Source organism: Papio anubis, chromosome 5 (assembly GCF_008728515.1).
Source record: "Papio anubis isolate 15944 chromosome 5, Panubis1.0, whole genome shotgun sequence".
NCBI lineage: Eukaryota > Metazoa > Chordata > Mammalia > Primates > Cercopithecidae > Papio > Papio anubis.
Window position 1 is genome coordinate 33,529,013 of NC_044980.1, and position 288,358 is coordinate 33,817,370.

At 41.6% G+C, this 288,358-nt stretch overlaps 3 protein-coding genes and 1 long non-coding RNA gene across 19 annotated transcripts in view; 3 read left to right on the top strand and 1 right to left on the bottom strand.

Moving 5' to 3' along the window:
- The first annotated feature begins 1,493 nt into the window (after positions 1-1,493).
- LOC116274879 lies at positions 1,494-5,758 on the top strand. The gene is made up of 2 exons (XR_004183686.1): positions 1,494-3,240; positions 5,213-5,758. It is a non-coding gene; the product is annotated as an uncharacterized LOC116274879 (long non-coding RNA).
- Positions 5,759-35,173: 29,415 nt separating this feature from the next.
- On the top strand, positions 35,174-210,680 carry RAI14 (retinoic acid induced 14). Of its 7 annotated transcripts, XM_017959470.3 has the most exons (19): positions 64,891-65,065; positions 65,423-65,515; positions 66,574-66,654; positions 135,528-135,658; positions 171,482-171,570; positions 181,620-181,684; positions 185,715-185,772; positions 186,490-186,560; positions 189,255-189,361; positions 190,008-190,186; positions 190,421-190,449; positions 191,822-191,908; positions 192,825-192,911; positions 197,001-197,055; positions 199,906-200,024; positions 200,846-202,381; positions 204,210-204,359; positions 207,439-207,504; positions 208,399-210,680. In XM_017959470.3, exons 3-19 carry the CDS (start codon positions 66,619-66,621, stop codon positions 208,474-208,476), a joined length of 2,943 nt encoding a protein of 980 aa, XP_017814959.2. In that variant the 5' UTR covers positions 64,891-65,065; positions 65,423-65,515; positions 66,574-66,618; the 3' UTR covers positions 208,477-210,680. The 7 variants fall into 7 exon arrangements, with proteins under 7 accessions (XP_017814960.2, XP_021794969.2, XP_017814959.2 ...); XM_017959471.3 differs by lacking the exons at positions 64,891-65,065; positions 65,423-65,515 and adding an exon at positions 35,174-35,412; XM_021939276.2 differs by having other exon boundaries at positions 64,891-65,515.
- A 6,164-nt stretch (positions 210,681-216,844) lies between these two features.
- Positions 216,845-275,902, top strand: TTC23L (tetratricopeptide repeat domain 23 like). 8 transcript variants are annotated; one of them, XR_647898.4, is made up of 11 exons: positions 216,906-217,038; positions 218,419-218,493; positions 223,188-223,374; positions 227,917-228,040; positions 240,631-240,787; positions 242,153-242,278; positions 244,605-244,782; positions 246,719-246,827; positions 258,568-258,695; positions 273,217-273,322; positions 275,779-275,902. XR_647898.4 is itself a non-coding variant. In XM_017959473.3 (10 exons), exons 2-10 carry the CDS (start codon positions 218,426-218,428, stop codon positions 268,434-268,436), a joined length of 1,233 nt encoding a protein of 410 aa, XP_017814962.1. In that variant the 5' UTR covers positions 216,845-216,935; positions 218,419-218,425; the 3' UTR covers positions 268,437-268,690. The 8 variants fall into 8 exon arrangements, 7 of the variants coding, with proteins under 7 accessions (XP_017814962.1, XP_017814965.3, XP_009206512.4 ...); XM_017959473.3 differs by lacking the exons at positions 273,217-273,322; positions 275,779-275,902 and adding an exon at positions 268,281-268,690 and having other exon boundaries at positions 216,845-216,935; XM_017959476.3 differs by lacking the exon at positions 275,779-275,902 and having other exon boundaries at positions 273,217-273,446.
- Positions 275,903-280,967: 5,065 nt separating this feature from the next.
- RAD1 (RAD1 checkpoint DNA exonuclease) overlaps positions 280,968-288,358 on the bottom strand; it is a 24,752-nt gene continuing 17,361 nt past the window's right edge. For all 3 annotated transcript variants that reach the window (XM_009208251.4, XM_021939279.2, XM_003899565.5), the window contains exons 4-6: positions 286,821-287,079; positions 284,437-284,535; positions 280,968-284,125 (exon numbers count right to left, since the gene is read on the bottom strand). In XM_009208251.4, coding sequence (XP_009206515.1) covers positions 283,948-284,125; positions 284,437-284,535; positions 286,821-287,079 — 536 coding nt within the window. In that variant the 3' untranslated portion in view covers positions 280,968-283,947. The remainder of the gene's footprint in view (positions 284,126-284,436; positions 284,536-286,820; positions 287,080-288,358) is intronic.

Consider the following 288,358-nt stretch of genomic DNA (forward strand, 5'->3'; position numbering starts at 1 on the left):
GGAGGGTGATGGGAGAGGAATTTGCCACACTGGATGAGAAGGATTTTCAGAAGAGGTAACACAGGAGCTGGAACCTGAGGGTGAAAATGGTGAAAATCCAGGGAATTCTATTGGGCAGAGGGAACAGCCAGTGGCAAGTTTCTAAGGAGGGAAGGAGAGAAGGTGTGTTCCGGGAAGAGAGAGGAGAGAACTCTGTCTGGAGCCCAGAGGCAGGGAGGAGGCTGCTGGGAGATGAGATTGGAGGGACAGTCACATCCAGCACTCACAGGGCCTTGAAGGCTGAGATGAAGAGTTTGGGTTTGATTTCCGAGCATGATTGCCAGCCACTGAAGAGCCTAAGACAGGACATTGATTTCTGGTGTTCAAAGATGACTTTGGCTTTGGGTGGTTGGGCAGGGAAGGTGAGCCAGAGAAGAGGGGAAGGAAAGAGTCAGGTTGAGGGTTACAGCAGTAGCCCAAGTGAAAATGGAAATGAACAGCAGAGGCCATTTAGGTGTCAGCCATATGGTCACCGGAAATCTGCTCTGTGCTGAAGCCATTAGCCTATTTGAATCTCTCGTGCTCTGTACTGGCCGCCCAGCCTGTGACTCAAAGACTCCACTGCAGGAATACCCAACCTTTTCCTGACAATTTCCCAGAAACTGTGTCATGTTGGGAGTGTGTATCGAGAAGAGGCTGGCCAGTGATTGCTAAGAAAAGCCATGAATGGGGATAATGGATAAAATGTGGCTACAGTTTCAGCATTTTTCCAGGGTAAAAAAATCTAGAAACCCAGGGGTCAGGGAGTGGAGCATGGTGGAAACTCCAGGCTGGAGATCCTCAGTGTCAGGTTCTGAGGTCAGTGTGTAGATTGGCACCAACGTGAGGGGCCTCTGCACAGTGTCATGGGGTGGAGGGCGTGAGTGGGGGTGAACAATGGCAGGTTCTAGAAATGCAGATTATTTGAATCCACCCAGAAGTGATTGCACCTCTAATATTACCTCCATTTTTCCTTTGTAATTAACTTGAATTTATTTTTACTGGTTTGTAGACTCCCCAGAGACACTGTGGGAAGATTTGTCAGGTAGAATTCTAAACTTCTCATTCATTTCTTTTTACTTTTTATTTTGTAGAGACAAGGTGTCGCTTTGTTGCCCAGAGAGGTCTTGAACTCCTGGCCTCAAGTGATCTTCCCATCTTTGCCTCTTAAAGTACTGGGATTACAGGCATAAGCCAGTGCACCTGGCCTCATTTCTGGTTTTTTTGTGTTGTTTTGTTTTGGTTTTCTGAGGCGGAGTCTCACTCTGTCACTCAGGCTGGAGTGCAGTGGCGCCATCTCAGTACGCTGCAACCTCTGCCTCCTAGGTTCAAGTGATTCTCCTGCTTCAGCCTCCAGAGTAGCTGAAATTACAGGCACCTGCCATCATGTCCAGCTAATTTTTGTAATTTTAGTAGAGACAAGGTTTCACCATGTTAGCCAGGCTGGTCTCAAACTTCTGACTTCAAGTGATCTGCCCACCTCGGCCTTCCAAAGTGCTGAGATTACACGCATAAGCCACTGCACCTAGCCTCATTTCTGTGTTTTAAATATACTTTACCTAAAGCTTATTTCACTATAGGCTGGCAAGTTTCCTGGACAACATAGCATGATAAAAGAATGTAAGTGTTGGAGTCAGAGAGGAATTTGCCCAAAGTCTGGCTCAGCCGTATTCTAGATCTATTGTTTTTGGTCAAGTCATTTGAATTCTTTCAGCCTCAGTTTCCACATCTGTGTAATGGGAGTCATACGGATTATAAATAATAGTTGTAAAGTGCCTGGCTCCTACTAGACACCTGATACACATCAGAATTATAATTATAGTGCCAAGGAAACATTACTTTCTTATATGAACTAGGTGACTTATACAAAATAAAAAAATACCCTTTTCCACATCTGCAGGTTGTATCAAGTCCTGACATACACAAGTGGTCACACAAAGGAGTTCAAGGTTAAAGAGTGAGGAGACTGAGCACCAACCCTTCCCTGGGTCCCTGCCGTTGGCACAACTCACAGCACTGCTAACAAAGGCTCAGGAACAATGTCCTCATCACACCGATTCATCATTTTTTACCTTCCCTTTTGAGGTTAGGGATGGAAACTATTAGAGTTAGGAAAATGACTGTAATATTTTTTCCCCAGTCACGAAATACTATCAATATGAAAACTCCCAGAACATTCAACAGCCTCAAAGCTCACCAGGGTGGTAAGCCTAAACTTATTTGCTTTTAAAACATAAATGAAGTTGGTTCTGTAAATGTAACTTCTCACTGAGCCCAGAAATGAAAAATTCCAGCTTGTCACTGATCTCTTACAAAACTTGGAAGAAGCTATCTCCTTTCGTAGGCAGGATTCATATAAAACAGCCCAACTCAGTTCTTGTTTCTTTGTTTGCTCCATGTTTGGTTATAATTAAGTGTTTCATTCTTGAGGTTTCTTATCCACAGAGCCTCCCTGTAGAAGAGTTACCAGAGAATTATTTCTGCTTTGCAAAGCAGGGAAGAGGTCCCCCCACCCACCTCTGTCTGAGCATTAAATCCCAGACATCAGCAGTTGGACTGAACCCCACTTTCCAATCCTTTGATATGCCTTCCAATATTTTAGGGTGCAAGTTACCAAAACCAGAAAATCTTTATTGTAATTTTTTAAATTGCTGTTTGTTTAATTGATACCGAAAACTGTTATTTCCTTCTTCAACTTTTCTATGTTAGGTTAGACCATGGAAGTTAAAGCAATGTGTGGAGGAAGAATGTTGTGAGAAAAGAGAATATTAGAAGTAACTTTTATTTTTGGAGATTTTGAAAATAAATAGAGGGAAATGAGATACCCTCATGAAGGAAAGTAAGACTTAAGATCCAGAAGAGATTGAGTAGTTTCCTCAGGTAAGGAAAACATAAACACGAAAGGTATCAGGTGACTTGAGTTGCGTTTTGAGAATGAGAAACTTGCTTTCCTCTCGGGCCTCCCTCACAGGTTGGGGAAGACCCACCTTCATTTTCAGAATGCTGGTCCCTTGCCCAACCCAAACATGTAAAATGGAACAAATGAGCCCAACGGAGAAGATTGGAAGCCCCAAGACAATCCAGGCTTTTCTCACAACTTGACTTGGTACATCGTGGCCCCAAATGAGAGCATAAAGGGAACCCAGGCAACCATTTATGAAAGAGCATACTGGCTCTAGAATTTCTCTCGGCAGCCTGCAATTCTTCCCAAGGCTCTTTTCTGTGAGTTCGCTCATTCGAACTTCCTCCTAAAATGTCATGAGCTATCTGGGAGGAGTACATCTCAATGCTATTATTACCCATTATAATTTTAATTTGACTTGGTTTCTCACATCATGGGTGCTGTGGACTGAATGTTTGTGTCTCCACGAAGTCGATAAATTGAAAGCTTTAATTCCCAATGTGATACTATTAGGAGGTGGGGCCTTTGGGAGGTAATTAGGTTGTGAAGGATAAGCCCTCATGATGGGATTAGTTCCCTTATAAGAAGAGACATGAGGCCGGGTGCAGTGACTCATACCTGGAATCCCAGCACTTCAGGAGGCTGAGGTGGGAGGATCACTTAAGCCCAAGATTTGAAGACCAGCCTGAGCAAACATTGTGAGACCCTCCTCTCTATAAAGAAATTTTTTTGGCCGGGTGTGGTAGTTCATACCTGTAATCCCAGCACTTTGGGAGGCTAAGGCTGGCAGATCACGATATCAGGAGATCGAGACCATCCTGGCCAACGTGGTGAAACCCCATCTCTACTAAAAATACAAAAATTAGCTGGGTGTGGTGGCACATGCCTGTAATCCCAGCTACTCAGGAGCCTGAGGCAGGAGAATCGCTTGAACCAGGGAGTCAGAGGTTGCAGTGAGCCAAGATAGCGCCACTGCACTCCAGCCTGGCAACAGAGTCAGACTCCGTTTCAAAAAAAAAAAAAAAAGAGTTAGCTGAGTGTGGTGGCATGTGCCTGTGGTCCTAGCTACTTGGGAAACTAAGGTGGGAGGATCACTTGAATCTGGGAAGTTGAGACTGCAGTGAGCCCTGATCACACCACTGCACTCTAGCCTGGGTGACAGAGTGAGACCCTGTCTTAAAAAGAGGACATATGAATATGTACAACTAATATATAATCAATCGTTTATTTTTTTATTTTTATTTTATTTATTTATTTATTTATTTATTTATTTATTTATTTATTTTGAGACAGAGTCTTACTCTATCACCAGGCTGGAGTACAATGGTGTGATCTCGGCTCACTGCAACCTCCGCCTCCCGGGTTCAAGCGATTCTCCCAACTCAGCCTCCCAAGTAGCTGGGATTACAGGAGCCTGACACCACACCCAGCTAATTTTTGTATTTTTAGTAGAGACGGGGTTTCACCATGTCGGCCAGGATGGTCTCGATCTCTTGACCTTGTGATCCGCTCGCCTCAGCCTCCCAAAGTGCTGGGATTACAAACGTGAGCCACTGTGCCTGGCCAATTTTTTTTTTTTTTAAATAAGAGATATGAGAGGGCCGGGCGCGGTGGCTCAAGCCTGTAATCCCAGCACTTTGGGAGGCCGAGACGGGCGGATCACGAGGTCAGGAGATCGAGACCATTCTGGCTAACAAGGTGAAACCCCGTCTCTACTAAAAAATACAAAAAACTAGCCGGGCGAAGTGGCGGGCGCCTGTGGTCCCAGCTACTCGGGAGGCTGAGGCAGGAGAATGGCGTGAACCCGGGAGGCGGAGCTTGCAGTGAGCTGAGATCCGGCCACCGCACTCCAGCCTGGGCGACAGAGCCAGACTCAGTCTCAAAAAAAAAAAAAAAAAAAAAGAGATATGAGAGAAATAATCTGTTTCTCTGTCACATGAGGAAACAGCAAGAAGGCGGCCCTCTGCAAACGAGGAAGAGAGCCCTCACCAGGAACCAAATTGGCCAGCACCTTGATGTTGGACTTTCTAGCCTCAAAAACTGTGAAAAATATATTTTTGTTGTTAAGCCACTGGTTCTATGGAATTTTTGTTATAGCAGCCTGAACTACGGTGAAGGTTATAGGGGAGAGTATAAATAAGAGGAACAGCGGACTCCAGTGTTTTAATTTTATTGGTAGGCATGGTCTAAGAGTGACTGGCTGCAGAAGAGGCCCTGGACAGACAGGGTTTGTCTTACTCAGAAGTGTACACACTGCTGGTCTGAAAGTGAAAGATCATTCATCTCTCGTAGGATTCACAAGTCAATCATTAAGCAAGCATTTACTGAGGACCGATGTGATGTGCCAGGCACAGCTCCAGACACTGTGGACCCAAAGAGTTCTCCAAGATACATTCCTCAGGTAAACAGGTAATTAGGACACCACATGGTAAGTGGGAAGATACAGATATGCACAGGAAGCTACAGGAACACAAGGTGGGGAACTGAGCCCAACTCAGAGGAAGTGCTAGAAGATTGTTAGGAAAGGGTCCCTGGAGGAGGTGATAGCTGAGTCAAGGTATTTTCCGTAACAGAGATTACCATATTTCACCGATTATGAGATGCACTTTCTTTTCCACATTGTAACATCTCTAAAACTAGGATTCATCCCATAATCAATAGAGACTTGTTACAGCTCTGATTCTCATTACCTGCACACAGGTAAATTTCGTCATTTTGTCATCAATTCACTTGAGTTATTTGCAACACTAGTACTACACAAGTGGAGTTTAATTGCCATTTAAAATGTCTTCAAAGATGTTACATATAGTTTGGTGTTACAGCAAAAAAAAAAAAAAAGTATACACAGAAAAGCGTAGGAATAAAGGAACTTGCACTGGATATTAAGAAAGCAGGTATTTATGGAGGAATGACCAGAGTTGTGTATTTGTCACAAGTATTTTAATAGAATCAAGAAGAGAAGATACCCATAAGTATGTGAAGCTGTGTTATATTTTGTTCCTAAGATACCAAAAAAAAGAATTGTCTATTACACACTAAGCAACACAGCTAAAGGCAGGAAAGTTGCCAAACCCAAAGGAACATACACGGGAAATTATCAAATGAGCAAAGGCTGGTGGCACTAATTTCATGCACGACACAGAACTGTTCTTAAAGCATTATATCACAGTTTAATGGGCAGAGTGGTGCTTTTCTTTTCTGGTGATAAAACAGTCAATCAATGGTGTCTTAATTTGACATACTGCAACATTTGGGTCAAGGGACAGAAACCCACCCACTTTAGCTTAAACCGAAGGCAGTGGTGTGCTAGAGTCAGCTCATGCAAGCTCACAAAAGATGAGTATATGTACACAAATCTACATGTGGTGATGTTACAATAGTGTAAAACAGGTCATGGGGGGAGCATTTACATCTTGGAAACTGGCAAGTGCTACAAATCAAGGCTTTGTTGTTTGTTTGCTTTTTAAGAGCTGTTTTACCAGCACGCCACTGCCAGAGGGGCAATTTGTGGATTATACAGGCATAGCTCATGGAAGCTTTACTAGAGTTTGGAACCAGGTAATGTAAAGTTATCAAGAACAATGGCAACTCTTTTCTATGTTTATTTCCCTCTTGGTGTCTCTGGAGCCACATGGCCTCTCTTGTCTTCTTAGATCTACACATCTCTTTGGTATTCTGTCTTGGGAGAAAATGGTCACCTCTGGAACAATCAGGTTTGTGTAAAATCATACAGTCAGGCATCACGTAATAACATTACAGTCAATGATGGACCACATATATGACAGTGCTCCCGAAAGATATAATGGAGCTGGGAAATTCCTGTCAACTGATGATGTCATAGCTGCCGTAACATCTAGCACAACACATTACTCATGGGTTTGTGGTGATGCTGGTATAAACAAACCTACTTTGCTGCCAGTCATACAAAAGTAGAGCACACACATTTCTATACAGTGCACAATACCATAATATTTGACAATATAATAAACAACTATGTTACTGGTTTATGTATTCACTATACTACACTTTTTATTGTTATTTTAGAGTGTACTCGTCCTATTTATTTAAAAAAAAAATAAGTTAACTGCAAAACAGCCTTAGGCAGTTCCTTCAGGAGGGATTCCAGAAGAAGGCATTGTTATCATAGGAGATGATAGCTCCATGCCTGTTATTGTCCCAGAAGACCTTCCAGTCAGGCAAGATGTGGAGATGGAAGACAGTGATATTGATGATCCTGACCCTGTGTAGGCCTAGATTAATGTGTGTGTTTGTGTCTTTGTTTTTAACAAACAAAAAAAAAAGCTTTAAAAGTTTTAAAAAATTGTTCTTAATAGAAAAAAAGTTTATAGAATAAGGATATAAAGAAAGAAGACACCTGTACCTCTGTACAATGGGTTTGTATTTTTCTTGTTTTGTTTTTACAGTCCTGCCCCTCCCCCAGGTTCTGTGTTGGTGTTTTTAAGCTAAGCGTTATTACAAAAGAGGAAAAAAAAAAAAAAAAAGATGATTATCTCAAGTTCATTCTTTTTTTTTTTTTTTTTTTTTTGAGATAGAGTCTCCCTCTTTATGCCAGGCTGGAGTGAAGTGGCGTGATCTCAGCATGATTTCAGCTCACTACGACCTCTGCCCCCATGTTCAAGCAATTCTCCTGCTCAGCCTCCCGAGTAGTTGGGATTACATGTGCCCACCACCACACCTGGCTAAATTTTGTATTTTTAGTAGAGACAGGGTTTTGTTATGTTGGCCAGGCTGGTCTCAAACTCCTGACCTCAGGTGATCTACCCACATCGGTCTCCCAAACTGCTAGGATTATAGGCATGAGCCACCATGCCTGGCCAAGTTCATTCTTAAAGGAAATTGGTTGGGGTGAAAAAGTAGCTAGAAGGGTGTTTCAAGAAAATACCAAGGCACTTAGAGTCCCTAAAGCAAAAAGTGGAAACTAGGCGTGGTAGATGATGAGACTGAAGAGAGGGGCAAAGGCCAAGCATAAGGGCCTCATGTCCCATGTTGAGGAGTTTGGATCTTATTCTGCACATGACAGAGTTTCAAAGACCAAAGGTATCAAGCCTGGGAGACCTGAGGTCTAGATCTATGTTCCCAGTAGGCACACAAAGTCCTGCAATGTAGCAAGCTGCAATGAAGAGAACTGTCAAGGCAATTGGAAGCTTGAAACTGATTCCTTCCATAATATGAACAGGTCATTTACTCTCCCAAAGCCTCAGTTTTTTCATCTACAAAATAGAGGTGGCTAATACCTACCCTCTCACAACCTCAAAAGGGTTGCTGGCAAGGGAAATTGTATAATTTGTGTAAAAACCCTTTTAGGACAGTAAAACATGGTTCAAGGATAAGGTACCTACTCATCTGTAAAATGAGGGGGTTGGCCTTGATGGAATCTAATGTTCTTCAACTTCTGAAGTTTTACAACTCTGTTATTATCCTTATTATCTGATGATCATGATAAAATTATGGGGTTTATGGACCTGAAACACCCTCCTCTCATCTTGCCAAGAAAACTGAATGTGAAGCTCTTAGGCTGGGAAATACCACTTCCTACGTGGTTGTTTCCACAGAGAAACCAGTAACCATAAAGTTATGCAGGAATGTGAACTGTTTGGGTTTGAATAGGAAAAGGAAATTGATTTATAAACCAGGAAGATAACCAAACCTCTAAAAAGGAACAAAGGTTTTCTCTCTGTACATTACATGTAAATATGTAACAGAATCCATTTGGTAACCTCTCTGCTTTTTAAAATATTGCATATCTGCTACAACTGAAATGCCAAGTGATTTAACAGTAGTTTTAGAAAAGTGCGGATAAAATTTAGAGGTTTAGAATGATGAGATCCAGAGATTTTTTTCCTTTCCTAAATTGCCCTTCAGCCACAGCGTTTCACGTTCATTAACTCTTGTGTTTTAGAAAGGAAAAAAGGAAACATAATCTCCTTCCTAAAGATATTTCATCCAGTGTGGTACAGTTGATGATCAGTAATAGATTGGAACTATTGCAACATGCCCAGAAGGCTTTCTATGTGTTGGGCACTGGGCTGACTGCTTTATTTGCATTCCCTCACGTAGTCCTTACAAACCTCTAATGAACCATGTGCTCTTATTGGCCCCATTATACAGATGAGAAACTGAGGCTCAGATAGGCTAATTGGCTTGCTCAGGGTCCCATAACCAGCAAGTGGTGCCACTGGGTTTGAAAGTCACAGAGCCAGAATTTGTCATCCTTGCTATCACCTTGTGATAGCTTGTCTCTGAACTGTTTAAATGTGATTTCCTAAAAATAATTTTTATAGAGCAAAGGTTAACTTCCTGACCCATATGGAGGGTGGGGAGAGTGACTGGAAAAGGATCACAATAGAAATAGAGGCTCTGTGACAATTAATTTGTAACAGTTACGAAAGAATGAGCAGCATGTTCAATGTTCTCAGTAGATACAAACAATCCATGTTTTCCAGAACAAGCCAGCCTGTAACATTAGAGGCATCAAGTCTCAGGAAAGGCTCAGACTCTCAAAAAGCCCTTTGCTCCATAAGTAAATGGCAGGCCTCCTCATCCCAGCTAGCAAGGATTTGAGAGAAGACAGGAATTCTTTATCCAAAATCTGGTCCCTCCCTTAGCGGTTGACCAAAATATCAATTGCAGCTGTTTCTTCCTATAGTTCAGAGTGATAACATTTGTGGAAAGTGAATGAGACCCTATGAAAAAAATTTTCTCCTTATTTTTCCAAGCAAAACCCTTTAATCAAATATCTTTCTTTCACAGGCATTTACACAGACTTTTAAAATACACTCAGAGAAAACCAAAAAACTCACATTAGATTCTCCTTTTCTTTGGTTAACCATAAATATTTGTGAGGCATAAAAGCCCATAGTGGAGAGGAAAGTAATAATGCAACTCAATAATTTCCTGCTATTTCTAGAGCATAATTACCAAGTAGAGAGATTAAGTGGCATGCATTTATTGAGCATTTACTAAGTACCTAGCTGCATAGGATTAAAAATAAGAGCAGTAAGATCTTAATTAGCTGATGTCTGGGAACTGAATTTTGTAAAAACAGACAACCAAACAAGATTTTGATATAAACTCTGCAAGCAAAACAGCCTAAGGGTAGGAAAGAACATTTTATTTTTAATTTAATTTAATTTACTTTTTTTTTTAAGACACAGGGTCTTGCTCTGTCATGGAGCTAGAGTGCAGTGGCATAATCATAGTTCACTGCAGCCTTGAACTCAAGCGATCCTTGCACCTCAGCTTCCCAGGTAGCAGGGACTATGGGTGTACACCATTATGCCCAGTTAATTTTAAATTTTTTTATAGATATGGGTTCTTGCCATGTTGCCCAGGCTGGTCTCAAGTTACTGGCCTTAAGCAATCCTCTCACTTCCATGTCCCAAAGCACTGGGATTACAGGCATGAGCCACCACACAGAACCAGAAAGAACATTTTAAAGGGATGCATATTTGCAAAGCGTCCCTCTCTTACCAAGCTCCTCTTTGGGAGTTCTTCCTCCCTCAGCAGAGAAATATCTGTATCCTTTCTCAAATTCTCTTTGCTGCTCTTTCACTCATCAGATACTGTGGTAGGCTCCCTGAAACTCTGGCTAGGAGCAGAGAATGCAAAGAGGCAATGGAGGCCACTGATGAGCTATGCTTGTAACCAGTATTAACATAAGCTCTATCACTGCCCTCCTCTCCCCACCTCCCCAGTCAAAGCAGAGTATGATAACCCGTCATTCACACTGATGAATGGATTGGCCAATTACAGATCAGACAAAGTTCATTCACACTAAAATGTGACCTCCACCATGTTTTGCATTTTAAGTCTGTTTCTTCCAATTTTGGGAAAGGAATTTCAGACACCACAAAGCAGGCTTTAGGATAAAGGAAAAGAGCCTAGAATCCCCCCGTCCTGCTTATCTAGCTGGCCCTGAAAGTCTCAGCTCAAGTGTCACCTCTTCAAAAAACCCTTTCACGACACTCTTTCTAATGTTCTTCCATTACATTAAACTGTTTTATTTTATTCACAGCACTTATCATTATTAAAAATTATCTTGTCTATTTCTTTATTGTATCTCTCTGTACTTTTCTCTAAATCACATGAGAGCATTGACCTTGTGCTATGATTTGAATGTTTGTGTCCCTCCAAAATTTATGTTGAAGCTTTGATGTGGTTTGGCTGCATCCCCACCCAAATCTCACCTTGAATTGTAATAATCCCCATGTGTCAAGGGCAGGGCCAGGTGGAGATAATTGAATCATGGAGTTGGTTCTCCCATACAGTTCTTGTGGTAGTTAATAAGTCTCATGAGATCTGATGGTTTTATAAACGGGAGTTCCCTGCCCAAGTTCTATTGCCTGCCACCATGTAAGACGTGACTTTGCTCCTCATTTGCCTTCCACAGTGATTGTGAGGCCTCCTCAGCCATGTGGAACTGTGAGTCAGTTAAACCTCTTTCCTTTGTAAATTACCCAGTCTCAGGTATGTCTTTTTAGCAGCATGAGAACAGACGAATACAAGCTTAATCCCCTGTGCAACAGTATTAGGGGGTGAAGCTATGAGACAGAGATCAGGTTGTAAGGGCTCTTCCCTCGTGCATGAGATTAGTGCCCTTATAAAAGGGCTTGAGGGAACTAGTTAGTCCCTTTTGCACTTCCATTTCTTCTGTCAAGCGAAGACACAGCAAGGTGCCCTTTTGCAAGCAGAGAGCAGCCCTGGCACCAGACACTAAATCTGCTGGCACCTTGATCTTAGACTTTCCATCCTCCAGAATCATGAGAAATAAACTTCTGCTGTTTATCAATTACATATCCAAGGTATTTTGTTATTGCAGCAGGAGCAGACTGAGACACCTTGTCAGTTTTGTTTCCCACTCTGTCCCCATGGCATATCACACTGGCTAGAACATAGAATGCTATCAGTATCATTGTTGAAGGAAAGAATAGATGAATGAATGAACATGTGAATAACATTAGACAACCTGACTCAGTTCCTCCAGTATGGTTGGCAGGGGTTTGGAGATCTGAGAGGTCAGATTTGGGTCTTCATGCCCCAGATCCAGAGCATAGATAAATTTTGATAAATAAAGTTTTATTGGAACACTGCCACATCCATTAGTTTACTCATTATCTATGGCCACTTTGAGATCCAGTGACAGAATTCAGTGTTGCATCAGAGCCACATGATCTGCAATTTGAAAATGTTTAATATCTGGCCCTTTTAGAAAAAAATTTGCTAACCCTCACCCAGTCTCACCCCAGGAGAGCTGAACTGAAACTGTGAGAACCCCAGTTGGTGAGCTGTTGGAAATAAAGGGTCTAGTGCCTCTTCCTCATTCAAACCTGTTTAGTACCCTACATTAATATGCACTATCTCTCAGAAAACAATGGTTTTTGTTTTTTGGGTTTTTTTTTTTTTTTTTTTTTTTTTTTTTTTTTGAGACAGAGTCTTACTCTGTCGGCCAGGCTGGAGTGCAATAGTGCAATCTCGACTCACTGCAACCTCTGCCTCCCAGGCTCAAGCGATTCTCCTACCTCAGCCTCCCAAGTAGCTGGGATTACAGGCACCTGCCACCACGTCCAGATAATTTTTGTCTTTTTAGTAGAGACGGGGCTTCAGTGTATTGGTCAGGCTGGTCTCGAACTCCTGACCTCAGGTAATCAATCCACCTCAGCCTCCCAAACTGCTGGGATTACAGGCATGAGCCACTGTGCCTGGCAGAAAACAATTTTAAATAAAAAATCTTTTTATTTAAATTGTTTAAAAGTTTAATGAGTGTATTTAAATTGTTTAAAAGTCTATTTATTGTATTACTAGTCAAGATAGGCTAGGTTGTGCTCCAGTAACAAACCACTTGAAAATCTCAACAGCTTAAAAGGTCAAGTTCATCTCCTGCTCACATTACATTTTCCATGTGGATTGGCAATGACTCTTCACATTGTAGTCACTGAGGAACCCAAGACTGATGGAAGCCCATCTCTGCTCTACTTCTATGATTTCCAAAAATGAGGTTGGGAATGGAGACCACCGTGAATCGTACACAGAACTTTTAAAGCTTTTACCTGGAAGAGACACACATCACTTCTGTTCACATTTTCTTGCCCAAAGGAAGACTATGGCTACATTTCAACTCAACAGAGTGACTGTATAATCCTCTACAGGGGTAGGCACTGAATATTTGTGCGAACTTTGTATTTATTTACAGTTAATAATAAAGGTATTAACTTTAAGTACTTCAGTTAGGAGGAGAAGTACTAGTTTAGGAATCAGGACCATAGTTCGAATCCCGAGTAGTACTGGATCTATGGAAATTAAACAAGAATGAGGGGCCCCTTTCCTGAATCTCACCGCCTGGGGTACCTCGAGAAACCACAGGTTCCAAGTACTATTGTCAAAAAAGAGACCACTAGAATTTGAGATAGGCTATAGTATTCTATTAAGCATGTCACTAACTTCAACATTTAAAACTCTATTGAGACCAAAATCATCTAGCAAAAACATTAAAACAATACTCAGTCATTTCGAAATTTTTGCATCGCTTTACATTTTTCTACAGCTCTCAAGGCTACCAAAGCTCTTCCTTTGTCTCTATGCAGTAGGAATCCTCTGCATTCCTTCACATCGCTGCAGCATAAGAAATGTTTGTCTCCCAGAGTTTCCATATCTGGGGTAGGGAACTGTCTGGCCTAGGCTTTCAACGTCTTTTTCATCTCACTCTTAGGAATCAATGCAGGCCCTGGAGCCACAAAAGTAAACATCTGGGGCATGGATAGTTCAAGGAGCAGAGGTCACTGCACAGCTGGAAAAATTCATCTTCTGCTCTTAGGGAGTCTGGGTGAGAAGAGGACAGGAGTGATTCTTTGAAAAGAAAGGGAGATCTTACTCAATGATCTGGCTCAGCCCCAGGGTGGCCTTGGCGATGGCCAGGCAGCCAATATAATTGATGATTTGCTGGTGCAAAGTAGCTTTCGGGCCTCCTAGAGGAGTCCAGAGGGAGTACCTCAGTCTGTCGGGACCACTTTATGCCAGTTATTCAGAAAATGAATTTTCACCTGGAAAAGTGAAAACTTTATATCCAGTGACAAAAAGCAGAACTTTTAGATGAGTATTGGAGGGGGAGGTACGTCCTGAAAAGAGAAAAGTGAAGTGTCTTAGTTTGCTACGGCTGTTATGACAAACATACCATGAACTGGGTGTCTTAAACAACAGAAACGGATTTTGTCACAGTTCTGGAGGCTGCAGGTCCAAGATCAAGAAGCCAGCAGGGTTGGTGTCCTCTGTGGCATCCCTCCTTGGTTTGCAGAAGGCCACCGTCTTGCTGCCTCTTTATATGAATATTCCTCCATGCACATGTACCCTGGTGTCTCTCTGGGTTTCCTCATCTCCTCTTCTTATGAAAATGCTAGTTGCATTCGGGTCCACCATAATGGCCTCATTTTACCTTAATTACCTCTTTAAAGGCCCTATATCTAAATACAGTTGCATTTTGAAGTATCGGAGTTTAAGGCTTCCACATATACATTTGGGAAAAGGACACAATTCACCCATAACATGGACTTCTTGGCACATATTAAAAATAAATGAGGCTGGGCATGGCGGCTCACGCCTGTAATCCCAGCACTTTGGGAGGCCGAGGCCGGCAGATCTCTTGAGCCCAGGAGTTCAAGACCAGCCTGGGCAACATGACAAAACCCCATCTCTACAAAAAAGGGGGAAAATAGCCACGCCTGATGGTGCACGCCTGTAGTCCCAACTACTAGGAAAGCTGAGGTAGGGGGACTGCTTAAGCCCAGGAGGTTGAGGCTGCAGTGAGCCGAGATCATGCCATTGCACTCCCACCTGGGTGACAGAGTGAGACCCTGTCTCTAAATAAATAAATAAATAAATAAATAGATTCTCTTCACCCTGCCCACAAATTAACAAAAGATATTGAGTATGATTGCCCTAAATTTCCTACCCTTCACAAAAATCTCCACCAGCAGATCCTTCCCAACACTGTGTGTGTGTGTGTGTGTGTGTGTGTGTCTGTGTGTGTGTGTGTGTGTGTGGTGTTAATGTATCATCAAAAAAAACCAAACTCTAGGCCAGGTGCTGTGGTTCATGCCTGTAATCCCAGCACTTTGTGAGGCTGAGGTGGGTGGATCACCTGAGGTCGGGAGTTCGAGACCAGCCTGACCAACACGGAGAAACCCCGTCTCTACTAAAAATACAAAATTAGCCGGGCATGGTGGCACATGCCTGTAGTCCCAGCTACTCGGGAAGGTGAGGTAGGAGAATTGCTTGAACCTGAAATGTGGAGGTTGTGGTGAGCTGAGATCATGCCATTGCACTCCAGCCTGGGCAACAAGAGCAAAATTCCATCTCAAAAAAATAAAAAATATTAATAATAATGAAAACAAACTCTAAAAAGGGGAGACAGAGCAAAATGAATAGCTAGAATTTAGAGATAAGCACCCAGAATCATCTAACCGAGCTATTTCTTTCCAGAGACCCATCGGCCTAAATAATTTTAAAGATGCTGCCAGTGGCATCAAATGTCAGCACAGCACTGTCTATAATTTTTATAACCATAGAGATTTGTGTGATAGAAACAAGTATAAAGGATCCTCTGAAGAAGCTAAGGAGTTCCCAGAGTATAAGGATATCTTCCTATATTCTTCTGAAAATGTCTTTGTTTTGCTGCTAGTCCTGGATGACAGTTTAGCAGGGTATACAATTCCAGAGTGACTTATTTTTTCAGCACTTTGAATTGTTTCCTTGGATTCTGGATTTTCTTGCTCCTGTTGAAAGGATTGGTGTGTAAATTGTTGTTCTTTATTAGGAAATATCATCATTTTTCTCTCCTTCTTTTCATGATCACCGTGTCTTTAGTTTTCTGAAGTTTCCTTATAGTGTTTGTAGTAACGCATTTGTTTTTATTTGTCTTGCCTATGACTTGGTGTACTTCTCCAATCTGAGAAATCACATCTCGCCCCAATTCTGAGGATTCATGTTTTAAAAAATTATTATTATACTTTAAGTTCTGGGATACATGAATAGAACATGCAGGTTTTTTACATAGGTATACACGTGCCATGGTGGTTTGCTGCATCCATCAACCCATCATCTACATTAGGTATTTCTCCTAATGCTATCCCTCCCCTAGCCCCCCAACCCCCAACAGGCCCCAGTGTGTGATGTTCCCCTCCCTGTGTCCATGTGTTCTCACTGTTCAACTCCCACTAATGAGTGAGAACATGTGGTGTTTGGTTTTCTGTTCCTGTGTTAGTTTGCTGAGAATGATGGTTTCCAGCTTCAACCATGTCGCTGCAAAGGACATGAACTCATCCTTATGGCTTCATAGTATTCCATTCATATTTTTCAATAATGACTTGAGTGTTGCCTGTACTTCCTTCTGCCTATTCTCTCCTTCTGGAATTTCAGTTAGATGCATTTTGAACATCTAGTTTTTCCCCTTTGTCTGTTAGCCTCAGTTTCATAGTTTCCATATCTTTGCCTCACTGTACAGCATTACAAAGTTGATTATTCAGCCCTTTCTTCCAATTTACTAATTATTTTAGTCCATTTGGGCTGCTATTACAGAATACTTGAGGCTGAGTAAAGAAATAATTTATTTCTCCAGTTCTGTAGGCTGGGAAGTTCCAGGATCAAGGCCCTGGCGTCTGATGAAGGTCTTCTTGCTGCATCATCACATGCTGAAAGTTGGAAGACCCAAAAAGGAGTGAACTCTGTGTCCTTACATGGCGGAAGAGCAGAAGAGAGAAAACCCACTCCTGTAAGCTTTTTTTACAGTGGCATTAATCCATTCATGAGGGCAGATAAGCACACATGACCTAAACACCTTCTTCTAAGCCCTACCTCCTAACACTGTTGCACTCAGGGTTGAGGTTGTTGTTGTTGTTGTTGTTGTTGTTGTTGTTGTTGTTGTTTTGAGTCTCACTGTGTCGCCAGGCTGGAGTGCAGTGGCGCGATCTCAGCTCACTGTAATCTCTGCCTCTCGGGTTTGAGCAATTCCCCTTTCTCAGCCTCCCGAGTAGGGGCTGAGTTTTTAACACATGAATTTGAGGTGATACATTCAAACCAAAGCACTAATTCTCTCTTCAGTTGCAGTTTATCTGCCATTTAATCCATCTAGTACATTTTATATTTTAACTGTTATATTTTACATTTCTAGAAACTCTATCTGGTTCTTTTCAAAACTGCAGTTATTCCTGATGGTCTTTTGTTCATTCCTTAGAGCCATCATTCCCTCTGTTACTTCATAAACAGTTAAAGCATACTTATTTTACATTCTTTATTAGATAATACTATGCCCAAAAAATTCTTGGGGTCTAATTTTGCCCATAAATTGTGCTGAGTGGTGCTTTATTTTATGGGAGCTTATTTTCTCCTGTGTTTGTAATTTTCTGTTCTTTGTTCAAGTAAGGTTCCTCTTAAATGTAGGAATCTTGAAGAGTCTGAGTTGAAGGTGCTTCCCGCCAAACGGCAGGTATTGGAGTGTTATGAACTAGAAATACTTTTTAAATAATTTTTTTTGAGAGAGAGTCTTGCTCTGTCACCCAGGCTGGAATACAGTGGCACAACCTCTGCCCATTGTAGCTTCAACTTCCCAGGGCTCAAGCTATCCTCCCACCTCAACCTCCTGAATAGCTGGGACTACAGACATATGCCACCGTGCATGACTAATTTTTTTTAAAAATTTTTTTATTTTTTGTGGAGATGGGGTTTTGCCATATAGTCCAGGCTAGTCTCAAACTCCTGGGCTCAAGGGATTCTCCCACCTTGCCCTCCCAAAGTGCTGGGATTACAGGCATGGCCTACTATTAAAAATAATTTTTCTACTTGGTGTTTCCTGGACCATGTAAGTAGTGTAGGCACTAAATATCCATGGGGATAGGCTTGGGATTATTAATTCTCAGGCAAGTCTCATTTTTGTTTTTGTTTTTCATTCCTTTGACCAATGCCTGAGACAAACACATTTCCTTTTTTACTTCCTTTTGCCAGAAGATGGATTTTATTTTCCTAACCCAACTTTTCGCTTGAGGGAGTTGGTATTTGGGACCCCTAGCTTCTTCCTTTACCCTAGTTCTTCCACAGAGAACCAGGTTCAGCAGATGCCCTGTGCTTCTGAGTTTTCACACCACCCGAGTTGCAACATTTTATTTCCTGTGAATCTCACTTACTTCTTAGAAGTGTAGCTGTGCCTTTGCCCAAATGTTTGGTGTGTCTTGTTCAGTAATTTTTTGTGTTTGTGGAGGGGAATTTTTTTCAGAATTTCACCAGCTCTGTTGCCAGAGGCAGAAGGCTTTCTCAGGCTCTGGAGGCTGGAGTTTCTGCAACCACTTAGACCTTCATCAGTCATGTATGAAGCAACTGTGTTCTTGCTTCAGTTCAGGAGTACACAGTGCCTCCTTTCTGCTGTGCTTCTGTGAATGAGGTTCCAATAACCCAGGGACATAGTCTGTTGTAGTGTATTAGTCCATTCTCACATTGTTATAAAAAAATAAAGAAACTGGGTAATTTATAAAGAAAAGAGGTTTCATTGGCTCACAGTTCCACATGGCTGGGGAGGCCTCAGGAAACTTAGAATCTTGGCGGAAGGGGAAGCAGGCATGTCTTACATGGAGGCAGTAGAGAGAGAGAGAGAGAGAGAGAGAGAGAGAGATGTGAGAGCAAGTAGGGAAAATTCACTGATAAAACCATCAGATTTTGTGAGAATTCACTCACTATCATGAAAACAGCATGGGGGAAACTGTCCGCATGATCTAATCACCACCCACCAAGTCCATCCCTTGATAACTGGGGATTACAATTTGAGATGAGATTTGGGTGGGAACACAGAGCCAACCCATATCATGTAGCAAATAGATCCTGAAGATAGGACTCAAAAAAACCAGAGTTCTGCCAGGCGCAGTGGATCGTGCCTGTAATCCCAGCACTTTGGGAGGCCAAGATGGGTGGATCATCTAAGGTCAGGAGTTCAAGACCTGTCTGGCTAACATGGTGAAACCCCTTCTTTACTAAAAATACCAAAAATTAGCCAAGCATGGTGGTGGGTGCCTGTAACCCCAGCTACTCAGGAGACTGAGACAGGAGAACTGCTTGAACCTGGGAGGCAGAGGTTGCAGTGAGCTGAGATCGCATCATTGCACTCCAGCCTAGGCAACAAGAGCGAAACTCCCTCTCAAAAAAAAAAAAAAAAAAAAAAAAATTAAAAAAAAAAAAAAAAAAAAAAAATTAAAAAAAAAAAAAACACCAGAGTTCTAGTTTTGACTCTTGCCTGCAGACAAAAACCTAACACTCCCTGCAACTGCTTTTCAAATCTGCAAAACAAGGTAGTAATTATTGCCTTAGGTTTTTTTTTTATAATTATGAGGGTAAAAATATAAAAGGATGTGAAAATACTTTGTTAACTCTAAAGAAGGCTAGTATAAATGCAAGCTACTCTGTACTGAACCAAGAAAAAGTACCAAGCATTCTCTCTGGAGAAGAATGTACTATGCTCAGATATGCCTGCTCCTGGGGTAGTACCTACATGTTCAGGGCCTTCAAAATCATTTGCCAGGACTAAAAATATATCCTATTTTAGTAAACGTACATATTGTATAATATCAATATCTTCCTTTTATTTATAAGCGACACAAGGCTGCAGTAGTAAAAAGGAGGGGTTGAAAGAAAACAAACTCTTAAATATTATACAAATTGTATACTCTTGCACCTCAGGAGTTCAGCCTATCCAAATATTTGTGCTCATTTGGTTTCATTTGTTTTGTTTTCATTCGTTGAATTTCTTCCAGATCTTTTCACATCATTTGAGCACCTTAGGCCAGATTCATTAGAAAAACATCTGCCCATTTGTCTCACCTGTACCAAAGGAGCCCACTCTGAACATCTCTAAGCTTTCCCATTTGCCTCTAGACTGTGTCTTTTTCAATGACCTAACCCTTTGGAAAGGGCGAAGTGTAGATGTGCAGTGGACCTCTCCACCCTCATCCCATCACTGTTTATGTTTGCCTCTGCATTTTTCAACCCAAAAGCGTTTATTTTTTTCTCCAATGTCTTAAAGATTTACTACTCACAGTAGTTCCTTAGATGAGCAGCTTCACTGGGAACAGAAAAGGTACAGTGTTTTCACTGTGTCCAATATAAATTGAAGGTGTTTTTAGCACGTTAGGGGCACTCACCTCTGACACACTTTGTCCAGCTGTAAGTTCAGTAAATTTCATTTTTTTCTCTTTCATGAATTCCCTCGGAGGATTCCTTAAACAAGGCTCTAGATGTCAAACTTCTTCCTTAGGTTTTCCCAAGGGCAAATATATTCATTCCACATTTCCTACCTAATGTGTGCCTTAACCTCTGCCTTCCAGCTGTGTATACTTCATGAAGACAGTCCCAACATTCACTGGATCACCTGACAAGGCAAGCAAGTGAGCACTCACTTTCTACATATGGCTAGCCAGTTTTCCCAGCACCATTTATTAAATAGGGAATCCTTTCCCCATTTCTTGTTTTTGTCAGGTTTGTCAAAGATCAGATGGTTGTAGATGTGTGGTGTTATTTCTGAGGGCTCTGTTCTGTTCCATTGGTCTATATATCTGTTCTGGTACAAGTATCATGCTGTTTTGATTACTGTAGACTTGTGGTATAGTTTGAAGTCAGGTAGCGTGATGCCTCCAGCTTTGTTCTTTTGGCTTAGGATTGTCTTAGCAATGTGGGCTCTTTTATGGTTCTATATGAACTTTAAAGTATTTTTTCCCAATTCTGTGAAGAAAGTCATTGGTAGTTTGATGGGGATGGCACTGAATCTATAAATTACCTTGGGCAGTATGGCCGTATTCACGATACTGATTCTTCCTATCCATGAGCATGGAATGTTCTTCCGTTTGTTTGTGTCCTCTTTTATTTCATTGAGCAGTGGTTTGTAGTTCTCCTTAAAGAGGTCTTTTACACCCCTTGTAATTTGGATTCCTAGGTATTTTCTCTTTGTAGCAATTGTGAATGGGAGTTTACCCATGATTTGGCTCTCTGTTTGTCTGTTATTGGTGTATAGGAATGCTTGTGATTTTTGCGCATTGATTTTGTATTCTGAGACTTTGCTGAAGTTGCTTATCAGCTTAAGGAGATTTAGGGCTGAGACAATGGGGTTTTCTAATATGCAATCATGTCATCTGCAAAGAGAGACAATTTGACTTCCTCACTTCCTATTTGAATACCCTTTATTTCTTTCTCTTGACTGATTGCCCTAGCCAGAACTTCCAACATTATGTTGAATAGTAGTGGTGCGAGAGGGCATCCCTGTCTTCTGCCAGTTTTCAAAGGGAATGCTTCCGGTTTTTGCCCATTCAGTATGATATAGGCTGTGGGTTTGTCATAAATAGCTCTTATTATTTTGAGATACATTCCATCAACACCTAGTTTATTGAAAGTTGTTAGTATGAAGGGCTGTTGAATTTTGTCAAAAGCCTTTTCTGCATCTATTGAGATAATCATGTGGTTTTTGTCATTGGTTCTGTTTATATGATGGATTACATTTATTGATTTGCATATGTTGAACCAGCCTTGCATCCCAGGGATTAAGCCGACTTGATCATGGTGGATAACCTTTTTGATGTGCTGCTGAATTAGGTTTGCCAGTATTTTACTGAGGATTTTCACATCAATGTTCATCAGGGATATTGGTCTAAAATTCTCTTTTTTCGTTGTGTCTCTGTCAGGCTTTGGTATCAGGATGATGCTGGCCTCCTAAAATGAGTTAGGGAGGATTCCCTCTTTTTCTGTTGATTGGAATAGTTTCAGAAGGAATGGTATCAGCTCCTCTTTGTACCTCTGGTAGAATTCGGCTGTGAATCCATCTGGTCCTGGACTTTTTTTGGTTGGTAGGCTATTAATTACTGCCTCAATTTCAGAACTTGTTATTGGTTTATCCAGGGATTCAACTTCTTCCTGATTTAGACTTGGGAGGGTGTATGTGTCCAGGAATGTATCCATTTCTTCTAGATTTTCTAGTTTATTTGCATAGAGGTGTTTATAGTATTCTCTGATGGTAGTGTGCATTTTTGTGGGATCAGTGGTGATATCCACTTTATCATTTTTTATTGCATCTATTTGATTCTTCTCTCTTTTCTTTTTTATTAGTCTTGCTAGCAGTCTATCAGTTTTGTTGATCTTTAAAAAAAAAACAAAAACCGGCTCCTGGATCCATTGGTTTTTTTAAAAGTGTGTTCGTGTCTCTATCTCCTTCAGTTTTGCTCTGATACTAGTTATTTCTTGCTTTCTGCTAGTTTTTGAATGTGTTTGCTCTTGCTTCTCTAGTTCTTTTAATTGTGATGTTAGGATGTTCATTTTAGATCTTTCCTGCTTTCTCTTGTGAGCATTTAGTGCTGTAAATTTCCCTCTACATACTGCTTTAAATGTGTCCCAGAGATTCTGGTATGTTGTGTCTTTGTTCTCATTGGTTTCAAAGAACATCTTTATTTCTGACTTCATTTTGTTATGTACCCAGTAGTCATTCAGAAGCAGGTTGTTCCGCTTCCATGTAGTTGTGCGGTTTTGAGTGAGTTTCTTAATCCTGAGTTCTAGTTTGATTGCACTGTGGTCTGAGAGACAGTTTGCTGTGATTTCTGTTCTTTGACATTTGCTGAGGAGGGCTTTACTTCCAACTATGTGGTCAATTGTGGAATAAGTGTGATGTGGCACTGAGAAGAATGTATATTCCGTTGATTTGGGGTGGAGAGTTCTGTAGATGTCTATTAGTTCTGCTTGTTGCAGAGCTGAGTTCCAGTCCTGGATATCCTTGTTAACCTTCTGTTTTGTTGATCTAATATTGACAGTGTGATGTTAAAGTCTCCCATTATTATTGTGTGGGAGTCTAAGTCTCTTTGTAGGTCTCCAAGTACCTGCTTTATGAATCTGGGTGCTCCTGTATTGGGTGCATATATATTTAGGATAGTTAGCTCTTCTTGTTTAATTGATCCCTTTACCATTATGTAATGGCCTTCTTTGTCTCTTTTGATCTTTGTTGGTTTAAAATCGGTTTTATCAGAGAGTAGGATTGCAATTCCTGCTTTTTTTTACTTTCCATTTGCTTGGTAGATCTTCCTCCATCCCTTTATTTTGAGCCTATGTGTGTCTCTGCACGTGAGATGGGTCTCCTGAATACAGCACACTGACAGGTCTTGACTCTTTATCCAATTTGCCAGTCTGTGTCTTTTAATTAGGGCATTCAGGCCATTGACATTTAAGGTTAATATTGTTATGTGTGAATTTGATCCTGTCTTTATGATGTTAGCTGGTTATTTTGCCCATTAGTTGATGCAGTTTCTTCCTAGCATCAATGGTCTTTACAATTTGGCATGTTTTTGCAGTGGTTGGTACCGGTTGTTCCTTTCCATGTTTAGTGCTTCCTTTAGGAGCTCTTCTAAGGCAAGCCTGGTGGTGACAAAATCTCTCAGAATTTGCTTGTCTGTAAAGGATTTTATTTCTCCTTCACTTATGAAACTTAGTTTGGCTGGATATGAAATTCTGGGTTGAAAATTCTTTTCTTTAAGAATGTTGAATATTGGCCCCCACTCTCTTCTGGCTTGTAGAGTTTCTGCCGAGAGTTCTGCTGTTAGTCTGATGGGCTTCCCTTTGTGGGTAACCCGACCTTTCTCTCTGTCTGCCCTTAATGTTTTTTCCTTCATTTCAGCCTTGGTGAATCTGACAATTATGTGTCTTGGGGTTGCTCTTCTCGAGGAGTATCTTTGTGGTGTTCTCTGTATTTCCTGAATTTGAATGTTGGACTGTCTTGCTAGGTTGGGGAAGTTCTCCTGGATGATACCCTAAAGAGTGTCTTCCAACTTGGTTCCATTCTCCCCATCACTTTCAGGTACACAAATTAAATGTAGATTTGGTCTTTTCACATATTCCCATATTTCTTGGAGGCTTTGTTTATTTCTTTTTACTCTTTTTTCTCTAAACTTCTCTTCTTGCTTTATTTCATTCATTTGATCTTCAATCACTGATACCCTTTCTTCCACTTGATTGAATTGGCTACTGAAGCTTGTGCATGCATCACATAGTTCTCATGCCATGGTTTTCAGCTCCATCAGGTCATTTAAGGTCTTCTCTACACTCTTTATTCTAGTTAGCCATTCATCTAATCTTTTTTTCAAGGTTTTTAGCTTCCTTGTAATGGATTTGAACATCCTTCTTTAGCTTGGAGAAGTTTGTTATTATCAAACTTCTGAAGCCTACTTCTGTCAGCAAGTCAAAGTTGTTCTCCATCCAGCTTTGTTCCTTTGCTGGTGAGGCGCTGCAATCCTTTGGAGGAGAAGACGTGCTCTGGTTTTTAGAATCTTCACCTTTTCTGCTCTGGTTTCTTCCCATCTTTGTAGTTTTATCTACCTTTGGTGTTTGATGATGGTGACCTACAAATGGGGTTTTGGTGTGGATGTCCTTTTTGTTGATGCTGATGCCATTCCTTTCTGTTTGTAGTTTTCCTTCTAACAGTCAGGTCCCTCAGCTGCAGGTCTGTTGGAGTTTGCTGGAGGTCCACTCCAGACCCTGTTTGCCTGGGTATCACCAGCAGAGGCTGCAGAACAGCAAATATTGCAGAACAGCAGCTATTGCTGCCTGATCCTTCCCCTGGAAGCTTCATCCCAGAGGGGAACCCACCTGTATGAGGCATCACTCAGCCCCTACTGGGAGGTGTCTCCCAGTTAGGCTACACTCGGTTCAGAGACCCATTTGTGGAGGCAGTCTGTCTGTTCTCCAAGCTCAAACACCCTGGTGGGAGAATCACTGCTCTCTTTAGAGCTGTCAGACAGGGACGTTTAATTCTGCAGAAGTTTCTGCTGCTTTTTGTTCAGCTATGGCCTGCCCCCAGAGGTGGAGTCTACAGAGGCAGCAGGCCTTGCTGAGCTGTGGTGGTCTCTGCCCACTTCAAGCCTCCCTGGCTGCTTTGTTTACCTACTCAAGCCTCAGCAATGGCAGACGCCTTTCCCCCTGCTGGGCTGCTGCCTCGCAGGCCAATCTCAGACTGCTATGCTAGCAGTGAACAAGGCTCCATGGGCGTGAAACCTGCTGAGCTAGGTGTGGGATATAATCTCCTGGTGTTCCATTTGCTAAGACTCTTGGAAAAGCGCAGTATTTGGGAGGGAGTGTCCCATTTTTCCAAGTATAGTCTGTCATGGCTTCCCTTGGCTAGGAAAGGGAAATCCCCTGACCCCTTGTGCTTCCCAGGTGAGGAAATGCCCCGCCCTGCTTTGGCTTGCCCTCCATGGGCTGCACCCACTGTCCAACCCGTCCCAATGAGATGAACCAGGTACCTCAGTTGGAAATGCAGAAATCACCTGTCTTCTGCATCGATCACACTGGGAGCTGCAGACCAGAGCTGTTCTTATTTGGCCATCTTGGAACAGACTCTCCTATGCCTCACATTTTCAAGTGTATAGCTTGCTGGGCAACAAACCTTGGCAAAACTGCAGAATAGCACCAAAGGACTAGATAGCTGGCTTGGCATGGTGGCTCACACCTGTAATCCCAACACTTTGGGAAGCCAAGGCTGATGGATCACCTGAGGTCAGGAGTTCGAGACCAGCCTGGCCAACATGGCAAAAACCTACCTCTACTTAAAATACAAAAACTAGCCGGGCGTGGTGGTGGGTGCTTGTAATCCCAGCTACTGGGGAGGTGGAGTCATGAGAATCACTTGAACCTTGGAGTTAGAGGTTGCAGTGAGCCAAGATTATGCCACTGCACTCCAGCCTAGGCAACAGAGCAAGACTCCATCTCAAAAAAAAAAAAAAAAAAAAAAAAAAAAGAGAGATCTAGATAACAACATGAAGTCAGTTGCTGACTTCTTTTGCTGACCATCTGTCCATGAATATTTATATGCCATCTCTCCAATCTCTCCAGACAAGACGGAAGCTCCTCGAGGGTCAAGAACATCTCACATTTCTTTGTGTGTGTGTGTGCAATGCTGTATCTTACATGCCAGTCAATAAATAAAGTTTCCATTTAAGACTTAGCAAATGGCATCCTAGAAATGTTAATCTATAATCTATGACCTTTTTAATGACAGTTGAATTAATTTCCATAGATACCACTCTCTTATTTCCTCTCAGACTTTGCAACTGTCTTATGCTTCTCAATGTTAGTAATATTTACTGATATTATTTATTTAGTTCTTACTCTGTGCCAGACACTACTGTACAGGCTTCGTATATGTTAATTATTTAATCTCCAAAATAACCCAAGAGGCCGGTACTAATGTTACCCCCATTTGGCTCATAAGGAAAATGAAGCCAAGGGAGATGAAGTAATCTGCCCCCAAAAGCACAGCTACTAAATAGAGAAACCAGGGTTTAAGTTTACTACGTGATAGAGGACTTCTCGTTTCCCTTCTTAAAATAAATTCTTTCATTTTTTATCTTTAGTCCATATTTAAAAACAAAGAGAAGAGCCAGGCACAGTGGTGCATGTGTGTTGTCGCAGCTACTTGGGATGCTGAAGTGGGAAGATCAATTGAGCACAGGAGTACAAGACCAGCCTGGGTGACATAGCAAGACCCTGTCTCAAAACATAGTTAATAAAAAATACATTTTAGGCCAGACACAGGTGCTCGTGTCTGTAATCCCAAGACTTTGGGAGGCCAAGGTGGGAGGATCACTTGCACTCAGGAGTTCAAGATAAGCCTGGGCAGCAAAGTGAGACCCCCGTCTCTATAGAAACAAACAAACAAAGTCTCACAAAGTAAATAATAACAATACTAATAAATAAGTACAATATTTTTTAAAAGAGAAGATAAAAACGATATTCACCATGAATGCTGCCCAGTAGCTGACAACTGCTTGGGGCTGTAGAAGCCCACTCTCCAGGCCGTGCTAGGAGAACTCCTGCCTGGGTGTTCCTTCTTTCTTCTCACTGACCTTCTGCAGAACTGGTTTCACTCACACCATTTAAAAATTTCTCCAAAATGCCACTGTAAACTCTAATGATTTTACATCCCTCTCAAACAAACATGAAATCAGCATGCCCAGACTTGAAGCAGAAGGCAGTGTGGTCAGGAAGGGAGAATCCAGATGAGAAGGAGCACACAGGATGTTCTCATAATTTACATTTGTTCCTATGAGCATGTTATGTTGGATGTAAATGGAGAGTGTCCTCTTAAGACACACAGTTTAAGTAATAATATTTCAAAATACTTCCCAGAAGCCCACAAAGCAAACACAAGACCCACTCAGACCTCTACCACCCTCTCTTTGACCTTGATCCCAGGGTCTTTTGGTGGCAAGTTTCCTAGACTCACTTGGTGCCACCTTACTTTGTTTTCTGGTCTTCTCCAAGGGCCTCCAGAATTCCCTTCCCTGTTACATAATCTGAAAGGACAAACCTCCCTCTGGTTGGCCAACAGGGACCTGTATATCCTTAACACCAGAATCTTCCCTCCCCACTTTTGTGGTCTATTATCCTGAAGTCAATGTGTCTTCTTGGCTTTTTTGTTCTCAGCCTTCCAGGAATCCACAAGTGGAAGTCGCGTGGCCTCTCTTCCTGCTTCTGGTGGCTTCTGGGGACCTTCCACTCTAAACTCTAATCATTTAGAAGGAATGCTATTCATGTGGAAGGAATATTTTCACAGCGGTCTCCCTGACTCCCACAGTTCCATCCCTCTCCTCTTTTCTGGTTCCATGTTCTGGCATGTCACAGTACAGTCAAGCACATTTTCACAGCCTTCATCTTTTTATTCTGAAACTCAAACCAGAAGTCTAAAACAAGAAACTACAGGGCTCTTTTTGAAAGAGAAGGCAAAAAAAGAATAATAATTTAGATAGAAGAATTCTCATCCTGAATATGAGAAACCTGCTTAAAGTCCATAGCTGGATAGTTACAAAAGTTTGTATTAAAGCAAAACAAAGAACTTGTGGAATGTTGTTCAATACCTTCACAGTAGGCTGGGCACAGTGGCTCACCCCTGTAATCCCAGCACTTTGGGAGGCTGAGGTGGGCAGATCACTTGAGGTCAGGAGTTTGAGACCAGCCTGGCCAGTGTGGTGAAACGCTGTCTCTACTAAAATACAAAAATTAGCTGGGCATTGTGGTGTGCACTTGTAATCCCAGCTACTCGGGAGGATGAGGCAGGAGAATCGCTTGAACCCAGGAGGCAGAGGTTGCAGTGAGCTGAGATTGCCCCACTGCACTCCAGCCTCAGCGACAGAGTGAGACTCTGTCTCAAAAAACAAAACAAAACAAAACAAAACTAAAAAACCCCAAAGAAACTATACATATAGATACATGTCTTCACAGTAGTACAACCATATGTCTTAAGCATGACCAATCTGCTGTGAAAAATGTCTCTTAAAAATGTGTTCACGGCTGAGTGTGGTGGCTCATACCTATAATCCTAGTACTTGGGGAGGCCAAGGCAGGAGAGTCACTTGAGCCCAGGAGTTTGAGACTAGCCTAGGCAACATGGTGAGACCCTGTCACTAACAAAAGATAGCTAATTTAACTGAACAAGGTGGCGCACACTTGTGGTCCCAGCTACTTGGGAGGCTGAGGCAAGAGGATCAGTTGAGCCCAGGAGGTCGAGGCTGCAGTGAGTTGTGTGCCACTGGGCTCCAGCTTGGGTGACAGAGTGAGACCATCTCAAAAAAAAAAGAAAAAGAAAAAAAGAAAAAAGTGTTAACTCATACAGTACAAAGATAGATTTTGAAAACAACAAGCAATCTATGTAGTCTACTAAGGATTTTAAAGAAAGCAAACAAAAAATGGAAGAATGAAAATGAAAAACAGAAACCAAATGGATACAGAGCCTTTGAAAAACATGAACGAAGCCGGGTGTGGTGGTGTGTACCTGTAGTCCCAGCTACTGGGAAGGCTGAAGTGAAAGGATCACTTGAGCCTGGGGTTGCAGTAAGCCAAGGTCGCACCACTGCACTCCAGCCTGGGCGACAGAACAAGACCTTATCCAAAGGCCGGGCGAGGGAGTTCATGTCTGTAACCCTAGCGCTTTGGGAGGCCAAGGCAGGTGAATCACAAGGTCAGGAGTTCGAGTCCAGCCTGGCCAATATGGTGAAACCCCTGTCTCTACTAAAAAAAATACAAAAATTCACCGGGCATGGTGGTGGATGCCTGTGCAGCCCTAGCTACTCGGGAGGCTGAGGTGAGAGAGTAGCTTGAACCTGGGAGTCGGAAGTTGCAGTGAGCCGAGATCGTGCCATCGCACTCCAGCCTGGGTGACAGAGTGAGACTCCATCTCAAAAAAAAAAAAAAAAAAGAAAAAAAAAAAAGGGAAAAGAAAAACATAGACAAGAAATCATTAATAGATTTGAAATAACTCATCAGCAACAGTAGTACACAGATTTACTATGGGTGCACTATTTGGATAAGAAAGAACACAAAGTATCTCATAAGCAGAAATTGACCTCAATGAAGAAAACAGGAATCTCGGAAGGGCAGGTTTAACTCCATAATAGAAAACAAATGTACCAGAGATACCAACAAAAATAGCAACTCAGTTTAGAATCACTCTGTCAAGAAATCTTTCTGGAGCATCACCTTTTGCAAGGTCCATGGCAAGAACCACGCCACCCTTGTTACCTAATCTCCCTTTGCTTGCAATGCTAAAGTCAAGAGCCAGATTCTCTGACATGGCTGGGACAACCAATAAAACAGTGGCCCCATTTTATGATAATCTAGGGAGAGAGTATAAAATACCAATGCCTGGGCCCCACACCAGACCACTCTAGTAAGTATCCTAGGGTAGGGGGCCAAGGCAGTTGGTGATTTTTAAAAGCAGGCAATTCTAAATGGGCTGCCAAGACTGTGATACACTGTAGAGGAAGCAAGAAAAGCTGCACATGGTGTACTTGTGGCTCCAAAAGCCACATTATTGATCCTGACTCTGTTATGTGGAAGCCACTTCTCTTAGTCTTCTGATAACCAATTAACTGCCTTCTTGATATTCATGATTTCCTCATAATGTCCTCCTCCAGCACCGTAATTGGAGAATATATTATGGAATTTCTGATATGCACAGCCGAACAACCAACTTGGCCACACTGATGGCTGTTTGGATCTTAAAATGTTCCTTTTGAAGAAGAGACGGCCACCAAGATTAGCTTTCCATTTTTGTTTGCCTGTTCCAAGGCTGCTGTCACCTGGGTCCTAAGTGCTCTCATAGCAGTCTTCTGCCTGCGGAACTGGGAGAAGTAATGAGGTCAATATCAGAGTTTGTAAATAGAGGCAGCCTGAAGACAATATACTGAGGAGTGTTTCAAAGGACCACTGTGGTCAGACATCCACGCTTTAGATTCTTGGCTCCACTCGTTCTGGTTTTATGACTCAGGCAAGTTGCTGGATCTACTTGAAACTCAGTTTCTGCACCTGTGAAAACAGGGTAATACTACATCCAAGTTGCTGTGAGGATTAAGAAAAATCTTGCACCTACTAAAATTTCAATCCTGTGTCAGCTCTTAAGCAGACAGTGTTGCACAGCAGTTAAGAATGATGCCTCTGGAGCCAGATTACCCTAGTTTAAATCCCAACATTGCTACTCACTAGCTGTGTGGCTTTGGGCAAGTTACTTAATCTCTCTGTGCTCCAGTTTCCTCTTGTGCCCCAAGGGGATAATTACACCTACAGGGCTGATGTATGGATTAAATAACCTAACATTAGGGTGACCTGGCATCCCAGTTTGCTTAGGACAGTTCCAGTTTATGCCTTTAGTCCTAGTGTTCTGGCTGGCTTAGAAGTTACCCATTCTCTTTCATTCTCAAAATTGTCCCAGATTAGACATTTAACTATACAGTCATCATAGTTAATATATACATGGCTTAGAAAAGTACTTAGTATAGAATAGATGCTAAATATATGTTAGCTGCTAATATTAGCTCCTATAGCAGTAGTAACCAATAGAAATATGTAAACCATGTACACTTTTAAATTTTCTAGTAACTACATTTCTAAAAGTAAAAAAGAAATAGGTGAAATTAGTGTTGAGAATATATTTAATCCAATACATCCCAAAATTATTTCAATGACTGATATAAAAAGTATTAGTAAGGCATTTTTTCATTTTGTAAAATACTAAGCCTTTGAAATCTGGTGTGAATTGCATTTACAGCATATCACAATTCAGACTAGCAACATTTCAAGTGTCCAGTAACCATGTGTGGCTAGCAGCTAACATGCTGCCCAGCACAGTTCTAAGGATTTATATTCCTCCTGTGTGATAATGGACCAGACAGTCTTACAGCCTTCTCAGGTTTATAATGCTGCGTTTGAGATGCTTAGCTTCTCTGCCACAGTCTGCAAGCAGGGCACTGATGTAGGTCTTTGGAATGTATTTATTGCCAAAGATCTTAGCCTCGTTTCCTCGACAGATGCCCAGCCTCACTGAGAAGAATATTGTAGTAGCCTCTCACCCTCGGAGAAATCTCTGCTGACTCCCTGGCAAGTGGAAAAACCATGAGCCAATTAGTGTTTGCGGGTTACTTCATTACTATGGTCTTACTAATTATGAAAAGGAATGTCAAGGTTATTTGATTAATTTTCCTATGTTAAAGTGTTCTTCTGTTTGGAAACATCCCCAGGAAAATACAAAAAGTGTTTTTTCTATGAATGGTTGAACTTTTTTTGGTAGATTGTCTCCCTCCAACTTTCTGATTGTGTTATTGCGTTTTTATTCTATTATCTGGACTGGGTCCAATATCTCCACATTCCTCTAAATCATGCTGCCTCTAACTAGACCCAGAAGTACAGTCAGCTCCTGACCAAACACCAAATAAAGTGGAGAATGACATTCTGGCTCTGGTGTGATATCTCTCTACTTCTTCCTGCAGGGACAGTTTTTTGTTATCCCAACAAGCCTTAGCTTTGGTTCCTCAGACTTGGGCAATCAAGATACTCATAATCTAAAAAGAACCGGTATTGATGAAGGATGAGCAAGGAAAAAGGGATGATATCATTTAATCTCAAGAATAAAAATTGAGCCCACTCAATCAATGAATTTCACTTGTGAAGTCCTGCATGGCAAGCCTCTTTGGAGTTTACAGTTGTGTTGGTTTGACAAGTCTGACCTGCTAGCGTGATCAGAGAACAATGTTTCGTCATGAAATGACGGGGCAGTTTTGCTTGTGAAGGGCCTACAAACTAAGAGACTAGGTTTAGGATGTTAGAATGGAAAAGGTCAGGTATGGTGGCACAAGCCTGTAATCTCAGCACTTTGGGAGGTCGAGGCAGGCAGATTGCTTGAGCCCAGGAGTTCGAGACCAGTCTGGGCAACATGGCATAACCCTGTCTCTACCAAAAGTACAAAAAAAAAAAAAAAAATTAGCCAGGCATGGTGGTGCATACCTGTAGTCCTAGCTAGTGGGGTGGGAGCTGGGGGCTGAGGTGGGAGGAACGCTTCAGCTCGGAGTTTGAGGCTGCAGTGAGCCATGATTTTGCCATTGCACTCCAGCCTGGGCACCAAAATGAGACATAGAAAGAGAGAAAGGAGAGAGAGAAAGAGAGAGAGAGGAAGGAAGGAAGGAAGGAAGGAAGGAAGGAAGGAAGGAAGGAAGGGAGGGAGGGAGGGAGGGAGGGATGGAGGGAGGGAGGGAGGGAAGGAAAGAGAGAAAAAAGAAAACGAAAGAAACGAAAAGAAAGATCTTGGAGGCCATGTAGTTTGATGTTCCCTTTTACCAATGAGGAAAGGGGGAACAGGGGAGGTTAAAACCCTTGGTGAAGGTCAAATGGCAAGTAAGTAAAAGAAATGGGTCAGGAAACCTAGTCTCCTTGCTCTTGGATCTCATGGCACTACACATTATACCACTGTTATCTTGCTATTTGGATAAAGAAATACAACATACTGCTCCTCCCAAAAGGTTTTACTACTTCACACAGGTTAGATGGTCATTTTATTTTTGCTTCTTTAACTCAAACCCTTTCACTCGGTCCTGGCTGTCATCAAAGGGCAGTATTCAATGTATCCAATGAACCCAATTAGCATTTCTAAAAGGCCTGGGCAACACAACCAATAAGAAGATGCTATTAAACCTCCTACTTCCCCACTAATCCCCCTGCAGGTGGCAGAACTTCAGCTGCCATGCTCAGTCTACAGACTACAAAGTTGCTTTGAATTTCAAAAGTGGGGATCTGGAAAAGGATCTTGGTACCGCTGGAAAAAAAATAAGAATCCTTTCACAACGATCCCTCATCCAGAGTTAGATTTGCTGACACTAGAAGGTGGGAGTATAAACTAAGGAGAATCAGGCTGGGCGCGGTGGCTCACACCTGTAATCCTAGCACTTTGGGAGGCTGAGGCGGGTGGATCACGAGGCCAGGAGATCCAGACCATCCGGGCTAACACGGTGAAACTCCGTCTCTACTAAAAAAAATACAAACAAATTAGCCGGGCGTGGTGGTGGGCACCTGTGGTCCCAGCTACTTGGGAGGCTGAGGCAGGAGAATAGCGTGAACGTGGGAGGTGGAGCTTGCAGTGAACCAAGATAGCGCCACTGCACTCCAGCCTGGGCAACAGAGCCAGACTCCCCCTCAAAAAAAAACAAAAAAAACAAAAAAAACAAAAAACTACAGAGAATCATACACAAGCCACCAATGGGAATCTAAGAGTTGATAGGCTGGTAGACTCTTTAGAGGTGGCTGGCACGGAGAAAAAAGAGGAACAGGACCTCTATGAATCAAAGGCAGATGTGCCAGGTTAGACAATCATTGTTTAATGTTGTCTAATATTTTAACTCCTTCAAAATGTCAACTGTTCCTACAGAATACACACATGTCGAATTTCCAAGACAGCATTGTCTACCTGTAACTCATCAAATCCCATCCTCCCAGCTGCCCCTACTTGAACGAGACTGACCTGCAAAAATAGAGGAGAAAGCTCACAGGCAGTAATGTTCCCCTTAAATACCGTATAATATGTCATTAACAAGAATCACAATGAAACACTATTGTAGAAAATGCCAGCATTAAACCAAAAGAATGTTGGCCAGTTCACATTTCTTTTACAGTGTGACTTTGTTTGAGAGAGGGATAAAGGACAGGAAGGGGAGTGTACACTTGGCTAAGGAACCTTTGCTGCATGATGGTAGGAAGTGAAGACCCTGCAGCTGGTTACAAGGCTTTTGATTTTTGATCCTTGTTTGTCAAGTTCAACTGTCAAAGGGGAGATAAGTTGTTACCTAGTAGGGAGACGGAGGAAGGAGAAGGGGATGCAGTAGGGGGAGGGAACAGGTAAAATCTGCCATATAAATGTTAATATGCTGCTGAAATTTAGGATGAATTTCAATTTTGTTGGAATCGGCCTTTTTACCCTCTTAAGTTCAAATGACTTACAGCAGATCCCAGAAAGAAGTCAATACCAGTTATTTATTCTAGAAAGCTTTCTTCCCTGAGCAAAGGAGGCAGAGCTAACGAGGAGAAGGGAGGAGCTTTGGTGAATAGAACTGAAGTCACAGCTGGTTAGCATGACTAGAATGCGTGGAAAAGCCGGCCCAAATTAGATGAGTGGGTAGATAGAGAGCTTTGAAATCCTTGGAATTAATGGAGGAGTCCATCGTAATTCAAAGGTCGGGCCTTAGTGGGCTGGGATAGGGAGAGAAGCTGTCGGGAACCTGGGGCAGTGAGCCTGTACCCCGTGGCTTCCCACACACTATTTTGAAGGCGTTCCCATGCGCAATCTCGCCTGTTAGTTCAGTCTGTAGGTTTCTCCTTTCTAACTCCTGAGCAGAACAGCACTGAACGGTGGTAGTCTTGCCTTGCCACCCAAACAGTGCTAGGAAACAGTCACTCCAACCAATTGGTTCAGTCCGGAGAACGTGAGCGCATTCTACTTTACTTTCTGTTCAATGATTTTGGAAAACAACCTTTTAGATTCTGGTTAGAAGGGGCTTGGATCCGTGACTTTGAAACACTCGCCACTACCACAAACGACTTTGGAAGTTAATCAGAAATAAACAGTATCTGGGATCTCATCCGTCCTAAACCCAGGGGTCAGAGCACGGGGGGCTTCCACTAACTTCAGGTTAAGAGGATGAAACAGATCCGCGGAGAAGGGTCCCACGATCCCTGGAGACTAAAAGCAAGCCACGAACAGCCGGGACGCGCGGACCCGGGGGATGCGCCGGGGGCTGGAGGGCGGGGAGCACCACCCCCAGGTCCGGGTCGGAGCCCGGGGCCAGGTCACCTGACTCGCGGAATTTGGGGCCGCGCGGGGTGGAATGGGAGGGGAATGGTTAGCGCCTCCCTTCCCGCTCCCGCTGGATCCAGGTCGGCGGGGGCCGGCGCCCGGCGGCCACGTGGTGGTGCTGCCGCTGCCCCCGCCCCGCCCGCCCAGCCCTGGAGCTCGGCGCCCACTGACCCCCGCAGCGGGGGAGGAGGAGGGACAGCGGCACAGGAAGCCGAGCAGGAAGCGAGCCCGGCGGCCGCGTTTTCCTGTGGAAGCGGCGGGCGTGGTGGAGCAGCCAGCAGGGTCCGGGGAGCGCCGCCGCCGCCTTGATGGGGTGAGTGCGCGGCACGGAGTTGGGAGGCTCCCGGCGCGGGGTCCCGGGCTCGTGTCCCCGCCTTTGTGTCTGGAGCTTGGGCGCGGGAGGCGCTGGGGACTGCACCCAGGCGGAGCGACTGAGCAGGCTGCAGCCAGGATCCCGCCACCTCTCCCTGGTCCACCGCCGGCCGCCAACTGTCTGCGGAGAGCAGATGTGGGGACAAGAGGAAGGGGAGGAAGGTGGAGATCAGGGTAGAGCGGGAGGACCCGGCCAAGTTAGGAGAAGGGTTCTTCCCCGGTCCTCTGCGACTCGCAGGCCGGCTGGGGCGGGGCGCGGGGCAGGGGCTGCGGCGGAGAGAGCGCGGGTGGGAATGAATGAGCAGACCCGGAGGTGCACCCTGGAGTCTGCGCCCGGTCCCACCTGCTTCACCCCGCGCGGAGCCTCGCTCCCCCTGCGTCGGTGCTGCTGAGCCCAATCCGCCTCCAGGCTGAACTTGGAGGAGGTGGGGAGAGAGGTGCGAGCGGGAGACTCCGGGTGGCTTCTGGGACTAGGGGTCCGCTATTGTTCCTCCTCTGACTCCAGGGAGCCCCTCGGCCGGCCCAAAGGCGGGGGCGAGACCCCTCTGGGCCTGCCCCTGCCCCCTGCCCCCTGCCCCCTGCCTTGTTTTCCCCGCCACAGCTCAGGGAGGACGGATGCTGGAGTTAGGGCAGACTCGGGGCCTGCGGGACTTCGGGAGGAAGGAGGACGTGGAGCCACCAGAAAGGCGCCCGCCATGTCCCGCGACCCCTGCCTGGGGCGGGGGGAGGGGGTGTCGTCCTCAACCACCTTCGCTGCTTTCTTGGGCTGGTTGGTGTCCTCGGTTTAGCTCCTGCTGTTTGCAGGGTTCACCTGCTAACTCCTTTGAGTTTCGCATCCCCCCTTTTGTGGAGGGGGCTCAGAGCCTGGAGAAGCAACAGACGGGAAATTAAGGCAGAGGCAGCCCAGCACAGCGTGGAGGGGTCCGAAGTGGCCTCACGGGGGCCTGAGCATGGCTGCCTTTCCAGGCTCCCTTTTATTTGCCAGGAGCCCAGCTAAGTCCAACTTTACTCCCAGAGATGTTGAGGGGAATCTGCGGACTCGAGGTCCCTCGCCTCGGGACCAGCGGCTTCTCTTCGCCGCAGCTCACGGGTGACCTGGGTGGGATTCCGTCTTCCTTCTGGGAGAGGAGAATGCCCAGCTGCCTGGGATGGGGAAACGTTGCGGGATCTCTGGGGAATGTGGTCTTAAGGCTGCAGGGGCCTGGCAGAGAGGAACTGTCCATCACTAGGACATAGCCGAAGCTCGTCTTAGCGAAGAAAGTCTCACCTCCGCGGGCTTTGCACAGAGTTGGAGAAGAGGTCAGGAATCACAGGGAGGCTGGATTTTGGCTGCTCTGTCCCCAGCCTGCAGGTCGTGTTCGGTCTGTGGCTCGGAATTTTATTACCGATGGATATAATCTGATAATCTTTTCTTAATGATGCCTAACAAGTGTGATTTTTTTTCCCCTTGGGTTTTTAAGACAGTCGATTTTATGCGAGGAAATTGATCCAGTTCTTATCTTTTAGTCAGTGCTTACCTAACAGAGATTGGGAGAGCTATCCCATGCTGGGCTGTTGCACAGTTTTCATCTCCATTCACTGAGATGCTTCAGTAATGAATTTATTGTTTTATGGCTTTTTGGAGGTGGTGGTGGTGGTGCTGGTGGTGTGATTATAACCGTGCTGGAAAATCTCATTACTGTTATCTGAATTGAAAAGAAAGAAAGCATGCTGAGCCCCCTAGGGATTCTGTGGGGGAATGATGTAGGGTCCCGCCCACCAGTAGTGAACCTGACAGTGAAATTCTCTCTCCAGTTTGCTAGTTCTCAAAGCATGTTCTAAGCAGGTACACGTACTATCACCTAGGCTTTAAAGGTGAAGAAGAAGCAGGTTTGGAGGTTAAGAACAACTAGGCCTTGGAATTAATAGAATGCGGTAGACAACTTTTGCCTCACTTTGCTCCACCCCTCCCTCCCTTCCTTCGTTTTTTTTTTCATCCTTTAAAGATAAAAATAAGGGCCGGGCACGGTGGCTCATGCCTGTAATCCCAGCACTTTGGGAGGCCAAGGCAGGCGGATCACGAGGTCAGGAGATCGAGACCATCCTGGCCAACACAGTGAAACCCTGTCTGTACTAAAAATACAAAAAAATTAGCCGGGCGTGGTGGCGGGCGCCTGTAATCCCAGCTACTCGGGAGGCTGAGGCAGGAGAATCGCTTGAATCCGGGAGGCGGAGGTTTCAGTGAGCCGGGATTCGGCTACTGCACTCCAGCCTGGCAACAGAGCAGACTCCTTCTCTAAATAAATAAATAAATAAATAAATAAAATGAAATATTTCTAACATACATAAAAACAGTATAGTAAGCCATTTTGTCTTCTACTTCCTAGGTTTAAGAGTTGCTAATATTTTTCATATGTGCCCCATGCTCACCGCCCCCCCCCCACGGAAAAATAAACTATAACTTAAATATTTGATCTATTCCTACTCCTTTGTCTCCATCCTCAGGTAACCTCTAATGTGAAGTTAGCGCACATAGTTCCCAAGCATGTTTGGAACTACTGTGTATCCACAAAAAAATACCTGTGGGTTTGTATTTAACATTTTACATAAATGGTATAATTCTACCTATGTATAGCTTGCATTTTTAACTTACCTTGTTTTCGAGATACATGTGTTAATAGATATTTATTCACTTTAACTGTTACAGAGAATCCGAGTGTATGAAAAAAGTATAGTATATTTATTCCCTTGCCAAGGGTAAATTAGGGTTTCTGGTTTTTCACTGTTTTTTGTTTGAGTTGGGGTCTCGCTCTGTCACCCAGGCTGGAGTGCAGTGTCGTGATCACCGCTCACTGCAGCCTCAACCTCCTGGGCTCAAGCAGTCCTCCTGCCTCAACCTCCAAAGTGGCTGGGACAACAGGCACATGCCACCATGCCTGGCTAATTTTTTTCATTTTTATAGAGACAGGGTCTTGCTATGTTGTCCAGGCTGGCCTCAAACTCTCAGCCTCAAGTGAGCCTCCCACCTGAGCTTTCCACAGTGTATGAGGCACTGTGCCTGGCCTAGTTTTTTACTGTTACACTTTTTCTGTTGAGTGACACTCTATTTCCGTTTTCATTTTTATTTCTTTTTACTGTAACAGTTTGTACAAGAAACATCCTGATATGTTTTCTTGTGCAGAAATTTTTCTGTTTCACACTTTTGCAATTAGTTGCTGGGGGTAATGAAGTTTAGGTAATATTGCATTTATTATTCATTCTTCAACAAATATTTAGGGTGCTTATATGGTCTTGGTTATCTGTTAATTAAAAAAGTAAAATTGATCAATTTTAAATTCTAAGAAGTTTACATTAGTTGGCTGGATTTTTTTTCTTTTTTCTTTCTTTCTTTCTTTTTTTTTTTTTTTTTTGAGGCGGAGTCTCGCTCTGTCGCCCAGGCTGGAGTGCAGTGGCGCGATCTCGGCTCACGGCAAGCTCCGCCTCCCGGGTTTACGCCATTCTCCTGCCTCAGCCTCCCGAGTAGCTGGGACTACAGGCGCCGCCACCACGCCCGGCTAATTTTTTGTATTTTTAGTAGAGACGGGGTTTCACCGTGTTAGCCAGGATGGTCTCGATCTCCTGACCTCGTGATCCGCCCGTCTCGGCCTCCCAAAGTGCTGGGATTACAGGCTTGAGCCACCGCGCCCGGCCTCTTTTTTTTTTTTTTAAAAATAAGAAAAGTGGGCCTAGTATAGTGTTGCACGCCTGTAATCCCAGCACTTTGGGAGGCCAAGGCAGGAGGATTGTTTGAGCTCAGGAGTTCAAAACTAGCCTGGGAAACATGGTAAAACCTCACCTCTACAAAAAATATAAAAAGTAGTTGGATGTGGTGGTGTGCCTGTGGTCCTAGCTACTCAGGAGGCTGAGGTGGAAGGATTGTTTGAGCCCCCGATGTCGAGACTGCAGTGAACCTAGATTACACCACTGCATCGAAGCCTGGGTGACAGAGTGAGACCAGTCTCAGCTCCCAGCACTTTGGGAGGCTGAGGCGGGTGAATCACCTGAGGTCAGGAGTTCGAGACTAGCCTGACCAATGTGGACAAACCCCGTCTCTACTAAAAGTACAAAATTAGCCGGGTGTGGTGGCGCATGCCTGTGAGCCCAGCTACTTGGAAGGCTGAGGCAGATGAATGGCTTGAACCCGGGAGGTGGAGATTGCAGTAAGCCAAGATCCCGCCTGCCATTGCACTCCAGCCTGGGCAACAAGAGTGAAAACTCTGACTTTAAAAAAAAAAAGAGAAAGAAAAAGAAAAAGTGCCTCTTCATTGTAAAATTGAAGCAAGAGACAAATCCGTGGTGTTGTTTGGGATTCTTGTGCGGAAACATTTTCTCAGCTAGTCACTGGCCGTGTGACCTTGGATTACTCACCCAACCTCCTCTTCCTCATTTCTTTGGTAAGATTAAGGGGTAGGAGTAAGCATTTACAAAGGCACATTCCTGTTCTAAGAGTCTGAAAATGTTGCTGCGTTAGTGACGCATTTTTCCCCTGATGGTAACCCCTCAGGCTGAAAGGAGTTTAAGGCATTTAAACACGTTGGCGTCCTCATTCCTTCAAACTGCCAGGCACATTCTTTTTTTTTTTTCCCCCTAAGTTCATGTCAGACACATGTTACACATGCCATCATCACGCTTGTGAATTCTACAAAAGGATCTCCAGGCGTCTTGCCTCAGAGCCTTTGCATGTGCTCTTCCCACTGCCTGGAAAGCACTTCCCTTAGACGTCTGTGTGGCTGTGTCAACCCTTGAGGTGTTATACTCAGACACCTCCTTCCAGTCCAGCCTGCAACCTCGTCTCTGCTTTATTTACCTCCAAGGCACTTACCACCTTCTAGCTTCCCATGTACAGGTTGAGTATTCTTTATTCCAAAATGCTTGGGACCAGAAGTGTTTCAGATGTTGGATATTTTTGAAATCTTTGGAGTATTTGTATTACATGGTTGAACATTCCTGATTCAAAAATTTGAAGTGCTCCAATGGGTCTTTCCTTTGGTGTCATGTAGGTGCTCCAAGAGTTTCGGACTTTAAAGCATTTCAGATTCAGATTCCTGGATTAGGGATACTCAACCTGTAATTTATATTAGTATTCTATACTAGATTATGAGCTCCACAAAGGCACGGGGTTTGCCACTCTTGTTCACTATTGTATTCATGGTGTCTAGAACAATGTTGACCCCTAGTAGGTAAACAGATGTTTGATGAACAAATGGACATACTTTTTGTTGTGATTTTCTCTGTGGAATTTCCCCTTTAACACTTATTGGATATCCTGACTTGTGCTGGTAGGTGCACCATGTCTCATATTCACAGGTTCCTCCAGGGTAAGAAAACATATGTCTCCTGGGGAAACCACTCCTTTTAAATCTATGTGATTTATCCCACAAGCCACTTATGTCTTCAGATTTCTTTTCTCCCAATATTTTCCTAATCCTGAATTTAGAGGAAAACATAAGTAACACGGTGCTTGGAAACACACGCACCTTTCCTTTTGTGATAACCTCGTGTTCCAATGTGACGAATGTGGAAGATGCATAACAAATAGATGCTGACGATATTCCATACGACATCTGCACAAACAGGCCAGCAGCCATCCCAAGCAACACCAAGCACACCGCATTCCTTTTTTTTTTCTTGAGATGGGGTGTTGCTCTGTTCTGGAACTCCTGGGTTCAACCAGTCCTCCCACCTCAGCTTCCCCAATAGTTGGAACTACAGGCGTGTGCCAACACACCTGCCTAATTTTTCTTTTACTTTTTATAGAGACAAGGTCTCCTTACGTTGCCCAGGCTGGTCTTAAACTCCTGGGCTCAGATGGTCCTCCCGCCTCAGCCTGTCGAAGTGCTGGGATTACAGGCATGAGCCACTGCCCCTGGTCCACACTGCATTTCTAAAAACAAAAAAAGTGTATTTTGTTGGATTGTTGCAGAGTGTACATCATCATTGCCCTGACTTTGTGTCTTCATGAGGATTTTTTTGGAGGGGGAGGAGGGCTATATTTTTCATGATGGAAGGAAAATGAGGACCTTAATCTGAAGATCTTGGTGCAACTAATATGTAGAAGGTACTTAAATATACTCTAAGAATTGCCACATCATGCAGTCCTTAATTCATGGCACAAAAAACATTCACTGTTATAGCACAAGTGCATTGTTTCGCCAGAAGCCAACTGATTTTTCTCTACCTTGCATGATGGGTATAGGAACTGACAAAACAAAGCTAAATATATCAGAGGCCTCTTGGGTGTATTTTATATGGTGATAGGGAAAAGGAGTCTAGATTTTTTTTTTCCCAGTAAACTATATTAGGTATACGATACTGATGATATCCTTTAAAACATTGCTAGAATATTGAATTATGCCATTTACAATTTTTATTACATCCTCTGTAATAAAATGATATTGAAAGAAATTGGTATATTATCAATCTGGATAGGCTTAGTTAACCTTTAAGCTGAAAACCATAAGCATAGAATTATATGATTATTATTAAAATGTTGCACAATTTAAACAGATTCCTTTTGTTTTTCTTTGACACGAGTCTCACTGTGTTGCCCAGGCAGGAGTGCAGTGGGGTGATCTTGGCTCACTGCAACCTCCGCCTATCTGGTTCAATCAATTCTCCTGCCACAGCCTCCTGAGTAGCTGGGACTACAGGTGCATGCCACCATGCCTGGCTAATTTTTGTATTTTTAGTAGAGATGGGGTTTCACCATGTTGGCTGATCTCGAACTCCTGACCTCAAGTGATCCATCTACCTTGGCCTCCGAAAGTGCTGGGATTACAGGCATGAGCCACCACGCCCAGTCTAAAGAGACTTCTTCTCTTTGATTTGTAGTTAGTCATGAGCTGAAAAGTACAGGTGGTTCAACAAAAGATAAAGATTGTTCATCAAATGTCAATTTTCTAGCTCCAGCCATCTACAATGTTCAGCTACAATGAACAAAGAAATTAGCCTCGTCTTTGATATCAGACCTACTGAGAGATATCAGCAAATCTCATCAGTATTTTAAAAAGTAACTTTTGGCCAGGCATGGTGGCTCACACCTGTAATCCTAGCACTTTGAGAAGCTGAGGCAGGAAGATCGCTTAAGCCCAGGAGTTCAAGACCAGCCTGGGCAACATGGCGAAACCTCGTCTCTACAAAAAATACAAAACTTAGTTGGGCATGGTGGTGCATTCCTGCAGTCCCAGCTACCCAGGAGGCTGAGGTGGGAGGATCACCTGAACCCACGAGATCGAGGGTTGCAGTGAGCTGAAATCTCACCCCTACACTCCAGCATGGGCAACAAAGACCCTATCATAAAAAATAAAAAAACACAAATAAAAAGTAACTTTACTGACTTAACCATGTGTTTTAAAACAAAACAGAACATTCTTCTATTCGATTGAAGGAAGCATGCCTTGTTCTTCAATTTTATATTCTATGTGCCCAGTAGAGTATCTGCCACACAATAGGAGATTAACATCTCTGAACTACTCCTGCCTCAGAGGTCGTTAAACCCCTCATGGCGGTCATCAGATATAGAGCTCTCCTAGTCTAGAGGAGAATTAAACAATAATCAAAAGGCAGAAATCAGCAGGGAAGTACCAAGTCGAAGTTCAGAAGATGTGAAAGAAACACTTTTCCTCCTTATCTACTTTTTGGGGAAGTTTGTGCATCGTGTCTTGATTGATTCACCCGCTGAGTTTTTGTGATCAGTGTCACCTCATCTAACCGTACTTGTGATCTAGGCCAGTCCCTTCTGTAGCGAATGTCGTTCACGGGAAATTACAGTCTGGCTGTCGAATTCCATGACCATATGTCACACCTGGGCAAGGGGACACCTTTGGGAAGTTCTTCATGATTTGCTAATCCCTGCTTCTAAATAAACAGAACCTAGTTGTGAGAAAAGGTGATTATAGTCCAAGAAGCTTATTGTACAGTGGAAGGAAATACATGGGTTCTTTTTTTTATTTCCTTCTTTATTTATTTATTTATTTTTCTTTTTTTTTTTTTTTTTTTTTTTTTTTTTTTGTGAGACGGAGTCTCGCTCTGCCGCCCAGGCTGGAGTGCAGTGGCCGGATCTCAGCTCACTACAAGCTCCGCCTCCCGGGTTCACGCCATTCTCCTGCCTCAGCCTCCCGAGTAGTTGGGACTACAGGCGCCCGCCACCGCGCCCGGCTATTTTTTTGTATTTTTTAGTAGAGACGGGGTTTCACCGTGTTAGCCAGGATGGTCTCGATCTCCTGACCTCGTGATCCGCCCGTCTCGGCCTCCCAAAGTGCTGGGATTACAGGCTTGAGCCACCGCGCCCGGCCCCTTATTTTTCTTAAATTGACATTTAGGCCAGACACAGTGGCTCAGGCCTATAATCCAAGCCCTTTGGGAGGCCGAGGAGGGCAGGCCACTTGAGCTTAGGAGTTGGAGGTCAGTCTGGGCAACATGGCAAAACCCCGTATCTACTTAAAAAAAAAAGTGTATATATATTGCAGTGAGCCAAGATCACACCACTGCACTCCAGCCTGGGTGACAGCAAGACACTGTCTCAAAAAAAAGAAAAAAAAACCATGACATTTAGTGAACACCAAAGCTTATTATCAAGGAACCAGTTTCCCTTACACTTATTTATTATATTACCTTTTAAAGCTCCACTTAATTTTACATATCCATTTTAGGTATTGCTATCGATAAGATATTCTTATCCATAGGTTATTGGGGAACTGGTGGTGGTTGGTTACATGAGTAAGTTTTTTAGTGGTGATTTGTGAGATTTTGGTGCACCCATCACCCGAGCAGTATTCACTGCATCCTATTTGTAGTCTTTTATCCCTCACTCCCTTCCCACCCTTTCTTCCTGAGTCCCCAAAGCCCATTGTGTCATTCTTATACTTTTGCATCCTCATAGCTTAGCTCCTACTTATGAGTGAGAACATACGATGTTTGGCTTTCCATTCCTGAGTTACTTCACTTAGAATAATAGTCTCTAATCTCATCCAGGTCACTGTGAATGCTATTAATTTGCTCCTTTTTATGGCTGAGTAGTATTCCATCATACATATATACCACAGTTTCTTTATCCACTCATTGATTGATGGGCATTTGGGTTGGTTCCACGTTTATGCAATCAGTTTACTTAATTTAGCTGTTCTTATCAAAGAGGTAATAACTCTAAAACTAACAAGTAGCCTCTTTTCACTTTCACTAAGTCTGTCTAGTTCCTTTTGCTGGCTGAAGTGACAGACACTCAGAAAACTGGCAGTGTTAACTGGTGGGGAATAAAAGGTGGGAGAAGCTTCCTTTTGCACTAGGGCATCACAGAGTAAAGTGTTTTTCTTTTTTTTCCTTTTCTTTTTCCCCTCTAAGGGGAATCCATTTGCAAACCAGAGAAGAAGACCATCTAGCAGTGATTCTTAAATATTCGTGAGGCATAGCTGGGCACTTGCAAATCTGATGGGGGTTTTGGACCATTCTTCCTTGGAGAATCTGATGTATGTACAATGATGCTATAAATGCATAATTTTTATCAGTCTCATGAGTTTCATGGAACTTCTTGCCCTAAGGCCATTTATAAACCTCTTTGGAATACCCAGGTTAAGAACCCATACTGACCAAAGTTTGTGAATACAATTCTCAAGGTTTGAGAATACAATTCTCAAAGTTTGAGAATACAATTACAAGGGCTCTATTTTTCTATTTTTCTATCATGTGCCGCTATCCCCCAGGACAGTTTGATAACCTATCATACATGAGTGAAAAGTAATAATTGTGGGTTTTGTACTCTAAATTTGAAAACTAGTCATCGGTTGCTATGTCAACCAATCTACATACTATTGACCATTTTTAGGATCTATTTCTATTGGATGTAATAAAATGCAATTTAGATGCAATGAAAAGGTGGTTTTGTAGTATGACTATTTCACAGAGATCTGATGAATTCTAAGGATATGTCTTAAGTTTCTCACCCCAAGGAGTTGGGTCTGCTCTGTCTCCGGCTTTTGCTGGCAACAGTTTCCCAGTTTTGCTGTTAACAGGAGAGAACGGAGATGTCCCAGGCCCCACCTGACAATACTCATAGGTTCACAGGAGATGTCCCGCACCTCACTTGACAATACTCCTAGGCTCACAGTAGGTGTCCCAGGCACCCCCTGACAGTACTCCTAGGCTCACAGATGTCCCAGCCTCCGGACAGCACTCCTAGGCTCACAGATGTCCCAGCCTCCCGACAGCACTCCTAGGCTCACAGCAGGTGTCCCGGGCACCCCCTGGCAGTACTCCTAGGCTCACAGGTAGGCCTTTGGCTGCTCAGCCCAGTGGGGGAAGTATCCCCAACTGGCTCTTCGCTTTACCCTTTTCTTCTTGGCCCCCCAGCCTGATGGGGCTGTCTTGATGGGGACCTGAAGAAGACAGGGCCACACTTCTAGTTGGGGAACTGACCCTCAGCTGGAAGCCTGCTCTTCTGGAGGAAAACATGCTTCTGTGGGAAGTATTGTGCACGGGGGAAGGGACCGCCATGTCAGCTGTACTTAGAGCTGCTTCTATCAGCGTTCACCTTGGGTGACATCCTCAAGCCATTTCAGTCAAAAACCGGCAAAAAGGGCTGCAAAAAAGGGCTGCGGATCTGCCTGTAACAGAGGCTGCCTGCCTGACCTGACAAAAGCTCTTTGGATGGGTCATTGTAATTGACTTGAACACCTTCTCTGCCATAGGCACCTTGCTGCTGGCCTGTCCCTGAGCAAGATCAGGGCTGGTGTAGTCATTGTTAGGTTTAGTCATTGTTAGGTTTCCCGGTATGTGCTGATGGGATAATTGGGTATTAGAAGATCTCTGGATGAATGACAAGCCCTGCCCTCGAGGACTTAAGAGTTTTAGCCAGGTTAGATATGGTCGCAATCTGCCACAGTACAAGGTGACTGTTAGTGGTGGGAATGGGGTGGTGGTGGTGGGAGGGAATTCTTTTCACAGATAAGGCTGAGGCCTAGAGAAATGGCCCCTTGGAAAGGGACAGTTAATGAGAGGCAGAGATGGATGAGACCTTAGTACTGGCTGCTTAGTGCTGCGCTTCTACACGTTGTAATTTTCTGTCTCTCTCACAGGTCAACAGTGACCTTGAGAGTCCTGTATGTAGCTAATTATAATTGTTATTTGAAATTGATATCATTTTTCTATTTTGAGAAAATGTCCACATTTCTTTTTTTTTTCTGAGACAGGATCTCGCTCTGTCCCTTAGGCTGGAGTGCAATGGTACAATCTTAGCTCACCGCAGCCTTGACCTCCTGGGCTCAAGCAGTCCTCCCACCTTAGCCTCCCTAGTCACTGGCACTACAGGTGTGTACCACCACTCCTGGTGAATTTTGTATTTTTGTAGAGACGGGGTTTCATCATGTTACCCGGGCTGGTCTCAAACTCCTAAGCTCAAGCAATTCGCCTGCTGTAGCCTCCCAAAAGTGCTGGGATTACAAGCATGAGCCACCACGCCCTGCCTGAGCCTTTTTTTTTTTTTTTTTTTGCACTGGAAAAGAACTATTGAAAACGTAGGTATAGAAATTATAGCCAATGGGAGGCCGAGACGGGCGGATCACGAGGTCAGGAGATCGAGACCATCCTGGCTACCACGGTGAAACCCCGTCTCTACTAAAAAATACAAAAAACTAGCCGGGCGAGGTGGCGGGCGCCTGTAGTCCCAGCTACTCGGGAGGCTGAGGCAGGAGAATGGCGTGAACCCGGGAGGCGGAGCTTGCAGTGAGCTGAGATCCGGCCACTGCACTCCAGCCTCGGCGACAGAGCGAGACTCCGTCTCAAAAAAAAAAAAAAAAAAAAAAAAAAGAAATTATAGCCAATAACGATATATTTACCATCCAGAATTTCCTTGGGCTACTTTTGATTTTTGAGGAAAGACTCCTAAGTCTTAAGTGCAGAAGACTTGTAGAGACTTGGACAATTCACCTCAAAGAAGAGGGTGAATATTGGGAGCTCCGGGGGAGGCCAATGGCATTGAGCGGCAGCATGGAGGTCAGAAGAGGTGCAGGACCCAGGCCCTTGGCTGTAAGAACCACGTAACAAATGTTTGTAGGACTTTGTTGGTGAGTTGACAGATTCCATGCTGAGCCTCTTAATTTGACAAGAATGCTCAAGTAATTTGAACATCTCTCCCACGAAAGCTGACATATTGGTGATTGATCCTTTTTCAAACATGAGAGGAATTACTTCTGTTGCTGAGAGAGGACAGCCATACACAGTGGCCTCTTCTCAGCCACCCAGAGGATGTGGGAACTTGTGAGCCAGGAGGCTCATGGACAACTGGCTGCATTTTCTTTCTTCTCTAAGAAAGGCAGCCAAGACAGGGGTGGGCTCACGCCTGTAATCCCAGCACTTTGGGAGGCTGAGGCGGGTGGATCGCTTGAGGTCAGGAGTTCGAGATGAACCTGGCCAACATGGTGAAACCCCGTCGCCACTAAAAATACAAAAATTAGCTGGGCATGGTGGCACGCGCCTGTGATCCCAGATACTTGGGAGGAGGCTGAGGCATGAGAATCACTTGAACCGGGAGGCGGAGGTTGCAGTGAGCCAAGACTGCGCCATTGCACTCCAGCCTGGGCAAGAGAGCGAGAATGTTTCAAAAAAAAAAAAAGTGGGCCCCAGGAAGGGTTCAGCATCCTTTATTTAACTTGTTAGGAGGCCGTAGCACCAGGCAGGGTGCTGAGTATTCCATCTTTCTGTCTCCAAGCACAGCCCCACTTCAGGCCCGGTTTCTATTTATCATGGGTACAAGTTAATTCAAATGCTCTCACAACCTTCTTGGGTCTTTGTTTAAAGAAATAAAAAAATTTCTTAGATTTTCTTTGGAGTTGATATCATTTTTCTCTTTTGAGAAAAACATTTCACATTTCTTATGAGCTTTTTTAAATTGGGAAAAAAAACTATTTAAAATGTAGGCATGGAAACTGTCGTCAATATCCATATACTTACCATCCAAGATTTTCTTGGAGTGTTTTTGTTTTTTGAGGAAAAACTCATGTCTGCCACTAACTTCATGATGCATACAGCCTCTCAGCAATCTTGATAAATTCCTAGGTAATTAGGTTCTTTTCTTTTTTTGAGACAGAGTCTTGCTCTGTCCCCAGGCCAGAGTGCAATGGCACCATCTTGACTCACTGCAGCCTCTGCCTCTCAGGTTCAAGCGATTCTCCTGCTTCAGCCTCCTGAGTAGCCGGGACTACAGGCATGCGCCACCACGCCCAGCTAATTTTTGTATTTTCAGTAGAGACGGGGTTTCACTATCTTGGCCAGGATGGTCTCGATCTCTTGACCTCGTAATCCCCCTGCCTTGGCCTCCCAACGTGTTGGGATTACAGGCGTGAGCCACCACACCCAGCCAGTAATTAGGTTCTTTCTGTGGTATACAACTTTACACAGTGTTGGGTGTGCTATTGGTTTCCTTTTGCAATTGCTCTTCTTCTACAGTCTCTAAAAGCCTAATGAGACAGGCACACGATGCACCGATTTCCTCCAAGTGATACCTATCTGTCTCCCAGCCAATCTGTTGATGGCTTTGTTAGTGTTTGTGCCTTGTTTGGCAGCAGGCTTGCTTTCTGTCTCTTCTTTAAAACAACCCCTGATTATTTTAAGTGCATAGCCCCTACAACAAAGGGTATTTGATTCGATGCCTCTTTGATCAAATAAATTGAAAGTAGGTGTTTATATCCACTGTGGCAAAAGAAACAGGGAGCGACTCACGCTGTCCTGGTGATAAGTGCTACAGGCTCAGGTGGCAGGCTGCGGGCTGCGGACGCTTTTGTGTGTGGCTTCCTGAACAATAGCACCTCTGCCCCATTCTTGTCTCACTGGGTGATGTTTTTCAGGGTTCCACTTGTGTAGCATCAGTGCTTAGATTGTCCTGAAAAATTGCAGTATTTTCTTCTTTATAGGCTAGAGAGAGTTGTGCAGGATGGAATAATTTCTTAAGGAACAGAAATGTCCTAATGTTACAGAAGTACATAAGTATCTAAACGTTCTGCTTTTCCAAATTGTTGCCAAGACATGGAAACCTCCATCCCAGTCTGCTGTCAGCCCAGGCTAATGTAAAAATAGCCATTTCACTTGTCTATAATTATCTTTATATTTTCTCTGTTATTGACTTTGTGTAAAATTATTCCTTAAGCGTATGCTCTCCATGTGAGAACAAAGAAATAAAGGTGCTACCTCCATTCCAGTGAGGCAGGGGTGTGTGAGTGAGGACCAACAGCCAGAAGGAATGCCTTTTGCAAACTGGTCCATTCACATTTCCTAGAGGGACCTCTGTGTGCCAGCAGCAATTCTGAGGACTCGTTCCATCTTTGAAGGCAACTGATTTTTTTCTTTTAAGTACTAAAAAGGTTGGTCTGTTGGCCAGACTTTTAAAAATTACTAGTGTTGTCTCACGTGCAGCCCAGTGTCACGTATTGGGCTTGGAAGTTGAACCTTAGTTTAATCTAGCCTCCTCTATTTATACGCTATGCCCCTTTGGCTAAATAGACTTTCTGTGCTGCAATTTCCTAGTCTGGAAGCTGAAAATAATAACAATAGCATCTAATTCTGAAGTGCTTGTGGGCATTAAATGAGATGATATTCATTTATAATAAAATAATTTTAAAAATAAAATTTTGCAAAGTAATCTTTAAAGGATCGCTATTGTGGCTGTTATTATCATTGCTAATGTCATCATGTTCTTTATCACCCTACGTTTAAAGAACTGCTGATATATTGGCCAACATGATTATTTCTGCCATTATAATCTATAGCAATAAAGAGAGGTTGCCCCACATGTTATTGTAATACATCTGCCTTGTGTCTTCTGTTCAGTTTGCAACTGTTTCTCTGTATTAGCATTCTCCCTATTTACCCTTCTATTATTATGTCATTGTGTAATGTGGACAATCTAAAGATGTAGTTCTTTTATTAGTCCCCAGTCTTATCTTATTCCAGATTGTATTAACAAGGTCCTCAGTCTCACCAGAGAACTTTTGTTGCTACCACCATAATGTAGACACAGAGTAGTAACATCTTGGTTAAACCAAAAGTGGTAGCTCTTAGCATGAAGCAATGGTATATTTAATTTCCTATTGATTTTTTGGCAAAATTTTCCAAATGTTGATAGAGAAAAACATAGACATGTTTTCTGAATAGTATATAACAGGGTAATAGTTTTTTGTTTTTTGTTTTTGTGTTTTTGGAGTTTTCAGCCTCCACTACAGAAAACTTGGGAATGGGATAAGCTAACACAGTCTTACTTTGTTAGATGCTGTACAGTAAGTCAAAGCTATAGCTTCTTAACAGTAAAGAGGATAAATGTAGCCCCGTGGGTGCCCCTTTGTCAGCCCTAATTGAGGATGGTCTTTTGGCACCACGTAAGGGGGAAGAGAATACAGGAGATTCCCAGAGTGGTAAACTAGCCCTTTCATAGACAGACATGGTCTTCTCAGCAACAGGGTAATAGTTGAGTTTGCATACACTAGGAGTCCATCAGCCTTTAAGTGAAATAAAATTGTGGGCTAATTATCCTTTCTATGTGTGGCAGAGTGCATCTCTTAAATTACAACTATCAATCATTGTTTAATTATTAACCTCCATTATTTGCTAGATTTGTTTTGTGATCTTATGATAGTAAGTGAATGTTAAAGCTGGGAGCATATACATTTTCTGCTTAATTTTACATCTGCTTTGTTAGTATTAATAATAAGATGCTATGTGCTTGAGGGAAAAATCTAAATCATTACTGTCTAATAAAAATGCAAGCAAACCACTAATGCAGGCCACATAAATCATAGTAAATTGTCTAGTGGTCACAATAAAAAGTTTTTAAAAAATGAAATTAATTTTAATAATTTTAGCTAGTGTATCCAAAATATTATTTCCAATATGTAATCCATATAAAACTTCCTAATAATGGAGTTGACATTCTTTTTTACTAGTCTTTGAAATCCATTGTATAAATCCCATTTACAGTGCATCTCAATTTGCACTAGTCACATTTCAAATGCACAGAGGCCACATGTGGCTATAGTACTGGACAGTACTGGTCTAAATAATATGTCTTCTTATAGGTCCTGTAACCCCACTCCACCTGACATCTAGAATGTTCTCAATAAATGCATATTTGATTAAGCTCCCTCTTACCCAGTTAACTGGGATTTTGCCCTTAGCTTTAAGCATTTCTGTAGAGAATTACAATAGCTTTATCACAAACTAATTATACATGGTATAATAGACATTTGAGTGTTAGGTTTACAAAACTTTTGTGCAAGTGCATTAACCCATGTGGACTTTTTATTTAAAAAAAAACACACACAATGATTTTGTAGGCTGGGGTCCTATGGTCCATATTTCTGTATCATTTGTGTACTTGGCTTCTAGTTGGGATTCAGTGCATATGACATGAGTAAGAAATTAGAGGCTTCTTATCTTTTCTCATAAACTGTAAGTTCTTGAGTAGCCTTAATGCTATCACCGTGTAAAACCCTTGCATTAGATGCAAGGTATGTAGGTTTGTGGATATGTGTGGGGCGCGGGGGGAGCATATTCAGTCTTTACTGGTTCGTGGAAGCATTCCCCGTCCTTCATGTTAGTGCTGTTTGCTTTTTATGCCTGCACACAGAAAGTGGTTGAAAATGGAAAGAAAGTCTAGGGTTTCAAATTTAGTTTACAGGAGTTTGTCTTTATCAGGCAGGTGGATCTAGCTGCCCCCATGGCCTAGAACAGCCTGCAGCTTGTGATGGAAAAATATCTGAAAGGCTTTTCTATTTGTAGTGTGGCAAATCCAGGCTGGCATGGCCCCTGGGGGTTGATGCTTTGGTTAGGTGGTGTCTCTTCCAGGTGTCTTGTTTAGAATAAATTAGGGTGACAGTGTGTTTTCATACCATACCTTCACCACTATTCAAGGATTAACTGCTATTTATCATTAGGCATTGAGGTCTCCTGGTCCAGCTGAGCCCCAGCACCCCTTCTCACCCCATACCAAAGGCAGCTTCTCTACCATCTGTCCTTCTTACATTGTTTCTGCCTATCCTGAGGGTTTTGTTTTTCCTATTTCTCCTTAGTATGTACTCAAGGGAAACAAGCTTCCTTGTTTCCTTCCTTTGTACTCCCTCAGTTCTGCGGAGTCAAGTCCCAGGAGAGCAGAGAAGATAGGGTCCACTCCTATCTCCAGACCCCAAGCACCATTACCTCTTAAACCCAGCTGTTACAGTGGCTTTTTTATTTCTTGAGGGTTTAAAAATCATTTAATGTGGCCGGGCGTGGTGGCTCACGCCTGTAATCCCAGCACTTTGGGAGGCCGAGACGGGCGGATCACGAGGTCAGGAGATCGAGACCATCCTGGCTAACACGGTGAAACCCCGTCTCTACTAAAAATACAAAAAATTAGCCGGGCATGGTGACGGGCGCCTGTAGTCCCAGCTACTCGGGAGGCTGAGGCAGGAGAATGGCGTGAACCCGGGAGGCGGAGCTTGTAGTGAGCCGAGATCGCCCCACTGCACTCCAGCCTGGGCGACAGAGCGAAGACTCCGTCTCAAAAAAAAAAAAAAAAAAAATCATTTAATGCTATTCACTTCCAGTTAATTGTGATTGTTTCCATTGTTGGCCTGATTTCTATAGGAGAGCCAAAGAGCAGTACTTACTTTCAGAATGGAATTAGCCCAGAAGACTCACACTTGGATTGCCAGCAAGGTCTCCTTCAGTGACTACACTGATGTTAGAGGAGGGTCATGAATGGAGGACTTAGGAGGTGAGGCTGTGTGAGGGCAGTGGGGCAGGACAGATCCACAAGCAGCGAATAGCCAAACAAGTGAATGATAAACATGCCCTCCTTAACCTGCAGATTCAAAGGGGACACTGTAGGTCATCCTATTATATATTTCACTTCTGTAGCTTCATGAAGTAGATTTAGCTGTTGACTTCAGGAATGGGCTGAACAGACTGAAATGCAACCTGCAATTGTGCTGTTGAAGATCAAGGCACCTCTTTTACTGTGGCATCTGAGTTGAGTCTCTGTCACTTGCAGCCTAAGAGTACTGACAAATACTTTGGTGCCTGAGGGCAAGTGTCAGAGACCCAACTTGGAATAGCTTAGGCTAGAAGGGGCGTACCTTGCCTTATGTGACCCCACATCCTGTGCTAAAAGGGTTTGGCTATAGCAGGGCCTCAGGGATCCCTGGAATCAGCGCACCAACCCTGTTCCCACCACCGCCCCTGGTTCCCTCTCTCAAACCAGCTAGGACTGGGTCTTGGGCAGCTACCAGGCTCCTGGTTTCCCAGTTCTTACCCAGAGAGGAAGGTCTACCTCCCCTCCCCCAAATCTAAAAATCCTAGAGTCTCTGAATAGCCCTGATGAGGATACATTTCCATCTCTAGGGGAGCAGCTATTGCCAAAATGACCTGGTTGGAGTGGGTGGGGAGGGTAGGAGGGCAGGCTGGGCCCTGTTGATCTGACCCCTCATGGATCCACTACTGGAGTACCAGGCCACAGTGTTCTGCTCAAGGAAATGGGAGGCCTGCCTTCACATGAGCCACCACCCCCGCTCTGTTGGACTGCAGACAAAAAAAAAAATCCTTTTATTGAATACACAGTGTTTGAATAATGTCCAAATATGATAGTTGGGGCAGCAGAAATAATTTCCGGACTTTCCATCCACTCCCTTACTCCTAGGGCATCAGAATTCACAGAATCTATGTCATTAACATATTTATATATTCCTTATTCTGAAAAGTATTAAGACACTGGATGCCTGGGTAAGGAAAGAGATTCACAAGCCAAATAGCACCACTGCGATCATTGTAAATGACGTCTCCAACATTCCAGAATGTGAGAGTCCGAGTTTCCCTATTTCAAAACTGAGTCAAAGAACCAATGAATATGTAGTAAGCCAACTTTTGGCAATTCATTCTTTCTAGGTTAACAACAGGGATTAAATATAACCCTGAATAGAACCTGTTCTCTTACTCACTCTAAAGATATTTTTCATTACCAATTTCTTTGTATATGGGCCTCCCTTTTGCTCTTTGCATCGGATCTTTTTTTTTTTTTTTTGAGGCAGAGTCTCATTCTGTTGCCCAGGCTGGAGTGCAGTGGCGTGATCTCAGCTCACTGCAACCTCCGCCTCCCAGATTCAAGTGATTCTCCTGCTTCAGCCTCCCATGTAGTAGCTGGGATTACAGGCATCCGCTACCATGCCTGGCTGATTTTTGTATTTTTTAGTAGAGATGGGGTTTCGCCATGTTGACCAGGCTGGTCTTGAACTCCTGACTTCAGGTGATCTGCCTGCCTCGGGCTTCCAAAGTGCTGGGATTACAAGCGTGAGCCACCATGCTCAGCCTTCATTGGGTCTTTTTTTTTTTTTTTTTTTGAGACTGAGTCTCGCTCTGTCACCAGGCCTGAGTCCAGTGGCATGATCTCAGCTCACTGCAACCTCCACCTCCCGGGTTCAAGTGATTCTCCTGCCTCAGCTTCCCAAGTAGCTGGGACTACAGGCCTGCACCACCACACTCAGCTAAGTTTTGTATTTTTAGCAGAGATGGGATTTCACCATATTGGCCATGATGGTCTTGATCTCTTGACCTCGTGATCCACCTGCTCCTGCCTCCCAAAGTGCTGGGATTACAGGCGTGAGCCACCCGTGCCCGGGCCATTGCATCTTTTTGAGAACAACTTCACTGAGATAGAACTTACTTTCTGTAAAATTCACTAATTTTAGTATACAGTTCAACGACTTTTAGTAAATTAACAGAATTTTGCAGTCATCACCACCATCTAGTTTTAGAACATTTCCCTTACCCCAGAAAGATCCTTTATGGCATTTGCAATTACTTCCTATTAGTGTTCCCAGCCCTGGACAACCACCAATCAACTTTTTGTCTCTATAAATTTACCTTTTCTAGACATGTCTTAGAAATAGAATCCTGAGGCGTGGTGACTCATGCCTCTAATCCCAGCACTTTGGGAGGCACAGGCTGGAGGAACATTTGAGGCCAGCAGTTCAAGACCAGCCTGGGCAAGACAGCAAGACTCTATTTCTACAAGGAATACAAAAATTAGCTGGGTGTGGTGATGCACACCGGAAGTCCTAGCTACTCAAGAGGCTGAGGTGGGAGGATCACTTGAGCCCAGGAGTTTGAGGCTGCAGAGGGCTATGATGGTGCCACTGCACTCCAGCCTGGGCAACAGAGCAAGACTCTGTCTCTTAAAAAAAAAAAAAAAGAGAAGAAAAGAAAAGGAAAAAAAAGGAATGGAATTATATAATGTGTGGTCTTTTCTGTCTGACTTTCACTTAGCAAAATGTTTTCGAGCTTCATCCATGCTTTACCATGGATCAGCGTTCTATTCCTTTTTATTGCTGGGTAATATTCCATTATATGGAATTGCTACAGATTATTTACCGAGTTGACAGACATTTCTGTTGTTTTACTTTTTCCACAATTACGAATGCTACTTCTATAAATATTCAGTCTTTGTGTGGACATATGTTTTCATTTCTCTCATAGGTGGGAATAGCATTGCTGAGTCATATGGTAAATGTATATTTAACTTTGTAAGACATTGTCACACTGCATTTCACAATGGCTGTACCATTTTACATTTTCACCACTAATGTTTGAGGATTGGATCTCTGTGTTTAAACTTGTTGGGCTCTTTTGGGTTTCAAGATAGGTGAAAATTAAGGAATGGACTTTGGAGGAAGACAGGAAGGGGCTTACCCATGCATAGTGACTTGGGGTGACTTGGGGTGACCCTTGGGGGTCAGTTGCACAGCACATGTGAGGTGGTTTTTCTCTTCAGAGGCGAACACGGTGGTGTGTTCAGAAGGTGGTATTGTAATGAACATCAAAAGAACACAGAACAGGATGAGCATTTTAGGGATCATCTTAAAAATAACCTCGATTTAAGGGATAGTTGCATGGAGTTTCTTAGTCCTAGAGTGATTGTAATATTCCAGAGGTAGCTTGTTTTGATTAAGCCATGCTTTTTAAATTGGATGGATTTAGGGCAGGAGGTAACCTTGGGACTTTTCTTTGGTAGGCTTATTGGAGCGTGTGAGTCGTGGATTTGACAGACCAGAAAGTAGTGCTGCCAGAACCACAGCCAATTTTGTGTCAGTCGGGGCCGCTGGCTCTGGCTGATTCATAGACTAAGATCAATCCTGGTTGATGGCAGGTTTTATTCTCAAAGAAGAATGATATATTTGGTTTCCAGGAGAAATGTCATCCCCTGGATAAAGGCAAGTTGTGAATATAGGAGATGAATAGTCTCAAAAGAGTTTGACTACATGATCATTATGATACAGTATCTAAATGACATTTGTGGTTTAAAAAGAATGTGCTCATTTATTTTCTTGGAAAAAAATCTGAGATATTAAAGTATTTTGGAAAGGATTCACTGCCAAGATGACATTATTGTTGTGTCTTCCCCCCCCCCCCCCCAACTTTATCTGGGCAGTCTTTTAACAAACCTGTAGTTTTGTTAATTCATAAAAGAAAGTTTGCTTGTTTATTCATTTATAACGTATCTGGTTTGCTGAATAAATAAGATTTATGAGATAGTAATCATAAAGCAGCCTTGTTTTGTATCCCCCTGTCTGAAAGTTATTTTGTGAGGTGAGTATATTCCTTGTCTCTGGATGAAATCTATGATTTTTTTTTTTTTTTGAGGCACAGTGTCACTCTGTTGCCCAGGATGGAGTGCAGTGGCACGATCTCAGCTCACTGCAACCTTTGTCTCCTGGGTTCAAGTGATTCTTTGCCTCAGCCTCCCCAGTAGCTGGGATTATGGGCACGCACCACCACGCCTGGCTCATTTTTGTATTTTTAGTAGAGACGAGGTTTTGCCATTTTGGCAGGCTGGTCTCGAACTTCTGACCTTAAGTGATCCACCCGCCTTGCCCTTCCAAAGTGCTGGGATTACAGGCATGAGCCACCACACCTGGCCATTTCTTTTTTTAAAAATGGGGTCTCGCGCTGTCTCCCAGGCTGGAGTGTAGTGACAATCATAGCTCCCTGTAGCCTCACACTCCTGGGCTCAAGCGATCCTCTTGCCTCAGCCTCCCAAGTACCTAGGCCTACAGGTGCTCCCCACCATACCCAGCTAATTTACTTTTATTTTTGTAGAGATGGAGATCTCACTATGTTGCCCAGGCTGGTCTCCGGCTCAAGTGATCTTCCCACCTTGGCCTCCCAAAGTGCTGGGATTATAGGCATGAGTGACTGCACCCAGCCTCTGACTTATTCTTAGATTTTAAAAAAAGTTCTGCAGTCGGTTTCAACTGCTAAATACTCTTAATTCAGAATTTAGAGTCCTCAATGTCAAATATTAGGTTGGTGCAAAAGTAATAGTGGTTTTGTTATTTTAATGGCAAAAACCGTGATTACTTTTGCACCAATCTAATAACAATAAAACGTTGAAATTTGATTTAAAGTTAAATAGCTCTCCCTTTTCTCTTTGTCCCTGCTTCACCCTGCTACCCTGCCTCCGGCATCTTCCTATCACAGTTTGGGATCCCTCTAGGGATCTCTCTATGGTAAAACTAGGGGTAGGGCAGGGGAAGATAAGAAGTTAGAGGGATAAATAAGTTCTTTTTTTTTTTTTCTTTTTGAGACAGTGTCTTACTCTGTCACCCTGCCTGGAGTGCAGTGGCACGATCTCAGCTCACTGCAACCTCCACCTCCCAGGTTTAAGCAATCCTCATGCCTCAGCCTCCCGAGTAGCTGGGATTACAGGCACCCGCCACCACTTCTGGCTGAAAATTCTTATTTGACTGGTACTATAGCACGATAGTGCCATGTTCTGAATTTGACAGATGTTTGTTTTACTCTTAATTCTGGGCTATTTCTGGGAATGTTATGGACTGAATTGTGCCCCTCTATCCCATTTCTGTGTTGAAGTCCTAACCTCCAGTTTCTTAGAATGTACCTGTATTTGGAGATAGGACCTTTGTAGGGGTCATTAAGGTAAAATAAGGTATATGGGTGGACTCTAATCCAATATGACTGGTGTCCTCATAAGATGAAGTGATTAGGATGCAGACACACCCAGAAGACCATGTGAAAACACAGGGCAAAGACATCCATCTATAGGCCATGAAGAAGTGCCTCAAAAGGAAACTAACCCTGTTGACACCTTGACCTTGGGCTTTATTTTGTGTTGTTTAAACTACCAAGTCTGTGGTACTTTGCTGTGGCAGCCCTGGCATGCCAGCAGAGGGGCCCCTTGGGGATCTCCCTCTTCTCACTCCCTTCTTGGACCATCACTGCAGACCCTTCTTCTGCAATTCCCTTGATGAATGTCATGTGATTGCCTCCAGTGTGTTGCTTCTCCATCAGGGAATCCACTTCCCTCTGCCTTCTGTGTCCTTCCAATCTACCCTATTACACAGAATCTAGCACCACTTATTTCCCTCTATTGTGAGTTGTCTACACATGCTCCATAGGAAACACATATTTATGCACAAATAAACTCCAGCATTCAGGCTGATTACAACACAACAGCAACCTCTCCTTCATTTCCGTCCTTGAAGCATAGGCCAGTTTCTCTCCGTTTTAGATTTTTCAGGTGTGGATCAGACACCGTCCAATCTCTTCAGTCCTGTAAGCCTCTCATGAGGTTGAGTAGGTGTAGTAGGAATCATTGCATAGCTCTGTCTAAAGGAAGACCCTCCCACAGTCCACACACACCCTGACCCTTTTAGACCTGGACGTGAGTAAGAGCCCTGTTAACCAGTTTTCAGTCGAATCCTTTGAAACTTTGCACCTCAGGCTAAAATGACTGTGGCGTGTCTGTGTTTTCAACCTAACCGTAGTGCTCATTCATTCATTCATCGTTGATTCATTCAGGCAGTGCAAAGTTTCACTAAGTTTTGACTATGAAGAGAGCCTTGCTGAGGCCAGAGGTGAAACCCTGGCCCTGTCTAGGATGGACGCTTTCCTTCTTGAGGAGCTCCCTGACTAGAAGGGGAGGAAGGCCTCACATGAAATAACACAGCAGGCATGTTGATTTGTGGGGGGAATTCCTGGCTTGCCCCATAGTTCTAGAATCAGGCTGAGAAAATCTCTGTCCTAAGAATTTGCCTCCAAGGTACTAGCTGATGATCCTTGCTCTCCTCTGACCCTAATGTTGCATTATTGAAAATGGTCAGCTCCTTCAGGTAGGCTTAGCACATGACTGGGGGGATGCGGCATGAGGACAGCAGTAATGAGAGGGAAGGGGCAGGTGGGAAGGAAAAAGGAGGGGCATCCTGGTAAGATTTCAGAGGCCAAATGAGCTGGGTTTTTTACAACCTTAGTGCTTTTCTCTTGTACGTAGTAAAACCCAATCACCGTGTTGCGTTTGTACAAATATCCCAATGACGCTAACCCGTGTCAGAGAACTCACCCTCCTCAGTGCACTTGGGATCCATGAGAGCCTTGCTAAGGTCAGAGGTGAGGTCTAAAGTCTATCCAAGCACTTTATCCTATATCTTTGTTCTAAATGTTCAACTGTAAAACATTTATTGATTATATGCCAATGGTCAGGACTCAAGTACAGGCAAAATGAAAATACTCTATTCCAAAGTAAGTAAGTAGTCTGAGATGTAAATTTTCAAATCAGCTGAAAACTGGTAACGGGATTCTTGAATCCCTCATTCACATCCAGGGTCTAAAGGAGTCAGACTGGGGGAGGATCTTTCTTTGCAGAGAACTATGCAGTGATTCCTACCACCCCTACTGTCTTAGTCTATTTTCTGTTGCTATAACAGAATACCACAGACTGGGTAATTTACAGAGAAAATAAGCATATTGGGTTCATAGTTCTGGACTTTGGGAAGTCCAAGGACATGGTCCTGGTCCTCAGCAAGGGACATCTGGTGGCAGAAGGTGGATGTGAAAGAGACCACAAAGCAAGCCTAGCTCACTTTTATAATAACGGGCTCTGGCAAGTACTAACTCACTCCCGTGATAAAGCATGAATCCATTCAGGAGGGTAGAACCCTCATGACCCAATCACTCTTGAAGTCCTCATTCCTTAATACTGTTACATTGGCAATTAATTTCCAGCACATGAACTTCTGGAGGACACGTTCACACCATAGCTTATGGGACCACTTGGGGAGACTGAACAGGTGTCAGACCCTTACCTGGAAAGTCTAAGAAAGGAGTCCCCCATCTTGTGAGAGAGATGGACAAAATGCCCTTTCCTCCTTCACCTGTCCAAATCCTGTGTTTCCTTTAAGTTCAGTTAGAGCCCTGCTCCCATTTAGGAAGACTTCTCTGATTTTTTTCTAGCCCTTCAAAATTCTCACTCTTTGAATTTCTACAGTATTTAACACCTACTTATAAGATGATTTTTAAATTATTCTTTATTCACATCCTCAGTCAGTTTGGAGTCCTGGGCCTGCTTGTAGTTCCTATGCTGAGTGTTTGTATGTATTTAAAATTCTGTCTTTCTAGAACAGTACAAATCTGCTGTAAGGTAAATTGGGCAAGAAGGAACAGTACCCGTTGGGCCCTGCTTCCCATTTTCATGTTCTTCCAGAAGCAGCAACGTAACTTACAGCACAGCCCTGTCTGAGAGGCAGAGGTTGAAGCAGCTTCCGCCCACTGGGAGGGGTTCGGATGGCATGAGGTGCTGTGTTGTTAAGGATACCTTCACTGGGAGGTTGGTCTGGAGAGACCTTTGACAGAATGTATTTGTTTTGCTGGATTGAGAAAATTGAATGTTTATACAGCTTTGGTTAAAATTGCATTTTTGTTGCAGAGAGATTATTGTCTAAAGAAATACTCAGGCACTTGAGTGAGAAGAGGTAGATGCCGACAAGGAGAGAAGGAGTGTGTTGAGGCTTGTTCAGCACTTGGTCTGTGGTGTGGATTTTAAGTCTGATGTCCTTTTTAACTTGGAAGAAAAAGTCCTGAAGCCTATTTAGGGGCACATGTTAGTGTTCTGGTTTGGCTGAGAATTCTATAGATGTATTCCCATATTTTGTGATGGAATATTATTTTTTTTTTTTCGAGACAGGGTCTCACTCTTTCATCCAGGCTGAAGAGCAGTGGCATGATCATGGCTTACTGTAGCCTTGAACTCCCAGGCTCCAGTGACCCTTCCACCTCATCCTCCTGAGTGGCTAGGACTACGCGCCATGTGCCACCATCACCAGCTAATTAATTTTTTTTTTTTTTTTTTTTTTGTAGAGACAGGGTCTTGCCATGTTGCCCAGGCTGGTCTTGAATGCTTGGTTTCAAGCAGTCTTTCCACCTCAGCCTCCCAAAATGTTGGGATTAGAGACGTGAGCTGCTGCGCCTGCCTGGCTGCATTTCTTTTTTCATCAGTCTAGAGGTTTCTCACCTGGAATTTTCTTTCTTTATTTTTTTTTTTGAGATGGAGTTTACTCTTGTTGCCCAGGCTGGAGTGCAATGGTGCGATCTCGGCTCACCGCAACCTCTGCCTCCTGGGCCCAAGCGATTCTCCTGCCTCAGCCTCCGCAGTAGCTGGGATTACACGCATGCGCCACCACGCCCGGCTAATTTTGTATTTTCAGTAGAGACAGGGTTTCACCATGTTGGTCAGCTGGTCTCGAACTTGCAACCTCAAATGATCCGCCCGCCTCGGCCTCCCAAAGCACTGGGATTACAGGCGTGAGCCACCATATCTGAATAACCTGGAATTTTCTTAATCCTAAGGACTGGCGAATGTAATAGAGATTATTAAGCTTTTTAAAAAAATAACAGCTTTGTTGAGATATCATTCATATACCATTCACTTCACCTCCTGAAAGTGTATGAATGAATGGTTTTTAGTGTGTTCACAGGTTGTGCAACTATTACAGCAATAAATCTTAGAACATTTTCATTACACCCAAAAGAAAACCCCATATCCATTGTAAAGGTTTTTTTTTTTTTTTTTAAATACTCAAAGAAGTTTAACTTTTTTGTTAATGATAAAGCTGTATAGGCTAATATCAAGGTTTTAAAATGCAGGCTAGGATTGGGAGTTAAATTATTTTTTTCAAGGGAAAATGAATTAATAAATAAACAGCGTTGCATCCAGTCTTTCAAATGAGATGGAAACAAGCATGTACATCTCTGCCTTGCTCCATCCTCATCTATCAATGTGACGTCCATTCTGTGATGATTGGTGGCCAATGATGATTGGTGGCCAGTGATTGACGATTGGTGGCCAGTGATGGATGCCATATTGCAGGGACTTATTTTGAATTAAATGGGTAACAAACTGACTAATATTTCTGCTCAGTGGGTAGGTATGCTTTGTCCTGCTCGAAATGGGAGAACTTAGTTCAGAGAGCTTTTTCCATAGATGCATGATCCTGTCTGGTATATACTCCAGTTAGCCTGCTGTGCAGCTAATTCAGCTTTGCTGCATTTCTTTTGAAGTAAGCATCCTGATTTAATGACTTTTCCAAGGACTGCCTTTAATGTGGCCTTGCCAAACTGATAGATGTCACTTTACTCAACATAGGCTGTAGCCCAGCCCGGGCTTTGGATTGAAAATGGGACTGTAAGATCCCAGTTGGCCCAAGGAAGGCGAGTCCATTTACTCATGATTCATCTTGAGGAAGAGGAGATGCTGAGAGAGCTGGCACCTGGCGTTATTCCAGGGGCCACATTACTTCCCGCCAGCCGTGGCTTCCAGGTGTTAGATCCTTTCATGAATACCAGGAAAGCAGTGATCTATTAATAACTTTACCCCAGCTACAGTTCATGCCTCTAGAGTTACCATTGTGTGGATTTCCAGAACTTCTTTTCCTTTGACACTTATCTCTATCACTGTGGAGTTAGGCCTGTGGGCCACCGAGCTCTCACACACCCAAAGCCAGGGACTCCAGGAAGACACTCAATTTGGCAGTTAATACCTTCCCTTGGGAACTTTTGGAATTATTGCTTTATTTATTTAATCCTCTTCAAATAAGAGTTTGTATACTTTTCACTGCATGCTTAAAAAAAAAAAAAGAAAAGCCAAAGACAAATACACAGAAAAGCGAACACAACACCCATGAAACCCCCATGACCTCAAACAAAAATCTTCCCCGCTGTTGCCTAAGACTTTGTGCTCTCTGAATATGTGAATGAAGGAATGCTTTGAGTGGCTCTGCTGTGGGGAACTGCACGATTTTGGGTTATCCAATACTTGGCCTCTCTTTTCTCCCTTTTCTGCTGGACAGATTTATCCTGTTTCCTTGGTTATTAGTACTTCCACAAGAAGGGAGAAGGAATTAAATTCGAAGGATGATTTCCACTTTCTAGCAACAGTTGGTGTAGAAACCCTGGGCTAGCCAGCGACAGTTTGGGAATATCTGATTATCATTATTTCTACTTTGATTCATCAAAAGGTGATTCTGTTTTGACTTGAAAAAAAAACAACCCAACTTTGGTTTATGAACCAGCCCAATTCTGACAAGTGTGTTCCTGTTCCACCTACATCAGTTCTAGTTTCTCTAACTTCAGTGTGCAAAAGATTCAACCAAGGAAGTTTCAGGGCTCTACCCCTTGAGATTCAGTTTTCACAGGACAGGGGCTGAAAGGTTACATTTAGTCCCCAGGTCCTTCTGATATGGATTAACTAGGGGCTGACTTTGAGAAACGCTGCCCTGGAATTTGCACTTGCTATTCAGGTACTAGCCCAGCCTTCTCTGTGATTAAATGCTTGGCAGTTAACAATGTATAATTATGGTGTGTGTCGTTTCCAAGGCAACATGCATCTGTCACTCCTGCTGAGGCTGGGAAGATTGAAAGGGGCCATGGAGAGGCTGCAGTCACAGTGAGGCCTCCAGATTCATGCCATCAAAGTGCTTCATGATGACTGGGTTTTCACACCATTTATCCAAGGGGCCTCATCAATGACAGCAGCAAGAATGAAAGTAGACACATTGGAAGCCAGAGAGTCACTGGGTGACTTCTAGAGGTAGCAACAAGCTCATGAAGAAGGATGAGTACGGCATTCAGTGGCTTGCACTCCCCAACCATCCTCTCATGTCAGTTTTTTTCAGAATAATAAGGATGTGGGGGAATGTGAGATGACCTGGCAAGGCTTCTGAAAACAGTAGTTAACTGTGGTAAACGTGTGCCTGCTATTCCTCAGTTCTCCTCTGGGATGGTGCTGTTAAAGGTCACCTGTTCTCACTTGCAGTGGGCTTGATGTGACATTTATTGAGCATTTACTATGTGATGGAAACTTTCATATAGATTATCTTGCCTTTTTTGACCTAAGTGTATTTTCATTTTTTTATCTACATGCAAAGATTACACATTTTGCACATTTCCAAATGTAATGAAAAAGGTAGAGTCTGTACATGTTTGCCGGGCACAGTGGCTCGTGACTGTAATCCCAGCTCTCAGGGATGGAGAGGCTGGAGAATAGCTTGAGCCCAGGAGTTCGTGACCTGCCTGGGCAATATAGCGAGACTCCATTCTCCACAAAAAAGGAAAAAAAAAAAAAAAAAAAGATAAGGTCTATACATGTTTTAACACAGGATTTGGCTTTTTGGTTTTAGTTGTAAAACTGTATAGGGCAGTGCTGGATGGAACTGGAGGCCGTTATTCCAAGTGAAGGAACTATGGAATGGAAACCCAAATACCGTATGTTCTCACTTGTAAGTGGGAGCTAAGCTATAAGGATGCAAAAACATACAGAGTGATATAATGGACAGTCAGGACTAGGGGTAGGGGAGGTTGGGAGAGAGGTGAGGGATAAAAGACAACATATTGGTTGCATTAAAATCTCAGAATTCATTGCTAAGGAATTTGTGTATCAAAAAACTACCTATATCCCCAAACTATTGAAATTAAAAAAAAAAAAAAAAAAACACCAAAACCATATACGGCAGTGAAAACATTCAGCCACTAGTCAGGCCTTAGGGTCTGGTTCTGAATCTTATCATGAATAGGCTTTGTGACTCAGGCAAGTTTCAAAACTTGTCTGAGGCTCTGTTTCTACTTCTGCGAATGAGGCACTTAGACTAGACAAGCAATCTTGACTTTTGAAGGGTGGCAACTACCTCGTAGAATCCAGTGAAAACTCGGAGCATTCTTCCCTGAAAAAGGTAAATGTATGCTTGCTAAAAGATAATTACATTCAATTTCCAGGGGACCACAGACCCATGTTAAATGAAGTGATTGCTTAAGATTCAGCTGCAACTCAGAATTGCTGAGTCCCACAGGACCCTGAGAGTCTTGCATTGTTTAGAGAGGCCCCCTGAGGAATGAGCTATTTGATGAGGGAGGTTTTGTTGTTCCTGGCATTTTTCACTAACTGCCCTGTGCATTCTGGGGAGGGGAGACAGGAACAAACACTGAGAAAAATAAATAGGGAATGAGTGGCATCTGGAATATGAACTGTTTTCCTCATCACTTTCACAAGGAGGTGGATGGCATGATTGCAGCACAGAAGATATGTCGAGGAATTACTTGAACATAGAGATACAGCATTTTGTATAGTGACAGTTAAGCAGTAACTTAGACTTGCTCTACTTTTAATGTTTTAGAACTCACTGATACAGAAATCTAAGAAGGTCCAGTTCATAGAAGCAGAGAATAGAATAGTAGTTACCAGGAGCAGGGGTGGGGGTGTGAGAGTGGGGCGGTAGTTGGGGTGGATGGGGAGATGTTGGTCAAAGGATGCAGCGTTTCGGTTAGGAGGAATAGATGAAGAGATCTATTGTGCAACATGGTAACTATAGTTAGTGTATTGTATACTTGAAAAATTCCTGACAGTAGATTTGGAGTGTTCTCATCACAGTGAAATAATAAGTATGTGAGGCAATGCATATGTTAATTAGCTCAACTTAGCCATTCTACAATATATGCATATTTCAAAAGTCATGTTGTACACCGTAAAAGTATATACAATTTTTATTTGTCAGTTAAAACAAATGTTAGTAAGTAGGAAAAAATGGAAGTTTTGGTTAATTTGAAAATGTTAGAAGCTTCTAGGGAGTATATTATAAATGGAAATATGTTATTTACCACTTCTCAGCTGTTAACTGACCACCTTCCCAACCCAGCCCTGCTCTGTCTCCTTCCCATGACCCAAAGTTGTAATCCAATCAAGACAGAATACCTTATTTGGAAACCTACATATGTCCTTTTTTTCTCTGCTTAGGTGTTGAAAAATCTCTAGAGCTTTGGAAGGCTGAATGGACTAAACATGAAGAGCTTGAAAGCGAAGTTCAGGAAGAGTGACGTGAGTATGCGGTGACTCAGAGTCTGGCTGTTCCTTCTCCACGGAGCTGCAGAAACGCTCCTCCCACCTTGATAAGGCACTGCTGAGTTAATAAACTACAGACGCTCAAGTGCTCTTGGCCCCAGCTCAGGGTAGCTTCTGTAGATGGCATGCTCTAGGTTCCTTGCTGTTTGTGTGCGTAGCTTTCAAAATGCTTTTTTTCTTTAATTCTGGGGATCTGTGCCTTGTAGAGAAAGGAACCGTCACGTTAAACATCTTCAAAGGAAGAATCAGGAAAAATCTCAACATTTCTAAGGTTGCCAGAAATCCTGATTCAGAATGTTGTTTTTAGAAGAAGCTAGTCTCTCATGAGGGTGGTTCAGGAATGACATATTAGCATGGTTCATCTTTGGCTTTAGGAAACCTGTTCAACTCTGTTAAGGCTTTTGTGGTAAAATGGATCTATTGCTGCCCGTACCTTTCCTCCCCCTGAATTCCAGGGGCTCTTCCTCATTTGTTGTCTATCATAAAAGACTCTGGATTGGAGGAACCAGTTATGATGTCAGAGTTCTGAAACAAAGTCTCCCTCAGGAGAAAAGGGAGAAAAACGTAGCAGAGGGGTTGTACATGGTAATATTTTTTTAAAAGGTCGCCCCATAAACCCTTCTATGATCCCAGTCTTGTACTAGCTGCATTCCAGAAACTGAGCAGAGTTGTGGAATGGGAGAAATTAATGGAAGGGAATTAGATGGAAGCCAAGGTTTGTCACTCTCAAAATGGGCTTGTTCAGCTATCCTTTCAGACGAGGTAATTAAAGATGAACCTGGATTTTATTGCTTTGCCATGAATTATATTTTGACAGCTTGGCACAGCTGCATTTTTGCAATACATGGAGACTGTGTCTTTTATGGCTAATATGTAACTTGCATACCTACTTCTGGCTGAAGCTTGTCTCCTGAGGCTGCATCATGACATGTAACTTACTGCCCTGATAAAACCCAGGCTAGATGAGATGCTTATGGGATGATGGTAAAATACCGACCCACTTGAAGAAAGAACCGGGAAGCATTATGAAAAAAGTTGGTCTCACCTTCTTATCCTTTAGGTAAATTAAATAAAACTCACAGAGTGCAAAGAGACTTTGACAAAGACATGAAACTAGCTGTTGGCCAGAGTGAAAGTCCTGGTCATCCGACTTCTAAGAAACCTCCTTCAACCTCATCATCTGCTGGCTGTATGTTATGCAGCCTACATATCTCCCATGGCTTTCAGCTAAGGAGAAAAAGGCAATTAAATGGAAAATGTTGTGCAATTCAGCAGATAGGGGTTTCTAAATTATGTGACCAGGTTAACAAATGCCTTTTTCTATTCCAAGGGAATCTAGGTAGCTTTCATTTACATAAGTTAAGATTATTTTTAGCAAAATTTCATCAGTCTAGACTTCCATGTATATGAACAGGGACCCAGAGGAATGATAGGCACATAAACTTTTGGTTTAAAAATCAAAAACTGGTGGCAGTAGGGAGGGTGTTGCCGGAATCCAGTTAGAAAAACTGAAATATTTCCATGATTTAAAAAAATCCACTGTAATAACACTAGTAAAAGCTTCTGGGATTTGGCAGCAGAAAAGGCTATGATTTTGGCAGTTAGTGCTAAGAGAAGAAATGTTGAGAAGCAGACCTTGGGGAGGAGAGCCTGGGGAGGAGGAAATTGGTATAATGGAGTCCAACAATTTCAAATGGCTCTCCACATCCAGATTGTTTCCCCAAGCCACAGAACTGTACAGCTAAATCGAGGGAATAAAAAAAGACAACAACAAAAACATTTCAAAGCCCTGTTTGTTAATCAACCGTATGATAATAATGCTAATAATAACCATTAGGAAGTATTAACCAAATGTCGGGAGCTATACTAAGCTTTTCACGTGAAATTCATTTACTCTTGCCACAAATCTTACGTGGTGGGTATAACTATTAAGCTCATTTTACAGATGAAGAAACTGAGGCCTTAGGGACATGCAGTCATTTGTCTGGGTTCTTAGAACTTGAAGTTCTAGAACCAGTTTTTCACTAAGGCAGCCTGATTCAAGAGCCCATGTTTCCTGAAAGAGGAATTTTGGGTGGAAAGTGTATTTTAAGAAACTAGGTAATCTGCTGGCACGGTGGCTCACTCCTATAATCCCAGCACTTTGGGAGGCTGAGGCAGGAGGATCTTGAGTCCAGGAGTTCAAGAGGAGCCTGGGCAAACATGGTAAAACCCCATCTCCACAAAACGATTAAAAAATTAGCCACCTATGGTGGGCCACACCTATGGTTCCAGCTACTCAGGAGGCTGAGGTGGGAGGATGGCTTGAGCCCAGGAGGTCAAGGCTACAGTGAATTGTGTTCACGCCACTGCACTCCAGTCTGGGTAACAGAGCAAGGCCCTGTCTCTAAAAACAAAAAACAGAGCAATCTAGGCAGTAGCTTTAAAAGTGACTTTAGACTTGGACCTAGGTTTGTGGCCCTGGACAAGTCTCTTACTCTTCTGAAGCGCAGATTCCTCACTGGAAAAGTGGAGGAAATAATATTAGCCCCGTAAGGTTGGGGTGACAGTTAAATGCATTAAATGAATGTTGGCCGGGTGCAGTGATTCACACCTGTGATCTCAGCACTTTGGGAGACCGGGACGGGAGGATCATCTGAGGCTGGGAGTTTGAGACCATCCTGACCAACATGGAGAAACCCGTCTCTGCTAAAAATACACAATTAGCCGGGCGTGGTGGCGCATGCCTGTAATCCCAGCTACTCGGGAGGCTGAGACAGGAGAATCACTTGAACCCGGAAGGCAGAGGTTGCGGTGAGCCAGAGATCATGCCATTGCACTCTAGCCTGGGCAACAAGAGTGAAACTACGTCTCAAAAAAAAAAAAAAAAATGTCAAAAATCTTAGGGCCTGGTGCTCAGGAGATGCTTAGTAAATATTTGCTTCTTCCTCCTAATTAGCAACTGGCAATAAAAAGTAGGATTCAAAAAGTTTACATGGTCTGGAGGGTAGAATAATCTGGTAACAGTTGCTGCTGCCAAACAGGGAAACTGAGAGCTGGGAGGGAGTGGAGAAGGGAGGCTTGTTTTCCAATGTATGCCTTTGATTTAGAAGTTCTTGATATATGTACATGTATATCATGCATATATATGTATTGTTAAGGAAAAACACGTTTACAAACATTTACATTCAGTTGAATGAACCAAATTATAATTTTTTTTTAACCTGAAACAAGTGGTCTGTCTCAAAATATTTTAAACCATTGGGCATCACATTTTCCTGCTTGTCTGTGTGAGGGAAAAGGAGGAAGAAAGGATTCTTTGTATTTCTGGGGGGTAGGAAGAGGAGAATAGCAGATCAGGTTCTTGCGCTTGCATAAAGAAGACAGGTGACCCACTGGTGTGATCGCATTTCAGCGAGCCTGTTTCTGGGAGGTCTGTGGCCAGATTGGTTTGTGGCCATTGCGAGCAAAATCCAGGAGTAAACATAGGATGAAAGTGGCCCAAGGGGGCCTCCTATGGATGGCCTTCAGGTCACTCTGTGACCCCAGGGCCATCACGTGGGTAAAGATTGAATGGGAGTGTCCTTTCCGGAAGACTTGACAACTGGCACTGTGTCAAAGACAGATGTGAGTTTGGTAGGGAATGAGCCTGACTCTGAGGGCTGTGGTTAGACAGTGTCATTGTCCAGTGGTTTTGATTCTTAAGCCTCTTTGGGACCCTGCAGATAACCCACAGAGGCTAAACAGCATTATGAAATTTCTATGATGGATAACCTTTTTTACTTCACATTTATAACTTTATTTTGGGAGTTCTTAAACTTGAGTTGTTAGATAGTAGACAGGATACAAGAGAAATGCAAATATGGTTGTTGTCTTTAAAAAGCTGATAAACCTCGGTGGGAAGAGAAAAAAAAAACATGTAGGAAACAATTAGAGCAAAATACAAGCAGTATAGACTATAGATACTCAAGGTACCTTTAAGATGATATAACTAACTAGTTATTAAGTTGTAGGGCCTGGTGATAAATGCTATAAATTTTCAGAGGGCTGAATCATTGAGAATGGGAGAATTTGGGGAGCTTTATGGAGGTGGAGCTTCATGCAGGCCTTGCTGGTAGGAGTCAGATCCAAATTCATTCATTCTTGCATCTCATTGGTTAAATTTATCCAGTTGTCTCACCACCATTTGTTGAGGAGACTATTCTTTCCCTCATTGAATGATCTGGTCACTCTTGTCAAAGACCAATTGCCTGTAGATATGTAGGCTTACTTCTGGACTCCCATTGGAAGCGTGGTTGGGAAGAGGGGGAAAGGTCAGAAGGTCAATCAAGGGAGGCAGCTTGCAGCACAGTGGGTTAACTCAGTCTCAAAAATGGCCCTTGACATACAAAATAGTAATATTAATAGTTCAGGAGCCCAGAAGAGTGCCCATGGCATGTCCCTGAGTATTTAAAGAAGAATACTATAAAGTTTTCATCCTAGTTTTAAAAATGGATAGACTGATTTTTATGCTTATTAAGCAAGCACAGAGTTCTCAATGATCATTATTTGTATCTTTTATGACCGTAGCTTGAAAAAATAGCTTCTTTACCTCTTTAAATATTTGCAGCAGCTAGTATGTGGTTCCACAGGGGAAAATGAGCTGTCATCATGAAAAATGAGGCCAAAAAGGTTGGGATTTCCCTTTGCTAATAAAATGCTCAGGCTTCTGGAATTTCTTTGTAGATGCCAATTTTTAGTGACTTGAGTGAAATGGGTGGAGGTTGAGGGATGGGAAATGGGGTTGAAAGATCTTTGTAACAAATCTTGAGAAATGTCACTCAAACGTGATCGAGGCCTTCACCGTTTACTTTGAGGGTGTGTGCTTAATTTGATGAAAGATTTATTCCCAATTATATATTTCATTGTAATAGGGAAGCAGCGGACATTCCATTAAAAAAATCAAAACAGCCAGTTTAAAGTGACAGGCTCTAAGAGAGATTAAATTGATGGTATACCTTTACATAGCAGCTACTAACTATTGTAGCTTTCAGCCAAGGAAATGCATACACCCCATGAATCTTGAAGAACCAGGCATATCCTGCTCAGACAGAGGTTTGAGTTTGTTGCCTATTAAGATAACAGTTCACGGCAGGGCATGGTGGCTCACACCTGTACTCCTAGCACTTTGGGAGGCCAAGGCGGGTGGATCACCTGAGATCAGGAGTTCGAGACCAGCCTGGCCAACATGGCGAAACCCCGTCTCTACTAAAAATACAAAAATTAGCTAGGCATGGTGGTGCATGCTTGTAATCCTACTCGGGAGGCTGAGGCAGGAGAATCGCTTGGACCTGGGGGGCAGAGGTTGCAGTGAGCTGAGATCACGCCACTTCACTTCAGCCTAGGTGACAGAGTGAAACTCCATCTGTAAAAAAAAAAAAAAAGATAACAGCTCTCATGAGGGTCGACAACCAACATCTCTGCCAAGGTATTTTTTTCAAGGAGTTTTTAGTCATTTATAATAAGTTTTTACAAATGCTGGAGCCTCCTTCCCTCACCACACACACATGCACATACACACAATGGGAGTATTTAAAATCCAAGTCTCTCTGTAGACATAGGAACCTTGGCCAAATCTATTTCAAGCTAAGCCTTTTTTTTTTTTTTTTTTTTTTTGTTTTTTTAAATAGACATAATTTTTAAAAAATCAGTGATGACCCCACTGGGTGGAGGTAGGAGACTTTACTAAAGTTCTAGAGAGAAATTTGGTCAAATTTGTGCCATGCTACATATTTTCTAGGTCTTTTCAGCCTGTTCTAAATGGAGAACCTGCTCACTGCCTGATTTTGCCTGGTATTAGTTTGCTAGGACTGCCGTAACAAAGGGTACCACAAACCAGGTGGCTGAAACTAAAGAAATGTATTGTCTCAGAGTTCGGGAGGCTAGAAGCCCAAGATCCAGGTACTGGCAGAGTTGGTTCCTTGTGAGGGCTGCGAGGGCAAATCTGTTCCATGCTCTGACCTAGATTCTGGCGGTTGGCTGGCAGTTTTTGGCTCGCAGAAGCCTTGCCCCATCTCTGCTTTCATCTTTATGTGGCATTCTCCCTCTGTGCATGTGTCTGTGCCCAGATTCCTCCTTTTCATAAAGGTGCCACTCATACTGGATTAGGGCTCACTATAATGACCTCATTTTAGCTTGATTACCTCTGTGAAAACCCTATCTCCAAATAAGGTTACCTTCTGAGGTTATGGGGAGCTTTAGGACTCCAACATATGAATTTTTGGGAGGACACAAGTCAACCCATAACATAACTCCATACCCTTCCATCCTAGAACAGTTACTCCCAAGCCCTGGCATTCCCCCACTGAGCTGGCACTGTCAGACCTTAGCTCCACTGTTCATCCTTGGGACTATTTTCAGCATCTAAGAGAGTGAGGCTGGAGCATCACAGTTTTTCAGTGGTTGCCATTGCATAATATTAACAGCAAGAGTGAACACGTATGGATGGCCGACCTCCTATTACAGAAATAAGGAGCTCTCATGGATTGAATGCTCACCAGGTGCCAGGCACGGTCCCAAGCCCCTTTGCATGCTCTTCGTCATTTAATGCTTACAAAACCCTATCCAGTAAAGACCATTGCTACAATGCAGTTGATAGAGGAAGAAATGAATGTTGAGGGCGGGTAAGTAACTTGGCCAAAGTCAAACATTTGGTAAATAACAGAAAGATGGTAACTCTCCTGGTTTTTCTTGATGGGAGAGCGTTGTGTGCTGTCAACCATGGCACATGCTTGCTAACAGGTTCCTGGTTCCTAAATTGTGAAGCTTCAAACTGCATAAAATAGATGTTACCCTGTTGCTCTAAGCTTAAATAAGACCTCTACAGTGATTTTCCGTCACCACAAGTTCATCCACAGTGGCAAAGCTCACCAACGTCAGCATTATTCCTCCTGTGACAGGGAAAGATTCTTTGTTTCCTGAGAGCCAAATGCATTTCAGTTCTGAAGGGAGGAAGAGCAGATGCTGCTTCTGCTCTTCCAGTGGTGCCAATAAAACATCTCTCTACATGGAGCTCCATTGTGGGCTAAATGGGTCATAGCTTTATTCTATTTACCCCAGACCGTCATTCTCAGTTAAACATAATACCTTTCCAACTGGAAACCAATATGAAACCCAGGGCTTGACCCCTAAACTTGGGGAAATATCCTAGTCTACACAAGTAATGAGTCATTTAGACCATTATCTCTTATGTCTTTATTCTGCATTAATTACCTGATCATTTTGAATGAAGGCTGTTGTTGACCTACATGTTTTTTGTTTGACAAATTCTTTTATGAACTTCTCCTTGGGAGTGAAACAGAAATTGCTTCTGAATCATCCTGTGGATATTTTCAGTTGAGTTTCTACCTAAAGATCTTTGCTGTGTGGATGTAGTTATTTTCAACTATATGGCAATACAGGGGCCAGCGTCGGCCAAATGTTCAGTATGTCTATAAAGATGACGTTAGTGACTAGAATTGGCTTTCCTTTTGCTTGAGTCCCTCCCTTTTTGCTTGAGTCTTCCCTTTTAAAACAGGAAAGTCAGTGTGTTCTGGTCAACTTGATTATTCAACGATTAGAGTAGTTTTTATTGTATTCATGAAAATGCTTTCACTTTTTGGGAAGCACTGCCTGAAAGGATTTCATTTTTATTTGCTTGGGAGGCCGAATGATCTGATGGTCTCTAGCTGGTTCCTGCCTCCTGGGCTGCCCAGTGGGCTGGTCAGCTGGAAAGTGTAGAGGTTTATAATGTAAGAATAGAACAAGGAAAAGTTTAAGGAACCGCATATTCTCCTTGGATATGTTTGTTCTAAGATGTATTTCCCAATGCTGAGAATGTTTCTGTAGCAACTTTTCAGATTTAGGCTACGATTTTGGAAGAGTTTTTGATGAGATTCAATGTGAACCCATGAGTCTTTTCATTTTGTGTCTGTGTGTGTGTCAGAGTCTTGCTCTGTCACCCAGGCTGGAGTGTGGTGGTGCGATCTTAGCTCACTACAGCCTCTGCCTCCCGGGTTCAGGTGATTCTCCTGCCTCAGCCTCCTGAGTAGCTGCGATCACAGGCGTGTGCCACCATACCCGGCTGATTTTTTTGTATTTTTAGTAGAGATGGGTTTTCGCCGTGCTGCCCAGGCCGGTCTCGAACTCCTGACCTCAGGTGATTCGCCTGCCTTGGCCTCCCGTATTGCTGGAATTACAGGTGTGAGCCACCATGCCTGGCCTGTTCATTCTTTGAAGGGTTGCTTCATAACTGAGAAGGTGCAGGGTCTTTCTGTGAGGTCCCAATGGGTATACTGATTAGGTACATGATAAGCTGCAATAACAAAATACCCTATACAGTAGCTCTAACAAGGTAGAATTTGTTTTCTTCTGAAGTAAATGTTTAAAAATAGTCTAAGAGCCAGCGGGGCAGCTCTGCTCCATAGATTAACCCAGGAACCCAAGCCCTTCTCCCATGTCCTCTGTTATCCTCTAGAGCTGCTCTGTGCAGTGTGCTAGCCACTGGCCACATGTGGCTCTTGAGCATTTGAAATGTGCTAGTCCAAACTGAGATGTATACTGTAGGTGTAAAATACACGCTAAATTTCAAAGACATTGTACCAAAGAAAGAATGTAAAATATCTTAATTTTTTATAATTACACACTGACGTGCTACTATTTAGGACATAATTGGATTAAATAGAGTAAAATTTATTTCACCTGTTTCTATTTACTTTTTTAATGTGGCTACTAGAAACATTAAAATGACATAAGTCTTTGGACAGTGCTCCCCAGAGAACTAGAAAGAAGGAAAGTAAAGCAGAAGCACTTTCCTTCTTTTTTTTTTCTGTGACTGTGTCTTTCTTAGTGTCTTCCTTTGCGGTGCAGTCTGGAGTACAGTGGTGTCATTATAGCTCACTACAGCCTCAAACTCCTAGGCTCAAGAAATCTTCTTGCCCTGGCCTCCCAAATAGGACTACAGGCACATAATGCCATGCCTGGTTAATTTTCTTATTTTTTTGTATACAGACAGTGTGTCACTATGTTTCCCAGGCTGTTTTTGAACTCCTGACCTCAAGCAATACTCTTGCCTTGGCATCCCAAAGTCCTAGGATTATGAGAGTGAGCCACCACACCCATCTAGCATTTTACTTTCTAAAGGATGTGAAACTGAAGGTACACAAATCATTGCCCTCACAGGGAACTGGTTAGAGCTTGCCCCAACCTAGCTGCAAGGGAGGCAGAAAAACATATTCTCTTGCTGGCAGCCTTGAAACCAGTTAAGTCTCCAGGGAAAGGGGAGAATGGATACCAGGGATAATTAATTCAGCCATAGGCAGTTTCCACAGAGGGTCTTGTTTGAGACTTGGATGATAAAGGTGTGCCAAAGTGTTCTTAAACCTTAGTGACTTTTATGGTTTGTCTCCTTTTATGCCAGAAGTAACTATTGATGAGTGCTTGCCCAGGACCCATTGTCCTATTGGTAGAAGTCTATTGCAGCATGCTGCTGTAGGTGAAGTTAAACGCTTTTCCATGTTAGAAATGGAAACTGCTGGCTGGGTGTGGTGGCTCACGCCCACAATCCCAGCACTTTGGGAGGCCGAGGTAGGTGGATCACCTGAGGTCAGGAGTTACAGACCAGCTTGGCCAACATGGTGAAACCCCATCTCTACTAAAAATACAAAAATTAGCCAGGCATGGTGGGATGCACCTGTAGTCCTAGCTACTCAGGAAGCTGAGGCAGGAGAATCATTTGAACCTGTGAGGCAGAGGTTGCAGTGAGCTGAGATTGTGCCACTGCATTCCAGCCTGGCCGACAGAGTAAGGCTCCATCTCAAAAAAAATAAATATATAAAAATAAAAGAAATGGAAACTGCTCTTGAGTGTTACCAGCTGGTGACATTAGGTAACTAGTTAGGCTTTTCCTTTTATGTCCTGTTGGTGACCTGATCTGATAAGGTGTGGGATGAACAAGGGTTTGTTTTTAAGTACACCATTTTACCATCATAATCTTGAGGTTCCTTTCCCAGATAGGAACTATCATGACCTGATCTCATACCTTCATTGAAAACTTTGGGAATGGTATAAGCCTGTAAGTTTATGTTGTAAGCTTAGCTTTAAGTTGCTCTTTAAGTCAGTGTATTCAGTCAATATGTAACTTATAAAATTGTGAAATTTGAGGATTCTTAATTATATTGATTAGTTTAATCTGAACCTACATGACATCTGACTCTCAAATTTTAGGCCTAGAATTCTGAGCAAAACTTTAGAACAAATGTAAAAGAATATTAAAAATGGTAGAATATCCACTTCTACTTCCTAGATATGTAACTTTATTAATATAACCTGTGATCTTATTCACATTTTGGTTGCCATGTTGCCATTTTGGTTAATATTGGGTTTATTGCTGATTCTTTTCTCCCATTGTTGCTTGTAAAGTCTCCCCTCCCCTCCCCTCTCCCCCCCCTCTCCCCTCCCCTCTCCCCTTCCCCTCCCCCTCCCCTCCCCTCTCCCCTTCCCCCCCTCCCCTCCCCCCCTCCCCTCTCCCCCTCCCCTCTCTCCCTCCCTTCTCCCCCTCCCCTGTTCCCCTCCCCCTCCCTTCCCTTTAGTTTTCTCACCTGTAAACGGAGGCTGAGGCCAGCACTTCCCTTAAAGCATCATCATGAGGATTAGGATAAAATCTGACACAAAGAAACTTCTCAATAAATGGCAGCTGCTGATGCTGGTCACCCCAGTGCCTAGCATAGTGCCTGCATTTGTAGTTCCTATAAGTGTGTGTGTGATGAATGAATGGTCTCAAAACGTCCCATCTAGTTAAGGTCTTATGACTGACACACATGAAACAATTAGGGCAGTGCCAGGTTTGTGCCATTCACCGTGAACTCTGGTGTGTGGCTATTCACCATCACAGGAGTTTAGAGAAGGCTTCGTAGAAGGGGTGAGTTAGGGGCTGAGCTATCGTGATTGGGTAGGTTGGAATTGACCAGTACTAATGAGTAGAGGTGGGGTGAAGAGACTCTAGTGGAGAAGGATATATACATGGACAAGTAACAGAAAATCAAGTTTGATGGGAGATATGGGCCTCTCTATACCTCACTGAAAGCCTGGAACGGGTGGGGTGGGTGAAATAGAAGAATGAGGTTTCAAGTTGATTACATTTTCACTATAGGAGGATTTGGGGTTTTGAGAGACTGTAACTAGAAAAGGGGGCCAGGACTAGGGCCAGGGCGAGGGTGGTGGCTGCTTGGGGCAAGAAGGATGGGATTTGAGTGGGTGTGGGGATGAAGAGCAAGCAGGGAGGGAGCCTAGATTCCCTGCTGATACACAAAGGAAAGTCTCTCTCTTGCCGCCACACCCTGTTCTGGCCGCGCCAGCCAAGTGTGAGTGCCCCTCATCTCCTGAGAAATCTGGTGTAGGCTTATTTTTGCACTTGCATTTCATTAGGCAACGTGGTGGGAAGACACACTAGAAAACATAAAAGGTGAGAGCTCTTTGATTAAACAAGAATGTTTGGGGACAACTATTTGCCACTAAAATACACTTAGCTGCTAGGCATCATTCTAAGCAACTTAAACTGTGATTTATTTATGCCTCTCATTAGAGAAGTGCTGTATGTATTCCCAGTTTACAGATGAGAAAACTGCAACATGGTATCTTGCTACATTGGTTTCCAAAAGTGGCTGTAACAAAGTACCCTAAAGGGAGTGGCTTAAACCGGAGGAGCAACCTCAGCTCCTTCTGGGGCTGTGAGAAAGAATCAGCTGTGCCTCTCCCCAGCTTCTGGTGGTTTGCTGGCAGTCTTTGGTGTTCCTTGGCTTATAGGAGCATCATCCTGATCTCTGCCTCATCTTCGTATAGCGTTTTCTCTGTGTGCATGTTTGTTTCCAAATTTCCCCTTTAATAAGGACCTCGGTTGTATGGGAGTAGGGGCCCACCTTATTCTTAACTAATTGCAGCTGCAGTCCCCCTATTTCTAAACAAGGTTACATGCTGAGACACTGGGGGTTAGGACTTCAACATATGGATTTTGGGGTAAACACAATTCAGCCATAATTCTTGTCCAAATCACAAAGGTAAAGTAGTGTGCAGAACTTGCACCTGGGAACTCCGGGTGCAGAGCTAGTGTCCTGCCACTGCCGGTGCACATGGGTGTTTGCTGTCAGGAGAACAAAATATGATGATTCCAGCTGACCAAGTAAAGGCCTGGACTTGAATTTCAAATTCCTCATTCCAATTTCCACTGGCAGCTGACAGATAGTAATCATGGGTAAACTTTGACCAAAACATGCTTCAGTGACAGGGACGCCTAGGAGCCAGGTACAGGATTAGCTTTCAGAAGGCTTCTGGGGCTAGAGATAAGGGGGGTGGGGAGAAGGGTGGAGAATATGGAAATCAAAGCGGTCAGACTAGTTTTGAGCAGGGGTGGGGCCTGGAGAAGAGGCCCGAAACGCAAATTGGGACCTGAGACTTAAGATAGGTATGTTTTAAAATAACAAGTATGTTTTTTGTTTTAAAATAACAAAGGGTATGATTTAGCCTAGGTTGACTGTGCTTGTGAAGGTTTGCTGCACAGTTTTCCCCTGGGTGGTGGTTTCTGGTGCTGGGTTCACGTCTTTGGGAGTTGTAGGTGCCTGGTGAATAGCTGGAAGGTGGACTGTTTTGTAAGCTGTGGTCAGTGTTCAGTGAGTTAAGTCCAACAGTCATCGGAGTCTGTTGCTGTAGACTTTTTAGATGCATTTGGAAAAGCCATCTAAGCCCTTTCCCCGTGGTGAACAAGTGGCTTTAGGTGGCAAGTGGCAGTCTTGGGCACAGTAGGACGCGTGGGATAATTGTCCTTGCTCTCCCTGCAGTTCCAGCCCAGTTCCTACACTAGTCATTGTGTTGAATGAATGAGTGACTAAATGTAAAATGGAAATACTGACAGTTTATCGTCACCACCCTGTGGTCCCTCTCTGTTTAGTATTTACCACTTCATCCATATCATGGACAGAAACAAAAGGTCAGTAGAGTTTTCGGGATGTGTTTCCGTTAGGATGCTCTGCATGTCCTCTTGGCCATGTCTGTGCTGTGTGAAATTAACAAGCATCATTGGAGACCTTGGCTTGTTACCTACAATCTACCTGTGTGCTTATTTTGTACCAGACTGTGAAATTATTTTGTATCTATAGCTCATTAGCTCAAGTGGTTGAAGAACCACACTGAGGAACCACAGTTATGAATTTAGACCTTATGTAGGCTAATTAACTAGCCTGTGTTCCCTGGGCAGAAAATTAGCTAAATTGAGACCCAGTTTAACTGACTGACATCTGTGTCTGTGGTCAAAAGAGAGCCTGACTCATTAAGAACACTACCATTCCTTACCAGAAATGGTAAGACAGTCCTGGTTTTGATGGGGCAGCTCTGTCAACCTCATGTAAAAGATACTATTGAGGACTAAACTCCGATTTTTTGATCTTGCCCAAATTTCTATCTAAGGGATCTTGGGAGTCATGCCCTACAAGCCACAAATTCCCATCAGATGGGTTTTATTTGACCCTATATATCATGACTTATTTTCCAACCTGACTCTGGCATAACATTATGAGACAAGGAAGAAAATTAAAATATTTTACCCGAAAATATGTTTATTTGTCATATTTTGAAATGGCCCTGCAAAGCTCCTTCTTTGTAGGGGGGAAATTTGCATCTGTAAAGAATCTCTATTAACGTAGCTAGATCTTTTTCTTGAGACCCTCCCAAATTCTAAAGAGATTAAGATCTGAATAGGAAACATTTATCATCTATTGCCTCTAAGGACAGCCACTGTAAGACTCCACAAGAACTTTGGTCTCCATAATCTTTATCTTAACCTGAATATTCCCTTTCTACCTATCCCAAGTCTTTAGATAAACTCAACCAACTGTCAACCAGAAAATGTTTAAATTCACCTGTAGCCTGGAAGGCTGTCCCCCCCAACCCCCTCTTACAGTTGTTAAACCGATGTATTTCTTAAATGTACTGATTGATGTCTCATGACTCTCTAAAATGTATAAAACCAAGCTGTGCCCCGACCACCTTGGGCACATGTTCTCATGACTTCCTGAGGGCTGTGCACGGGCCATGGCTACGCATATTTGGCTCAGAATAAATCTCTTCAAATATTTTACAGAATTCGACTCTCTTTTTTTTTTTTTTTGAGATGGAGTTTTTTTGCTCTTGTTGCCCAGGCTGGAGTGCAATGGCGTGATCTCAGATCACTGCAATCTCTGCCTCCTGGGTTCAACTGATTCTCCTGCCTCAGCCTCATGAGTAGCTGGGATTACAGGTGCCCACCATGACACCCGGCTAATTTTTTGTATTTTTAGTAGAGACAGGGTTTCACCATGTTGCCCAGGCTAGTCTCAAACTCCTGGCCTCAAGTGATTCACCTGCCTTGGCCTCCCAAACTGCTGGGATTGCAGCCTGAGCCACCGCACCCGGCCAAGAGTTCAACTCTTTTCATCAACACTATGATATCATTATTCCGTTCTTACACATTTGTGAGTCATTTAGCCATAGTTTGTCAGAAAGATTCTGGACAACTTCCTCCTAGCTAGGGAAGAAATTCTCCAGAATGGTCGACCAACTCTCAAGACAGAAACAAGTCTCAATTCCAACTTGGTCAACACAGTGAAACCCCGTCTCTATTAAAAATATGAAAAATTAGGTTGGTGTGGTATGCACTTGTATTCCCATCTATTCAGGAGGTTGAAGCAAGAGAATCGGTTGAACCTGGGAGGCGGAGGTTGCAGTGAGCTGAGATCACACCCTTCACTCCAGCCTGGGTGATCAAGCAAGACCCTGTCTTGGGTGGGGGGGACAAGTAAGCAGGGGAAGAAACAGGTCTCATTTAATCAGGTTAAAAGCAGTGAATGTTCAGTATCCCAGGCTCTGTTACCTCAATCAAGCCCGTTATGGGCCCCGTTCACATTAACATCTCACTTTACTACTACAAACCCGTGCTTTATAAACAATACTCGGGTTGGCCACTGTTATAATTTTGGACCCACTTAAGGAACGCTATGGCAAGTAAATAGTCTTTTTTTTTTTTTTTTTTTTTTAAGACAGAGCTTTGCTTTTGTTGCCAGGCTGGAGTACAATAGCGTGATCTTGGCTCACCACAACCTCTGCCTCCCAGGTTCAAGCGATTCTCCTGCCTTAGCCTCCCAAATAGCTGGGATTACAGGCATGTGCCACCATGCCTGGCTAATTTTGTATTTTTAGTAGAAACAGAGTTTCTCCGTGTTGGTCAGGCTGGCCTCGAACTCCTGACCTCAGATGATCCTCCTGTCTCGGCCTCCCAAAGTGCTAGGATTACAGGCGTGAGCCACCATGCCCGGCCATAAATAATCTTTAAAAAGGAATTTATTGTAGTATTATTTATATTAATGAAAAACGAAGAATAACCCAGATGTTGGGAGTAGACAAATTGTTATATCCACAGAGAGGAAAGTTTTAGAGTCATTAAAAATGTTAAGCTTAAAACTATGCAGCAACTGGGAAAATGCATATGATAAAATAAGTGGAGAGAAATTCAAGTTACAAAATTGTACATTACATTATAATTACAACACATAAAAAAAGCATATGGTATACATCAACACCTCTTCTTAGAAATACTAGGGAAACAAGGATGGGCATAAATATTTAGCTTTAAGGATATTCAGCATGGTGATAAAGACATAAAAATTAGAAACCACTTAAGTAAAAAATTTGTTCAGTATATTTTGGGCATATATTCCACAACCATTTAAAATGTTGCAGAAATTCACTAAAGAAAGCTATTTTATGTATTATTACTAAGAGACAAAAGCAAGTTCTAAACATGCTTGTGATGCTTAAAATGCTTTAAATGTGTTTCTATTTCTTAAAAAACATCATGGAAGATATCAACAAGGGTGAGAAGTCTCCAAAGACAGATCCAAGTTTTGTGGAGCTTGAGGTTTATATAAAAATCTATGGGAGTCATTCTTTAAAAACATCTTACTTTTGCAAATTTTCCAACAACAGAAAGTATATACTATGTGAGCATATTGGTAGACCTTGCAAGGGGCCCTGAGGTTTAAGCTTTAGTTGCTTTATGGGAAATTTTCTCCTGGGGCTTAGGTCTGCATTTTGGGGGTACCCAGCACACTGCTTCAGATTCTAGCAGTTACCTTCTAGGCACTCAGCGATAAAGATACAAGCCTCGTAAACAAGCTCCTTTAATGGAGTTGTTCTTTTATTTACCTCAATTGAGTACATCCATCTTTGTTGTAGTTCAGTCTTCTCAAGTGTGATGCCTGGACCATCAGTATCAGCATACGTGAGGAATTGTTAGAAATGAACATTTTGGGGCTCCACCCCAGAGCTACCTAATTGGAAATTCTGGAAGTGGGGCCCAGTGATCTGTGTTTCAAAAGCACCTTCCCACCTTAGGTGATTCTGATGCAAATTGAAGTTTGAGGTCTAATCCGGCTCAGTCGTTGCCAACCCCCATCACGACACCAGGAAAGCTTCTTAAACTACTGGTTACTAGCTTCTGCATCCAGAGGCTCTGTGTCCAGTGAGAGGGAATGTTAACTCACCATGGCAAGCAAATAATTTACAGATTATGGCACTTTGAATAGAAAGAGGTTTAAATGGGTGACTGTAGAGATGAACACTTACTTCCATGCCAGTACTTTGTCCTATTTGTCTTTACTAAACTCCTCCAGATAGTGAGTATCCATAATTACTTGACTGAATCACTGGACAATGTTGTCTGCACAGGTCCACAACTACTATCACTAAGAGTTAGTTTGGTTGATTAGTTAACCTCAAATTCTGTATACCCCACTTGACCGTCTCTAAACCCGCTGACGTTCTGTTTCCTTATCAGCAAAATAGAAATTTTAGAAGAGTACATCCCTCTTAGGGATATTCTGAGGATTAAATAAGATAGAAATGCAAAAGATATTATTCACTTCCCCTTTTCCAGATACTCTCTAATTCTATTCCCAGTTATATACTCCTATCTATCAAATCTTTTTTTTTTTTTTTTTTTTTGAGATGGAGTCTCACTTTGTCACCCAGGCTGGAGTGCAGTGGCGCGATCTCGGCTCACTGCAAGCTCCGCCTCCTGGGTTCACGCCTTTCTCCCGCCTCAGCCGCAGAGTAGCTGGGACTACAGGCGCCCGCCACCGCGCCCGGCTAGTTTTTTTTTTTTTGTATTTTTAGTAGAGACAGGGTTTCACCATGTTAGCCAGGATGGTCTCGATCTCCTGACCTCGTGATCCACCTGCCTCGGCCTCCCAAAGTGCTGGGATTACAGGCTTGAGCCACCGCGCCCGGCCTTATCAAATCTTTTTTAAAAAATCATTATTTCTTCCATTTCTGCATTCGATAAGCAGAATCTCATGAAAGTTTGGGTGATGAAGAAATTGTTATCTTTATCTCCTTATAGGATGACTTCAGTTTTCTTGCCACACTTACATTCCATGGGAAGTTGGAAAAGGAAATAGTCTTCCTGTGAGGATGGGACAAAGGTGTTAGCTTTGTGCTATTTACTCTTGTAGTCACTAGCTACATATCTGTCTAGCATGTGAAACGTGGGCAGAGCTGGTAAGGAACTGAATTTTTACTTATTTCTTTCTTTTAGAAACAGGGTCTCCCTATATTGTCCAGGCTGGCTGGACTCGACCTCCTGGGCCCAAGCAGTGCTCCCACCTCACCTCCTGAGTAGCTTTGGACTATAGACACATGCCACCATGCCTGGCTAATTTTATTTATTTTCATAAATTTAAATTTAAAAACAGATACTCAATGCAAATATTGGAAAATGCTTAAGTTTGGAACAACTTGGGTATGTGAATGTGTTTTTTCACCTCTAAGTCTCCTGAAATCTAAATAGATGTCAAGTATTTCCAATAAAAATGTAACATATGAATTGAGATGTACAGTAAGTTTACAGAATTTTTAAAACCTAGTATGAAAAAAAGGAAAATATCCCACTAACAGTTTTCATGTTGATCTCATGCTGAAATGATCATATTTTGCCTATCTTGTTATTTAAAAAATATGTTATTAAAATTAACTTCACCAGTTTATTTGTACTTTATAAAATGAGGCTATCAGGAAATATAACATGTGGCATTATATTATATATCTCTTGGCTAGCACTATGTTAGATCCTAAAAGAAAACTGAAGTGGAATGATACTGGTCACATACTGCTCGCTTAATGAACACAAACAGGTGTGAGCCCTTATACCTGGGAGCCACCAGCCCGCCTGCATTTACCTTTGTGGACAGATGTGTAACTACTTGCCTTTTTTCTTTTTCGTTTTTTGAGACAGAGTTTTGCTCTTGTTGCCCAGGCTAGAATGCAATGGTGCAATCTCAGCTCACTGCAACCTCCGCCTCCTGGGTTCAAATGATTCTCCTGCCTCAGCCTCCTGAGTAGCTGGGATTATAGGCATGCACCACCGCTTCCGGCTAATTTTGTATTTTTAGTAGAGACGGGATTTCTCCATGTTGGTCAGGCTGGTCTCAAACTCCTGACCTCAGGTGATCTGCTCACCTTGGCCTCCCAAAGTGCTGGGATTACAGGCATGAGCCATCACACCCAGCCCACTTTCCGTTTTTCTTTAGATTTATGCAAACATCCCCTGTATGTGCTTTCTGTCCTCTGAAGCTGCTGATTTAACGTCACTAATTTTCTATATGTAGCATGTAGCATCTCAATGAAATGCGTTTTTAAATGCTGTGATTTTGGCCTTTCTGTGTTTTTTTTCTGTGAAGGTTTTCCTGGCATAGGAATGTAATTGTTCTGCCCTAGTGTTTTTCTCTGTCCATAGAAGGGAGTTACCATTCTTGGAACTCAGATTTATAACCACTTCCTTATTTTTGTAATGCTTCCTAATATACTTTTTAAAAGGGACTTAACCTTCATATAATTCAGTTTTCCTTAAAATGTTTAATCACCCACTTTAGCAGCCTTGGCTTTGTATGACTCATGGAATATGTGTATCATTTTATTTTTTAAAGTTAGTCATTAAACTGAGCACCATGAAGATTTCTGAAAAGGTAAATATAAATAGAATGTCACTTAAGGATTATTTTCTGCTTTTGTATGGTTTTTCCCATATGTTGAGGGTTCTTGCTCAAAATATCTCAGACTGACTAATGGATTTTAGGCTGCTGTTTATGACACTCATGTTGACATTTGAAAATGATACTCGAACCCTGGAGTTCTGGACTTGATGGAAGAAATGTTTTATTTCGGAACTTTATTATACTGATGTTGGGCCTATTGTGTGATTATACTATATCACAGGAGACTGCAGGCTTTTTATTCCTGATCTGTATAGTTTATTTTTTGTTGCTGCCTCTTATTATTGCAGGAGGGGTTTTCTCTGCTTGAAACACCAAGTTATCTGGGCCATCTTAAGGGCAGAGAAATAATACTTGTGCCCTTTTTGTATGTGCCTCATGGGATTCCTTGACCTTGAGCTTTGTCTGATGGATGACATTTAATGAAAAATAGCCCTTTTCTACTCCAGAAAAGTTTTTCATCTTCCTTAGCAAGAGGAGTAACTGAGTCAGGACCATCAAAACTTGCAGCTCTTGCTCTACCCCGCATCAACTGTAGCATATTGAGAGATGATAAATATGTAAAACGTGAAGCCAGAGAGGCAAAGAGGTCAGCCCAACATTTTACTGTTACTTTCAGATAGCATCAAAACTTGGCACATGATGTTGTGGACAGAACCACAGGCTATATTTACTCATCTTGATTCTGCCAATGACTTGTGTGTGACTCCTGCAAGTCAGTTGGCCTCCCTGGGTTTCCACATGGGTAAAATAAGATGCTCACGGCCAGACACGGTGGCTCACGCCTGTCATCCCAGCACTTTGGGAGGCCAAGGCAGGTGGACCACCTGAGGTCAGGAGTTCGAGACCAACTTGGCCAACATGGTAAAACTCTGTCACTACTAAAAATACAAAAATTAGCCCAACACAGTGGCAGGTGCCTGTAGTCCCAGCTATTCAGGAGGCAGAGGCAGGAGAATCGCTTGAACCCGGGAGGTGCGAGGTTGCAGTGAGCCGAGATCACGCCATTGTACTCCAGCCTGGCAACAGAGCGAGACTCTGTCTCAAAAAAAAAAAAAAAAAAAGCTCTCAAAAGTCTCATTAAGCTTTAAAATTCTGTATTTCCTGTTCAGGTCTCTTTCCAACTCCCTCTGCTTCTCATCTGTCTTTGTGTCCACTGATAATTGCTTCTGTAAGAGAGTACAAAAGCGATTCATTTATTTTTACTGGAGTTGTGCAAATCCCACAGGCATCTAGGGGAAAAAAACTACACATCTTAATTGAAGTGTGTTCCAGTCTCCCCCAGTACCTCGTCAAAATTTATCATCTTCTACTTGTCTATGACATTTCTTGTAATCTCTACTAATTGAGAACAAACAAGGGGGAAAGAATCTGGTCCTACTGTAAGTTATGATTGTAATAACCTTCCCTTGAAATAGGCAGTTATTTTTTCACATTTCCTTAAGCACATGGCAGAGCTGTAGACAGGAAATCCTCAAGCCTCTGACCGTCTCTCCAAGGGGAAAATCAAAGCTTTGCAAAAATGGCAGAAGAAGAAAGAGAGGGACATTGATACAGGGGTGGGAAAAGAGAAAGAAAGGAAGGAAGTGAAAGACTATGTCTTTATATGTCTATTGTATTTATGAGTTTGCTTTGTTTCTAAAGTGGAGTCAGGAAAGGTTATTATGTCAAGAAACTAGATAGTATAAAAGCTAAGCTACTCCTGAGTGTTATCTAAATATAAAGATATAATTTAATATACTCTTTAGAACCACATTTGAAATAATAAAACCGAAGTATAAGGGAACTTTGTGTTGTTTCTGAGACCGAGTTTCGCTCTTGTCACCCAGGCTGGAGTGCAATGGTGCGATCTCGGCTCACTGCAACCTCTGCCTCCTGGGTTCAAGCGATTCTTCTGCCTCAGCCTCCCAAGTAGCTGGAACTACAGGCATGCGCCACCACGCCTGGCTAATTTTGTATTTTTAGTAGAGTTGGGGCTTCTCCACATTGGTCAGACTGGTCTCAAACTCCCGACCTCAGGTGATCCGCCCGCCCTGGCCTCTGAAAGTGCTGGGATTACAGGCGAGAGCCACCGCGCCTGGCCAAAGGAACATATTTTTAAGAAGTCTGCAGAGTTCTGACAGTATAATCATGTCAACAATTAAGTAATTGTCGACTAATTAGCCTGCATCTTTCGTGAAAACAACAAAAAAACTTTTTTAGCTTAAATGTATTTAAAACATATTCCGTAGGTTGTGGGTATCTTTGCATTTATATATTTGGATATTTTGCCAAGTTACAACAGTGAAAATAAAATGTCAGTAGTTAAAAAACCATGACAAAATTTAAAACCATTGGGGTAATTGATTATAAAAGATCATTATGCCACAGATAAAATAAGTTGCCTGAGAACCTGCCTGGAGCCATTAGTTAAAACATTGCCAATCTAATAATTACAGAACTGGTCAGGCATGGTGGCTGATGCCTGTAATCCCATATCTTTGGGAGGCTAAAGTGGGAGGATTGCTTGAGGCCAGGAGTTTGAAACCAGTCTGGGCAACATAGCAAGACCCTATCTCTATAAAAACTTTAGAAGATAACTGGGCGTGGTGGTACATGCCTATAGTGCTAGTTAGGTGGGAGGAATGCTTGAGCCCAGGAATTTGAGGTTACAGTAAGCTATGATCATGCTTCTGCTCTCCAGCCTGGTCAATAAAGTGAGACCCTATCTCAAAAAAAAAAAAAAAAAATTCATTCAGGAATTCAGTTTCTAATGCCAGGCTTATTATGCCTGTAATCCCAGCACTTTGGGAGGTCGAGGTGGGCAGATCACCTGAGGTCAGGAGTTTGAGAACAGCCTGGCCAACATGGCGAAACCCCATCTCTACTAAAAATATAAAAATTAGCCAGGCTTGGTGGCATGTGCCTGTAGTCCCAGCTACTTGGGAGGCAGAGGCAGGAGAATTGCTTGAACCTGCGTGATGGAGGTTGCACTGAGCTGAGATCATGCCACTGTACTCCAGCCTGGGCCACAGAGCAAGACTCTTGCCTCCAATTAAAAAAAAAAAAAATCAGTTTCTAAAGTAAACTTTCAAAAGTCTATAGCTACTTTGTGTCAATTCTGCACAAGATGGTTTTCCTAGTATTGGAATTTTGGAGGATTTCCCCCTCTCTATTGACATTTGGACAAAAACAAATCTTCATTCATATAATCTCAGACAGTTCTTATCCCCACTGCACATTAACATTACCTGGGGAGTTTACAAACAAAAGTTATTCCTGTTCTTTACCCGACTCCCATGCAACTGAATACGATTTTCTGGAGAGGAGCTGGGTTGGGTATTACTTAGGCTCCTTGGGAGATTTTCCTGAGCAGAAAATGTTTAGAAGCACTGCTCTAGGATAATAAGCAATCATTTAGGAGGGAAGCTGTGTAGGTATTTTGTTTTGATCTCAGAGGCATAAGAATGAATTAACCACTCCTCATTCCCCCAGAGATAATGTGTGGAAAAACCTTGTTTTCAAACCATCCCGAAGAAAAGCAAATGTGATTTAAGGCCTAATTGTTTCCAAGTGGCCTTTTGCAGTTCCTTTGTTCTGCATTCAGACTGAGTTGTGCATGGAAATAGCTTTGGTCTTAGTCCATGAACACGGAATTTGACCTTGGTAAGGAGATACATCCTCCGCTTTCCTCACTAACAATTGTATTCATTTGTTAGGGCTGCTGTAATAAAGTGCCACAGATGGTGGCTTAGAACAACTGAAGTACACCTTCTTGGGTCTGGAGGTGAGAAGTCTGTGTAGCAGACTGAAGCCTCTGTAAGGAAGAGTCCTCCCTTGCTTATTCCTAGCTTCTGGTTTTGCAGCAGTTGTTGGAATTCCTTGGCTTGTAGGTGCATTATTCTAGCCCTCTGTCTTCATACGGTCATCTTCTCCCTCTATATGTATCTGTCTTGGTGTCTAAATGTTCCCCTTTATAAGGACAGTAATTTCTTGTAGCGAGACTGGCTTGTTCCCTTCCCATGGCATAGGCTCTGTCAGATATTACCTCAGTATGTGAAAGAACTTGCATGCCTCTTACTTCTTAAGGATGGATTGGACTGACTCCAGGGCCCTTAGCCTCAGGCATTTACTGAGGGGCCACTAAGTGGGTGGAAGATTAGATTTTAGTGTTTCCAAACTTTATTGATGATGAGAATCACATAAAGTGCTTGTTAAGAACAGGGATTCCCAGGTCCTCTCCCTGAAGATTCTGCTTCAGTAGGTCTGGGTGGAACCTAGGGAGCTGCATTTCAGTGAGGGTCTCCCCGCACCATCCCTCCACCACCCAACTCATGCAAGTGATTCTTATCAATGAGCGAGCTTCAGAAACATTGGACTAAATGACTTCTGCTCAGCATGCCAAGATTGTGAAATTCTGACATGTGTTCTTCCAGCAGAAGAGATTTCTAGTAGACTATTTAATATCTCTCCTATCCTTTCTTAGTAAAAGAACCTTATCTTTTATTTGGGATGCAGTGAACTCTGTTAAAGGAGTTTCCTAGCCTTCTTTGAACTACTTTTTACTGATCAGCTTTGAACTGGTCAAAGAGAAGTGATGGGGGTTGCTATGGACTGAATATTTGTGTCCTCCCAAAATTACTCTATTGAACTCCTAACGCCCCAGGTGATTGGTATTTAGAGATGAGGCCTTTGGGAAGTGATTAGGTCATAGGGATGGAACCCTCATGAATGAGATTATTGCCCTTATTAAAAAAGGCCCCAGAGAGCTACTTCATCCCTTCTGCCATGTGAGGACACAGCAAGAAGACAGCTGTCTATGAACCAGGAATCAGACTGTTACCAGACAGCAACTCTGATGTGATCTTGGACTTCCCAGCCTCCAGAAGTGTGAGAAATAAATGTCTGTTGTTTAAGCCACCCAGTCTGCAGTATTCTGTTACAGCAGCCTGAACTGAGGTAAAACAGGCAGAATGCCTTGTCAAAGGATCCTCTTATGCTGCTGAAAGGTATACTGCCTTTTTCCCTTATTCTGTTTTCTTTCCTTTTATTCTGTCTGAGATGAGGAACTATGGTTAGCATACTTGCTGCCATCTTGAACCTTGGGGTGATCTTGTTAAGTCAATGGGACCTAAAGATTGAGGGAGCCCAAATTTCAGATTTCCTTAGGGCTATCATGCCAGCTCTGGGCTGACTCCTCTAAGCCTCTCTTTATATGTATAGGCTTCTCTCTAGTTAAAACCACTTTATTTGGGGTTTCCTTTTATATACAGTAGAACTCAATCTTTATTGCTATATCCCCAAATTTGGAACTTCATGAGTTTCCTTTAAGCTGTAAACATAACTAATCAAATCACCTAAATTCTGTCTTCAAGGTACATTTCCTGAGCCTAAAACTTACCTTTCTTTCCTTAAGAGGAAAAGGAACAATTTGGAGTTTATATTTAAGAACTCTCTGAGTTCCAAGATGATTGGAACAAGTCTCAATGGGAGGAACAGATCAAGTCACATTGTACCCTTAGTGTCTCACGGTGACAATGAAAGGGAGCTTTCAGTTGATACGTGCGTGAAGGAAGGAAGGAGTGCTGGGTGAGAAGTAGCATAGGACTAGAGGAAAGCAAGAGAGTGCTTGCTTTTCGTTATACTTTCCTACTTTTCAAGTCTGTTTATTGAGGGAGTCCAGTTGTAATGATGTGTTGAAAGTGCTTCCTAAATGATAAAATGCCTTATGTATGTTATTTACTGAGCACTGAGTTATATATAGGATGTTGTTTCAGATATATTATGACAGTTTTTCCAAGTGACAACTGCTAGATATTAACAGGTGTCATAAGCAAGAAAAGTTTGTGACAAACGAGTTTGGGAAATGTCATGTTCAGCAAAATAAACTGGTCTGTTTATTACAGGACTTCTCAGTGCCTTTAACGTATTAATGTACATTGTGAGTATCAAAGAAAAAGGAAGGTTGTTGGGGGAGGGGATATGCCATGTGGTAATATTTTTTAATATAAAAAAAAATGTGTGTCTTGAAGAATAGAGCAACCTTGGAGAAAGGCAGCGTTAGGAAAAATTATGTAAAGATGTAAGAATACATATTTAGTACCTACTAGATGCAGGGTTCCAGAGCATACATAAAATGAGAGACAGTGTCCTTGCCTTCTGAAAACAAACAGTTTTTATGGCAGGGGTGGGGCGCAAAACATTTACTTGTGGAAGATAATATTTAGGATAGAATCTAAGTGCCACTGGTACCCAACATTGTACCCAATAGGTAACTTTTCAACCCTCATTCAGTCCCTGTCTTCTGAGAACTTATGATGTAGGGCTGGTGAGGATGGTGGGTAAGGATGAGGCCAAGGATTACATGGAGTGGAATTGGAGAACAGACAGTGGTGGAGAGGTTCAAAGAAGACAGTTGTCGCATCCAAGAGAGGGATTATGGAGGGGAAGGAGAGACTCACTAAAGGGAGGATCTCACAAGATAGGCAGAATTTCAAGAGAGATGAGATTGAGGTCATTTTGTGGGCTGAAGCGATCCTCCTACTTCAGCCTCCTGAGTAGCTGGTCTTGAACTTCTGGACTCAACAGTACTTTCTAATACTGGAGTTATTACAAAAAAACCAAAAAAACAAACCCAACACTTAAAAAGGAAGACCCTTATCCCTCACTGAGGATCTGTTTCTTTTTTAAAAAAAATTTTAAACATTGTTTTATAAAGATAGTGTCTCACTGTGTTACTCAGGCTGGTCTTGAACTCTTGGTCTCAATCGACCTTCCTTCCTTTGACTCCCAAAGTATTGGGATTACAGGCATGAGCCACCATACTCGGCTGAGGAGCTCTTTAATGGGAAATTCTTAGATGGCTTCATCTTCTATGGGTGTAATTTCCTGAGACAGTCCTACTATCCTGGTCTTTATTGCTGTATTTGAATTTCTTTTTCTTTTTTTTTTTTTGAGACAGAGTCTCACTCTGTCACCCAGGCTGGAGTGCAGTGGTACAATCTTGGCTCATCGCAACCTCCACCTCCCGGTTTCAAGCAATTCTCCTGCCTCAGCCTCTGAGTAGCTGGGATTACAGGCATGTGTCACCACACCCGGCTCATTTTGTATTTTTAGTAGAGACAGGGTTTCACCATATTGGCCAGGCTGGTCTCAAACTCCTGACCTCATGATCCACCCACCTCGGCCTCCCAAAGTGCTGGGATTTCAGGTGTGAGCCACCTCTCCTGGCCTTTGAATTTATTTTCTTTTGAGTAATAGGTATAGTTCTACTGTTCTACATGAAGAATGAGTTTACGTTCTTCACATACCTTTCTAAGTGTCCACTTATAAAAGCTCTATTATCGTATTTCTAATTTTTTTCTGTTCATTAATGTCATTTTAGACTTCTGTTTGCTGGTTTCTGTTCCTCAACTCATTGTTCTCAGAATAGCCTTTGAAAGGCAAATTAAACACAGATGCGAGTGCAAAATAACTTCAAATTTTTAGAGAAGAAACCACATGAAGGTGGCATTGGGTTATCTGGGACGGGGACACGGAGGGAAGCAAAACTAAGTATATGTGCCCTTCTAGTGAGCATTCCAGCAGAGAAGCCAGATTGATTTTCTATTTGATTTCTGCTGAGTCGTTTCACTCCTTGCTGGAGTCAGTGTCATATGATCGTGATCATTTGTCAACATAAATAAGAAACCTAAGTGCAGTTATTGGACAGGAAAGGAAGCAAGAACTCTTCAGCGTTAAAATCCAATGGCATGTAATAACAACTAACCCCGTTCTATGGAATAAAATATCAGCAGGAATGTTTAACATGAAACATACTGTTTCCCAATACCCTCGTTGCATTGTCAAAAAGTTTTAGCCCCAGGATTCTGTTTTTTATTTACTGTTTCTGTCCGCCTCTCTGATCAGGAACTTGTTGGTTTGCTGATTCTATGAAGATTAGAATTGCAGTAGCCCAAACTTGAAAACAGCTGTGCTGGAAGGATCAATGACTCTAGCCATCAAAGAAAGGGTGGACAGGGGAAGGGAACCTCACTTGCAGTTCCTCTGTCTACCTGCCCACCTCAGCTTCAGGGCCTTTCGATACTGGTGGGCTACAGGAGGTCCAAATGCTGGTGGGATCTCAACCTCACCTGGTGTCCAGGTGCTTGACACCATCCCAAGAAGGGATTCATGAGTCAGAAACTGGTAGAAGTACGGAGATTTATTGCAAAGGGAAAAGTACACCCTCAAGGGGCAAGGGGAGTGCGGGCATTACTCAAGAGAGTCACGCGTGTGAGGGGGTTTGGGGCTGCTACCTTTGTGGGCTTCATTCACCAAGGTGGGGAATATTCATGAAAATTCCTGGAAGGTGGTGGAGATTTCTTGGAACTGTAGTGTCACCGCTTTTATACCAAATATGGGTGTTCCTGAAACTCTCATGGCACTGGTGGGGGTTGATTGAGTACGCGAATGAGTGCATAATGAGGTTCTAAGAGGAACCTAGGTCAGATCCAGTGTCATTTTGGGTCCAGTTGGTCTCAGCCAGCAGGGTCCATGACCCGATATTTCAGGGTCTTATCAGTCCTTAGCTTCTGCAGGTAATTTCAACCGCTTGTTTTGCTAGTCATGTGAAACTGCTGCCTGGAAAACTGCTGGAATTTTCTATTCTCCTGAATCACCTGTATTATTCCTGTCTCGCTTTGACTTGGCGTTCCCTGCCCCAAAAGGCTCTTTGCCTGGTCTCTGCACAGTTGCCACTAAAAAGTCTTTCCCTGACGCCTCCCACCCCTGGAGTAAAATCACACATTCTTCTCGCTTCCTGTTCTTTCATTCTAACTTTTTAAATACTTCTCACCCTTCACATGTTACCTGTTTGTTCATGATGTGTTTGTTCATGTTGTGTTTGTTTGTGAACTGTCTTCTCTCTAAAGCAGTATCCTACGAGGACTTAGGCTCTGGGGGTTTCACTGCTCAATCTCCAGCCTGGCACATAAGAGGTGGTCAGTAAATCTGTTGAATGAATGAATGAATCACAGTTACCTCAGTTATAAAGATGTAATCATCAATCTTCCCAAAATTCTTACAATACTGGACACTGTAAAGGAAATGAGGCTTTTTTTAAAAAAGAAAAAGCATTTCCTGGCAGGAATTTATGTATTCATTTGCAATATGGGGGTAGTTATAGTACAATGCAAGAAAAACAACCATATTTCCTGTCCTCTAGGAATTTGAAATCTGTAAAGAACTCTAACCTTGGAAATGCCTGATAACATACATCTAGAATTATCTGTGGCAAAAGACAAGGCAAATAGGCAAATATTCTGTATTATAAAAAATGTACAGTTTCAAAGGACAAGTATAGGTGGATTTACATGCCCACATCTTTTGAAGTGAGTGGAAATTTGTACATGATAATCTAGGTGAGGCTGAGGCTCCCTGGCTGTGACAGTTCCCTTGGGGCTATTCCCCTGTACCTCCTGGGTCAGCTGATCTGCCTCCATCCAGAAAAGACACTGGGGAAAGTCAAGAGTGGTCAGTAGCTTCTGTCATGTTGGGTAGCTAATTACAAGTTTTGGGTTAATTTTAAAATTTTTTTATTTTTATTTTTTGAGACAGAGTCTCACTTTTGTTGCCCAGGCTGGAGTGCAGCGGTGCGATCTCGGCTCACTGCAACATCCACCTCCTGGGTTCAAGTGATTCTCCTGCCATGGCCTCCCAAGTGCCTGAGACTACAGGTGTGTGCCACCATGCCTGGCTAATTTTTGTATTTTTAGTAGAGACAGGGTTTCGCCATGTTGGTCAGGTTGGTCTTGAACTCGTGACCTCAAGTGATTCACCCATCTCGGCCTCCCAAAGTATTGGGATGACAGATGTGAGCCACTGCGCCTGGCCAAGTTTTGGGTTAATTTCTTAAAGTATCTTCTCTTGCACCCTTCTTACCTTTTCACTCCTTTCTCCTGCTTTCTAGGTCTTTCTTCTCTGAGAGGAAAGGGAGAGACCCTGGTTAGGCCAGAAATCCATGGAGAGGAGATTTCTTCCTCTCCCTCCTTCCACGGTGGTTGGTAGGTTTTCGAGGTTCTAGTGGAGACTGATGGAGGATCCTGCAGGCTGCAGCCTCATCCCCCTCACAATGTATTTTTTGTAATAGGTGAAATGCTTCTTCTTTATGGTCAGGAGAAATGTTCTCTCACTCCTAGTGGCCAGTATAGAAATCTTAACTTGTATATTTATATATTCAGCATTATGTATGTGTATGTGTGCATGCGTGTGTGTGTGTGTGTAATGGATTTTAGTTGTGCATTTAGTAAAACACATGCATTTCTTTCATTTATGACTTTTGCAGTGACTAATTGTGGTTCATTTTCAGACAATTTTAAAGAGTTACCACAAAAAAGTATTTGAATTGTTGGCAAGCTAAAGTTAGTCATAATAAGAATGAAGATTTTGAAAAGCACACTTAACTTCTTTCCTCATTTAACCAGAGCTGAACAGCTTACAAGTAGAAATCATGGGTTTTGGTATATAGAAACATAAGCTTAGAAACTATGGATATAATTTTAATACAATGCAGTTTTATGAGGTGGAATGTCTTAGTTGTTTGACCCTAACCGACTTCATTAACTTGCCCATTTTTGGGGAAAGAAAATCCTTGTGTCATGCAGTGATTCAAGAGCTTAAGGACAGCAAGAAAGCAGGGGTAGGGATGGTTTCAAGGTACGATGTGTAGTCCCTAAGCAAGGTCTCCTTAAGGACGTGAATTCTGACTACTGCAGCTAAAGAAGACAGCTGTGGGAAGAGAGTGCAAAGCCCAGTCACCCCACCCGTGCCCGTCTGTTGCTGGCTGAGGCTTGGCTCTGTGTCTTTTGCTCCACATCCCCTGTGAATGTGAGGGCAAAGAACTCTGCTGAAGTTGTCGGTCTTTTGTCAGAAGAAGGCTTTAAGTACCGGCATTCTTTCCTCATAAGCACAGATCCGGCTCCTGTTTCTCAGGGAGGGCAGTGAACTTGCTCTACATTCCTGATGGGTAATGAAGTTGTTCCCAAGCCTGTCACCACCACATCCTTCCAACCCTGCCCTTAAGCTGCTTTTTCAGAGGGAAGCAGAATGTTAACTCAGTAGGACATCCTAAAGGACAGAAGCAAGGCAAGGAGAGGATGGAGAGAAGCTCATTCTACTCTGACCACGATCACTGTCACTGGCTGCAGGGTGTGGAAAATGGAAAGGCACAGTATATCACCATTTCCTCAGGACGGAATGCTGGCCAGTGCCCAGTGGGAACTACAGCTAGCAAATTAGTGAATTGTGGCTGCCCATTATTTAAGAGAGAACACGTGGTAACCACCTTCAGTAAATAAATGCAGATGAATTTGGTCATTTACAACTCTTGTGTTTTCTTGTGGTAACACGGTTGTCCAACTGACCAGGCATGAATGTTAATTACACACCATAAGGTATGTGGTTCGTGGTTCTCGACGTTTTTAAACATGAGAAACCTGTTCTAACATACACAGAGTTCACAGATCTTTAACTTTTAGCTGTTCTGTTATCTATTGGTTGAGAAGACACATAATGATGGGATCAAAATGTATTAAGTGGATTTGAATTACGATTATCACGGAACTTACTATATTTGAAAGCTGTGTGTATGGAACATATAACACACAATGGTGCTCAGGGATTCAGGGTCTTTTCTCATCCCCACCAACCTGAGGACCCTCCTCTGCCCTCCCCCGTTCTCAGTTCAGGGCCAAAGCCCCCACGTTGGGATCTAGGGGAAGAATCAAAAGATTGTAAATTTTAGGTCAGGCAGAGAGGGGATCAGATTTCAACTCTACCACATCCTGTATGATCTTGGGTAAGTTACTAAACCTTGCTGTGCCCCAGCTTCCTCATCTTTGAAATGGAGATTAGTCCCTATGAGGACTTAACCTCATAGGGGTTTTGGAGGAATTGAAGTTTTATTGTACCATGAATAGTGCCTGCGCAGGAAAGGTGGCACTTAATTTTTTTTCCCCACTTCTTGCCTACTCTCCCCACCTCCAGGACAGATTCAAGACCAGTAATGCACAAAATGAAAATTAGTAAGTTAATTTTTTCTGCCTCTGAGCATTCATTTAGCCGGTACTGTATGTTCTAGTTAGTAGGGCTGTTTGACAAATGACTACTACCTTTAGTGGCATAAAACAAACCTTTATTATACTCACCAATTCTCTGGACAGGGTACAACAGGGACAGTTCGTCTCTGATCCGTGATGTGGAACTTTAGCTGGGGAGACTGAAAGGCTTGGGGCTGAAATTACCTGGTGGCTCATTCCCTCAGCATCTGACGGTTAACGCTGGCTGTCACCTTAGACCTTAACTGAGGCTTTTGGCCAGAACGCTGGTGCCCCGTTGGCCCTGGCTTTCTCACAGCATGGTAGCTAGGTTCCAAAAGCAAGCATCCTGAGAGAGCTAGACGGAAACCTCATCCATTCCCTGTCATGGCCTAGCCTTGGAAATCATACAGCATCGCTTCTGCCATCCATTGAGATTGTCACAACATCCCGCTCATATTCAAAGGAGGAGAAGTAGATTATGCCCCTTGATGCAAGGTGGTTCTGGAAGAGTATATGGGAATAGAAATCTTACCGCACCCTTTGTGGAAAATCTCTGCCACAGTATGGGAGCGGTTCGTAAATTTATAGAAAGGGACTCCTAGAATGTCCTTGCACTGTTCTTTCCTGAATTACCGTGGTTGCACGCTGGACCAAAAGCTAAGACCTTAACACAAAGACCTGAAATATAGTGTCTGAACTCTGTCCCAGGGCAGGTATCACCTTCTAGCTTTGAACTGGAGCCTGGGTTTTCATCTAATAGCCAGGCTGAAATGTCTGGTCAATGGCATGTCAGTAACTGAACTCTGAGCTATATGCTAGGTGGTAATATCAAGGTGTAAGACATACCAGCGAAGCCAGGGACTGACTGACTTTCCAATTCAAAGATTTTTTTTGTGGTAACTGTTTAAAATAAAGTCTTAAGATCGTTGTAACCTGATTTTATTTCTGGACAAGAGCCATATTACCTTGTACCCTACTTTGTCTCCATTACTAAAAGTTCACCAATTACATTGTCTTCCTAAGATTAAAAAAAAAAATTTTTTAATAATTATAGAAAAAGTTGTAGTGTTTGGAAATCTACCTTAGAAGGAGAAGAATTGGCTTCTAGTTAGGAAGAAGAGTTCTTCCTTATAATATTATGACAGTTATTTTCCCCAGTAAATATTTGTTTCTTCTCAGAACTTATTTGCCAGTGGGATATACTTAAAACTAAACAAACAATTAGCTCACAAAGTGTTAAACCAAAAAGAAGTTTTGCAGAAAAAGAATGGACACATCATTTTAAAAATGTATATATATCATATAGTTTGATTATGTGTAAATCAGAAATTTAAGGGAGGATGATGTGTTATTTACCATTTATATGGAGTCAGGTTAGTCTATAAAATGTTCAATTGCTTCCAGGCTCTGAAAGTCATTCTAATGACCCTGTCTCAGATTTTTATTTTTTTTTACTTGTCTAATAAAAGTAACAGTGCTTTCATGAGGTCTTACTGGGCTGTTTAGGGTATGTGAGGGATAACAGAGGTGAAAAGTTTTTGGAAATCTACATGTGCTATTCACATGTAAAATTCTGGCTTTTATTTTTTATTTTTTTTTTACTTATTAGAGATAGTTCTCGCTATGTTGCCCAGGCTGGCCACAAACTCCTGGGCTCACGTGATCCTCTATGCTCAGCCTCCCGAGTAGCTGAGATTACAGGAGTGCACTGTAATTTTTGTTGTTGTTGCTGTTATTAGTCAGAGGTGGGACTCCATGACAGCCCATGGAGAGGGGAGGAACAAAGACCTGCCTTCCCACGTGGCTTCCCTTCCCCTATTTCTTACATTTCCCCCTTTCTTCCTTCTCCTCTCTTAACTCTTTTCTGTTTTCTTGTCTTCCCATTGCCTTTTTTCCCTTCTGTCTTCTGTAAGGTCTTTGGCCTCCCATTGTTGCCCATAGATATTGCCTCTTGTATCTGGACTCTGAATGGCTTGTGATCAAAACTATGTTGTTCATATATATATGTGTGTGTGTGTATATGTAGACGTATATATGTATAGATAGATGTATATGTATGTATATTCTATACATACATATAAATTATGTACATTTATATTTATGTACATAAATATGTAGATATGTAAAATATGTAAATATGTTAAAAATAATACAAGGATCTCACATCATGCCTAGTCCAGGGCTCAAGAGGGATTTAGCAGCTAAATGTATTATGACCATCTAGCTTGCAGGGAGAATCATTAGCCAGGCTCAAAAAAGTAAATCCCTGCTGCTTTCTAGATTGAGCAATACGCAAGATATTGTTCATGGGGTAAATCAATGCCGGAAATTCCCTGTCTGCCATTATGGCTTGGACTTAGGGCTTTTATTTTAAATGATTTCTTACTTTCTCTGCCAACTGGTCTCTAAATACAAGTTCATGTTCTTCTTGACTGGACATTTTTTTTTTTTTTTTAAGATGGAGCCTTGCCCTGTCACCCAGGATGGAATGCATTGATACAATCTCTGCTCACTGCAGCCTCTGCTTCCCGGGTTCAGGCAATTCTCCTGACTCAGCCTACCGAGTAGCTGGCTTACAGGTGCGTGTCACCATGCCCAGCTGTTTTGTAGTTTTAGCAGAGCTGGGGTTTCACTGTGTTGGCCAGGCTGGTCTTGAACTCCTGACCTCAGATAATCCACCCACCTTGGCCTCCCAGAGCACTGGGATTACAGGCATGAGTCACCGTGCCTGGCCTTGGCTGGGCACTTTTAACTGCTCTAGAGGAGAGCTGTTCTTTAGGTGCCTCCCCTTGAAAGTGAGTTTTGTGTATGCCATGTAGTCTATATGTAGATCTTTTCAGATAGACCCCCTGTTATGAGCTGAGTTGTGGCCCCACCCCACCCGCAAAGTGACACGTTGAAGTCCAAACCCCCCAGTTCTTCAAACTGTCACTGTATTTGAACATAAAGTTAACATGAGGCCTTTGGGGTGGGCCCTAATCTAGTATGACTAGTGTCCTTATACAAGGAGAAAATTTGGACTCATGAAGAGACACACACAAGGGATGTCCATGCACGGAAAAAAGTCCATGTGGTGACACAGTGAGCAGCTGTCTGCAAGCCAAGGAGAGAAGTCCCAGGAGACATCAGCCTGCAGGGTGACACCTTGATCTTGGATTTCCAGCCTCCAGCCTGTGGGATTTTGTAATGGCAGCTCTAGACAATTAACATCCCCTCCAGTTTTAGTGAAAATTTGTAAAGCCTTGTTGTGTGATGCGGTGACAAGCAGAGAAATACAAACTTAACCTCTGCCAGGCGCGATGGCTCATGCCTGTAATCCCAGCACTTTGGGAGGCTGAGGCGGGCAGATCACTGGAGGTCAGGAGTTTGGTACCAGCCTGGCCAGCATGGTGAAACCCCGTCTCTACTAAAAATACAAAAATTAGCTGGGTGTAGTGGTGTGCTCTTGTAATTCCAGCTACTCGGGAGGCTGAGGCAGGAGAATCGCTTGAACCAGGGAGGTGGAGGTTGCAGTGAGCCAAGATTGCCCCACTTTGGGAATCCCAGCACTTTGGGAGGCTGAGGCTGGCAGATCACTGGAGGTCAGGAGTTTGAGATAAACCTGACCAACATGGTGAAATCCTGTTTCTACTAAAAATACGAAAATTTATAAATAAATAAAAATACAAAAATTAGCAGGGTGTGGTGGTGTGCACTTGTAATTCCAGCTACTCAGGAGGCTAAGGCAGGATAATCACTTGAACCTGCGAGGCGGAGGTTGCAGTGAGCCAAGACTGCGCCACTGCACTCCAGCCTGGGCAACAGAGTGAGACCCTGTATAAAAAAAGAAAGAAAAGACAAAAAAACCCCACTTCATCTTATTTTATGGATCCACAGTGGAGTAATGGTGAGGGTATATGTTAGAGTTCTCCAGAGAAACACAACCAATAGGATATTTTTCTATATATTTATATATAGATGTTTATATAGGATGTATATCGGATGTTTATATATCTATAGAGAGAAAAAAGAGGAGAGAGATTGATTCTAAGGAACTGGCTCATGTGATTGTGGGCTGACTGAACTGGAATCTGTAGGGCAGCCTAACAGGCTGGAGACTCAAAGAAGAGTTGGTATTTCAAGTCAAAATGCAGTTTGGAGGCAGAATACCTTTTTTGTGTGAAATCTCAGTTTTTTGGTCTTCAACTATTTGGATGAAGCCCATGTACATTATGGAACGTTCTCCTCTTTACTCAAAGTCTACTGATTTAAGTGTTAATCATATCTAAAAAGTACATTCACAGCAATATCTAGACTGGTGTTTGACCAAATAATGGCACTGTTGCTTAGCTACCTTGACACATAACATTAACCATCGCATAGTGGAGATGAGGAAGTACTAGTCTGGGCCTAGTTTATATAAGAAAAGTGAAACTTCACCTGATTTAATAAAAGCTAAATATTAAATGTTAACAATGTATTTTTACATGTATAACATAACTTAATTGTTTGCATCAACCTTTTGTTTTAATACATGAGTGAGTTGGCCACATATTTAGTTTTAATACACTCATCACCCCTAAATTTCTGTTGATGATGTAAGCATTAAGTATGATATGGGCTGTGGACTGGTATTACATATGCTTCAAAATTTCAATACTCATGCTGGTAAATTGCCTGGTCTATGCTTTTTTGTCTTGGTGCGACTTTTTGCCTTAAGTATTATTATTATCTTTATCATTGCATAAAGCAGTATTTTATACACTAACTCCTTTTATTTATTTATTTTTGAGATGGAGTTTCAGTCTGTTGCCCAGGCTGGAGTGCAGTGGCGCAATCTTGGCTCACTGCAACCTCTGCCTCCTGGATTCAAGCGATTCTCCTGCCTCAGCCTCTTGAGTAGCTGGGATTATAGGCATGCACTACCACACCCAGCTAATTTTTGTATTTTAGTAGAGACAGGGTTTCACCATGTTGGCCAGGCTGGTCTTGAACTCCTGACCTCAAGTGATCCACCTGCCTCAGCCTCCCAAAGTGCTGGGATTACAGGTGTGAGCCACCACACCCAGCCTAGTTGTTCCTTTCTAAAGGACAGATACCTTATCCTTTAAATCTGCTTGATAAGATACCCATTCCTATCCAAATAATGAAATGTTTTGGTTATTATTGAAGTATGCCCAGTATTTGGGCAAAACTAGAATCTAATAAATTGTAACCCACAAGTCATATATGGGCTATCAGTGAACATTTTCCCCTAACTCCCCATGGCGTGATAGGAAGCCATGAAGAACAAGCGTAAAGTGATAAAACTGGCAAGTGGACCGAGAAATCCAAGCCAAGAGAATTCTGAGAACAGAGAGCAGGAAACGGCTCTCTGTCAGGATTCAAGGACAGAACTGAAGTTCAAATAGAAAAAAGGATGCTGCTTCAAGGATCAGGAGTTGGTTCTCAGAGCCTCTGATGCATTGCCTTGGTGTCTTAACCTGTAACTTAGTTTTCCTTGGGACTTTGCACCACAGTCCTACTCTGCTACCGTGGGAATTCTTGCTTGAAAGTAAATCTAGGACTATAGTTGTGGTAATGTTTGAGCTTTACTTTTCTTCTGTTACTCCTACTGTCCATTTGATTGAGGCTGAGAAAACTGGCCATCTGTTAAATTGAAGTTGCTTTTCTAAGGCAATAGGCTCTGGGAGAATGGAGAGGTGGGGTCTCCTAGGTTACCAAGCTTGTGCTTCGTAAATGTGCTCCCTTGAAAAAGCCTGGGTCTCTATAAAATATGTTGGTAACAGTTAAAGAAAAAGCCATTAGAAGAGAGGGAGAGAGAGAGAAAACACCAACTTCATTATGATTTAAATTAATTTCTACTTTTTATTCTTAGATAGAACTAATTAAAGTTCTAATTATTTTGAGTACTTTAAAACTAGGTGACAGGGTTTCCCTTTCTCTAAAAGGGATTGGAATTTTTCTTTAGGAGCAAAATTGATGGGTAGTCTGCAAAAGGATTCAAATTGTTTAGAAATATATGACCATTATGAAGCATTATTTTCTGTCAGTGTCTATGATTTAGGAGTCGTGGAAGACCTGAATGTAATTAGCGATGTGGTGACTTAGTGAAGCTAGAAAAAAAATGAATTGAATTTTCATTCTAACTTTGAAGGAAGAAAGACATTGTGAGCTTAGAAGCAATAGAAGAAGTCACAAAGTACAGTTAAATTAGAAAGCTTAAGTTTATTGGGTAGTGGATAGTCAAGAGGGAAGACTTTCCCACTCCATTCGCTCTTGGTAGGCAAATACCAGACAGAAAATATTTGTAGCCAGAATGGCTACCAGTCTTTATTGTAAGCGTATCAACTCAAAAATAAGACAAGCAGAGGACATCAGAAGACAAGTCACAGCTACTAACTGAACATGAAGAATACTGTCACCAGTAACCAAGTGCTGCAATTAAAATAAGATGCCGGCCAGGCGTGGTGGCTCATGCCTGTAATCCCAGCACTTTGGGAGGCTGAGGTGGGTGGATCACCTGAAGTCAGGAGTTCGAGACCAGCCTGACCAACATGGTGAAACCCTGTCTCTACTAAATACAAAATTTAGCCAGCAGTGGTGGCACATGCATGTAATCAGCTACTTGGGAGGCTGAGGCAGGAGAATCGCTCGAACCTGGAAGGCAGAGGCTGCCAAGATTGTGCCATTGCACTCTAGCATGGGCAACAAGAGCGAAACTGCATCTCAAAAAAAAAAAAAAGCCACAAATACCTTACAATACAATTTTAAAATGTGAATACTTTCATTATTTGATGATATTAAGGAATTATTCTTAAAATATTTAGATGTTATAATGGTATTTTTTAAAAGATTTCAGAGAGGCCAGGCATGGTGGCTCATGCCTATAAATCCCACTGCTTTGGGAGGTTGAGGTGGGAGGATTGCTTGAGGCCAGCCAGGAGTTCAAGACCAGCCCAGGCAACATAGCAAGACCCCTATGTATTAGCTTCTTCTCACACTGCTATAAAGAACTATCGGAACTCGGTAATTTGTAAACAAAAGAGGTTTAATTGACTCATAGTTCCACAAACTGTACAGGAGGCATGGCTGGGGAGGCCTCATGGAACTTATAATCATGGTGGAAGGGTGAAGGGGAAGCAAGCATGTCTTCACATGGTGCGGGAGAAAGAGTGAGTGAAGGGGGAGGTGCTACACACTTTCAAATAACCAGACCTCATGAGAACTCACTCACTATCGCAAGAACAGCAAGGGGGAAATCTGCCCCCATGATCCGATGACCTCCCACCAGGTCCCTCCCCTAACACTGGAAATTACAATCCAAGGTGAGATTTGGTTGGGGACACAGAGCCAAACCATATCACCCTGTGATAATTGGGTGAATTGTAATAATCCCCATGTGCTGTGGAAGGGACCTGGTGGGAGGTAATTGAAACATGAGGGCAGATTTTTCCTGTGCTGTTCTCGGGATAATGAGTCTCATGAGATCTGATGGTTTTATAAAGGGAAGTTCTTCTGCACATGCTCTCTCTTTGCCTGCCACCATGTAAGATGTTTGCTCTTTTTTGTGTTCTGCCGTGATTGTGAGGTCTCCCCAGCCATGCGTAACTGTGAATTCATTTATACCCCTTTCCTTTATAAATTACTTAATCTCAGGTATGTCTTTATTAGCAGCATAAGAACAGACTAATACAGTAAATTGGTACTGCAGAGAACAAGGTACTGCTGTAAAGATACCCAAAAATGTGGAAGTGACTTGGGAACTGGGTAACAGGAAGAGGCTGAAACAGTTTAGAGGACTCAGAAGAAGACAGGAAGATATGGAAAGTTTGGAACTTCCTAGAGAAACCTTGTTGAATGACTTTGACCAAAATGTTGATAGTGATATGGATAATGAAGTCCAGGCTGAGGGGGTCTCAGATGGAGATGAGGAGCTTGTTGGGAATTGAAGTAAAAGTCACTCTTGTTATGTTTTAGCAAAGAGACTGGCAGGATTTTGGCCCTGCCCTAGAGATCTGTGGAACTTTGAAGTTGAGAGAGATGATTTAGGGTATCTAGTGGAAGAAATTTCTAAGTGGCAAAGCATTCAAGAGAAAGCAGAGCAAAAAAGTTTGGAATATTTGCAGCTTGATGATGCAATAGAAAAGAAAAACCCATTTTCTGGGAAGAAATTCAAGTCTGTTGTAGAAATTTGCATAAGTACCAAGAAGCCAAATGTTAATCACCAAGACAATGGGGAGGATGTCTCTAGAATGTGTCAGAGACCTTTGTGGCATCCCCTCCCATCACAGGTCCAAAGGCCTAGGAGAACAAAATGGTTTCCTGGGCCAGGCCCAGGGCTCCCTTGCTGTGTGCAGCCTAGGGTGCCCTGCATACCACCTGCTCCAGCTGTGGCTCAAAGGGGCCAAGGTACAGCTTGGGCTGTGGCTTCAGAGGGTGCAAGCCTCGAGCCTTGGCAGCTTCCACATGGTGTTGAGCCTACAGGTGCACAGAAACCAAGAACTGAGGTTTGGGAACCTCCGCCTAGATATCAGAGGATGCATGGAAATGCCTGGATTATCCAGGCAGAAGTTTGCATGGAGGTGGGGCCCTCATGGAGAACCTCTGCTAGGGCAGTGTGGAAGATAAATGTAGAGTGCGAACCCCCACACAGAGTCCCCACTGGGGCACTGCCTAGCGGAGCTATGAGAAGAAGGCCACCATCCTACAGAGCCCAGAATTGTGGACCCACTGACAGCTTGCACCATGCATCAGGAAAAGCCACAGACACTCAATGCCAGCCTGTGAAAGCATCCAGGAGGGGAGCTGTACCCTGCAAAGCCACAGGGGCAGAGATAGTAAAGACCATGGGAGCCCACCTCTCGCACCCAGTGTGACCTGGGTGTGACACTTGTAGTCATAGAGGATCATTTTAAAGATTTGGCTCCCCCTCTGGATTTTGGACTTGCATGGGGCCTGTAGCCCCTTTGTTTTGACCAATTTCTCCCATTTGGAAGGGCTATATTTACTCAATGTCTGTACCCTCACTGTATCTAGGAAGTAACTAACTTGCTTTTAATTTTACTGGCTCATGGATGGAAGGGACTTGTCTTAGATGAGACTTTGAACTGTGGACTTTTGAGTTAATACTAAAATGAGTTAAGACTTTAGGGGGCCGTTGGGAAGGCATGATTGGTTTTGAAATGTGAGAACATGAGATTTGGGAGGGGCCAGGGGCAGAATGCTGCTATGGTTTGGCTTTGTGCCCTAACCAAATCTCACCTTGAATTGTAATAATCCTCACTCCGTGGGAGGGACTCAGTGAGAGGTAATTGAATCATGGGGCGGTTTTTCCTGTGCTATTCTCGTGATAGTGAATAAGTCTCACAAGATCTGATGGTTTTATAAAGGAGAGCTCCCCTGCACACGCTCTGTCTTTGCCTGCCACCATGTGAGACGTGCCTTTGCTCTTCCTTCGTCTTCTGCCATGATTGTGAGGTCTCTCCAGCCATCTGGAACTGTGAGTCCATTAAACTTCTTTCCTTTATAAATTACCCAGTCTCAGGTATATCTTCATTAGCAGCATGAGAACAGACTAGTATACCCTGTTTCTACAAAAAGAAAATGTTTAAAAATTAGCCAGGTGTGATGGCGCCTGTACTCCCAGCTACGAGGCTGAGGCTGGGGAGGAAGTCTTGAGTTCAGGAGTTCAAGGCTGCAGTGAGCCGTGATGGTGTCACTGCACTCCATCCTGGGCAACAGACCCTGTTTCTAAACAGACAGACAAAAGATTTCAGAGATACACACTGAAATATTGAGAGTTGAAATTATAAGATGTCTGGATTTTGCTTACATAATCTAGGTTCTGCAGGGAATGAGTGAGGGCATTGATAAAATAAAGGTGAGGCAGATAAGTGAGTTATTTGATAAAGCTAGTAATGCCAGGTGTGGTGGCTCATGCCTAGCACTTTGGTAGGTATATGTGGGTAGATCCTTTGAGCCCAGGAGTTCAAAACCAGCCTGGACAACACAATCAGACCAAGTCTCTACAAAAAGTACAAAAATTAGCCAGGTGTAGTGACACACACCAGTAGTCCCAGCTACTTGGGAGGCTGGGGTAGGAGGATTGCTTGAGCCCAGGAAGTTGAGGCTTCAGTGAGCTATGATCACACCACTGCCCTCCAGCCTGAGTGACAGAGCAAGTGCCTGTCTACACACAAAAAGAAAGACAAAAAGAAAAAGAAAAAAAAACCTGAAGTATGAATACATAGGACTTCATTATATTCTTTCCTTTCGTTTGAACTTTTAATTTTTGTAATTTTTATAATAAAACACTAAAAGTGTTAAAAATCCTTGAAAGACCCCAATGACTTCAAGAAAAGAGAGAGGCTGCCAGACATTTTGTGCTTCCAGATAGAAGTACACAGTACCTTCTATGAAGTATTTATTGTTGCCAAAATATTGAACTTGAATCTGATCAGCCTCTAAATCCTATTGCCAATTAATGTGAAATACTGAAGACAGGAAAACATGTTAAATGCCATGATGAGATAGGATCAGTCAGAATCAAGAGCATGAGCCACTCTAGAATCCACCTGGCTTCTTCAAGTAGATTAAAAGAAAAGGGTCAGGCAGGAAGAAGAAACTCATAAATTAAGAGACTCGTGAGACAGAGCCACCGTTTGCAATGTATGGACCTCATTTGTAACCTGATTCCATCAAATCAAGAAAAATTCATGAGGCAGTTGCGAAAATTTGGATACCAGCGAAATATTTGATGTATTAAGGCACTTGCATAATTTTTTCTAAAGATGTGTTATGTGTTCATTTTTTTTTTAATGTTCTCATTGTTTAGAGACACATACTGAAATATTTATTTGATGCTGTGCTATGTGGTCTGGGATTAATTCAGATGATCTGGCAGGCAAGGGTCTAAAATGGGGTTACAGCTGAAAGGCACGAGACTGACATGAGTTGATAGTCACTGAAGCCGGATGATGAATTATCCACACTACTTTTGGATATGTTTAAGTATTTCCATAATAAAAATACCAGTTTTCACCTATTGTTATCATGGTAAGCATTTTCTAAAGTGATTGATATCCAGTGCTCTCATATTTTGCTGGTGTCCTTTATATGCACAAATGTAGTACCAGCCATGTCCTGTGTATCGCTTTCCTAAAAATAACCACATGTTAACAAAGGAATGTTGAGTTAAATAAGTATAAAACTTTATGGAATTTTATGTATCTTATAAAATAACAATTTATTGGCCAGGCATGGATGGTGGCTCACGCGTGTAATCCCAGTACTCTGGGAGGCTGAAGCAGGCAGGTCTCTTGAAGCAGGAGTTCAAGACTAGACTGGTTAACATGGCGAAACCCTGTCTCTACTAAAAATACAAAAATTAGCCGGGCTTAGTGGCATGCACCCGTAGTCTCTGCTACTTGGGAGGCTGAGGCACAAGAATCACTTGAATCTGGGAGGCAGAGGTTGCAACGAGCCACGATCCTGCCACTGCACTCCAACCTGGGAGACACACCAAGACCCTGTCTCAAAAAAAAGTAAATAAATAAAAAATAAAAACAGGGCCAGGCATGGTGGCCCATGCCTGTAATCCTAGCACTTTGGGAGGCTGAGGCAGGAGGATCACCTGAGGTCAGGAGTTTGAGACCAGCCTGGCCAACATGGTGAAACTCCATCTCTATTAAAAATACAAAAATTAGCCAGGCGTGGTGGTGGGCACCTGTAATCCCAGCTACTCGGGAGGCTGGGGTAGAAGAATTGCTTGAACCTGGGAGGTGGAGGTTGCAGTGAGCCAAGGCCGTGCCATTGCACTCCAGCCTGGGCAACAAGAGTGAAACTCCATCTCAAAAGAAAGGAAGAAAAAACAAAAGCAAAAACAGAACAATTTATTGCCCCATAAGGCTACCTTTGATATATCAGAGTAAAAGAAAGCAGGACAAAAATCAGTTCTGCTAGAAAAGAGATAACTTTGGAAAGTTCATTTAAGGGAAATACAACAAAATGCTCTTTGTTTTTAGTAGAATATTAAAGTATGGGTGTGGATTTTTATCCCCCTTCTTACAATGTTTGATTATGTGGTTATGTTTTGTTTCTAAGGCCTTAAAATAAATAGAGAAAAATGTATACTATAGTAAATTGAGAAAATCTACTCACATACATATATTTAAATTACATACTTATCTTCACCTAAAATAAAGATACTTTATCTAACAAAGTAATATTAGGGATTTATTTTATTTATTTTATTTATTTTATTTATTTTAAGTGAATGATAAATTATCTTGCAATTATATACCTTAGATGAACTCTTCTATTAAACATTTGTTTATTTGTGTATTTGTGCATCTACTTAGTTACTTTAGAACGGGCAAGAGAAAATGGCCTTGGGACTTTTGACCTGTGGAAGTTTCGCATTTTCCAGCCTGGGTTTGTGGAGGCTGTGGGCAAAGCCATCTTCCTGCCACATTGTTTTTCTCTTTCCCAGTTTCTGGGCACTTAGCTGCCTACGTGCTTCTCTTTTGCAGGAACAAAAAGAGAAAAAAGGTAATAAGCATCTCAGAACTCACTGGGGGAAAAAATAAAGAAATGAATAGTTAATTTGCTGCTACTGTGATAAACTTTCTTTGTAAACATTGTCATCTCGACTTCTGTTTTAATAGAGGAGAGTTGAAAACACTGTGCTTGCACTGGCTGGCTGAAGTTTACACTTATTCAAAGCAAGGCAGTTGAGGATTAACCCAAAAACGAATGGCCTGACCTTCCAGGAATCCTGATGCGGCCAGGGGGCCATGTGCTCCGGGAGGCTTTGCAGGGCAGTCATCCCAGGAGCCCGGTGGAGTGGAGGGAGAGGTCAGGAAAGGGAATGCCTCAGCCTCCCGCTGTGTGTTTTCAGTCTCCTAGACTCCTCGGAGATTATTACAGGCCCTGGAAATGAGAGTGGCCCCTGGAGATGGGGTAGTCAGAAAAAGCAGAAGTGCAAGTCCAACATGGGATCGGCCAGCACTGGGCATGCCTAGGGACAACCAGTTGTCTAGGGACTGCCCAAGAGGCCTTGGGCTGCCCTTGCCCAGGAGGGGTTTTAATCACTACAAAGAGCCAGACAAATGTGGCCCATGGACTCGACAGTACATATAGAAAGAGCAATGGCAATGGGTATGCAGAGTCACTGTCACTAATTTTACCAAGACAGTTCTGATCTTGACTTACACAGGTACTAGCTCTTACCAATAATTTTGCAAAATATTTACCCTGCTTAATTTTTTTTTTTTTTTTGACAGAGTCTTGCTCTGTCACTCAGGCTAGAGTGCAGTGGTGAGATCTCGGCTCACTGCACCCTCTGCCTCCTGGGCTCAAGCAATCCTCCTGCCTCAGCCTCCTGAGTAGCTGAGACTACAGATGCATGCCACCATGCCTGGCTAATTTTTGTATTTTTAGTAGAGATGGGGTTTCGCCATGTTGGCCAGGCTGGTCTTGAACTCCTAACCTCAGGTGATCCACCTGCCTGGCCTCCCAAAGTTCTGGGATTACAGGTGTCAGGTACCTACTTGATATTTTAAAGTCATATAAATATATATATATATATATTTATGATATATATATTTTAAAGTCATTTTTATATATATAAATATGTATATATATAAAAATATGTATATATATGTATTTTTCTCTAATGGGATTACTTAAAGGATTTTTCCCCAGTACACCTAGAAACAATGGTAATAAGGCTATAATTAACACAAGGCAAGCTATCCTAACTTCCTCAGAGCCACTATCCTTGCTGTATCCTGAGAGCCTGGAGAGTAACTTCTCTGTGTTGAGAAGCCTCAGTGTGACTTGTACTTTGGTTTCTGAAACACAAACTGATCTACTCAGTTTATTTGTTTGAAGTGTATGTTGCTTTGAGAAAAAAAATTGTTTTATTATATTCTGTTTCCATAATTTTTAGGAATGGATCAGAGGAGGAATATCAGCAAGATTTGATGAGAAATCTGAGGCACAAGGTTAAGGAAATTCTACAGAATTATACATACACCTGGAATTTAACTTCCCAGAGCACAGGGCTTTGTAGTTCTTATTCACAGGTCTGTCCAGTACATAGAAGGTGCTCATTAAATATTGCTAAATAAGTGAATCAATGAACAAACTAGGATCTGAGCCCAGGTCTGTGTTAGTACTCGAATGCTCCTATTGAACTTGTGCATTTAACCATATTTGAGATATAATTGATTTATTGAACTGCTCAAGTTCATGAGGTGTGCATTTGAAAGGGTCTTTATTTCTCTCTAGTTGTTGATTTCAACCATGCCAGGTAGAATCTCCTTTTCCCTGTCCCATCACAATGTTCAACCTCCATAAGCTTTCAGAGACTAATCCAGTTAAAAACTGAATCTCAAACTTGATTTAAATCTCTCTTTCACCTAGTGCATCTGGACCCTTCTCTAAAGCACCTGAAGGGAGAGAAGAGTTAGAGGGCATTCTGTCCTTTTGCTCCTTCTGCCCCTTCCTCATTTGGGATCAACCTGTCTCCCCCAAAGGTTGGGGACAGAGAGGAAGCACTGGGGTCACAGGGAAGGTGAACAAACACTTCTCTGCTCAGCTTGATACAGATGCTGTACTCTTATTGCTGCTCAGTGTCCCACATCTCAGCTCCCTGACTCAGGGGTTCTGCCTTCAGCTGGATCTTTTCCAACCCTTCCTGCTGCCCTCCTACTGCAGGGGTACTCTCCCCCAAGGGCAGCCATCTTGGTTGGGGCACAGGCAAGACAGAGCAAGTCAGGCTTCATAAAGTAGTGTCCCAGGAAACTCACCAATCCCTGCTGCTCCCAGCTGGGGGTATATAGGCTGTTTCTCTGGAGCCACCACTCCGCCATACATTTCTGTCCAGTTCTTTTCTTCTCTGTGGCTCAGAGGAACACAGAGAAATCAGCCAACCTACTGCCTTAGCAGATGAGTTGCCAATGAAAGAGATGTTGGTCTTCCCCTCTTTAGGCCCCCCTGGTCTCTATGTGATTCTGTTAATGACCCCACCAGTTGGTGGGGAAGGGGTGGGGGCAGTGAACTGGGGGGCTGGGGTGCCTGAAGGAATGAGCACTGCTGTTCCCTTGAGGGATTCTGATTGCCTGCTCCCCAGAGTTCTGATATAGCCTAGGAAGCTGGTATTAGCAGGGCTAGCTCTGTTCTCTTTTAGCAACTTCTGAAAGATGTATATGACCCCCCTTTTTCTGAAAGTGTGTAACTTTGTGGTTCTCTGTCCTCAGCAGTAGACATTTGTCTCTAATGCTGGTGCAACACAAGACATACCAAGGTTTTTATCTCAGCCCCTAAGGGCTTTTTAGTAGAAGGAAAAGGATTTCTATTGAGTGATGTCATTAGTGATCTGAAAGATTAAAAAAATTGTAAATGTATGAATTGGGGCATTAACTGGCAGGCTGGGAAGATTCCAGCAGTATTTGTGCATATCTCATTTATTCTTTTTTTTTTTTTTTTTTTTTTTAAAGACAGAGTCTTGCTCTGTTGTGCAGGCTGGAGTGCAGTGGCGCAATCTCGGCTCACTGCAACCTCTGCCTCCCAGATTCAAGCAATTCTCCTGCCTAAGCTCCTGAGTAGCTGGGATTACAGGCATGTACCACCACGCCCAGCTAATTTTTGTACTTTTAGAAGAGACAGGGATTCACCATGTTGACCAGGCTGGTCTCGAACTCCTGACCTTATGATTCGCCTGCCTCAGCCTTCCAAAGTGCTGGGATTACAGGTGTGAGCCACCGCGCCTGACCATCTCATATTCTTGAAGTCACACTATACTACACAGACATGAAGGTTGAAAGATGCTAGAGGTGGAGCTGTTTATAATGAAAACCTGGTGGCAACCTAGATGTTTATTATCATTTAGCTTTAAAAAATGTTGACGTAGCTCTTTATTGTTAGGAAAAACGTTCAGCATATGTTACTTGGTGAGAAAAGCAGGCTATTGAGCAAAATATTTGCTGTTTGCGAAAAAAAATATGGACTGATACAAAAAATGGGCAGGGTAATTCTTCAGTGATAGGACTGATAGTGGTTTCATTTTTATTTTTAAATTTTCTTTGAAACTTGTCTATGGTGAATCTTGTTTATATATGCAAAAGATTTTTAAAGAAATTATACTATCAAACTTAATGAAAAGCTAGAATATATACTTACACCAGCTCTTTAGCATTTTAGGTGTCCTATGTCCTTATTTACTGAAGAGTTTTTTACATTTTGGTAATCTCTGAGTGAGTCTCTGTACATAAAAGTTTTTAGTAAGTTTCACAATCTGGCTTATATTTCAACAACTGAGTGTACTAAATATTACTTGGCATTTACAAATGCATGTGGTAATTTGGAAAAGTGCCTTTCTTACAACATAAATCTTCCAAGTAACTTTGATAGTTGTTGTAGTCATCATCTCAAAAACTAGAAAATGTGAACACTCTCACTTGCATAAAGAACTACCAAATGTTATTCATCTTATGGTCTATTTTGTAATTTGTTGGAATCATTGAAGTGTTTCAGGGAAATTAATTCTGCAGGGTTTATTTAAGTGCCTACAGCTTGATAAATTAGAGTGGAGTTTTAGCATGCAGAGAAATGGTGGCGTCATAGGACTGCATCGTTTTGTCTGTACAATTCCAGTATCAGCCTATAAGCTCTGTGAGTTAGGAAACTTGGTTGTGGTTTTCCTGTGGTACTCATAGGACCTCACAGAGTGCAGAGTACGTGATACAAGTGATCATGACAAAATAGTGAACTTTTACTCAGCAGTTTATGTGTGCAAGGCACATATGGTTTTTGTGCATTATCTCATTTAATCTTCACAGCAGGTCTCGATAGGTGGTTTTCAACCTTTTGGTAGGGGGCAGAGCTAGACTGTGCTTTGCAATGTATAAGAAAAATGTGGCTGGGTGCGGTGGCTCACGCCTGTAATCCCAGCACTTTGGGAGGCCAAGGCGGGCAGATCACCTGAGGTCAGGAATTCGACAGACCAGCCTGGCCAACATGGTGAAACCCCGTCTCTACTAAAAGTACAAAAATTAGCTGGGCATGGTGGCATGCTCCCGTAATCCCAGCTACTTAGGAGCTGAGGCACAATAGCTTTGAATCCAGGAGGCGGAGGTCGCAGTGAGCCGAGATTGCACCACCACACACTCCAGCCTGGGTGACAAGAGTGAGACTTCATCTCAAAACAAAAAATAAAAACGCAAGTTTGCTGTTTTTGTTTTTTTGTTTTTTTAATCCCGAACTGGCCTAAATTTCCATAGTTATGAACATGCTTTGTAAAGCTGTTTATTAAGTAGACTGATATTCAGGTTAAATTAGAGCATTTTCTTAAAAGTCTGTGTCAATTGTGGGTTAGTTTTTGTTTGTCTGTTTTTATAGTGATGAGGTCTTACTACGTTTCCCAGGCTGGTCTCAAATTCCTGAGCTCAAGCGATCCTCCTGCCTCAGCCTCCCAAAGTGCTAGGATTACAGGCATGAGCCACCATGCCCAGCCAGAATGCGGGTTTGAACAAATTGATATAACAGTGAGAAGTACCAGAGTTCTTTAGGGTTATATGGACAACTTTCTCTGTAAGAATGATCTTTTCAATGTTTGCCATGTTTTACTTTGCTGTCTATAATGTGCAGAATTCCTGCTAGTGATTGAGTAATTCAGGGATCCCCAGTCCCTGGGCCACAGACTGGTATTGGTCTGTGGCCTGTTAGGAGCCAGGCTGCACAGCAGGACGTGAGAGGTAGGCAAGCAAGCATTAGCACCTGAGCTCTGCCTCTTGTGGGATCAGTGGCAACATTAAATTATCATAGAAGAGCAAATCCTACTGTGAACTGATGATAAGAGGGATCTAGGTTGAGTACTCCTTATCAGAATCTAATGGCTGATGATCGGAGGTAAAACAGTTTTATCCCAAAACCATCTCCCCCGGTCCCTGGTCTATGGAAAAATTGTCTTCCATGAAACTGGTCTCTGGTACCAAAATGGTTGGTGCAGCCAGGATTCTAAATAGAACAATTCAGAGGTCAGGTAAGCACACAGATACTTCTAATGTAGTGCAAGATATGCTGAGGCTGAAGGTGCTGGCATTTATGATGGGCTTGAAGGATTTTTGACAAGTTAAGGAAAGTAGTATTAGCATAAAATTTTGAAGGAAGGTCTTGAGAACAGATTGATTTTTAAAAACATTATGGGTAATTATGGAGTTACTGGAATTACTATCTGCTACTCATTCCAAATAGATCACCATCTTTAGGAGAAAGTTCTTTAGGTGTCTCAGCACGGTGGCTGACACCTGGAATCGCAGCACTTTGGGAGGCCAAGGTGAGGATCTCTTGAGCTCAGGAGTTTGAGACCAGCCTGGGCAACATAGACCTTGTCTCTATTAAAAAAAAAATAAAAATAAAAATAAAAAATTAGCTGGGCATGCGTGGCGTGCGCCTATAGTCTCAACTACTCAGGAAGCTGAGGTGGGAAGACAGCTTGAGCCTAGGAAGTTGAAGCTGCAGTAAGCTATGAGCCCACCACTGCACTCCAGCCTGGGCAACAGAGTGAGACCCTTTCTCAAAAACAAAAAACGAAACCAAAAAAAGCTTCAAAATTATCTGGATTCCTCAATCTGCTCTTCGCTGCTTCCAACACATTTTAAATTTGGCAGATCTCTGACTTCAGATTGTTTTCTAGAGCAGTGTCATAGACATATTTTTTCCTGAATCTAGTTGAAAGCACACATTAGAAAACCTGTCTGGTTTCTTAGAGTCATTCTGTTTTGCAGGAACAAATGTTCTCTGATTCCTCAAAGAACTTCTCTTCTTTTGGACTGCTGTAGCTTTTCTTAGGAACTGTGCCATTTCTGTCTGCTCATATTTATGGAGGGATGGCTATGGGATTGAGGAACAAGATGAGGTCTATTAGATGTTATAAGATTCGTATTCAAATATTTTAGTCCAGGCCAACCACGGTGACTAACGTCTGTAATCCCAGCACTTGGGGAGGCTGAGTCAGGTGGATTGCTTGAGCTCAGGAGTTTCAGACCAGCCCGGGCAACACGGTGAGATCCCATCTCTAAAATTTAAAAAAACAAAAACAAAACCCCAAGCATTTCAGTCCAAAATAAAAAAGCAGAAGGAAAAGCTATAGTCATCATTCTACACTTTGCTATTTCTACACTTTGCTAACTCAGAATTCTGCCACCCAAGGAATATGTGCATTGGAGGTGACTGCCAGATGCTCTTGTCCTTGCCAGCAGCAGTGTGGAGTTCATGGGACCAGCGCCCCTTTCTTGCTGGGCACCTTGGCACTGGCTGCACACACCTGTACTCTTGGCCTCCCTTGTTTGCTTGGTGTGCTGTTTGCGTGGTGCCTTTTGTGGTGACACCGAGTGGGAATCAGGTAGACTTGACATACCCTCACCATCACCCTTTATTCCTCTGAATTAGGCACTGTGAATGGGATTTTGTTGGTATCTCTTCCAGACATTTTCCTGGCAGACAAGAAGGCAGCTTGTTGACATCACTGGTCCAATTGGCCTTCCTTAAATTTGTCCCTGCTGACTTAAAACTCTAAGAGATATCCTGAAATTTCCAGTTTGAGGATACCATCTTACCATAGTTTCCTATACAGATACAAGTTTTCCCTTAATTGTATATTCTGCAGTTTATTTTGATGGGACATTGATACATTACTCAAGATATGGATGAATTTTCCCCCAAGTTCAAACCTCTTTAGTAGCTTAAAAATCAGTTATTCTCTGGATAAGCATGCTTGCAGCTGAAGCTTCTGGGCTTGCATACAGCCTGCGGTATATCTCATCTGTGATATAGACAGTCTGTAAATCTGGGTTTGGCCATGAAAGTATATTGTGAATAGGAACATCAGCTAATCCTAGAGAAAAAAAAAAAACGTTATTCAAAATAACAGAGCGGAATTTCCCATGGGTCTTTGAATAATAACCATACAAGCTAACACTTACTGAATGCTTACCCTGTGCCAGACATGGTTTTCAATGTTTTATAAATATTTGATTCATTTAATTCTTACAACAACCCTCTGATAGAGGCTACTCTTACTATCTCGTGTCTTGCAGTTGAGGTACACAGAGGTTAACTAACTTGCCAGAGATGATAAGTGGTAGAGCGAGGCTGTGCACCCAAGTGGTCTGGCTTCTGGGTTCATGCTTTTAAGCACTATATTATATTGCATTTCAAAAGGTGGGTCTGAGATTAGAGATCTGTGGTCTTCTAGTGCTAGTGTAAAGAGTTTGGATTTGCTGGAATAGACAGAAAGGAGCCAGCTTATTCTCAGTAGTAGAGAGGTGTCAGGATGAGACTGTCAAGATAGTAACATTCAAACAGTTGCAACGGAGACTTAAAAAGGATATCTTGGGGACAGTTGGGGCAAAAGGAAAAGTTGTGAAGGCTGGCTACTTTCTCAGTGTTTTAGCAGCAACATTATCTGTAAAGCCCAGTGTTCCGCTTGAGTCTTTTCCTCAGGGAAGCATTCATTCACTCAGTAAACATTTATTCATCACCGGCCTTGTGTCAGCCCTTGTGCCAGATGCCTGGGATACAGACGTAAAAGCCATGGTCCCTGACCAGGCCTGGTGGCTCATGCCTATAATCCCAGCACTTTGGGAAGCCGAGGTGGGTGGATCACCTGAGGTCAGGAGTTCAAGACCAGCCTGATCAACATGGTGAAAGCCCATCTCTACTAAAAATACAAAATTAGTCAGGCATGGTGGCGCACACCTGTAATCCCAGCTACTTGGGAGGCTGAGGCAGAAGAATCTCTTGAACCCGGGATACAGAGGTTGCAGTGAGCCGAGGTCACACCACTGCACTCCAGCCTGGGTGACAGAGCAAGACTCCGTCTTAAAAAATTAAAATAAAAGCCACGGTCCCTGTTCTTGAGCTCTCAATTTATGTGACACTACTAGGTATACACCAAGTGACTTTCAGTAGAAAGTGTCTGTTTAAGTGATAAGAAGTTGTGTATAGGATGCCATGGAAATAGAGTTTCAGAATTTCAAAAGCATTCATATTATTATTTCATTGTTTTAACAATAAATAGACTCATTCCTTTTCGGTGTGTGGGGTCAAACTGCAGATTCCTGATATATATCTTAGATTAAGGCCTGAATCCATAGCCCAACACCACACGCTAGAGTTCCAGTATTACTTGACTCAAATTTTCCTGCTTTTGGTGATTTGTGTGTGTGTTCACTGGCTACTTGGCATCTAGTTAAATTACAAAACTCTAAGCCAAGACAGTTTTGGAGAATCCCTTGTGATCTTTAAAAGGGTTATGAATGAGGCTTCCCATATGGGAACCTTGATGAGTTTTCCAAAATTCTCCATATCGGCCAGCATCCTTGGTTTTGGCTCCTCTGTTGCCGTTGTTAAGAAATGGTCAGTTGCAGAGTTCAGACTTCATGGGCTTGCCTTAGAGGCCTGTGTCTTCTGGGGGCTGGGGAGACCGTGATGAAGAAGGCCATCTGTGCACATGCTCGTCCAAAGCGCAGACCAGACTGATACTGAACATCATGGCTCCTTGTCTCATGCTCTTAAAAAATGCTGACCTCTGCCTTTAGACATCAGGCAGAAGTGATTTCTTGGAACTAGATTTTTCCCCCGTGGGTGGATATTGGCGTTTATTTTGGGCTTGCTATTATTGGAGTGTAGGAAGGCTATAACAAATATGCCCTTTCTTGAGAACTATAAGAGTTCTGTTTTAAATAAATCAGTGGTGTCTCTTGCCTGAAATATACTAAACTATCCAGACTACTTAAAATTAACCTCTGATAACATTAAACATCGTGCTCACATGTGTGTAGTATTTTGATTATTTAAGTCACTCTGTTTACTGAGGCTTCCAAACCCACTTACATCGCTTATAGAAACTTGGAATGACAATAATGAGTTTGGAGCATTGTGGAACATCCCCTCCAAGCCAGACCAAATTATATTTTAATGGAACAATTCATTCAAAAATATCTGGATAGATCTACCAGGAAGGGCATGGTGAAAGAATGTGAAAGTTTTTGCCATTAAGTACGATCTCTTTGGGAATTCAAATATGTTAAAATGTGCTGGCATCCCCTATTTTACAATGGAGAAAATGGAGGCATGCCAGGTTAAGTAACTTCTCCAAGGTCACACACACGGTAGAGCCAGGATTCGAACTCAAGAACCCAGAATCCAGACTCTTAGCCCTACACTGTTTCCCTTTCTGTAAGCAGACATGAAGTGGGAGCACCATATACTTGGAATACTAGTGTAAACCTTTGTTGAAATAGATGACAGGGAGCAACTTTATGCCTAGTTGGCAGAGAGATGGCCAGATAAAAATGGGAGGAAAAAGTACTTGTAGTTACAATATAGAAGAGGACAGAATAACTTGGATTCTGGAACCAACAGCTTGGCTGAGGCAGAGCATTTGTGTGGCTTATGTGGCATGGCCCAGAGGGAGAGCTGGGCATAGAGGGATTTAAGGTTTGAAACTGGATTAAGAAAAGCCGTGAATAGGGGTACGGAAAAGTGTGGGATCTCTTGTTGACCATGGACAGCCATGGATGGTTTTGTATGAGGAAGTGAGCCAGAGCAGTGGACAAGAGTACATCACTATGAGGGAAGTGGGCATGGGAAGAGGGAAGAGGGGAAGTGGAGCTGGGAAGACCAGTTAAAAGACAATTGAAATGTCCTAAACAATGATCAGTGTCAGAACCTCTTCCATGGTTTTATGAAGAATCCACACGTGTCATTGTGCCACAGGAGCTTGGCAAAGAGGAGGTGTCTAGCATGATGCCTGGCAAAAATAGGAACCAAAAAGGTGTTTGTTGAACCAAATAGGATTGAATAAGAGGATTGGCCATAGCAATGGAAAAGAGGTCAATGCCAGGGAAACGAGAGACGTGGTGCTGACAGTCTTTGATGAGTAATTGGCTGGGGAGGTGGAGGGAGAGAAGATGAAGCTCCTCCAGCTTGGGTGGCCTTGTCGCTAACCAAGGCAAGGGACTTATGACTTGGGGCTCAGCAAGCCTGGTTCAGGCCCTTTTTTCTCTATGGGGCATCTTGATTGCCACTGGCATATATTAAGTCTATAGTGGTGTGAGTGCTGAGATTTAACCTTGCGTCTTGTTCAACATTTTAACAAATACAGACGTAGTTAATATCAAGCCAGCGTGTCATCTTCATTGTTGTCAAGCGAAGAGTAATTTTGGCCGACAGTAGGATCGTAGGGAATATCTAAAAGCATTCATACTTTTTTCAGACACCTAGGTGATTCTAATATGCAGCCTTGAGTCATACTCTTTGAGAAACACGGGTAAACAGTCGCTTTTTTTTTTAATCATAAAAAATTTGTTTTCTTTAAGAAATGTGAAAAACCTAGAGAAGTAGGTTTAGAAACATTTGACGTTCATAGCAGCCTTGAGCTAAATGCCATACACTACTAGAGTTTGCTGGGGTTTTTTTTTTTTTTTTTCGTTTTTTTGTTTTTAAGATGGAGTCTTACTCTGTCCCCTAGGCTGGAGTGCAGTGGTGCAATCTCGGCTCACTGCAACCTTCACCCTCTGAGTTCAAGTGATTCTCCTGCCTCAGCCTCCCCAGTAGCTGGGATTACAGGCGGCTACCACCATGCCTGGCTAATTTTTTTTTGTATTTTTAGTAGACACGGGGTTTCACCATCTTGGCCAGGCTAGTCTTGAACTCCTGACCTTATGATCCATCCGCCTCGGCCTCCCAAAGTGCCCGGATTACAGGCATGAGCCACCACGCCTAGCCTGCTGTTTTTAGTGTCTATACCCAACACACCGCCCGGTGATTGTGAACAAACAGGAAACAAATCAACGTAGAGTGTGGTTCCTGCAGAAGGCTGCTGTCAAACTGCAATCAGTAGGGATGGAGTCCTCTGGGGCTGTTTGTGCTGGTTGAGCAAGCCCCTTCCATGTGTCACCGCATCAGTTTCTTAGGGCTGCCATAGCAGATTACCACCAGCTGTGGCTTAAACAACAGATTCCTCTCGCAGTTCAAGAGGCCAGAAGTCCAAAATTAAGACATCAGCAAGGTTGGTTCATTTTGGACATTCTGAAGGGAAAAACTGTTCCATGCCTGTCTCCTGGTTCTGGTGGTTGCCAGCAATCCTTGGTTCCTTGTAGGCACACCATTCTAACCTCTGCCTCCATCTTTACATCGCCTTCTTCCTCATGTCTCTGCCTCCTCTGTTCCAGTTGTCAGATTTAGGGTTTATCCCGAGTCTAGAATAATTTAATCCCTAGATCCTTAACCAGTTACATCTGTAAAGACCCTATTTCCAATTAAGATTGCATTCTGAGGCTCCAGGTCGACATGAATGTTTGGAGGACACTATTAAACCCCCACAGTCACTTAGGACTTACATGTGCGTAGAGTTAGCCGACACCAAGTATGGGAAGCTGCCCTGGACTCCTAATCTTGGGGTCCCCAATTTTTTTCTTAGTACTCAAACAAGAAAACTAGTCATAGGCAATTGAGATACCCTGGACCTGGGGTGGAGCCCAGCTCCATAGATGATCCCTTCTTTCACATGTTGAACTAACTAGTTCCAAAAGGGTGTGTGTGTGTGTGTTTGTGTGTGTGTGGAGGGGGAGGGGTGTGCAGAAAATACAGATTAATCAGCACTCACACAGAATTTATAACTTGAAGGATTGTTTCCATGGCATGTGAATTTCTTTAGCTATCTCTTTGCCCTTTGTTAATTTTTTAACATCTGTAAAGGGCATGATCAGGACAGGAGATTGCTTTGGTCCTCGACTCTGACTATTTAGACACTTAAAGTGCACTTAAGCAGACTTTGTGGATGAAATCATTTTGTCTGGATACTTCATGTGAAACGTGTAATGTATCACTTGGGTGAAGGGCAAAGCTGAGGAGTTGTGGCTGCTTATGATGCTCAGACACATGCCAGGAATACTTTTGGAGTGTCCTTGGATTATAGCCAGACCTGTCTCCAAGTGTCCTGTCTGTGGGCAAGGAAGCCTTGCTCAGACCATAAGATATTCATTGTTACACGCCCTTTAAGCAATGAATGAATGTTTGAGTAAGTCAAATCCTATATATATATTTTTTTTCACAAAAGCTTGCTATTCACAGAAGCCTTATGAACATGTTTATAAAGCAGATAATCTTGTTTTAAATGCTTTTGCGTAACTGCAAATTTTATATTTAATACTGAGTTTTCTTTAGGTGTGGTTCCTGTGGTTAAAAGGCACTTATTCAGACCTCAGAGTTCCCCATCTTGATACCAGCAGACTGAGGTCTCTCCCTCGGCCCCAGTGACCACTTTGCTGTGATCTGCTGTTCTCTTCCAGCTGGCTTGGTTTTTTGGAAGTCTTTCTCCATGTGATGGGCATATGCGGGAGGCAGGAAAGGGCAGTGATGAGAGCATTGGAGTGAGGGTTTGAATTCCAGGTCTTCCACTCTCTGACTTTAACTTTAGGCAAGATGCTTATGTATCTGTGTCTCCGTTTTCTCATCAGTAACATGAAGATAACAATATCTGCTTCAGGATGGTCTATCAGTTTCCTGTGACCGCTGTAACAAATGACCACAAACTGGGTGGCTTGAAACAACAGAAATGTATTCTCTCAACAGAAATGATTCTCGAAAATCAAGGCGTTGGCAAGGCCATCCTCCCTCCCAAAGTTCTAGGGAAGAATCCTTCCTTGCTGCTTCTAGCTCCTGGTGGTTGCTGGCAATCTTTGATGTTCCTTGGTTAATGGCAGCATAACTCCAGTCTCTGCCTCCATTATCACATAATGTCATAAGACTTGACTCATTTGCTGTACAATCTCATTACTCCTTTTTCATTTGACATTTGCTGCTCTTGGTTATGCTGGGCCACCCTCATCTCATGTTTTTCACCGTATTTTAGGGACATCTAAGTGGTTCCCTAATATTTCACCAGGGTCTTTCCTTTCTGCCATCATTCTGAGAACTCTAACATTCACATCAATGACCCGTCCAACACCCTGCCTCTGATCTATAGGATCAGTCCCTGGATCTTATCCTTACCTGTCCCCAGTCCCATAGTCATTGCAGGTACTCTCTGACTGCCCCTTCTCACCCTTTCACCCTGGAATCTCTGCTTTACTCCCTGTCTTTTCAGTCTCCCATGATGGATCAAGCCAACTGCCCCTTTCCCCCATCCTACCGGATGCCCCCGGTAAGGTCACAGTGAAAAATCATGTGACCTTACCAAATGATTTCTCTATGGAGTTACAATTGCTGCTCCCAACTGGACCTTTGGAGCTGTTCAAAAACCCTTTTATTTGTTTTAGGCAGGTTTCCTTACTCACTTCCCCCTGGGAGCTATTGAAGCATTACCACGTGTGGGGCTTCTTTGCCCACCACTGACCCTGCTTACTCTGTCTCCCATTTCCCCAAGAAAGGGTAAAAGCCATAAAACACAAACAGTGACTTCTTCCCTGCCACTGCATCTCTGCTCATCCTCCTCTTCCTCTTTACTGTTTCAGAGGCAGAGTACGACCCCAATTCACAAAGATCAGCCTTCTGCCTGGGTTGAATCCTCAATTCTGCCACCTCCCAGCCCCTTTCATCACACCTCCCCCACTTATACTACCCCCCCTTTTTTTTTCTTTTTACGGAGACAGAGTCTCGCTCTGTAGCCTAGGCTGGAGTGCAGTGGTGTGATCTCGGCTCACTGCAACCTCCGCCTCCTGGGTTCAAGCGATTCTCCTGCCTCAGCCTCCCGAGTAGCTGGGATTACACGTGCATACCACCACACCCAGCTAATTTTTGTATTTTTAGTAGAGATGGAGTTTCACCATGTTGGCCAGGCTGGTCTTGAACTCCTGACCTCAAGTGATCTGCCTGCCTCAGCCTCCCATTCCTTATACCTTTCATGCTGTCTCTGTCTCCACTGACTCCTTTGCTTGCCCCAGTCTATAAACACATTTAAACCCTCCTAAAAAGTTTAAACACCCTAAAAATTTCCTGATATGGTTTGGCTGTGTCCCCACCTAAATCTCAACTTGAATTGTAAATCCTAGAATTCTCACGTGTTGTTGGAGGGACCCAGGGAGAGGGAACTGAATCATGTGCAGTCTTTCCTGTGCTATTCTCATGATAGTGAGTAAGTCTCACGAGATCTAATGGGTTTCTCAGGGGTTTCTGCTTTTGCTTCTTCCTCATTTTTCTCTTCCCACCGCCATGTAAGAAGTGCCTTTTGCCTCCTCCCATGATTCTGAGGCCTCCCCAGCCGTGTGGAACTGTAAATCCAATTACTTTTTCTTCCCAGTCTCAGGTATGTCTTTATCAGCAGCGTGAAAACCAGCTAATACAGTTCCCTCCTTTATCTTCCATTGAATTGCTTTGGCTTCTCCTCTGGAGAGAACCAACTGTGTTGTAAATGGAGTGACTGCATATGTTTTTTAACTTCTTTGTGCCTTATTTTCCTTATCTGTAAAGGGCTAATAATAGTACCTACCTCATAGGGTTATTGTAAAGGTTAAATTGTAATATAGTACAGCTCCTCGCACTGTACATTTTAATTTTAGTAGTAATGGTATCCTCTTTGGGCATTCATAGGAATGAGTCCACAGCATTACTCTAGCACTGATAAACAATGACATAAGTAGCTATGGGGTATGTTTCTGTTCTCAGAAGTCTGAAGGCTCCTTGAGGAACAATATTCCTATCAATCTTTTTATGCCAAGCACTTCACATAGTACATAAGAAGTACATAGTACACATACTCTCTCACTCTCTAAATAATGAATATAAGCAAATGAGTAGTTGAAACCAATAGAATTGGATGGAATAATTTTTCTCCATGAAGGAAAAAATTGGCTTCACCTATTTTAAACCTGTCTCTGCCCCCATGAGACTGTGCTTTGGCTTCTTGTGACATGGTGGGTCTTTAAAATTATTTAATAATTTAAAATTCTTAACGAGGTTAATTAATAGTAGCTCCCAAGGTAGAAATAAGAAAAACAAAGCCTTTCCATGCACAGCTCTGAACTGAGCCCCTACCATCCAGTGGGCAGTGGGCAGGGGGCTTGGGGCTGAGGGGTGAACAAGACAGATGCTGCCCATTGCCCATGCCCTGGAAGTCTAGTCCAGTGGATGGTCAACAGACCTTTACAGATACTTTAGAAATACTATTTAATTATAACCATGCCAAGGCCTATGGAAGAGAGCATGGGGGACCCCAGCAAGGAGAACTAACCTGGTCCTGGTGGCCACGAAGGGCTGGGGAAAAGGAAAGCAATGAGGAGGAGGAGCTTGCTAAGGTGGGTAGGGCAGAGGGACCAGCCTGTTTCTGGATGGAGGTGTTTATGTATTATGTCCATGCCACAGCACTCAGCATTTATGTGGAAAAGACCTCAGGAAGCGCTGACACACTTCATTTAGGGAGGGTGATGGATTTCAGGGTGAACAGCAGGGACAGTGTAACCTGCATTTGTGAATAATCTTAAGCAAAAATGTAAGGAAAGGGAAAAGACATTTTAGATAAACTTATCAGGTATTGGTCTGAAGTAACGAACATTATCTGGAACGCTCTTTTATGAAACTGCTGACTAGGTGTTTGCCATGTTGTATTGGTAATTTTTTGGTTGTAAGGTTTTGCTTGTATCAACTTGTTATTTACGCTCTCTACTAAATACATCTTGTATGTTTTGATCCTTGTGTCTTTTCTTCTCTCCTTTAATTTAAATATTACTCCTTGCAAGGACTGGTTCACAATCCAGTCAGGAAACCCCCTGCTTGCCCAGCTGTAAGTTGTCTTTCCCTTCTAGTGTGTCAATTCACCATTTTGCTCACGTTGCCACTTCTAATATCCTATTTTGCATTGTTGGCATATTTCTGGTATTACTGTATTTTATCTCCACAACTATATAGAAAATTTGGGAGCCTCATGCCTATAATCCAGCACTTTAGAAGGCTGAGGTGGGAGGATCCCTTGAGCTCAGGAGTTCAAGACCAGCCTGGGCAACCTAGGCAGACTCCGTCTCTACAAATAAAAAAAAAAAAAATTAAAAAAAAAAAAGAAAATTTGGGAAAGGCTATACTGCATGTAAAACACACTTATTTGTTGAATAAATGAATGAATGATAGGCATTAGATCTCACTTATCTGTGTAACAGCTATAGAATCTTCTCTATTATCCTGCACCTAGTAGATACATACCTATAAGTACTGGTGGATATAGTCAACCGGGGAAAATATTATTTGAGACTGAAGCTTGCCTGTTTCTTGTACTCTTTCTTAAAACGATGAGGTGTGTGCAATTTTTTTTTCCTGGACAATATGAATCTGAAACCTTCCCAGTGAAAACAGTTTACTTTGTCTTTCGTCTTAGCCTTGCTGATTATATTGGCAAAACAGTCTGCTTACCGAAAACTGGAGCAAGAAGTGCAGCTTTTCTCAAGATAATCTCAAATAGATTCCTCCAGATGGCTGCCCAAGCAGAGCCACAGAACAAGAGCGTTCTAATTGGTGATGGTTAGGGTTTTTGTATCTTTTCTCAAGAAAGTCAAGGAAACTCTCTTCCTGGCTTCTTCCGTGCCACTGGATTATTTTGATTGAGTTGATATATTTGAAAACTCAAAATCTCTTGACTAGCCAAATGTCTGTGACCACTGAGTTCCACTGGTTTTTCAGGTCCCAATGATTAAACCAAAATAAAAGAAGGTGATGCCATGTCTGGCCAAGGGCAGACACTGCTGGTTGCCAAATCCCCAGCGTTCATCACCCGGTTGACATGATGTTTGCTATTCTAGATGGAGGCAGGCAAGGCTTCAAAAAGGCCAAGCTTCAAGAGAAAACCTTTAAGCGAGTCAGTGTCATTTGGAAATGATTTGATGAATAGGACACTTACCGGCCAGCCAATATCATTTGTGATATATTAGCAGGAATGTTTGGAGCCCACATTGAGGGTAAGGGCTCTTTCCCACATGCCGCCCCTCATAGCTGACACATTACACATGTCTCTGGAGCATAACATATGGCTTCCTGAACTTGCAAATATGGCCTAATGTGCTCTGTTGAAATCGTGTCTGTTTAAACAGTCTCTTGGAAAAGTGAGCCATATTCAATAAAATCATTAATTTCATGTCCGTGAATGTTTCTCTAGAGCCCTTTAAAACATAATTTTGAAGGAGCCTAGTAGAAAATTTGCATTAAGGTGTTATCAGCCTCTAAAAGGGTATTGGACTATCGGTCCTGAATTGTAAATATTAAAATATTCATAGAGCATTAGTCAAGAAGGAACAGTGCAGCTCATCAAATTCCAGAAGAATCACCATTTTAGGTACCTACTATGTGCCAGGCTGTTTATGTATGTTGCGTCTAATTCTCAGGATAATTTATAAGTAGGTAGGATTTCCTGCCATTTATAGATAAGGACAGGGAGGCCCAGGGACACTGATGACCACCTAGAAGTGATGGAACTGGAATTTCAACTCAATAGCACCGAACTCTGAAATCTGTCTCTTCTTTTCTACACCAGGAATTTTAAACTTGGGATTAGGGGTGGACTGGGTGGGGGTAGATATTTAAGCCAGAAATCATATGCAAGTGTTTGTGTGGATGTGCATTATTCTGAGGAAAGTCTGCAACTTTACCAGATTCTCCAGGTGGTCCATGGGCCTCCAAAAGATTAAGAACCAGATTTTGGCACCACTCTGCCTTTTTTTTTAAAAGAGATGAGGAAACAGCAAATGAGACTGAACTGTTCGAAGGCGTTTGACCTGGTGTTGACTTGACCAAAAACTGAGCCACAGGACTTCTTTCTAAATTCTGTGTGTATGTGTTTTGTATGCCTGAAGGGGGATGGTGAGGGAAGGAGAAGGAAATAAAAGATATAAATTACATTTGGAGGAAAGTACACAAAATGATGTACAGTCTAACAAGTAGTTTTAACGTGAGCCTCTGAGGAGCTGCTAATCAGACCCTAAAACAGAGCAAGTCCCAGAATGGTCCCAGGTGTCCCTTCCTGATAGGATGCCACACCTTCAGCCCTCATCATGACCCTTACTTTTATAGTGACCTTATCCTGACTTTGCTTTATAATTTTTTTTTTTTTTTTTTGAGATGGAGTTTTGCTCTTGTTGCCTAGGTTGGAGTGCAATGGCATGATCTCAGCTCACCACAACCTTCGCCTCCCAGGTTCAAGTGATTCTCCTGCCTCAGCATCCCCAGTAGCTGGGATTACAGGCATACGCCACCAGGCCCGGCTAATTTTGTATTTGTAGTAGAGACAGGGTTTCTCTATGTTAGGCTGGTCTCGAACTCCCGACCTCAGGTGATCTGCCTGCGTCAGCCTCCCAAAGTGCTGGGATTAACAAGTGTGAGCCACTGCGCCTGGCCATAATTTTTTTTTTTTTTTTTTAAATTTGAAATGGAGTCTTGCTCTTGTTGCCCAGGCTGCAGTGCTTACTACAACCTCTGCCTCCTGGGTTCAAGCGATTCTCCTGCCTCAGCCTCCCGAGAAGCTGGGATTATAGGTGACTGCCACCATGCCTGGCAAATTTTTTTGTATTTTTAGTAGAGACGGGGTTTCACCATGTTGGCCAGGCTGGTCTCGAACTCCTGACCTCAAGTGATCGGCTCACCTCGGCCTCCCAAACTGTTGGGATTACAGGCGTCAGCCACCTCACCCAGCCTATAATTTTATCATCAGTGTATACATCCCTAAACGCTACGGTTCCATGTTTCCTGTTTCCATCTTCATGTGCATGCAGTCATACTATTGTGGGTTTTCTTGTCTGTGTCTTGCTTCTTTCACCAATACTGCTTTTAATACCCATCTGTGTTGTTGTATGTAGTTGTAGTTTGTTCATTTTCATTGCTGTGTAGTATTCTGTAGCTTGATTATGTGATAATTTATTTATCCATCATCTGTTATTGGAAATTTGGGTTACTTGTAATTCTTGCCTGTTATGAGCAATGCTTTCATTGACATTCGAATACATGTCCTATACGCAGGTTGGGGAAAGATCAATATTTACTCAGCTTTTGTGGGCAACAAAATACCTAGTTCTACAAGAAAATAGCGAAGAGTTCTTCTCTTCCCAAGCTGCTTCCTTAATGCCTTGTGGAAGAAGAAAATTCTTTCAAGTAAATTCTCTTGTTAGCCTCAGCATAGGTTCCAGTTGTCCTCAAGCTAGATAAAAATCAAAGGATGCACTCATTGAACCTAAGTGATTCCAGAGCTCCACCCCAGACTCCTGGGGTCAGAATCTGCCAGATGGGGCCTGAGAGTCTGCAGATTTAATAAGCACCCAGTTGATTCTTGTGACTGGGGGACACCGCCTTCACCCCAATTGAATTTATAAGGCTGGGCTCCTTAGTTGGGAAGAGATTTCAAGAAAGCGTTCACATGATTAAAATCTCGGAAAATTGGCCTTTTGTTAAAAAAGTTAAGGGAGTTGGATTTATTTAGCCTATAAAAAAATCTGAAATACGATTTAATAGTTGTTTGCAAAAGAATGAAACTTTTGTAAATGAAAAAACAAATATTTGCTGAGTCAAGAGAGATTTAGGTCAATCAACCTCCTGCTAAAATCAGCAGCAAATACTGACCATTTACCAGCCACCATGGGGGTAAGAAATGAAGCCTGTTCTCAGGGCCTTCAGGGAGCAAAAGACAGGAGACAAACTGTAAGCTCTCAAACAAAAACCAGGATGCGATATTTCATCAAGTCTAGACTGTGGGCTTCGGTTGAGATGAGCCAGTGGGTGGCCCCCAGGGACGCAATGGAGTAGAGAAACAGAGAGAGGTCACCAGCAAAGGGTGGAGAGAGCCTGCAGGGCTTGAGCTAGGCTTTAGAAATACGCCTTTGCGTAGGCGGATGGGATAACAGAGCATTCTGAAGCAGTGGCTGCCAGTGTTTTCTCTCGTGATCCTCCAGTAAGAAATATGCATATTTCTTACATATATATATATATATATATATCTTTTCTTTTCTTTCTTTTTTTTTTTTTTTTTGAGACAAGGTCTCGCTTTGTCACCCAGGCTGGAGTGCAGTGGCGCAATCTTGGTTCACTGCAACCTCCACCTCCCGGGTTCAAGCAGTTATCCTGCCTCAGACTCCCAAGCAGCTGGGATGGCAGGCATGAGCCACTGTGCCCCTCCAAAAAATGTATTTTACATCATCAGTCAGCATACACATACATGCAACAAATAAAAGTTTCATAAGACATTTAACTTTATTAAAGATGGTGCATCTGATGTTTTCTATGTTTTGATTTTATTTTTTTAACATGTTAGATTAACCAATAAACTATATAGGTTTCATAGAGTTGAAAACTATAAGAGGACCAGAAGCCCAGTGTGGAGGCGGAGTCAGTCCTGTCGTATGGAGGGCATGCTAGTTAGAGGAGAGGATTTTCATTGAAAGTGGTGAGAGGTAATACTGTTAGTTTGATGGTGGTCTCCAAAAGCCTTCCTTGATTCTAGAGCATGAATGAATTACTTTGGGATGTTATGATAACATTTCAAACTTCACCTATTTATTTGACCAGCTCTACTTTGGACAGTAGATTGACCAAAGTGACTTTTTGAGATTTCTTTTGATGCTTGGAGGTGGGGGTAGGGGAGAGGATTTGCTTCTGGATTCCAAAGAATGACTCAAAGTGCTTATTGAACATCTATTTTGTCTCATGTTGTGATTGGCTATGGGAATTTTAGTATAGAAAATGGGACTGGAGCCGGGCATGGTGGCTCACATGCCTGTAATCCCAGCACTTTGGGAGGCCAAGGCAGGAGGATCACTTGAGGTCAGGAGTTCCAGACCAGCCTGGCCAACATGGTGAAACCCCGTCCCTACTAAAAATACAACAATTGGGCCAGGTGTTGTGGCTCACGCCTGTAATCCCAGCACTTTGGGAGGCCAAGGTGGGCAGATGATGAGGTCAAGAGATTGAGACCATCCTGGCCAACATGATAAAACCCCATCTCTACTAAAAATACAAAAATTAGCAGGGCGTGGTGGTAGGCGCTTGTAGTCCCAGCTATTCGGGAGGCTGAGGCAGGAGAATCACTCGAATCCAGGAAGCGGAGGTTGCAGTGAGCTGAGATTGCGCCACTGCACTCCAGCCTGGTGACAGAGCGAGAGACTCCATCTCAAAAAAAAAAAAAAAAATTAACCAGGCATGGTGGCAGATACCTGTAATCCCAGCTACCCAGGAGAGATAGGAGAGTCGCTTGAACTGGGGAAGTGGAGGTTGCAGTGAGTCGAGATCATACCACTGCACTCCAGCCTGGGCAACAAAGTGAGACTCCGTCTCAAAAGAAAAAAAAAAAAAAAAAAAGAGTATGGCACTGGATAGAATAGTTTTATAGGAGAGGATGAGAGGATGTAGGAAATCTCTCCATGGGCAAGTTTAGGAAGGAAAAGTGAGGACATCTTGAGCACTGTGCTTCTGGAAGGAGCATGGTATGGCCAGTTGTGCACATCAGAGCTAATTGCAAGTATGATGAGTGGCCTGGCCCAGGACTAGACAACTCTGCTACTGATCAGAATCCAGATTCCTGGATCAGAGGTCTAATTGGGACCCTACTTGGCCTCTATTTTTAGCATGCTTGTAAGAATTTTAAGAGCAAAACTCTTTTTAAAATTTTTCATTTTTAGAGATGGCATTTCACTGTGTTGCCCAGAGTGGTCTCGAACTCCTCAAGCAATCCTTCTGCTTTGGCCTCCCCAGTAGCTGGGATTACAGTTATGAGCTACCACGCCCAGCAAGAGTAAAACTCTTACCTTCTCTCCTCTTTTCCCACCCTAGCTCTGCTTACTGTGAACCCCATCTGCAGCACTTCTTGAATGATGTTGTGGATTATTTATTGAAGATTTGCTTGTGTAACCGTGTTCTCTTCATCTGCTCCAAGAGGAAAGTAAATTCTGGCTTGCACTAAGGAGAAGTTCTAAATAGAAGAGAGGCATTTCAGACCTCTAGGAATGTGGCATTGACCTTGTCTTCCAAAGAGCGGGATAGGGGGATCTCTCCTGCCATGTCGTATAGAAATTGAACTCCCTAAAGATCCACGTGGAACTAATTTTAGGGAACCCCTGCAATCGGATTTTTCTCTACTTAAGAGTAGAGTGCTTTCGCAATGTTGGAAAGGAAAATCCTTTCATGTAGCAGTTCCTTTGCTTGAGTACTTTCAGTCCTGTCCTCTGAGATTTCATATCCTTTTGATCTTCCCAGTCCAGTTTTAATTTGTTCAGTTCAAGTTAGAAAAGGATTTTGAAAAACAATACTTTTCTCTTTTGGGATTCTCTAGGTAGGGATCATTGGTCCTAAATGTTCTTCAGTAAACTTTCCCTCCCTTTTTTCTTTGCTTATAAAATGCCCTCTGGGGGAAGTAAGCTGCACTGTGTTTCTTGGGGCTTAATCATTTGCTGCAGTTGTTTGTACAGTTGTTAAGTTACGCTTTCTATTCCACTAACAAATGATGCTGTGAGGATTGCCATATTTCTTGTGTTTCCCTTCAATAGGAAGCTTGATTGGTAACTAAAGACAACATCTCATGTCTTCTTTGTGAGTAAATTGCTGTAGTAGGAGCGTGGCTGATGTTGGTCCAGACGCATTCTTACTTTGTTAAACATATGAAGAGAGTCATCATCGTCAAGGAGAGCTACACTGGTCTACATGGTAGCCCCTGGCTAACGGCATGTGAAGTCTCCAAGTTAAAAGTTCACTTCTTCAGTAGCACTAACCACATTTCCAGTGCTCAGTAGCCACAAGTGGCTCATGCAGTATTGACATTTTGGGCCAGATTATTCTTGGTGGGAGTAGGAGGACTGTCTTGTGCATTTGTGCATTGTAGGATGTTCAGCAGCATACCTGGTCTCCACCTACCCAATGCCAGTAGCACTCTATAGACATAACAACCAAAATGTTTCCAGAGATTGCCAAATGACCCCACAGGGGCAAAACAAATCCTGGCTAAGAATCACTGGCTTTGTGGCTATAGTATTTGAAAGCTCAGATACAGAACATTTCCATGATGGTAGACAGTACTGTTCTAGAATCATCCCTAGCAGAATTTGGGGAATTTTATGTAATAAGAATTTTGAGCTTTGGCGGAATCACAGTGGACGTACAGTCCAAAGCCTGGGGAAACTGAGGCACAGAACAATTTATGGGTGACATCAGATCACACAACATGTGTCAATCTGGACTTCTGGACTTCAAGTTCACGCAGCCCAGAGAACAAGCTGCTGATTTTTGTTCAAACCTGCTTCGTTCTTACTGTGCATTTGCACTCAGTGTTGGCTGTGGGGGAGGACGGAGTCCTAAAAACTGGGAATGGTTCAGTCCTGAGATGTTCAGAGATGCAAATTCTGGACACATCTCTTTTATGCCTCCCTGGCTTGTGGCTTTGTTTAAGGCTGTACATATGGGCTAGGGTTGGGAGGGTGACTGAGACATTTGATGGACAAAGACCTGTTGAGTTTCCTCATTTCCATCAGTACAGAGATTGGGAACATACTCCTGGGGCCATGGAAGACTGTCATCCTATAAAATTTCTTCTTTTTTGCTTTTAAATCTTCATCATCTCCTCTGTCTGCTTCCTTGTAGGGGTCCATCGTAAAGCCATTAATATGAAATACCTGGAGGTTCATTTCTTCAGAGGCCACAAGGAAGCAGAGTCTATAGAAAGCTTTGGGAAGGGAAAAGGAGTCTCTCTCAGGATGTGGTGTCCACAGCTGAAGGGGTCAGAAAGTGGGCTTAGCTCAGGGGCCTGGTGCAGGAGATGACTGGAAATCAGCCCGGGCTCGCAAAGTGCCCAGGGGCTTTGATGTGCCCAGCATCTTTCCTTCCTCCCCCTCTCTCCCTCATTAATCCCATGTGCTTCGACACCTCCCAATGACTCCTCAGTCACTGGTTCTATAATTCTCTCCCTCCTCTGCTCCCAAACCTCCAATGGCTCACTGCTGCCTTTTATTAAAGTCTTTCTTAGTCTTATATTGAGGGCCCATTTGCTCTTGTAGAGAAATCATCTCTTTCCCTCCTAAGTGTAGAAACCAGTTTTGCACATATGAGTGCCTTACTGTTACTGTGGTTTGGAGAATTATTCAGTTGGGGTTTGGCGTTGACAGTGATTGAGGCTTTGCTCAAAGCTCTTTAATGTTTAATAGCTTGCTCAGGAAGAAGTTTTGTTTCTGGTGAGACTTTGTTGAGTCGGTAGCCTGGACAACTACTTAAAATCAGTATCCAGCTGAAAATTCAGGGCCTAGTAAACAGACCAGAAAGAAGGCAATAAAAGCTGATGAAAAATCGTGTGTCTGTAAACCTCGGGTAACCTTGAGCTGCTGGTTTGGTTCTGTAACATGGTGAACAGAGTGAGCTGTGGATGAGGTCAAAGGCCAATGTGCTGAGGAACAGCTGTCTAGTTCAGCTAGAAATTAGCTAATGTGTAAACCGGCCTTGAGGTCTTTTTAAGTTGCTTCATATTCCTAGTGTTAGTTAAAAGAAGTAACTTTTATCTCAGACTTTGGTGACTAGCCGTGATTTCATTGCACTATTTATGTTTTCTTTTGGGAAAGCGGCCTTCTTGGGTGTCTCCATGGTGAAGGGGAAGGTATTTTAAAACATGCTCCTTTGGGAGCAGGTTTTGATTTGAGTGATGGGAGGGTGGGGGCTGCGAGGACCGCAGCCCTGCTGGTCAGTGCAGCTGTGGTCAGTGTTGTTCACAACCTCTGTTTCTTCTCTTTCTCTATAGACCAATGAGTGGAACAAGAATGATGACAGGCTGCTGCAGGCCGTGGAGAATGGAGATGCGGAGAAGGTGGCCTCATTGCTCGGCAAGAAGGGGGCCAGTGCCACCAAACACGACAGCGAGGGCAAGACCGCGTAAGCTGAAACACTGGTTTGCAGATATGCCGGTTATGGATTTTCGGGGATGTTCTCTGGAATCCTTAGTATCCGCAGGGGAATTTCACATGTGCTCCCGCTCCACTCCCATGTTGAAATATGTGAGAAGATATTTTAATCTAATTCCCTTCTCTCCAAATTCCAAGTCACACATGGAGCTTTACCTCGAATGGGTATACATGTTCCCAGGTATCAGCAAAGGTTTTACCTCCCAAGATTGCAACCAATTGTAGGTGAGACATGAATTCTGTCTTCGATAAGAAATAGCATAAAAGAGAAAAAAGTATTTTCCTATAACCCTCAAACCTTACTGTTTATTTATCTTAAACTACTTGTTTATTTATTTGATCTTCCTTAGCATAGATCAGTAAGTACGTGAGTAGTATGATTTTGCTTTGTGGTTTGCTGTGTGTAGTACTCTTGCTTGCCGTAATTAAAGCTACACACTTGATTAAGTATTTGTGTGTGTTTGTGCATGTGCATGTATTTGTTTATATCCACTCTGACGTTGGCAGTGTTGTGGAGAGAGCACTGACTTTGGAGCCAGATAGACGTCTCACAAGAACTCTATCACTTATGACTTGTGTAATCCTTGAACCTCAGTTTCCTTACTCTAAAATGGAGACGGTATTAGTTAACTGTTAGAGTAGTTATGAGTATAAAATGAAATAATAATGTAGGTTGGATGCCCTCAGAAGCAGGCTCTGAGACAAGGATTTAAGTGCAAGTAGTTTTATATCTTTTTTTTAACATGTCAAATGACGGTTATTGTGTAATTACTGTGAAACACACAAAGCAGTAGTATATATTATTTAGGGATGTATACATACATACAATGCAAGTAATTTCTGTAGCCATTGATCCCAGGAAGCATGAGAAAGGAAGAAACCTGTATTTTTAAGGTGTGTTATTGACAGGTTCCAACTTTGTCACTCTTTCTTGAAGAGGATTCTGGGAATCTGTTTAGACCTAGAGCAGGCTTTGGCTATGTTGCCCAAGCTAGACTTGAACTCCTGGGCCCAAGCAATCCTCCTGTCGCAGTCTCCCAAGTAACTGGGACTACAGGCATGTGCCACCATGCCTGGCTACTGTCTGATTTTATAAATAAAGTTTTACTGGAACACAGCCACACCCATTCATTTAGGCATTGTCCATGACTACTCCCACACTACAAAGGCAGAGTTGAGTAGTTATAGCAGAGACTACATGGCTCACAAAGCCCAGAGTATTTATCTAGCCTTTTACAAAAAGGGTTTCCTTATCCCAGGTTTATAGTATGCCTCAGAGTTTTTCCACCCAAGGTGTGAGGAACCTAGGGTACCTATCCCTTATCTCCTCTCCCTCAAAGGTTGAGTGCTGACCGGGTACAGTGGCTCCCGCCTGTAATCCCAGCACTTTGGGAGGCTGAGGCGGGTGGAATCACTTGAGGTCAGGAGTTTGAGACCAGCCTAGCCAAAATAGTGAAGCCCTGTCTCTACTAAAAATAGAAAAATTAGCCAGGTGTGGTGCAGGCATCTATAATCCCAGCTACTTGGGAGGCTGAGGCAGGATAATCACTTGAACCTAGGAGGCGTAGGTTGCAGTGAGCTGAGATTGCACTACTGCACTCCAGCCTGGGCAACAGAGCAAGATTCTGTATCAAAAGGAAAAAAAAAAAAAAGAAAAAATTGAGTGCTACTCTAAGGGACACCATGGTCATGGCCAGAAAAAGTCTAAGGGGTCCCCAACCCCCAGGCCACAGACGGGACCAGTACTGCTCACAGCGGGAGATGAGCAGTGGTTGTGCAAGCATAACCTTCCTCTGTGTTTACAGCCACTCCCCACTGCTCGCATCACTATCTGAGCTCCGCCTTCTGTCAGATCAGCGGCAGCATTAGATTCTCACAGGAGCACAAACCCTGTTGTGAACTGCGCATGCCAGGGATCTAGGTTGCGAGCTCCTTATGAGAATCTAATGTTTGATGATCTGTCAGTGTCTCCTATTACCTCCAGATGGAACCGTCTAGTTCCAGAAAAAAAAGCTCAGGGCTCCCACAGATTCTACATTACAGCAAGTTGTATAATTATTTCATTATGTATTACAATGTAATAATAATAGAAATAAAATACACAATAAATGTAATGCACTTGAATCATCCCAAAACCATGCCCCGTACTTGGTCTGTGGAAAAACTGTCTTTCACAAAACTGGTCCCTGGTGCCGAAAAGGTTGGGGACCGGTGGTCTAAGGGGATTTGGGAAGGGCACCTTCAGCTGTAGGTACTCTATATAAAGAGTGGCACAGCACCCAGCCCACAGTGGGCCCTTGATAAAGCCAGTCACCTACCCTGCTCATCCTAGATTAGTGGTTCACAATCTTGGCCGCTTCTGCATTTCTGCATTTGAATCACCTGGAGTGCTTTTTTTTTTTTTGAGAGGGAGTCTGTCGCCAGGCTGGAGTGCAGTGGCGTGATCTCGGCTCACTACAACCTCTGCCAGGCTAGAGTACAGTGGTGCGATCTTGGCACACTGCAACCTCCGCCTCCTGGGTTCAGGCGATTCTCATGCCTCTGCCTCCTGAGTAGCTGGGACTACAGGCACGTACCACCACACCAGGCTAATTTTTGTATTTTTAGTACAGACGGCATTTCACCATGTTGGCCAGGATGGTCTCAATCTCCTAACCTCGTGATCTGCCTGCCTAGGCCTCCCAAAGTGCTGGGATTATATACAGGCATGGAGTGCTTTTTAAAAATATTGATGACATATTGATCAGAATCACCACAGATGCTCTGAATCACTTGGTCTGGGGAGAGGCCCAGGAATCTTTATTTTTTGTTCTGAGGTGTTTGGTGGTAAATGTTGGGGCTTTTGGTCTCCATTTTGAATCACTACTTACCCTTCTTTGTCCCTGCTCTCCCTAGTCCAGGTTTGCACATGTTTGTGCAAGACAACCTCTTCAAGTCATCCCAGAGAAAGGGGAGAGAAATGTTCATGATAATTTTGTCCAAGATAGTACTTACTAAAGAGAAGACAGAAAATTTAGATGAGCAGCTTAGCTACAATTGTGATAACCTTAACAAATTTGAAGCTTTTGATCATAAGATATTTATTACATGTAGAATAGATGGTCAGGCTTATTTTATGTTCTGTCTCTCTTTTTATTGTGGTAAAATGCATATAACGTAAAATTTACCATTTTAACCATTTTAAAGCATACAATGTAGTGGCATTAAGTATATTCACAATGTTGCACAACCATTGTCATTTTCTAAGTTCTAGAACTTTCTAATCAACCCAAAGAAAACCCCATACCCATTAAGAAGGAACTCCGCAACCTCCCCTCCCCTTCTTCTGGCAACCACAAATCTGGATTCTGTCTCTGGATTTGCCCGCTCTGGATATTTTTTATAAATGTAATCATATAATATGTGGCCTCTTGTCTCAGTTCCTTTCATTTAGCATAATGTTTTCAAGGCTCACTCGAGTTGTAGCTTCTGTCAGTACTTCATTCTATTCTCTCTTCATGGTAGACATATACATAGCAGTTAGATAAGAGTCACCACCTCCATTTTGCAGATAATAAAACTAAGGCCCACATAACACAGCTCTTCCTGAATTTACCTTTTTGTATGCATGTGTGTGAGGCAGAGTCTCACTCTGTCACCCAGGCTGGAGTGCAGTGGTGCAGTCACAGCTCACTGCAGCCTCAACCTCACAGGGTCAAGCGATCCTCCTGCCTCAGCCTCTCAATTAGCTAAGACTACATGCATGCACCACTGCACCCAGCTAATTTTGGTTTGGTTTTGTTTTGTTTTTGTAATGATGGGATCTTGCTGTCTTGTCCTAGTGATCCTCCCATGTCAGCTTCCCAAAGTGTTGGGATTACAGGCATGAGCCACTATTCCTAGCCTTCTATTTTCTAGAGGGCTTTTGTGGTAATTTTGCCCTGGAATCTACAGTTGCCTGTCTGTCTAGAGGCTTGATTTTGGCCCTCAAGGGCTTTCCTCTGGCTCTGCCCCACTTACCTACATCCTCTCTCCCTGCTGTTTCTTCTGGAGGTGGAGCTGTCTGCTCCCACCCTCCCCATAGGTCAGAACGTCCACCTGTGCACCCAGGTTCGATATCCAGTTCAAAATGCCATTCTCCCTGGTTCTCTTCATTCTTTTTGACTTTTCTTCTCTTTGAAATACTAGAAATCTTGATTTAGAAACTGGTATATTCGATTATTTTATTCCATTTATTTACAGATGGGGTCTTGCCATATTGCCCAGGCTTGATTTGAATGCTTGGCCTCAAGTGATCCTCCTGCCCCAGCCTCCTGAGTAGCTGGGACTATAAGGCATGCACTACCACACCTGCCTTTATTCTATTATATCGATGAACAGGAACAACAACAGAAATGTCTCCATTCTAAGAAAACCTTTGTTTTCTGAAAGACTTGATTCCCCTACAGTACAGTAAAGCTCCCTAAGGACAGGGATGGTATAATCTTGTTGTATTGGTCTTTCCCATTGTTCTAGGCCCAAAGGAGGCCTTCAGTTGGGATTTGTGTAAGTAACGTTTCAGTGTGATTCTTGTGGAGAAAACATTCTTTTTTTGCTGATAATATGGGTAAATTGCTTAGGGGTGAATTAACTTGGATTCAGAGGGGAAAGAATTCTTCTGGTGAACATCACAACCTGACTTGGCTCTTCAGCTTCCATGGCAATTTAAATAGAGAAGTACTCAACCTTTACCACCTAGAGAGCCAGGCAGTCTAGAAAGTCCCAATAATGTGGCAACAAAGGCAGCCATCTCCACAGACGTTCTCCAGAAGCCTCCATAACCCAAGGTCAATAACCAGATGGGTGGTTGGGTAATGCCTTAGACTTTTGAGTTTCTTTCTGGAGTATTTCCTTTCAGGGAAAGATGAGAATGCATGCCAGGAAATTTTCTTCCTCTAAGACTGATCAAAGAGGGGTTAAAAAAAAAAAAGTAAAAGCAATTGAATGACTGGAATTCATTTAGGGAAAGAATAAAGGAAGGGTGGTGTCTTGGGTAGGAAACGAACAAAATAGAGCAGAGCCAAGAGTTATAGCTGCAGGCTGTGTTTATGGAGTCAGGCCTGGCGTGCCTCTGCCCAGCTGTTCTCTTTCCATGGTGGATGTGAGGAAGTGGGAGGAGGTCAATGTCCTCAAACCTCTTACCGTAGAAGAGTCTAATTGTTTCAAGATGGGTTCCCCTACATTTAGATGTGCATTTAATTAAGGTTATGTGTGTTTGTCTTAGGAACAACCAGACTAAATAAAATCACGCCGACACTGTAGTATTTGAACAAATACCACCTGGGCATGTGTGTGTAGATATAAGGAGTGTGTGCATGTGTGTGTGTATGTGTCTGTAGCATTTTATGTAGCCTACTTTTCAGAAACCTGATCTTTTTGGCTATGAAAGCAAGAATTTGGGAGAGTATTTTTAGATGACTCCGTGGAGCTTGACTATAAAGTGGGGGAGGCAGGCCTTGAACTTTAGAAATCACTATAATAAGGGCTTCTCTGGCCGGTGGTTTGTTGCACGTTCTCCCTTCCTGTTTTCTCAGAATAGGGATGTATTAGATATTTTACACCAGCAGTTCAATCTTGGAAATCAAGTTATACCACCTGATAAACTTTTTCCAGTTCTTCTCACATACAGCTTCCAAATTAGTTCACCTAAAACCACTACATATTTGTGCAATTGCCGCCTCCTACCTTCCCTGTGAAATCACCCTATGTCTTTTATGAGACCTGTTGATATTTGTCACAGTGATAAACTGAAGAATGTAATTGCTATATCCACTCTGCTTTGAGTCATATAGATTTTTGAAGTTGAGATAACCTCTTTTTATACTTGGCAAATATGCTTAAATGTTTGGTTTCATTAATCTAGTTGGGAGGTACTCCCTGGGTCCAAAATGTTCTAGACTTTATCTTAAGTAAATACAAAAGGAGAAAATATGCTCCTGGCCTCAAGATGCATAACACCTAGTCAGAAAGACAGGGCCAATGAAAATACTGGAGAATAATCAGATGCTAACCTGTAAAATACTGCATGTAAGGGGTTCAGGACAGAAGAGCTCATGAGACTCTAGAGATGCTAAGAAATGCTTCCTGCCTGAAGTGTGATATGAGGTCGGTCTTGTAGAATGGAACCAATAGGATATGGGTGGGTACAGGCAAATAGGGTTCAGGTAACAACATGAACAGAGGCCACCCTAAATAGATTGTTTTGGGTTGGTTTTTTGAGATGGAGTCTTGCTCAGGCTAGAGTGCAGTGGAGTGGCCTTGGCTCACTGCAACTTCCTGCTTCCTAGGTTCAAACCGTTCTCCTGCCTCAGCCTCCCACATAGCTGTGACTACAGGCGCCCACCACCATGCCTAATTTTTGTATTTTTAGTAGCGATCCCCATCTCTACTGGGGCTGGTCTCAAACTCCTGACCTCAAGTGATCTGCCCACCTTGGCCTCCCAAAGTGCTGGGATTACAGGCGTGAGCCACCGCGCCTGGCAACCACCCTAAATTGAAACGGGAACAATGACACCATGGCCATGCTTTCTTTCCCTTCTTTCAGAGCTCATCAGAGCAACGTGAGTTTGGGGTCCCACTCACTAGATCGTTGGTTCTCAACTCGGCTCCCATTAGAATCACCTGGGCAGCTTTGACAAATGCTGAGTTCCACCTGCAGAGATTCTGGTTTCACTGGTATGGCAGTACTCTTGGGGATGGGGTTTCAGAAAGCACTTTAGGTGATTTGAATGGTTTGTCCAAATAGAACCACTGAGCAGGACACTCTCCAGTGAGACCCTGCATTACCTAGCCCAGAGCTTTCCAACAGGTGCTACAAAGTGATACACTATAGGTAGGCTGAGGAAGTCCCAGGAGGCACAGGTGAATTTTTTTTCTCTCTCTTTCTGTCTCTCTCACTATGTCTCTCTCTCACACATACAAACATATCCCTGTATATATGCAATGTATGTATGTAAGACTTGTGCACAAAATAGAATTGCAATGAAAGGTAAACTTTGGCTTAAAGTAAATTATATTAAAGTAACAATTCTTGAATTTTTTCGTTTTTTTTTTAAAGGAAGCAGTGTTGTATGTTAAAGCTGAACATAATTTCTTGCAAAATTGCACTTTAGAAAGAAGACTTACAACCAAGATTGTGGTGCAAAATTGATGAGAAATTGGAAATTAGGAACTACATTGATTAAAATATTGGTGATATGCCGCATGTTCTCACTCATAGGTGGGAATTGAACAATGAGAACACTTGGACACAGGATGGGGAACATCACACACCGGGGCCTGTCTTGGGGTGGGGGGAGCGGGGAGGGATAGCATTAGGAGATATACCTAATGTAAATGATGAGTTAACGGGTGCAGCACACCAACATGGCACATGTATACATATGTAACAAACCTGTACATTGTGCACATGTACCCTAGAACTTAAAGTATAATTTAAAAAAAAATTTTACATACAGTTTAAAAAATATATATTGGTGATATGGTTTGGCTTTGTGTCCCCACCCAAATCTCATCTTGAATTGTACTCCCATAATTCCAATGTGTTGTGGGAGGGACCTGGTGGGGAGATAAGTAGAATCATGGGGGTGGTTTCCCCCATACTGTTCTTGAGGTAGTGAATAAGTCTCATGAGATCTGATGATTTTAGTAGGAGTTTCTGCTTTTGCTTCTTCCTCATTTTTCTCTTGCCGTCGCTATGTAAGAAGTGCCTTTCACCTCCTGCCGTGATTCTGAGGCCTTCCCAACCATGTGGAATTGTAAGTCCAATTAAACTTCTTTTTCTTCCCAGTCTCGGGTATGTCTTTATCAGCAGCGTGAAAATGGACTAATGTAGTAAATTGGTACCAGTAGAGTGGGGCATTGCTGAAAAGATACCTGAAAATGTGGAAGCAACTTTGGAACTGGGTAACAGGCAGAGGTTGGAACAGTTTGGAGGGCTCAGAAGAAGACAGGAAAATGTGGGAAGGTTTGGAACTTCCTAGAGACTTGGAGGGCTCAGAAGATAGGAAGATGTGGGAGAGTTTGGAACTTCCTGGAGACTTGTTGAATGGCTTTGCCCAGAATGCTGATAGCGATATGGACAATAGGGTCCACGCTGAGGTGCTCTCAGATGGAGATGAGAAACTTGTTGGGAACTGGAGTAAAGGTGACTCTTGTTATGTTTTAGCAAAGAGACTGGTGGCATTTTGCCCCGCCCTAGTGATTTGTGGAAATTTGAACTTGAGAAAGATGATTTAGGGTATTTGGCAAAATAAATTTCTAAGGAGCAAAGCATTCAAGAGGTAACTTGGGTACTGTTAAAGGCATTCAGTTTTATAAGGGAAGCAAAGCATAAAGGTGTGGAAAATTTGCAGCCTGACTATGAGATAGAAAAGAAAAATTCATTTTCTGTGGAGAAACTCAAGCCAGCTGCAGAAATTTGCATAAGTAGCAAGGCCTAATGTTAATCCCCAAGACCATGGGGAAAATGTCTCCAGGCCATGCCAGAGACCTTCATGGCAGCCTCTCCTACCACAGGCCAGGAGGCCCAGGAGGAAGAAGTGGTTTCATGGGCCAGACCCAGGGTCCCTGTGCTGTGTGCACCCTAAGGACTTGGTGTCCTGTGTCCTAGCCGCTCCAGCTGTGGCTGAAAGGGGCCAACATAGAACTTGGGGCTCTGGCTTCAGAGGGTGCTCCAAGCCTTGACAGCTTCCACATGATGTTGAGCTTACAAGTACAAAGAAGTCAAGAATTGGGTTTGGGAAACTACACCTGGATTTCAGAAGATGTATGGAAACACCTGGATGCCCAGGCAAAAGTTTGCTGCAGGGTTGGGGCCCTCATGGAGAACCTCTGCTAGGGTAGTCCAGAAGGGAAATGTAGGGGTGGGATCCCCTCACAGAGTCCTTACTGAGTTACCAGCTAGTGGAGCGTGAGAAGAGGGCCACCATCCTCCAGACCCCAGAATGGTAGATTCACTGACAGCTTGCCCCATTCACCTGAAAAAACTGCAGACACTCAACACCAGCCCATGAGAGCAGCTGGGAGGGAGGCTGTACACTGCAAAACCACAGGGGTGGAGCTGCCCAAGACCATGGGAGCCCACGTCTTGCATCAGTGTGACCTGGATGTGAGACCTAGAGTCAAAGGAGATCATTTTGAAGCTTTAAAATTTGATTGCCCTGCTGGATTTCAGACTTGCATGGGCCCTGTAACCACTTTGTTTTGGCCAATTTCTCCATTTGGAATGGGTGTATTTGCCCAATACCTGCACCCCCATTGTATCTAGGAAGTAATGAGCTTGCTTTTGATTTTACAGACTCATAGGTGGAAGGCACTTGCCTTGTCTCAGATGAGGCTTTGGACTAGACTTTTGGGTTAATGCTGAAATGAGTTAAGACTTTGGGGGAACTGTTGGGAAGGTATGATTTGTTTTGAAATGTGAGGATTGAAATCTCCCCACATGAGATTTGGAGGGACCAGGGGCAGAATGATATGGTTTGGCTCTGTGTCCTTACCCAAATCTCATCTAAAATTGTACTCCCATAATTCCTACATGTTGTAGGAGTACCTGGTGGGAGATAATTTGAATCATGGCTGCGGCTTCCCCCATACTGTTCTTGCAGTAGTGAATAAGTCTCATGAGATCTGATGGGTTTAGTAGGGGTTTCTGCTTTTGCATCTTCCTCATTTTTCTCTTCCCACCACCATGTAAGAAATGCCTTTCACCTTCTGCCATGATTCTGAGGCCTCCCCAGCCACGTGGAATTCTAAGTTCAATTAAACCTCTTTTTCTTCCCAGTCTTGGGTATGTCTATCAGCAGCGTAAAAACAGACTAATACAATTGGTAAGATCACAGTATTTTTCATTTAAGAGCTATTTTCAAAGTTGGATTAAGTATATTGAGAATGAAGGATTTTAGACGCTTAAATGGGTAATTGTTGCCCAGGGTCAAAGCTTTTTGGCTTTGCTTTTCCTCTCTCTGTTCCCTCCACTGGCTGGACCTGCCCCAAATGCAGAGGTCAGGAGAGCCTGGGAAATGTAGTTGGCTGTGATAGAGAACAGAGCAAGGGAGGGTGGGGATGGATCTCAGAACTCACAGCAGCGAGGGACCTGCACTCAGCCACTATCACTCTGGGGCCACTGGAGCGGGAGATTCTCATGCTGAGCAGCAACCAGCCTGCTCAGAGGCTGAGGCACGTAAGATCATTAGCGTGTGCCAGTTCTTTAGAAACACTTCTGCTTTCCCTGCTCAGTTCCTGCCTTCGAAGATGCCGTTGCCGCCACCGCCACCAGCACCACCCCCACCACCACCATCCCCCGCCCCATTCCACTGAATCTGGCGTATCATTCAAGGCCCAATTTGCCATCTCTTTCCTGAAACCATTTCTAAAATTTCCTGAGTGAGCGCTCTCTTGCCACTGCCTCTCTGAAATCACCTAGGATTTAATGAGTTTTGGTTTCTAGGTACTTATCTGATTTCTGTTATCAAATTATCAGGGCGAGAGCCCAATCTTTCCTAATAGGAAAGGAATTGTTTCTTATTAATTATGTTAATACTGAATGTCCCAACACCTGGCTAGGTTCTCATGGAGAACCTCTGCTAGGGCAGTGCAGAAGGGAAATGTAGGGCTGGGACCCCCTCACAGAGTCCCTACTGGGGCACCACCTAGTGGAGCTGTGAGAAGAGGGCCACCATCCTCCAGATCCCAGAATGGTAGATTCACCGACAGTTTGCACCATTCACCTGGAAAAGCTACAGACACTCAACACCAACCCGTGAGAGCAACTGGAAGGGAGGCTGTACCCTGCAAAGCCACAGGGGCGGAGTTGCCCAAGACCATGGGAGCCCACCTCTTACATCAGTGTGACCTGGATGTGAGGGACTCTGTGAGGGGGTCCCAACCCTACATTTCCCTTCTGCACTGCCCTAGCAGAGGTTCTCCATGAGCACCTAGCCCAGTGTTGGGGCATTCAGTAATAACATAATTAATAAGAAACAATTCCTTTCTTATTAGGAAAGATTGGGCCCTCGCCCTGATAATTTGATAACAGAAATCAGATAAGTACCTAGGTAAAAAAAAAAACCCTATGTCATTCAGCCAGCAGTTTATTCATTCACCTTAGAGAGCGCATCAGTTTCCATCAGGTGTTTCCCATCTGATGCTCTCAATCACCCGGAAGTAAATTTATGAAGAGGGAAGTGGGGATCAGAAAAGTTCTGGAATTAGTACAGATCTCCTGTTTTACATACTGGAGTCTGGGGGTGTGTCGGTGAATACATAGAAATCATTTGCCCTAATGGAGATTTCATAATGCCCAAGTATCATTTCCAGACCATCCTTATGAAGCCAAACAATCCTGAAGAAAAAGAGCAAATGCGCTGGTGAAATGGCATGGGCCCCGGGCGCGGTGATTCACGCCTGTAATCCCAGCACTTTGGGAGACCGAGATGGGCAGATCGCTTGAGGTCAGACGTTCAAGACCAGCCTGGCCAACATGGCGAAATCCCGTCTGTACTAAAAATACAAAAATTAGATGGGTGTGTAGATGCACGCTTGTAATTCCAGCTACTCGAGAGGCTGCGGCACACGAATCGCTTGAACCTGGGAGGTGGAGGTTGCAGTGAGCCGAGATGCTGCCACTGCACTCCAGCCTGGATGACAGAGCAAGACCCAGTCTAAAAAAAAAAGAAAAAAAAGGGTGAGGGGTGGTTCTCAGCTCTTGGATATGTGATCTTTCATCTCAGCCTCTTCTCCCTCCTGTCCTCAGAAGTAGTACTGCTGATTCTATTAATTATCACATCATGGGCACTTAAAGGACAGTAATCCTGTTTTGTTTTGTTTTGTTTTTATAGAGCATTCATTTTTTACATGCCAGTCATTTATTATACCTTCTGAGCAGGGAAAGGCAACAAATGTTTCCATCTCAAACTTTCTGCAACATCAGTTCCTAATAGAAGCAGTGATCAGCTATTGCAGCTGCTTTTAAAATCACTGAAAGCCAGGCAGCCCATCACTTCTCTGCTGAAAAGATTTGTCTCTGGGCCAATAGGGTTAATTCTCACTGGCAGAGTAGAATTTAGTTTTTCAAGGCTTTTATAACTAAAGTTATGAGATAGTGCTGCCTTTCTTACCCTCAGATTATAATCTGAAACGGAAATCAGACCTTTTAATCCTATTGTTAGGATTGCCCTGCTGAAATATTCTGTGTGCGCTAAGCCTCATTTGAACTCAGTGACCTAGAATTTAGATATTGCAGCAAATTAGTGCCATAGAATACTTGGTAGGCTGGGATGGAATCCTAGACTTTTAGAGGAGAAAAGTCTTAGTAATTCGGTAGATCACTGAAGCCAGTGAATTTGAGTTACTTTAAATTGTCCCATAGCTTGGGGATGGCAGGGTTGAGACCAAAATCAAGGACTAATGACTTTTAGTTTATATATATTTTTTAAGATAAACTTACTCTGTAACACGGGCTGGAGTGCAGTGGTGCGATCTGAGCCTCACGGTAACCTCCGACTCCTGGGTTCAAGCAATTCTCATGTCTCAGCCTCATGAGTAGCTGGGATTTCAGGCGTGTGCCACCATACCTAGCTAATTTTTGTATTTTTTAGTAGAGATGTGGCTTTCAACATGTTGGCCAGGCTGGTCTTGAACTCCTCACCTCAAGTGATCCACCTGCCTTGGCCTCCCCAAGTGCTGGGATTACAGGCATGAACCACCACGCTCAGCTGCAGTTTCTACTGTGCCAGTGGTCCTAAAAATTGAATGTGTATAAGAGTCACCTTCAGAGTAGGGGAGCTTGCAGGGCTCCTCCCCTGGTGTCAGGAGAGGATCCCGACATTACGCATGTCCAGCCCATTGCCCGGTGATGCGGATGCTGCAGGTCCGGGAAACATACTTTGAGAACCACTGCACGACACTGATGGGAAGCAAAATCGAGCTCATATCATAAAGGACACAGCTTTCTCTCCTAAGAATGTACATTACAACTTGAGAAAAATACCTGTTTATGCCGGTATACAGGTGTGCCTTGACGTGAGAAAACTCAAAAACTAGAGACTAAAAAAGCAAATTCAAAACTAAAGATTTACATGACCTAAAAATTAATTCTGTGGCTAGGAAAATTGCAATAAACAAAACAAAGTATTTGCCTTCATGGTACACGCAGTCTCTAATGGGGCGGACAGACAATAAACAGATGCCTCTTTACTGTAATATCAAATACATTCAAGAAAATAAAGAGGACGTTGGACTATGCGAATGAGCCTGGGGAAGGAAGCCCTCTCAGCAGATTCCTGAATGGAGTGAGGGATTCAGCTGTGCACTTTTCTGCAGGAATGGCTCTCCTGATGGAGGGACCTGCAAGGCAAAGGCCCTGAGGTGGAAGGACGCTTGATGTGCTCAGGAAACAGCGGAAAGCCCAGTGAATAGGGAGAGTCCTAGAAGGTAGGTCAAAGAGGGAGCCACACAGCGTGTAGAGCCTTGTATGCTACAGGAAGGAATTTACCTAATTTTAAAAATATGATCTAATATTTAAAATATTTTAATCCTGCTTTAAAAAAATATTAATATCATTAGATTTTTCTCTCCGGAAGGACATCATATAAAAAGAGTACAATAAAAATATAAGCAATTTGAGGTGATCAAGATGCAAGGCTCCTGCTGCAGAACTGAGATGCTGAGGCTCTCAAGCGATTGTGGGAAAGTTGTTACGTACCATGAAGTATTTGAGTCTCTTCCTGATCACAGTCACTCCTTTCTTGGAAATGGAGATTTTTTTAAAAGGAAAGAAGGGAGTCGTGGGTGTATTAAGGGGAAACTACCCCTGGGGGCAGAGCAGTGATCTTTGACATATTTCCTAACCTCTCTGAGCATCAGTGTCTCCATCTGTGAAATGAAGATGTTGGACCAGTTATTATTCTGCAACGTCCTAACACTCTGGTATTCTGGGGTGTGGCTAATGCTGGTAGGACCTGGTGTATGGTCATTTCTTTGTGTGAGCATTGGTGGCTTGCTTGATTTGGGGAAGTGAATATTGGTTGCAGAGGCAATGGAAGGAATTGATCATGGTAACAGGCGCCCTGGTGGTGAAGAAGGCAAGACAGACTGGTTTGAGGGAAATTTTCAGTGAATGAATATGCCTGAGAAATTGAAGTCTTATAAAAGTAGCCAATGAGTTTGTATTTCTTCCCAATATCTATTTCAGCTGGTAATCAGAAACCAGAAGAACTGTGTTTGTTATTATTCTGAAAGATAGAAGGAGCTTTCCGGGTTATAACTTAAGAGCTTTTGAATAGCAACAGTTCAAGCCTCGTTTGGCTTAAGAGCCTTGAGAATTATCCCAGCCTTGTCCCATGGTATTTATTTCGGGAAAGTTTGCACAACTTGCTGAGTGGTTTGGTAGGAAATGAAACCTCCCTTGCAGGCTCTGTTTGCTTCTGTGCTTGGATTATATCCCTGTCTATTTGAGAGCCCTGGCAACCCTAATCTGTCCCACTGAGAACACTGTTTGCTTTTTGCCAAATACTTCCAGATTTTAGTTTAAACTTTGATTTTTAAAGACTAGCACAACCAGTAGGTTATATTATGTATGTGTCACTGGTTTTTGTTTTTTGTTTTTTTGGGACGGGGTCTTGCTCTGTTGCCCAGGTTGGAGTGCAGTGGCACAATCATAGCTGACTGCAGCCTCAACCTCTCAACCTCCTAGGCTTAAGTGATCCTCCCTCCTCACCTTCTCGAGTAGGTGGGACTACAGGTATGTGGCACCTCACCCGGCTAATTTATTTTTGTACTTTTTGTAGAGATGGGGTTTCACCATGTTGCCCAGGCTTGTCTTGAACTCCTGAGCTCAAGTGATCCACTTGCCTCAGTCTCCCAAAGTGTTGGAATTACAGGCATGAGCCACTGCCCCCAGTTGTCTGCACAGTGATTTAACAAATGGTGCCATTTCTCAGTAAAATGGTAAAGAACCAGCTCTAGATGCAGAATGCCTGGGTTAGAATCCAGAAATTACTTGTAATTTCTGGGACTTTGGGCAAGTTATTAGGTTAGTGCAAAAGTAATTGTGGTTTTTGCCATACTTTTAATGGCAGAAACCACAGTTACTGTTGTACCAACCTAATAGCAAACTTCTCTGCCTCAGCTTTCCTTCTCTGCTAAATAGGAGTAATAAACTTTACTCCAACCCCTCATAGGCTTGTTGTGAGGATGAAATGAGTTAAGATGTTCCTAGTGTGTAATGTTTCCATAGAGTACCTGCTATCACTGTTGACGTTGTTGTTATTTAATTGCCTCAGACTGGTTTAGAAATGAGGGAACCGAAGTTAAGCAATGCAGCAACAAGGCAGCTGACCAACCTTGTCACCTGGGCCTCCTGAGTCACCCTCCAGCCTCCTGGCATGCTCCCTGCTGTGCCTCCGTTGGTCCCTCCATTGGCAGCAGGCTGCCACCCAGCTGCTATTCCAGGCAGCTGTGAGTTGACTTTCTCTTCAGGAAAGAGAAATGAGAGCGAGAGAAAGAGAGTGCACTACAAAACACTTATTAGCACTGAAACTTTGGAATCTTTCCAAGTGACAAGAGTAGGGACATTCCAAATATCAATAAGCAGCAAAGGGATCAAAGTCATTTTGTGTAAATCTTCCAGGCTGCTTATTTGTGCCATTTTGCTACATCGCTGCTGAAGGGCCCCAGTTGAGTTTTACAAGCAAAGCTAAACATTGCCTATTGTAATGAAACGTGAAACAGCAGATTCCTTTTTTTGTGGAACATATCCATAAAATTGTTTTTATGGCTAAGTTTGTTTTCAAACGAACTTTGAAACAGTGCGTGCCTTGACAAAAATGATGGCGTGACCCTGTTCAATAAATAGTGTGGGAAAATTGGATATCCATATGCAGAAGAATGAAATTGGACCCTCCCCTCTCCCCATATACAAAAAGCAACTCACAATGGATTACAAACTTAAATGTAGGACCTGAAACTGTAAAACTACCAGAACAAAACATAGGGAAAACACTTCAAGACACTGGTCTAGGCAAAGATTGCGTTGCTAAGACCTCAAAAGCGTAGACAACTGTAACAAAAATAGACAAATCAGATTATATTAAACTAAAATGTTTTGGCACAGCAAAGGAAAGAACAAAGTGAAGAGACAACCTGTTGAATGGGAGAAAATATTTGCAAACTATTCATTCACCAAGGAACTAATATCCAGAATACACAAGGAACTCAAACAACTTGACAGTCAAAAAATAAATAATCCCATTAAAAAGTGGGCTAAGGACATGAATAGATATTTCTTAAAAAAAAGACATACAAATGACCACAGCTATATTAAAAAAAAAAAATACTCAACATCACTAAGCATTAGGGAAATGCAAATCAAAACCACAATGAGATGTCATCCTACCTCAGTTAGAATGACTATTATTACAGAGGAAAAATAACAGATTCTGGAAGGATGCAGAGAAAAGAAAACTCATACACTGTTGGTGGGAATGTAAATTGGTTAAACTACTGTGGAAAATAAAATGGAGCTTCCTCAAAAAATTAGAACTACTGTACATCCAGCAATTCCACAGCTGGGTGTTTATCCAAAGGAAAATAAATTGGGAAGTCCTAGCTAAAGCAATCAGACAAGAGAAAGAAACAGCATCCAAATTGGAAAGGAAAAAGCCAAGTTATTCTTGTTTGCAGATGATATGATTTTATACTGGAAAAACCCAAAGACTACACTGCAAAACTATTAGACTGATAAATGAGGCTGGGCACAGTGGCTCACATCTGTAATCCCAGCAGTTTGGGAGGCTGAGGTGGGCAGATCACTTGAGGTCAGGAGTTTGAGACCAGCCTGGCCAACGTGGTGAAACCCTGTGTCTACTTTAAAAAAAAAAGAAAAAAAAAAGCCAGGCATTGTGGCACATCCCATAGCGAGGCGTTGTGCCTGTCATCCCAGCTACTTGGGAGGCTGAGGGAGGAGAATCTCTTGAACCTGGGACGCAGAGGTTGCAGTGAGCCAAGATGGCACCGTTGCCCTCTAGCCTTGGTGACAGAGTGAGACTCTGTGCATAAAAACAAACAAACAAAAACTGATAAGCAAGTTCAGCAAAGTTGCAGGATACAAAATCAACATAAAAAATCAGTAGCATTTCTATATGCCAATAGCAAACCATCTGAATAAAATGAATCAAGTAATTCTATTTACAGTAGCCACACATAAAATAAAATACTTAAAGTTAACCAAATAAATAAAAGATCTCTACAGTGAAAACTCTACAATGAAAACTATAAAACATTGATTAAAGAAATTGAAAAGGACACACACAAAAATGAAAACATTCTTTAACAATATTGATTCTTCTAACCATGAACTTGGAAGAATATCCATACTATCCAAGCAGTCTACAGATTCAATGCAATCCCTATCAAAATACCAATGACATTTTTCACAGAAATAGGAAAAAAAATCATAAAGTTTATATGGACCCACAAAAGACCCAGAATAGCAAAGCTATCCTGAGCAAAAAGAGCAAAACTGGAAAAATCCCACTACCTGACTTCAAATTATACTACAGAGCTATAGGAACTAAAACAGCATGATACTTGCATGAAAACAAATACACAGACCAATAGAACGGAATAGACAACCCAGAAACAAATCCATACATCTACAGTAAACTCATTTTTGACAAAGGTGCCAAGAACGTACATTGGGAAAAGGACACACTCTTCAGTAAATGGTAGTGGGAAAACTGGATCTCCATATACAGAAGAATGAAACTAGACCCCTATCTCTTGCCATATACAGAAATCAAAATGGATTAAAGATTTAAATCTAAGACCTCAAACTATGAAACTACTATAAGAAAACATTGAGGAAACTCTGTAGGACATTGGGTTGGCCAAAGATTTCTTGAGTAATACCCAACAAGCACAACCAACCAGAGCAAAAATGAACAAATGGGGATCATATCAAGATAAAAAGCTTCTGCACGGCAAAGGAAACAATCAGCAAAGAGATAACCCACAGAATAGGAGAAAATATTTGCAAACTACCCATCTGACAAGGGATTAACAACCAGATATATAAGGAGCTCAAACAACTCTATAGGAAAATAATCCAATAATCTGATTTTAAAATGGGCAAAAGATACAGGCGCGGTGGCTCATGCCTGTAATCCCAGCACTTTGGGAGGTCAAGGCAAGAGGATTGCTTTAGCCTAAGAGTTCAAGACCAGCGTGGGCAACATGGGAGCCCTCATCTCTATTGGAAATGAATGAATGAATGGGCAAAAGATCTGAATCGACATTTCCCAAAAGACATACAAGTGGCAAACAGGTATATGAAAAGATGCTGAACATAGTTGATCATTAGAGAAATCCAGATCGAAATTACAATGAGCTAACTACCGTGAGCTATTGCTGCACCCCAGTTAAAATGGCTGACATCCAAAAGATAGGCAATAACAAATGTTGGCAAGGATGTGGGGAAAAGGGAACCCTCACACACTGTTGGTGAGAATGTAAATTAGTATAACCATTATGGAGAACAGTTTGGAGGTTCCTCAAAAAACTAAAAATAGAATTATCATATGATATAGCAATCCCACTGCTAGGTATATACCCAAAAGAATGGAAATTGCTGTATTGAAAAGGTATCTGCACTCTCATGTTTATTGTAGCATTATTCTCAGTAGCCATTATTTGGAAGCAACCTAAGTGTCCATCATCAGATGAATGGATAAAGAAAATGTGGTACATGTACACAATGGAGTACTGTTCAGCCATTAAAAAAAGAATGAGATCCTGTCATTTGCAACAACATGGATGGAACTGGAGGTCATTATGTTAACTGAACTAAGCCAGGCACAGAAAAACAAACTTTGCCTATTCTCACTTATTTGTGGGAGCTAGAAATTAAACTCATGGAGATAACAGCAGAATGATGGTTACCACAGGTAGGGAAGGGTAGTGGATTGGGGGAAAGTGGGGAGGTTAATGGGTACATAAATATGGTTAGATATTAACAGAATAAATAAGATCTCGTATTTGATAGCACCACAGAATGACTATAGTCAACAATAATTTATTATACATTTTAAAATAACTGAAAGAGTGTAATTGAGTTGTTGGTAACACAAAGAAAGGATAAAGTGATGAATACCCCCATTTACCCTGATGTGATTATTCACATTGTATGCCTATATTAAAATATCTCGGCTGGCCACAGTGGCTCACACCTGTAATCCCAGCACTTTGGAAGGCTGAGGCAGATGGATCACTGGAGCCCAGGAGTTCAAGCCAACCTGGACAACATGGCAAAAACCTGTCTCTACAAAAAAATAGAAAAATTAGCTGGGCATGGTAGTATGTATCTGTAGTCCCAACTATTCAGGAGACTGAGGTGGGAGGATTGCTTGAGCCAGGGAGATTGAGGCTGTGGTGAGCCAAGATCACACCACTGCACTCCAGCCTGGGTGACAGAATGAGACCATTTCTAAAAACAACCCCACCAAAACTCATGTGCCCCATAAATATATATACCCACTATGTACCCCCAAAAAGTAAAAACAAGGAAAAGAGCTGGGCGCAGTGGCTCATGCCTGTAATCCCAGCAATTTGGGAAGTCAAGGTGGGAGGATCACTTGAGGTCAGAAGTTCGAGACCAGCCTGGCCAACATGGTGAAACCCCATCTCTACTAAAAAATACAAAAATTAGCTGAGCATGGTGGCATGCACCCGTAATACCAGCAGGAGCCTGAGGTGCGAGAATTGCATGAATCCAGGAGGCAGAAGTTGCCATGAGCCAAGATTGCGCCACTGCACTCCAGCCTGGGCGACAGAATGAGACACTATCTCAAGAGACAACAACAACAACAAGGAAATCAGCATATCAAAGGGATATCTGCACTTGGACTATTTACAGTTCACAATAGCAAAGATATGGAGTCAACCAAAGTGTCAATCAATGGACCAGTAGATAAAGAAAATGCAGTACCATATACACAATGGAATACTATTTGGCCATAATAAGAATGAAATCCTGTCATTGCTACATAGAGGGAATTGGGGGTCATTATGCTAAGTGAAGTAAGATCAGCACAGAAAGATGCCACATGTTTTCACTAATATGTGGGAGCCAAAAAAAAAACCCAACAAAAACCTGATCTCAGCCGGGTGCAGTGGCTCATGCCTGTAATCCCAAAACTTTGGGAGACTGAAGCGGGTGGATCTGGATCTTCTGAGGTCAGGAGCTTGAGACCAGCCTGACCAACATGGTGAAACCCCATCTCTACTAAAAATACAAAACTAGCCAGGCATGGTGGTGCATGCCTGTAATCCCAGCTACTCAGGAGGCTGAGGCAGGAGAATTGCTTGAACCCGGGAGGCAGAGGTGGCAGTGAGCTGAGATCGTGCCACTGCACTCCAGCCTGGGCAACAGAGCAAGACTCTGTCTCAAAAAAACAAAACAAAACAAAACAAAAAAACCCTGATCTCATGAAGACAGAGAATAGAGTGGTAGATATTAGAGCATAGGATGGGTGTGTGGTGTGGGTGGGCAGGGTGGGGTGCAGATAAAGAGAGTAGAAACATATCATTAGATCTACAAATGAATAAACCACACTATTGGATAGACTAGGGTGACTATAGTTAGCAACAATGTCTTTCCATTGCAAAGTATGTAGAAGAGAGGACTTTAAATGTTACCCACACATAGAAATGATAAATATTCAATGTGAAGGATATCCCAAATGCTGACCTGAATTACAATCTATGCATGTAACACATATTCACATGTACTCCATAATAAGTAAAATATTTTGTGTCAATTAAAATTTTTTAAACATATTTTTAAAAGGAAAAAATGATGGTGTGAAGTTTTTAACTTATTCTGTGTTTAGAGCTGTGCTTCTCAAACTTGGATGTGTACACGGAACCAGCTGGGGATCTTGTAAAGGCAGCTTTTGATTCAGTAGGTTTGGAGTGGTGCCTGAGAGTTTGCATTTCTAATATGCTCCTGTTCCCCAGGCCACTCTTTGAGTTAGCCAAGACATAGGCTGTCAAAGTGTTGTTTCAGCTACATCAGAATCTGGATAGTACCATGGCCGGGCATGGTGGCTTACGCCTGTAATCTCAGCACTTTGGGAGGCTGAGATGGGAGGATTGCTAGAGTCCAGGAGTTCGAGAATCTGGTTAGTACCCTGCTATTCCAGGCAGTGACCAGCATCCTGCTCACTGGGCCTGAGTTAGGAAGTAGCTAAGAGGTTTTTATACTCTTCGCATCTCCACAGCTCCACTGCATTCTTGACCTATCTAAATGAAGAGGTAGGTGGGTTTGGTGGCTCACACCTGTAACCCCAGTTTGGGAGAATTGCTTGAGGCCAGGAGTTTGAGACCAGGCTGGGCAACAGAGTGAGACCCCATTTCTGTAAATTTTTTTTTTTTTTAACAAAAAAAGAAAGGAAAAAAAAAACCCTCTTAATGGTATAAATATGTTGGCATATAGACTTTTGAATGACATTTTGTGTCTTTAAAAGGAAAGCCCACACTTTTTAATTAGAAGTAAAAGCTTATGTAGAGACAAAGCTGAAGGATGTTTCTAATTTGTTTTGCATTCACTCTTTTATATTCCTTTAAGTGCAGATTTCAGCTGATACTTAACCAAAGGAACTACCTCAGAGGGCTCACTGAGAAAGATCTACACGTTTTACATCTGGAAATTTTAGGTTGTAATTAAAATTCTCATCTCTTAAATTTTCCAGAAGATATAAAGTCTTGGCTAGGATGTGGAGAAATTGGAGCTCTCGTGAATTGCTGATAGAGATGTTAAATGGTACAGCAGCTTTAGAAAACAGGTTAGCAGTTCCTCAGAAAGTTCAATGTAGTTGCCATGTGACTCAGCAATTCCACTCCTCAATATATACCCATTAGTATTGAAAAATGTGTCTACACTTGCTGAGAACAACTTGGTCGTGGAGACGCTAACCCAGCAGCGCTAGAGGAATTAAAGACACACACACAGAAATATGGAGTGTGGAGTGGGAAATCAGGGGTCTCACAGACTTCAGAGCTGAGAGCCTCAAACAGAGATTTACCCACATATTTATTGACAGCAAGCCAGTTCAAAAGATTTACTAAAAGTATTCCTTACAGGAAGTAAAGGGATGGGCCAAAATAAAGGGATGGGTCAGGCTAGTTATCTGCAGCAGGAGCATGTCCTTAAGGCACAGATCGCTCATGCTGTTGTTTGTGGTTTAGGAATGCCTTTAAGTGGTTTTCCACCCTGGGCGGTCCAGGTGTTCCTCGCCCTCATTCCAGTAAACCCACAACCTTCAGCGTGGGTGTCATGGCCATCACAAACATGTCCCAGTGCTGCAGAGATTTTGTTTATGGCCAGTTTTGGGGCCAGTTTGTGGCCAGATTTGGGGGCCTGTTCCCAACATGGCCCCCGTCTCTCTCTCTCTTTTTTTTTTTCCAAAGTGATAAAAGCAAAGGCTTCTTTATCACAGTGAGCTGCTTCTCACAGGAGCCAGATTCTGCATCTAAAGACTATACAAATACAACACAGATTAAAAGCACAATCATCATTGAAATCACAGAGCTTCTACATGTTTTTGTCCATTTTAATGGGTTACTAGCTGCTAATCTGTCTGCAGCTGCTTCAAGCACTCCAGTTCCTGGCATTAAGGCCAGGTGTGCCCGGGATGCTTTAAATGTTTGTTCTTTTTGTTTTGCAATATCCAAAGACAAATTTGTACAGTGTCCTTCTAGATGCTTTTTTATTCTTTCTCAAAATTTGATCTTATTAAGAGCTATTAATAGTTTCCTCAAATCCTTATGTTTAGCTCCTACAGTGGGCCATATCATTTGAGGTTGAGGTGCCACTATACCACCATGTTTCCATGGTAGGAAACATGGAACTCTTGCCGTATTTCTTATCTTTCTACCATTGGACCATTTTGTTCAGATCAGCTGAACATAGTGTGGCCGTGCATGCAGACTGAGAGGTACAATTCAAGCTAAACATTCCCTTAGGGGACCAATCAATAATGATTCCATAGGAATCGTTGTGCAGCACCTCTGCCTGTTCTGCAATGCAGTCTTCCCAAACAAGTACATTCACTATTTCTGGCCAGGTCCAATTCCATTTACAAATCGGTTTTCAAGGGCGGTATGCCTCAATTATAGGAGCAGATTTATAATGGTAAATACTGAGATCAGAAAACATGTGTAACTGTGTCATAGAGTGATTACATCCAGGCATTATTGCCAGCCAAGATTGATAAATATGCCCAATAAGTATAATTGTTCTCTGTGTCAGCCCTTGTTGAAGGAATACTCGTGGCAATGGTGATCACCACTATCATAGCTACCATTCAATTACTCACTGTGACTGGTTGTCCTGCTTTCCTCAGGTTTTCTTCTGCCATCTGTGACAGCTTCTTGATGTGTTCCCAAGTAGGTGGCTGTGTTCGATGGGTGTTGCTCAGGACAGTTGGGGTCCTCCTCAGCATCAGTCCTGACATGGCTGCAACCCAGGGGTCCTTGGGATCCTCCCGGAATCTCTTCCTCGGCATCTGGCTCATGATAAGGTTTCAGGTGTCTTGATGGTATCCAAATTGGCTGCTGATTCTGGCCTGGAGAAACACAAGCATAACCTCCACCCCAAGTTATTATTTTACCTGTTTGTGAAGTTTTTGTTATCGAATTTCTCCTCCAAACCAGTTATTCTGCTTCTGTCTTTGCAGCTGGTTTCTGTAGATGCTGTTCAGCTGCTGATAACATCTGGCCTTTAGGCAGACTCAAAAAATTTGAAGTCAATAATGCAAGATTCAATTGCATATGGGGTGTTCTGTAGTCCCTGTTTCTCCCCTTTTGCTTTTGCAACTGCTGTTTCTGGGAGAGATTCATTCTTTCCACTATGGCTTGTCCTTGAGAATTATATGGGATACCAGTAATGTGTTTAATATTCCATATAGAGAAAAATGTAGCTAGAGGTTGACTAGTGTAGCCTGGGGCATTATCTGTTTTAATAGAAGCTGGAATGCCTATTACCACAAAACACTGGAAAAGGTGACGTTTAACACCGGCAGAAGATTCTCCTGATTGGCATGTAGCGCAGACAAAGGGAGAAAAGGTGTGCACACATACATGTACATAAGCTAGTCTCCCAAACGAGGGAAGATGTGTGACATCCATTTGCCAAAGAGAATTAGGTTCCAATCCTTGAGGATTAACTCCTCCTGGAAAAGATGAGGAATGCACCCTTTGGCAAGTTAGGCATTGCTGGATAATAGCTTTAGCTTCTTTCAGCATTTGTAGTTAATTGTGTGGAATGCACCACGTATGAAGAATCAGAAATCACATTAATGGGCATATTAAAAGCAGTCAATACCTCAATTACAGCTACAAGCTCTGCTTTTTGAGCTGAAGTATAGGGTGTCTGAAAAACTTTACCTTTTGAGCCAGAATAAGAAGTTTTACCATTACTAGACCCATCTGTAAAGACATTTTCAGCACCTGCAATTGGTTTAAATTTAGTTATTCTAGGGAGGATCCAATTAGTTAATTTGAAAAATTGAAACAATTTCATTTTAGGAAAATGATTATTGAGAATACCCACAAAGTCAGCTAAATGGGTTTACCAAGTAAGACTATTTATAAAAACTTGCTGTATTTGTGCCTTCGTGAGAGGGACAATAATTTTTCCAGGATCATATCCATGTAGTTTAACAATCTGAGTTTTCCCATTTTCTATCATAGTAGTGATTTGATCCAAATAAGGAGTTAGAGTCCGTGAATTAGTATGTGGAAGAAAAAGCCACTCTACTAAGTCCTTCTCATGGACAATAACACCAGTAGGTGAATGCTGAGTTGGAAAAATTAGCAAATCTAGAGTCTTCTCTGGATCTATTCTATTTATTTGAGCTTTATGGACTTGCTTTTCGATTAGCTGCAGCTCTGCCTGAGCTGTTTTTGTTAATTGCCGAGGGCTAATGAGACTAGGATCTCCTCTAAGGATAGAAAATAGATTATTCATGGCATAGGTAGGAATGCCTAGAACAAGTCGTATCCAATTAATGTCCCCTAGTAATTTTTGAAAGTCATTTAATGTTTTCAATTGATTCCTACGTATGGCTACTTTCTATGGCCATAGAAAGTAGTGTCATTTACTAAGGTCCCCATAAGTTGTATAACTGAATTAATGGCTCTTAAATCAGTTAACATTCTCCATTTACCTGATTTTTTCTTAATAACAAAGACTGGAGAATTTCAGCGGGAAAATGTTGGAGCTATGTGTCCTTTTTCTAATTGTTCATTAACAAAGTCCTCTACAGCCTCCAGTTTCTCTTTACTTCGCAGCCATTTTTCTATCCACATTGGCTTATCTGTTAACCATTTTAAAGGTATAGGTTCTGGAGGCTTAAAAATGGCCACCATCAAAAATGATATCCTAAACCTTGGCGGGAACTTTGTCTTTCTGCTTGAAGCAGTTCCTTCAAACCTTGCAAATGTTTTCCTAGTCCCATACCAGGGACATACCCCATTTCATGCATCATATGTTGACTTTGAGGGCTATATAATTGTTCTGGAATCAGAACTTGTTCTCCCCATTGTTGTAGTAAATCTCTTCCCCATAAATTTATAGGTACAGAAGTTATAATTGGTTGAATAGTCCCAGGTTGTCCATTGGGCCCTTCACAGTGCAAAATATAACTACTTTGATATACTTCAGGGGCTTTCCCAACTCCAACTATGTTAAATTGAGTGGGTTGAACTGACCACGTGGACAGCCAGTGCTGTAGAGAAATGGTTAAAATGTCTGCTCTTGTATCTACCAAACCTTTAAATTTCTTTCCCTGAATAGTTATTTCACAGGTAGGATGTTTGTCAGTCATTCTATTCACCCAATAAACTGCTTTGCCTTGTTTATTTGTGCTTCCAAATCCTCCTGTTCATTTAATTTCACTTTTCCTCATTTCCACATATGGCACAATGAGGAGCTGTGCTATGCGCTCTCCTGGCTCTGCTTTCCAGGGAACAGAAGTAGATATAACAATTTGAGTTTCCGCATTGTAATCTGAATCAATGACTCCTGTTTGCATTTGTACCCCTTTTAAATTTAAACTAGACCTTCCTAGAAGTAATCCTATCATTCCCACTGGCAAGGGTCCATAGACTCCTGTTGGGACCTTTTGCAGGGGTTCCCCAGGCAGAAGGCTCACAGCTTTTGTGCAGCATAAATCTACTGTGGCACTACTGGCTGTGGCGAGGGACAGACATTGTACAGGGGTGAGGGAATGGCCTGAACCAGAAATATCCCGGTTTGGAATGGGACCTGGGATGGGCCCCTTACGGTGTTTCCCAAATTTAAAAGGAAATGGCTCAAATGTAGCTATAATATTTCCTTGTTGATCTGGGGGGTGTATCCTAACAGGGAACTGCCAGGCCTCTAAACCACTCTCTCATCTAGCTTGCTGAATTCCTGTCTGAGTAGAACTGAGAGCGGTCACTCGAGGCGCTGCTCAAACAGTCACTGGGGCAACTACTTTTTGCCCAGTGTCGTCTGGAAATGAAAGATCTGGAGGGTCAGGCCACTCTTTTTCTTCAAAATAAGGAGGGGATGCAGAAGGGTAGGGATGAACCTCTTCCTCCTCTGCCACTTTAGCTTTAGCTGGCAAACAAACCTTTTCTGTTACTTCTTCTGTTACTTCATTAGACTCTCCTTCCTCCTCATCATTAGTGTGAAAAAGCTCCAAGGTGGAACAAACCAGAGCCCACACTTGTCCAATTGTTACCCTGATGCTTCCAAGCTCCCCTTCTTAGTCACCATAGGGATTGCTTAAAAGAGTACTCGGGTGTCCTCCAGCTTAGCTCCACATTTTCCAACTGTCACTCCAGTGACCCTTCAACCTGGATTCGAGCCTCCACGTTGGGCACCACTTGCTGAGACCAGCTCGGTCGTGGAGACCATAACCCAGCGGTACTAGAGGAATCAAAGACACACACACAGAAATACAGAGTGTGGAGCGGGAAATCAGGGGTCTCACAGCCTTCAGAGCTGAGAGCCTCAAACAGAGATTTACCCACATATTTATTGACAGCAAACCAGTCACAAGATTTGCTACAAGTATTCCTTATGGGAAATAAAGGGATGGGCTGAAATAAAGGGATGGGTCTGGCTAGTTATCTGCAGCAGGAGCATGTCCTTAAGGCATATATTGCTCATGCCATTTGTTCAGGAACGTCTTTAAGCAGTTTTCCACCCTGGGTGGGCCAGGTGTTCCTTGCCTGCATTCTGGTAAACCCACAACCTTCAGCATGGGCGTCATGGCCATCATGAACATGTCACAGTGCTGCAGAGATTTTGTTTATGGCCAGATTTGGAGCCAGTTTATGGCCAAATTTGGGGGCCTGTTCCCAACAGCCATATGACTCAGCAATTCCGCTCCTCAGTATGTACCCATTAGTATTGAAAAGTGTGTATACACAACCACTTGTACGTGAATGTTGGGGCAATGATAATAATCCCCAGTAAAAACAACTGAAATGTCCAACAGATAATGAATAGATAAACAAAATATGGTATATCCATACAATGAAATATTATTAAGGAAGGAATGAAGTACCAATGCATACTGCAACATGGATGAACCTTGAAAATATGCTAAATGAGAGAAACCAGACACAAAGGACTGTGTATTATACGATCCCATCTTTAAAAGGAAATGTCCAGAATAGGCAAATCCATAGAAACTGCAAGTAGATTTGTGGTTTCCTGGGAGTTGGGAAAGTAGGGAAATGGGGAGCGACTGCTAATGGATAAAGGGATTTTTTTTGGGAGGAGATGATGCAAATGTTCTAGAATTAGATAATGACGTTGGTTGCCAGCTTTGTGAATATACTAAAAGCAACTTAATTGTGCATTTTTAAAATGGTGATTTTTATGGTATGTGGATTATAACTCAATATAAAGATTAAATTCTCTTTTTATTTTGTTTTTTGGTCTTTGTTTAATTTGTTTTTATAGAATTATGTTTTTAGTATATACATTGCTTTTAATGGTTTATTACAGAGTTTCTTAACCTGGGTACTACTGATTTTTTTTTTTTTTTTTCTAGACAGGGTCTCACTGTCACCCAGGCTAGAGTGCAGTGGTGGTGTGATCACAGCTTACTGTAGCTTCTACCTCCCAGGCTCAAGCTATCCTCCCGCCTTAGCCTCAGGCTCAAGCTATCCTCCCGCCTTAGCCTCCCGAGTAGTTGGGACTACAAGCATGTGCTACCAGACCTGGCTAATTTTTAAAATTTTTTTTTTGTAAAGACAGGATTTGGCTATGTTGTTCAGGCTGGTCTTGAACTCCTGGGCTCAAGCAGTCTGCCGCCCTCCACCTCCCAAAGTGCTGGGTTGCAGGCGTGAGCCACCACACCCAGCCCACTACTGATATTTTGGTCTGGATAGATAATTTGTAGTTGTGGGGACCTATCTTGTGCATTGTAGAGATGGTCAGCAGCATCTCTGGCCTCTGCAGATTAGATGCCAATAGAATCTCCCTCCTCTCCCTCTTCCCTAGTCCATAATAAAAAATGTCTCCAGACATTGCCAAATATTCCAAGGACAAGGGTGCAAAAGCACCCCCAGTTGAAACCATTGGTTCTCTTTAGTCTTCCTGCTGAAAGTCGAGCTCCATAAAGGCAGGAACTTTGTTTTTTTCATTATTGTTTCCTTAGAACCATGTCTCACACATAGATACCCTAATGTTATAGTAAATATATGAATGAATACTTTTAGCTATAGAAGTAGCAGTACTTGTAAAAATATACAACTATAGAAATATCAAAATGATACGATACTTGAGTTAATTCCAATGCCTTAGAATTAACATTGTTAAGAATACCATGTTTGGCTGGGTATGGTGGCTCACGCCTGTAATCCCAGCACTTTGGGAGGCCGAGGCAGGTGGATCACTTGAGGTCAGGAGTTCAAGACCAGCCTGGCCAAAATGGTGAAACCCCATCTCTGCCAAAACACAAAAATTAGTCAGGCATGGTGGTGCACACCTGTAATCCCGGCTACTAGGGAGGCTTAGGCACAAGAATCACTTGAACTGGGGAAGTTGAAGTTTCAGTGAGCCAAGATTGAGTCACTGCACTCTAGCCTGGGCGACAGAGCGAGACTCCATCTCAAAATGTAAACAAAAACAAAAAACACTATGTTTAAAGAGGACAGGTAAGTTTTATCAACTTATTGCCCTCGCCCCCTACCCCATCCTAATCTGTGAGTTCTCTTTATTTAGAGAGAGTTGCCAGCTATCCAGGACACAGGCCATCAGAGGGCACCAGTCATGCTCTTAATGAGTCATGTGCTGGCCTTGGGCACCATCTGCTTCCTAAGCCTGAGATGACCCCACAGATGACTGCCTGCCATCTAGATAGAGCGCCCCAGCCTGTGAGGATGCTGACATTTATCAGTCACCGCATACATGAGAAGGGAAATCTACTCACCGTCATCTACATATCAGGTTCTGCCACTGGCTGGTCATGTTTTTCTACCCAAAAGAACCTAACTTTCCACTTGAGTATCTTATTCAAAGTTTGCTGTGCTTCTGGTTCACATTCCGAGGCTAAATGTTAATGACTTGCTGCTGCCAAACCCTGCTTTGGGGATGATCACTTCTGTGAGAGGTGCCAGAACGTCAGCTTCTCAAGTGTGGGCGTTAGACAAGGCTTGTCTTGGGTGGTTTATTGTGGTTTGCTACTTGTCTACGACTTTGTTCCCAAGTTTCCATTCAATGGAAACACACATAGCTTTTACCCCTCCTTTCCCCTCTTCGTTTTTTAAGCAGTGGTGGTTCTGATTTAACTTTTGCTACTGTGTCCTTTGTGAACATTGAAACAATTCCTTTTAGCAAGCAACATGTCACAGACTCTGTGCCGTGCTTTGTGTTGGTGAGGATACAATAATTGGTGGCATGTTTTGAGTGTTTATTTCCCACTTCACACTTTACAAAGTGCTTTTGTACGTAATTCCTGTATACCTCACAACACATTTTACTGACATGGAAATGGAGATAGAGCCTAATAAGTAAGGAAGCATAGATTCAAACCTAGATAGTCTGAGTCCTTAAGGTTACCAGCACTACCTCCCTAATATCCTGCTTCTTGTTATACTTTATCATCTGACTAGATGTTTTTGTCCCTCTTCTAAGCTTTGATAAAGCTATAAGGTTGGAAGCTTTAATTTTTCAAAATCACAGACATTAGGAATAAGAACCAGAGTCCCTGAAATTAAAACGTTAAGATGACTTGATATTCAAATTAGATACAGAAAAGAAGTTAGTAGTGTGGTTTTCCCACCCTGTTCTTCTGTACATTGGTGTTTATTCCACTCCTGATTAATAGCTGCTTCTAGGCGTAGGGTTGGAGAATGAGACAAAAAGGAGGCAGGGGTCCTATTTCTAGGAGCTTCCATTCTCTCTGAGGGGAATAAACTAAGTGAGGCTGCTCTTTCAGTTGGTTGTTCAAGTGTAAGATGCCCAGATTGAATATATAAGTGCTTTCATAATATACAGGAGATGGGTTGGTAGGGAATTGTCAACAGTCACTTCATTGTCTGATTTGTGCTTATTTCTTCTGCATTTGCGCACCTTTCATACGAACAGGACAAAGCTGACTATTTTGGTTTTCTTTTATGTGATAACTCATTGAGCAAACTCTTTCAGGTTATAGATGCTACATTCCAAGTTAAGTAGTAAAATGATTTTCTGACTAAAATTATGGCAATGATTCATTACTGTATTATATAAAAAGTAAGATATTTTAAGGAGTTAGAGCAAGCAATAGAGATCAAAATGACTTTCTTGATAGTTATTCTTTCTTATTTTGCATTTTTTTCTAAACCTAGCCTGCACATTTTTAATAGTAGAATATGGTACAATATATATAACATGTATAGTGTGTATATGGGTGTGTGTGTATATATACATAGTATATAGTATCGAATATTTAGTAAATTTTATTTTACTTCTAACTCGTTACTGAAGAACCCTCATTATTACACAGGATATGCCCACAGAACTTATTGAGAATTTCCCAGTTGTAGACCACAATTCTAGCATGTACTTCAATGAGTAATATGTCAGTGACTCTGATAAAATTAAGTAATTCCTTTAGAGTCTGCATCAAGTAGAATGAATGAAACCTTAGCATGATGGGAGGGTTCAGGAGCTGATACATTTTTGTATTTTCTGAGAGTCTTAATTACATTTTACAAATTACATGGATGGTTGAGTTGGTAAGAAGTATGTGAATTTTGATGGCTTTTTAATTTTGTTTTTGTAGCAGTTGTTTGTATCCATGTGTGTTGGTGCCCATATGTATTGTTTGGGGTTTGATTATTCTCTCAAAACCAAGTTTACCGTAAAAAGTTTGAATTTTAGTATTTCTTTATTGAGTAGTGAGACATTCCAGACTGTGTGCTGGCTTTTACTAAAGTCATTTGTTTTTCTTACCTGTGGAGAGGTATATTCTTGAACCCTTTAAACAGGTCTCTACTTTGGCCTAAGACCACATTAGAAAACTTTTTTGAAGTCACTTATTATATGCCATATAATAAAAAGTTATATGGTATATTCTCTCATTACATTTTAGCCACAATGCCCATATGTTAAATAAGCAAACAAACTATATGTGGCAATTAAAACTTGAAAAGGATAGCCTGAACTGGCTCTTAGAAATGTTTAATCAGATAATATCCACTAGAACTTAACAGTTCATCCTGTGGATCATCACACACAAAATACCCAACCCTGCTGTAATTCAGGGTTCTAGCAGGAATAGGTAGCATCAAATAGGATAATTGATGAGAGCTTAAGAAAGGAACTATTTACAAATATGTGGCCAGGTTAAGGGAAACCAGTAAGGTTGGGAAGGCCGCCCAGGATTCCAGCAACAGTGAGTATCTATTTCTACTCTTGACGTGAAGGGGCAAGGAGGGAGAGCTGCAGCTGTGGCTTTGGGAGAGCCGGCCTGGCAGAACTGTGGTCTTCACAGAGGAAGGCAGCCACTGCTGAGGTGTGGCCAGGGAAGGAGGGGAGGAGATGATGCCCTGAACCCTATTGTCATTCTCACTGGGCAAGCCCAGCCAGGAGCCAAAACACAGGGCAGCCCATTGGATACAGTTCATTAGGGGACTGCCTCTGGGCAGAGGGCAGACCTGGAGGGGCAGAGAGAGCACACAGCATTAGTGACTGTCTCCCCAAGAGCAGACTCACAGACTGTGTTTCCTGGCTTTGCTTCCATTTCCCAGAAGTGCATACCCAGTGAGAGGAATGATGATACACAGTGGAGCTCCTTGTCTGGGTAAATGGATCGTATACACTTCTAGCTAAAATGATCAGTTTTTCCCTTTCCTGCTTTTCAAGATCATTCCTATGCCTGTGTGTTTTAGAAAGCAGAGCAGAAGCTTTCGTGTGACATCAGAACACAGCAAACACCTGGATGTTAGAGTTTTCTTGCAGAAACACCTTGAAATAACGTTTAACTGAATTACATGAACTAGCAATGGTTTTACTAGCAAAAAATATAGTATTAGATGCATGCAGTGTAAAATCAAAGCCAAGACTATCCTTATAGAATGAGCTGTTTCTAGTTATTTATATTTGTTTGTACTTTGTCCGTTTTATCTGTAAGAGCAGTTAAGTGATGCAGCTTTAGGTAAAATACATGAAGACAAAATAATGAATTTGGAAAATTCTGTCATTCTATTTTCTCAGCAGGACGCAAGCATTCTGCAGGATAATAGTTGGAAAGTCCCCAGAATAGAGAAAAAAAGTCACTTACTGATCTAAACTCTCAATGGGAGAGGCAGGACAAAATAAAATCTCTCACTATCACACACAATTTATTAAAACATATGCAATGAAGCTTTAACTAACTGGATCCCTCAATAAAATGTGTTTCAGCCATCAAATATGTCAATTCAGGTTGATATCAGGGATTTTCTTTTAAAAAGCTGTGTCTAAGAAAATTCTGCTCTGGGAATGGAAATTGAGCGCAACTTCCTAACACCTCACTTCTGCCTTGTGTTGATCGGGGGCCTTCCAAGTGATGATCCTGAAACTCTGCATTTCCCAGATCATTTGTAGAATATCATATCACGTTCACCAGACTGCATTGACCAATGTACAGGAGTGGCCTACAATAATGTTTCACTGGCAGATGGTCTGCAGTTCCAACCACCCATACATAGACTATGTTATGCAGAGGTAATCCAAGAAGCCTCAGAGTAGAAAAAAGTAAAAATATCACATGGGGAAGGGGTTAGTAACTCAAAGGGGCACATGGAGAACTTCTGGGGTGCTAGCAGGAGGGTTTTGGGGTCTCTGACCACATTGTTTCTTGATTCGTATGAAAGAAAAATATTTCATTTGTGAAAATTTAGCAAGCGATACAATTATATGTGTAGCTTTCTTTACATGTTATATTTCAATCAAAAGTTAAATATAGATAAATATAATTGATTGATTGGGGTGTGTGTATATGTACATGTGCAGTAGATACTTCCTGGTATGTTTATCTTTAGAATGGGATATGGCTACTCTCTTATTTAGATACTTTTGATTTAGTTTTTAGGAGATGGCATAGTGAACAGCTTACAAACAAACACAAAGAAATTAAGAAGTTAAACATTAATCAATTTTAGGGCTTAGTAGTAATCCAGGGGCATTTCAATTAGTATCCCTAAACATACAATTCAATAATTGAAGAGACTCCATATTCCCAAGAGCAATTAATTATGTTACATGTACTATTACTAAGGCTGGGAAACTTTTAGAAACCTTCCACCAAGGTTAATAATAACCTTACTGCTTAAAAGTGAACTTACTGTAAAATGAAGCTATCCCAACAATGTTGAGAAGTGGAGTAATTTATTGCACTCCCAATATAGTTTGGTTAAGCTATATTGAATCAGAAATTCCATTTAAACAAGTCACTATGGCCAGGCGTGGTGGCTCATGCCTGTAATCCCAGCACTTTGGGTGACTGAGGTGGGTGGATCACCTGAGGTCAGGAGTTTGAGACCAGCCTGGCTAACATGGTGAAACCCCATCTCTCCTAAAAATACAAAAATCAACTTGGTGTGGTAGCACACGCCCGTAATCCCAGCTGTTCGGGAGGCTGAGGGAGGAGAATCACTTGAACCTGGGAGGCGGTGTTTGCAGAGAGCCAAGATTGTGCCACTGCACTCCAGCCTAAGCAACAGAATGAGACTCCATCTCAAACAATATAAAAAAATGAAAAGTCACTACATTCCCAGATTATTGCATGCAAAGTTTTACTGTAATGTGAAATTACTTATAAAATAAATTGTGACTGTAAATAGATATTACACATAGATTGCTGCACAAATACAGAAGTAGTTGCAGTGAGTAGAGACAGGTAAGCTAAAATAATTAAACATTAGAGCCAAAGGAACCATTAGAAATTATTTGACTTGATCCCCAGCCTTTACAATGGAGGAAATTTAGGCGCAGAGAGGTTAAAATGACTTCCCAAAACACACAGATCATTATGTTATGGCTGATTTGCAATGAGTACTGAAGTATTCCTATTTGTTGATATGTCCCCCTCACTCAGCCAAGTTATTAAGAGAAGAAGTCTGGAATCAGACCAACTTGGGTTTAAATGTCAGCTATCGGACTTTCCAGTTGAATGTTACCCTGGATTTCAATGACAGATCCTACCCAATGAGAAAATATTATCTGGACATTAATTCAGAGGTACAGACACTAAGAGACTTCATGAGAGGTATCCTGAGGTCACATCCCTAAAAGAGGACTGAGGCAGGGGAAGAACTAGAAGACTCATTAACCTCTCTACAGGATGGAAACTGAGAGAAGGGAAACTTGCCCAGATTTTGCAGCCATCTTGGCCTCTGGGCCTGACCACCCAGTGGAATTGTACTTTGCTTCTTTCTGCATGCAAAAGTGCCCTTCATCCCAGGACATGCAGGGATGATTGATTTGGCATTTGGATATTATCCCTTCCTCTAATGCCCAATCTAAACATGCTGATCATGGTTCGTGCTCCCAAGTTTCATTGAGTTCTGGAGTCTTAATGGTGGGCCTTCTCTAATGCTGTTTGCACTAGAGCGTAGACACCTGCCATTTAATGAAGAAAGTAATAGAACTCACCTTTAAAGAGCTGTCATAGGAATGAAAAACAATGCATAAAAGTGTGTAGTCAGATGCTTGACCCACATTAGACACTTATCAAATATTGCATGCAACTATTGTTACTCAGATACAACATAACAGTGGGCATTGAGTTGTCCAAGAACCTTGGCCACTCTTTGACTTAGACAAGACTTTTTTTTTTAGAGCATATCACTTTAAAATGGTGAAATAGCTGTGGTGAAAACACTAGACAATAGGAAAACATTGATAGAGACATATTACTTAGAAATTCAATCTAGTTGGGACTTTCTGATTTGTTTCATCAAGAGATAAATATATGACTGAATCTTACTTTTTTCAAGCCTGGTCTTTGGGGCTAGAAGATCAAACTCCTGCTCCATTATTTAACTACAGCTGTCAATGAGAAAATTCTCAGACCATCCTGAGCCTCTGTTTCCTCCTCTTCAAAATGAGATTGATAATAATGCGTAGTCAGTGGGTGTTTGTGGAGCTCAAGGAAGAGAAATTGTACATGAAATGGCAGGGAAAAAAATTTGTTGGAGATGAACATTAAAGAGTAGAAATCTCAAGGAGATTGTGTTTACTTCTTTCCAGTTTCCATCTTGCTGCTGCAAAAGGACACGTGGAATGCCTCAGGGTCATGGTTACACATGGTGTGGATGTGACAGCCCAAGATACTACCGGTATGTGGTTTTTAATCTCTTAAGTCAGCAGGCCAGCACTAGATTAGGTATCAAAAGGTGATACATATTCATTATGGAAAATTTAAGGCCAGGTGTGGTAACTCACCCTATAATTACAGCACTGTTGGAGGCTGAGGTAGGTGGATCACTTGAGGCCAGGAGTTCGAGGCCAAATTGGCCAACATGGTGAAACCCTATCTCTACTAAAAATATAAAAATATGTAGCCAGGCATGGTGGCATGCACCTGTAATTCTGGCTACTCAGGAGGTTGAGGCACGAGAATCGCTGGAATCCTGGAGGCGGAGGTTGCAGTGAGCCAAGATTGTGCCACTGCACTCCAGCCTGGGCAACAGAGCAACACTGTCTCTGAAAAAAAAAAAAAAAAAGAAAGAAAAAATTAGAGTCTACAGATAAAATTTAGAGTCCAAAAGAAGAAAAGAGAATCACCCCCAATAACTAGACTCTGACATGGGTTCGTTGTGTAGCCTACTTCTGTGTTTTCATCTTTCCTGTGGTTAGTCAACTAGAGACTGTATGCTTCTTATCCTCATTTTTTATATTATTTTCTGAGATTATATGTACAGACCAAGGAATAGTCCCTAATTTCTGTTTTTATGAATCATAGTGATGAGTGAGTTACTCAGGAGCTCATTTCATCAACTGAGATAGGCTCTGTAGATGGAAGCCTTGATCTTCATCTGACCAGCTGCCCACGATTCTCACCCCTTTCTGTACTTCAGGGCATCCAGTTCACCTGGGAACTTGAAGGAAGAGAAAAGAGAAGAATAAACAGTACACACACACGCATGCACACACACACACATACACACAAATATATATACCTACACTTTACCCTCTGAGATTCAGATTCCATTGTCTGGATGTTGCCAGTCAACTGGTATTTTTTTTTAAAGCTCCCTGGGTGATTCTAATGTGAAGCCATTGTTGACAAATGATGAACAAGGCAAATGGAGACAAAAGGTAGCTAGTCTTATCTTGTACTATAAGAAGGAACCCCTGGGGTGTCCAGCCTGAGATTCTGCCCCTGCTGGCCACCCCAAAGGACCAAAGTAACCACTGATGGTTTTTCATTTTTCTATTGTACTCAAGAATTTTTGGCTTCTAATAGGTTTTTATTAGTGTTTACTGGGATACAAAATCAACCTAACTCCATTGCCTTTATCACGGGTTTTCATGAATCTGTAATGGATCTCTTTCTTTTCTCCCACCGCCAAAATTGGCCTCTTCAGACTAGTCATCTTGGGGGATCAGCCAGCTATTGCAGGAATGCTATTATTACTCAAAATATGGTTGGGAACAGGTTTAGAATTGTTTTCGTTGTGTGAGGACTTAAAAAAAAGAATCTCAGTGGTTGGGAATCTTTATCCTTTGAGAATAGGATTTTCTTTAGGGCAAATCTAAGAGCCTAAAAAAATTTGATGTCAAGTCAGGTAAATAATGTGTCAAACTGGTAAAACCATTTTTGGTCAAAAATAGGGAGTGATTGAAATAACAGAACGATTTTTCTGAGCAGTTCCACAGAAAGTTCCAAAAATATTTTGAGAAATGGCAACATCAATATAGGGGGATAAGTGGTTTCCTTAAGTGACTGCCTTGAGGAAAATACTAATTTATATTGTTCCAATTAAAGTGATCTTTAATCTCAAGACTCAGTCATTGTGTTTGCTTTTAAAGTTCATTGTCATTGCTCTTAAAGTTATGCCATAAAACCACATGGTGCAGTAGGATTTGCTAAAATACCCCTAATGAGATGTATGTCCTCTTAAGTAGGGGAAGTTTCCCTCTAAGAAACCCATAATCTGAAAGCATTAGCTCAGAGTGAATAAACTGGTGCTGTCACATAGTTTTGTTTCATTGTACTTGATGTTAAGAAATAGATTAGACAGGACTGTAGTTATTTTCAGCATAACCAAAATCTTCCCTCACCTCTTTTTATTGTAGGGAAAAATAAGTTGTGTGTGTGTGTGTGTGTGTGTGTGTTTTGTTTTGAGATGGAATCTGGCTCTGTTGCCAAGGTTGGAGTACACTGGCACGATCTCTGCTCCCTGCAACTTCCTCATCCCAGGTTCAAGCGACTCTCCTGCCTCAGCCTCCTGAGTAGCTGGGATTACAGGCACCCACCACCATGCCCGGCTAATTTTTGTATTTTTAGTAGAGATGGGGTTTCACCATCTTGGCCAGGCTGGTCCTGAACTCCTGACATCAGATGATCCACCCACCTCGGTCTCCCAACGTGCTGGGATTATAGGCATGAGCCACCACACCCAGCCAGAGTAAGTTATTTTTAATACATGCTCATTGTAGAAAAGTTAAGAAATACAGTAAACTATAAAGAAGAAGATAACTCAAGTTCCTACTCCTATCAGAAAAAAAAAATTCTATTTTGTTGTATTTCCTTCCAGATTTTCCCAATATATTTTTACATGCCTGAGATCACATTATACAATAAATTCTATATCCTGCATTTTAATTTAACAAATATCCCACCAGTTTCATTTCCCGAATTAAAGGCTCTTAAGAAGCATAGTTCTTCGTGGCCTCATAACACCCTGTGGGTAGAGCTCGTATTTATCACCAGAGCCCTCACCCAGTTCCTGAGAGGCTGGTACAGTGCTGGGCAGGAAGACCTGGATGCCCCAGGGCAGTGCCCACTTCCTGCAGACTAAGATGGAACCACTCTCTAAGAGCAACACTGGAGGGAGTGCTGCAGACACAGCCTGGATATTTCCCGGGATTGGCCAGGGGGAACCAATTGAAATTGGTGGAATCCACAGCACTTTGGGGTCACAGGACATTGTCCAAACATTCCGTGGGTTGAAGATGGCCCAGAGCTTCCGTCACTTCCTTCTCCCCTGACATTTTTAGCCATGATGCCAGCACTTCGCTCCTTGGGATTCATTGTTTTACTTTGCTCTGAATGAGGTACCAGCTTCTTCCCATGATTTCTTGAAAGCATGCAAAGAGAACACAGGAACAAAAGAAGAAGAACACTACATGGAAAAAAGTGCATTTAGAAAAACACTTCTCATTTTTTTTCTGTCCCAATAAACAGGTTAAATTGTAATGGCTTTTATTGCCCATGCCTGTGTCTTACCTGTTGGCTATAATACCCACCTGCTCACTCTCCCTCTCAAGAAAGCATATCTGAATACAAGGGAAGGATGAGGTTACATGAGTAACAGTGCTTAGTGGTCATCACTAGTCCTAAACATGTATTGTGGTGGTTAAGGGATGAATTAAATGGCTTAACTTTTACAGGTATTGTCTTTTCACTGAACCTACCTTAAGTTTTGCCACTTTATTACTGAGATGCAGTCACCTTCAATCTCAAGACCCAGTGAGAACTGGTACAAAGATCTGTTACCATAAATCCTGCCCTGTAGAATTTTTGAAGAACACAAAACACACACACACACACACACACAACCATCTTTCAAAATCTATTACACTGGCTCTTTTTATTCTTTTTATCTGTGATTAATGTCTTCAGGATGGTCAAATTGGTATAATTTCCTACTTTTTAAACTTTTGACTGAATTTAAGTTATAGAAGCAAGAATCTGTTAGCATTTTTAAAAGCTGTTTTTCTACATGAAATGCTTGGAAATCTGAGAATTTTTATGGATGCTTTACAAGCAATTTTAAGAGCAAAACGCTGTCAGAAGATAAGGCCTTGGATGTAGTTCTGGTGCAACATCGACAGTCGTGTCATTTTATATAGCCTTGGAGGTTTGAGGCTTAAGTGAGATGGTTGGTGTGGGCATCTTGGCAGCGTCAGGCTAACATAAGTGCTCACTGCATTTCCCTACTGTATTATCATGATTATAGCTACTCCAGCCAGATCATCTTTATTATGTTGTATACATTGGGCTTTTGAAAGGTTTTACATCTTTTTTCTTTTTAAAGGTTTTCAGTGACCACACCTACAAATCAAAAAAGAAAATCCAAAGGAAAGACTCCAGAACATGACTTAGGTTTTTGATTTTTGGGTTTTCCCCAAATTCCCTTTTTTGTTTTGTTTTGTGTTTGTTTGTTTGTTTTTTTTTTTTTTGAGATGGAGTCTCGCTCTGTTGCCTAGACTGGAGTGCAATGGCTTGATCTCGGCTCACTGCAACCTCTGCCTTCCGGGTTCAAGTGATTCTCCTGCCTCAGCTTCCCAAGTAGCTGGGATTACAGGTGTCTGTCACCTCGCCTAATTTTTTGTATTTTTAGTAGAGACGGAGTTTCACGTGTTGGCCAAGCTGATCTCAAACTCCTAACCTTAAGTGATCTGCCCACCTCGGCCTCCTAAAGTTCTGGGATTTCAGGTGTGAGTCACCACGCACGGCCTCCTCCCATTCCTAAATTGCTAGTTTGCCAACTAGCCCACAGGCATATAGTGACCAGATGGGAAAGTCAGCGGTCAGGCTCGCTGGACCATCTCTGAACTAGACTCACATTATTTGTCTGGCATTTTTCATTGCAGTAAGAATAGGCAATTATATCTGTTTCTTTAGAAAACACTTCTCCTAGGCAAATAGTAAAATTGACTCCTAGTCTTTTTTTTTTTTTTTTTTTAAGTTTGCATTTAGCACCCTGCAGTATGAGATAGAATTAAATAGAAGCATTACCACAGGCACTAGCTTCCAGACTCCCTTTATTAACAAGCATATACATTGGATACTATGTGATAGAGTTTCTAAATAAGTGGGGCTTAAACAAGATAGCATTGTATCCCACTCAGGGGAGTCCCACACTGGTATGGCAGCTCTGCCTGGGCCCCTTCACCTTGTTGCTCTCCCATCTACGGTATTACTGGGTCCCAGTGGTCCAGGATGACTCCCCAGAACCTGTGTGCCATCAGCAGAAAGGGAAAGGCAAGTGTGGCCCACACACTGCACCTGCACATTTCCACCCAGATCTGATGCACAGGGAATGTGGTCCATAGCCACATCTGGCTTTATGGGGAGCTGGGGACTTCTGGGTAGCCATTTTACCAGTTAAAAATGCAAGGTTTTGGCGGGGTGTGGGGGCTCACACCTGTAATCCTAGCACTTTGGGAGGTCAAGACAAGAGGATCATCTGAGGTAGGAGTTCAAGACCAGCCTGAACAACATGGTGAAACCCTTTCTCTGCTAAAATTAGCTGGGCGTGGTGGCGGGCGCCTTTAATTCCAGCTACTTGGGAGGCTGAGGCAGGAGAATTGCCTGGACCCAGGAGGCGTAGGTTGCAGTGAGCTGAGATCATGCCACTGCACTCCAGCCTGGGCAATAGTGTGAGACTCCATCTCAAATAAATAAATAAATAAATAAATAAAATTTAAAATGCAAGGTTTTGCTGTAGAAGGAGGTAGAAACAGAGATTAAAGGATGATTTGCAGTTTCTGTTCCACTCACATATCTTGAGTGTTCTCTGATCCTTTTGCACACTTGACTTTCCTAATAAAACTTCTTTTCTCATAAAAGAAGAGAGATTTAGGAGAGTGAGCAGCTCAGATATGAAAATATGAATCCTTAGAAGGAGGAAAACTGGAGAGCCCTTACCTATCCCTCGCATCTCCAGTTGCCGGTTTAGCTTTGGTTTTGATTTTTGGGTGGCCTTCTCTTCTATGACACCCTTTAATCCCACTCAAATTTGACACTGTGTGAAGGCACAAAAGATAGCGTGCCTTGAAACTCAGGCACTTTAGAGTATGTGGTGTTTTCAAATATAATTGCAAATTATACCCAATAAATTCATGATTTATGGTAATTTATTTGCTATTAACTCATGTATGAAGAGGTCAAAAGGCCAACCATATATAATGATCAGCATAACTTGGCCATGAGAATATTTCAGTATCTTTAAAAAAAAAAAAAAATGAGTCGCCCAGACTGGAGTGCACTGGCGCCATCTCAGCTCACTGCAACCTCTGCCTCCTAGGTTCAAGTGATTCTCCCACCTCAGTCTCCTGAATAGCTGGGATTACAGGCATATGCCACCACACCCAGCTAATTTTTGTAATATTAGTAGAGATGGGGTTTCACCATGTTGCCCAGGCTGATCTTAAACTCCTGGGCTCAAGCGATCCACCCACCTTGGCCTCCCAGAGTGCTGGGATTGCAGGTGTGAGCCACCACACCTGACTGGCCATGAGAATATTTTAAATACACCCATAGGCCAGACACGGTGGCTTACACCTATAATCCCAGCACTTTGAGAGGGTGAGTTGGGAGGATCACTGGAGCCCAGGAGTTCGAGACTAGCCCGGGCAACATGGCAAAACTCTGTCTCTATTTTTAAAATAAATAAATCAAAATAAAATTTAAGGAAGATACACATACCCAAAGCATCTTTTGTGTCTGTGTAAAACACTGTGCAAATCTTTTTTTTTTTTTTTTTTTTTGACACAGAGTCTTGCTGTGTCGCCCAGGCTGGAGCTCAAGTGATCCTCCCACCTCTCAGCCTCCTGAGTAGCTGGGGCTACAGGCATATGCCACCACACCCATCTGATTTTGTATTCTTTGTACAGATGGGGTTTCGCCATGTTGCCCAGGCTGGTCTCTTGAGTTCCTGGGCTAAGAGATCCAACCGTCTCGGTTTCCCAAAATGCTGGGATTACAGGTGTGAGCCACCATGCCTGGCCTCAAATCTACACTGTACTTTTAAAATAAGGAGAAACTAAGGGATAATTTCATAAAAGTATTTATTGGTAAGAATGGTTATTGTAAATAAATCCTTTACAATCAGATTTTATCTCTCCTGGAACTACAACAAGGTGAATGGACTTGTGCTTCAGTGATAAAAATTTGATGTGAAGATGAGGAATTCCAAAAATAATGGTTAAATATAGTTAAAATTGTAAATAAAAAACAAATCAATTTATGCTTTGTTGTTTAAACATATTCTGCATTCAAAAACTGATTTTTAAGAAAATATTTTAAAACTTTATATCTAGTTCAATGTCATTTAATTATCTTTATTTTTAAATGTTGCTGTATTGTGATCCGAAACTATTTAAGAAATAGTTTATTTCTCACTATTTAAGAAACATTCACCTTTTGGATTTGTTAGCCATATCTTTGTATCCTATGTTTTCACTGGTTTTAACATTTTTCAGGCCGGGCGCGGTGGCTCAAGCCTGTAATCCCAGCACTTTGGGAGGCCGAGGCGGGTGGATCACGAGGTCAGGAGATCGAGACCATCCTGGCTAACATGGTGAAACCCCGTCTCTACTAAAAATACAAAAAACTAGCCGGGCGTGGTGGCGGGCGCCTGTAGTCCCAGCTACTCGGAGGCTGAGGCGGGAGAATGGCGTGAACCCGGGAGGCGGAGCTTGCAGTGAGCCGAGATCGCGCCACTGCACTCCAGCCTGGGCGACACAGCGAGACTCCGTCTCAAAAAAAAACAAAACAAAACATTTTTCACATATACTTGAAAAGTATTTTTATAGTCCCATTAATGATTCCTCTATGATATTACTTAATTCTTCCCTGTTTTTTTCCAGCTGTCTTAAGAATTGAATACATGGTCACAGTCTGAGGTAGTTTTAGGGAAAGGTGCCCTATGGCCAGAGCAGCTGGGCCATTCTCCTCAGACAGCCTTTAAGTAATAGGGTTCTTAGACTACCTGTAATAGTCCAAGACTCTTAATTTATAAATATCATTAGTCTTTTATCGCAGGCAGAATTCTGCTGGAATGCACTTAGGGTTGCCCTTGTTATTTGCCTGTAGGGAAATTGCTTCCTGATATTCTAGACAGATCCACAGCTATATGGGAGTCAGAGATACATTGTCTCATCATAGTTGGATTCTATCACTAAAATAATATTTTGTCCAGAAATTTTTGCATTTGGAGAGAGAATTTTGTGTTAATATTAGCGATGAGAGACATCTTACTTCAGTGTTACAGTGTTCAGGGAATGATGCGTCATTCGGATTTTGAAACTATTTTTAGTGAAAAGTACTTTTGTGTTGCTCATTAGAAAAACATCACAGGGCTGGGGAATAAAAGAATTTTTGCTTCTATAGAAACCTGGCACTTCCAGGTTTGACTAGAACACTTATTCAAAGTGAAAAGAAACCCTGTTATTTTATGATAAGTTGTTTACATCTCCCAACCATCTTGTCTTCGGAGAACTGTGCCTGTTTCCAGTGGGTGCTGCTTATACAGAACAGCTTTAGTCCATAACAAGGACAAGTTAATGCATTGTATGTACAGCATAAACAGCCTCCTTCTTACAATCAGGATGTGTTCCAAAACTTCATTTGTAAGGCATTTGTTTAAAACTCAGAATGTGCTTGTACATAGAAACAGTGGTATTCGCTGTTTTTATTTGTTTATTAAATAAATAAAAATGCAAGGTTTTGCTGTAGAAGGAGGTAAAACAGAGATTAAAAGATGATTTGCAGTTTCTGTTCCACTCACATATCTTGAGTGTTCTCTGATCCTTTTGCACACTTGACTTTCCTAATAAAACTTCTTTTCTCATAAAAGGAAAGAGATTTAGGAGAGTGAGCAGCTCAGATATGAAAATATGAATCCTTAGAAGGAGGAAAACTGGAGAGCCCTTACCTATCCCTCGCATCTCCAGTTGCTGGTTTAGCTTTGGTTTTGATTTTTGGGTGGCCTTCTCTTCTATGACACCCTTTAATCAATGTGTATGGTTATAATATATAAAACATATATTATATATTTTATCCAGCTTATAAGTATCCAGCTTATAAGGTCAGTGGTGCTAAGGTTAAGAAAGTGCTTTAAGCACGTCCTAAAGTATGGGAGTTATCTACAGGTGTTATATTGGGTCAAATAGTTTGGGAAATCCAGGATTAAGAGTTTACTAGGTGTGCTGGGTTGTCTGGCAGTGGTCAGGTCCTCTGCTCTGACCCTCTTCCCAGGTCCAGACATTTGAAATGAGCATACCCTCTAATTCAGATGGACAGAAATGTATTGAGAGCCTACTTTGCCGCGGCAGTGTTGTCGATACTAGAGATACAGCAGGGAATCAACAGGGGTGTCTGTCCTCACCAAGCTTATATTCTCGTAGGGGGAAAAGCAATTATCTATGTAAGTGTGTGTCTGTATAGAGAAAGAGGTAAAAGGGAGTGATAGAAGCTGCTAAGTGCTATGAAGGATAAAGAAATAAAGCAGGGAGTGGGGTTAAAAGAGTTAGGGAGAAATTGGAATTTGAAACGGGAAAGTCAGGAAAGACCTCACTGAGAATTTTACAACTCTCTCCCTTCTTCTATATAAGAACTTTGAAATTCAGAAAACTCCAGGTAATTTCCATTCAGGGCTGGAGTACATTGAGAGGAGGCGGAAATGAGATGTCAAAAGTAGGGGCTGAAGTGTGTGGATCTTTGATGTATTCTGCTGGCTCGTGAGTTGCCTTCACTGGGTTCCTCAGCCTGTGGTGTGCGTAGCCTGGCATGGCTCTTGTGGACACAGGACATTTGGCAAACATACAGACAGCTGAAAGCAGAGCTGCTGAGCTGCATTATCATGAGTCCACCACAAGCGTCTAGCCTGGAGCTGCTTCGTACCCCAAGAGAACGGCAGTTGGAGCCTGTGAATGTCATCCAGTAGGTGGGAAGGGGGATGCTCGATTCTCCCCACTCTCAAAAATAAACAGTTCCAGCCCAGGCACAGTAGCTCATGCCTCTAATCCCAGCACTTTGGGAGGCCAAGGCAGGAGGACTGCTTGAGCTCAGGAGTTCGAGATCAGCCTGGGCAACATGGTGAAATCTCATTTCTACAAAAAATACAAAAATTACCCAGGTGTGGTGGCATGCTACTCGGGAGGCTGAGGTGGGAGGATCACTTCAGCCCAGCAGGTTGAGGCTGCAGAGAGCCATGATCATGTCACTGCACTCCAGCCTGGGTGACAGAGTGAGTGAGACCCTGTCTCCAAAAACAAAACAAAACAAAACAAAAAAAAAAACCACAGTTCTGTCTTTTTTCGAGAATAACCTATTTCCTTATAGCTGTCTTCTCACAGATAAGAAAGAGTTTTTTTTTTTTTTAAGTGTGACCTTTTTTAAAAGAATTATTATTTGAAAAAATCCATTTAGGACACAGCGCCTTACACCTCGCAGCCAAGAACAGCCACCATGAATGCATCAGGAAGCTCCTTCAGGTAAGCTGGTGACAACTTAGAATTATACATGTGTCTGTTTTACAATTTAAAAATAATCGTATTTGTGAAAGAACAAACATACCCTCCATACCCACTCCTTTAAATACTGTCCCCAAACCTGTGTTTCCTAAGAAGCTTCATGATTGAAATGATAGCCAAGGAGGAGATTATCTCCATAGCAACTCCACTGGCAGAGAAGAGGATCTAATCAAAATTGGAGTGTCTTTTTTGGGATCTAGCCTTTTTCTCCCCTTTATTTAGTTCCTCCTTTTCTTTGCTGAAGGATTCACACCCTCTAAATAGTGTAAGTTTTTAAAACATCCATTTCTAAGCTGTTGGAGATCCTTACCACACAGGATCTCTAGTATCCTAGTATTGTTAAATCATCAGTAGAATGCAGCTCTTCTTTGAGAAGCAAAATTTCAACCATTATTTCCTCATATGTAACTTGATGAGCTTTAGTTCTTGGGTTTTGTTTAAGTCCTTGGTTTTATTCTTCTTTATAATTTTCAGCCAACTCCCTAGTTCAATAATCTTGCCAGGAAGTTTATAATGATCCCTTAAAATGACAACTTCCATCAATCTTTAAAGATGAATGTTTAATGAACACCCAACAGCCGTCTCTACGGTAACATCCAGTTGTTGCCAGTCAAAATGCAAGCTGGCTGTTTTCAGGAACAGCATAGAGCAATAAAATACGTGTTTGCTTGTACTGTCTGTTCTGTTGAACTGTTGTCTTGGCCTTAACAAGCACTATGTGGGACCCAGCATCTTGCTTTAATTTGGTTTTGAAATTCTAATGCAGAAATGCGGTCACATTCTTCAACTTGTCCTGGTCTGTTGATCACACAGCTTCTTGTCTTGCGTTACGTGATGCAAGCTATTGCCAGTTCCAAGAATGCTTAACTTTAACAGGTCTTTGAAGCTAAATTCAAGAAAAAGAGATTAATGTCTGTGATGTTGTATTATGAGGCTTCCCTTTGAAGACAACTAAAATAGAACTTTTCTTACCTGCCTCTCCTGGGACCAGACACTCCGGATAAGTGAAAATCATTGCTCAAGTGCTCTGCCTCCATATCCTTGGCCCTACCTCAATTTTTAAGTAATTGATTTATGTTTGAAATCTCCATTCCCATTCTGGCTTGGCTATCCAGACTTTGCATCTGACTCTGATTTAAAGGAAGAATTAACCTGACAAGCTGGATGTTCTCGTGGGCAAGAACCAGATATTCGAGTCTCTAATGTAATCTTATATCTGATTATGCAAATGGATTGGTTTTTCTTCGGAATCTTTGAAGCCTTTAAACAGTTCCTTGTGCTGTTTTAAAATTAGGCCAAAGCATGGTAAGTCGTAACTTAATCTCCATTCTTCTTACCACGGAAGGGCAGACATTTCACTAGCGTGGTAGTGTGTTATTACCTCCTCTCACTGCCAAACCATCCAGATTGTTCTTCTTCCTGGGTGGTGGTTAAAACCTCAGCCGTGTCCTCCTGTTGGGCGGTTTTCCCAGGTCCCATTCCTCTTTGCTCTCTAGCCAGTTCTTCGCCTCTTGTCTCAGTAGCCCAGGCTCTCTGTGCTGTGATCCCCGTTACCTCCTGTTGTCCCCCACTCCTATACCCTCTGCACTTATGGATCTCCCTGAGCTCTCCAGGCCTTTGCTCTTATTGCCTGTCTGCTGGAGCCATTCCCCCCTCCAGTGGCTACCAAGGTAAAGTTCTTCCTTCTCACGGCAATGAGCACAAATAGACCCTTTTGAGATTCTTCAAATTTAAATAAGCTCTCTCAGACCGGGCGCAGTGGCTCATGCCTGTAATCCCAGCACTTTGGGAGGCTGAGGCGGGTAGATCACCTGAGGTCAGGAGTTCGTGACCAGCCTGGCCAACATGGTGAAACCCCATCTCTTCTAAAAATTACAAAAATTAGCCGGGCATCGTGGAGCATGCCTTTAATCCCAGGTACTCGAGAGGCTGAGGCAGGAGAATCACTTGAACTTGGGAGGCGGAGGTTGCAGTGAGCCAAGATTTCACCACTACACTTCAGCCTGGGTGACAGGGTGAGACTCCATCTCAAAAACCAAACCAAACCAAACCAAACCAAACAAAAAACAAATGAGCTGTCTCCCTCCCTGAACCCTCAGCTATTCCTCCCGCCCTTTCTCATACTGTGTTTCCTGGGCACTGTGCATCGTGTCAAGCAGTGACAAACAGCAGCCCCTATTGCAGTGGAGCTCCCAGTCTGGTAAACAATCCACAAATAAACATTACAGATTGCACAGCAGTTCAAAAGGAAGCTAACGGGTTACTGTAAGAGAGGAATGAGAGGTGGAGGTTCATGGGAGGCCTTGTGAAGGAGGTGATATTTAAGCTCAGACCTCCAAATGATGCAAGCAGCCACAAGGAAAGCGTTCTAAGCAAATGGAACAATGTGTGCAAAGGACCTGAGGTCAGAAAGGTGCTGGCCAGGGAGGAAAGAAAGCCAGTGTGTGGGCCTGGGGCAAAGCAAGTAAGGAGGAAAGTAGCACAGGATGCAGGGCCTTGTATGCCAGGGTGGGCTTCACTGCAGTTCATCCTAAGTACAGCATGGAACTGTGAGGGGCTGTTCAGTAGACAGTGAGAGTCAAGTTTTAAAAGAGAATTCTAATTGTTTAGAGAATTGATAAAAGGGGGGGAAATGCAGAACTGGGGAGACCTACCAGGAGGCTACCTTAGCTGTTCAAGTGAGAAGACGCTGTCCTAAAAAAGGATGTCAGGAACAAGAAAGGGTAGAGGGTAGATTGGAAGTGAGTTTTGGAGAAAAAAATTGACAGGACATGGTGGTCCCCTACATATGGGAGGAGGACGAGGGCAGCGGGGAGGGGAAGGAGGATGAGAAGGAATCAAAGCTGAGTCGCTGGTTTCTGGCTCAATGCCTAGACATGATGATGCTGTTGATGGAGAAGGTAGTCAGGGAGGAGCAGGTGGGGCACTGGGGAGGGGAAACCAGAGATTTTGGCTGGGCCTTGGAGATGCTAATAAGACATCAGAGCAGAGATGGGAAGTAGGCAGTGGGTTATCAAGCCTAGCGCTTGAAGATGACAACTGTTGTGTTTGAGTGAGAATACAGGCCCTAGCCCAGCCTGTCTGAGTTCGAATCTTGGCTCTGCCATTTACTGCGACTTGAGCAAATTATCAACCTTTTTGTGCCTCCGTTTCTTCATGTGCAAGTTGGAGTAATGATAGTATCTACCTCGGGCTGTTAGGGGACCTAAAGCAGTTCTTTGAACAGTGCGTGGCACATGAGAGCTAATACTTACATAGCAGTTATTGTTGTTACTGTTAGGATCTCCACATTTGGGAGTCACTAGCGTCCATTCTTCTCGATGATATTTCAGGCTGTGGGTGTGGAGGAGCTTACCAGGGAAAAGAGCTTAGAGGAAGAACACTGAGGAGCCCTGAGATTTTCTGTTTGGCTAGAGGAGGAGCCGCAAGAGGAAAAGCAGAATAAGATGAGCCAAGCAGGGCTCTAGGAGCCGAGAGGTTGGAGAGAGGAGAACAGAAATGTTTATTGTCATTGGAAACATGAAGGTTGTTGGTGACCTTGACCAAGGCCATCTCCTTGGACTCGAGAGGGAACACCCAACTGCAGTGGTTTCAGGAGTGAATGGAGGTGAGGGTGCCTGGACTGCATGTGGGTAATCCTTAGGAGAAAGCTGGTTTCATGAAGGGGGCAGAAAGGGCAGGAGATGGGGGAAAAGATAGGATCAAGATGAGAGAGCCTAGAGCATGTCTATTAGCTGTGGAGTGCTGGAGTGATGAGGGAAGGAGAGGGACAGACAGGTGAAGCAGCAAAGAGGGGAGAGTTTGCCCACCCCAAAGACATAAGTCTCCCTCTCCATAGGAGACTGTAGGCCCCTGGAACACAGCAGTTGAGGTTTACTTATGTTAATAGTCTTGCTAATAAGCCACATCATACCTTGCAGGAAAAGTCTGAACTGAATAGAATTGGTGCAGGGTATTTTATTATATGGATGTATTTATTTTTGTCTTATAGTCTAAATGCCCAGCCGAAAGTGTTGACAGCTCTGGGAAAACAGCTTTACATTATGCAGGTAACTTTCATTCTCCTATTTGTCTTCTTCTGCCATTGGAAACACCAACTTTTCTTTTTCCTTATTCAAGCCATTAACCTACCATACTATTCCTGGTGCTCTTTTCTGTCATCATTTCTAGACATTCCCATTTTACTCTGTTTGTAAAACATACAGAGTTTTACTGAGGCATATGCCTAGAATTCATCAGTTGCTTTGCCACCTAACCACTGAATTTTATCACGATTAATATATTTTAACTAATTTAAGGTTTCTTTTTAAACTAACAGATATTCCTAAGCACTTGTAGATATGAGGTAATGTGTAATACAGACTTTTTGATTTGAGGATTATTATGAACATCAGTCAATTTTATTTACTAACATTTTGTTTTAGTACGATTACACAACTTCAAGTGACAAACGTTGACACTAAACTATGAGTGATTAGGTTTACACATGGGTTTTATTGCTAGTTGTGGAAAAGCTAAGTCCTGTGAAAACCTGAACCAAATATTTGCCTAAAGGCAACTGGCAGTCATTGGCCTTAGGCCAGCATAACTCTGAAATTAAGCAGTAATTTTAAACACCTCACTCTTAACCTTCCTAACACCATTTCTCTTCAATGCAACTAAAGTGAATATATGTAGAATGGGTAGAATATGAACTAAGTATTTGATACCCCTGGTTGTGAATAACTGTATGACTGGCTGTGGTGTTTATATTTTCCTTCCCCCAGCGGCGCAGGGCTGCCTTCAAGCTGTGCAGATTCTCTGCGAACATAAGAGCCCCATAAACCTCAAAGATTTGGTAAGTACCAGGTGGTCACTAGACGTAGAGGTAGACACTGGTTTCTAAAACTCAGTGGGTTACCTCTGGAGTCACTGAGACTTTAAACTAGCAGTCCCCAACCTTTTTGGCATCAGGGGCTGATTTTGGGGAAGACAGTTTTTCCATGGATGGGGGTGGGGATGGTTTCAGGATGAAACTGTTGCAGCTCAGGTCATCAGGCATTGGCGGATAACCTAGATCCCTTGCATGCTCAGTTCACAATGGGGTTTGTGTTCCTATGAGAATCCAGTACTGCTGCTATCTTATAGGCAGTAATGCTCCCTCGCCTGCCACTTACTCCTCACTGTGCAGCCGGATCCTAACAGGCCACAGACTCATACTGGTCTGCAGCCCCTGCGTTGGGGACTCCTGCTTTAGACAACTAACTATTGGGCAAAATTCTATTGCTTTCAACCTAGATTCTCTTCTGCAAAATGGATTTATGTATTATTCTTAATCCTTTTCTCATTTGCCCCAAGAATACTCACCCGTGGTGTTTGGGGATGCAGCATTTACCTCAAGATAACTTTGCCACGAAATATCTCATTTTTATTAGTAGTATTTTTGCAAAGCTCTAGTATATTGGCTTTGGAAACGAGACATTATTCTATTTATAGCATTCTGTTTTTAGTAGTGGTATTTCCATTTACAAAATATAGTAATTCTCGATTGCTGAAAATGTCAAATCCTAGAAAATGTAGCATTTGTATGTGTGATGTTAACGTCACTCTCAAAGAGTTGTTGGCTGAAGATTCATTTGATGAATCCGATTTTTCTGAAATAGATGATTCTGATGTTAGTTCTCTTTAGAAATAACTCCAAGAACAGTTTTTATATTTTGTTTTCACATTGAAAATCGGTCAGATTTGCTTCAGCCTCAAAGAGTGTGTTTATAACAAATTAAATGAGCTCTGGCAGAGAGCTGCATGGTTTTTTTTTTTTGTTTTTTTGGGTTTTTTTCCCCTAAACTGGGAAGAAGGTTAATTGGCTTCTAAAGCATTAGTAAAACATTTTGCAGCATATATTTCCTGTATAGGTATATTTATTTCTACGGCTATACATGTTTTCTACCATCAATGTAATTACAAATAAAGCTTAATTTCTTGATTTTTAAAAATAAAAAATAAGTCTAAATAGAAATTTTACTACTTTCTTTCTGCACCCCATCTATCACTTTGGATACCTTCTAAGCAGAATCTCCCAACTTTGAAGACCACTGCTAGGCTATTTTAACTTCACCAGACTATTTTGAGAATAAATTTATATACCTATCACATGGTTATGTTATGGGGTTAAATTTCATGTTGTAGCATGAGAACTGACATGCATACACTTATATTTGATGGAGATACTGTGAAGTGACTAGATAGAATCTGTAAATAAATTCATATTCCTTGAAGTTCAGTACTTCCTAAGCAGAAAGTATTTTAACTTCACAGAGATAGTGCCCAGAAATCTGTCTGAAATTCTTTATGACAATACTCAATCTTTAAGCAGCACTTGTATTTTTCAATAGTTGGATATATTGTAACATCTTTTCCCTTTGCCTATTGAATGCTTCTACCTTAAAACTCACTGTCGATGGATTTATAGGGTATATTCCAGAAAAAAAAACAGAATAACAACTTCTCTTTTTTTTTTTTTTTTTTTTGAGACAGAGTCTCACTCTGTGGCAGGCTTCAGGTCACAGTGGCGGATCTCGGCTCACTGCAAGCTCCATACTCGGAGTTCACGCCATTCTCCTGCCTCAGCCTCCCAAGTAGCTGGAACTACAAGCCTGCCACAGCAGCCAGCTAGTTTTGTATTTTTAGGTAGGCGAGGTTTCACCATGTTAGCCAGGATGGTCTCGATCTCCTGACCTCGTGATCCGCCCGTCTCGGCCTCCCAAAGTGCAGGGATTACAGGCTTGAGCCACCGCGCCCGGCCAACAACTTCTCTTCATGGTTTGTGTCACACCTAAGATTACAGAAAATACTTATGTATATTCTTCTAGTATTTTTCGTCATTTGTTTTATATTGTAATGTTTAAATGCTTAATCCACCTGACATAGTTTGTATATGAGTTGGAGACCTAGATTTCCTTTTTCCCGAAGGGGTTGCAATTGTCATGACATAATTATTCTTTCTATCCATTTCTTTATCTAGTCATGTGTTAGTAATAGACATAGGCTCTTAATTTATGTTATATTTTGATACATAGCAAGATTACTAAAGGGTACACTTTCTAGTAAGAGTGGAATGGCAGGATATATAATCATTAGTGCACTGGGAAGAAGTCGCATACAGGGCAGTGGGATCTTCTGGTGTTGTGGGGAGACACGCCCTTCCTTTCTCCAGCACCATCCCTCAGTATACCCGGTACACTTGCCTTGAGCCTTTACACACTTTGTGTTCTGCCCTCTCTCGTGATCACCCAAACAGTGATAGCCAAGGGCACAAGCAGCCCCAAGAAGCTGGAGCTCCTATGTAAAAGCTAGCATTCAGTAAAATTCTGTAACAAGAGTTGTGCCAACATACAGTTGTGACTCTATGGGGGTACGGAATATCAGGATGGACCAGATATTAGATCAGCAGTCCAAGTCAGGAGAAAAATGTGCAAAAAACAGGGGCTGACTTTTGCAGTTCTGGCATTTTGTGCCTGAGTTAAAATCTAAATCTGAATTTGTCTCCTAGGATGGGAATATACCGCTGCTTCTTGCTGTACAAAATGGTCACAGTGAGATCTGTCACTTTCTCCTGGATCATGGAGCAGATGTCAATTCCAGGAACAAAAGTGGAAGGTACCCCAGAATTAGGCAGAAATCATGTGACTTCAGTGATATCCACATTCTGGGAGTATTTCAAAATATCACAGCTATATTTTGGATCATTTGTTATAAAGGATTGTTAACTTCTTCCCTTTTGAAAATTCTACTGTTTTTGATAATCAAGTATCTATGTTGACTTTAAAGCAATTTTCCCCAGACATCTGTGGACATCATTGCTGGCTAAGTCCGTGAGGAGACTATGAAATGCTAATGTGAATAAACAATTTCCTGTGACTTTCTATGCAAAATAAAATAAACCTATTGGTTGATCTGGAGAAATGGTCTTAGAAATATATATGTTATTTAAAATGCTTGAGGTGAAACAAGGATAAGATTCATGCCAGTCAATTAAATCGCATCATATTGTGCCAAATAGTATAGAAAGAAGATTATATTGTTTGACTAAATATGGTTTAATATTTTGACTTAATCTGAAGTTTAAAAAAAAAAAAACTAATTTCATCTTGATAGCATTCCACTTCGAATTCCTCGACGATTAAGTGTAATAAAGGTTTAACTGCACTTATTCTTCTTTTCTCTTTTTTTAAGACAACTGATTTCCCAAGAAAGAGTTTTTACATTTTCTTAGTACTAATTTTGTATCTCCTTTTTCCTTTAGGACTGCTCTCATGCTGGCCTGCGAGATTGGCAGCTCTAACGTCGTGGAAGCCTTAATTAAAAAGGGTGCAGACCTAAACCTTGTAGATTCTCTTGGACACAATGCCTTACGTTATTCCAAACTCTCAGAAAATGCAGGAATTCAAAGCCTTCTATTATCAAAAATCTCTCAGGATGCTGGTATGTAAAAGAAAATAGCCAATGTTGTTTTAAGTTTATCCACTCCATTTTCCCCAAAGGATAAAGGAATGTGTGCAATATGATATATTTTATTATTCTTTTAAACATATTCTTGAAGAAAAATGGAGTGTTAAAAAATATTATATATGGTATATGTGTGTGTATCCCCCCACCCAAAGTGAATATGAATCATTATGCTTCTTATAGTTCTTTTTTTCACTTTTTCCTCTATAGATTTAAAGACCCCAACAAAACCAAAGCAGGTATTTATCTTTGGGGGCGGCTTTTATGTTTCATTTATGCTTGTGGGAATTTAAAAATGTTCAGATTTAACCACTCTGGTCCACTGGTAAAGTAATAAAGACTATATTGAAAATACTTAAGGACTGAACTATCTTTGAATAAATGAGTCATTGTTATAAAGTGGTAGAAGTTGCCAGGCGCGGTGGCTCATGCCTATAATCCCAGCACTTTGGGAGGCTGAGGCTGGCGGATCACCTGAGGTCGGGAGTTCGAGAACATCCTGACCAACATGGAGAAACCCTGTCTCTACAAAAAATACAAAATTAGCCGGGCATGGTGGCGCATGCCTGTAATCCCAGCTACTCAGGGGGCTGAGGCAGGAGAATCACTTGAACCCAGGAGGCGGAGGTTGCAGTGAGCTGAGATTGCACGATTGCACTCCAGCCTGGGCAACAAGAGTGAAACTCCATCTCAAAAAAAAAGAAAAAAAAGGTAAAGGCTTTCTTAATAATTTGCCTTATTTCAAAAGCATGTAACTTTAAACTTGCTACTTATATGTTCATCTTTTTCTGAAATGTACTAACTCATACTTCCTATTGGTGTGAAAATGTTTGATGTGGCTTAAACTCTGTGACTGAATAACACTGTTTTAAATACTTGTAATATCACATGAGCTACAGAGCTACAGCCAGAAAACGTTAGCTATTTAATGAAAATAAGAGAAGTTAGCTTTTTCTTTTTAATTAGGGTTTTTCTAGAATGTCATGTAGTGTTACACAAAGTAGAAATTGAGTATGCCCTGTTACTGTGTAGTTTTTTCTAAAAATGTATTGTCACTATCTGTTTTTTTGACGAACAGTGTGTGTTTGGTTTTATGTGTTTATTTATTTACGCATCTACATTCTTGAAGAAATCATAAACAGCAAAGACTCAATACTGAAATTTATGTGGTAACTGTATTACTTATCAGTAGCCTTCAAAAATGAAGTTATCTCTTCCCCTCATATTTAGTCTTTAAGAAAAGGAATGGAAGTAATGCAGACATGTGGGAAATACCATTGCTTTTCATTAATAGAGAAAGCTGGCTATGATTGTATTCTGGATTCTAAGCTGTAGTAGACCTGAACCTCTACTTTCCCAGTTCTCCACACCAACCTAATCTGGTTTTGTCTTATGTGTTTTTATTTTCTTGCTATTAAAGCATGGGCTGCTAGAAGAATACTTGCGCATGCATATTATTTATTTTTAGGTTGGTAGCAGATTTCAGATATTGATAAAGTAAGAAATGCATGAACTTTTGAGGTTTTTCTCATGTGTTTGATAAAGCTACTTGCTCAGACTTTACTAACCAAACTAACCCACCTCCATTCTTTGGACTGTGATAACTTTCAGCATGACCAAGTCTCTAAAATAAGCTCAGAAAGAAGTGGAACTCCAAAAAAACGCAAAGCTCCACCACCTCCTATCAGTCCTACCCAGGTAAAAACAAAAGCAAACAAACAGTCAATAAATGCACCACAAGAAAGCCATAAATTTGTCATTTTGTTTAGACCAAAAAGGAATGTTTTAGAACTGACCTTTAAGTGCATATCTAACATGTTTCTTAGCAGTTTTAAATTACAAATTGTGGTAAGAAGGATTTTGATGATTAGTATGGAAATAATGTTGATTCTTATCTATTTAAAAAAAAAAAAAAACAGAATCTAACAGGCTCTTTTTGAAAAGGCTCAAGGAAATTTCTCAAAATCTTATCACAGAAACTTTCCCTTAAGTTCAATTTATTTTTAGTTCCTTATATTAAAAGATCTAGTAAGGGGTGGGAGAATGAGTAGCCAGTGAGGCAATTGTTAAAATGAATTTCAGTTGGTTTCTTGAAACATTGCTAGAATGTATTTGCCTTTCTAATTGCATTTAAGGTTGGCTAATATTAAAAGTAGTTTTTATTTCTGAGCTTATAGTGACCTTTGCATAGAGGAGGAAGCTCAGTAATCTATGTAACAGCATGTAAAAACACATCGAGATTTGTTATTTTAAAATTCATAGGCCACAAAGAGAATAATCCATATTTAAATAGTAGAGAGGAATAGCTCATCTCGTATTTTTTAAATGTATGTTAGCGTACTTATTAATATTCTTAACCTGCAATGGAAGTTTTATAGATTTTTTTGAAAACTGATTCTAATATAGGAGCAAAGTTATATTCTATAAACTTTCAGAAAGTATTTGAAGTAGCTGAACTGCATTGAAAATATCCTACCCTTGAATTAATTGATGCCAAGGATACTTACTGTTAGATTTCATTGCATTGGCTAAACAGGTTGATCCTTCAGCACTGGAGAAGAGGAGTTTGAAGATACATTCTTTATTGATGATTTTCATTTTGTTTCTTTTTTAGTTGAGTGATGTCTCCTCCCCAAGATCAATAACTTCGACGCCACTTTCAGGAAAGGAATCAGTATTTTTTGCTGAACCACCCTTCAAGGTATTTCCTTTCTGTATTCAGTTTTGTTACTGTATTTTAAGATACCTGATAGACTTGCTTTAAGTTATATAACACTGGGTAACACAGAATATACTTCTGAATCATTGGTTCACAACCTTTTCACCATGAAGTACCCCTTGATTATTTTTTCTGGCATGGACCCCACAAAGCAAGAATGTGTGCGGCTAGATTGTATCCATAATAATTTAAAATTTTTAAAAAATAATTGAGTGAATAAATTAAATTTACAAACCAATAATTGATTTTCTTCATTTAAAAAAAAAAGAGACGAGGGCTGGGGGCAGTGGCTCACACCTGTAATCCCAGCATTTTGGGAGATCAAGGTGGGCGGATCACCTGAGGTCAGGAGTTCAAGACAAGCTTGGCCAACATGGCGAAACCCCATCTCTACTAAAAATACAAAAATTAGGCCAGGGCTGGTGGCTCATGCCTGTAATCCCAGCACTTTGGGAGGCCGAGGCAGGCGGATCACAAGGTCAAGAGATCGAGACCATCCTGGCCAACATGGTGAAACCCCATCTCTACTAAAAGTACAAAAATTAGCTGGGCATGGTGGTGCATGCCTGTAGTCCAAGGGAGAATCACTTGAACCCAGGAGGCAGAGATTGCAGTGAGCCGAGACTGCGCCACTACACTCTAGCCTGGCAACAGAGTGAGACTCTGTCTCAAAAAAAGATAAAGAAAAGAAAAAAATACAAAAATTAGTTGGGCTCGGTAGCAGGCACCTGTAGTCCCAGCTACTCAGGAGGCTGAGGCAGGAGAATTACTTGAACCCAGGAGGCAGAGGTTGCAGTGAGCCAGGATCAGGACACTGCACTCCAGCGTGGGTGACAGAGCGAGTGTCTTGTGTGGGGGAGCAGGGACAGTTTATTTCTATGGAATCTAAAAAAGTTGAACCCATAGAAGCAGAGAGTAGAATAATTGGGGGAGTGGTGGGAGTTATTGGGGAGATGTTGGCTACAGGATACAACATTTCATCCAGATAAAAGGAATAAGTTCAAGAGATCCATGGTACAACATGGTGACTATAGTTAACAACAACGCATTAGATTCTGCAAGTCACTTAGAGAGTGGATTTTAAACGTTTTCATCACAAAAAATGATCAGTGTGTGAGATTAATTAGCTCCATGGCCATTTCACATTATGTACATATTTGCAGACATCATGATGTATGTGGTAAATATATACAACTTTTATTTGTCAACTAAAAAATAAATTAACTTTTTCAAAAATAAATAAGGTGTAGAAGTTACTAGCTTCTACCTGTTATTCTCCTCATTCTTTCCTGAATGCAGAATATTGAGGAAATGCCAAAAATTATATTTCAGGAATTTCTCTATTTATAACGAAATATCCTAGATTGGATCCTGGGACAGAAAAAGGCCATTATTCGAAAAACTGTCACAATTTGAATAAAGTTGTAACTTAGATGGTAATAATTTACCAATTGACAAATGTATAATGGCTACATATGTTGTAAACATCAGGATAAATAAGTGAAGGTTTCTATCTTGCAACTTTTTTGTAAATCTTAAATTGCTCCAAATAAAAAGTGCTTTAAAAGTTTTTTTAAAAAAGAGACAAAGATAAGAGCTTGCTAGATAACCAGTCTTCTTACCCAATTAAGTTTATATTAATTCCAGTCAAAGAGACAGAAACGTGTTATCCTCTGTTGTCTTACTGAGAATTGTATAGTTAATTTTTTTCCTGACTATAAAAGTAATATGTATTTATTTTACAAATGTTAGAAAATCTGTTACATCTTATCCACCTGGATCTGTAGATTTGTGGTTGGAAAATATTTTAAGGAAGTAGGAGGATATTTCCATTTAATATCTGTTTATCTAGCATACTGAGAAATTGTACTCAGGGGGAAATAAAATTTGTAATTGTTAACATGAAATTTCAATATTGTATATTTACTTACTTTTCCTTATTTGGAATTACTAAAGATGTTTTCTTTTAACTTGGATACACATTAATCTGAAAAAGATTCTATCAACCTATCATTTCGCTCACTTTAGACTTTACTAATAAACTCTTCAGATAAATTTCTATATAAGACAAGGCATCTATACTCTTATAGTTAGTACCATAATATCTTCTGATATGACTGTGCCTCAAAGAAGCAATGCAATCCGAAGAATAATATCGCAAATTATGATTTTTCAGAGGTAGAGTATAAAAGACTCATTTCTGAAAAAACAAAAAACAAAAAAAAACAAGATAAAAAGTGACATTTATTCCTATGTTAGCTTAGGGAGGAGAAAAAAGTGGTATCTAGGCCAGGCGCGGTGGCTCACAGCTCACGCCTGTAATCCCTGCACTTTGGGAGGCCGAAGTGGTTGGATCACGAGATCAAGAGATCGAGACCATCCTGGCTAACATGGTAAAACCCCATCTCTACTAAAAATACAAAACATTAGTTGGGTGTGGTGGCACACACCTGTAGTCCCAGCTGCTCGGAAGGCTGAGGCAGGAGAATCACTTGAACCCGGGAGGCGGAGGTTGCAGTGAACCAACATCGTGCCACTGCACTCCAGCCTGGGCGACAGAGACTCCGTCTCAAAAAAAAAAAAATAAAATAAAATAAAGTGATATATATTTAAAATGGCTAAAGTTTAAAAAGACTAAAACTACCAAGTGAGGATGTGGCAGAACTAGAACTCCATTTTCTGCTGGTGAGAATCTAAAATGGAGTAACTATTAACAGTTTAGAAAGCTGGAAGTTTCATTAAAGTTAAATATAAACCTAATATATGATCCAGCCATCCACTCATAGATATTTACCAAAATAAATGAAATTACATGTTTACACACAATCTTGTATGCAAATGTTTGCAGCAGCTTTATTCACAACCTCCCCAAATTGGAAGCAATCCAAATGTCCATCAACAAGTGAATAAAGATAATGAAATATACCTGTATAATGAAATATTATCTGCCAATAAAGAGGAATGAACTGTAGTGCAAGTAACATCATAGTTGAATCGGAAAAGTCATCATGCTGAGAGAAGCCAGCCACCAAAAAATTCATACGGATGACATTCCATTTATAGGAATTCTAAGAAATGCAAAAAAAGAGAGTTGTGGTTGCCTAGGAATGACGTGGGCAAGGAGGGGTTGTAATGAGGCAAGAAGAAACTTCTAGGCATAATGAAGAGATTCTCTATCTTGACTACAGTCTTGGTTCCATAGGTATATATCTGTCAAAACCTCCTCAACTTGTAAACTTTAGCTGGATGCAGTTTATTATACCTTATATAGTGGAGAATATAAAAACAAGTAAATTTGTTATAAAAGTGAAAGGACTGCTTTTTGTAAAGCTCAGTGCTTACTAAAAATAATCCACTTTATTGTTTAGCATTTGGGCTTTTACAAAGGTATCTTGGCTGAAAAATTATCTTATCATTGACTGGCTCATTCGGATGCCACATTGTAATTTTTAGCAAGTCACTGTAATGTTTTGAAATGAGAGTATGGCTTTGAAGTTCCAAGAATTTTTACAGTATGTTAACAGATATTCAGGGACAAAGGATTAGAGAAAATCTTTAGGGAATCTATTGCCGATCTAAGACTAGATGATATTTATTGCCATTTCCCTTAGAAAGGTTAATAATTAATAGCAGATAACTTATGAAATGATCAAGCTAAAAAATCTGCTTTAAAATATTTCAATCAATGTATAATGCAGACATATAGAACTTCTCTTTGACTTCACTATGAAAGCAGTATTTGCGTCTCAGTTTTTAGTACATAACTCAGTAAATTAGCAATTACATAAAATTACTGTAATCTTAAATATATTTGCATTGTCCTCACTAAATGAAACTTCTGATATACCCTCTGGAACTTCTAATGTTTTAGAAATTAAACTTAGTGGATAATTGTCACTTTTACTCATTTATGGCTTAAAATATCTTCTTTCTTTGAGATTTTCTAGCTGCTTTTCTAGTAGGATAATGCCAGATCTGCTCTGCATAAGCTCAAGGAGGAAAGTCTGCTTGATTCTTTTGTGCAATGTTACATTCAGAAATGTTCTCTAAGTCATTTTTGTGTTTCAATAGGCTGAGATCAGTTCTATACGAGAAAACAAAGACAGACTAAGTGACAGTACTACAGGTAAGATGAGGAAGCATCTGGTTTTTTTTTCCTTCAACCCAACTATTTCATGTCCATTTAAAGAGAGCAAAGGCCAAGCGGGGGTACTGTGTAAAAAGGTCACGAGCCAGCATGTCCACACAGAGCTGCCAGTAATGCACAGGCTGATGCGCTCTGTACTTCAGGGTGCCTTCACCTGCATTTTAAAGAGTCTCTGAATTTGAATTTTGAAAAATACATCTTTATTTTCATTTGTCCCAAACTATATGTTAGCAGTTCCTTCCATTATGAATACAGGCAAGAAGCCCCAGTGATATTAGTAGACCAGTGATTTTGTCACCAAGAGAACTCCTGTCACCTTAGTGTGACTGCAGATATCTTGAAATGCTTACAATATTGCTGCTAAAAATTACGGCAGTTATGAGACCTGCTGCCAGTTCTTGTTATTGTTACCAAATAAGCTCTTAAGTTACTGTAGCCAGTATATTTTCTCTTACGCATTTAAAAACATTATTTTCAGATGAGGTCCATAGGCTTCTGCTGTCTGCTAACCACACTCTTTGCAGCTGAGCAGCACATGATTTCATGAAGGGAGAACCCACCATGCCACCTCCATGACTGTCCCCATCTAACTTTCCCACTGTGGATCTTAAGTAGACACACGCAAAGACAAGAATGTTCATGAAATCATATGTAATCATATTGCCTTTATGATCATAGGATTTAATTCATTGTGTCTGTTAAAGAGTGCCTCCTAAGAATAATTTACCCTCTAAGAATGTAATACAGTATCTTTAGAATCCACTTAAAATGTAGAAAAAATTATTTCAAAGGTCCATTTTTGCTCTAGCATTCAGTGTCTTAATCTGTTGTATATTTCATAGGTGTTTGGAGCCTTTAATTTGTAGAACTTAGAAATATTTTTTATGTGTGTATATATGTAGATGTTTATTTATTTTAGAGATGGGGTCTTACTGTATTGCCCAGGCTGGTCTCAAGCTCCTGAGCTCAAGTGATCCTCCCACCTTGGCCTCCCATAGTGCTGGGATTATAGGCATGAGCCACCACACATGGCCCTAGAAACATTAAACTTTCTAATTCCTGGCAGAGATCAGTGTTGATATAACTAAACAAATGTTACATTGGGTACTTCAAAAAACATTCACTGTATCTTAGAAATAGCTTTCATTTCTTAGAATTGCATTTATGCTCCCAATTCCCTAGTTCATTTCACACTCACCAGACTTCATGTCAAGGAAACTCAGAAAGCTGGGATTTAGGCATCAGACTTATGATGAGAAGCAAGGATTTCTATGAAGAAAGGTCATTTTGCATCCTTCCAAGTTAAGATTAAAGTTTTCATCTTTGCATTACATGACTGTGCGAAAATAAAAAGCAGATCAGTGCTTTTCAAAGTGTGGGTAAAGTATGTACTAGCTATAATAATTAGGGAGTTTGAGCAGGGCATGGTGGCCCACACCTGTAATCCCAGCACTTTGGGAGGCCGAGGTGGGCAGATCACCTGAGGTCAGGAGTTCGAGACCAGCCTGGCTAACATGGCAAAACCCCGTCTCTATTAAAAATACAAAAATTAGCTATTACATAAAATTATTGAGATTTTATGTAGTAGTTAATTATTGAGCATACCTGTAGTCCCAGCTACTTGGGAGGCTGATGCAGAAGAATCGCTTGAATCTGGGAGGCAGAGGTTGCAGTGAGCCGAGATCATGCCACTGCTCTCCAGCTTGGGTGACAAAGCAAGATTCCACCTCAAGAAGTAATAATATTAAGTTTGGACAAGAAATTCACACAGTTACTTCACTAAGCACATTGTTTTGTCCAGCTGACATATTTTTTGTAGGACTTTCTAGATGAAGGAAGCAGTACATTGCATTGCCTTCTGGAGGAAGTTTGCCGTCTCAGTGAGCACCTTGAATAGCACTCCTTAAGTTGTAATTTCAGCATGATAATCAGTAGGATGTCAGAAAGTTGTGGTTACCAACAGGGATTAATGTGGGATTCAGAGAAGACAGTTTCATGCTAGAGTAGTCATTGAATGCTTCAAGTACTGGGAAAAGTTTGACATGATGCCTAAGAATTCTCTAGGCAGAGAGATTCTGCAGGGCGATCCTGTGGATAAAGAATGAAAGAATCAGCCATGTGTTGAGAATGTAGAGTGTGTGATGGGAACCATGAATCTCAGGAAAACCGGAATCTAGAAAAGTAGCAGCGTCATGAACCTGAAGAAGTAGACTGGGGCCAAATCATAGCGGTCTGAACCCAGATAAAGGAATCTGAAAATTATTTTTGGAGGGAAAATAATGAAAGCACTTGACCCAAAGGAATGACCCAATCAAGGTACGTTTTAGGAAGACTGGTCTGACGTTGCTGTGCAGGGTACAGTTTCACTGGGAAGAGGAGAGGGGCAGAGATTTGTTGGGAAGCTGTTTGCAGGGTTTCCAAGTAAAGTGATAGAGTCTGAATTACGGTAATGGTGGTAGGGGCAAAGAAATAAACCAGATTCCAGAGACATTTCTAAAACAGTTCCCAGAATTGAGACTTATAAGGCACAGGGAAGAACCAAAAACAACTAGATGTGACACTTAAGCAAATGAATAGGAAATATATGACCAAATTCATCAATTTTCAGAATTGCCTTGTATACACATGTATCCAGTATTGTGCTAGCAATCCACAGTAAGGAAACCCCAGTACATGAAAATTTTAGTTCATCCGTCCAGTTGCTAGGGCATTTTATAGTTAGGACCAGGAAGAAGAACTGGATTAGGCTAGCAAGTGAATTTGTCTCAGGATAGAGAAATAAGAGTTTAATTGTTTTATGTTATTTTAAATGTCTTTCTCTTTCCCAAGGTGCTGATAGCTTATTGGATATAAGTTCTGAAGCTGACCAACAAGATCTTCTTGCCCTATTGCAAGCAAAAGTTGCTTCCCTTACCTTACACAATAAGGAGTTACAAGATAAATTACAGGTATATAAATAGATTGCTGTCATGGACTATTCTGTAGAGTCAAGCTCTTGGTCTTTTCAGTAGTCAGATGTATTTTGTTTTAAATGTGTACATTAGTTTCTTTTTAAATATTAGCTTTAAGTATCTTATAGTTTCAGATTATTCGTTTCATGAGAGTGTTATTCATTAACTCTGTAAATTATTCAACTGGTAAATTATATATGATTATATACATAGTATGATCAGTATTAAAAATTCTATATGTTTAATTATATAAATGTAAACAAAATTTATAGAAAAATTCTATATAAAAATACTATATACATAGAATGATACGTATAATTTTATATATAAAATTTTATATTTTGATTTTATATATACATTAAAATTTTATGTTTTAAATTATATGTGTGTATGTGTACATATATATATAATATTATCCATTCATTTAGTAAAGTTGATCACTTAACAGGTTTAAGAGCTTGATAAGAAATGGCTGTACCAAAAAATAAGAAGAAATAGCTGTACTATATATCCATTACCCCTCTTGATAAGCAGAATGATAAAAGAAATGAAGTAAAATTTTGAATCGGAGGCTTTGTAAACAATGTTATTGTTTTCAAAGTGACACAAATCATCTGTCCCAATAGAACCCAAAGCAAGCTTTGTGTCATTAGTCCCACTCATGTCCCAGACCATCTTTTTTCATGGCATGAGAATACACAGGCAAAGTGATCATGCTACTCTCCCATATCAAAGTTGCAGATTTACTCCTCTCATTCTAGTTGCTGGCTTCGCTAACCACCCCTTTGGTATTATTTAATTCTTGCTTTTTTTCCTAGGCCAAATCACCCAAGGAGGCAGAAGCAGACCTAAGCTTTGACTCATATCATTCCACCCAAACTGACTTGGGCCCATCCCTGGGAAAACCTGGTGAAACCTCTCCCCCAGACTCCAAATCATCTCCACCTGTCTTAATACATGCTTTAGGTAAATCCACGACTGACAGTGACGTCAGAATTCAGCAACTGCAAGAGATTTTGCAAGATTTACAGAAGAGATTAGAGAGCTCTGAAGCAGAGAGAAAACAGCTACAGGTTGAACTCCAGTCCCGAAGGGCAGAACTGGTATGCTTAAACAACACTGAGATTTCCGAGAACAGCTCTGACCTCAGCCAGAAACTTAAAGAAACTCAGAGCAAATACGAGGAGGCTATGAAAGAAGTCCTTAGTGTGCAGAAGCAGATGAAACTGGGTCTTGTCTCGCCTGAGAGCATGGATAATTATTCACATCTCCACGAGCTGAGGGTCACGGAAGAGGAAATAAATGTGCTCAAGCAGGATCTGCAGAATGCATTAGAAGAAAGTGAAAGAAATAAAGAGAAAGTAAGAGAGTTAGAGGAAAAGCTGGTAGAGAGGGAGAAAGGTACAGTGATTAAGCCACCTGTGGAAGAGTACGAGGAAATGAAAAGTTCATATTGCTCTGTTATTGAGAACATGAATAAGGAGAAAACATTTTTGTTTGAGAAATACCAAGAGGCCCAAGAAGAAATCATGAAATTAAAAGATACACTAAAAAGTCAGATGACACAGGAAGCCAGTGATGAAGCTGAGGACATGAAAGAAGCCATGAATAGGATGATAGATGAACTCAACAAACAGGTGAGCGAGCTGTCACAGCTGTACAAAGAAGCCCAGGCTGAACTGGAGGATTACAGGAAGAGGAAATCTCTAGAGGATATCACCGCTGAATATATCCATAAAGCAGAGCATGAGAAACTGATGCAATTGACAAACGTGTCCAGGGCTAAAGCAGAAGATGCACTGTCCGAAATGAAGTCTCAGTATTCAAAAGTGTTGAACGAGTTGACCCAGCTCAAACAACTGGTCGATGCACAGAAAGAGAACTCTGTCTCTATCACAGAACATTTGCAAGTGATAACCACGCTGCGGACTGCAGCAAAAGAGATGGAAGAAAAAATAAGCAATCTTAAGGAACACCTTGCAAGCAAGGAAGTGGAAGTAGCAAAGCTGGAGAAACAACTCTTAGAAGAGAAAGCTGCTATGACTGATGCAATGGTACCCCGGTCTTCCTATGAAAAGCTCCAGTCATCCTTAGAGAGTGAAGTGAGTGTGTTGGCATCGAAATTAAAGGAATCAGTGAAAGAGAAAGAGAAGGTCCATTCAGAGGTTGCCCAGATTAGAAGTGAGGTCTCACAGGTGAAAAGAGAAAAGGAAAATATTCAGACTCTCTTGAAATCCAAAGAGCAAGAAGTAAATGAACTTCTGCAAAAATTCCAGCAAGCTCAGGAAGAACTTGCAGAAATGAAAAGATATTCTGAGAGCTCTTCAAAACTGGAGGAAGATAAGGATAAAAAGGTTGGTGAAACTGCATTGCTGTTGGGTTTCTAGCAATAAGTCTTAGTCTCTTTGGCTTTTACTATATTAAATACTTCTAGTGTTGGCACTAAACTGGAGTGAATGCTCAGAGACTCTGCACATGAACTTTATCTGTCCCCAAAGCCACATTAAGAATAGTTTGTTGGATTGGCCAGATGTGGTGGCTCACGCCTATAATCCCAGCACTTTGGGAGGCTGAGGTGGGCAGATCACTTGAGGTCAGGAGTTTGAGACCATCCTGGCCAACATGGTGAAACCACATCTCTACTAAAAATACAAAAGTTAGCTGGGCGTGGTGGTACATGCCTGTAATCCCAGCTACTAGGGAGGCTGAGGCAGGAGAATCACTTGAACTCAAGAGATGGAGGTTGCAGTGAGCCAAGATCAGGCCACTGCACTCCAGCCTGGGCAACAGAGTAAGACTTCATCTCAAAAAAAAAAAAAAAGAATAGTTTGTTGGGTATTTATATTTTAAAAACACATCTGCTGGGCATAGTGGCTCACTCCTCTAATTCCAGCAGTTTGGGAGGCCATAATGGGAGGATGGCTTGAGACCAGCCTCAGCAACATAGTGAGACCCCATGTGTACAAAAAATTTAAAAATTAGCCAGGCATGGTGGTGCGAGCATGTAGTCCCAGCCACTTAAGAGGCTAAGGCAGGAAAATCACTAGAGCGCTAGAAGTCAAGGTTGTCATGAGCCATATCAACGCCACTGCACTCTAACCTGGGCAACAGAGTAAGACCCTGCCTCAAAAAATAATAAATAAGCAAACATCAATCTTTGGCCACTTCTCCTTATACTAAAGCATTTTCACATATGTGATGCATATTTGTCCTTCAAAAATCATTTTACAGAAGCTTTGGCAGTGTTGGGGATCAGAAGTGAACTTGCAAACTGAAAAGTATTTGTGATCCACCTCAAACTTCAAGTTATTTTTTTGGATTCAGAACAGATTCCTCCATAATGTGAAACTAAAATACTCCTAGACTTAATCCTGCTTCCCTAAGGTCCATCAGCTTCCCCTCAAGTCAGCGTAAAAGCTACTCTCGCCGGCCCCTCCTTTGACAGGTATATAGGAGAGGAAGAGGAATGTGGCGACCCAGCAGTTTAAGATGGCACTGGACACAGGAGATGGTGCTGGTCATGCTGCTGGAGGAAGGAGGGAAGCAAAGGGAAAGTTCGGGGGGATGGTTCCACACCTCAGTCAGCTCTGCATCTCTAGTCCCCTGTCTCAGAGGTTCCGAATGGCATTCATTAGAGACTACTTATCTTTATTCTTTTGTAATGAGTGTTTCAAAAGAGCTTTACCAGCCAGGGAAACAGGGATTAGCGAGTGGTGGGGTACGGTGGGGAGTTACTTGTGTTTACTTTAAAGAAAGATGTCCAGAGATAGCAGGCTTCCTAGGCCTTATTCCTGATCGCCCATGTCAGCGGTATTGGATGTAATATAGCTGTCTCCAAATAAAGCCTAAAATCCTAATTCTGATTTTTTTTTCAATCGTACCCCTTTTAAAATAGGAAACCAACATCACAGCTTTTGTTACCACCATCACCAAAACATAATATGTAATTCAAGGGCCTTTATCTGAACCTAATGGATGCGGTGGGCTTTGTTAGTTTGCCTGATTTTGTTATCTGTTTCATTTTATGAGTTTTTTTTATTTAAATGTATTAAAAGGGAATTGTTCCAAAGTCTTAAGTCCCAGAGACCAAAAGAGATGACTGTGTTTGAGGCTTAGAAATATATGAAATTTTGCTTTGCAGACATGTTACTGCCTGTTAATACCATTTTCCTTTGTTCCTAGATAAACGAGATGTCAAAGGAAGTCACCAAATTGAAGGAGGCCCTGAACAGCCTCTCCCAGCTCTCCTACTCAACAAGCTCATCCAAAAGGCAGAGTCAGCAGCTGGAGGCACTGCAGCAGCAAGTCAAACAGCTCCAGAACCAGCTGGCGGTGAGCGGGCTTGCTTCTGCTGCCTGGTTTGGGGTGGAGGGCCTGGCAGATTCCGTACCATCTCAGCTGCTAGGGCAAGTGGGCATGAACAAAAAGATTCCCAGCCCAAAGGAATGTACTTCAATGAGCAGTTGACTGATTTCTTCAGTGAGGGCGAAAGAGGACGCCACTGGTGGAATTCTCAGTCGTTATCAGCAATGCAATGGATCAGATATTCACTGCGAAGGAAAGAACCGACAGGACAGTGGGAGGAGACTACGTGCTCACTCATACCCTTTTTGCCCCTTCTCCTTTTTCTGCAACATTCCCCATCTCTGGCAGTGGCAAGAGCTTTTTCTTGTTAGGGGCCAGGATCTCTAGTAGTTGCATCTCTATATATCTGAAGCTGCTTCTTGGCCCCTCTCCTTATTTCACCCAGGAAAGCCCTTCCTTATCTAAATTGGTTTCCTGGGTCCACTGTAACAAATCACCACAAATTTGTTTAAAACAACATGAGTGAATTATTTTATAGTTGCATTGAACAGAAGTCCAAAATCGCTTTCACTGGACTAACTTCAAGTTGTTGGCAGGGCTGGTTCCTCGCCTTTTCCAGTTACCAGAGGCCGCCTGCATTCCGTGGCTCATGGCCCCTTCCTCCATCTTCGAGGCACATCACTCCAGCATCTGCTCAGTCTTCCCATCTCCTCCTTCAGCCTTTGATTTTCTTGCCTCCCTCTTATAAGGACCCTTGTGATTACACCTAAAGCCCACCTAGATAATCCACGATAATCTCCCTCTCCATTTCAAAACCCTTAACTTCATCTGCAAGATGCCTTTTGCCATATAAAGTAACATTCACAGGTTCTGGGAATTAGGATGTGGACATCTTTCGAGAGCCATTATTTAGCTTACCACAGTATCTGTTAAGGTTTGAGTTGGCATGGGTACATTACGTTTTCTACCTAAAATCCAGAGTTAGTCTGTCCTGGACTGTCTCTAGCTTCCATATACAAACAGAACATGGATTTGATGATTTCTTCAGAATAGACCTAAATGTAGTGAGGTCAGGTTTCTGATAAAATGGCATTACAGACTTTTAGGTAAAGTGCTATTGGTTTATACAGTAATTCTTATAATTATGCAACATATGTTTGAGCTCTTACTATACATCAGTATTATACATGGTGCTGATGATATAAAATGAATAAGACTCAGTCTCTGCCCTCATGGAGTTTATACTCTATATAAAGTTATCAACAAAGAGATGCCCAGCATACCATGGACATACAAAGGAAATGTGTCTACCCAATCTTGCTGAGTCATGAAAAGCTTCCTACGGGAGTTATACTTGTGCTGAATCTTGAAGGCCTGAGTAAGAATATGTTGTTACTCAGCAAGGACTGACACGTGGACTAGCTGGCTTTTGGGAACCTTGGTGAGAACCATTCCAGTGGAATGGGGAGGAGGGTAGAATCTGGACTGCAGTAGACTGGCTGCTAGAAAAGTGAGTAAGTAGATAGGTATCTGGTGGGGCTAAGCAGTCGCAGCAGGGGTTGGGGGAAGCCTGAAGCAAGTTTGCTGGAAAGATGGGAAGTGGTGGTTAGGGTGAGGGATGCTTTCAGTTGAGATATCAGAGGTGGTAATGACAGACGCAGGGCTACGGCCATGAGAGGAGTTGCTGAACCGAAGAGGAGCACGTTATTAAAGCTGAAGTTGAGGAACTGAGAGGTTCAGGTGTTAGATGGATCATTCGCACAGATATCGAAGCCAAGCAAATGATGACAGAAGCAGGGATAGAAAGGAAGACAGATCGAAAGATAAAATCATAAATAATTGAGTAGGGATCGCTGAAAGGTGGGGAGGGAACAACACAGAGAAGTGCCAAACGTGCCTTCTTATGGTGTGAACTTAAAGGACGGGTTTTAAAGTGTCCTTTAATAACAGGAAAGATACCTCATATTCTGACACTGATGGAGGGAAGGAAGAATGGGTATTATGGACTTTTGTACATTTTTGAAGTAATCCATATATGATGGTCTCAATTTTCATGATGTTCATCATGTTCTGAGAGGACAGGCTCTTAGAACAAGAGTTTCAGAGATAAAGACCCCTGAAACAGCCACTGAGAGGAACTGGAATAATAGCTCAACAAGGAGAAATAGAAGCATCAGCGGCTGTATTGAGGAACCACTGGAGACTGGGGCCACCAGCCTCTTTGCCTCCTTGGTACACTGAGAGCTAAATAATTGAGCTCCCCAAGGATTATATAACACTGGCCATATAGTGGGTAATCAATAATTCCCTTAAAAATAATAGACTTTAAAATTAAATTGGTACATATTTGGTCATTGTAGAAAAGTTGAAAAATACAGAAAACTCTTAACAAGTTCCTATAAATAAAAATTTTCCATAATTCAATAACTCTGAGATAATCACTTTTTACATTTGATGTATTTCCTTGCAATATTTACATTTAATGTAGCTGTATTTCCATAAGTATGTGTACATATATATACACACATGTATACACATATATATAGACACACACACACACATATATATATTTTATTTTTTCGAGACAGAGTTTTGTTCTGTCACCCATGCTGGAGTGCAGTGGCGCGACCTCGGCTCACTGCAACCTCTGCCTCCCAGGTTCAAGCGATTCTCCTGCCTCAGCATCCTGAGTAGCTGGGATTACAGGTACCGACTACTACACCTGGCTAATTTTTGTATTTTTAGTAGAGACGGGGTTTCACCATGTTGGTCAGGCTGGTCTCGAACTCCTGACCTCAAGTGATCCACCTACCTCAGCCTCCCAAAGTGCATATATTTTTAAAACCAAACGGGATTATAATAATTCCTTTTTATACGGTTTTTTCTAGAGTTGACATACCAAAACTCTTTTCCCTAAGATTATTGACAAGTATTCAGAAATACACAAGCCAGTAAGGCCACAACAATTTTAGAAACTTCCAATGCTAGCATAAAGTGGAGGGGACCACTTGGGGGAGCATTTGACTGCAGCTTTCTCATAGTTTTTTGTTTTTGTTCTTTAAAGATCTCCTAAGCTTATTAACAATGTGAAATATTCCCTTTCTAGGAATGCAAGAAACAACACCAGGAGGTCATATCAGTTTACAGAATGCATCTTCTGTATGCTGTGCAGGTATGGTTATGCCCCTTGAAGTCTCTGGACATCCTAAAGAAATATGGCAGCAGATGTTGACAGAATTCCCATCATTTCACTAGTGGAATGAACGAGAATTAGAGGAGAATCCTTTCCACTGGAAAGCCCGAATACGCCTTTTGCATTGCTTTGGGTTCCGTGTCAGGAGCCTCATGCCCTGTTTACCAGGAACAGCCCCATCTTTCAAGGCAGGGCCTCACTCTTTCACACAGGCTGGAGTGTAATGGCATCATCTTGCCTCACTGCAGCCTCAACCCATGGGCTCAAGTGATCCTCCCACCTTAGCCTCCCAAGTAGGTGGGATTACAGGCACCTACCACCGTACCTGGCTAATTTTTGTATTTTTTGCAGAGGTGGGGCTTTGCCATGTTGCCCAGGCTGGTCTCAAACTCCTGAGCTCAAGCAATCCACCCACCTCGGCCTCCCAAAGTGCTGAGATTACAGGCGTGAGCCACCACGCCCTGCCCTCCCATCATTTATTGAGGAATGAGGGACAATGTGGTCCTCCATTGGGAGGACCGGGGCTTTATTTTCCAGCAATGCTGATCTCCTCAGAGTTACCAGTGCTGCCTTGGCTCTATGATGCTTGGTGTGCTGGCTGCTGGACTCACATTTGCAACTGAGACCCCAGATAGCTTTTGCTGAGGGTTTTGGTAGACACTGCCACCTCATCTTCCAGCTGGATGAAGGCAGGACACTTTCTTTGACTCAGTTCCTCATAGAAATTTGGAAAATGATAGGGCTGACATTCCTGTGAAAGATGGGGGAAAATACCCCAGATCTTCACTGCAGTCAGCCATCTCATTCCCCAGAGAAGAAAGTCCCATGGCTTAATTTAGGTTCTAATGAGTATCTTGTGTTTGAATATCCTAGGGCCAGATGGATGAAGATGTCCAGAAAGTACTGAAGCAAATCCTTACCATGTGTAAAAACCAGTCTCAAAAGAAGTAAAGTGGATTCCTTGGCAGGACACTGCCCCCCTTGTCATCCGTCTTTGTGTTAGATCCAGAGTTGTTGGCAGCCGCTGCCATTGTTCTCATGTGTGGTATGCACTGTGGCCTAGCGTAGCTTCTTCCCTTTCCAAAGGTTTCTGAGGACTTGTCCCAGGAGAAGACTGCCTGCCTCAGAACTACTTAGAGACTTCAAACCAGCAGAGGTGAAAGTTCCCGTCATCCCTTCAGATTCCAGAGCTGGGATCAGCCACGCCCAGAGGTCTGGTCCTGATGCTGGCAGGGGGGCCCCCTCCTTCATACCTGACCCGCTGAGTGGCTTCATCACCACCGAGTGATGTACTGAGGCCTCCTGCAGTGAATATGCTCCTTCCATTGCTGTACTTGGGCAGTGCCATTCAGCACAAGAGAGCTCTTTTTGCCTTTGGCTTTCAATTCCAAAACATGATTTAATTTCTAACTAAATTAGTATGGCACTAGTTGTGAAGTGTCTGCTTAAAACCCTTTATCATGGTATCGTGTGGATTTAAAAACTCTAATTCCATGTTTTCTTCCCATCTGCCTTATATATCTTATCACCGTGCTTATCAATATTCAGTTTGATGAGCGCTATTAACTAAAATATGAAACTTAAAAACAAAAGCAAGTTGTCCTTAAAAGTTCTTTTTTTTTAAGTAAATTGTTGACATATTGCAAATTTTCTATGCAAACTTGCCTCCTGCTGTTATCCGTGAAGCTCAGGAAATCCAAACATTTGTGTTTCAACAAGGGACAGTAAACTGTGTGTTTACAGCCAAAAGAAATGCCTCATAGTTCTTAACCTCAATTTTTGTAAAAGTATTTTTTTCTCTGTAATATTTTTATTGGCTCATAAAGATGTTTTCATATCTAAACCCCTAAATAAGTGAAATTACAGATTATATTAACAAAATACTTTTTAGGTAGCCATGCTTGAGACTTTTTAAAAATGTAACTTTTTCCTTAAAGTTTTCAGCTATAGCAAAAGGTAGTTATGTATGCCAGACCTTCTATGAGCTGTCACCAACACCCCTAGAACTTTCAGCCATGGTGTCTTCAGAACTGTAGCGCATTTCTGAATCTAGCAAATCCTCTTTTTACCCGTTGAATGTTTTTGAATGCCCTGACTCTACCAGCGCCCATAAATGATCTCTGGAAGGACTGTTAGTAACAATCTGTTTTTCAACTTTGAAGCTAAAAACCCTGATATGGTAATATTATGGTGCATAGCAGAGGTCTCGGGAAAAAATATTTCTGTTCACTTTACTTTCAGGTTCAAAATGTTTCTAACATGCTTGCAGCTTCCCTTATGGCATTAGTCTTGTTGAGGGAGAGAGACAGAATCCAGGACTTTCCAAAGTATTTAACCGAAAGCAGGGCCAGCTCTGACAGGGCCCACGTCCCACAGGGCTGCCTGGGCTCAGTGGGTGCTTGGCTGTGCTGGATGATATGTTGATCTGTATTGGATGAGGACCAATGACAGCAAAGCAAAAATGGCTTTAAAGCTTGGTGTTACTTTTCTTAAGTTGTTTAATTATAGTTAAGCAATTTCAAAAATGCTCCAAAGAAATGTGAAAGGACCTTTTGTCACAGCACTTCAGAAAATACAAAACAGCCCCTTCTGCCCCCGCACAGAAATGCTGCAGAGTATATAAAACTTGAGACATTTTTGTAGGATGCCTGACGAGGTGTAGCCTTTTATCTTGTTTCCGGATGCGTATTTATTACGAGTACTCTGGTTAAATATTGAAAAGTTATATGCTGTAGTTTAGTATTTTGTCTTTGTAATTTACAGAAGTTATTGGAGAAAATAATAAACTTGTTTCATTTTGCACTTCTGGTGTTGATTTTTGGTGTATTCAGAAGCATCTCTGTGTGGCTTCTGAAGATCGGTTCAACAGCATTTCAGTGTGATGGGTTTTCTAGACTGTGCTATGCTCAGCTGGTGTGAGTTATCCGCACTGTTCCACACAAAGTCTCACATCATTTCCTTTTCCCAGCTCTTGGATTCACCCTGAGCTCTGCCCCGAGTATCAGCCACTTTGGGGCAGTTGAATCACAGTTGTTTAATCCACAATTCCTCTCATTTAATCTGCAGTCTTTTTAACTGTTTGGAAGCCTCCACTGGATTGTTTTCCCTCTTGCTTCTTGCTTTTTTTGAAAAAGTAAAACATACACACAGTAAAAGAAAAAAAAAAAAAAATCCAAATACATTTTCCTGCCCCATTACAAAGATAATTCAATTCATTCCTGACAAAACTCTTGTCAGGTGAATTCTGGCAAGGTTAAAATCATAATTAAAATGACATGAAATAGGTACAATTACTTAAGGAGTTAGCATTGTTTCTCATACTCCAATGTTACAAGGCCATTTCCCTTCACTTACAACATGATTCCACCACCTCTACTTCAGTTTCATTGTGCCTTCCTATTATACACTGAAACTTTATTTCAAAGAAAGCATGTGTGTGATACCCAATTGAACCTTTTATTTCAATTGTGGCCAACCAGACAACTCAGAAGGTGACTTCGTGGGGACACTCAGCTGGGGAGGAAACTGAGATAAACCCAAACCAGTCATCTCTGATGGACAGAAACGCTTCATAAGGCAAAGTCAGGATATGAAAAGAAACTCTCCTGCCTCCACAATTAGATAGCAGCTGAGACTGTAGGACAAGTGAAAGGAACCACAGGTAAATCTTTCTCTTACTCCCCAATCCTTAGTGCATCTCCCCAGAAGCAACATCTAGTAAGCTTCTTCGATGACATTCTCTCTCTATATGTACATGTAGGCATGTATTTTTCTTTCTTCTTTAAATATCTTGGAGATTATTCTCTGTCAGCATACACATCTCATTCTTTTTAACTGCTGAATAAAATTTCATAGTATGGTTGTGCTATATTTTATCTTGATAATTCCACATTATGGACATTTAATTGCTTCTAGTATTGCAGCTACAACAATAATACAATGACTATCCTATGTATGTTTGTATGTCTTTACACGTGTAAGGATTTTTTGAATTTTCAAATTGCTCACTTTTACATTAGCTTCCATCAAGATATGATATGGGCAGGAAAAAAAAGAATAGAATATTGTTCATATCATCACATTGAGAAAGAATGGCCTTTCCCTTCATGTTGGTTAATAATAACGAGTCATTAATTTGTTTTCCTTACATACACTTCAAGACAAATGCCAAAGCCTTTAGTGACTAAACCCACCCATCTTAAGATAAACACGTGATACGCTGTGAGGGGAAAACACTCCCTGAACATGTCAAAGCACAACCTTTTGCAATGTGGCATAACAAGAATATTGGGTGCTGACAATAGCAGAAATATTATCCCACAAAGATGGGGGTCATTTTTTGAGCAAAATTAAGAGGCAGACTGCAAGGCCAAGAGTGAGCTGGAAAAAGCCACAGACCAAGGAACCAGGGCATTCACAAGAGTAGCAATTTCTGTTCACCAGATCAGGGCAGAGATTTGTCAAGCATTACGGGAGTGTGTGACATATTTGAGAAACAAAAGAAGAAGGGCTCAGTGAGCCACAGGAGCTGGGCAAGGGAACAATCAATATGGGTTCCAGTAGATGGAAAGGCTTCTTTGAGGAGTAAAGCCCCCACGAGGTGAGTAGGAGGAAAGCAAAGAGATATTCCTGCATACTTACTATAAAGCAGGCTCTAAAAATGGGAAGAAACAGCATATCCAAGAATCTTAACTGGATGTACCAGATTATACAGTGGAGGATACATAAGAGTATTAGTCCATTTTCACGCTGCTGATAAAAACATACCCAAGACTGGGCAATTTACAAAAGAAAGGTTTCATAGACTTACAGTTCCACATGGCTAGGGAGGCCTCTCAGTCATAGTAGAAGGCAAGGAGGAGCAAGTCATGTCTTAAATGGATGGCAGCAGGCAAAGAGAGAGCTTGTGCAGGGAAAGTCCTGTTTTTAAAACCATCAGATCTCGTAAGACTTATCCACAATCACAAGAACAGCATGGGAAAGACCCACCCTCATCATTCAATTATCTCCCACCAGGTTCCCCCAACAACACGTGGGAATTCAAGATGAGATTTGGGTAGGGACACAGCCAAACCACATCAGTAAGGGACAGAAAGGAGCAGGACACAGTCCAATGATATAAGCTGCTAACAGCCAGGAGAAGCGGGCTCCTTATGTGTCACCTCCATATGTTTTTAAAGCCATGCATTTAAGTTACACACTCTAGTAAGCAGAATAAGTCCTCCCAAAGACGTCCATGTCCTAATCCTCAGAACCTGTGAATTCGTTAGCTGTGAATCTAACCTGTGAATAAGTTACATGACAAGGAGGAATTAAGGTTGTTGATAGAATGAAGGCTGCTAATCTGCTGACCTTTAAATAAGATTATCCAGGTGGGCCCAGTATAACAAGAAGTGTCTTTTAAAATGGAAAGAAGGGTCAGAGATTTGAAGATGCTGCATTGCTGCTGGCTTTGAAGATGAAGAGAACAAATCGAGGAATGCAGGCAAGCTCTAGAGGCTGGAAAAGGTTAAGAAAAAATTTTCTCCTTGAGCTCCCAGAAGGAGCCACCCTTGCAGACATCTTGTCTTTAGCCCAGTGACACCCATTTCAGACTTTCAACCTCCAGAATTATACAATAATAAAGTTGTGGTTTGTTAAGCCACTGAGTTTGTGGTGACTTATTATAGCAACAATAGGAAACTGATGCGCACAGGTAGGCCAGAATCTCTACTAGTGGAGTTCCTAAAGGTCATTTGTAGTTTATTAAATGTTTTTGTGCTGAATGCTAAAGGCTCAATGATAACAGCTCCTGCTCACAAGGAGCTCATAGCTGGCCAAACAGGGCCTGCTACCTAGCAGGTATTCTGTATTCACTGAGTGGGTAGATGAATATTTAGACGGATGGATTGCCTAAAAGGCCCTCCATGACCCAGTGCCCCACTACTTTACTGGAACAGTCTTTTGTCTCCTTCCTCCTCATTCCTACTGCCCTTTGCTGTTCTTTGACCCCATTAAACTTGCTCCTACCTCAGGGCTTTTGCACTTGCTGTTAACATCTTAGAATGTTCTAGATATTTGCCCAATTTGCTGCACGATTTGAGGTCTCTTCTCAATGTCATCTTGTCAGAGAGGCCCTGTTTAACCACACTATGTAAGATAGCACACCCCTCCCGCCATGGCCACATCACCTTCTAGATCCCTCACTTGGTTTTATTTTTCTCCATAACTGTTTATCACGTTTTCTTTTTCTTTTCCTTTTTTTTTTTTTGAGATGGAGTCTTGCTCTTGTCACCCAGGCTGGAGTGCAATGGAACAATCTCGGTTCACTGCAACCTCTGCCTCCCAGGTTCAAGCGATTCTCCTGCCTCAGCCTCCCGAGTAGCTGGGATTACAGGTACCTGCCCCCACGCCCAGCTAATTTTTTACTTTTAGTAGAGACCGGGTTTCGCCATGTTGGCCAGGCTGGTCTTGAACTCCTGACCTCGTGATCCACCTGTCTCGGCCTCCCAAAGTGCTGGGATTACAGGCATGAGCCACCACACCTGGCCCACTTTTTCTTAAGGCGACTCATCTAGCTAAGGAAGTGAGTGAGTCCTGAATTCCAGCCCACTCTCTGTTCCCAAAGCTGTACTCCTTAGCAGCGGTCTGAGTCTGGCTGGAAGAAGAGGCTTTTCCCAAATTCATACAATGTTGCTGCATACTTCCTAAGCCTTATGCCTTTTTGTAACTTGCAGAGACACTATTGTTTACTAGCAGCTGTGTTTTTCTTCATCTAGTAGAACAGAAATTCCTGGAAAGCAAAATCATTCTTAGTTGTTCACTTTTGCTTTCCTACTGCTTATAACATTATCAGGCACATAGTAGGTATTCCACAAATATTTTTGTCTGAGTGGAAGGATAGATGTATGGAGACTGGAGAAACTTGCAAATAAACAGAAAGGCCAGTACAATGTGAGAATCATGACGAGCTTGTGGACAGGATACTGCGGGAGTTCAGAAGCAAGGCATCTAACCCTCTCTTGAGAGGCCATAAAAATGTGTTCCAAGAGAAAGTTTATTTGGATTTCCTTGCCTTAAATTTCACAGTTCCTGGAGATAGAATAGTTTGGAGATAATCATATTTGATTTGGGGTTGTAAGAGCCTAGAAAACTCTCCAGACTGCTTCCTCTATGCAATTTCTGCAGTAGCAATACTTGCCACCTCTACCTCCAGATCAGGGGAGAGAATGTGAATACACAGAGTGGAAAAGCACTATCCACTTCGATTAGTGGGATTCCATCCCAGAGTTAGTGAACAAACCTAAAAAGTGTACATACTACAGCTAAAGCTTACATTTGGGGGACAGGGTTAACGTGGCAAGGAAAGAAAATACCACAGAACTTCAAGAGTCTTCAAAGTTCTGGCTGGACGGTGGCTCACACCTGTAATCTCAGCACTTCGGGAGGCCGAGGCAGGCAGATCACCTGAGGTCAGGAGTTCGAGACCAGCCTGGCCAACATAGTGAAACCCTGTCTCTACTAAAAATACAAAAACTAGCCAGACGGTAGCAGCACAGGTACTGGCCTGTGATTCCAGCTACTTGGGAGGCTGAGGCAAGAGAATTGCTTGAATGCGGGAGGGAGGTGGAGGTTGCAGTGAGCCAAGATCACACCACTGCACTCCAACCTGGGCCACAGAGTGAGACTTCGTCTCAAAAAAAAAAAAGTCGTCAAAGTTCTTTTATTTTGATTTATAATTTTTACAGATGCAGGCAACGTGCTTCTGGTCAGAGCTAACGAAATGGAGGCCGAATCAGAGCGTTAGCTTCAGGAATGGGAATTCAGTGTCTGTTCTGGTTCCACTTCCCTTCACAACTATCAGCAAAAGCAAAAGTTTAGAAGAGAGACATTACCGTTAATATACTTAGAAACAATCCCATAGCCACTTCCCACAATGAAAGAACACTAAAACCTTTCAATTTGATGACCAACTTAACAAGGGGTGAGAGAAATAAATGTTGGAGAACAGGAAACAGAGTCTTCCTTTTTACTGCCATACATGTTAAATACTGTTCATGGAGTCACAAAAATCGTTTACCCCTTACAGAAACCTGGAACCAGAAGGAGCTTCAGAAACTAAGTGGTACAAGTACTTTCACTGTATAGGCAAGAAAACTGGGACCCACACACTTGTCAGAACCAGAACCTTGACATTCTGAAATCAAGTTCATTGCTGTCATCATTGTTCCATGCTGAGAGTTTTCTTAGGAAAAACGAGGAAGTGGGGGAATCTTTCCAAAATTGTGACTATGGAGCTCGAAGGTACTGATTTAAATCTTGAGTTAATAGACCATACAGGCTTTACTTAACAGATATTCAAGCAAACTCATTTAAATAACTCCTCCAAGCTAACCCTAGAAAGGCTTTCTTGGCAGTCTTGGATCAATGGCAATTAAACTTCCATCCTCGAGCTGGAAATAACAAACACCAAACGTAAATACCATCTGTCACATTCTCAATGTTCTCCTTGTCTCTCTACCTAGTCTGCTCTTTTCTGAAAACAACTGGGACACATTCACTCCAACTTGACTTGCCATAGGCCTAGTCTGTGATAGGTTTCATAATAACATCCTTCAACATAGCGTTGTTAAGAGCTGGCGCTGTTTGGGTATGGCCACAACTGCCTCTGCTCCTTCTGTGCATTACACACACTGTGTATTCCAGACACTGTGTATTCCAGGCCAACGAAGGGGTAAGATATGGCTGCATTATTTAGGGCTAAGTGCTAAATGTGCCCGACTCCCTCGCTGAACAGCTAACCATTAGCAGATCTTAGAGTAGTTGATTTCTTAGCCTACTCACTTCCTGCAATCCGCTTTCCTAACCAGGCCTAGCTCCAATCTGACTGGGTAGAACAGACGATGCCAGCACAGTCAACAGCCATATCTTAAGCCTTTCCTCTGGGGTCCACGAAAACAAAACTCCCGAGGAGCTGTGGGTGTGCTCCGTAGCAAGGGATCGTCGCCGAATCCAGCCCGCACACGTCGCAGCTTTAAATAGGTAGGGTCGTGGGGCCCAGTGCTCCCTTCCATCTTTGGAAGGAATGTATCTTCTCTTCCTATACCTTCACCTCCGAGTGGTAAGGTCTCGTGAGATACAATATGCAGAGGCCAGTTTTGGGGCGAGCCGGAGGCCGTGAGCGTCTAGCCTGCCGGGACGGGAAAGCGGAGGGTGCCGTAAGAGCTGCTGTAGGCTCTAGCCAACAAGGACTCTCCGAACCGGAAGCGCCCCGCGTCGCTATGGCTACAGGCGCTCCCAGCAGGCCCGTGGCGTTCCGTCCCCATGGCAACGGTATTGTCTCCTTGGCCGGAACCTGGGTTGCGGAAGATAAAGGGGACCTCGCAGGCTGTGTAACTTCTGCGAGGCACCGCTTTGGCGCCCGGACCGAGGTCGGCCAGGATCAGGAGGCGACGCAGCGGGAAGAAGCCGCGCAGTCGGGCTGAGGGAGCGGGGAGGCTGGTTCCGGGGCGTGGATTCCCCGCCTTGGGCAAGGTGTGCTGTGCGCACTGCGCGTTCTCTTAGAGCCTCCGCAGCAGGGTCAGTGCTAAGCAGAGCCCGACCTGTGGCGTCAGGGCTTAACGGAGTGACCGCGGAACCACAGCAGGAAAAGAGGAGCGATTCGTACCTGAGCGGGGGACCAGAGTTTAGTGTTCAGGGCCATGCGGAACATCATAGGAACAGAGTCCGGAAGTTTGAGAGATCAGAACGCCTTGCTGTGGGCATAGTGTTTAAAGTGGAGGTTAAAAAGAGAAATTAGTGAGTCTCCCTTTCTGATTTTCGGTTAGTGGATGCTCTGGAGCCTGGGTCAGAAAGCCACTCGGGGTCGGCGGGAATGAGTGATTTCTGGAGGGTGAAATGAGAGGCTACTTGGTGGATGTTAACGTTCAGTAAATAACTGCGTTCGATTTGGATTTGGTTTAAGCGCCTGGCATAGCCTTCCTTGAGAGTTGAATTTCACAAATACTGTATTTAGAAATCACATTTTTCGTCATGTGCTTCCGAGGTTTCCCCCATCATCTAACAGCAACAACTAAAACAGACACATGAATTTCATTTTATTGTTTTATTTTATTTTGAGATGGAGTCTCGCTCTGTCGCCCAGGCTGGAGTGCAGTGGCGGGATCTCGGCTTGCTGCGATCTCCCCCTCCCGGGTTCAAGCGATTCTCCTGCCTCAGCCTCCCGGCTGTGATGTCAAAATTCTGTGATACTTACAAACTCAGCCTCCTGGGTAGCTGGAACTACAGGCGTGCACCACCACAGCGGGCTAAATTTTGTATTTTTAGTAGAGACAGTGTTTCACCATGTTGGTCAGGCTGGTCTGAAACTCCTGAACTCAGGTGATCCACCTGCTTCGGCCTCCCACAGTGCTGGGATTACAGGCGTGAGCCTCTGTACCCGCTTTGTGACCCCTTTACTAGAATCTGCTATTAATTAGTGAAATGACCCCAGCGAAAAAAAGCAGAATTAACCAACACACTGTGCTTCGTTTACCACTGAGAACTGGTTGCTTTGCTTAAATCCATCATGCCGTCAGACCTGCAAAAACAATATCTGAGTTGAGTAGGTGACCATAGTTTTGATGACCCAGGAGCTGTAAATGTGCTTGCTTTGAGACATAAAGGCCAGGGATTTTGGAGAAGTAGGGTGGAGTTGAAATTAGGGGAAATAAATTTAACTGACATTTAATTTGGCAAATTAAAGACCGTCTGTCTTCCAGCGGTCTCCATATCTGAGTATGCGTAGTCTGTGGATTTAGGATGGGTTATATATTTGAGCAGTTTTAGTTTAATGTTAATAGCATCCCAGAGGGGGAAAATAGAACAGACACCCAGCCTTTTCTCCCAAAGCTGACCTTACCTGATTCTTGGTAGGAAGAAGATGCAAGCCAGCCCCATCCGTATCCCAACTGTTAGCAATGACATCGACTGGGATTTCTGCTTCCGTATGTAAGTATCACAGAATTCTGACATCACAGGTACTCACTGGGCTGAAACACTGGGACCTCCTGCTTAAGGCTAACCTGGGTGAGGAGCTTTGCATGAACATTATATAAAAGAGAAGGGTTCAGGGCCAGCCTGGCCAACATGGTAAAACCCCGTCTCTACTAAAAATACAGAAATTAGCTGTGCAGTAGTGGCGCGCGACTGTAATCCCAGCTACTCAGGAGGCTGAGGCAGGAGATTAGCTTGAACCTGGAGGCAGAGGTTGCCGCGAGCTGAGATTGCACCACTACACTCCAGTCTGGGCAACAGAGACACTGTCTCAAAAAAAAAAAAAAAAAAAAAAAAAGAAGGTTGTCTTTCTGTGATGTGCTTTAATAATGATTCTGCTATATTATCTGTTTGTATTTACAACCTATGCATGATAGAAGATTGCTTTTTCCTGACTTAAGGAAATTTTAGAAGTTTTTAAAATAAAAATAGATTAGTTATAACAAGATTGGCAAAGTTGTAGAGAGTTAGCTATAACAAAGTTAATGAGAAAATTAAGTTTTATGAAACAGTAAATAAAACTTTCATATTGTCTAATGCTTATTGAGCACATACTTGTACCAGGCTCTGTTCTAAGTACCTTAAACATCTTAGCAGATTTAATCCCCCCAAACCCTGTGAAGGAGGTACTGTTATTGGTACATTTTATAGATGAGTATGAATCAAAGAGATGTTAGGGAGTTTGCCCAAAGTTGCACAGCTAGTAAGTGGTATTTAAACTGGGCATTCGGACTCGAGAATCCATTCTCGTTTTGTTTTGTTTTGCTTTTAGAGACAGTCTTGCTCTGTCACCCAGGCTGGAGTGCAGTGGTGCAATTACAGCTCACTGCAGCCTTGGCCTCTTGGGCTAAAGAGATCCTCCCACCTCAGCCTCCCGAGCAGCTGGGACTACAGGCACACACCACCATAACTGGCTAATTTTTACATTTTTATAGAGATGGGTTCTCATTATGTTGCCTAGGCTGGTCTCAAACTCCTGGGCTCAAGTGATCCTCCTGCCTCAGCCTCTCAAAGTGCTGGGATTACAGGCATGAGCCACTGTGCCCAGCTAGAGTCCATTCTTTAACCATTCTCTATACCAGGGTTTCTCAATCTCTGCACTATTGACATTGGGGTTGGATAACTGTTTGTTGTGGAGGGTTGTCTTATATACTATAGGATTTTTAGCCACATCCCTGGCCACTATCCACTAGATGCCGGTAGCACTAGCTCCAGTTGTGACAAGCAAAACTGTCTCCAGACGCTGCCAGATTTCCCTTCGGGGCAAAGTCATCCTTAGTTGGGAACCATCGCTCTATACCAGTGCCATCAAATAGAAATATAACTCAAGCCACATACATAATTTAAAATTTTCTGCTACCCATATTAAAAGGTGAAATGAAACACATGAATTTAATTTCAATACTGTATTTTCTTTATTTCAATATATACAAAATATGCAAAAATTATCAATGAAATATTTTATCTTTTTATACTCTTTAAAATACAGCACATATTTTACATTTACAGCATATCTCAATTCAGACTAGCAATATTTCATGTGCTTGATGGCCACATGTGGCTAATAGTTACCATATAGGATAGCATTTTGTTCTTTTTTTTCTGAGACAGAGTTGTGGAGCACGAGATTCTGTCGCTGTTTGGGGGTCCCTATGTAACCTGCCATGATCCCTGGTGGACTGAACAAAGGAGGGGTGAACGCAGGAATAAAAGACAAGAGACAAAAGAGTATATTTGGAAGAAGAGGTCAGGGGGCACCTTGCCTCTAGTGGACAAGGGCCCTGAGCTGTACACAGCCCTCCATATTTATTAGGCAAAAGAGATGGTGAGAAGGGGGGTGGAAGAGGGGTCAGCTGCTCAGTCCAGAGTAGGCTTGCAAGACTGCATTCCTCGAACAACAGGCTCTAGATGTCACAGTAGATAACCTCAGCGCCAGGGAGTGATTGCCTCCAGCAAACCTTCTGTCAGCAGGAGCGCTGGTGAGTTTGCTCACATCCTGCATTCATGATAAACAGTTTGCTGTTTGATCATATCGTCTCCAGTGGAATGCTGAGTTGATCACGTCCCACGGGCCTTTGGCTCCCTGCACAGAGTCTTGCTTTGTCACCCAGGTTGGAGTGCAGTGGCATGATCTTGACTCACTGCACCGTTCGCCCCCTAGGTTCAAGCTATTCTCGTGCCTCATCCTCCTAAGTAGCTGGAATTACGGGCTCATTGTGGAATTTTTTAGGAGACACAGAGTTCCACCATGTTGGCCAGGCTGGTCTCGAACTCCTGACCGCAAGTGATCCACACACCTCGACCTTCCAAAGTGCTGGGATTACAGGTGTGAGCCACTGTGCCCCATCTGGATAGCATAAGTTTAAATTCATAAAATATCTTGATGTTAAGGGTTATGTGACTATAACAACTGAAGTTCATAAAAATGTTCACAGTAAAATATCTGGGAAATAATCAGATAATTTATATTGAACATTACTAATCAGAATTCCTATTTATGATGGTAACATATGGAATAAGTTATAAGCCTGGCAAGGCAGACCTTCCATTCAACCTCCTCTTCTTTTTATTCTGACCATCCTTTGAGATGTCTGACTGGTCAGGATTCTCCAGCCATCTTTCTCACCTTTTATAACACGACGTTCAAAGCTAATTCAGGGATTTACATTCTCAAATCATTTGTCAAGACCTCAATGTTTATCATTCCTTTGAAGTCCCTAAGGTTGAAGTTTGCTACCTTCGGTCTTACCTTAATGTTATTCAAGGCTTAACTTAAAATACTTTGGGCTTATAATTTTTAATACCCATAATTAGCAATCTGTTTAGTGACTCCAATAGATTTAACTTCTGCTCTAGGTCTGTGAAATATGCAGCTTAAGCAAAATTTTCTATTGAGGTATGATCTCTTTTTTATTTTTTAACTGCTCCATGCAGAGCAGGGCTAGCTTATAGGCAGCATGCCCAGAGTCAGCCGACTTATGATCTCTTGCCACAGATTTCCTCTCTCCTCAATAGTTTTCAAACATTCTAAAAACTGCACATTCTTTTCTCATTCATTTTTTCATCATTTAACAGGCCACTATTTGTTTTTACTGTGAGCCAGATATCAGGTTTTCAGAAACAAATGAGGCTCAGCCCCTGCCCTGGTGGAGTTTACTTTGCCAGGAGGCAAAGAATGCTCAGAAACAAGCCAAAGAAACAACAATAAAAAAAAATCAAACAACAATAAAAAAACCCCACAGTGTACTAGCGGTTTGGGGGAAATTTTTGAAAGCCCTTTGGAGGCTGCCTTTATTGCTACTCCAGTGAAAGACTTCCAGGAGTGATGACGTCTGAGTTGCATCTTGAAGGTGGAGTATGGAATTCACCAGGCAGAGAAAAGGAAGTTTATCACCTGTCTTCTGATCAGGTCGCATCGCCAACCTTCCTTGGCTGTCCCATCAAGTTAGCTTGTCTACTGAAAGCATGCTCAGCTGTGGGCAGAAGGCAAGCCTGCCTGCGCTTGGGCCTGAAGAAATGTTGCTTTCCTATCTACACAACCTGGTTTGCCCATGTGCCTCTTGATAAGTTAATTAGAATAGGACTCTAGAAGAATATTAGCATGTCATTTTTCAAACCTGGTGTAAAAGATTACACGTGGCAGTTACTTTCTTTTTGTGCTTTTCTGAATGTCGTTTATTTAAACATTGAACATTCACTCTTTAAGCTTTTTGTGCTTTTCTGAATTTTTCTTTTATTTACACATTGAACATTCACAATTTAAGCAATCACTGGAAAAGAAAGGTAAATTTTATTTTCAAAACTACTCAGTGGCTGAACTTTTGAGTTATTGTGAGTACAAAGATGAGTCCTTTGGGAGACTTATTTATACTTAAAATTTCTGTTGTTGCTCCTAAGATCTCAAAATTCTGTTTCTTCTGTAGCACTTTACTGATTTTTCTGGCGATGTTAGGATATAGTTCTTTTTAACACAGCTAAGGATATTTCTCCTCTGGCCCTGCACTTGATGTAGTATAGGGTTCCCTCACTCTCTCTGGTGGGACCCATGTCCTCTTTTCTTGGCCATCACATGTTGAAGCTTTTAAGATATGAGAAAGAAGACATGCAAAGTCTAGCCTCAAAATGTTGGTTTCCTTTCCCTTATTTCATTATATCCATTTTCTTTCCTTGTTTGGATCAGATTTTTAGAACACAGATGTTCCTGGGGATCTTCCAGTTCAACACCCTCATTTCTAGAAGCAGTCCTGTCCTGGAGCTAATGATATACTAATAGCTAACATGAAAGGAACACTTAGTAAAGGCCACACAGTGTGCTAACTGATTTATGAGTATTATCTCATTTAATCCCATAACCTCATCAAGCAGGCATTCATATTCTCATTTTACAGAGAACTAAATTAATAACTTGGTTAGGGTCATGTGATTAGTAAGCAGTAGAGCTGCACCTCTATAACTAGGCTTCATTTGAACCACCACATTGCTGTCTTAATGCTAAGCTTTGAGGGTGACGTGAGTTTAGCTTTATTCCTTCAAGTTTATGTTAGAAAGCATGTCCCTATCCCTCAGCTGCGAGAGCTATGCCTTCAATTTTACCTTGTTTGAGATGGCAAAGGTGGTTAAATTCTGAATCCCTTCTCTCATACCTACAGGTCACAGCAAACCGAGATCCCAGCTCACCAGCAAACAGATAAGTTGTATCACACCAGTGGATGTGGAGAGAGTGAAGAGGAAACTAAAGCTAAAGAAGCGGAGAAGGCCGTAGACTGTATGTCTCATCCCAAAGAGAAATTAGCCCAATCCCAGAAGAAAGTAGCTCAGCTGATTAAGGAAAAAATGGTAAAACAAAAAACTCACAAAAATTTTGCTTCCATTTAAAAATATGTTCATGATTACAGAAGCTATGCCTTAGATGCAGATTGAAGCGTATGAAATAGAGGAAGGTGTCATCTTTCTTTGTAAGTAGGAGGAAACAAAGCAGAGCATACTTAGGTAGCCAGCCCACCTTCTGGTTCCAGTAGTGCTGGGATTTGAGTTAGATCTGCATGGTTCATTGTCTGTTCCTCCTTGGGGCATTTCTGCTCCTAGCTTTAAACTACAAATTAGGCCAGGTGCAGTGGCTTATGCCTGTAATCCCAACACTGTGGGAAACCGAGGCGGGAGGATCTCTTGAGGCCAGCATCAGTAACATAGTGAGACCCTGTCTCTATAAAAAAATTAAAAAGCAGCCAGGCATGGTGGAGGGAGCCTGCTACTTGGGAAGCTGAGACAGGAGGATAGCTTGTACCCAGGACATTGAGGCCACAGTGAGCACATGATTGTGCCACTGCACTCCAGCCTGGGTGACAGAATGAGACCTTGTCTCTAAAAAAATAAAATAAAAATTTGAAAAACCTAAAAATTTTCATTTGGTTATTTTTGTTGCTGTTACCTTTAACTTAAAATTTAAAAAAAAAAAAAAAAAAAAAAAAAAGCCAGGCCTGGTGGCTCACACCTGTAATCCCAGCACTTTGGGAGGCCAAGGCAGGCGGATCACCTGAGATCAGGAGTTCAAGACCAGCCTGGCCAACATGGTGAAACCCCGTCTCTACTAAAAATACAAAAATTAGCCGGGCATGGCGGGGCATGCCTATAATCCCAGCTACTTAGGAGGCTGAAGCAGGAGAATTGCTGGAACCCAGGAGGCAGAGGTTGCAGTGAGCTGAGATCATGCCATTGAACTCCAGCCCAGGCCAACAAGAGCGAGACTCTGTCTCAAAGAGAAAAAAAAAAGTGTATATATGTATATACACACACACATATATGCATATATACATATATATACAAATACATACGTACATATGTATGTATATACGTGTGTGTGTGTGTGTGTGTGTGTGTGTATATCCATCCTGGAAGGTTTCAGGATGCTGTCTTTTAGGTAACAAAAAGGCTGGGATAGTAACGCAGGAGGTTGAGAACAGGCAGTCAGGCAGGTCTAAGCTCTAGCCTGGAAAGGATATAGGTAAGATGCCCTTGGTTACAGTGGAATCATAAATAAACTAAAGGGCCAGAAACAGGAGGTCGAAGTGGAGGTCAAAGATTCCAAGTATGCATTTCTAAGAGCAAGTCCAAGACTTGAGTCAAAGATCTCAGAGCAGGTGTGTAAGCATGAGTAATCAAAATCCAGGAAACTGAGACAGCAAGACATCGACTCTCATTATTAGAACACAGGCACCCACCGGCTTCCAGAACATGATTTATCAACAGAAGAGTTTGTACCTTGACTTCCTGGATCCTCCTAGCCAAGGGAAAAAAGTAATCTAGATAGGTTTCTTTTTCTATCATTTGCCTCTGAAGTATCTCTCTAGATGGATATTTGTAAATTTATCTGTGTATATGACCTGAGGACCTTGCAAAGGACAATCAACCTGGCCTGGACCCATTAGTGATTCACAAATCGAGGCTAGAAGAATCATTTCTAAAAACGGACAAGTACCATCTGCCATGGAGTGTAAGTGAGGGTTTTCAAGGCTTGAAAACCCCTTGGCCAGATTGGATAATGACAAAGATTTAGATCTTAGGAGAGAAATCTAACTCAAATCCCAAACTCATCAAATTGTATACAGTGAACAGGTGCAGTTATTTGCATGTCAATTATAGCTCAATAAAGCAGGTTTTTTTTTTGTTGTTGTTGTTGTTTTTTAAATCAAACCCAACCCAGTACTCCTAGCCCTGAAGGGCAGGGGATGCCACATCAGCAGCAGTAGTGCTGGGATGACATCTGGAGCCCATATTGGTTGTCCCAGTTTCTCCGAGTCAAGGAGTTCGAGGATGAATATACAATGTCCAGAGCCAAAGCTTTGGTCTTCCATTCTAGTGATTTTTTCATGGCATGATGCTTCTTCCTCGAAAGAGAACTTAGTATTTGCTGTGGTCAGCCCATGGTGAACTCTAAAAAATGCTGACTAAATGGATGTTTTGGAAGCATCAGGGGAAGTTTCCTTCTACCATTGCTTGCTTCTGTATATTTGAGCAGGGTTCAGGTTAAACATGAAGTTGGGTAGGAGACAGGAATCAGGAAGGAGTGCATTCCTTGGAATCACATATGGTACTGCTGTATCTTATCTAACATTACTCTTTAAATGGGTTACTTCAGTTACCTGTACATTATTCTTCAAACGGGTTGCATTTAGATTGCACTTAACAACACTGAATCATTTTGACACTATTTTTTTTTCCTTACAGTAACTCCATGAGGTAGATGATACAGGTTTCCAAATCTCAGAAAAGGAAGCTGAGATCAAAGTGACTTGCCCCAAAGCAACACAATCAGTAAACAAACATTAGAACCAGGGCTGAAACTTTGGCTTTTTGGTCCCTTGAAGTGCTATTTTCACTTTACCAGGAAAAAAATGCCTGACCATATCGACTGGTCCAGCCATATTGGCTGTGTTTGTAAAGTCACTGAAATATATGACGTGAAGATGCAGTTCGGTGATTTCTTAGAGAGCTGTACCTGTCACTTCTATAGGGGTAGAGGATTATTTCCCCCAACCCATCTTTAACCTTGCTAATAAATGATTCATTCAGCAAATACGGAACGTGTTACACCTGTGTGTACTGAGCAGATAACAGTGAACATGAAGAATAAACTTCTGTCCTCAAGGGACTTATCTTCTATTCGGGGAGATAATAGACAAACAAAAACAATAGCTAATACAATATTAGATAGAAATAAGTGCTATGAAGAAAAAGTAAAATAGGTAATGGGATATTGAGTGATGAAATGGCATCTATTTTAGATAAGGTGGCCAAAACAGGCCTGTTGATAAGAAAAGTGAAAATGGAATGAGAAAGTGAATGACATGGAAGAGTGTCCCGAGCAGAGGGAGCGGCATGTGCACAGCCCTGCATTGGAAGTTAGTTGGTGATGTTCAGGAACCTCTGGTCAGTATAGTTCTAGCAGATGGAGTAGGAGGAGAGAGTGGTAGAAAATGAAGTCCAGAGGTGATTGGGGTTGGGTCAGATTGTGCAGAACCTTGGAAGCCATGGTAAGGACTTTGAATTCTGTTAAGAAGAAAAAGCAGGAAGCTGTTGGAGGATTTTGAATAGGAAAGTCACGATCTAATTTACATCTTAAGATATAAACACATAAAATATGTTCAAAAATCCATAAGTTTCTAATAATAATAACAAGCTGTTTGGTCACAATTAGAGGATGCGAGTGAACAAATTCATTTTTCTGAAAGCTAGTAAAGAAAGGGCAAGGATAAACCATGTGTCCTGCCTTTCCAATATGAACTGTACTATTGCGTAACCAAAGAGTAGAGGAGGAGAAATTCTCTTTATAGAATTATTCCAGCTAATGTATGAAGAAGGAATGATAGAAATATATATTTGCATTTTATAATCTTTTGTTAATTTTCCATGTAGTTTTCCTAATATCTGAGAAAAAGAAAAAAAGAAAAAACAACCAGATAGTAGATGTATTCTGCTGGAAGAACATACCACTAACCATGAAGTCATTTTGTAAAAAAAAGAATTCAAAGCTGAAATTAACCAAACTTCTAAACCCAACTACTATTATAAAGGCAGAACAGAGAATGGAGGGACATGATGAGACGCCATGAGGATGCAGTCATCAAAATTTATGTCTGTGGGAAATACTAGACCAAATGACTCAGCTTTTTCAAATACTTTGTAAGAAAAAGAATTAGAGATGGAAAGGTAACCTACAGATGGAAAGAGACTGATCTCACAATGTGGACAGTCAAACAAACTATTTTAAAAATTAGATTTCTGTGATATTTGATTTTAAGGAATTATTGTTAATATTTTGATGAGATAATGATTTTGTGGTTATGTTTCTAAGTCCATATCTTTTAGAGGTACTTACGAAATGTTTATAGAGGCAACAATGGAATGTCTGATTTGCTTCAATTTAAGGTGAGGATGGGTGGATGAGAGGTCTAGATAGGAAACAAGATTGGCCAGGAATAGATCACTGATCATGCTACATATTCATTCTTCATGCTATTTTGTATACTAATAAAGTTTTTCATGATAAAAGGTTAAAAGAAGTCGCTCTGGCTATTACGTAGAAAGTAGACTGTGGGGGCCAGAGAGGAAGCAATTGGAAGGGGCTGTTGTAGCCAGCCAAGTAAAAGATGAGGGTGGCCTGGACTAGGTACTCATGGCAGAAATGAGAAGAAGAGCTTGGTTTTAGGATTTAGGGGGAATGTGGATCCAACCAGACCTGACGGATTGGACACAGGATGAGAAAGAAAGAGGAGAGAAAAAAGATGACAAGTGAATTCAGTCCTGTGTTCCAGTGATAAGTCCATGGGCTAGAGACTTCTCCTCCTTTCCAAAAAGTATAATCACTTCTGTACTCTACAGAATACTCAAGCAAACAAGGAGCTGATTCGATGTGCCATCCTTTCTCGGATTATTTTTGGGGACCATCACTGGAAATGCGCACAAGCTCTGACCAACCTAGCTTATGGCTACTTGACACTGAGAGGTACTTGGTTTCCCCAGCTGGGTTTGGGTGGCCAGCCTCTGAAGGCTAAACTGAGCCCTCACAACCTCAGTGAGGATAGACATGACTAGGAGGGCCCCTTCTTTTCCCCTAGCTCACACATTATCAGGAAGGAAAGTCCATGGATGAGGGAGACAGTGTGGCGAGGATCTTAGTAATAAAGATAATAAAGATGATGACAGTTATTGAGTATTTAGCATGTGCCAACCTAGTCTCATTAATCCTCACAATATTCCATGGAGGGAGGTACTGTTATTATCCTCAGCTTATGGATGAGGAACCTGGGGCACAGCGGGCCAAGGACAGTATCAGGGGTTCCAGCCAGAGGACAATAGGGGAAGGACAGGCAGGGATGTACACTCAGCATCAGGGAGGCAGACCCAATAATGGGACTTGAATTCAAAGGTAGAAGTCAAGTTCCTGGAAGGTTTGGCTTAGCGAAAGGTAGGGCCCTCATCCTAGAGAAATGGTACTTCTGGAAGGTACTCTAGTATAAGAGAGTAAGACAGGAATCTATTTGCTAAAACTGAACCCAAGTGAAAGTTCCATGAGAGTAGAAAGTTTGTAGTAGAGGCTGAATAAATATTGGGTGATACACTGAGGCGAGAGCACATTTCTGGAACCAGGGACATAGCCAGCTCGACTCTCTGTTCCTTGCCCAGCCATGTCAGAATACATTTCTACCATGGAACTCATTGTACTGTGCTCATATATGCTTTAAATGCTTCTGCCTCTGACACAGAAGCTCTCTCAGGGCAGGAACTGGTCTCATTGGATCTAGAACAGTCCCTTGTACACAATATGGATGGCATATTACTGCTTAAGAAGTGAGCCGCTGGCCTAGGGATTGTTCAAGTACTTCTGGGACCTTACTTGAAGGTACTTGAAGTGGGACCTAACTTGTAATACAAATTAAATGCTTTATGGGCTTAAGTGATTTGAAGGCTACAGGAAAAGGGAAGCAATATACTTGGGCCATAATGAGGCTAGATATCAGAAAGCAAAGCTTCTGAAAAAATTAAAATTCAGTTCACTTCTCAGTTATTGATCTCAGAATATATTCTCCTTCTTAGGGCTCTATAGGCGCTTTTACACCCATTTGTTTTTAATGCAACTTTAGATTCATTTATTGATGTGGCAAGATCGCGAGTAGCTGAGATCACAGCATTAGGACAGTGATGCTGTGGGTCACAGTGGGGGCACAGTGAGGCCCTTTTATGCTTTAAGAGCACATGTGTTGTGTTCTGAAATAAGGTGCCATGGCTAGGGAGAGGAGAATGTCTTTACGTACTGGCAGAGCAGGCAGCCACCTCTAGGAGATTTGAGAGTCACCAGGAAGAATCTTCCCCTAGTGGGGTTCCATGCTTCCTTACTTGGAATCTCTCTATTCCCATCAGACTGATTTTCTCAGAAACTTACTGTCTTCATGATAAGAGTCAAATTTAGGGATTTACTACTTCAGTATTTATGGAGTTATTGTTATAAGCCTGGTGGCACTTGCACTCAGTGCTGGGGATACATAAATGAATATTGCTGGTCCCTATGCTCTAGGAACATACAGGGGTCTTAGGATAGGTACCATTCTGAGGCAGGAACAAAATTCTGGAGAGTGCAAATGAGGCAGTTCAGTGGTTTTGCCATTGAGGAAAGTCAGGGAAGGCTGCAGAGAGAAAGTGATATTGTCCTGTCTTTGAAGAATGAGAATAGTTTTATCAAGTAGACTTTTTTATTTTTTATATTTTTATTTTTGTAGAGATAAGGTCTTTCTATGTCGCCCAGGCCGATCTCAAACTCCTGGCCTCAAGCGATCCTCCCACCTCAGCCTCCCAAAGTACTGGGATTATAGGTGTGAGTCATGGCACCTGGCCCCTGAGTAGATTTTGAGGGGAGAAGTAGAGAGTACAAAGTTGGTCGTTTATACATGTTGATCTAAGGCTTAGGAAGTGAGAGGATGGCATTCTGTACAAAACTCCTTACACAGAATATTGTAGCTTCTATGTAGATCCAGGGGATTAAGGTAGGATAGAAGACACCTTTGGACAGATAGCTCATGCTTGGAAATGGGACTGAAAAGGTAATTTGAGCCCAGATATCAGGGAGTTTGGAGAGTTATTAAAAGGTTTGAAGTGAGGTGGTAATAATCAAGCTTGTGTTATAAAATGAGAGACTCCAGTATGGGTTGGACTGGTAGAGAAAGAAGAGGCGAAAACCAGTTAGGCCGTTATCCTGCCCAGATGAGAGTCGATGAGGGCATTGGCTATGGCAGTTGGAATGCAGAAAAGATAACCTAAAATGCAGAATTGGTGACATTTAGTGCCCCATTCAGTATGGAGTGGGAAGGACAAGGAAGAATTGAAGTTGAAGCAGGCATGACCTGGACAATTAGCTGAAATCGAGAATGAAAGGGAAAGACCAAGTGGTGGGGTGTATTAGTCTGTTTTCATGCTGCTAATAAAACATACCCAAGGCTGGGTAATTTATAAAGAAAAAGAGGTTTACAGATTCACAGTTGCACGTGGCTTATGAGGCCTCACAATCATGATGGAAGGCCAAGGAGGAGCAAAGGCACATCTAACATGGCAGCTGGCAAGAGGTCATGCAGAGGAACTGCCATTTATAAAACCATCAGATCTGGTGAGATTTATTCACTATCACAAGAACAGCATGGGAAAGCCCTGCCCCTATGATTGAATTACCTCCCACTGGCTCCCTCCCATGACACATGGGGATTATGGGAGCTACAATTCATGATGAGATTTGGGTAAGGACACCGCTAAACCACATCATGGAGGAAGGGGGAAGAAGCTACTGAGTTTGGTTTCTGACAGGCTGAATCACATCTGTATTGAAATGTTCAGTAGGCAACTGAAAGCAGGTCTAGAGCTCAGGAAAGATGTTAGTTTGGGAGAGATGAGCACACAGGAGCAAGCTGAGGCCATAGGAGTGGAGGAGCTTGATCAGAAGTAGTGTGTAGTGGTTGGGTGTGGTGGCTCATATGTGTAATCCCAGTACTTTGGGAGGCTGAGGTGAGTGGATCACTTGAGGTCAGGAGTTTGAGACCAGCTTGGTCAACATGGTGAAACCCCATCTCTGCAAAATACAAAAATTAGCCAAGTGTAGTGGTGCATGCCTGTAGTCCTAGCTACTCAGGAGGCTGAGGCAGGAGAATTGCTTGAACCAGGAGGTAGAGGTGGCAGTGAGCCGAGATCATGCCACTGCACTCCAGCCTGGGTGACAGAGCAAGACTCTGTCTCAAAAAAAAAAAAAAAGGAGTAGTGTGTAGAAAGAGAGGGGAAGAGAATAGAGGACTGAAGACTGGAGAGCAAGAGCTTTGGGAATGGGTAGGATAAAGGGGGGCCAGCAAAGAAAATAGAAGACTCAGGAGGAGCCGTATCATGGAAGCCAAGAGAGGAGAAAGGGTTTTGAAAAGAAGTGCAACAGTGGTTTCAACAGTTCAGATGGTAGAGGAAGGTCAAATAAGGTAAAGGCTGAGGAGAGACCCATGGATTTGGCAGTTGGGAGGTCATTGCAACTTGGTTTGGTAGAGACAAGTACACTCCTTGGGCCCTGGGAGAGCCCAGATTCACAGAGACTAGCTAAGTGTCTTTCACTGGAATTCAAACTTGAGGTGATGAACTTGAACTGAAGAGGAAGGCATTTGAGAGGGAGATTTCTCTGAAACTAGGCAAGGCCAGATGCTGCCCTCTCTGTCTTGCCTTGAAGATGACTAGGGTAGGTCTAGAAGGAGGTTGGCCTAGATCTTCTGAAATCAACCCCTTCCATAATGAGCCACAAACTGCCTTTGAGTTTTACTTTTCCAATTAGATTCCAAGTTAAGTCAAGATAAGTGAACAGGTTATACCACAAAAGATGGTGATAAAACCTTTCCTCCCTAACTGACAGTTTTTCCTGCTGCATGAATAGAGAACTACGTTGGGGCAATAAGTTGGAGGAGATACAAGTTTTCCTGTACAAGAGACTTTTTTGTTTGTTTCTCCTAGATGGGAAAAGCAGCTTGCTGGTCAGATGAAATGTGCATGTGGTGTAATGGAGCCTAGACTGGAACCCAGATTTTCTGATACCAGCCTAGATTTTTTTTTTTTTTTAGAGTAGGTTGTGACTGTAAGCTTTCTTTGAGAATAGCCTAGTGCCTCTTATTTCAGTCATATTTTGGTTTGTTCACTTAAGCTTTTATTTCAGTTTCTTCACTTCAGCTTTTTTTTAGTGTCTTTTTAGTGTCTGGTCCATGGAGTAAGTAAGGCTTTGAAAAATGGCAGATCTTCAAGAGAGATGAAGTGCTTGCTCAGCTCCACGCGGTGTGGTTGTCATTCATCCTCTAACTGCTTTAAAGTGGACAGACTATATAAGCTGGCCTCCTGTGTAGGCGGATGTGTGTGTCTGTGTGCGTTCATGCCTCACTGCACCCATGCATGTTTTATAGTCATCAGCCCTGCTTTGCTCATTTCACTCTGGGCCTTTTCCAGCAGCCAAAAGGCTGATTTCTCTCAATAAACAGTCATTCAGTGAGTACTTAGTGAGAAACCTGTATATGTGAAATGCCATGAAGAACACTGTGGGAAATGTAATGTAAAGAAGCCTTCAAAGGTTTTACAACTTAGTGTGGAAGGTGAACTACCTAGGGACATAACTATGAGGGAAGGCATTATAAGGTAAATGCCATGTAATTGATTTAAATAATGGGTTTCAGGAAGGTGGGGTGAAATCATTTCTGGCTGAGTTGATAGATTCAAGGGGGAGGTGGATTCAAGGGTTGTAAAAAAGGAGTAGGGTTTGGGTAGGTGGAAGAAGGGGTGGGCATTTCTGTTGAAAAGGATGGTGTGGGCCAAGGCATTAGGAAGGAAAGTGCCACGTCTGTGGAGACGGCAGTAAGCAGCCTTGCCTGGCCAAGGTTAGGACTGGTAAGATGAACCTGGAAAGGAGAAGGGTACATTGGACAGGCCATGGTGTGGTTCTAAATACAGGCTAAGGAATTTGTAATTTATTTGATAGGCAAAGAGCACTAGTGGAGATTTTCCAGCAGGATGATAAAAATGTCAAAGTGTACTTTTGGCAAGGTTAATCCAGCAGTGATGGAATGGAGGCCATCTCAGTCATCTGAGTCTAAAACTAGGCTGCCAGAGAGAATGGGTGAGAAGGGAAGGATTCAAGAGTCTACGAAAGACAGATACATTTATTTTTAAACCAGAAACCCGCTTCTGGGAATCTTTCCTAAATACACACTGATAACATGGACAAGATTATTCTTTGCAGCATCGTTCATGATAGTAAAAGATTGGAAACAAGCAAGTATCCATCAACAGGAAACTAGTATATACACACAAAGGGAAATATGGAATTTTAAAAAAGAACATGAGGAATCTCCATATCCTTCTAGGGAAAGATCTCTTTAGGGAAAAGAGAATGCACAATGCAGTGTAGTGTTTATAATATGCCTCTTTTTGTGTAAGAAAGAGGGAGTAAGAAATGAGAATGTAGGCTTATTTTTACATAAAAAACACCGAAGAGTACACAAGAATGAAACAAAAAATGTTACTTAGATGGTAGTTGGGGACAAAGGGAACAGGATTGGAAGTGAGACCTCTCAGTGTTTACTTTTTCATATAATTTTTAACTTTTCAACTATAGAAATGTGTTTCCTGTTCAAAAATGATTATTAAAAGACAGAGACCATTAAGGAGGAGTTGGCAGGACTTGGTGTTCGATTTGGGGTTGAGTGACAGTGAGGCCCAAAGATGACCATGATGTTTTGGGCCCCTGAAATTGCCATTTTCAGAGAGAAGTAGGTCAGAAAGGAAGTAGACTGGGAGAGGAATGCTGAGTCCAGTTTTTTTATGTATAGATTTTGAAATTGTGATAGAGAATCCACAAGTTGAGAATTGCTAATCTGAAAATCTGAAATCCAAAATGTTCCAAAATCTAAAACTTTTTGAGTGCTGATGTGTCGCTTAAAGGAAATGCTCATTGGAACATTTTGGATTTCAGATTTTCAGATTTTAGAGATGTTTGATTGGTTATCTGCAAATAATCCAAAAATGCCCCCCATCCAGAAAAAAAAAATCTGAAATCTGGAACACTTTAGGTCCCAAGCATTTTGGATAAGGGATACTCAACCTGTAATACATTTTCACATGTGCTGGAAATTTGGGACCAGAACTTGGGAGGAGAGAAGGAAAGGCATAAGCATGGAGGAATATTTGAGACCAGAACTGAAGAGGGGAAATGGTAAATTATAAGCACGGAAGCTAAGGTTGAAGTAATAGGAGTTGATAAAACTTGCAAGAAGGAAAGAGAGAAGTGGAAGAAACAGAAAAACTTGGAAAATGGACACATTAATGGTAGAGAACAAAGGACCTTGATAAAGAGTTAGCAAAGAATCAATTACAGAAAGTTTATAAAGGAGAAGCAGGTTGGTGCAGTACCTTGGGAGCCAAACAGCTAAGGGTGTCTGATGCTGCAGTGAAATGCAGACTGAAAAACTGCAGTTGGATTCATTTATTAGGATGTTTTTGAGGGGACCTCAGAAGAATAATTTCCCCATAATGGTTGGAGGAGAAGCCAGATCCCAGGGAGGAAGGGAAGCAATAGGGACCGGTAGGCTAGTGAAGATGATTTTACAAGAGAAGGAGATGCAGGAAGATTTTAGCAAAGAGGAAGGAGCCAGTTAGAAGAGAGGGTTTAAAGATTTTTTTTAATGGAGTAATTGATGGAATGGGATTCACAGGAGAATGTGAGGCTTTTGCAAGCAGAGTGTATAAAAGTTGGTTGGCTTGTTAAACAGAACAAGTGACACTAGAAGTGGACCTCTATGGCCCACTGCCCTGATGATGATCCTAATAAGCCTATTGATCCAGCAGCGGAGAAAGGGCAGGCAGAGATCACCAGGGTAGTTTGGTAACTAGTGGTGCACTGTTTCCAAGTGTTCAGGAAGGAAAATATGGTAACGTGGACAAGCAGTTTTCTGAAATTCTGCTTATTAATGAAACAGTAATTTAGTCAGTCTATTATTACTGGGAATCTTCCAGGTATTGGGGCTATGTTACAAATGTTGCAAGATCCAGCAAAAGAAGCCTAAGTCATGAGCTCTGCCTTCTTTGTCTAGTTGGTTAAAATAAAGACACAAAAACTGGTACAGAAACAACAGAGAATGATAAAAACCAGGTAATCTGACCGACAAGAAGCCTGATACCTACCTGAAGTGAGTCTGCATTTGAGAATGCAAGCCTCTTACAAAGATTCTGTAAACAGCACTATGAAAAATGTTCAAAATAAGTACAAATGTAGTAAATTACTCAATGAGAGAAGATAGACGTTGGTAATAATAATAATAATGGCTAATATTTCTTCAAACTCACTTCATTTAGGCACTATTTAATCCTTTTTTGTATTAAATTAATCCTTGCAACAACTCTACAAGATATATTTTCAGTACCATTTTGTAGGTGAATAAACAGGCACAGATAGATTAAGTAACTTTTTCAAGTCATAAGGATGTTCAAGTCATAATGACTAAACCAGAATTTGTACCTGGAGAGTGTGACTCTAGACCCTGCTCTTTTAATCACCATGCCACAGTAACTGCTTTAATATAGATGATGATCAAAGGTGACTGCTCTCTGGTGACAATAACAACCTCCAAAGATTGGGTAGCTCTGAGGAGATTTTCTCTGGCCTGAGTCAGTGTAGCAGACATCAGTGATAGAATCCCAACCCAGACTAAAGCAAAATGATTGATATGTTTGTTGGACAATCTTTGGACTCATTTTGCCATCTCATCAATATTTCCTTGTAATTTCTGAATCTTGGGCTCCAGAAGCAGGCCTTGCTGCCCCTCTGCCTTGAACCTTGAAAACTGCTGCACTGTCAGTGCAGGTAGAAGGGTGTTATCCTTGGCTTGGGACGGCAGATACAGAGAAGTGACTTGGTCTGTGAAGCATCCTTCATGGATATACACAATAATCTTATACACAGTGTTCTTTTTACATGAAAGAGGATGTACTTAGACTTAATAAACGTAAATTCATTTCAAAGTGTTACTGATACTGAATTCATAGTACTTTTGTCAATATGATTTTTTTCAAGTCTCATGGGCTATGAAAATAATTATCACAAGTGGAGGAAGCCATGTGGTTTTTTTTAAATATAAAAAGAGCTCTTTCATACTTGAAAAGGTTGGAAAACATTTGTCTAGAGCAGGGGTCTCCAAACTCAAGAGACAGCTCCCTTATCACTAAAAGAAACTTAAGCAAACAAATGAATTACTTTTTATATGTGTATTTTAAATAGATTGTGTACAACAGTATTGATGTGTTATGTAATATTATAAATAGTAATAAAAATAGGAAAAGGCTTCAGATAAAAAAAATAGAGAAATTTTGATTTCCTCCTCACACTCTTATGGCATATTGCATACCCATAGAGTTCATGCATTCCACTTTGGAGATCAGAGTGGATTCTGGGAAGGTGAAAGAAGTTTTTCTCCTTTAGGGCTTAAAATATAATAAATTGTTTTAAATCAAGATCCTCGTTCAGTTTGCTTAAGCCCCATGTGGCTCAGCTTTTCCATCAGAAGGCCCACAATGTGGGGCCTAGTCGTGTGAAAGCAAGGAACTGTATGATTAATTCGCTGCTGAGCAGAGAGGGAAAGTATTCCTCCTGGGAATTGCACAACCAGCATGGGATACTTTGCAGGGAGGGCGCAGGCTTGCAAAGCCTCAGGGACTGCCTCAGAACAACTTTCTTGAGTGGTAGTTGTTTTATTTGACATTCACAAGCCCAGAAGGAGTGTCTGCTGATTTGGGGTGGTTTTTAGTAGCTCCTCCAGTTTCACCTTTCTTCTTCCTAAGGACCCAGGGAACTGTCTTGAGTTTGGTTTTTACAGTCCTTAATGACACATTCCCAATGGCCCACCTACTTGTGGAAAATGACCTGTTTGATCAAAACACTTTCTCAGTTTTCTACTTTATTTTCTTGGTCTAAAGTAGCAATCTTGGCTTCCAGTATCTGAAGCAGAGTTTTCTGTGAGCTAACTAGTGATGCTATCTTCTTCCTCCAGACCTGTGAAGACTCCCTGTTATGTAACAGATCTAATTCCCCCTCCTCATCTTGGCATCTGCTAAGGTCCGAGCATGTCCACTCCAAAGTTCAGGTGTTGCCACTGTGATAGCATCAAGAAGTGGGCCTTTCAGAGGTGATTAGGCTATGAGGGCTTCTCCCTCATAAATGGGATTAAGGCCCTTATAAAAGAGGCTTTTTATGGTGTTTGGTTCTTTTTTTCTTCCTCTTTTCATCATATGTGAACGCAGCAAGAGGTCCCTCACAAGAAGCTGGTGTCTTCATCTTAGACTTTTCAGCCTCCAGAACTGTGAGAAATTTCTGTTCTTTATAAATTACCTGGTCTCAGGTATTCTGTTACAGCAGCACATACAAATTAAGACATCATCCAGGATGCTTTACATATTCAATGCATAGCTTATACGTTTTTCTTTTTTTCTTTTTTCTTTTTTTTCATTTGAGATGGAGTCTCACTCTATTGCCCAGGCTGGAGTGCAGTAGTGCGATCTCGGTTCACTGTAAGCTCTGCCTCCCAGGTTCACGCCATTCTCCTGCCTCAGCCTCGGGGGAGTAGCTGGGACTACAGGCGCCCGCCACCACACCTAGCTAATTTTTTTTTTTTTTAGTGGAGACAGGGTTTCACCGTGTTAGCCAGGATGGTCTCGATCTCCTGACCTCGTGATCCGCCCGCCTCGGCCTCCCAAAGTGCTGGGATTACAGGCATGAGCCACCGCGCCCGGCCCACTTATATGTTTTTCAATTCAGAGTTTCCTTTCAGTCATCTTTCTACCTTCTCTAACAATCCTGTATCCACCCAACCTCATCCCCCGGTGCGGCACACATATATACACATGCTTGCTTATTCTATCTTCAAGGCCTCAAGCTATTTAATCCAAGGGGAAATCCCTCCTTGTATCAGTCAAAATCCTATCCACTCTTGAAAAACAAGATGAGTCCTACTTCTTCTGTAAAGATTTTACTAACTATGTGTTTCTCCAAGTGTGGTCCTCAGACAGCCTTGCATTATTACCAAGATTAGTTCTTACAGATGAGAACCCTTGGTTACCGTCTGCAACATGGTTCTTGTTTTAAATGTGTATTCTTGGTTCTTATCCCAGAACTTGTGAGCTGTAACTACTGGAAGTGTAGTACAGGAATCTGCATTTTAATAGGGTGTTTATAATGCACAGTGCAATTTGAAGGCCACTCTTAACTTAGGGCACAACCCTCTCTTTCATCAGAGTCCATTTTTCTCTTCAGTTGAGACCAATATAACAGGTATTTCTGAGTATTCTGCAGCGACTTCTTGGCTCTGGGTCACTTTTATTTATTTTTATTTTTGCAGTTTTTAATGAAAGGTGTATATAGGGATACTTTCCCCCTGCATCTTCTCAAATATTTCTTCCTCTTATCTACTATTTTTCTTTCCTACTAGGTGAGATTTGACTTTCTGCTCAAGAATCTTTTTCTGTTCTTTTCCAATTTTAGCCTAGTGATAGCTGCCTTGCTGGGGTCAATGCCCACATGGATAGTTGTGCCATTAGCCTTTTCCCACTGCACCCTGTCAGTATATGCCTTTTTTTTCTGAAATAGTCTCGCTGTGGTGCCAGGCTGGAGTGCAGTGGCGTGATCTCAGCTCACTGCAACCTCCACCTCCTGGATTCAAGTGATTCCCCTGCCTCAGCCTCCCTAGCAGCTGGGACTACAGGTGCACACCACAACGCCCAGCTAATTTTTGTATTTTTAGTAGAGACGGAGTTTCACCATGTTGGCCAGGATAGTCTCCATCTACTGACCTTGTGATTCGCCTGCCTTGGCCTCCCAAAGTGCTGGGATTACAGGTGTGAGCCACCACACCCAGCCAGATGCCATATTTCTTCTGATAATCCTGGATTACTTTGCCAGTTTGCTGACCTTTGTAGTGTCCTTACACAATCTGAACTTTATCATCCTTTTTGGGGGCCGTGGATCAAGCATTGTACTTTTGTCTCAGCTGTTTGGAAAGAGGGGAAGACATAATCTTCTTGTGAATTTGGGAAGGTGCATTTGAAATGCTTTTTTATGGTTCTTGCTTTGGTCAGAAGTCACAAAAGAATTGAACTTCATTTTGACACTGCTGCTTAGACAATGGTTGCAAAAGGGAAAAGGGACCTGGGTCACCTTTAGAACTCTCCCAGGGAAGACCGTGTTCCCTTTCATTGCTGTAACTAATTCAGGAGGTGCACTTAGAACACATGAGGGCACAGGAATCAAAGACAAACTTTTAAATTTATCCTTATTGCTATTGACTTGCACCCATTCTGTGAAACTAGGCTTCAGGAGCCAAAGGCAGCTTGCTGAGTAGGACTGGGGCTGGTGGTGTGAAGTGAGGATTAGGGGCACAGTGTCCTACTTGGCAGGGGTGAGTATGTTTGTCAGCCCCTGGGAACCTGCAGAGAGAGGGCTGAAAGTGAACCCTACCTGTTGTTTTCAGTCTTCCCAAGTCTACCTCTGTTGACTGGACAAAGAGCAGCTCGTGTAAATGCCCAGGAACATCAGCAAAACACAAGGGGAAAAAATGAGATTTGGGGCTGCCCTTTCACCCTTCATGCAATGCATATTTGAGAGGAACCTGGTGCTAAATCATTAGATGACCTGCTTCTGGGTTAGGGTTTTGTATGTAGCAGAGCAGCTGCCTCCCTGCAGTCTATGGAAAGTCAGCCCTGGACACAAGTTTTGTATTTTTAAATATTAAAAAAAAAAAAAAAGATAAAACCAGGGGGAAAACCCCACCAGTTCTGTCTAGCTAGGGTCTGGCCTTGCCTTTGTCTTCTTAGTTTGGAGCCTCACTGCATTTAGCAATTGCAATCTTTTTATGTGTGTTATGTGACCAGTTAGTATCACCAGATTCATCTTAGATTGAAAAAAAAAAAAAAAAAATCCCCAGATGGAAGTAATTGCATTCATAAGCCCTTGTATTTACAGAATGGCTTTTCCAGAATGCTCAATGCACAGCATTCTATGGCATAACCTACTTTGTTCCTGGACTATCTCCATGTGTTTGATAAGGGGCAGCTTCTATAATTATTATTGTTGTTCAACAATTTGAGGATGGAGAAGCTTTGTGGGTTGAAAAGGTCACATGGCATTAGTGGCAGGTAGAACCAGAAATAGGATACTCACCTTTCATTCCTGTCTCTATCTTGAGTTCCAAACTGAGCTCTGAAGGCTAATGTTGAGAGGGCTGAATAAGAACCACTTGTGGTGCAGATTAAAATTAGAGATCCCTGGACCCCACTTCTCTAGAGATTCCCCACTCAGTAGGTCTTGGGTGGGGCCCAGGAATCTGTATTCTTTACAAGCATTTCCAATAATTCTGATTCACAGCCAGATTTAGGAACCAATGCTATAAACCATATGACAACTGCACTGCCCACCTTATCCCCTCCCAGGAATGTTTTTGACTGAAGCATGCCTTTTTAATGTCTGTCTTCTTGCTACCCACCCTCTAACTCCCCCAGGCCTCCCAGTTCAGGCCAAGAAACATGCTGTGTCAGCCAAGAATACACTGTTGACCTGGAAGGCAAATACGACCTCAGATAAGGAGAGAGAGGAAATCCTGGAAGCTCTGGTCATGCTGTACTACACTCTGGGGGTGGCCTGGCTCCTGCAGAACCAATATCCTTCCCTTCCCAGCTGTGTTTAGTGTTCGGGGCCACAGGCCACACATGCCAGATGGGTCATCTCATACAGGAGGGTGGGAAATGGAACCAAGGCCTTGTAGATCTGTTCCAACATCGAGGCCCTCCACAAGCCTCTCCTCTCCATCTAGAAGGGTGTGTATTCTCTTCCTGTGTCTATTCATATAGGCTCTGAGTTGAGCCATGGAAGAGATGACATATCACCTAGCCAGTCGAAGGTTTTCTGAGTCTGTTCCACTCTTCATTGAGCACCCAAGAAAATCAGTATTAGCAATGAGGTTGCGGGTAGTGGTAGTGGTGGTGTAGGGATGGAGAGAATGGGCGATAATTTAAAGCACAATTTGGCAAACTAGGCTGCACATTGTAATCCCCTGGGGAGCTTTAAGAATTTCTGCTCTCTGTTCCTACCCCAAAGATTTTGACTGAGAGGCTCTGAGGTACATCTGTTCATTGAAATTTTTAAAAGCCCTCCAGAGATTGTAATTTGCAGCCCAAAACCACTGATTTAACTGATTCTCGATCATTTTAGTTTTTTGAAATGCTCTTGCGGATACTGCCCATGAGGCTGGAGGCCAAGCAAAATAGACAAAACAAGTAGTTCTGCAAACCCCCAGAGGGGGACTGTTATATGTGCCTTTCCTCAGAAATGGAGATTTTGACAGCCTTTTGTACCATCTCCACTGGAAAGATGTTAAGGGCATTTGATGTTCACAAATCATCATGAGCACTCCTTGAGCCCATGTGTCCCCAGTCTCCTCTCCACACATCCCCCTCTCTACTTTTTTGGTCCTAATGTTCAACTTGCAAAATCTGATATGTGGCCTTCCTCTGTTATATCCTTAGCAGGGGGCTATTGAAAATGTGGGAAATAGAAGCATGTTTGGGAATTAAAGGGATTTTTTTTGCTTTTCTGCTGTTTGCCTCTGGCCCAAAACCTGCTTTGCTTGGACTTTCTAAATGACCCAGAAAGTTCCTTTCAGAGTAATTAGTCTCTTTTACCATTCACAGGAACAGGCTTGGGAAAAATGAATAACTATTGTCACGCAGTAGATGCCTCTCAAGGAAATCGAGTGTAATTTACAGTTTCCGTTCACTCCTGCAAACCCTTCCTACTCTAGTCTTGGATTCCGGCAACCACCACAGGAAACCCAAGCCCCTGTTCCTCCTCTAAAGAATTCTTCCTTCTTGACAACATAATACATGGAAAATAGAGAACATAGTTAAGTAACCATTTTTAATATTACTTCATTTTTCCAAGAGCCCCTTTTGTTTCCTTATCACCTGCTGTCCCTGTGCAGTGGATGTTAGTTTGAGTGCTTGGCATTTTCCTTGACTGTTTCACTGGCAGAGAAGCCTATTTCAACCTGCAGAAGGCAGAGAGAAACATGAAGGAGCTGAAAGAATTATACGAAGGAAGCGTTTGTGAATTACAAGTCTCTGAGAAAGACCTAACACTTGCTTTGGGCAGGTAAGATCTGGGCTTGGAGAAGCTGAGGATTTTATGAATGAGGCCTGGAATTACATGATATTAGGGAGAAAAATATTTAGAGCAAAAAACCCCAGAAACTCAAATGATAATAAAACAGGCTCATATTTACCAAACGCATACACTGTGCCTTTTGTGTACTGCCCCATGTAATCCTCACAACAGCTATTGAGGTAGTTGGTATGACTATTATTTTATTAAAGGGGGGCAGTCAAGGAGACTGAAGCCGAGGTTAAACAAATTGTCCAAGATAACATAGCTTGTAAATGTTGGATCTGTGATCTGAACTCACTAACTCTTAGTCTTCCTTACACTTGCCTCTCACGCTCACTCTAATATATTTTTTTCTGAATTGCCACCTATTTTTGTCATTACATGTGACATTTTAGATGAAGAAACAATTAATGGAGACAGTTAACTGGAAGCTGTGAAAGCCATGCACAGCATGTGCATTTTTAAGGAAAGTGCTGTTCCATATGAAAACAAAGTTCATGGAATTTGTTTAAGACAGAACAAGATTTAATTGTCTTGCTGTTGAGTTAGGGATCCTCCGAGAATCAGAATATTTAGAAATGAATGTGGGCCCATCAGATTGTTAGAAGAAAAAGAATAAAGAGTTTACTGTTCCCTAGATTTTTCAAATATCTTTACATCCTTGAAAGCAATCTGTTTCCAGAACTGTAAGCACTTGGCACAGTAGGGTATATGACTGAATGGTAAGTAAATGAAATACATGCGTCATGTCTGCCTCCTCTAAACAACCATGAATCTAGAAGTCAAATGGGAAATGGGGAGATGTTGGAATGTCCAGAACTAAATCAAACTATTGACTTAAGTCCATAGGGCAATAAATTACATTCTGGCAAATGTCTACTCCTGTCACATAGGGCCTAAAGTTTTCTGCCTTATGTGAAAGATAGCCTTATTCCTTTTTCAGAAAAACTCTGGTGCTCATTTTGTTCATCTATTCTCCAGTATTTATTGAATACCTTTTTTATGCATGTCCTGTTCTAAGTGTTAGAGTGCCTACTAAGTATAACTACATACTGGACGCTGTTCTAAGTGCTTTACATAATTTATTTCACTTAGTCCTCATGACAGCCAATGAGGGTAGATATTTCTATCATTTTCATTTAGATAGCTTTTCACTCTGTCACTCAGGCTGGAGTGCAGGGTGCAATCAGAACTCACTGAAACCTCGAACTCCCGGGCTCAGGCTCCTCCATAGCTGAGGCCACAGGCAAGACACCACCACACCTGGCTTACACATATATTTTTAATTCAACTTAGGAATACAAATATTGGAGTGAGGAGGAAGGAATATTGATTGTGTATCTACTACGTGTTAGGTGATTTTACACTGAATATTATTCTTCACAACACACTTGCAGTATAAACTCAATTGTTTTATTTAGAAGGAAATGTTGGCTTGTAGAGTTTGATAAAGCTAATAACTACCAGAAGCAGCTTTGAACTACCCATGCTCTCATTTTGTCTTGCTGTCTCTGGAAAAATAAACCTCAATGAGATACTGTTTTATCCTCATTTAAAAAAATTATATTCCCAACTTTGTTGTGGAAAATTTTGAAAATACAGACAGGTATAAAGAACAAATAAGCCAACTGTGATACCACCACACAGACATAACTGCTATGAACATTTTGGACAGATATATGTGGATATCGATAACTATATCTCTATGTGGATCACATTTTAAGTGCAGTTTTATGTATTTTTTCTTTTAGCACAATTTTAATATCTCCCCATATCTGTCTAAAAAGAAAACATGACTTTTAATGTCTCTGAGGTATTTTATTTATGATATGCTATAATTTATTTAATCACTCTCTTTGGGGAATATTTACATTTTTTTTTTCTATCCTCTCTCATTTTTAACTGAGGAGGAATTGGCCAAATTAAATGGAACAAAACAAAGCAAAAACTTTCTTTGGCCTGAAAGAGAGAGAGCCAGAGGTAATAAAATTTTATTTTGATTTTAGAAAGTCTATGTTTATGGGTAAATTATCCCATCTTGTGAATTCCTGGAAGCCATTTTTTCCATTTGCCTTTTTAAAAAATTAGACAACAGCACGACATAGTAATGAGTTTAATGAGTAGTCAGTGAAATCTGATGGATAAAATGCAGGATAATTGGAGTTTATTTACAGCAAGGCTGGATTTTTGAGCCAGCGACCAAGATGATGGGCCTACGAAGGCCAAATTCTCTAATTCTTGGAATCAGTTCCTTTTGTGTCTGCAAAGTAAGTGACCTCTCTGTGACTTTCTACTTTCATCCCTTTTCTTGCAGAGCCTCCTTGGCCATCCACAGATTGAACCTAGCACTGACATACTTTGAAAAGGCAATTGGCGATGTTATTGCTGCCAAGGGTGACAGGACGTCAGATCTGATCAGCCTGTATGAGGAAACTGCTCAGATCGAGCAGCTAAGGAGGAACCACAACCAGGCCATCCAGTACTTGCAGCAGGTCAGTGGGTTGGCCAGAGCCCAGGCTGGGTTGCCTTGTTTGGCCCCAGGCCTGGTTCTCAGGGCCGGGGAAGCATGGGCTTCTCAGAAGAACAAGGGCTGGAATTGATTCTGTTTTAACCCTGACTTGCCTCCAGATCCACCTAAGAGCCCTTGATCAAACCTTAAATGACCAGGCCAGAGAACACTGACTCAGGTGGGTGAATGTGCTGTGTCACTGGCTGTGCAGACAGCACTTCCCCTTCCCAGGCACCCACTCTCATCTCTGTTGGTGCTGGGAAAAAGAAGCAAAATGTGAGTCTACTCCAAGGAAAAAAGATACGGGGACAACCGAACTTACATCTTCAGCAAAAACAAAGGGCCTTTTTAAAAGAAAAATCATGATATTTTAGGGTAATGCTGTCATTTGTACTTTAAACTAGTCTAGCTGATTATATTTCCAAACCTAAGGTTAAACTAACAAAAGGGCATTTCACTTGGAGGTAACTAACTTGACAAATGCCCAGGGGAAAACAAAACAAAACGTAGGAAGGAATGTTGAGTCTATCATATGGTAACAGTTTAGGGTACTTTTATGTATCATGTAGTCGAAGCTGCTAAATTCACCTTTTCTCTCTCCAAAGGAGAATGTTGCCCATGGCTTCAAGCATCTCCCACAGCGACAAACAGATCAAAATACTGGATATCCTGTATCATAGAAAAGGTGCAATGCATTCTAACAGTATACATGAAAACAGATTCGGAAGAAAAGGCATTGCACACAATCTGACAATCTACGATTAGAAACATCACACAGTGGAGAGATGTCAGAGAACGCTGCTGTGAAGGCAGGGAGTCCACTGCTTACAGAAAAAGCCAGTCTGGTTTTTGTGTTCAAGGCTTTCTTAAAGCAGTGGTCAGATCAGAATGAATAAAACAATAAATATCAGTGTTTCCCAAAAGCACCGAAAGATAAGAGTTAAAATTTACGGAATGCTTTTTCGGAATGAATAAAACAATAAATATCAGTGTTTCCCAAAAGCACCAAAAGATAAGAGTTAAAATTTACGGAATGCTTTTTCTAAGTGCCCTAGAGGATATATTGATTCATTTAATCTGTACACTAGCTCTATGAAGTAGGTACCATTATTATTTTATCTCATTTTAAGGATGAGAAAACTGAAGCACAAAGAGTTTTAGCTAACTCAGCTGACACTGTATAGCTAACAAATAGTAAAGCAGGGATTTGAACTCTAAATCTGACCATACAGCCTGTACTCATAACAACTCTGTTCTGTGTCTCGGCTCTAAAGTCTTCTCTGATAATCCCTCGGCTCTTTGAAACAACTCGCAGTATCTGGCCTGTGAAATATTAAGCACAGGTGGTTCTTTTGTGGCTGGTGGGTGTGGACTCAATGTTTTTCTCTTTCTCTTTTCCAAGTGTTACTCCTTCCATTTTAGCACAAATAATATAAAATCTAACACTTTTTTAGTGCTTACTATATGCTGGGTGGTGTTCTAACCACTTTACATATATTAACCATTAATTTATTTAATATTTACAACAAGTTTTTGTAACAAGTACTATTCCAGTTATCCCTGATTTACATTTATAAGACTGTCTTCAAGACTGGAGTTCAGTCCAGTGAGACTGAGCTAAGGTTATGACTTTATGTTTGCTATGAAATCTAATAAAAATTGTACTAGCTAACATTTATGAGAACTTACAATGTGATGAGTACTGTGCCCTGTGCTTTGCATATACCATCTCACTTAATCTTTCCCAAACCCTAAACAGTGGGAATTATATATTCCTTCAACGAGTGAAGGTGACATTACTTGCACAAGACTCATAGCTAGGAAGTGGCAGAGCTGCGACTCAAACTCACCTCTCATCTAAATCCACAGTGAACACTGTCATTTGGGTGCTTACTTTGTCATGACTTTCTTTATTCCAGGCTCATTCTATCTGTGTTTCTTTGTTCACTGAAGTCAGCCCCAAAACTGCAGAAACGAGTGCGTTACTGGCCAAAGCTTATGCCATGTCTGGAGAGGCCCAGCACAGGGGTAGGTAAAAGAGGTAGCCTTGAAGTTATTTCCCAGTCGCATGAGGGAAGCACATTGGCAAATGGTCTATCTACGATTCTAATTAGCTATTTATTCCTGTAATGGAAAGATTAGGTGAGTCGCAGTCTCATACAAAATCAATTACACATTAATTTAAACCTGATAATATACCTCCACATGTGTTGGAATGTCAGAAACAAATAAATCATCTGATTTCCTCATTGTTGGAATGTCAGAAACAAATAAATCATCTGATTTCTATATCCTTTATTTATTTTGAATCTCAGCAAGATTCATCTTCTTAACTAGTAGATATCACACACACTGTGAAGGTGGCTGTGCAGTGTCGGTTGATGAGGAAATCCAGTGATAAATGGGTAAAGCATTGGTTCCCCATCTCCTCCTCCACTTTCAGTCTCCTTGACTCTTTTCCTCTGGTTTGCAAGAGAGAATGTTTGTTAGCAGCATTTTCTTGACCTATATTCAATAGTTAGATACTGGGAGTTACAGAGACAGCCAACTGATTAATTTATGCTTCAACAATAGTTCTTTGTCTGGCAAGGTCATCTTTTTGAAAGTGGGTGGCTTTGGGAGAGACACAAATGAACCAGTGAGGGAGGACAATGTATCATTCTCTGCTGGCTTGATCAGATTAATGGACACTGATGGATTCAGTGGCCTGTCAGGAGGAATTTAGGCTTCATGAAGAATGTAATTTGATCATTTTAAAACTGTCTGTTTTCTTTGCTTATAAAAGTAACCTTTTTCTGTATGTTATTTTCCAGTTAGAGAGATGGACAGAATTATAGAGAAAGCTTTGCATCCTACTTTTTTCAATGCTTGTATTCCCCATGTCATTAAACATTTTTTTCTTTTAATTATTCTTTTAATTATTTTTTAAGCATAAATATCCATTGAAGACTTCTTGATTCTTTGTTTTTCAGCTAATCATCTTTCTCCTGTTAAGATTTCCTCGTCTATATTCACAGTATATATTCTCCATATATACTTGAGCTTTTTAAAAGTAGTCTTTGTGGTTATAAGAAATTTAGTCTGTGAATATGTACAAATTTTAGCTTTTTTTTAAAGTGAGAAAAAACAAACGTTTATGTTTATACAGTTGAGAGATTTCAAGGCCACCTCATCCTTTTCTTATATACTAATTTTTAACTTTAAAAATATAGATTTTTATATTATATCATTCACTAAATTCCAGGTGGACTAACATTTCATGCATCAAAACTAAAAATGTAAATTAACGAGAAGAAAATATAGTACTGGAATACAAATACTAAAATTAAAAATTGGAGGAAAGAACTTTTCAAAGCACACAAAGACATACCATGAAAGAAGAGTTTGAAATTAGGATAGCTAAAATGGTTTTGGAAAAGCATACAGTTGGAGGAATCATAGTACCTGATTTTAAGATTTACCATAAAGCAATAATCAAGAGAATGTTGTATATTGGTGAAGGGACAGACACAGAGATCAGAGTCATTGGCACACAGTGGAGTACAGGTCTAAAGTTTCTATCTGTCACAAAGTACCATAAATAAAAGTAAAAACAATGTAGTCAAGATGAACAACCTGGATGGACCCGTAACTATTTCTTTTTAATAAATTTGTAGTTAATCTTTTAAGAAAGACATCTCCAGGCCCAGATGATTTCACTGGGGAATTCTATGTAACATCTAAAGAAGGAATAACACACAATTCTACATAATCTGTCTCAGAAAACAGAACAGGAGAAAATACTTGCTAATTTTATGAGGCCAGCATTACCCTGATATCAAAACTGGGCAAAGACATTACAAGAAAAAAACAAGACAACTATAGATCAAGACCTTTCATGGGTGTAGATGAAAAAAGCAACAAAATATATAGCAATATATAAATAACATACCATGATCAAATTAGATCCGGTGTGTTTAGGGTGGTATGGTCACAGACCACTGTGATCAGTGAAGTTTTTTTCTTGAGGATGTCACACCAGTTTAATATTCAAATTTCAGTCAGTGTACCTCTACTATATTAACAGTCCAGTCATGGAAAGCGCATGATTTTATCAGTTGTTGCAGAAAAAGCGTGTGACAATATTCAACATCCATTCATGATGGAAGGAACTTCCTTAATCTGATAAAAGGCATTTACAAAAAACCCTACAGTTAATTTCATGCTTAGTGGTGAAAGACTGAGTGCTTTACCCCTCAAGATCAAGAACAAGGCAAGGATGTTCACTCTCACTGCTCCTATTCAGCATAGTACTAGAAGTCCAGCAAATGCAAGAAGGCAAGAAAAATAAAATAGTCCCTATTTGCAGTCAAAATGATTGTCTCTGTAGAAAATGCCAAATAATCTACAAAAATCCTAGAACTAATATGTTTAAGTTTAGCAAGGTCACAGGATACCAGGTCAATGCACAAAACTTAATTGTATTTCTATATAGTAGCAATGAACAACTGGAAACAAAAATTTTTAAACATCACAATAGCCCCATCCCTACAAATGAAATATTTAGGTATAAATCTATCAAAATATGTACATTATTTATGTGCTGAAAACTACAAACCTGATGAAAGAAATTAAAGATGACCTAAATAAATAGATATACTATGTATGGATTGGAAGACAATATAGTAAAGATATCAGTCTTCCAAGATTGATCTGCAGATTTAACATAATTATAATTAAAATCCCAACAGAAGCATTTGTAAATATAGACAAGCTGACTCTAAAATTTGTGTGAAAAAGCAAAGAAATTAGTATAGCTAAAATGGTTTTGGAAAAGCATATAGTTGGAGGAATCATAGTACCTGATTTTAAGATTTACTATAAAGCAGTAATCAAGAGAATGTGGTATATTGGTGAAGGGACAGACACAGAGATCAGAGTCATTGGAACACAGTGGAGTACAGAAATAGACCCATATAATTATGGCCAATTAATTTTTGATAAAATGCAAAAGTAATTCAATATGGAAAGGATAGTCTTTAAAACAAATAATACTGGAACAACTGGATACCACATGCCAAAAAAAAAAAATTGGACTCTTGCTCATGCCATACACAAACATTAATAATGGATCATTGTCCTAAATGTAAGAGCTAAAATTTATATTTACATAGAAAAAAATAGGCTTTAAAAAAGTACCAAGGCCTGGATAAAAAATACAGAGGCCAAGGTGAGAAGATCACTTGAAGCCAGGAATTTGGAGGCTCCATCTCTACAAAAAAAAAGAAAAGAAAAGCTGGGTGTAGTAGCACGTGCCTATGGTCCTAGCTACTCAGGAGGCTGAAATGGGAGGATTGCTTGAGTTAAGGGTTCGAGTCTGCAGTGAACTATAAGCCTGCCACTGCACTCTAGCCTGGGCAACGCAGTAAGACCCTGTCTCTAAAAATAATAAATAAGGCCAAAATTCATGTGGAAAAAGTTTCAATCATACTAGTAATTAAAAAATAAAAGCAAAGTTACTGTTTTTGTCTACCAAACTGTCAAAATTTTTAAAAATGATAACACCAGGATTGATGAGATTTGATAAAAACTCTGGAGAGCAATTTGGCAGGATGTCACACATCTTAAAATGGTATGTATCTTTAAAAATGCAAGATCAGAATTTCACCCATCCTATGTGAAAATTTTAAAAGTTTAAAAATATAAATTTGCAGTTGGCAAATTATGGGTAAATGGGTATGTTTATTCATAACTAGTAGGAGTGAGTGTCAATTGATATTAAATTTGGAGACTAATTTGATAATATCTAGTAAAAATTTAAAGCAAACATGAATAAAGATGTTCACTGTGTCACTAGTTGTAACTGTAAAAAATAACCCAAATATTTATCGATAAGTAAAAGGAAAATTTGGTGTATTCACTACATGGAATTTTGTAGTTGTTAAAAGGACTGGACTTGGGCCGGGGCGCAGTGGCTCACGCCTGTAATCCCAGCACTTTGGGAGGCCGAGGCAGGTGTTTCACCTCGGATCAGGAGTTTGAGACCACACTGGCCAACATGGTGAAACCCCGTTTCTACTAAAAATACAAAAATTAGCCGGGCTTGGTGGCGTGCGCCTGTAATCCCAGCTACTCGGGAGGCTGAGACAGGAGACTTGCTTGAGCCCAGAAGGCGGAAGTTGCAGTAAGCCGAGATTGTGCCATTCCACTCCAGCCTGGGCCAGTCTCGGTCTCAAGAAAAAAAAAAAAAAAAAAGCCAGGCGCAGTGGCTCACACCTGTAATCCCAGCACTTTGGGAGGCCGAGGCGGGCGGATCACGTGGTCAGGAGATCGAGACCATCCTGGCTAACATGGTGAAACACCCATCTCTACTGAAAAATACAAAAAAAAAAAAAAAAAAAAAATTAGCCAGGCGTGGTGACCGGCGCCTGTAGTCTCAGCTACTCGGGAGGCTGAGGCAAGAGAATGGCATGAACCTGGGAGGCGGAGCTTGCAGTGAGCTGAGATCTCACCACTGCACTCCAGCCTGGGCGACAGAGAGAGACTATGTCTCAAAAAAATAAAAAAAAAAAAAAAAGGACCGGACTATACCTGTAGCTATCAAGGTTAATTTTTAAAAAGTATTAAGGAAAAACAGTTGCATTTTTAGGACACACAAAATAATACTATTGTTTATAGTTACATTTAGGTAAACATTAAACTACAAAGTAAGATTTCATCAAAATGTAAACAGACACTAGACACTGACTTTGTGAAGAGGTCTGTAAATCATATCCACACATACAGTCACACAAACTGAATAAAATGAGCATAAACAACTATTTGATAGTGCTGGAAGTAGATAAAGAGAACAAATTGCAAAGCATTTATTTTTGAAAAAACTGCTGGAGCTTTGAGAAAAGAGAAAATCTGTGACCGTCCTGCCTGGGGCTGCTTCCATCCACTGCCCTAGGTCGGTCCATGAGAACTGCAATGTTATCGCCATGGGCTGCACAGGAGAACCGGCTGCTTTGCTGGCATTGGAGGCAGACTTAATATAGGAATGAAAGGGATAAAAACCCTCAGGTTTATCAGATAAAGGGGGCAAACACTGGAGGAAATAAAAAGAGGAAAGTCTGCATGTTGACACTATCCTGAAGTTGCTGTCCTGGTTGGTGTGAGTGGCATCAGAAATTTTAATGGGGAGACCACAGAAGAGCTAAATGAGCTCTCCCCACATCCCTGGATACCCACGAAACTATATATACATCTACAGGGGATACTTGGGAGCCTAATAAAGAGTAACAACCAAAGAAGACTTGAAATGTACGAGAGCTTGGAATGCATTTTCGTCTACATACAGATCAATTGACAGGATGGGCGACTAATAGGCTGAAGGTATTTAAGCACAACCTCTGCCCAAATCAGTGGGTCAACACTAAGTTCACAGGAGTGAACCCCAGAAATCCAGATTAAAAATAATAAGCACTAAAATCTGAGCAAAGGCCGGGCGCGGTGGCTCAAGCCTGTAATCCCAGCACTTTGGGAGGCCGAGGCGGGCGGATCACGAGGTCAGGAGATCGAGACCATCCTGGCTAACATGGTGAAACCCCGTCTCTACTAAAAATACAAAAAACTAGCCGGGCGTGGTGGCGGGCGCCTGTAGTCCCAGCCAGCCTGGGTGACACAGCGCGAGACTCCGTCTCAAAAAAAAAAAAAAAAAAAAAAAAAAAAAAAATCTGAGCAAAAACTTCTGGTTTCTGTTCTGGTATATAAGGAGTTTGGAAGTCATCACTTCATCCAAACAACATGTAAAAAGCAAAATGAAAAATTAACTCCTCTTATATCTGTCATAGAGAACTGAGGTCACATGGCAAACCAGTGCCCCACATATTGGAGACACAGCAAAATAAAGAGAATCACAATGTACCAGAGTGGAAATCTATCTCCACAGGAACCGTACCATGACTTCCCTTAAAGAAATGCTAAAAGAAGTTCTTCAGAGCAAAGGAAAATGATACAGAAATCCATAGGCACATAAGGAAAGAAAGCGCACTAGAGAAGAAATGTGATAATAAAATAAAAACCTCATTTTTCCTATTCTTAATTTAACAAATAAGTTTGTTCAATATCATAGCAACAGTGTATTCAATTATGAATTCTCATGTAAATGAATGACAACAGTGATTAGGAGCAGAAGGCAGGGATTAGGATTATTCTGTTGTTATAAGGTACTGTATAGTGTTATTTGCAAGTGAACTTGGAATAGTTGTAAATGTGTATTGAAAACTCCAGGGCAACCACTAAAAAGAGTTAAAAAAAAAAAAAAAGTGTAACTGATATGCTAAAAGGAGACACTGGAATATATGAAATGCTCAATTTAACCACAAAAGGAGCTGGGTGCAGTGGCTTGTGCCTGTAACTCTAGCTACTTAGGAGGCAGAGGTGGGGGGATTGCTTGAGCCCAGGAGTTCGAGGCTGCTGTGAGTTATGATCACACCATTGCACTCCAGCTTAGGAGACAGAATAAAATCTTGTCTCTAAAAAAATAAAAAATAAAAAAATAAATTTAGACAGCAAAACCGCAAAAGGCAGGAAAAGAGTAAAAGACAAAAACAAAGAAAAAGGACAACAAATAGAAAAAACAATATGGTAAATGTTAATCCAGCTATATTAACAATTATTTTAAACATCAGTGGTCTAAATAAACCAATTTAAAGAAAGATTTTCAGAGTGATCAAAAAACAAGGCCCAACTATATGCTGTCTACAATAAATCCACTCTAAATATAAAGACACACATAGATTAAAAGGAAATGGATGGAGACAGATACACTATACTAACATTAATCAAAAGAATGCAAGAGTAGTCATATTAGTTTCAGCCAGAACAAACTTAGTGCAAGGAAAGTTATCAGGGATAAAGAGGGGCATTACATATGATAAAGGGGTCAGTTCTCCAAGAAGACATACAATCCTTAATGTGTACATGCCTAACAAGAGTTTCAAAATATTTGAGGAAAAAATGATAGAACTGTAAGAAGAAATAGATGAATTCACTATCATAGTTGTACTCTTCAACACCCCTTGTATTAGGGTTCTCTAGAGGGACAGAACTAATAGGATAGATATGTATATATAAAGGGGAGTTTATTAAGGAATATTAAACTCACAGGATCACAAGGTCCCACAATAGGCCATCTGCAAGCTGAGGAGCAAGGAAGCCAGTCCAAGTCCCAAAGTCTGATGTTTGAGGGTAGGAAGCATCCAGCATGGGAGAAAAATGTAGGCTGGGAGGCTAAGCCAGTCTAATCTTTTCACATTCTCCGCTTGCTTTTATCCTAGCCACAGTGGCAGCTGATTAGATTGTACCCACCCAGATTAAGGGTGGGTCTGCCTCTCCCAGCTCACTGACTCTAATGTTAATCTCCTTTGGCAACACCCTCACAGACACAACCAGGATCAATACTTTGCATCCTTCAGTCCAATCAAGACACTCAGTATTAGCCATCATACCCTTGTATCAGAAATGGACAAACACACAGGCAGAAAATCAGTAAAGACATAATCAAATCCAACGGCACCATCAATCAACTTAATACAATTAGCATCTATTGACTACTGTATCCAAACGATAGCAGAGTGCACATTCTTCCCAAGCTCACATGGAACAGTCACCATGATAGACCACATTCTGGGCCATGAAACACACCCTGACAAATTTAGAAGAATAGAAAATGTACAATGTCTGCTCTCAGACCACAGTGGAATTAAACTAGAAATCAATAACAGAAAGATACCTGGAAAATCCCAAAATGACTTGGAGATTAAACAACACATATCCCACATATGTGTGGGATAAAAAGAAATCTCAAGAGAAACTTTAAAATGTTTTGAATTAAGATTTTTTTTGAAAATGAAAACAATGTAAAATTTGTGGGATGCAGCAAAAGTAGTGCTTAGAGGGATATTTGTAGCATTGAATTTGTATATTAGAAAAGAGATCTAAAATGAATAATCTAAGTTTCTGCCTCAGAAAGCTAGAAAAAGAAGAGCAAATTAATTCCAAAGTAAGAAAAAAGTAATAAAAATTACAGTAGAAATCAATGAAATTAAAAACAGGAAGTCAACGAAGAAAACAAAACTGAGAGTTGATTCTTTGAATAGATCAATGAAATTGATAAACCTCTAGCCAGGCTGAGGAAAACAGACAGGACACAAATTACTATTATGAGAAATGAAACAGGAGACATCATTACAGATCCAATGGACATTAATAGGACAATAAAAGAATATTATGAAAAACTCTAGGCTCACAAATTCAATAACCTAGATGAAATAGGTCAATCTCTCATGAAAGATACAATCTGCCAAAACTCACATAAGAAAATCTAAGCCATTTGAACAGATCCATTTCTATTAAAGAAATTGAATCAATAATTAATAACCATCCCATGTGGGTTCACTAGTGAATTCTACCAAACATATAACAAATTCTTGACAATCTCTTCCAAAAGATAGAAGCAGAGTAACTATTTTTAAGTCAATCTATAAAGCCAACATTACCCTAATTCCAAAATTAGACAAAGATATTAAAAGAAAACTATAGATCAATGAGAACACATGAATGCAGGGAGGGGAACATCACACATTGGGGCCTGTCAGGGGCTGGGGGAGGAATAGCATTAGGAGAAAAACCTAATGTAGATGACGGGTTGATGGGTGCAGCAAACCACCATGGCACGTGTATACCTAGTAACAAACCTGCACATTCTGCACATGTACCCCAGAACTTAAAGTATAATTTAAAAAAATTATCAAGATTAAAAAAAAAAAAAGAAAACTGCAGATCAATACATCTCATGAACATAGAGGCAAAAATCCTTAACAAAACATTAGCAAGTTGAATCCATCAATACATAAAAAGAATTATACACTACAGCCAATTGGAATTTATCCCAGGTATGCAAGGCCAGTCCAGCATTTGAAAATCAATCAATGCATCACACCAACAGGCTAAAGAAGAAAAACTGCATGATCATATCAATAGATGCAGAAAGAGCATTTGGAAGAATCCAACACTCATTTATGATAAAAACTCTCAGCAAACTAGGAATATAGGGGGATTTCCTCAGCCTGATAAGTCACATCTGCAAAAAAACCTGCAGCTAACACCATTGTTCTTTTTTTTTTTTTTTTGAGACAGTTTCACTTTTGTCACTCAGGCTGGAGTGCAATGGTGTGATCTCAGCTCACTGCAACTTCTGCCTTCTGGGTTCAAGTGATTCTCCTGCCTCAGCTTCCTGAGTAGCTGGGATTACAGGCACCCCCCACCATGCCTGGCTAATTTTTGTATTTTTAGTAGAGACGGGGTTTCACCATGTTGGCCAGGCTGGTCTCAAACTCCTGACTTCAGGTGATCCACCCACCTCGGCCTCCCAAAGTGCTGGGATTACAGGTGTGATCCACTGTGCCCGGTCAACACCATTATTCTTAATGGTGAAAAACTAGAAGCTTTTCTATTAAGACTGGGAACAAGGCAGTTTCCTCTCTCACCACTCCTTTTCAGCATCATAATGGAAGACCTAGCTAATGGAATAAGAGAAGAAAATGAAATAAAAACTATACTATAATATTTGTGAAAGAAGAAATATAACTTTTTATTTGCAGATGAGATTGATTAGAAAATTTGAAAGAATCAACAAAAAATCTGGAATTAATAAGTGATTATAGAAAAGATTCAGGAAACTAGTTTAATATGCAGAAGTCAATACTTTCCTATATACCAACAATGAATAAGTAAAATTTAAAATTTAAAACAATACCATTGACATTAGCACTCCAAGAAATGAAATAATTAGGTATAAATCTAGCAATATATTTGTGAAATATATGTGAGGAAAACAACAAAACTCTGATGCAAGAAATCAAAGAACTAGCCAGGTACTGTGGTGTGTTCCTGTAGTCCTAGCTACTTGGGAGACTGAGGTAGGAGAATTGCTTGAGATCAGGAGCTTGAGACCAGCCTGGGCAACACAGTGAGCCCCATCTCAAAAAGAAAAAAACAGAAATCAAAGAACTAAAGTAAACTGAGATATCTTTATTTAATATCTATTCCGTGTTCATAGATAAGAAGACTCAGTAGTCAAGATGTCAGTTCTTCCAACTTTATTTATTGATTCAACTCAATTCCAATAATCATCTCAGCAAGTTATTTTTTGGATATTAGCAAATTGATTCTGAAGTTTACATGGAGAGGCCAGAATAACCAACAACATTGAAGAACAAAGTTGGAGGACTGACACTATCCAACTTCAAGACTTACTAAAAAAACCCACAGAATCAAGACAGTATAGATGAGAAATCATCTTAGCCTAGTCACAGTGGCTATTATGAAAAAGGCAAAACAACAAAAAACAGATGTTGGTGAGGGTGCAGAGAAAAGGGAACTCTCATACACTGTTGGTGGGAATGTAAATTAGTACAACCTCTATGGAAAACAATATGGAGATTTCTCAAAGAACTAAAAATAGAACGACCATTTGATCCAGGAATCCCTCTATCAGGCATCTACCCAAAAGAAAAGAAAGGTATGTATCAAAAAGATTCCTGCACTTGTATGTTTATCGCAGCACTATTCACAATAGCAAAGATAACAGAATAAATCTAAATATTCATCAGTGGATGATTGGATAAAGAAAATGTGGTATAAATACACAATAGAATACTATTCAGTCATAAAAGAATGAAATTATGTCTTTCGCAGCAAAATGGATGGAACTGAAAGTCATTATCTTAAGTGAAACAAGCCAGACACAGAGAGTCAAGTATCAAGGTTCTCACTCATAAATGGGTGCTAAAAAATGTGTGCACATGGGCTTAGTGCAGTGATAGATAATGGAGACTCATAAGAGTGTGATGGGGGGGTGGATGATGAGAAATTAATGAGTACAATATACGTTATTTGGGTGATGGATACCCTAAAAGCTGTAACTACTATGCAATTTATACATGTTACAGAATTGTACATGTGTTGTGTTTGGAAAGACACAGCATTAAAATTAAATTTTCAAGCCATAACAACTATATGTTTAAAATACTTATAAAATCACAACTTACTCCCTCCCAACCCCCCAAACAGGAACTTCAGTAAACATTACTCACTATCAGAGTTTTATTTAGCTAAAAATATAGTCTTGCAATATACCTGGGAGTTTAATACGGTAGTTATTTGTAACATTAGCATAATAGGCCTATTCAGACAGAAGCTTTCTTTTTTGCTACAAAAAATTCCATGAATTTTTAAGGAGAATAAAAACCAAAACATCATCTGATGCCATTAAATCACATTTTAGGGCCGGGTGCGGTGGCTCACACCTGTGATCCCAGCCCTTTGGGAGGCCAAGGTGGGCGGATCATGAGGTCAAGAGATTGAGACTGTCCTGGCCAACATGGTGAAACCCTGTCTCTACTAAAAATACAAAAATTAGCTGGGCATGGTGGCATGCACCTGTAGTTCCAGCTACTCGGGAGGCTGAGACAGGAGAATCGCTTGAACCCAGGAGGCAGTGGTTGCAGTGAGCCAGATTGCACCACTGCACTCCAGCCTGGCAACAGATTGAGACTCCATCTCAAACAAACAAACAAACAAACAAACAAAAAACATCTTAGACTTTTAAAGAGTCCTTATGAGACCTGGCTTGAGAATAAGCATGGACTTTAAGCATGAAAATGTCAGTTGAGCCAAAGCTGATATTAGACATTTGTAAAGGTTAGCAGCTTGCCTTAAATAATTGTTTCCATTTTCCCAGATGCTGTTGAGACATATTTCATAAAAAGTATCAATGCATATCGAGCAACACTGGGCTCAGAGGATTTTGAAACACTGAGCACCACTGAAGAATTTTGCAAATGGCTTGTCCAAAATGGAGAAAAACAGGTAAATATGATCAATGCATAAACAGAATTCCTAGTTTGTTTATTAGATCACAATAGCATTTTTCATCTTACAGTTTAGATACTGGAGATCAGATAGGTCCCAGATAAAACTAGGCAAGAAACACATTGTTTCATTATTTGTTAGCATTAACCAAATTTTTTTTTTTTTTTTCAAATTGGTTTCATTCTTTTGATGAAACTGAGCAACTCTGTCCAACAAGGTTTAGTTTGTACTTGGAAACCGCAAAGTAGGGTCAAAGTATTTTAGAGGGACTCGATATTGATGGCAAAAGAAAATTCGCAGCTACACATTTGCTTCTAACGGTTCCCTCTCTGACAAACTTTTTTTTTGAGATAGGGTCTCTCTCTGTCACCCAGGCTGTAGTGCACTGGGGCGATCTCGGCCCACTGCAACCTCCACTTCTTGAGTTCAAGAGATTTGCCTGCCTCAGCCTTCCAAGTAGCTGGGATTACAGGCGTGCGCCACCATGTCCAGCTAATTTTTGTGTTTTTAGTAGAGATGGGGTTTCGCCATGTTGACCAGTCTGGTCTTGAACTCCTGACCTCAGGTGATCCACTCGCCTCGGCCTCCCACAGTGCTGGGATTACAGGAGTGAGCCACCATGTCCTGCCAGCATTGCCTTTCTTGTTTGAAATTTTACAGCTATACTTTGTTGTGTAATGTTATGGTTCCCTTTCTGTAAAATGTTATTTTTGGTGATCTAAATAAAGCCTGTTTTGTTTGGAGAAAAAAAAAATAAAATAAAACTAGGAATAATACACAGGGCTTAGGTGGCTTGGAATATTAGTAAAAAAATATTTTTCTTGTATCTTGATACGTGAGATCCTTCAGATCCAGGACACATGTATTCTCTGGCTTTGTATTTAATATTTTAAGTCAAAATTGGCTTCCATCTTTGGATCTAGCTACTAGTTCTTTTCTTTTGCGGTAGTGGTTTTCTCTTGATCTGATAGGTTTTTATTAGCAGCAATTTTGTTTTCACATTTTAAAAAGTTATAGAAAATAATTGTTATTGCTGACTTTTTTACTTAGAAGTCCCATGAGTCTAAGTTATCATTCAAAACCTTTTGACTTGAACTTTATATATTCAGTACAGCATGAACACAGTGAAGACCTTTGTCTGTCATAAGATCCCCCATGACTTTGATCTGACCAAGCCAACTTTATACTTCCTCAGGCGAGTGAGAAATATGGATAGATCTGACATGGTCTTATTGGCCATGTAAAAACCAGTATAAGAGTAGAGTTATAGGCACATAGTAAGTAAAAATTTATTCCAGGAATGAAAAAAAGTTTTTTATATCTTATCTAGACATTTTTATAAATGGTGACATTTTCGTTATTTCAATTTTAATTGCCATTTGTAAAAACAAAAACCTTATAATGATTTGCAACCTTTTTTTTCTGTGGCCATGATATTTTCTGTTGGTTTAGAAGATTTTTTTTTTTTTTTTTTTTTTTTTTGAGACAGAGTCACTCTGTTGCCCAGGCTGGAGTGCAGTGGCACGATCCAGCTCACTGCAACCTCTGCCTCCCAAGTTCAAGTGATTTTTGTGCCTCAACCTCCCGGAATAGCTGGGATTACAGGCGCCCATCATCACACCCAGCTAATTTTTGTATTTTTTGTAGAAACGAGGTTTAATCCTGTTGGTCAGGCTGGTCTCGAACTCCTACCTCAAGTGACCTGCCTGCCTTGGCCTTCCAAAATGCTAAGATTACAGGCGTGAGCCACCACACCTGGCCAGTTCAGAAGATTAATGTGAGATCCCAATGCCATGGGTTGATCTAATAATTAACTTTATTTTCAAAGATGTGAAAATTTGCCAGAATTTAATAGCTTATCCCTGTTATAGTCTGGTGCAGTGAATACCATGGCCTTGGTTGTGATAAACCACCAGTACCACCACCAGTACCAATGCCTGATAATCCTCTGCTTCTAACCAAGTACTTTCTAGTATACCAAGCTCCTGGACAAAGCTACCAAAGGACCTGAGTGCCAGGTGGCTCCAAATCTAAACCATAAGCAGGACTATGGACAGGTCAGCTTTACCATTAGGAAGCAAGTGCCATGAGGGCAGGAAGTTTTGTTTGTTTTGTTCACTGCAGTGTCCTCAATGCCTGAAACACTAACTGGCACATAGAAGATGCCAGGTAACTTTTGAATGAAACTGCTGAATTTTATGACACATTTCCCATATTTAAAAGTAGCTCATTTCCCTGCCTCCAAGCTTCATGTGAGGCTCTAGGCCTGTCCTAGAGGACCATAACAGAAACTCACAAGATTTGGGAATCGTTCCCATGGAATACACACACATATATATTTTGGTAAGTAGTTTAATCTGCTATGGATAAAAAATAAAACTCATTCATCTGGGACCACCTTCTTCCAGTAATTCATCAAAATGACAATCATGGCTGGGCATGGAGACTCACACCTGTAATCCCAGCACTTTGGGAGGCCGAGGCAGGAGGATTGCTTGAGCCTAGGGGTTTGAGACCAGCCTGGGCAACAAAGTGAGACCTTCATCTCTAAAAAAATTAAAGAATTAGCCAGGAGCAGTGGTGCATACCTGTGGTGCCAGCTACATGGGAGGCTGAGGCAGGAAGATCACTTGAGCCTGGAAGGTTGAGGCTGCAGTGAGCTATGATCACGCCACTGCACTCCAACTTGGGTGACAGGGACCCTGTCTCAAAAAACAAACAAACAAAGAAAACAAAAAACAAAACAGAGAATGAGTTTGTCATCAATGCCATAAAAAGACACTATAAGAACACTACAGGTCCATATCCCTGAGGCATATAGATGCAAAAATTCTCAACAAAACACTAGCAAACCAAATTTAACAGCATATTAAAAGAGTCATATGCCATCACCAAGTGGGATTTATCCCTGGGATGTAAGAATGGTTTGGCATACGAAAATCAATCAATGAGATATACTGTCTTAACAGAATGAAGGATAAAAATCAGATGATACCCTGAGATCCAGAAAAAGCACTGGACAAAATTCAATACCTTTTCATGATAACAACAAAAAAACAAAACTGCCAACAAAGAAAGAATAGAAGGAAATTACCTCAAGATAATAAAGGCCATACATGTATGCAAAGCCTACAGCTAATACCATACTTAATGGTGAAAAACTGAAAGCTGTTCCTTTAAGATCAGGAACAAAAGAAGGATGCCCACTTTCACCACTTCTATTCAGCATAGTACTGGAGGTACTAGCCAGAGCAGTTAGGCAGGAAAGCTAAATAAAAAACATCCAAATATGAACAGAAGTAAAATTATTTCTGTTCGCAGAATGACATGATGTTATGTAGAAAACCCTAATGATCACACACACACACACACACACACACAACCTGTTTGAACTAATAAATTCAACTAAATTATAGGAAACAAAATCAGCATACAAAAATCAGTTTCACGGCCGGGCACAGTGGCTCAAGCTTGTAATCCCAGCACTTTGGGAGGCTGAGACGGGCGGATCACGAGGTCAGGAGATCGAGACCATCCTGGCTAACACAGTGAAACCCCGTCTGTACTAAAAAATAAAAAAAAAAAAACTAGCCGGGTGAGGTGGCGGGTGCCTGTAGTCCCAGCTACTCGGGAGGCTGAGGCAGGAGAATGGCATAAACCCGGGAGGCAGATCTTACAGTGAGCTGAGATCCGGCCACTGCACTCCAGCCTGGGCAACAGAGCGAGACTCCATCTCAAAAAAAAAAAAAAAAAAAAAAAAAGTTGCATTTTTATATACTAACATTGAACAATTTGAAAAAGAAAGTAAGAAAACCAATCCCATTTACAATAGCATCAAAAAGAATAAAATACTTAGGAATAAACTTAACCAAGGAGGTGAAAGACAGACACTGAAAAAAATAAACAGGAAAATAATAAATTATATGCATGCTTTCCTACTCTAAAAAATGCAAAAATATTACAGTAGTAGCCTTGAGATTCCTGATTTATTGGCAGTGTTTTCTGGAAAGCAGCAATTGACATCCTTTTTATGTTTGTTGTTCTGACATGCCACATTAGGGACGATGATTACATGTTCAACCCAATTCTGAAAAAATATTCTGTTGCACCTGTCAACATAGATAATTCAGGCAGTGAGTGGGTGATGTGCAGTTCTTGAGGGAGCCAGCAATAATACCTCTTCAGCTTCCCTAAAGAAAGCACATTGGGAAGGCAAATGAGTACAAGCACTGTTGTCCTGTGAATGATTTCCAGTGTATACTTAATTTATTTTTGCTGTATAGTAAGTAGTTAACAGTGAGAGCTTTGCTGAAAGACAACTGGCCTAGACATTTCAAAAATGTCAATGTTATGAAAGATCAAAAGGGCAGAAGAACTGTAACAGATTAAAGAATCATGAGAACTCAATGCAATACATGATGATTAGATGCTAGATTTTAATGAGGTGTAAAGAACATTATTGGAAAAATTGGGAAATTTGAACATGGAGCATATATTAGGAAACGCTGTTGTACTGATGTAAGATTTATTGAACGATAATGTTATTGTAGATATATAGGAAAGTGTTCTTGTTCTAAGAAGACACATGCTTAAGTATTTAGTGGTTGCCACGTGCGATGGCTCATGCCTGTCTATAATTCCAGTAATTTGGGAGGCCAGGGTTGGAGGATCACTTGAGCCCAGGAGTTCATGACCAACCTGGGAAACATAGTGGGACCCTATCTCTACAATAAATAAATAAATAAGCTGAGCAGAGTGGTGCGCAACTGTAGTCCCAGCTACTTGAGAGGCTGAAGTGGAGGATCGTTTGAGCTTGGGAGGTCAAGGCTGCGTGAGCTGTGATCACACCCCTGCACTCCAGCCTGAGCAACAGAGTGAGGCTCTGTCTCTTAAAAAAAAAAAGAAAAAAAGAAAAAAACAAAACAAAACAAAACAAAACAAAAAGCATTTAGGGGTAAAGTATCTTGATTACTACAACTTATTTTCAACAAAAATATATGTGTGTATGTATGTATATATAGATAGAGAGAGACAGTATTTTTTAAGAAGAGAAAACAATAAGGCAAATGTGGCAAAACTGTAGCAATGTGTGAATCTAGGTGAAAATTGTATGGGTATTTTACTATTCTTTTAGCTTTTCTGAAGGTTTGAAAAATTTGAAATAAAAAATAGGTGAACAAAAACAGAGTGAGGGCTGTGGAATTCAGACTGCCTGGTGTTGGAATTCTGCCACTGCCAATCATAGGCTGTATGATCTGGGGCAAGATCCTTAGCTGTTATTAGTTTCCATTCCTTCATCTGTAAAATGAGTATAATAACAGTTCCTCTCTTGTAGGGCAGCCATGAAGATTAAATAGTATCATATGAATTAACTATTATTAATTACAAGCTTGGAACTTTAATTCTTAATACAAAGTACTTAGGTGGCACATCACAGCGGACTGATCCTGCTGGGTTATGTCATCATTGGGTACAATGCCTTCTCCATAGAGCTCAGGGAACAGAACCAGCATGCTCCTTTGGAATTGCCAGGCTGATTTTTTTTTTTTTTTTAGAACGTTTTATCCCTCAGGAGGCTTACAGACTGCTAAAGGCTTCGTTAAACTCCCAGGTATTCAGCTACAGTGACTATAGCAAAAATGTGGCTGAAACTTTGTATAACATGGGCAGGATCTGCTTTGCCAAAGGAGAGCCCAGAAAGGCAATTCAGCTCCTGACAAAGCTGACTATTGACTGGTTTTGTTACATTTTCCCCTGGGCTTGTAAGCAGGATGTGAGGAGGGATGTATGTACATATGCATGCATGTATATATGTATTTTCCCTTCTCTTCCATTTTATTCCCTCTCTCCTTTTCTTTAAGTGATGTGTTATCTTTTGAAAATTGTCTGCTTTCTTAGATGTGCTGAGGGAGAATATGACACAGAAACTTTTGTTGAGTCCATGTCTGGACAAGAGTCTTAAAAGAGTAACACCCTAATCTTGGAATCCAAGTATGATAGTGGCAGAATCTCTGGAAAGCACTTCAAGGTTGGGTGGAATTAGTAATACCTTGTTTAACCATCCGTACACAAGTACTCATTCTCCTTCCAGAGAGCTCGTTCCCTTGCAGTGGGGTGTGGCAAAAAGTGTTCAACCAGTCAGTATACTGACAGAATGAATCTGAAGGCTTAGTAAAATAGGTGGCGATGTCTCTAAATAAAACCTAAGTTTTTTCAAAGTCAGAGGAAAAGTTGGTAAAGATCAAGGAATACTCAAGTGAGCAGAGGGTGGAGTCAGAAGCAGTCTACATCAGGTTTGCCGGGATTTTCATCTCATTTCAGGGTAACCTAATGTGATCAGAAAACAGTAAATAACAGAAGAAAGGGGAACTTATTTTGAAGATTCAGGGAAAAGAAAGCCTCCTGAAAGTAAGTTATAGGAGCCAGAATAGCTTTTCCAGGGAAGCATGAACACACGGTGGCATCTGGGTAATAGAGGTAGAAGCCTGAAAGGAGAGAAAACTTTGAAATGAAAGGATGACAATCTGAGGATAACAAATGAGATGAAATGAAAAATGATGAGTGAAATGAGAAGGGGTTTCAAGGAAACAAGTCTAATAAAATTCAGATCCACATTGAAAAAAACGAAGACGCTTAACATGGAGTGATACTGGAGTATTGTTTCTCAAATCTAGAATTGCAGCACAGTCAGTAAGAAACAAAACAAAACAAGCAAAAACAAATTCCTGAGTCTCACCCCAGACCATCTGAATTAGAAGTTTTACAAGTAGTGTACAGAATCTTTTTTTTTTAATAGTTCTAGAGGCAGTTTTAATATCCTGCCAATTTTAAGAATCAAGATTGATATAACAAACTTGAAAAGCTCTCTTAGAATGCAGAGTGAAAGAAGAGAGGGATTTCACAAGAAAGTAATTGGTATGCAGGACAAAGTAGAGATTCAGCCAAAGAATTGTATGTATTTCTGAAGAAATTATGATTGGAATAGAAGCAGTAATCAGAGATATCATTGAAGACAAATGTTCTGAAATAAAAAAAGACCATAGCATATACATTATAAGGATTTACCATGTTCCACACAAAATCAGTGTAAGGAGAGCCTCATATAGATTTTTACCGGGTAATGAATTTTTGATGGCATATGCAATAGATGGAATGCTTGTGTCCCTTCAAAATTCATATGTTGAAACCTAATATTCGCTGTGGTTTTATCTGGAGATAGGACCTTTAGAAGGGGACTAGGACTCGGGAGTGGAGTCTTCATGAATGGGATTAGTGCCCTTTGAAAAGAGACCTCAAAGAGCTTCCTTGCCCCTTTCCACCATGTGAGTTTACAGCAAAGATGGCTGTCAGTGAATCAGGAAGTGGGCCCTCACCAGACACGAAATGGACTAAGACAGCATGACTACATCCTCCATTTGTAATAGGGATTTAACTTGGAAATTTAGGATGCCATAAGCCTAGGTAGAGGCTACATCTTTGTTATCAGCTTAGGAAACAAATGAAATGTAGTGCAGGTATTTGAAATGTAAACTTGTGACAAGATCTCAGTTCCGCTGGTCCTTTCCTGAGTTTGGTTTGCAATTAAGGTGCTTGCTATCTGATTCTCTTTAACCTGTTGTTTCTCACCTCACCTAGTGTCTGATGATTCAAATCCTTGTATATGGAGGTGAACACAGTAAAAGCAGGGAGACAAAGAGCCTCCTTACTCTGTTGCGGAGGTGAGTTCTGGCCCTGGCCATCAGCCATGTCATCAATGTGTATATATGCATGGCATGGCCTCTGCCAATTCAAACAGGTAGGGGTGATTCACCTCTTTCATTCTTGCTAGTAAGGCAAAATCCTACCTGTGTATGAATTTGGCCAAATCTTATACTTGGGAAAATTAGTTGATTTCTTACAGTCTCATAGAACCCAGTGTTATAGGGTCTGCTGCAATAATATTTAGTATTTATAATACCCCTTTCAACGCTGAGCATTATAGAAAAGCCCTGCAAGACAAGGTTGTAGCTGATCACAGTATGATAGGTATCATATGGATTCAGAGAAAGTAAATGAGTACCTTAAAATAATTTTTCTTGCTGAACATACAAAGTCTAGGTCCCTAAACATAAGGCAAGTTTTTAGGATACAGTCTCCAAAGTTAATAATGACAGAGCCTCTTCAGATTCTTTTTATAGATGTTTAGAATTTAAGTCAAAGAGAGTTTTGTATAGACTTGCCTCAGTCTTTAACCTTGACGTTATCAATGACGCATATCATTGACATTTGTTCATCTCAGAATAGTACTGACCTCGAACTGTTCTAAGAGGGAAGAGAACAAAAACTTGTTGAGTTTATACCAAATTCATAAAACTGAGCTAGGTCCTATTTATAAAGTATTTAATTTAATCCTCACAAATACCCAGTATGATAGCTCTCATTTAACAGAAGGGAGCTTGATGTTTTATAATGGAATTTGCCTAAATGCACTCAGTCTTGGAGATTTGGACTCAAATAAGTGTGACTCTAAGGCCATGTGCTTTTCCCTGAGAGCCCTCTAACAGCGGTGCATTGCTGCTGAGAGTTAGGACCCTGAATGTGTTCACCAGTGGTGGCTGATAATCGGTCCCCTTCTCACCAGGTTCACCAGGCTAGACAGGTGGGGAAGGTCATGCCATGGAGAATACATTGAGCCCTCCTCTCCACACCCACTTCAGTCAGAGCCACACCTGAGGTGGGCCCCACAGGAGGCTATCTCCTGTTTCATCATTACCCAGAGGAGGACATTCTCCAGCTTCTGTCAATAATTCCTGTTAGAAGGATATAGAGGATCAGCCGCAGGGCAAAATGGAAAACTTTGCTCCCTGCCTGTTGGTGTTTTAAATAAAATCATGTCTATAACATGCATAGTACAGTGCCTGGCAGAGCATGCACTCAATAAATGTTCGTAAAACACCCTTCCTTCCCCTTCTTCACAGAAGACTGCCTTTTGCTTTCAGGGCAACAGTTCAGAATATTTGAAATCAGGGATAATTGTTAGCCACTAATACCATAGGTTAGTTTTGAGATTTTGAGTCTTTGAATATATCTAAAGTAGATTTTGTGCTTTGAAGGTAATAATAATGAAACTAAAAGAACAAAATGTATAATTTCAGAGAAAAAATGCATGATGTTTCCCCAAAACTGAACAGAAGTTCTACTCAGCTTGTATTTAAAAAGAGACACTTCAGAATATCTGGAATCTCATTCTTTGGTAGCCTGAGATTGCTTTGCCTTCCAGTATTTACTGTGTCTTTTAGGTGATCTGAAATGATTCATAGAAGGAGGAAAAATTAGGAGATCTAATTCAGACCCTAGGTGGTATGTCTTTAGGTACTTGGAAATTAATTTTTCTTTCTGTAAATTACAATGAAACCAAACCTACCAAGAAATTCCATATAAGGGGAAAAGAAGAGTCTTTTGAAGGACTTTGCTGTAGCAGAAGGTTTTTCTTTCCCTAAAACAAGCCCATATCTCATTCCTCAAGAACTGCTGAGCAAAGCCATGGGGGAAACTGCCAAAGCCAGATGTCAAAACCCAGTACAAGGATTGCTCTCTTTGCAGACTTCAGCATCTCACTGGAGTAATCAATCCCAGATGTCCTGGAACTCTGCTAGTTTTCCGATATACTCTCCTGCTTCTTACCTCACCTCTTCCGGAAACTCGTTGACTACACTCACTGGACTTTCATTGCTAGGAGCCCGAATTCTTGGCTTCTGAAGCCTGTGCAAAAAAGCTAAAGTAGAAATGGCCCCATGAAATCAGAGTTAATTTCAAGGTTAAATGATAGTTGCAAGGGTCTCAAATAAAATTTTGGTGTACAGAAAGGGCATAGAAAACCTTGGATTTGGAAATAAACTTTCTGGTTGTTTAGTCTAACTTTTACCTAAATCACAAATGTACTTCAGTTGTAATCATTTACATATCTAGCTCATTTAAGCACTAGAAATACTAATATGTTTAAGATAGAGTCCCTTATATGAAAGTTAGTCTGTATTAAGTCTTTAATAGAAATGTAAAGGAAAAGGGCAAGTAATACATCATGAGGCTAGAAATGTGAGTGGAAACTCTGCATAGGTTGGGGGCTGGGTTGCAGGGTCTTCGAAGAAAAGTAGACATAAGCAGGTAGACAAGAAGCCAGAGGAGAGTATTCCAAGTTGCATGAACAGAAGCATAGTGGCGTAGATACCCGATATCACGGAGGAAAAGCAAGTGACCTCGAGTGGTTGTAGTTTAAGGTACTTGAGGAGGGACGTGCTGGACATGAGTTTGGAAAGACAGACTGGGGCAAGATTATGGAATTTTTATGTGCTGTGCTAAGGCCTTTAGGATTTATTTAGTAGACAGAAAGCAACCATCAAAGAGTTTTGGGCAGGATATGACATGACCAATTATTGGCTTTAAAACATTACCTCTGGCAGCAATGAGAAGGATAGATGGTACCTAGGGAGCAGTGGGGAGAGCAGTTAGGAGGTAGATCCAATAGTCCAAGGGAGAGATGTTTAGACCCTTAATTATCTAAAGCCGTAGTAGGAAGAATGTGTAGAGGATAGATCGAGAAGGTATATGGAGTCTGTATTGAGAGACCATAGGACCAGTCAGATGTGAGGTTTAATAGAGGCAGGAATTAAAGGTAGTTTTGAAGTTTCTAGCTTGGGCAACTGGGTGAATGGCAATGTTATTAAATAGCATTGGCAAGAGGAATAATCTTGGAGGATGTCTAGGGTGCCTGAGGGAAGATGGTTTCCACTTTGGATATGTTTGCAGTACCCACAATACATCCACTTGGCAACAGCTGTTAAGTTGTTGGCTGTATGGGCCAAGAGCTCAAAGAAATGATTCTGAAGCTAATGGAATGGGTAAGATAACCCACGGAATACATACATGTGAAACAAGAAGGCTTAGGAAAGAACTTTGGAGAATGCTTCCACTTATTTCAGAGAGAATATGGTGGTTTGGTAGCAGAACTGCTGAGGCTCAAATTTGAGCTTTCCCACGTATAGTGGGACTTCCTAAGGCTTACTTTCTTCATCTGTGAAAATGCACATAAATACAGCACTTCATTTTAAGTGCTTTACTTACTGTATGGCACATAGTAAGCTTCTGTGAAATGTTAATTATTGTAATTATCATTATTGTATTATTTAGGGGTCATGCAGAAAGAGGAACTGAAAAGGAGTCTCTAAAAAAGTCCTTAAGAATTAAGAGAGTCAGAAAAAAATAGACGACAAAGTTTCAATGAAAGAGAGGCCAGTGTCATTGTTACGAAAGACATGAGGAGACACTTCGAAGAGGAAGAAATGCGTATGACCAATACACACACACACACAAAGATTTCCAATCTCAGGCAGGATTCAAAACATGAAATAACATTTTTAACCTATTGTTTTAGTGGTAATGACAAATACAGGTAGTAAAACCCAGCTATGTAAAAGGTATGGGGAGCTCAGCCCTCTCAATACTCTATTTATATAAGACTGTATGTTGATTGCACCTTTTTGGTGGATATATTGGGAAAAGTTAATAGAATGTTTAGATGCATGGAACTTTTGACTCTGAAAGACCACTTCTAAGATCTGTCTTTTGAAATCCTTGCACAAAATATGTATTTATAAATATGTGTATATAAATATACACATATACATACATAACTATGTCTTTCTTTTAGATTTGTGGGAAAAACTCAAATGTCTACCAGTAGAAATACTAGCACGTTAATTGCCGTAGAATATGGTCGTTCAAAGGCATGATGTAGAGCTTTAAGTGTCATGGAAGAATATTCCCATATATATTGTTAGGGCTAAAAACATGAAAAGTACACATTAGTGAGCAATATATGTAGCATAACTCATAAGTATATGTAAATATGTAGTTAGTGAAAAGAATAATACTTATCTCTAGGACACAGGATTATGGAGGACTTTCAAATTCTATGTTATGTATTTCTGTGTCATTTTACTTTTATTTTTACAATAAATGTTATTTGTGACGATAAAAAAGATATATTTTAAGAGTATGGTATATGTGTCAAATATTAAGAGAGTGCCATGTAGTGGTAAGGAACGGACTAGTGCCAGATGGCCTGGGTTATAAGCCCAGCTCTTTTTTTTTTTTTTTTTTTTTGAGACAGAGTCTTGCTCTGTCGCCCAGGCTGGAGTGCAGTAGCACAATCTTGGCTCACTGCAAGCTCCACCTCCTGGGTTCACGCCATTCTCCTGCCTCAGTCTCCCAGGTAGCTAGGACTATAGGTGCCCACCACCACACCCAGCTAATTTTTTTGTATTTTTAGTAGAGACGGGGTTTCACTGTGTTAGCCAGGATGGTCTCGATCTCCTGACCTCGTGATCTGCCTGCCTTTGCCTCCCAAAGTGCTGGGATTACAGGCGTGAGCCACTGCAGCTGGCCCCAGCTCTGTCTTTAGCTGTGAGATCTTGGACAAATCGCTTTTCTTCTCAGTTTCCTCATCCATAAAATGGGGATGATAATAATATAATATCTACTTCATAGGGTTGTTATTAATAAATAAGTAAATAAGTTAATAAATAAGTTAAGTAAAACTGCAAAGATGGATGCCTGGCACATAGTATGTGCTAATTATAGATGATGAGCGTGTTAATGATGACGATTGCAGATGGAAAGAGGATGACTAATAAGAAGCATTATATTGGCAAACAGAAAATCATCACTGACATTGCTGATATTAGCATGAGCTGTATTGGTAGAGAAGACCTTTGAGATTACTGTTTGTCCAGTACCTGATTAAATACCTCCCATAATCAGGAATTTACTCATTATCTCTCAAGATGGCCCCTTCCTTCCATTACTGGACAGTTCTGATTGTTAGAAGAATGTAGTAGTTAAGGTCATAGACTACATTTAAAGTTAGACATATCTGTGCTTGAATCCAGGCTCTACTACTATGTACCATTAGGTAAGGTATCTTAAACCTCACTTTTCTCTAATGAGGATTAGAATAGTATCTATAATATGGAAACATAATAAAGAGTAAATGAGATCATTCACATAAAGCACTTAGCACAGGATCTGGTATACAGTAAGTGCTCAATAAATATTAGCTATTTTAACAACTCTACCTAGTCATCAAACTTGCTGGATGTATGAAAGCATGAAGTTACCAACTTTACCTTTCTCTCTGTTAGATGTCTCCGAAACAGCTGCATACTGAAAAGTTATTTTGATATACCTTTCGATGGGTATAAAGCTGTAGAAGCCAACAGAAGGAGCAGGGAGAACCATCCTTTTCTTCTCATAAGAGGGGAGCAAAGGAAGGTGCCTCAATGCCTATTAACCTATTAGTGACATACAGTACTCTTGGTCTTGTGAACAAAATGGAACAGCCTCTTCTGGGCTGAGGGGCTAGAGAAGGGAAATAGGGTGGAAATGGGGATTTGGGAGTTGATTGTCTCCAGAGAGAAGTGAACAAGGAAAAAGAAAGGAGGTCATATGCTTCAGTACATTTTGTATCAGCCAGACCCAGTCTTAGGCAAGACCTTAGTGATGAAATGTATGTTCCATAAGCTGGGTTGTTTCCAGGCTGCTGCATTCATCTTCTTTTCCTATTATTTATTAGTAAACATTCCAACACTCCATCTACAAAATTAAGGAGAAAATATCTGGCCAAACCTTGGTATGACTGAGTGAGGAGCACAATCTGCTCCAGCAGAGCCAGGCAGCCAAACAAGAGGCAGCAGCTTTTCCAAATCAGGATTCTGGTACTAGCTGGAGGCACTGGGGCAGGTAGAGAAGTGAAAACTCAGAAACCTTTAGTTCACTGCTTGAGGGTCTCTTTTATGGGGAACAAGGGCTGCTAAGCCACAGTGAGCCAGCTCAGTGTACCTTGTCTTTAGCAGAGCAGTGGGGAGCTCTGCAGTCTCCAGGTACTCTGCCATGCCCACAGAAATGGTCTGACAGGTGGGGACAGCATGGAATAGGGCAGGCAGAGCAAATACATTTCATCTCATGGGCCCATTCTGTTAATGGCTTCCTGGAGTGATGCTTCAGGTTCCAGAGCAAAAGGCTGGGTTTGGTGGAGCTTGATTTATTAGTGTCTTCCACCTTGGGCTATGGGTGGGGGAATAGCGGACTTCTACCACATATTTGCTGTTCAGATATAGAGAAAAGAGCACTGTACTCTGAGTCAAGGCACCTCGTGTGTGAATCCCAAAAACCATGAGACCTTAAGTCACTTAAACATTGAGTCTCAATTTCTTCATCTTCATTCATTCCTTTAACAAACATTTGTTGAGCACCTACTAAGTGCCAGGTGCAGTTAGAGCTGCAGGTGGTAATAAAGATAAATAAAACATGGTCATTAATCTTAAGGGGACAACATTCTAGTGTAAGAGAAAACATGAAGAAATAATGAAAACATGAAGTTTAAGTTCTGGAATAGCATTCTCAGTGCAACGAAAAGAGAGACAATCTATGAGAATCGGAAAAGACTTCATAGAAAGGGTGACATTTGAGCCATTTCTTAAAGGAGAAGTAGCAGTTCATCCAGATGGAGAACAGAAGCCATTCCTGGAAGAAGGAACTCTACATACAAAGGCACAGAAGCATGACAGAGGGCAGGGTATGGAGGAATGGTAAGTAGTTTACAGCTGTACAGGGCAGCATGTCCTGAGGGGGGCTGCAAGAAATGCTGATTCCAAGGGATGTGCATCAGTTCTCTGCGGGAGGGAGAAAGGCTCTGTGGCAGAAAGACAAAAATCAATTAAGGAAAAAAAAACCAGGTTTAAACAAAGTGACACAGGTTACTTTTCTGAAGGGCTTCTCAGGACTTTTAATATACAAAACCTTTGGCTGGGTTCTGTAGCTCATGCCTGTAATCCTAGCACTTTCGAAGGCTGAGGCAGGTGGATTGTCTGAGCTCAGGAGTTCAAGACCAGCCTGGGAAACACAGTGAAACCCCCAATTAGCCAGGCGTGGCAGCATGTGCCTGTAGTCCCAGTTACTCACGAGGCTGAGGCAGGAGAATCGCTTGAACCTGGGAGGCAGAGTTTGCAGTGAGCCAAGATCATGCTGCTGCTCTCCAGCCTGGGTAATAGAGCAAGACTCTGTATCCTAAGAAAAAATTTTAAAAATTCAAAAAAATTATATATATATATATCCTTCCCTATTGGCATGTTGGGAACAAATCAGGTTTTTTAAATTTTTATTTTTATATTTTCAATTTGTAGAGACGAGGTCTCACTATGTTGCTGAGGCTAGCCTCAAATTCCTAGGCTCAAGCGATCCTCCCGCCTCAGCCTCTCAAAGTGCTGGGATTACAGGCGTGAGTACACCATACCTGGCTGCAAATCAGTTTTTCAGAAAACATTGTATTTTACATACCTGAAGTCTTTTTGAAATGATCAGTGATTTAAATTTTGGCAAATAAAACCTTGCACTGTCTTTAGAACGAAGTAGAGAAACTAAGATTTGGTTTTGTTGAAAGCAAAGGGTGTAGTGCATGCTCGCCCTGAGGGTATACATGAATACTTTTGCAGTTTGGTAAGGAATTTTGGCCCCATTTTAGGATATAAAGTCTTTATGAACTATGACTATCTCATCAGCTATTTAATCTGATCATAGAAATACAACTTCAGTGCATCCCTATGAATTAATCTTATTGATTTATGGTGGTTAAGAGCTGTAGTTCTGGAGACAGGCAAGCCTGAGTTCAAAACCCAGGACTACCACTTTCTAGCTATGGATAATCCTATAAAATGGGGATGAAGTATAGTACCTATCTCAGTGTTGCTGTGAGAATAAATGAGATAATGCATTATATGTGAAGTGCTTAGCAGAGTGCCTGGCCCCATAACAATCATGTATTAAGTAACAGCTATTTTTATTTTTACTGAAAGCTGGTCTTTGTCTTTATTCCCTTCTACTGACACCATTGTTGCATGAAGCAAACGGAGTTGGGGGCTGAATATTTTGAAAAGCTACTACCAAGCTTACGTGGAAAACATTTTTCTGGTTAACATCTCGAAAAAGATAGATTTATCAGGTTCTGGAAACAAAGATAGTATCATAGACAAGCAGTCTGACAGTCACCTAAACTCAAAGATAATATATACACTATGGAAATCAGTTATCCTTTCAGATTTCAGGCAAGGGGAATCCTGCCACCTTGTGGTGTGAGAGAAGTAGGCCTGAGGCCAATTCCCACTTACTATCCCTAGCAGAGATGCAGGCCTCTCACAGTTATTGCCCACCTCTGAATTTATGAGACCCCTGGGCAACTGACTTAATCTGTGCCTATTTCTTCAGCTAGTTTGGAATCTCATTATCTCCTGGTTTACTGCAAAGGAAGTTAAAGTGCCAGATCGCTTCCTATATTTTATACAGTCCAGTAATAGAGAATGAACCAGTCTTTAATACGACTTGCATAAAAACCCCAAGTTCATAAATTTTGTATCTCATATACTACAGAACAAATATTCTTTACAGGTAAAAAAAAAAAAAAAAAAAAAGGACTATGAAAACCACACTTTTTTCAGGCTTGAGGTAGAAATAGGAGGTGACTAAAGAACACTTAATAGTAACTGTGTTTCTGGAGCTGTCTTTTGGATCATAATACATCAGAGTCCTGCTCAGCTCCTTCAGTAATGAGAAATCAGAGGACAGACATCTCAACGGCTAGAAACAAACAACAGAGATCTTTCACAGGCCTCGGGCTCTAAGTCTCTGTGTTCGTGAGAAGAAACCACTTGAAAATCATGAACTATATAAAAGGCCCTAAATTAGATAAGTTTTCCACCTAGGATTTAAACAATCCAGGTAGCTCAACTATCCTTGGTTTGCCGAGAGCTCCCTGCTCTTTAGGAAGAAAACTTGAGACTCTCTTCAGATTTTAGAGGCCTATTAGAAGAGACAGCATTTGGAGAGTATAGTCATGTGGTGGAAAATGGTGACACAATTGCCTCAGGCTAAGTTCAGCCTTTAGCTGAGGTAAGGTAATGAGACGTGCTGCTGGGGGAGGCAGGGCCAGTTATGGAGGAAGGGAAGGCAAGAACCAAGAAAAACGCTCATATGATTTTCTCCTTTCCTCTAGGTCTTCTGTCATCAAATTGAAAACCTTTATACACAACAGCCAACAATAAAGACAACCTTGTTGATGATAAAAATTCTCGACCACAAAATGTTTCTCAACATTGGTAGCATTGGCAGATCTAAAACAGAACGGTTTTTTATTAAGGACTCTGGGAAAAAAGGTCCACTTAGCAGCAGCATTTCAGGTGAAATACCCAAGAGCCATTAGAAACTAGGATCCTGGCCAGGCACGGTGGCTCACGCCTGTAATCCTAGCACTTTGGGAGGCCAAGGTGGGCAGATCACGAGGTCAGAAGATCGAGACCATCCTGGCCAACATGGTGAAACCCCGTCCCTACGAAAAATACAAAAAAAAAATTAGCTAGGCTTGTTAGCACGTGCCTGTAAACCTAGCTACTCGGGAGGCTGAGAAGGGGAATCACTTGAACCGGGGAGTTGGAGATTGCAGTGAGCTGGGATCGCACCACTGCACTCCAGCCTGGCAATAGAGAGAGACTCCATCTCAAAAAAAACACAAAACAACTAGGATCCTGATCTATGACTTGGGGGAAAGAAATCTTTTAGACACATGCTTTAAGTTATAGTTTCTTGTGTCATTGGAACTCTATTACCTTCCATTTCCCTTTTTCTGACTCTAACTTTATTCCTTTCAGTTCTGATTTTTAAAAAAATTCTGCAATACCTAAGTAATTTATTGGTGAACACTTTCATATACTACAGTTGACCACTTAACAATGCAGGGGTTAGGGCTGCCAATGCCCTGTGCAGTCAAAAATCTTTGTATAATTTTGGATTCCCCCAAACCTTAACTGCTAATAACCTAGTGTTAACTGGGAGCCTTACTGATGAGATAAACAGTCGACTAATGCATACTTTGTATGTTATATGTATATTACATAATATATTCTTACAATGAAGTAAACTAGAGAAAAGCAAAGGTTATTAAGAAAATGATAAGGGGCCAACTATGGTGGCTCATTGCCTGTAATCCCAGCACTTTGGGAGGCAGAGGAAGGCAGATTGCTTGAGCCCATGAGGTTGAGGTTGCAGTAAGCTGAGATCATGCCACTGCACTCTAGCCTGGATGACAAAGTGAGACCCTGTTCAAAAAAAGAAAAAAGAAAGAAAATAAGGAAATACATTTACATTACTATACTGTATTTATTGATTCCATAAATTTACATAGTCTGTTTACAAAAGGAATCCTTGGACTGAAATGAAGGGCATCCACAGCCACAGACCTCAATCTTTGATACATATCAAGCAATTCAGCTTTTTCTTGTAATGTCATGACTTCTACTTCTTGGGAACACTTCCAGCATCACTAGTGGCACTTCGTATGGGTCCCATGGTATTATTTGAGGTTTATGGTGCACTAAACACGATGAAAAATACTTAAGAATCTCAAGAGAGTACTTTTTTCTGCCACATGAAATTTACTGGCGAGTCGAACTGCTCATACAGAGATGATGAGCATCAAACAGCGTTTTGAGCGGATATTCACAACACCTGAGCACACGGCAGCAGCAGTAGAAGGCAGCTACAAAATGACTGCAGTACAGTGTGTACTCCCGTTGGTTTTATGCGGCTATGATTTAACCTTGCATCTTTACATTTGTTTACATTTCTCTGGACTGTGAATAGCACCATGTACTGTATATGTGTGTAAACTTTGAGAAAATTTAGCATTTTATAATAGGTTTGTGCATATTTTGTAGTAGCACATGATAAAAGACTAGTATATACATATATTTTATGCATTCATGACATACCTTTTAAATTTTTAAAAAATATTTCTAGGCAACAGTTTGTGTTTTTTTAGATTGTCAAAAATCTCCAAAAAAAAAAAAAAAACTTCCAATGTATTTATTGAAAAAAATCTGTGTATAAGTGGATTTATACAGTTAAAACCCATGTTGTTCAAGGGTCAACTGTATTTGGAAGTGTCTTTAGCCTCAGCCTGTTTGAGGTCACCAAAACTGCCTTGGAAGGAATAGTTTGATCCTTCTGAAACACTTGCCCTGATCTGATTTACTGAACTCATCATAACATGTTATAAGTTAGAAAGGACCTATTTACTTTATAAAGAAACTAGGGATGGCCAGGCATGGTGGCTCAAGCCTGTAATCCCAGCACTTTGGGAGGCCGAGGTGGGCGGATCATCTGAGGTCAGGAGTTCGAGACCAGCCTGACCAACATGGCGAAACCCCGTCTCTGCTAAAAATACAAAAATTAGCTGGGTGTGATCATGGGTGTCTGTAATCCCAGCTACTTGGGAGGCTGAGGCAGGAGAATCACTTGAACCCGGGAGGTGGAAGTTGCAGTGAGCCAGGATTGTGCCATTGCACTCCAGACTGGGCGACAAGAGCAAAACTCCGTCTAAATAATAATAATAATAATAATAATACAGCTCAAAGACCCTGTGTCTTTGGGGATCCAAGTGTATCACTATCAATATCTGTATCAATGCACTCAGTGCTTATAGAACCACATTTTGGGTCTTCATTCAGGAAATTATTTCAGTCATTTGTTCAGCCTGTAAAATTTAAGAATCAACCAGTACCTAAGGTATAGTGAGTTGTGTTCTGCTGTGGCAGAAGCACACATATACCAACTAAGCCAAAGGCTTGTCCACTGACTGGTAGGCCTTCTCCTGGCAGTTGCCGACTAACTCCCAGGATGCTTTAGGGTTGGCACTCAGGATCAAGGTCCCACATTGCAGCCCTGGCTGAAAACAGCTATATATTCCATTGCCCTTCTCTGCGGTGCTTATTAACTGGTCACTTGGCCTGTCATTGTTCATTTTAGCCCTGTCTGGAGATGAGGCTGCTGTTCCTCCCCAGAATATTCTGAATTGATTACAGTAGCTTCAGAAGAGTTGCTTCCATTTTCACATACGTAGTTGAAAATGGCTTTTCAACAATGACTGACATTTAAAAAAAAAAAAAAGAATAACAGAAAGAAATGGCCATGTAGACTCCATTTTGGGTGGCACCAAAATTTATAAAATGTTACTATTTTGCAATCCTAAGATGTCCAAACTGACAAACCTGTATCAATAAACAGTAGCATAAGTGTAACACTGTGAAATAAAATTTTATGGTGTACCTGTTCCTGCATTTGAAAGTTGTTTTTAATGTTTAAAGTTTTTCTTTATTGTCACTGTAAAGTTGCTATTGTCTGGGGTTTTGATGTTAAAATGTTTTATAAAATGGTGGTGATACTGAATGGTATAATTTTAACATCCTTATACCTGGTAAAATAAGTTGGCACCTATGTTGGTCCCCAAAGTTTTTCCCAAAGGCATTTTTAAAGCTGTTTTAGGTTCATGCAAAATTAAGGGAAAGCTACAGAGATTTCCCATTTACCCCCTACCCCCACACATACCTGGCTTCTCCCTTATCAACATCTCCCACCGGAGTGGTACATTTGTGACAGCTGATGAACCCACACTGACACACCATTATTACCCAAGTCCACAGTTTACATGAGGGTTCACTCTTGATGGTATACATTCTGTGGGTTTGGAAAAATTATAATGACATGTATCCACCATTATAGTATCATACATATTAGTTTCACTGCCCTAAAAATCCTCTGTGCCCTGCCCAAAAGTTTTAAAATTTTACTATTTTGGTGAAATCCCGAAGTCTTAACAAGCCACATTAGAAATATAAAGTTGCATTCTCACTGCAAAACCACAGAAGCTACTTTCTAAATTCAACCAATCTGGATAACCCAATCCAATCAAACACTTGACATTTCTAACAGATCTGAGCTAACATACAGAGCTCTTACAATTCTTCTGAATTAGCTAACAAGCACTGACATTTTTTAGGTGGATGAGGATTATTTTCCAACAATCTCTGCACCAAGTTAGAAAAAAATAATTCAAGCCCAGATCAAGCTGTCTCACATACAGATTTCAATAAATATTTTTATTTTTTGTTGAGACACAGTCCCACTCTCCTGCCAGGCTGTAGTGTAGTGGCATGATCATAGCTCACTGCAGCCTTGAACTCCTGGGCTCAAGCAATCCTCCTGCTTTAGCTTCTGGAGTAGCTGGGACTACATGCATACTCCAAACCTGGCTAAAAAAAAAAAAAAAAAAAAAAAAAAATTTAGAGATGAGGTCTTGCTATGTTGGCCAGACTGGTCTCAAAACTCCTGGGCTAAAATGGTCCTCCTGCCTCGGCCCCCCAATGTGCTGGGACTACAGGTGAAAGCCACCACACCTAGCTCAATGAACATTTTTTAGCAAGCAAACAAAAAAGTTTATGTAACCGGCTAGGCGTGGTGGCTCACACCTGTAATCCCAGGCACTTTGGGAGGCTGCAGTGGGAGGATCACGAAGTCAAAAGATCAAGACCATCCTGGCCAACATGGTGAAACCCCATCACTACTAAAAATACAAAAATTAGCTGGATGTGGTCGCAGGCACCTGTAGTCCCAGCTACTCGGGAGGCTGAGGCAGGAGAATTGCTTGAATCTGGGAGGCAGAGGTTGCAGTGAGCTGAGATCGCACCACTGCACTCCAGCCTGGCAACAGAGTGGGACTTCATCTCAAAAAAAAAAAAAAAAAGAAAGAAAAAAGTTTATGTAACCTGTATTAAAGGTCCACTTAAGGCAGGCTTGACAATATTCCAGAAATAGTACTCTCCTAACCTAGTTAGCCAAGGCAACCAGAAATCCTTGGACAAAATGGCAGGAAGCAAGACCATTTTGGGATCAAGTGTCAGGCACCATGCCTGAGGGTAAAGGCCATAGGCTTCACTAGATTGTTACTTCCTTTTCACTTAAATATGAGGATTACTCTGAAATAATTTAGTAAGTTCACATATCCTGAATACCTCTAGTTTTGCCACTGAGAGCCACTACTAGTATCTATTATAATGATCAACAAGCTATGAATTTCAAAACTATACTTCACACATTTACTCTGCTGATTATCAAAACCTCTGGATGTGACTGAGATACAGATAGAGAAAGCACTTGAAACCACTGCCTTTGGTCTTTCTGATTAGAATACTAGCTGTCCACTCCTGAGAGAGAAATCCTGTTAGAGCTAATGACTCCTCCTGGGGTGTTTGTAACCTGATACTAGTATAAAACAGCGCTGCCTATTCCAAAGAGAGAATGAAAGCAAATTACAAACATAATTGGGAAAAGAAAAAATACTCCACACTCCAATTTCTCAGGACCCAATAGATTTTATTTCAGGTGGGGATAAGGGACAAGCAGTGTGAAGACAGGGAAGGAGAGAAGGAAGTCTCTATGTTCTGAATGATTCCCTACCCCACTGTTGAGAGTGCCACATTCTGCCCTTTTACAATTTTAATTAATTTTTACTGGGACTTTGATAATACCACAGAAACCCTGTGGCTTCCTGTTAAAATGATTGTGTTACAAGCCTTATTTTTATTAGAAAAGTGAAATTTAACAAATATTTTTATTTGTATTATTTTGAAGCATTTCACCAATTCTAGGTGGAAGCACTACATCATTGAATGGGAAATCAACAAATGAAAAATGAAAAAAAAGATTACTTATCCATTCACAGTAAGCACAATTTTACTAGAAAGAGAGATAAACTTCAAAAAGACAGAACTAAAAGTCACATATAAGACTGTGTTCTTCTATATGCTACACATCAATTTGTAGTGGCACCAAAGTGTCGCCTGCTCTGCCTGAGGGAGCACTCCCCCTAGTGGTTTTGCATAGGAAATAAAGTTAAACTTTTATTAAAGTAAAAATGCCTGGGTCAAATACAACACACATAAGGAGGAAATTCTTTATAAAGTAAGTACCTTGATGTTAGGGTGACTTAGAAACAATTCTTAGTCTCTGAATTCTAAATAGCTGAAGACATGCAGCTAAAACAATAATTTTTATTTTAATTTTTCATTGTTTTTGAGACGGAGTCTTGCTCTGTCACCCAGGCTGGAGTGCAAGGGCGCAATCTCGGCTCACTGCAACCCCCGCCTCCCAGGTTCAAGTGATTCTCTTGCCTCAGCCTCTCGAGTAGCTGGAATTACAGACACCCACCACCACACCCGGCTAAGTTTTGTATTTTTAGTAGAGACGGGGGTTTCACCATGTTGGCTAGGCTGATCTCGAGCTCCTGACCTCAGATGACCCACCCGCCACGGCTTCCCAAAGTGCTGGGATTACAGGTGTGAGCCACCACGCCCGGCCTAAAATAATAGTTTTAAATGTGCAAAAATATCCATCCTTACTGAGCTGATTTATATTTGTTTCAAATTCTTTTTAGATTCAACTTTTAAAAATACATTAGGCCAGGCGTGGTGGCTCACACCTGCAATCCCAGCCTTTTGGGAGGCCAAGGCGGGTGGATTGCTTGAGCTCAGGAGTTCAAGATTACCCTAGGCAACATAGTGAAACCCCGTCTCTACAAAAATACAAAAATTAGCAGGGCATGGTGGCATGCACCTATAGTCCTAACTATTTGGGAGGCTGAGATGGGAGGATTGCTTGAGCCTAGGTAGTGAACTGTGATCCTACAACTGTACTCCAGCCTGGGCAACAGAGCAAGATCTTGTCTCCAAAAATAAAAATAAAAAACCTTAGATCAAAATAAATTTAGAGCTAAATCATCAGAATTAAACAGTGACTAATAAGATGCTAACAGAAAATCTGAAATTGGAGATTCTTTCATATAACAAAGTTCCTAAATGCCTATTATGTATTAGGCATGCTGAGATTGAGAGACTTATTAGTTATCAGGTACTGACCCTGGCCACCTCCCAAAATTGTCCATATGCCTGGGAAGCAGTGCCTGCCACTGTGCTGGAGTGGCCTCCTTGCAGCACACTTTGCTGTAATACTCTCCAAACCAATTTTCTCTAACACTATGTGACCTATATTGAGGTAGGGCATTCCAATATATCTTCCAATTTTGGTGAATATCACTGAATGGTTCTCAACAATTAATACTTTGGTACACTTTTATTTGGGGGAGGTGGTGGTCACAATGACTAGCATCAGTGGGTAAGGGCCAGAAAGGCTAAATGAATCCTGCAAAGGGATGACAGTTTTTTATCCTAAAGAACCATCTCACTCAAAAGGCCAATAGTGCCGTCCACGAACGGACACTGAGCTGTTGTCACCTGGTACGGTAACAAAGACAGAAGCTTCACTGTACTCATGTAATTTTTTCTATAGAGAGTAAGTCAGATAATTTTAGTATTGTATTTTATTAAATATATTTATATGCCACAAAAATTATTTTAGTGACAACTACCAGGAAAGTACAAAATCACTTAATAACTGGTTTTCTACATCTTGATTTGTCAAGAAACTCATAGGCAAATGGAAAGTAATAAGTACTGACTGCCGTTACTTACTACAGTGAACAGTTTTGAGAACAAGAAGAAAACCTGTAACACTAAAAATTGCTTTATATCCCGTTAACAGATCTCTTTAAAAGGTCTACTTTAAAAATAAATCACATAAAGAATTGTTCAGACTTGTTTAGTGATGCCTTAACTTCAGAACATTTGCAAGGAAATTACATGTAAAAGCAATTATCTCAATACAATTAAATCCTATTAAAGAAAAAAAGTTTCCTATTAAAGAAAAAAGTTTCCTTTAAACCAGTGGTTCCCAAAATTTAGCATGCATCAGAATCTCCTGAGGGAAGCTTGTTAAAATACAGAATGCTGGCCTCCTCCCCAGAGTTTGCTACAAGTTTGCAGGCCATTCTGATGTTGGTGTGGGCACAACACTTTGAGAACCACCACTTTATGATCTAGTCTCTAGAATTCAAACTAATAAGCAATGCTCATATGCCTTTGCTTTTTCTAATAGTAAATAAAGAAAAGAACATTTCAGGTAGCTGCATCAAACTTTAAGCCTTTAGACTCTTGAAATGTTACATTGACTCACATAACTGTGAGTTCAAAAGACAGAACTAAAGGACAGCCCTTAATAATCTATGACTATATGAAAACATTTATTTACATGCCCTCTACAAAATGTATTTAGAAAACACAGTAACTATTAGGTACACGACCTTGCTCCTATCTTCCCCACAGTGCTTCTTCTCTATAGAAAATCCAATATGAAATTATAAAGAGTACTGTACACAGAATAAGAACTTCATCTGTCATAAATGTACACATAAATATCAGTGAATTGTCATACTCAAGACTCAAGATTCAGGAACTTCTTCATCAGGGCAGCAGTAATATTCCACAAAACATATTTGTCCATCTTCATTTCTAATCATATACTGTAATGAAAGGAAGCCTCTGTTATCTGTCCGAATAGATACCTTACAAGATAGGACTAATGCCTTTGTAGAGGGTTTCAGTAAAGAAATCTTGTATCTGTAGAAAACAAAATAAAAAGCTGTTATATCAACACAGTGAACACTGCTCAGAACTCCCAAGGACAAAAAGTAGCAAAACTAAGAATAAAATCAGGTACTTATCCAATTTGCTAATATTTTCTCTTGATGTTTTTAAAATTCATCCACTGTTAGAACCCTACATCCCCTAGTAAGTCCAGCACTCTACTGTTTATTTTTATAAAATGCTGTGCATTTTAATTAACAGATTGAAAGTGTTTTTATTTAACAGAAATCTGGTATTTAACCTCCTCTTTATCACCAATGGGAACCTCTATATTAAGAACTGACCTGTTGACTTGGGTCTGATTACAATGAAATGCTTCCATCAAATCAGAATCTTTGGGATAGTCAAGGTGGGAACTTCCTGCATTTCCAAAAGTAGATAACCTATAGAAAATGATTACCTCATTTATTCATTGGTCCAAAAATAAACCACATTAGGATCAAAATAAAGGAAACACTTCCTTAAGAAATTCATACTAGTGGAGGAAACAGACATGTACACAAATGCTTACAACACACGATAACAAGTACCATAATAAAGCTCCCACTAGAGTTCCGAGAGTTCAGGGCAACTAATCAACGGCTTTGAAGAAAATCAATTGTAAAAGGAAAAGGGTAGTGGACACTTTAATTTCATTACCCTAATCCTACTCTGAAAATGACTTTTCCTCATCCTTAAGTCAGAAATATATAATGAGAGAGAGAATTGAAGACTGATGGAAGACCTTGATCTAAGTCAACTGTAACCCTTAGGTCTGTTCCTAATCCTACACCGAGGAATTACAGCTTTTCTGTATCTTAGACTGCTCTCAAGGCTATTTCATGGTTTTCCTCACTTGGTAACACCAAAAGTTATTTGTAGACAATTTGTAAGTGTTAATATGCTGATTTAATCTGCAAGAACTTCTGAAGCATTTGCTGCAGGGTTAGCACATTGCTAACTATTATATGAGCATGGTGATAAGATCCAGGTTGGTTTTCTCTAAGCTCCATTTCTGCCCCCCATCTTCCAGGTGTTGGTTTTCCTGGGGTCCATCTTTTCTTTCTTCTAATATAATCTCTCTCTCTGACCCGTCTCATCCATGCCCAGCCATGATGATGGTTCCCAAATCTAAATTTCCAGTCTAAATGGATCTCCTGAGCACCATAACTATGCATCCAGCTACTCCCTAGTGTCACAGGTACTTAAAATTTAACATATCCAGGAAAAAATTTCAACTCCTACCTCCCCTACCATTAAATTGAACATATCCAGGAAAAAATTTCAAGTCCTACCTCCCTACCACCAAATTGTTTCCCATCCTGGAGATGAAAGAGATCATGGTCCATCTAGTTACCCAGGCTGAGAGAGATCACTGAGGAGATCCTCTGAAATATTGTTTAAGTACCTGAAATTTTTCACTTCATTCCACTGCTAAAGTAGGGTGTCCAATTTCCATTTTGGTTAACACTTTTATCGGACCCTGAGCCAAATTCTTAACTCCCCAAAGTCATGAGAAGGGCCTGTGATTCTTTTTCTTTTTTTGAGACAGAGTCTCACTCTGTCACCCAGGCTGGAGTGCAGTGGTGAAATCTCAGCTCACTGCAACATCTGCCTCCTGGGTTCAAGTGACTCTCCCACCTCAGCCTCCCGAGTAGCTGGGATTATAGGCACGCGCCACCACACCCAACTAATTTTTCTACTTTTAGTAGAGACAGGGTTTCACCATGTTGGCCAGGCTGGTCTTGAACTCCTGACCTCAAATGATCCGCCCACTTCAGCCTCCCAAAGTGCTGGGATTACAGGTGTGAGCCACTGCACTTTTACAGCCAGGCCTGTAATTCTTCTAAAGTAGTTACAAAAAGAATACCTTATTCCTTTTATTCCATATGTCTTTAGTGCCTTTATTTAACATTCTGAAATATTTCAAAAAGAGAGTATTTAGATCCTGAAATATTCTGAAAAGAGAATATTTAGATCCTCTCTCTAAATTGCTAGAATCTCTAAACTGAGTCTAACCCTGAACAGACACTTGTGTTAAAGTATCAGGAGCAGCTTTTTTGATATGGTACTCCTGCTGACAACTGCCCTATCTTGGGAAGCCAGCTTTGAGCAATCATCTCTAAATCCTTATATAAGCGTTTCCCAGGTATCTCTGTGTGCTATATTGGTACTTAATGGTTTGCTGTTTCACGTATGTTGGTTTCACCTTGGTTTTAAGCTGTTCTTCCCATAATGCTTAATAAGATGAATAAGCACATGGTAGGTGATCAACAGATACTTGGTGACTGAATGAACCATGTGTAGAAAACATTTTCTTCTGCAACCTGAACTTGAAAAAGATACCATAATAGAAACACCCTTTCAAACACTTAAACCCAATTTTCCTCATGATGTAACCTATCTATGACAGTAAGTAGTAGTACAATGAAAATACCACTCATTTATAAATTAGGGGACTGGGTTTCTCATCTAGATGCCACTACCACCTAAATATGACATAGTGAGTGAATCTTCCTGGGTCTTAAGTTTCTTGAACCATAAAATTATGAGGTAACAGTACAAGCTGTCTAAAGTTGTGAAAACTCTAAAAATGTGGATAATAATAATTTTGCACCCTAAGCAAATGTCTAAGTGGGAAGATGGGAGTACAGACCACATTAACTATAACTGCACTGCTCTCAAGTACCTGAAATAAGGCTTGTCAGGAGACATGGTAATTTGTAGGACTTCACTCGTCATATCCAATTCAGAAAATGCTTCACGGAGCCCCTCTGACTGCAGAATAATTTTATTAATAACATTGGTGCTGCAGAAATCAAAATCCAAGGTCTCCTCAGGTTCCTGCGTATTGATTTTGCAGACTGTTACCACTCCTCCTTCTTCCAGAAACAGCATCAAAGGGTAACCATAACCTTGGTAACACATCCGAAGTGCAGTTAAAGTCCCTGCAATGGAAAGAAGTCATACTTGGCGTTAGCTTTATAGCTCTGGGTTCAGCTTCTCCTCGAAATGATACATCAAATTTCTCAAGAATAATTTATTCCGTCCAATTTCTCACATACATGTATTTCCTCATAAAAAGGGATTACATCTTCCCTGATGACAGTTGTGTGTAGACAATTCCAAAAATACAAGAAAACTGGGAACCAGAATAAAATGTAACATAATTCTTTGGAATCATTTTCAGGTTGTCATAAACACCTCAGAAGTAGCTTGTTGATTTTACATCCCATAAAATTTCAGAATAGAGAATCTATATGGATCAACACAGCAAGTAACTAAATTGCTGCAGAACAGGGTATGCTATTCCTTGAAGGTTCAATGTGTGTAACAGTGGATTGCTATCATCTGTACTGTAACGTCAGTGTACTCACTATGACAAGGATCCTTCTAACTTTTCCAACTGGGAGATATTTATATTTCCTCACATTTTAAAATCAAACTGAGAGAAAAAGAGGGTTGTTAATGGTGGTGTAAATTTTAACACTGCAAGCCACTAGCGGCAAGGAGGACTATGACAGGATATTCAAAGTCCTTCTCCTTGCTGGACTGAGAGCCACAGTGAGGAATGGAACATGACAGATGCTTTTACGAAAAACCAGCTGGAGAACACTGTCATTAGAAAATGTATAATTCAACAGTGGAACTGTCTGTGGAAAGTTAAAATACACTTTTCTGGAGAACTATATTGAATTTTTCCTAGCTAATCTCCAGGTTGCTTTCCTATGAAATAAAATTCTGGGGATTCCTTACAGTTTTATACCTACAGCAATTGAATTTCACCATTCTTAAAAATAATTCCCTTAACAAATAAAAAAATATACATTTTAAAGAAAATCATTTGGCAGCCGGGCACGGTGGCTCGTGCCTGTAATCCCAGCACTTCAGGAGTCTGAGGCGGGCAGATCACCTGAGGTCTGGAGTTTGAGACCAGCCTGGCTAACATGGTGAAATCTCATCTCTACTAAAAATACAAAAAAGTAGCCGGGCATGGTGGCACGTGCCTGTAATCCCAGCTACTTGGGAGGCTGAGGCAGGAGAAGCGCTTGAACCTGGGAGGCAGAGGTTGCAGTAAGCCGAGATTCTGCCATTGTACTCCAGCTTGGGCAACAAGAAAGAAACTCCGTCTCAAAAACACCAAAAAATCATTTATCAAAATAGACATAACTTATAAAATATGGCTTAAAAGAAACAAATTTTGAACACAGTAAACTAGGAGTCAGG

Bases quoted from the DNA above. Each gene is read 5' to 3' on its own strand.
- RAI14 (XM_009208238.4), top strand. From the start codon at position 135,333: ATGTTTTCTTTTGGGAAAGCGGCCTTCTTGGGTGTCTCCATGGTGAAG. The intron at 135,387-135,527 runs GTATTTTAAAAC...CTTTCTCTATAG, and splicing joins TCTCCATGGTGAAGGGGAAG to ACCAATGAGTGGAACAAGAA. The intron at 189,362-190,007 runs GTACCCCAGAAT...TTTTTCCTTTAG, and splicing joins TCCAGGAACAAAAGTGGAAG to GACTGCTCTCATGCTGGCCT.
- TTC23L (XM_017959473.3), top strand. From the start codon at position 218,426: ATGCAAGCCAGCCCCATCCGTATCCCAACTGTTAGCAATGACATCGAC. The intron at 244,783-246,718 runs GTCAGTGGGTTG...TCTTTATTCCAG, and splicing joins CCATCCAGTACTTGCAGCAG to GCTCATTCTATCTGTGTTTC. The intron at 246,828-258,567 runs GTAGGTAAAAGA...CCATTTTCCCAG, and splicing joins TGGAGAGGCCCAGCACAGGG to ATGCTGTTGAGACATATTTC.